The sequence below is a fragment of the Meriones unguiculatus genome, chromosome 15 (genome assembly GCF_030254825.1).
Source record: "Meriones unguiculatus strain TT.TT164.6M chromosome 15, Bangor_MerUng_6.1, whole genome shotgun sequence".
Lineage (NCBI taxonomy): Eukaryota > Metazoa > Chordata > Mammalia > Rodentia > Muridae > Meriones > Meriones unguiculatus.
Window position 1 is genome coordinate 12,233,644 of NC_083362.1, and position 288,358 is coordinate 12,522,001.

Below are 288,358 nucleotides of genomic sequence, written 5' to 3' on the forward strand. Positions count from 1 at the left end.
CCCGCACATTTCTTCTCATCAAAGAAAAGATGGCTGTTATGTATCCTTGAAACTGCACACAGGACAGTGTAAAATGTATGCATACAGGTGAAAGAAGGCACTGTGGCTTCAGCATGGAACGTCTCCTTCTCCCAGACTCAGGTGTTTAAATGGCTAATCCCCAAAGGTGAGATAGCTTTGGAAGACTGAGGAACCTTTTAGACACAGGGCCTAGCTGGTGGACATAGAGCCTCCAGGACAGAGTGAGAGAGTTCTATCTTGGTTCTGTTTCTTCCTTAGGTAGTCAGCTGCCAGGGAAGGGAACTTCATGAACCAATCCTACCACTCAGGGGGCATCTCCTGCCAGCCTGCTCTATCATGGTAGGCTGTGTCTGAAGTGGGAGCCCAAATCCTTCCTCCCTAAGGTACGTCTCTCAGGAATTTGGCACCATATTGAGAAAAGCTACTACCACTGATAGCAACGCCCTCAGCCAGATCCAGGTGAACATTTTGTTCAGAGCGCTCCCTTCCCTCTTTTCAGAAAAATCCCCATCCGGATTTGGTGTCAATCATCTTAATGGTTTTTAACTATTATTAGTTTCACCATCACGCACATCCTTCCCAGAAGGAAAGAGGAGGGTACTTCCTGTGTGATCTCTCAGAGACCATGAACGGTGGCAATTATGCCACTTTTTGCCACCTCACAGCTGTAAGGGTGATGCTGTGTAGATGTGTTATTGCCTTTTCTTGTGTTTTTCTCTTTTAAAATTTGTGCTCCACTCTTTTTAGATTTCCCCAAGTCCCCAAACACTCCCCCAGTTTTTCTTCTGCTGTTACCTGACAGTTTGTTTGTTCTCTGAATGGTCCTCTTTGTCACTGCTATCTTTTATGGATAGGGAGTATTCTTGGATATGTGACTTGTGTTGACAGTATTTTACTTTTCAAGTCATTTTCATAGTCTGAGTTTTATTCTTTTATCTCCAGTAGAGCTTCTCTACAATATGCACAGTGGTTTGAACAATAATGGCTCCCATAGGCTGTTATAGGTGTGACCTTGTTGGAGGAGGTATGTCACTGGGGGTAGACTTTGAAGTTTCAAAAAGCTCATGCCCAGACTCTCTCCTTTCCTCTCTCTCTCTCTTCCTCCCTCTCTCCCTCCTTCCCTTCCTCCCTCCCTTCCTCCCTCTCTCCCTCCTTTCCTTCCTCCCTCCCTTCCTCCTCCCTCCCTCCCTCCCTCCCTCCCTCCCTCCCTCCCTCCCTCCCTCCCTCCCCCTCTCTCTCTTCTCTCTTCTCCTCTCTGCTGGCATAGCAGATACCTCTTTGCAGGCCAGGATTTAACTCTCAGCTACTGCTCCCGCACCATTTGTGCTACCATACTCCCACCACAGTGAGGCGAGAGTGGACTAACTTCTGACGCTGTAAGCAAGCCTCCTATTAAGCGTTTTCTTTTAGAAGCGTTGCCTTGGCCATAGTGTCTCCTCACAGCAAGAGAAGAGTGATTAAGACACACGGTGAAGAGCAGCAGGCTGAAAGACCAAATGGAGCTGTAGGCATGCAGTGGGGATGGCCAACTTTGCTGTCAATGGTGGACTTTTTGGGAGGGTGTGTTGGGACATTCGGTGTATTATTTTTTAATTGTAGCGAAATATAACGTGACATGACACCATCGAGACCACTTCATGTGTGCACTTCATGACACTTCTCTAGTCTCCAAGATTTTCCATCCTCTTAAAGAGACTCTGTAACTACGAATGCTGCACTTACTCCTCTTTAGGCACTCGCATGCACTTCCAGCCATGCACACGTATGCACCTAACCTACTCACGTGGGTCCACACACACAAGCATACATGCATGCATGTGCGTACACACAAGTGAAACGAAAAATGGAAAGTTTTGAGGGAGTGTGATAAGGATGTTAAAGAGTAGCCCTACACAGTGGCTGCCTTCTGGTGGGGGTGCTGGTGGAAAGGACTCAGTGTTCCCGAAGGGGCTTTCTGACCCACTGGAGTATGATCATGCTCCATGAGTATATGGGCAAACCAAATAAGACTTGTTTTCTCCTCCTCCTCCTTCTTTGGGGTGGGGAGGTGACGAGGGTGAGGGAATAGACCTGGGGGGTGTGGGAAATGAGTGTGATCAGGGTGCCTGATGTGAAATTCTGAAATATAATCAATAAAAATATTATGATGAAAACAAGTTCAGAATGGACCCTTAGGGATAACTGAGAAGATGGCAGCAAAGACCATTTGGTTGTATCACAGTGGGTATTTTTAAAATTGATGAGTGATCACCCTATGGAATTGAGTGGTGGTGGATGGTGGATGGTGGTGGTGGTGGACGAGAAGAATACAGAGGTGTGTGAACATCTAATGCAATAGTCAGGTGAGAGATGAAGGGGGGAGGGTAGAATAGAAGAATCAGATGCGAAGAACTGAAAAGTCAATGGAATGAAGGTCCCAAAGAACCCTGCAAAATTACCCGCTGGTGTGTTTGCTTACCTCCACTGAGGGGCAGACGCGCTTTGGGAAGATATTTTGAGTAGGTAAGACTTCCACTGTCCACAGACGGTGCATCTGTGGACTCTTACAGTTCAGCAGTCTTTCACAAGGCAATGCCAGCTGTGAGGCCACTTTCAAACACACAAGATGTTTGCACACTGTGGTTATCAGACTCAAGGCTGAAGTCGACTGCAGTGAGGCCAGTCAGCAGGTGTGGAATGGTCCTAGTCTGGTTAGGGAGCTAAAAGCAGCATGCCACTCTTAATGGCAGACCTTTAGGACTAGGCCATGCCTTGCTGAAGAGTGACTCCTTTTTAAGAAGTGGCTCAAGGATACTGGAAGCAGAGCTAATGCGGCTTTGGAGGAGGAGGAGGTTTTTCTCCAGGGAAAACATTTTCTTTTTCAGAACCCTTACCAGGCCCATAAACATTTTTGCGCTTTGGAGAAAAGCTAGAAAAAAAAATTATGTTTCAAACTTGGCAAAGAAATTTTTATCAACATGTTCAGTCATGTGTACAAATATTGAGCACCACTCTAAAGGGTAGAGACTGTGACTGATGGACTATCATTTATGACTCATGACATCCCAAAGAGATTCCCTCAAAGAATCCACAGAGAAGTCAAAATTATAACCATCGTATGTTTTATTTGACAGCACTGGTTCCAGATATGAGGTGAATCTCTAACAGCAGGGCCTGGGAGGCTGAAGCAAGACCAAGGTAAGCTCAAGGCCAGATAGCCTACACAGGAAGAGCTTGTCTCAAAAAAAAAAAAAAAAAAAAAAAAAGAAAGAAAAGTTGCTACTGTCTTGGGGGCACAAAACAAGGAAAGCTCATAGGCAAGTTTGAGGTTAAATCTAACGTGAAATTGGGGGCCATGTGTACAGATGAAGATAGTTTGGTGCTACCAAACGTGAAAAGTCATCATTCTTCTTACCTATCTGTGAACCCTGTGAGCTACAGTAATGACTGGCCAGGCATTCTCACTGATGAAATAGTGGCACCATCGTCATGGGAGTAACTAGCTACTTCCTGATCAAAGTCTGTTCATCAAGACAAAATCTATTTTCGGCATCTATAGCGGGCAAAGAACCTGTGCTCAGACAGCCACAAGGGAGAAGCTATAACTATTATTCTGTTAAATGGACACAGTATTAAATCAGCTCTTAATGATTTATTGTTACATCCATAGATTATCGCATTCTTCAACCCTCATCAAAGAAGCTTCTATATAGAGTAGATAGTGATGATCACAGACTCACAACCAGCAAAGGTGCTGAGAACAAAATACTTCAGAATGCGCATCCCTGTAAGAGCATGCGCCTTCTCACCTCCTCCCAAGGCTCAGGGATAATTGTGGAAGAGAGGTCAGAAAGTCTGTAGGAGCCAGAGGTGGTAGATGACTACAAGGAAATACTGCCTTGTCTGGAGACAGCTGTGCAGCCTACACATGGGAACTCACAGCATTGTGAGAGCAGAGAGAAGACCTGTGCAAGCTCCAACCATACGAAATGTCAGCATGGAGGAGGGAGGTGGACATGAAGTCCCACCTCTAACCCAAGTGCTTTTAACAACTGATAGCTGCTGGGACAGCAGAGTTAGTTTTCACTGAGTGTTTAGCCCCGGAAGTCAACCACGCTCTGGTGGGAGGCCATACACTCAAGTAAAAGGGCACAGAACCTTTTGGTTTCGATGAATTTTTACAAAAGGACACAAAGTTGAAGAGACGCTGGTCTGGAAAGAATTGTGGAAAGGGATGAATGAGGAGATGAATATGATCAAAACACATGGTAGAAAAAATTAATAGGTAATTCAGTGAAAATCTACATACGTGTTGCACAAGAGTGATGGATGTTGCATATTAAAAGATGGCAAGCTGGAGGACATGTGGGGCTCAAGTTTGGGAGTACTAGTCAGTGGGCTGCTGGAATGGTCAAGGTATGGGGCCATGCTTAAAGTTGAGAGGTCTGGGAAGTATTTTGGGCAAGCTAAGGAAATCATGTGAAGCATCCCAGGTTCCACCTTACATAGCAGAGTGAATACAACACTCGTACAAATGAGCTGTTTTTGTGTTCTTCCTTGTTAGGCTTATTTATACATTTAACCTCATCGTCCAATTGGATGCCCTGTAGTGTTTGTTATGATTTTGATATGAAATGTCTCCTGATAGTTCATGGGTTCAAGGCTTAGTCCCCAATGCAATTGTTTACAGGTCAGGTTTTCGAAAGTGATTAGGACTTTGATCCAACCAATGGATTAATCTATTGATGGAATTATAATCCACCAGACTATTGGTGGGGTATAGAAACTGTGGTTTGCTGGAGAACATAGGTAGCTGCAGGCATGCCTTTGAAGGGTGCATGTTATCTTGGGCTTCTTCCCTCTCTTTGTTTCCTGTCATGAGGTGAGCAGTATCATCTGTTGAATGCCCCTACTGACGTCATATCCTGCCTCACCACAGTTTCATTACAGTGTAGCCAGCTGAGACCAAAAGCCAAAGTCTTTCTCCATTTAAACTGTTTGTCCAAGGCCTTTTGTCACAGTGATGAGACGTGACTAATGACCTTGTAGTTTTGTGGCATGAAAAGGACCTGTGAGATGGCAATGGCATGATGGCTGAAGGAGGACAAGTAAGAACCTGTTGGGTTTCTGCTGCCCCACTGCACATGCACACACGTGTGTGTGTGTGTGTGTGTGTGTGTGTGTGTGCGTGTGTGTACATACATGTGTGTACAATAATCTTCCTCCTGGAGCATCATCAGCTCTTTCATCACCCCTCCTAAATCACAGAACTCCTATAAGATACTGTTTAAAAAAAAAAAGTCATTTTTGAGATCGTGATTTTATACACATCAATGAGTTGCCATAAAATGAACTTAAAAAAGAGAACAGTCCAGTTTTACTTCACAAATACATATCTATTGACATAAAAGGTCATCTCTATGGCAGACCAAGGCAGCTGCTTCTTAAATGGGTTAATGTGGTGACAATGCAAATAACTGAAGGCCTATAGAATCCTGGTTGGTAAGTTAGAAATAATTTTGAATTCAAGTTTTTTTGAGATTTAAAAATATAGCCAAATTTGCTATTAACCCACTATAGCCATACACATGCTATGAAGAAGCTGATATATTGTGCCTCTGGGGTTCAACTCTCCATCCTGGTTTTACCTTGCTATTGACATTTTGCAAATAATAGTTGTAGTTTCTTTGCTCTTTCTTCCTTGTCAGAAATTATTTTCTGGGAATCTGGAGAGACTGGAGACTTTTTGTAAAATCAATAACATATCTGGTGTCAGGTTGGTATTATATATTCACAATAAAAAAAATTAAACAGTAACGTTCTTTGTATCTTTTCACAGTAGATTCCCAGTGGCTGACCATTAGCTTTTGGTGAGCGTTCTGTTTCACCCCATCCGTTCTGTGTGCTATGTCATGGATATATATGCAATTAAATTGCTCTGGCTGAGTTGTTCCTGGCAAACTTAAACCCAGCGCAATTGTTTATGATTAAATTCATCTGGTGGACATTGTGAAATGACATATAAAATCTTCCATACAAAATGGGCTTTGCGGAGATTAGGCAAGCATTGATATCATTCCTTGCAAAAATAAATATATTTTAATTTTTCCTGTAAAAAAAAAAAACAGAAGCTGATATATAACTAAGACAATGGAGTATAATGATCACTTATAAAATGAGCCGAAGAGTGTATGATCTCAGTGGCCCTCAGCAGAGGCTCTGAAATTTGAGAGGCGTAGAGAATGTGAAACAATTCGTGATGTCCGCATCAGCTGTGCTGTTCTCATTTCTCTTCCGGTAGCAGCACCTCAGGATCCCTGGGGTTCTCTGTTTGCAGGAGGGGTCAGGATGTCTGCCCATAGCCAGGTACCCAGGATGACTCATGGATTGAAAGCAATCCTTTTTAAGATTTATTTTAATTTTACGCGTATTGGTATTTTGCCTGAGCAAGTGTACCATGTGTGTGCAGTGCCCATTGGGGGCAGAGGAGGGTGTAGGAGTCTCTGGAACTGGAGTCACAGACCACTGTGAGCTGCCATGTTGGTGCTGGGAGCCGAATCCAGATTCTTTGGAAGAGCAACTAGTGCTCTTTGCCCCTGAGCCACTGTGGAAGCAGTATTTTACCTGAAGGGTTTTTTTACTGGGTCTAGCAATTCACTCTGTGTCTAGAGAAAAATATATAACAGTTTTAAAGAGCTGTTGAGACAACAGCTCCAGTTTCTGTAGACCATTGTTGCTGTGAAACCACGGGTTACCAGGCTACCCACGTCACAGTTTTCATCTTTGCAACCTTTTCCCTGCTCATTCAAAAGAATTGTACTCTCTGGCCTTCTTGTCACCCTGGACTTGAATCTGAGAGGAAACTGAGAAGCACACTTTTCAGTGAGCTAAGCAGCATCTGGGAGTGGAATTGCTTTAGTTTCTAAGAGTGTATCTGAGGTCATTTTCATGATATTGTAGTGACACTAAGTCCTTCGAGATCATTTATGTCTTTCCAGCACACGAGTAAGCCAGTCTTATACGTTAGTGAAATTGAGCTTCGAAGATATTGGATCAGTGAATGCTTGGTAGTGGCTAATGAGTCGCTGCACCAAAAATTAAAATTTGCAGATGTGTGAGGTGCTGTTCCTTTTATCTAACTAGAAGCTGGCCTTATGGGGGGAAGCCACACCCTATGCCATGTAAGGGAGTGCTATCAGCCCGCCTCATCCTAGCAACACTGAAGGCTAGAGTTTCTTCCTGGTTCACAGTTTTGAAGAAACAAAGAAGAGCCCCATATCATGAGAACAACCAAGGGTGAGATGGGAGACTTGTAGGTATGACCTTCTCAAGAGAGTCTGGAAGTACAGAGCTCCACGGCACAGCCTCTAGAGAAGACTCTGAGGCCCAGCAGACACGCCAAATACAGTGACGTTCAAGCAGAGAAACCAACAAACCACACACACTTAACTCCTCACCCGCAGAAACCTTAGGGCAAAGACGTATTCTATCTCTAGCTTCTAACTTCCTAGTAATTGAAATAATAATATAATAATAAACAACCCAGGCTTTACTGCTAAAAAGGAAGAATTTCTATCACAAATACATAAAAACATAGGAAAGACTTTGGAAACTGATGAATGCGGGGGAGGAGTGCAAGGAGCACGGTGGAGAATGAAAACAATGCTGAAAATACAGGACTCTCTCCATGACGCATGCAATTGCTAAGGTGAAAACAGGAAGGCATTTAAGAACCCCTAGCCTAGGTGGACTTGAACTCCAACTAGGCAGGCGGGAGCAGCAATCTCGGGACACAGTGTGGGTTACACCGTGGAACCCACTTTCATGGGTTAACTAAAGTATTAAATTTTTAAATACACCTTAGAAAGTTCTCTTCAGGTTTATGTATGTGACTGTTTTGCCTGCATGTATGTCTGTGCATCACACATGTGCCTGGCACCCATGGTGATCAGACAAGGGCACTGGCTGCCTTGAAACTGGGGTTACAGATGGTTGTGAGCTACCAGCCTGGTACTGGCAACCAAACACATGTCCTCTACAAAAGCAACAAGTGCTCTGTCTTGCGGAACCATCTCTCCAGCCCGGGAGCACACTCGTGAGCGTCCACAAAACACAATTTAAATGATGGAGCCGAAGCTTCATGAGCTCACGCACTTTCAGTGACAAATGAAAGGAACTCAACTTGCTATTTGGTGGTTGTTTTGGTGTCACATGTGTCCTTATGGGTGTGCCTGAGTGTCTGTGTCCCAGAGAAAGTGAGTGGGATGGTTACAAGCTAACCTCGGATGTTCCTCAGGAGACATCCACCTTGATTTTTGAGACAGGGTCTCTCACTGGAATGGAGTTCACTAATTAGGTGAGGCTGGCTGGCCGGTCAACTGCAGCAATGCCCTTGTCCCCACCTCCCAGCACTGGGTGGCCACAAGCACACACTAACTACCACACTGGATTTTAAAATGGCTTTGTTTTTACGTGTATTAGTGTTTGCCTGCACGTATGCGTGCATACTATGCACATGCCTGGTGCTTGCAGAGGCCAGAGTCGGGTTTGGGGTCCCCTGGAAGTATAGTGACAGCTGGTTGTGAGCTTCCATGTGGGTGCTGGGAGCCAAACCTGGGTCTTCTGCAAGAGCCGAGTCCCTGTTTTTTGTTTCTTTGTTTTTAATGTAGGTCCAGGGGCTGAAAATTCATTGCTTACACTTGTGCTGTATGACAGGCCATTTATCCACCGAGCTGCAAATGCCCAGCTCTGATTTTTCAGGCATTACTTTGGATCTTAGCCGTCATCCCCACCACGTGAGGAATGTGATACGACCTAGTAGCTGGATGAGGTCATGCAGGACTTTGAAACATCCACTGTCCGATTGATTCTACTGTGGAGCTGCTATCTGAAAGAGCAGCCGTTCTTGGCTAGACCAGAAGTAACTCAAAAACACTAAGCCCTTTTTCCCATAAAACTGAAAATGAGAGTCTTATAAATGCCCCTTTGAAGCCATTGCAGGTAACTGAGTATTTCTACAAATGTACTCGGCTATCACCCCCCACCATCCAAGGTCTGTATTCCACAGACTGGGTGTGTGAATCTCGACCCCTGACTAAGAAGGATATGCATCAGCTAGATTCGGCCTGTGACGTAATGCGAATGTGAACTCTGGATGCTAAACCACACAAAACTGCAATCACTCCACATGGAGAATTCGAGCTTTCAATGCATTTGCCATTTTTATTTCGCGATGCAGTAATATCATTCACGGCGGGTGGGACGCACTTGGCAGTGTAATGGAGAGTATATCTTTCTGGAGGCTATTTATAACTAAACACTAAATATCTTAATTACAGTGGAAAGTCTGTACAGCTTAAGGCTTGGCTCTGAACTAGATTGTAAATATGAACCAGATTTGTAAATAAAACACCTTTTTGTTCAAGTAAAAGAAGAAAAAAAAATCAATGAGAAAAAAAACAAGGAAAGAGAAAAACAAAAAACAAAACAAAACAAAAACTCAACAAAAACACAAAGCAAAAGTAGCCCGGCAGGTCTCCCTGGAGTGAATTTTCGTAATATTGTAAACTAACAAAAATACAGATTTTTCTTCCCCAACAACGATAATTTACATATTGAGGGTTTCCTTAAGTAATTCTGGGAATCTTTTTGGACTGAACACTGACCAGTGCAAGCGACCAGGAAGAACTTACATCAATGTGCTAACATCAATGCTACCTTACAATCAGAGACACAAAGCAAGATTGTAAGCATTAAATATTTCTAAGGGTCAGAGAGACATTAACTGCTTAGGGGTGAAAATAATAAAACCAGATTAGACGAGGATAAGATTCAAGTTGTTTACTAAATAACGTTGGTTATTGGCACATCTAATCTGCGGTAGATCTGACACACCGGACCTAGACGGCGGGTAGCGTTTTAGGGCAATTGACATTTATTTGTAAACAGAGAATTTGTCACCTATGAAACTGGGATTCTGTTGAGACTTTAATAATAAACTATGGAAGGCATGAGCTGTGGATGTGTTACATGAGATCACGGTATACACTGTTGGTTATGAACGTGCAGGTAGAATTGAAAACAGGTATTTTGGTGAAATTAAAAGTGCGGCTCTTTTGTGGTTTTTATCATCGCTTCATGCAGTATCAGTTTAGTGATGCTGATTCGGATTTCTTTATTATGGGAGGATCTCTCTGCCAGCGTCTTTAATGGTCAAGGTCAGCTCTTCTGGATTGGAATTTTCCACGGACAGATATAAGTCAGTTGGGTTAGAAGAACGAACTCCGCATAGGCTCCAGTTTTCCTAACAGTTTATATGACTGGGTTCATGTGCAAGCTAAGTTATTCCTGTGGGAAGAAACATTTCATTAGTTTCTCATTTGAAAAATATCCAGGTAGTCACAAAATGTAGCTTAGGAGTTAGAGCGCTCATAGTGACGGATTCTGTCACGCTGCGGCCTAAAACTGCATCACCCAAGCCCAACAGAGAAAAAAAAATCTTTTCTCTCATTCGCTTTTGTTTCCAGGAATCTTATCAGTTTGAATCTGAGTGAGTTTGGCGTGTTTTCCTTATTTTAGAAAGAGACAAACTCTTTTCAATGTCTTATTCTGGAAGAACACGTGTCAGTAGCCGCGACTGCGGTTGGCCTTCGCAGCCCACCCAGGGAGGCTCGTGGCCCCTGAGCTGTTGCATGGCAGGCCGGGAAATGTGACAAGGCTGTGCACACAGAGAGGGCAGAGTCTGCTCACAATGCTGGCCACACAGATCGGCAAGGCATGCATCTTCAGGAGGAAAACAGGACCACAAATCTACGGGGATTTTTTTTTTGCCTCCCCTTGGGACAAAATAGTATGTGAAGGGGGAGAGTCACTCACAGGGTACAGGAAGTATAAGACATTCAAAGAGAGAGTTAGTGCTCAGTACTGGACTAAACAAAGCAGTCTGGGGCACAGACACTTGTCTTGGAAGACTGAGTGTACTTCCAAGGGATGATGCCACCATCAAAGCACAAGGGAGGATGGCTAATTACTCTACAGCTACAAGTTGAGACACAAATTCAGCTTGTCAGTCAGAAGAACCCACTTTCTTTTTTCTTTTTGTTAGGCCACGTGGAAAGTGAAATCAAATTTGATTATTTCAAATTTGGGTAATTAGAAGGATGCAAAGTCCGGATGAAGAGGGCAGCAGTGCGGCCGTGCAAGCAAAGGACCCCGATTTCCCTTCTCCTCTAACGGGCGTGGGTGCAGAGACAGCCCTGAAGATGGATTCTCTACAGCAGAGGCAACCCAGTACCCACAGAACGGGTCTCCATCTTCTCGCTCGCCAGCCCCACCAGTGCCAGTGAGAGGACAAAGGAGGCGGGGGAACCAGGCGAAGGGTGGGAGGGAGGTGCTCCATGCCACATGCTAGCTGAGGCAAGCCTGGAGAGTCCGTGCCACCTCTTACCTCTGGTCAATCCTCTCCATCTTCTGGTGTGATTTCTGTCTCTTTATGGACCACTACTTTGGTCACTGACATGTCAGGGTGCTGCTCTTTGGCCTCTTTAATTGCCTGAGCCAGCGCCTATCCCCAGGAAATCACAGAAGGGCGAGAACAAAAAGGAGGTGGGACATGCGTGAGCCGCAGCAAGGTGTAGACTTATGAGCTTAGATCTATACCCGCAATCAAACAATGAGGATTCAAAACCACATACTGCACAGTTAACTCAGAAACTTAGGGGAGAACACGTGCTCAACTGCAAGGTTGGCACTGGGAGCCCAATGCCAGTGTGTTCCCGTTCACTGCTCTGTCACATGGTTCGCCATCTCACACAGACTACCTGGTCGTGGTCAATGTCAGCATCTCCCGTGATGACTATCCGCTTCTCGATCCTCGTCTCTGAAATGCCTCCTTTCACAGTCTGCAGGAAACAGAAGAGCTTGGTGAGCCGCTCGCTGGGGTGACGGAAGAGCGTGGTGGCGGTACGAAGCACCACCGTCATTCATTCTCCCAGAGCTAGAACACTGCTCTCCCACAGACCCTCCACACGCCCGCTTTCAGGAGTGAGGATACGGCTGAGTTCTCTGGGTTTGGTAGGCCCGATTTCTACGATCTGCTCTGAGCCCGCCACTGAGTGAGCACCAAGGGCTCAACAAACCCAAGCAGCGGGTGACAGGTGCGTGGGAGATACATATGTTTGAAAGCTCGCTTTTAATAGAGCCGTCTTGGCGTGTGATAGGCACGTGAAGATTTCCTTGTGCAGCCCAATGTGGCAGAGGTTCTGATGATCAGTGCCTTCCTCCCACCCTCAAGGACGCTTGTGCGGGTTTGCCCCACTCACTTTGGTGATGTGTGTGGTGGTCGTGGTACTGGTGGTTTCAGATGTGATCGTCTGTGCGCTCATTAGCAGGCCTGGCTCCAGATCCGCCCCAGGATCGACCTAAGCAGGGACAGGAACACAGGCAGCACACTGGCGTGGCTACACTCCTCTTCCTCGGCCGGCTCCACCCTTCAATGCACTACCGCGAGTGAGCAAACCCAGCCCTCCCCATCTGAGGACTCAATCAACCACAGGTGGAAAATACGCAGAATCTGTTTGCAACCAGGTTGACTGTGTGCAGACATCTGTTACATACACACAGCGGAGTGTATGATGTGGATAAACGATAAGGAACCGTTATGCTATTCTAGCCAAGGGGTTAGAGCAGCCACAGATTTGTATATCCACGGGAAACCTGGAACCCATCTCTTTGGAAGGAAGAACTGCTTCCTGCAATCATTGCCCAGTTCAGATAGAACTCCAGAGCTGCTAGGAGTAAACTCCAGGCAAAGCCACGGGCAGACTTAAGAAATGCGAGCAGCGGATGGCTGAGTGAGTCTTCTCTCTTACACAGCCACACACCCAGGTCTCTGAGACTTTTTTATGTCAGAATTACCTGAAGCCTTGGTTAAGAAACTGGTTGCTCTGTAATCGACAGTAAAATTAACTACAGTATTGCACTATTTTTGTGAGAGATGGTTTGGATGGGGGACTCTCTAAGCCTCTAGGGTTGATACTGTATAGTTACACTTGAATGCACGAAACCATGAAGATGCCAGGCCTCTGGTCCTCAAAGGCCGTCTTACCTGTGACGACTCATAGGTGATGGTTTTTGTCTCTGTGTGAACTACTGGCACTTCCTTGGTAGAGGTTTCTAGTTTTACTCCTCCTGGAGAAACACTGCCCACACTCACGCTTTCCATCTTCACAGTGGAGGACTGTATGGGGGGGGGGGAGGTAAGGGGAGAGGTTATGGAGGGGCGCGCCCAGTTTGAGCTTTCCTCTCTTCTTGGGATCCTTGGTATTTTAGTTCTTAAATGAGGAGGTAAGATCAGGGTCACAGCACACAACAAATCCATGTCAGCCTCTCCACGTTACAGCATTGTTAACATGGAATGCTCAAGACAACAGGGACATTTTAGAGGAAATTAGATCCGTCCTTCCTCCTTGATCTCATATGCAAACACTGATAGAGTTAAACCTATAAATGAGGTCTGAAGTTAGTAATCAGGGAAGATGAGGCAAGCTTTAGATACCAGTCACCACCCACGAATGCTTGGAGGGGCTCAGTGAAAGGAGAGAAAAATAAGTTCTGCAAGTTGGAGGAGTGCTTTCTGGTCCTTCTGGAAAAGGAAATGGATCAGAAATAAATGCCAAGTTTTCCTCCTCCTCATCTTATTATTATTATTATTATTATTATTATTTGTGTTTTGGGGGGGAGGATGTCTCCGAACCTGGTTCTCTCCTTCCACTGTGGGTTCCAGGGATTGAACTCAGGTCATCAGGCTTGTGTGGCAAGCAGCGTTAGCCACCTAGCCTTCTTGGTGGCCCTCAGATCTACATCTCAGGGTACCACATGGGAGTGAGAGTAACTACCAGTTACCTCAAAATGAGCTTTCTGTTCCAAAGCCTCGGAAGGGTGCACGGCAGACACCTGCTCCTCCTCCTGGGAGACAGTGGCTGGCTGCTCCTGCTCGGGGACAGGCTTGTCCGCCTCCTCTCCTCTCTCTTCCTTAGCTGCTTCTGTCACCTCCTTCCCTTTCACACCGTGGGGATCCGCCGCTGCGGACTCTGCCGAGGCGGCCACTTCATCCCCGGCTGTGTGCGAAGCATCCCCGCTGGCGTGCACGCTCATCACGTGCCTCTCCTCCACCGACACGGACAAGGTTTCCTGCAGCACCTTCTCGGCGCTGAGGGGCTGGGGGTGTGGGATCGAGTCCCCCTCTGTCTCAATGGACTCTGTCTTCGTCTCCAGTTTCTGTACGGGAAGAGCAGAGTGTCTGAATGGTCTTTCTTGAGAGAGACAGAACAAAGCAAACCAAACCCCCAAAGCTGCCGCTGGCTAGGGCATCCACAGCCAGCACCAGGAACTCAAAGGCACAAACACTGAAGGAAATAAAAATGAGCTTCCTTCCTTCCGCCTGCTTTGAGGTGTGCCTGTTTGATGCGCGCACACTGGGAACTACACAGCTTCCTGGGGGCACTCACTAGCAAAGGACAGAACACAATAAAATATGCAAGTGGAAAAAGAGAGAGAGAGAGAGAGAGAGACAGACAGAGAGGAAGCTTTGCAGACCCAGCGGATGAGACAAAATGTGTCTAGAGACTCAACGCTATTAAAATTTCCTGCCGATTGATTGCTTTTGAGTACGGGAAGCACACCTTTGAAGTGGCGTGGAAGGCACAGGACAGACTCACAGACCAGCACCAGGGACAGTCACTCATGCAGAAAGGCAAGGCCACTTGGGTGCAAAATGCACACACTCACAAAGCGAAGCAAAGCAAACGGACACATTCAGAGAAACACCGAAGATGGGAGCAAAAGCCACCTGCACCCAGCTCTGGGTGGTAGACGAAACCCCTCCTATGAACTCTGTGGGCTTTCGCGCAGACTCTAACAGACTGAGGATCTCCGAGCCATCCGTGAGCTTGTCCCCGGAAGACTGCTTAGTCTGGGTGAACAAAGAAACGAGAGTCAAGCGCGAGAGAGACACCTCAGCCACGCACATTCACAGCTTGTTAGACAAAACCGGAGGCGGAGGACGAAGGGAGGAGCAGTGAAGGAGTCCACGGACAGAAAAAGAACGGGGCCTAAACGCAGCAAGGCGGTCGCGAGGCCTCGTGTGCTAAAGCAGAGTTAATAGGATCAGGGTGGAGCTGGTTCAAGCGGGTCAATATCCCCCCGCACCCCCCCCCCCCCCATCATTGCAAGCCACAGCAGCGTTATCGCATCTCGGGAACGGGCAGCTGGAAATAAAACGGAAAAGTGTTTTAATGCTGACTTTGGGCTGTAATACTGACTCAGTCATGGAAATAAAAAGCCGGGTTTGCTGCTCTCAACATAAAGCCAAGCAGCCAGAGGAACGGAAAAGCTTCAGGGTGGAAGGGCGCCGGTTCAGAAACTGTCATGCTGGAATCTTAAGCCACGGCTGAATGGGAGCCACTGGTTACCACCACTTGGGATGCCGACGACTCGGTGACATAGTGAGCAGTGGCGACAGTAACGCCTGGCTCCTGGGAGTACCGCCACTCAGACAGGCTCTTCCTGCGTGGCCCAAAGGGCCCCACCTTCAGGACCTCACTCTCCGGCACCTGCTGGGTTTTGCTGAACCAGGCCTGGGCAGGCGCATCCTCTCCAAGCATTGGAGCCTTCTGCGCGTCACCGTCCTCAGGGCTTTGCCGACGAGATTCAGCTTCCTTGATGGGCGCCAGGGATTCCGACACTCTCCGCTTTGGGGTGTGGACCTCGGGTCCTCTTCTGGATTTCTCATCAGCCAGGGTTTCCAGGACCTCATATTCCACCAGCAGGGGACCAACCTTCGTGGCCTCTGAAGCGCCTCCCTCCACCTTCCACAGGGCTCCCAGCGTGGAGGGCTGTGCTCCTTTCTCCCCGTCTTTAGCCTTCCCAGTCATGGTGACAATTCTTCCAGAGACCGTGTCGTAGGATTTTCCTAGTGTGTATATCTTCTGCTTGTTTTCTTCTGTGAGCTGCGTTTCTCTGGTCAGGTCATCGAAGCCATGCATGTGGATTGCGCCGGAACTTAGCAAGTCGGCTGGGATCTCCCCGGTTTTACTGCTCACCGTTACCACCTTGTAAGTCACAATCTTTCTGAAATCACCATCAGCTACCTCAGTGGGTATTTTGTCTACAATAACCCAATCCTCTGTGCCCTATATTCGAAATATAAAAGCTAAATTAGAAAAGCCAGTGGTATCTTGTTTCTAACCTATGTTTCTTTCTTTTTTCAATAACAACAACAACAACAACAACAAAAAAAAAACCAAAACAGGGCATAAACTACACTTGGGGACGGGGTAGAACTGAAGCACAGGACGGCTGCTAAAATCTAAGAATATGGCTGCACGCTACACTCACCTAAAATAGACTGATTTCAACCCACAGTTGAAGTTCTGTGGGGCGGCCATTACAATTTCAAGTTTCTTCAGATATGAACAGATTTTGGCAATAAATTTGAAAGAAACCTATCTGACCTTACGGTCAGCATCTGGTTGGTTTGCTCTTAAGACTGGATGGTGTAACTGAGCCACTTCGTGTTCCAAGTGTAGGTGCAGAGGGCACTTTTCCTCAATTGCTGAAGTTACACACTGCTGCTCATACTGGTATGCTCACAAGGAAGTTGCAGGGCTTTTCCAAGGTTCTGTACAGACCGTTTTCCACATTCGAAAACTTGTTTCCTTAGCTAGGGAAGTCAGTTCACGACTCTACTTGGCAGCAATGCCCGTGGGGTGCACCTTTATTCAAGGCATTGTAACAGAAATTTCCCCTGATGTGCCGCTACTGACTGGATTCTTTTATAAATAAGACTTAGTGGCTTGTAGGTTCCACTTTTAAATGTAACTGTGGTTTGATGCCTCAGTAATTTCTCTCCCACGTTCTTTAGCATTAGTTCCAACAAAGCAGAGGAAAGGTAAGAAAGCTTGGCCTACAGGAGAGCCAACAGGGCGAGAGGGGATAAGAGCTAACCAGCCCACCAGGTTATAGAAGGAAGAGAGACCAGACCAGCACAGCTGAGCATTTGGTTTCACGACTTAAACTAGCATGCTCTCTTTTGTACTTATTGTAGGCTGGAAACTTGAATCCAGATATATGTTTGTGTTAAGCAGAAATAACTAATGTTTAATCTACATGCTGGCTTTGGACTAAAATAAATGAATTGGAAAAAAAATAACCTCTAGGGTCGATGGAACACTTTTCTGGAAAATTATTTGATGAGAAGTGGACACAGAATCAGCAGAGACTCCTTCCCGCGTTTCCTCAATCACTCTTGGCTAGTAAGAAAACCAGTATAAGTTCAGGGCATTCAGAATCGGTCAAGGTCATTTACAACAGTAGCAGTCTATGGAAGAAAACCTGCAGTGGGGAAGGTCAGATGACCACAAGCAGAACTGAGGCTTCAATGGTAGTTTTTACCATATAGAAGTCTCAGGCAATATGTAATTGCTCACTAACACAGAGGGAATCCCCTTTCCCAACACCTACGGAAATTAACATACACAGCTTAGCTTCAAACAAGAAAACTGAAAGAAGTTAAAAACAAAAACAAAAACAAAACAAAAAAAAACTTGACCCTCTGGTTACATTGAAGCCTGAAGAGTGACTCTTTATGGAAATATCTACATTTGCTTTTTACCTGAGACTCAAGGAATGGTGAGCTTCCTTGCTGTAAAAATACAACTTTCTCAGAAATCGCTCTCTCTTCTTTGGTCTGTTTGAATAAAGGGGGTTGGGTTGGAGAAGAGGAAGCAGACATTTCCCAGAAAGATGAGTTAGGAAGTGGCACTTTATCACAAATGTAGTCATATCATTCATGCTTTCCTTGAAGGGTCATTAATTTGAAAAACGATCTAGAATCACTTCAAGTTTTAATAATCATTTCCAAAGGGCAACGTTATTTTCTTGAAACGGATGCTCACACAGCTCAGACATTTTACATTTCCGCAAACAGTGCACACAAGAGTGATAGGAGGAGTTTCTTAGCATTTCTACGTGTATCTTTCATGGCCTGAATAGTTCTAAAAGAAAATGTGATGAAAATATTTTTAAGAGTAGTTAGGAAGAAACGGTCTCTTCTATTTCTGACAAGTATCCAACCATCTTCTCACTCACATGCTGCTTGGCAGGGAAGGAAGTGCACACACACAACTGATGCATTAGCCATTTGTACTGGTTGGCTTTAACTGTCCACTTGAGAAAGCTGGAGTCTTTTGAGAAGGAAAAGCTTAGTGGGCGATTCCCCTAGCCCAGAATGGCCTGCGGGCATGACTCTGGGGACTGTTTTGACTGTTCATTGTGTAGGTGGTGTCATTCCCTGGGCAGACAGTTCGGGGTCCAAAGGAAATGTAGCTAAGCTTGAGCCTGCAAGTGAGTCAGCAGGCAGCTTCCTCCATGGAACTGCTTCAAGTTCTGGCTCGCTTCCTACCCTAACTCCCATCAGTGATGGACTGTGAACTGGAAATATAAGACAAATAAGCCCTTTCCAACTCCAAGTTACTTTTGGTCAGAGTGTCTTTATCACCACCACAAAAAGCAAACTGAATACCATTTACTTGAATCAACCCAGTCACTTTTGGGTAGATGTCTTTGCTGGCTTCTGAGCAAGCAAGAGTCAAACTTTATTTGAACTTCTATAATATGGTAAATAAAATTTTAAAGTTAAGTTCAAATTATCTGAGTGGAAACTTTAGATCAAACCATTGTTCTCTTTAATGTATAGAATCAATAACAATGATTTCATTCTTTTTACGTAGAAACCAGTTCTTGAGTTTCAAACTATCCTTTTGTTACGTCTTTTAGCATTAAATACACCTAATTCAAATGGCAATCCCATTGCTACCAGGGCTGTCTTTGCATAGTGCATAACTCCATACAGCAGGGACAGAAAGAATATCTTTAAAAATTAGTCTAAAAACAATCAGGCAAAGTTCAAAACTTTTAGAAGAATGGAACTCTTCCAATAAATTGTATCATCATAAACAGTACTTTTATGAAGACTCTTAAGAGTTTAGCCCACATTCAGAACCATGTGTCAATAACAGAAACAGCTAACATGGTCGGCTGGGTTTAGAATTAAAGTCTACACGTGGCCTACCTCCCAACCTAACCAGTCCCTTAGTGATGAAGCCACTGTTTGTCTACCAGCCACTTAGCAAGGACAACATTGAATTGCTTGCCTATGAGGAGTTTCAGGGGAGCCTCTGTAACACTCTGGGACCCACTATAAACCGTGACAATACTCTCCTCTGATGGCTCTTTCTAATGAGAGTTAAGGAACCCATCCATTTTCAGAGGAGGAAAATAATTCCTATCCTGCTGCAATTCCAGAAGAAGACATTGCAAAAGATAAGATATACTATGAGCAATTATTAAATGAAGATTATAAACATTTCCAGTTGCCGACTCTTTTTTCAAACAGAAGTGAGAAACAGGAGAAGTTCAAAATTATAGATGCTCCTCCAGAATAACATGTTTAGACCTCTTATTATAATTACTGAGATAAATGTTATTCCAAAGATAAAAGCTGGGGAAAGAGTCAGGCACCTAAACAGTGGTTTTCAGGAAGCCTCCCGGCACTGGAAACATCAACAGGCCACGATCAGAACCGTGTGTCAATAGCAGAGATAGCTAACACAGGGGACAGGTACACAACAAGTCCTATTCATGGTCTACCTCCCAACCCAACCTCTACTAATGACAAGATGAGCTGCTGGTAGGTTGAAGCCTCCACACGTGCCTTCATCATGGCTAAGACGAGCACAGGCCGGCCAGTTTACTTTGTTATTAAACGTCACTCTGCAACGAACTTGCAAAGTCCTATTCGGGGACACAAAGTTCACAGCACTCACCTACTCTAGACTATTAAGGTTTTCTACCAATAAATGTTACAAGTAGATGAATTTGAAAACATAAAAGCTTTACAAAATGGGCATCAACTAACTAGCGTCTGCCTCAAAGCTCTATTATATTAGGCTCAGCGTACGTGTTTGGCTCACTATGTTACACAGCACATACATCCGAGAACTTACTGCTCACGTGCAAAAGAGGACGATATTGGTACTGCACAGGTATGAATTTTGCTTTTTTTTTTTAAACAGGGATTTGGAAAACTTTGCTATATAACTAACCACTGAAGAACACAAGTCTAAAATGTGCGAGGCCTATGTGCAATGTGCAAGGCCATTTTGGGAACTGTTTGCTCTCTGTCACAGACTACATGTCTCTTACAGGAACCGATCTGTTTGCCAGTGTTAACAAGGACTTGATTTTATCCACTACTTTGGGGACACCTCTGCTATTTCTCTGCTAATCTGCTAATCCTTCATGCAAACATTTGAAGTGTGAAATCACTGGTGATCAAAGGCTGACTGTGTGAATAGCGAACACATGAAAGTCTCTGAATAGAATCATTATTAGTTCACTGTAAACTTTTAATATTTTTCTAATTGTTCATGAATGGAAGCATTTTACAGAAATAACAAGTAGTATTCAACCACTATAGATAAAAAGCTGATAACATTAAAAACCTAAGGTTATTAAATTTTTTTTTTCAAAATACCATTTTCTCATTAAAATTCATCAAACAACAAAACAAAACAGAAATCAACTAGCTTGAGGTAAAAAATTTGAATCTAAGTCCCTTCCTTTTTCTGACACAACATAATATTGCTTTATTTGTGATGCAAATTTAAGAAAATAAGTTAAATATTTCTATGTAGTCACAACTGGGCTTCTTTTTACAGTGGATAATTAAAGTAGTCATATCAAGTAACAGTGCGATACCAAGTAATCAATATTCTTTGAAAAAAAATGTCCCCTATCCAAAATAAAACTGATTGCTTTTGAGGCTGAAAATCAATATGCTTTGTTCATGCCTCGTTGCAGCTAAACACATCATCTGCTTTTCATAAAGCTAGAAAGAAAAGACAAGGTGTAAATATAGAAACTGCCGTTGATTTAGACAACAGGAATTTTTTTTTTCCTCTTATGGCTATCTATAGGGCTCACAGCTGGACTATAAACTTAGATGTCACTGACAACTGTCTGGTCCTGAATAACACTTGGGAATGTAGAGGTCATTCTGCCTTGGCCAACTGTCTAGGGAGGCACAGGGCGTGGACCATATGGAAACAGCTCTCAGCTTCCAGGGCCTGAAGCACCTATGGGTATAAGAAGACAGCTCTCAACTTCCAGGACCCGAATCACCTTGCCACTGCTTTGCTAGAGCTTGTTATTACCCAACATGCATCATTCTCAAGCCCAGACAGACAAAACCCTCCTGATAATTCCTCTGTGTACCATAGTGATAGGGTGGGATTCCAGCACAATCTAGCAGAGACATGACAGCAGCCACCCATGCCAGCCTGGACTCTTCCAGTCTGTGGACCCAAGCAGCAATGCCCTTTAGCTGCAAAGGGATGTTTCTATTCAGTTATGTTGAAAAGGGCCTTTCTTGGCTGTCTCCAAGAAAGCAAAGGCAGGGCAGTCAAAGCACCAAGTCCTTCAATTACTGACTCAACACCATTGTCTAAGATTCAGCTTTGACTTGTATGGTCTACATATTTATTAACATCTCTCACAAACTGTTATTAAGAACAGCCATCACTGACCATTCCCTTCAGCATTAGCATGAAAGATGCCATTTTTTCTTTGTTTTGCTTTGGTGGCTATTTGTTTCATGTGTTTATAACTTAAGCCAGTATCTAACATCTTTAGAGCCAGAATATTGTCTCCAAAGGACTTAAAAGGAATAGAATAATCCAGATTTGAAAATTACAATATAACTTATGACAGTATAACAGGTAAGTGATATTTTAAAGTGTGTGTGCACGCACACACACGTATATAAGTGTGAATGAGGGCACGGGTGTGTCACAGGATGTATGTGGAGGTCAGAGGATAGCCTTGGGTTTCAGTTCTTGTCTCTACCATGTTTGAGGCAGGGTTTCTTGTTGGTTGCTGCTGTGGCCGCCCAGGTGGCTCTGGAGCTTCTGGGTGCTCCCTTGTCTCTGCCTCTTTTCACAGCAGGGATGTTCAGACTACAGAGGCACACTACGATATCCCATTTTAGGGTGCATTTTGGGCAATAACTCTTGTCCTCATGATGCCTCAGAAAGTGCTTTATTCACGGAGCTATTCCCTTAGTCCACAAACAATATTCTTAATAACGTGCAAGGACTGTAATGATTAAATCAAACTGATTGTGAAATTTTGTCTCTTGATGCTTGAGCAATCTGAACGGAACTAGTGTTCAATGGAAGACTTTGGTAGCACTACTTTTATTTATTCTGCCTAAAAAGAACTTTTTCAAAGCAACTCAGATGGGCATCCAACTCTTCCCTTTTTGGCTGGGACTGGGTTTGGCATGAATATAGTGATAATGAGATACACGTTTGATAAACAGCATTCAAAGCAGGTTGAAAACATGATGAACAACGGATGTAATTTCATTCTTATTTTCTCTGCAAGGTCTTCAGCAGTGCATATGCATGGCTGTTTAAAGGCATCCTCTCACAGTTGGGAGTTTTAATTTTCTATTCTGTCACAGCCTCTTGGGGAAATATCTCACAATAAAAGGATCTTGATAAGGTGGCTAATCAATACAGTGCTCTAAAGATGCAATTTCCAAAAATGATTTATTTTGAAAGAGAGAGAGAGCAGGATACTCTCTAATGGATGATCAGATGGCTACTGTACCCACCAAGTGGGAGCCATGGAGTGATACAGCTGAGACCCAAATCCGTCATTTAAAGTCAGTTTTCTTATATGGAAAAGTCTTACTGAAACAGTCCTACTTCTATTATCTGCTTTTCCCATTAAAAAAAAAAAAAGCGTAAATACCGATTTAGAATTAGTTAAAATAACCAGTTATTATTAAAATAAAAGCCATTAGATTTAATAGAAGCCCAGCATTATATGCCAGGGTACTGTCTGTGTTGAAATGCTATCAACTTCCAACCTCCCATTTAAACAGTAAACAGTCTCATCAAGCTGCTTCATTTTTCAGCTAAGGAGAAGAACAGATGAGGTTTGAAGGGCATTTCTCAACATGGGAGAGGAAAGTGTGTTTATAGAACTGTTGATTCATTAAGAGATCATCAACCTCTCCCGGGTATAAACCGACAGTAAAGGTAAGAATCGGGCGACGAGCACTGGAGCCTCCCTGCACTTGCCTGGCCCTTCTTAGCACAGTTGGAGCTGACAGGCTCACTCAGCTTCCCTGGCCACTTTCTTGGGTGCACTGAGAGCCTCGTTCCAGGTCTAGGCAACCCTGTTCCTGTGGGAAGCGAAACCAGGGCAGAAGACAAGCAGCCCATAGCTCAAATACTGACCTCCTCAGGTACCAGCGGCTCAATCATGGGGGCATCCTCCTGCCTGGCAGCCAGGCGCACGGGGGATGTGGAAAGCCTCTTTTCCCACTCGTTGGTTAAGGCAGTTTCTGTAGACGTTTCCAGGAAGGTTCTTTTCAGCTCGCTAATGTTGGTTTGGTGCTTCATCAGTTCATCTTGAGTTTTATCTAGCTCCTGTAGTCAGAGCAAGAAGATTCCAATAGTCAAACTTTCACAGTGATTTTCTGTACCTCCCTCTCTCTTTTTAAAGTTTGCAAAACACATTAGTAGTCAAAAGGAAACTGAATTTGGATCAGGGTTCAAGACACTACCACAAATACTCTGGTGTAAATGCATTATTTCCAGGAAAAGAGAAAGAAAAACAATTTAGTTTCACACAAGCATACAAAAAAAAAAAAAAGTTAAAGGTAAGTTCTAAGGATAGTAGTGTACACGGAACCAGAGAGGAAGAAAAGTACGCACACAGGAAAAGGGATCTAAGTCTAGGAGAGAATAAGGAATCGGAGTACGCCGAGGAATCACCCCCAGTCACTAACAGCAGAGCACACGGGTCATGCATGCAGCATGGTTCAAGTTCACAGGTGTGCCACAGGAGGAAAACCACACAAGCATGCACTGGCATACACCAATACCAACCTCTAACATAAGATTACTATGTTTGACATACACATTTTCACCCTTTATTCGCTTAATCAGACTATTCTGAAAAAAGTGGAGAAGAGAGGGAAAGGTAAGGGACACAGTCGTCAAGGGAACAAAGGCCACCCAACACGCTGTCGGCATGGTAACCGGAAGGGAACATGCGGACACGGCAGACAAACAATGAGTCATTTCACACTGGTCTGGGGTCTTTGTTGTATGTTTAATTTTCTACCTGCGCCTTGAGCTCTGCGTCTTCCTCCTGGTCCGACTGCCAGCGTAAAGAAAGAGCGGGAGATACAGACTTACCAAGCAATTTACTCCAAGGTTGAAGAAACGGCCTATACACACTCACTGGTTGTGAACACCACAGCTCCCTAGCACTCACACACACTGCTTTCTTAGACACAACGCGTAAACTCTCACACACACAGGATGAAGCCTTGTAAGAACAAAGCAGCAGTGGACCCCTTGCTCGGCGGCCTGACAGGCAGGTGCATGTGCTTTCAAAAAGGGTGGGGAGCGCTTGGCAGGGTGTCCTTACTGAACGTCAGCAAAGGCTTTGGTGTCTGGAAGTTGGGGAGTCAGTTCACAGCTCCCGAGAATGGCTGTCATTACGGGGATGATGACAGCCCCGCCACAGGCAAGAAGACCTCCCAGTGATTATACATCAGCTCTTGTAACTTCTAGTTTGTAGACCACAGGACCGCAGCTCAAAGAGCTCAATGCGCAATGTCCTGCATCTTAAAACCGTGTGGAATCTTGTCTTACCTGTACTTATGGACTGTGTTTCTTAATTATTATTATTTTTTACTTTTTGTGAATGAGTGTTTTGCCTGCGTGCATGTCTGTGCACCTCTTGCGTGCCTGGTGCCTGGAGAGGCTAGAGGAGGGCCTTAGATCCTCTGGAACTGCAGTTACATACGGCCCTGAGCTGCCGAGAGGGGGAAGGGAATAAAAACCGAGCCCTGTGCAAAAGCAGCCAGTGTGTCTAGCCCCTGAGCCATCTCTCCAGTCCCTGCTTTGTTCTTGAGAGAAGGGCGCCAACTCAGCCTAGGAAGCTCTGTGCTTACAGGCATGATCCGCCACACCCAGCTGAACCTTTATACTGAAACAATCCCCTTTAGAGGGGAAAAGATTGGTACCAACGAAAAGGAAGGAAGTACAGACAAAACCAATCGGCATCAACAGCACTAGTATACCATTCTTTAAAATGAAGACAGGGTAATTTCTTTTTTTTTTTTTTTCATTAAAAAGAAATATACTCCAGCCAGCTCATTATTCCTCCTTTTCCAGTTTTAAGGGCCCAGCTTATACATTCTTGGCCGGACATCTGACTACCAGTACCTGGGCACATGGGCCGTAGACCAGCACACAAGGCTGTTTCTCACCACAGCTATCTGACCTGAGCCTGGTCTTCTGATCCTGTAACACTCTGAGTCAAACTACAGGTGACACTAGGTCACCCTCGATCGAAGCCCCTAAGCGAAGCATTCTCTCTGGCTAGAGGTCTGCATGTTCTGTTTGTTTTGGTTTGGTCTTGTTGAGACAGAGTCCAGGAGGGCCACGTATCTTGTCTCAGCTTTCCATGCGTTGGGACTACGAGGTATGTACAGCCATGTCTGATTTCTTATCAGCCAGTGTGGACCAAGGAGCTTTCTTTGCACATCCCTGTAATGTCCTGCCGACAGGAAGGGAAGGGAACGCGTGCACACGGGCAATGGCACACCAACCCAGAACGGGTGACACGCTGATCCTTAAACACGTGTTGGATTTCAGCTCTTTATTTCATTGTTAGGTTTCACAGTGTACCGGATTTACAGTGCCCATTAAAGCACTCACTGGCTTTAATGCTTTGTAACATGACTGCTCTGACGTAGCAAAACGGCTATCGAGGCTTAAGGCATTATTGTCGAATTGTAGCTAATTTCTCGTATAGACTGGGTTTGTATACTATACACTGAACGGACTAGCCTGTGGCTACCTACCACTGCACGCCATCCACTGCACTTATGCAGCCTGCGGCTAATCACAACTATCTCTGACAGTTCAGAGTATAATTTTATTTGGCATAGAAAATGACTAACCTGTGCGCTTAGTTATGGCAGCTGAAGAGAATCTGGAAAGCGGCGTGCTGTGCTACTATCTTTTCTTCTAAAAACATCATGATTTACAAGAAAATAATATTTTCCAGAAGATATTTTCAGTTAAAAAGGATACATAGAGATCACTTCAGCATTTTTAATTTTTCCCAAAAACTCAACTAGAAAGTATGGATATTATTGAATTACATAAAAACACACACACACACACATGACCTAAGTTAAACTTTGTCACAAAGTAAAACTTAATTCTTCTAGGCCTGTGAGCAATAGGCATCTTGGTTTCCATGACTGTATGCTGTTTTGGCTGTATTTAAATATTTTATCCACATGTCTATGTCTGGGAGCCTATGCACATATGAGCACAGGTGCCTAGTGCCTGCAAGCACCAGATTCCCCAGGAGCCGCCTGCTGTGGGGATGTGGATGCACTTTTTTTTTTGGTAAAATAATTTTTGTTAATTCTTTGAAAATTCCATATAATGTATTTTGATTATACCTTTTGGTTAGATCTTTCCCCGGCTCCACTCCTGTCAAATCTACACCCTACTCCCAATCCATCTTGCTCTCCTCTGTCTTTTTAAAAAATTTTACTTATTTCTTTTTTATTAATTACAACTTATTCGCTTTGTATCCCAGCTATAGCCCCCTCCCTCGGCTCCTTCCCAATCCCACCCTTCCATCACTGCTGAGCCATTTCTCGATTGCTACTAATAGGGCAGATCCTAAGGATGACAAGTCACATACACATTTAATATAGCTTAAAGACTTAATTCAGGAGAAATAATAGGATGCTGTCTGATTGCATTTTATACAAGTAGTAATTTGCTGGTCTCCTTTCTTTAAGGAATTCATTTCCTGGGAGTGACTTGTGTTATAGCTAAGGGCTCAAAAATGTGTTAAGTATTACTTCAATAAAAATTAGTTGGCCATCGGGGATTTAAAAATATATTTGTTTCCAGCCAATAAGATAATTCAATTATCATGAACCTTCTTCCTTACTTATCAAGGCTAGCATATACAAACAGCCGGAGAATCATTGTCCTCCTCCTCTTCCACCTCTCTGGTCCTCTTTTGTCTTTACTGTGATGTCAGTTAGGAAACTGTTTCTCAAAACGTAATCTCACAACCAAGAGTCCAGACATTTGGGAACCTGTTAGAACTCCAAATCCTGCTCTTGTCTCAGCCCCTTGGAACCAGAAACACCAAGCAGGGACCATTCACATAGCTCTCATAAAAGTCAGAGTTTGATAACCACTGGCTTAGGCAAAAACAAACAAACCAAAACCTAAAAGCAAAACAAAGCCTATTCGGTTTCTGCTGAGTCAGCTTTTCCCGGGGGGGGGGGTAAAGCTCGGTCTGTGTCCCACAAAGCTTGGGACCTAGGAAACACCGGCGCTCTGGCTGCATCCTCACCTCAGTGGCACTGGTTTCCCCGTCAGCCGCCGTGTCTGTCCGTTCGCTGTCAGTCTGCGGATCACAGAAGTAATCAGATCCAAGGAGGAAGCAGGGACAGAAAACAAACCCTTCTGGTCAAACAGAGCACACACTGGTGGGACCATTCATTTTTCTCTGGGAGCTGTGGAATCCTACCTTCCCACGGGAGTATGGGTATGAGCAAAGCAAAGAAGAGGCAGAGCTTGGGGTCTTCAGCAGAGCCCCTCCGAGGTCAAGACCCGAGGCACACACGAGTGGGCCGCCCTGACCTGTCTGCCTTTACAGTTCCGAGTATCAGGTCACTACCCCACCCCCGCCCCCTTTCTACTGACGCCCCTAGAAGCTCTCCTAAAATACCTAACACAGATCAAACGGAGGTTCGTTTATACAGTTTACTCTAGTAATGCCACATTAGAAAATTGAATAAATTTAGATTTATGCTAACAGCTACTATAATAGCCACTGGACTTTCAGCCCCTCATTTATACCATTGGATCATTTCCACCCACTATGACCACCAGGCTGTCTGCATTACCGGTTCATGACTAGACCATACCCCGGTGATTCACAGGCATATATTTCACATAGAGAAAACATAACTTAGTTTTCAGATAGCATTGCTAATGGGTAACAGCTCTGTTGTTCACTTTGCCCCCACTTCTCCAATATAAAGAAATATAGCCAAATATGCATTTAAACATCTCATCGCAAAAGTACCATTCAACTGATGCAAATGATAGTAATAATAATTGAAAAAATAGAAAAAGAGACAGATCAAACAAAGCACAGCATTCAGCAGAACCTAGGATTCTGGGGTGGGGGGGCGAGGAGCTGTTTCGGGGCTCACTCTTAACGCTTATGTGTTTTATGTGTTTAAAGAGGCTTATGGTTTAAAACAAGAGCTATTTTCCGTGGAGAAGGTGAGCCATCAGATGCAAACTGGCTTTTTATGCACGAGTTTCAACCAATGGCTAGTAAATTTCCCCTAGTCAAAGCCTCAGTGGCTGATACTCTCAAAGCAAGCACACAAACTGCAGGCTGTAGAGCTGCAGTAAAACCCCAGCGTACAAGGGATGTTAGACGCGGTAGCCGGGGCTGCTCTGGTTCCCTTTAAAATTTGTTATTTTATATGCATTGGTGTTTTGCCTGCATGTATGTCTGTGTCAGGGTGTTGGTCGCCAAGAACTGGAGTTACAGGCTGCTGTGAGCAGCCATGTGGGTGCTGGGAGTTGAACTCGGGTCCTCCGGAAGAGCAGCCAGTGCTCTTAACCACTGAGCCATCTCTCCAGCCCCTGCTTTGTTTATCTTGCTCTATTCTCTGGCCAGGAGGGCTTCCCAGCACTATCTCACACTTCGGTTTTACATATTCCTAAAATAAAGGAATTGACCTGCATACTTGGCAGATATGCCTGAGAAGGACAAAAACAAAAAAAATGAATATATTTTTCATGATCTGATCACGTCATTTTAAAAAGTGTGTGTGTTGGGGGGTATCTGCTAATTCTCCCTTAGGAGTCAGGCATAACTGTAGCAATCCCTGGGCCTTCATACATGACAGCGGGGGCAAGGAGGGTTTGGATTAGTACAAAAGACAGAATAACTTGACAACGCTTTAGGAATTGCTTGTGCTTGGAATATTAACTAGCTGTGTCAAGCACGTCATGGCACTGAGGAAATTCTCTTCCTACTCTAAGAGCTTTCCTTACTACTTTAGAATTTACTTCATGAACTTTCCAATACCTCAGCATTAGAGCTCAGATGTAGGTAAGAGTGAGGAGGCTGATGTTAGCTTATGCTCAAATCCTTGCTTTTCAAACCTGTGACACATTGGCCACATTTCATAGTTTAACCCCCCCTTTTTTTTCCTCCTTGGGAAGCGGAGATAATAAGAGTTGTAACTATACTGCAAAAAAAATGTCAAATCCTTTGTGGAAGGCCTGCCACAGAGAATTACAAGTCATCAAAAACAACTGAAATAAAATAATATATTGTTAGTTATGTCTCTGATTTTCCTAGGTATCAAATGTTGTTGGTCCTAGCTAAACTCCCTCAGAACCTGTATACAGGGCATATCACTGTAATTAGGCATGAGGGCCAAAAATTCAATGTGATCAGATCCCATATTAAAAATAAAATAGAACTGCAGACTCATCTGCAGACTCTTTGAAATACCTATTTTACAGTTCAATCTATCAACAAAAATAATATTAACTGAATAAAGATGTTTTGATAGCAGCTGTTATTTATATTGTATATTATGAATAACATTTACTATGTGCCTGTGACTACATAGGAAACTGCAGAATGTCATGAATGATTGTACAATACTATCTTTACACAATTTAAAGTTATAAATCAGTTGATGAATAAATTTTTCTTACATATTTGAATAAATCTCTTCTCTTTGTACTACAAAATATTACTGAGAAATTCATGTATAATCACACCCTTTGTTATGGTAAACTAAATTCATCTTACTGTTTTGTGGAAGGTGATTTGATATTCTGCCTCTTATTTGACCACTCTGAAAGCATAAGAAAAATACTGCCTTGTTACTTGAAATTATTAAGTGTTTGCATGCTGGATTTTGCTTTTAAGAGAGGCAGTAACTTATTAACTCTCTACAACACAAGAAAAATGTAAAAAGGACCACTGTCATTAGTGATTTTGCAAAACGAAAGGGGCAGAGATGAATTGCATTTTAAGAACTCTTCCAGTTTGGCTGACAAAGCTCTTGAGGCCTACGGAATAAAATAAGCTGTGTAAGCAAGTGCTATTTTAAGAAATGTGATGACCCAAATATGAGTTCTTCATCTTCAGATGACTAGAGTGTGTCGCTCTCAACAGCTGGGGTTAAGAGTCAACACTGAACAGAAGGCCAAATCCAAAGCCTGGTGGTGGGAGTGCTCTCAGGGGCTCCGGGAGGCTGGAGAAAAGGGGCTGGTTTTACTGGTCAGCACTGACTCAGTTTGGGAGTTTACAATACTGAGGACAGGGGCCTGGGAAGCTCCCATTCCACATGCACTAGCTTAAAACAGGGGCTGCTGTGATTTGCTTTGCTGATGTAATGCAGACATGCCCAAGTTCAGTTCTCATGCACCGACTCTGACAAGATGTAAACCCTGGATTAGGCACAAGATCTGTGTGGTTAGCACTAGAAAAGTTCAAACAGTAACTCAGAATTTAGAAAAGAACGTGAGCAGGAGGACTTATTCCTCTGCTAAAAGAAAGAATAAATTTCCATGTTAGAAACCCGCCAATGGTCTTTGTAGATAATATTCTATTCCCGGCTGCAGCATGTTCTAGTCCTGTACTATTTGATGATGTTGCTAATGTGAGAGTTATATTAAAAGCCTGAGGTTGAAAGTGTACCCAAAGTCTGTTGCAGTAGAAACATTATTATCTGTTTGTGCACACACACCCAGAACCTGGAAAAGGGCTCTTAAGCAGTAATGAATTGAAAAGCCTAGGCTCTTCTTTAAAACACCTGTGAGAGCATTCATATTTTCACCGTTCACTGCTCTGAAACAGTCATTCTGCCACTAAATGTAGGTACATTTTAGGAGCTGCATATACTAACAAATGCAGGTCAAATTATTACTAAGTATGGAACTGAATACTTTCTCTCTCTCTCTCTCTCTCTCTCTCTCTCTCTCTCTCTCGGAACTGAATACTTTCTCTCTCTCTCTCTCTCTCTCTCTCTCTCTCTCTCTTTGAGCATTGCTTTGACTTTGTGATTTTTTTCTAATGCAAGGAGTGCTTGGCTTGTCTCCTGTCGCCTTGAGGGAACAGGCAAGCTCAGGGCTCTGAAGGAGTGGTCTGGAGGGTGAAGAAGAGACAGCCAGTGCCTCGAGGGGGACGGCTTCTAATGTCCCCCCCTCTGTTCATTCTAGTCTTTTCCCAGCGCTCTGACTGAAGTCCTTTACAAGGCAAGCTGCTGTGCTGCTCACAGGGCTGTGGAGCCACGGGAAATAGAGCAATTAAGAGGGAAAGCCAATAGCTACACTGACTTACCCAGTGGCTGGGATGAAGAAAAGGAGATGGACAGGCTCAGAGTTTAGGTTTTTCTCCCTTTATGAGAATACCTGGCCAAGGGCCAGACACATCAAGCCGATTCCCTGGCTGTTCCTCAGTGAATTGAGCACTTTTGGGTCGTATGCTGCTGTCTGATCCACAAAGAAACCTCAAATGAACCTCGTCCTGACTTTTTCTGGACACCACAGCCCTACATATATGGTTCCTGTGGTTCTTTCTGGTGCTCCTTCGGGCTTTTCCAGTGAGTGATGTCATGCGGGAGCTATAAACTGCTGTAGGCGTTCCTCCTAACTCAACAGTGAGAACTTGTATCTCATTCCAGAGCCATGGAAGCTTTTGAACACAATGGTTATTTAACTTCTAGCACAATCCCTTGCTCACTTCCATCCATCTTTGCATCTTATTTACGATGGAAGCTACTTATTTGTACTACGTGAGATTTAACTAAGACGATGATGGAGCAGAGTCTGTCTCTGAGATACGACCTTTCCATAGTGAATGAGTTATCTCAACTTGCGTTCTGGCTGAGTCCTTCACTCATGCAGAACTCAGTGGGTAGCGAAGCCATCACAGCAAGCTACCAACTGCTTACACCCACATGGCGTTGTGCCTAACCCTGGGGCCTGGCTTGGACTCCCCAACACAAAAACCCTCCACATAGTGGCACAGACAATAAATGAGGCTCTGAAAGTAGGACCACTATCGCAGCAGCCAGCTAACACTGGTTCGGACTGAAGCACGAACACGCAGGGAAAGTGTGTTCTATGCTGAGGTACACACCTCTTCTTCTGAACTGTCACTCGGGTCATTGTCTAGGGAGGCGCTCAAGGAGGCCGCCTTGGGCTCCAGGTAGCAGAGGCAGAGAGCCAGAGGGAAGGAGAGAGTGAGGGCGTATGGCACTGAGAAGGAGGCGGAGAGCAGGAAGAAGAAGATGAAGAGGAAGCAGGGCAGGAGGGAGGGCGAGCGGATGGGCAGGAAGTGCTGCCAGCTCTGGGGCAGAAGGTTGGTTTCAGACAGGTTGGGGAAAGAGAGGTACCCATCCTCATCTAGGAGTGAGGGGAATGACCCGGGGAGCTGCAAGGAGAAGGAAAACAGCGTGGTTCCTTTGCCAGTCTGCTGCCTGTAACTAAACGCTACATCTTGGTCCCCTACGTAAGCCTTCCCCTGGCCATCGGACTCCAGGGCTGGCTCAGCCGTAGGCAGCACGGAATGGGTAGAGGCGCCTTCCTTCTCCTTACACCTCCTGCGGAGCTTTGTGGGAGATGTGGGGTCAAGATGGGCTGATGGGGGTGACGAGGGACATGAGTCAGAGCCATGCCCAGGTGACTGATGTGAAAGAGACAGGGAGAGACAGGAAGCGGTAAACATGGATGCAAAAGGACAAAAAGAAAAGTGCAGTTAGTTAACCTTCTCATGGGCATCGACACAAAACTGTAAAACAAGAGCTTTAAAGCAGCCGGGCTGCTTGGCGACTACCACTCTCCCAGTCCATCATACACAGGCAGAGATGCTGTCAAGGGTCGGGACAAAAGTCGCTGGGAAGAACCCTGCATAAACATGTCTGAAGAGCGAGCAGCTCTGATAAATGAAAACCAAGACTTTCAATAGCGTCTCCTTGATCTCCAGGTAATGGGCCAGCACCATAGCTCAGCTGGGCTCAAAATGAAAGTAAGATTTGATTCTGAGTTTGACTGTGTTCAAACAATTTCTAATCATCTTTGTTTCCTCGGTTGGCCGATCATACCCCAAACAGCCGGGTTTCCCAATATGAAGTTTCTGGCCCCACTCCTTTCTGAGAACAGTTATAAATGGGGATGGGAGTGCCAGGAGTGAGCAGAAACTCTGGCTCCCCACAGAGAACTGAGGCTCCTGTGATCCATCCATTTTTGACTTATCTATGCTCCTAGGCAGGACTTCAGCTCTTACCAGGAAGGAAACCAGCAAAAGGAACAGGCTTCCTGTAATGTGGTTTCTACGTGTCTGGTTTCTGCTACATATGGTCTACAGACAATGAAAAGTTGTAGTTGCTTAGCCTTTCGTTTCTGTTTCAGATAAAGTATGTTTACAGCTAAAGTTTGAATCCTGCATACAGCAATAAAGCATGCATTCCCATGAAAGGGCTCCCCATGAGCTCCTGCTCCTGCTCATTCTCTGTCCCCCCCCCCCCCCCGCAGTCTCAACGGCCAGAGCCAGAAGCAAGGAGTCCCTCTAAACAGGCTGGAGCAAAGTACAGGAGCTGTTATAGCATGATAAATTCAAGGCCAGGGCATATGGAGCTTGAGATAGCTTTCTTCAGCTGCTTACTTCCCGGTTTGTGTGTGTGTGTGTGTGTGTCTGTGTATCTGAGTGTGTTACCTAGCAGCTTGAGAGCTCGAAAATTACTCAGCCTGCTTGGTGGTGGTTATCAAATCCTGACTTAGAGAGAAGTGATAAATATAGCAACAAAGGGGAAGAAAATGCACAAATACAATCACATTGAGACACGAGGGAGTGAGGCAATGCCCAGAAAAAGGTTTATCGGGATCTGTCAGCCTTTGAAATGTTTCCCTGACACTCACACTTGACATTAAACATTGCACCCTATAAAGGCGTTTGCACAGAGCTCATTCAGCTACGAATAATGCAGATGTTCCATGCAGCCTCTTCATGATGTCAACTCTCCCTAGGCAGTGAGACACTGCCTTGGACCTGTGAGGCCATCAGCTAAGCAGCACGGCCCTCCCCGGAAAGCCTGGGAGACAGTCTTTTGAACATTGTTTCCAGCAGTGAATTTTCATTTTGCTTCAAAAACAAGGATTCTCTATGTAGCTTTCTTGAAGCTGACAGAAAAGAATAAAATTACGGTTTACTCTTCTGTGCCATGTATTAAAAGGCTTTTTGGAAAGACAGCATTGCATGGGGGGAAATAAAGACAGGTGGTACCCCGCCAGTACTGGATCTCAGCTACGGCCATCCAGAAGGCACCGCTGAAAGGCCACCTTCCTGGGGGTGGGGTTATGAAGGTACTGGTTTCCCAGGTCCTTCATTTCCCCAGGACAGCAAGGCAGGTGAATGTGGGGTGTTCTTTAAGAAACAAAATGAAGGGAGGAAACCTGGGTCTACTTAAAAGCAAGCGTAAGCCCCTCTCTTGTTTTAGATTTAAGATGATTCTCAGCCATGAGAATCATCTGCAGGCGTTGGCAGGCGTAAGAACCGCCCATGTTTGTGCACCAGGGGGTTATCTCCTCTGCCCACCGACTCCCACTTACGAGAGCTGACCTTGGCTTAAGTGATGAGAAGAATGTAAACTCCAAATTTAGAACAAAGCACATTTGGACAGCAGAAGTGAACAAAAGGCCCTGCTGTAATTTCTGACTCTGTGCTGATTTTCTGTTTGGAAAACAAAGAATTCGCTCCTAGCAGGAAAAGTGGAATGATCCATGGGGTGACCTGAAATACTTTTATCTATGCTACAAAATGTTTATTTATTCAGTGTAGGTTTCTGAGGTGTCAGACATTAAGCTAAGGGTGCACACAGGCTAGGCCAGCCCCTCACCACTAGGGCTTCCTCAGAGGCAGAGATAATTTATCTAAAGTACTACCTAGAAGGCTGTGGAACTTTTATGGAAAGAAGCCCTGTGGGATCCCACGCAACTGGTTTTTAAAGAACATTTGTATGCAAAAAAAATCACCAGGGAATCAAGTGCACTCGCATTTCAGGATAACCCGGAGACTGTAAGATGGTTCATTAGCTATGCCCCATCTCTGTGGGCCCTGTACATTCCAGGAAGCTCTTGTTTCCATTTTTACTGTGCACGAGCCTCCCAAATATGTTAAGTTTTAAACCGTTTTTTTTTTTTTTTTTTTTTCCCTAGCAAGTTGCTAAAATACTGGATCATTAGAAGTCAATCTGAAACTTTGGTATTTAAAATTTAACTTGGGGGAAGTGATGTCATAAAAAATGCAATGAAAAAAATTACTATTATGTCAAATTCACTTTTCTCTTTCGATGCGACACGGGCTTGTATATCCCTTTCAAAGCATGGTTACTCCTTTGCAGATTAGATTATAGTTAAGAGACTAAGAGATCAAATACACAGGTTACGGTAAAATATACCATACTTGGGTAGGAAAGTGGGGCCAGAAACTGTCAATAGCTTTAGGTGACAGCTACAAAATTGAGCCCAAACAAGAAAAAAAGCATTGTACTCTCCAAACTATTTTTGACGAGATCCATACAGAATAGCTGTTGAAAGTCTTGTAAACCACACTCCTTGTCAAAAATTTCCAAAAGGTAAAAACAAGTTTTAGAGAAAAATGCTAAAATAATAATAATATAAAACCTGACATGAACATGGCCAGCGCTGGAGCCTGAATGCTCCTTCACCTTCACAGACTCCAAGCCTACCATTTCAGAAATGGCTGAGCTGTTAGTAAGAGCTGGGACAGCTCTAGGAGGCAGCCAGGGGCTGTACCTTTCCCTCGTGCCGGAGGGCTGTGACAGGTGTGGCTTCCTCGACCTTCTTCCTTCTGTCCTCTTCCTCCACATGCTCCTCTTCAGCCTTTTTCTCTGGAGTCACAGTGGTGATCAAGTTGGTCTGAGAGATGCCCTTTGTTGTGGCGTACTGGCCTGTACCAACCTCTGCAGCAGACATAGAATCCTTCATGTATATTTCATGGTTTTCATTCACTGAGGCTAAAGGCAAATACAATCAGGGAAATAAAATCCCAAATAGTTAAGTCAGAAGACAGAACAGTAATGACATGTGGTACCAGTACTAGGAAAACCAAACCAAACCAACACAAATCAAACCAAAACAAAACACCTGTATAAAATATCAGGCTGGTTTGAGTAAGGCAAGGGAGAGCTGCAGGGGTCTTTATCCAAGCACTGTATCTTTCTGCATCACCTGGACCAGTGTTTCAGAACGATTTAAATGCCCATGCCTTGCACCCTAGGATAACAGATGCTTAGCATTCTCGTAGTCTCTGGTGCGGTGGGGAGGACTTGAAGGAAAGGAAGCTGTTTTTACAAACCCAAGAGCAAAAGCTGGGTACTCACACCAGATTCACACCAAGTTCAACAGTTCAGAGCAGTATTTACAGCCAATACTCTAATCACCCGACTTTGAGCGCATCTACAAAAGTGCCATCCATCAAAGGAGCAATGGGCTATTTCTATTACTTTTCGATGTTGAAAAATCCATCGCTCTCACAATAGAAGAGCTCAAAGCATAGTCGTAGTAAAGTTTAATCATTTTGGCAGAGATTATATAGGATTTAGAAGGTCATTCCTCTCAATTGATGTAAGGAAAATTTTAAATTTCCATTGCATTTTAAATAGACTGCCATGAAGAATATCTACATACATTCAGTCTTATCTTTACTATTTGTGGAAAACAAGACGAACACTGCTAGCAAGCAAAGCCATGCAGAAGCAAAGCATGTAAGCAAAGGCTGTGAGGTTCTGCCCCTTATCCAGACAAACCCATGAGCACAGGGATGGGAGGTGCTGCCCCTCATCCCAGCTAAACTCATGCAGAGACAAAGCATGTGAGCACAGGGATGGGAGGTTCTGCTCCTCACCCCAGCTGTTGTCTTAGTAAAAGATTCTTCACTCAGTTTGGTGCTTAATTCAGATCAATTTTAAATTTTGCTAGTCATTCTTTTTAGGGCTTAGATATCATAAAAACACACTGAAATGTATAAGCACTGCTTTCTCAGATACTCCACAGTTGATCACAGACCAAAAAAAATGTTTTTAATTCATATTTTAGGTACTTTAAAACACCAAGTAGAGCCAAACCAAAGGATTCTAAGCGAAATCCTTCACCAAGATATTCTGTGCCTCTTTATGCTGATGAAGGGCTCTCATGAGACACGCTTTCTTAGCAGCCAGTTGAGCTGTCATATATGGGGGACTGGCCTGACAAAAGGCAGCTTTTAATGTTCCAACATGCAGGCATGGCACTCGGCTCCACACAGAAAACATACGAGCATTGGCAGGGCGACAAAGAGCGAGACAACACATACTATCATCACTTTTGGGCGGAAAGGAAGAGACAGCATGTTATTAGTACATTGATTTCACAATTGTCTTCTGTTTTGTCAACAGTCATTTTCACAGAAAGACCAGGAGGAAAACTACGCTGTCAACAACTGTATCCCCTTGGGTGCACATCACTGAACAAAGCACGTGGCCTTCAGGGGGAAAGAAAGGCATGAGTCTACAGACATTCCTCAAATATTGACTTAGAGAACATACAACACTGTTAGCAATGTGTTTCTAAAGGGCATAAAGAATTTGTGGCATTAACCTTGGGATTTTCCTGTCTTAAATTAACCACAAATGGTATTGGGTCTAGAAACATTGAAAGACACACAGTGGCAGCATCCTCTCTTGGCTATTCTGTGGATAGGTGCCAGGAGGACTCTGAACACGTAGCCTTACCGAGAGTGACATGCTTTTAACATACAACCTGTGCACATTTGTCTCTGGTGTTTAAATCATCTCTACTGCTCTTTAATACCTAACACAATGTAAATAACATGTAAATAGTTACCACATCGTACTGTTTAGCGAGGAATAAAGGAAATCAGTCTTTGTTTATTCAGTATGGTTGTGAAGCTTTTTTAAAAAAGGTTTATTTATATTTTATGTATACCATGTGCTGCCTCTGCATGTAGACCTGCACATCAGAAGAGGCCACCGAGTTTCATTATAGATGGCTGTGAGCCAACATGTGGTTGTTGGGTATTGAACTCAGGACCTGTGGAAGAACAGCCAGTGTTCTTAACCGCTGAGCCATCTCTGCAGTCCAGATGTAATGTTTTAAGGGGCAGAAATACTGGAAGTTGTAGTTACCTGTCGGCTGTCTTCAGCTGTCTGTATGTCTGTCTATCATGTCCTCTGGTGCTGGGGTTGGTACTAAACCTAAGGTCTTGGGCCTGTTTGGTAAGTTAAACCCCCACCTGCCCTGGAGTGTTTCAGATTTTCAGCCCACAGTTTCAATCTACACTTGGTTTGACTGCAGAGTCAGAACCTTCAAATATGAAGGCTGACTGTAATCAATGCGGTGGCCAGCTCACAAAAGCATCTTTGGCTTCTTCATTTGACTGGAGAGCAGGCAGGGCCACTCGCTATAGTGACGATTCCTCCCAGCTATCACGCTTCTTATTCTCCCTAATTTTTTTAGAGATGGAGATGAATTGAACTTCCTGTTTTTTCCCTGTTCATCCCTGAACAGCTGCCTGCAAGAGAACTGAATTCTAGTATGCGAGCCCCGCATTGAGAATGAAGAGATCCTTCCTGAGGTTCAGCCTGCTAAAGTGAAGATTCTCCTTCCCCAGGTTCCTAACTGATGCCCTCCTACGCGAGCTCACAATTAAACAGACCAACACCAATACATTTCAGAGATGAGAATGTTCAATCGTGCCACTCCGCTGCTCAGGTCCACATCATGTCATTGGTCTGTTTAAGCAAAGCTCCCAGGATGTGGGTGGAGCGTTCCTACACTCCGCTGTCCAGCTCCCCGGCGTTACTGAGAACCCCCTGGCATGCCTACCTCCGTCCAAGCTGCGAGACATGGTGTATCGTTTGCTGGAGGAGCGCTCGAAGTAAGGTGCCGGGCGGTCTATCAGTGCGCTGGCTCTTCTCGTTTGCGCCTGCGTCCTGCCGCTGTAACGGAACTTGGAGCCCAGGGTCAGGAATTTCTTTGGAGGGGCTTCTGGTAGCAATAGTCTGGCGGTATTATGGAAGACACCAGAAAAGTTAACTCACATCAGGACTGTGTTTAGAACTTATCCCTGTGCTTTCTGTGCTCAGAGTAACGCAATGAATCTGAGTTTATGAGCAACATTATCCGCACACAGGCAGAAGTTAAAGCACAAAGGGGGTTTTGCCAGAACTGAGAGGAGTGTTCTTGGGATACAGCGTGGTGGTAGAGTGCTTGGCTAGTATGCCCAGGCCCCCAGTTCTATCCCTCGCACTACAAAAACACTGAAAAAAAAATAAAAGAAATAGTAATCCAGGCATGGTGGGACATGCCTGCAACCCCGGCATTTAGGAGGTGAAAGCAGAAGAAGCAGAAGGTCGAAGTTATCTTCAGTTACGTGGTGAGTTCAAGGTCTAACACACACACACACACACACACACACACACACACACACACAGAGAGAGAGAGAGAGAGAGAGAGAGAGAGAGAAATAGGAACAGACAGAATAACTGAAAATTATGAAATATAATGATAAAAAATACACGATATAAAGAAAGGGAAGGAGCAGCTGAGTAAGGTCAGATGAAGGAAAATACTTCCAATTTAGTCAGATGTTCTTTTAGGATTTTTACACCAGCTCTCAGTGTGGGCTGGGGATGGGCGCACAGGCCTATGATCCTAGCTCTCAGGAGGCTGCGAGGGGGACTGGGAGCCTCAGGAGAGCTAGAGCTTTTACTCCACAGCGAGGCTAGGTCTCAAAAGGGAAACAGAGGGGGTGGGAAAATGTGCTTGCCATGTAAGCACGAGACCTGAGATCCCTAAACCCGCTTACATCTGGGCTGGGTGGATCCTGTAACACCAGCATATCCACAGGGAGATCACAGTGGAGATAGGAGAGCCAGCTAGCCTGCTGCAGGCTGCAGTAAACAACAGACCCTGTCTGAACCACAGTGGGAAGTGAGGAGGGATGCCCAAGGTTGTCCTCTGACCTCCATGTGTGCGGTTCCATGCATGTACCTACATTCAGTGGGGGAGGGAGAAGGAGAGAGAAAGATGGATGGATAGATGGATAGATAGATACATAGATAGATAGATAGATAGCCACTCATGCTTGCACAAAGAGGAAGGAAAATGAGGACAAGGAGAAACAGTGATCCCGTGATTACAAAATAGAAAGAGTCCACAACATTTTCCTCTACTATAAGTGGCTCCAACAGTTCAATGTTTTGTTAGGAAGCAACCTAGATATTTGCTCCCTACCTGAAAAATGTGTGGTGCTCCACACAGACTTTCCAAAGGCGCTTGGCAGCTCGATGGTTTGGCAGCTTGAAGCCAATGGTGCTTTCAAATTGCTCAAACTAAAACAAAACAAACCAGGAGATTATAGTTGACCTGGTATTATTAATAAAAGCTCTGACTGATGATGCCATCATAACCCTTTTTGTTACTTACAGAGTCAGCTGTTACACTGAGATTTCATACTAAGGAATCCGCTCATTTTTAACCCACTCTTATCTTTCGACTTAAAACGCGTTAAGCGTAGATAACTGTGTTATGCATGCACTGTTCTGCAAATCACTCACCTTATATAATCTGAACTCACATCAGGGAGATGTGTGAACCCCCTTAGTGACCAAATCATCCTGGTCTCATTTTAAGTCATTTTCATGTTTTGTCAAGGGCATGGGGACTTGAACTAAAATGCTCCAAAAGTAACATAGTGTATTATTGCACATGGAGAAACCCTATTATTTTCTCCTAGTACCTGTATGTCCTTTTTCCACAGCTGATGCCTGCCTAGCTGAGGTCCCTCATGTGTTCTGCTGTGGGTTACAATACTGACTGCTAACACATCTCTCTATTTTATGTCACAGATTGGCTGAGCACATTTTCACATTTTCTCACTTGTTGATAATCTTCAGATGATACTGTCATTTAAGCTTTTAAGATAAGTATCTGTTCTTCTGTACCACATTTTAATATTATTATTTCAGATGCACAGCCTGCTTTCAGTGTCTGCAGGCATCACGCGTCAGGCCAGCAGAGGGCAACCACCTTATATGTAAAGGCTTATTCCAGAGAGCACAGAACAACCAGGGTTGATATCAGCAGCAAAAGTAATTCATGGGGCAAAGCACCAAGGTGAGGGAGTCAAGTAAGCGTAGCATGGGAGATACGATTATTGCTAACCTCTCACAGTCTCTCGTTTGCTCGGGTAACTGGGGGAATTGAGAAATACATCAGAATTTGCCTTCCCCAGCTTCATGCTTGCTTCAGCCGTTCCTGTAGAGCGGTAGCTGGAAAAACTCTTGCTGTCTGAAGGTCCAAGTTCCGAGCAGGTACTGTGGCTGCTGACTAAACACCATCCTTTAGCCCTGCCTCTACCATCTACGAGCAGAATGCCTCTCCCCAGGCCAGGGGCCGTCGAGGGTCAGCTCACTCTCTGTGCAAGACACTAGGGGGTATCTCTCAATCTCTCTTCTCTCTTTGAGAAGTTTCAAAATGTTTACTGTCATAGAATAATTGTACATCCTCCTGCAGTATACTGAGAATTTCAAAGGACACACGATGTCACAATCAGATGAAGGACTGCTCGCAATACTCAGCTCCTCAAACACATAGGATTTAATGCTGGGAATACTCAAAATCATCTCTAGCAGGCATTTTAAGGTGTGAGATTCACTGCCAACTCTATTTACCAGCTGAGCTTCAGAGCCCCGAAAGCTCTTCCTCCCATCCCAGTGCAGCCGGATCTGGCAGCCATCATTCTTCTAACTCAGCTCCTCTTCCAGCCTTTAGAACCCTCACTCTTCTCTCCAGTCCCAGCTGCTCAATAGCAGGAACAGACAGGCTTGCCACTCTGGTTTGTGTCTGCAGAGCTTGTGTGGCACTGGTAGTTTTGTACATCACGTGGACTTGGTCCCCTAACGCCAGTGGCTGTCCACTTCACCCTATGATGCTCCTCTGCCTGCCCTTCTCCTGGACAGTGAGGGATATTGTTTTTGTTAGGGTCTCCTTTTGAACCCTTCTTGTTTTTTGGGCAATTTACGCCATGCCTAAGGCCTTCACTAATTTGTATACATCTAGACTGCTTACTGTCTACTGTGCAAAAACTAATCCTTACAGTCTGTCCTTACAGTCTACCGAGAGGCTGGGTCACTGTGATATTTTTTAAAAAGACTTGTATTTCATATTGTCTCTGACCTCATTTCTCCATTCTGATTCTTAAAACACTAAAAAAGGGCAAAGTGTTAATATTTTTATACAAGAGAAACCAAAGAGCAGGAAATGGATCAGTGCCAAAAGAATTGCAATCTTATTTTCTGAAAACTTGCCCCAACTTTTCCTTCATGTTGAAATCATCTGTCAACGTCACTCATGGGAACAGAAATCTCTGAGCCTTCTGGAAGCTTCTCCCTTTATCCTGTCTCCATCCTGCTCCAAAGTTGACCAGTTTTAGCCAGAGCGTCCTCACGGACTGCTTCCTCCATTCTTTGCTCACAGCCTCTGGGCTGCTTGGGTCATATCACATTGCCACGCTATGTAGTTGGATTTCATTATGAAACTTATGAAAGCAAAGTATTCCTCCCGGGTGCTGTGTCCTTATTTAAACCTCCTACGGCTCATGGCCGTCCATTAGTTCATGTCACCCACCCTCCCTTCCAACCTCCCTGACCACTCCCTGCACACCTACAGAACACCATCTCCTGTGCAACGTGGCACACAGCTTCCAGCGCTCACCGCTTCTCCGCTCGCTAGAAAGGAACAGGTAACAGTCACCCGTTTCCAACGCTCAACATATCGTCTGACGAGAGGCTGCTGCTCTCTCAGGTTTTAATTCAATTCAAGTGAATATGTGTGCATTAAGTGTCCATGGTACAATCTTTAGGAAATATATTTTTAAAAACACGACAATTTCGGGTATAGTTGTGTGAAGTGCATACTATGTCATAGATAATTATGATTGTAAATTTACAGTAAATTTGATTCTTGCTCTGTATTTTAACTTTTAAACTTTCGATGTCTTGTCTGCATGTATGCATTGCACCATTTGCGTGCTTGGGGCCTGGGGGACTTCTGGAGGAGGGTATCTTACCCTCTGGAGTTACAGATGTTTGTGAGCCACCGTGTGGGTGCTGGTAATTGAATCCGGGCTGTCTACAAGAGCGGCAAGTGCACTTAGCGGGAGAGCCATTTCTCCAGCCTTCTATCTTAATTGTGAAAAATGACTTTTCCCAACAAGAACCTTCATGGAGAGATAAAATCCTGAGAGAGAAGATCTGTATTATACCAGAAAGTGTTCAGAGACCCAGATGAGCAGCGATCCTTGAGCTTGACAGCCTTTAACATTTTAACCACACCTACTAGAAATTTTAGGTATTTGTTAACGTTCTCCTAAGGGGGGGAAGAGCAGGTATTTACAGCTTAACATGTACAAATCACCCAGGCAGATGGAAGTTCATTGTGCAGGTTGTCAGCTCAAAGAGCATAACAGTTCTTACTCTTTTACTAGTTTCTCTGATTAATAAAAAAGTTAAATAATTCGCACTCAGAACTCCATTCCAACGCTTCTTACACTTTAAAGCATGCTGTCTTGAAGCTACTGACTTGAGAGAGCGCCGAGATTTACTGGTGAATGAAATAAGAAGCGGAATTAAACAGGACACAAGGGAAGAGAGATATTCACCACAGTTTGAAGTATAAAATAAATTGGTTACGAATCTTGATTCTACATTAAAATATGATTTTGAAAGTTCTTTCAGTTAATGTATGAAATTGGTTAAAAAAAAACTAGATTAAGCTAATAAAGAAGAGAACATTCTGCTACTGTTTAATGAAGAAACTCACAACAAATTCTCAGAGGCATTTGGACACAATTGCCTCTCTCCCACAGTGCTTGGAGCCACTAACACAGGGTTGATATTTCTGCTTGTAGCCGGGAGCTTCCTTCCCAAGCCTGTAAAGACATGGATGTACTCACCTCTCCTGGCCGGATTTTAATGTAAAAGTTGTTCCGCTTGTAAGAAATTTTTAGGACCTTGGGCCAAGCAAATCTGTTTATTCGAAGCCGGTCACGATATATCAATAGGCCACTCGCACAGACTCCTAACATAATTTCTACTCCTTCAGAATCCTGGAAGAAATAATGCAGCAAGATCTTACTTAATTTCCATTTTCTGCAGGTACAAGATTTAGGACTCCATGACGGAAGACATAACCGACTAATTTAAATATGAAAAATACTGCTGTAGTTTTAAAAATGCCACTACTACATAATAGCATTTTCATGATGATATTTTTCACTGTGGAGGGCTGGTGAAGTTAAATCAATTCACCCGAGCATAAAGGACTTAGTGTACACACACACACACACACACACACACACACACCACACACAACACATACACACATTCACGAATACACGCAAACACACAAATGTGTGCATTCGTACACACTTGGAAATACTAAAGTTTGAAAAACATACGACAGGGTTTAAAATCAAATATTTTTTTTTTCTTGGAAACACACTACTATCTTTGACACCATCTTATTCCATAAAGTTGGAAACGATTTGAAGCCAGGGTTTCATATTATAACAAAGCGAGAGAAAACCCTACCGGCAGGGCTTTGATATGAAGGGGCAACTTAAGAACTTGTAAGCAGATGCCAAGTGACAGGTATTTACCCTTGAGAACCAGCCAAAGAGAGAGCAGCGAGATTTACAGGTGAATGAAATAAGAAGCGGAATTGGTCACTATGGTCACTCAGGAACCCGCTTCAGAGTGCAAGTAGATGGGCCAGAGGCGCTTCAACAACGGCTCTTTGGGTCACTTTCTTTGGATATAGACAATTTCGTGTCCTTGTCCAAAGAAGAAAAGGATATTCAAAACCATCTTCATTAGTGAGTATATCCATGACCTGTTAGTGTCACTAAGCTTAAAGAAAACAGTGCCCCTCACAGAGACGTTAAGGGAAGGCGCACCCCTCCTCTTCCACGTATTCACCATGCATGGCTCTGCATCCCCAACCCTTCATCACCCGCACACCTGTCGGCCAGCAGCGCTGAGAACAAGCCTCCCTCCTCCCATCCCCCGGCTAGAACCGCACCTGCTTTGCCACTGTGACTGGTCGGCAAAGGGCCTGCCCAGCATGTTTCAAAGTCAGCATGCTGAAAGTAAAGGTGAATGAAAACTGAAAACAGGAAGTCTTTAGCCACTGAAATACACAACAGCAAAAGACGCTTCTGTATTAAAACTTCTGCCGTGGGCTACAGATTGAGCTAATCTCAAGGAGTCTTAATAAAGTCTTCATCGTCCTTCTTGGAGGCCATTTCTCTAGGGTGACGTCCACGTGCCTACTGCAGACAGACCCGGGGTGTGCCAGCCTGTTCTGACCAGGGGGAGAGTTCTGTTATCACGTTCACCCATTTTCATTCATTTATTCCTGTTCTCCTGCAGTATCGATGGTTTAACCTGGAGCTTTGCTCTGCCGCTCAGCTATACACTCAGCCCTTAGTTTCCTGAGATCTTGCTATGTTGCTCTGGCGGCCTCAAATTCTCCGTCTTTCTGCCTGTGCCAGTCGAGTGCACAGGGGACAGGTACATATCACCATACCTAACCCTCCTCTCCACTTTGAGTCACTATTGAACTATGACTTCATTATTTCATCCATAGGACACCGATAGGAACACGAACACACACACACACACACACACACACACACACACACACACACTCACGTACTTCATAATCTTAAACAAATAATTGACAAAAACCTAGTAAGACAGATACTAAGTAATAGATTTCCTAAGAGAAAACAAATCATTTAGGGTAAGTTTCCCAAACACAAGACCATTGTCAGTTACGGGTATTTCTTGTGGAGTCCAAGAGGGCAATGCAGAATGTTTCAATGGATCTTAAGCTTAAAGACACTCATGCCATCGGCATCAGAGAAGCATCTCATTGGTGGCCGGAGATTAGCACTAATTTAATTTCCTTCTTGAAATGATGGAGCATGGCTTCTTGAGAAAATGAAATCTACAACCCGGTTATCTGTTCCACTTAATATTCAGATGGAATCCTCTAACAGGCTACATTCTACTTCCGTGATTCATTCTTTTTAATTGGCATAATTTCAAATCACATTATTAACTAAAAAGCAGCCATCTATTTAAGTTCAGTGGCTGCAGCTATGTTAAGTGGTTTGATTTTTCCTGGTAGCAATGACACATCCTGGCTCGTAGACCCTCACCAATCGTTATTTCCAGGTAGTGAATGAATCACGGTGCGTGATGGGATGCAAAAATCATTTCCCTTTCACTCAGGTTAGTGCTCTGTGTTCATTTTTTTTTTTTTTTCACCCTTTGGCCAACTGGAGAAAACATGAAGAGGATTTGAAATGAAATTTCCCTGTATGTACTTGGTTTTATTTTGAAATCATTACCCATGCACACTTGGTTTGACAGAAATGAAATGAGTGAAAAAGGAAGCTGCTGCTGTCATCACACACAAATGCCAAGGAGCGTGGCCTTTAACACACTAGCATACACCTGGCAGAGGCCCTATGCCATGCCACTAGACATGCTACTAGCACATGTACCTAGAAGTCCTTGTCCTCACTGAGGTTCACCATGTTCCAGTCAGACAGAATAGACATCATCCACCCAATCCAGGTATCTACCGTTCTCCTAACCAGTCTCAATGCAGATTTGCCTTGCTCCCCAAAGGTCAACCCAAGCGTACCAGCATGACTTAAGGAGCCTAGGCCTTTGTTTATCATGGTTGTTGAAGTGTTTGCTTGAACGTGGCCTCCTGGAATCGCTTTATCTCTAGGCTTCAGAGTGGACTGTGGGAAAGACTTGCTCCCTTGGAAGCCTGCAATCACACATTCCTTTGGGTTCCAGACTATGAAATTAGGAACATCTATCAGAGGCCGAGTCGTCTTTCCTATACAGGACTGACATTTCCTGTCAGCCTCAGCCAGAAGATCGTTACGGCCTGACCGTTTGAAAAGGCTAAGATACAAGATTACGTCTCCAGAGTCCCAACAAATTTCACTCTGTTGGTAGGAACTTTCTTAAATGTTTCCCTGTATTTTCACAGTGTGTTTGTTGACAGCTGTCTAAATAGTTGACTTGCAGTCTGTACTCATCCTGTCAATGCTGAGGACGACAATTCTGGAAAAAGAATCACACGGGGTCAGAACTGCCCTGTCCCCTGTAACAATCAAATCCTTCCCATGGTTTAATTCCAACTTCTTCCCTCCCGATGCACCTCAAACACTGCATCCATTACCAGTCAGTAAGGCAGTCCTTGCCCTGAATGGCTATCCTTAGCCCCTGTACTTGCAAAGAAATCTTTTCAAAGCACTGGTTATATATGTCAGATTAATTAAACTTTAGAGACAGAATTCTTTCACACAAACTCACCGAGTGATTAGCGGGCCTTCAAAACAGGGGCAAAAACAGTAGAGGCCATAAACACAAGTATCATTTGGCTTTGTACAACTGGCCAAGTTCAGACAGACAGACAGACAGACAGACAGACAGACAGACAGTAGCAGGAATATTCAGACAATGAGGGTATATTCAAGAAAAGGGCAGACGCACGGTGGTAGGGGCACAGAGGACACATGTCAGCCCAGGGTGGGAGATACATTTGAGCCAGGGAAGGAGGGTGAGCAAGAGCTCCTAGGTCAGGGTTACGTTTACTGTGGAATCAACAGGGGACAGAAACTTCACACTTGCCCAGTTCCTATGAGGCTTTGCCCCAGTGGGGATGTAAGTCTGAGCCATGACGTGCACCTGCCTCCCCACAAGATGAGCACTATTTGCTTTTAACATGGGGTGAGGGTTTCAATGGCACACAGGTGTGAAGCACAGGTGCTTGTTCATTAAATGCCGTACAAAGTCCGGTTTGTGGTAACGACAAAATAAAGCAGACCAGGGTTTGAAAATGCATACCTTGGCATGATGTAAATCTACCCCATACATGGAGAGTTTTTTGGCGTTTTCCAAGAAATGCATCTCTGCTTCGGCTGGCGTCATCCCTCTGGTTAGAAAAAAGTAAAGTGTCACAACTTTTCCAACCAATTAGAATTGAAGATAAAGAGCAGTTAGCCACCTCTGTTCCCTCATGCCAGTCTGCTGCTTTCCCTTTCCATGGTAGGCAGGGCTCACAAATATCCCACTTACCTCCCTCCTACCTTGTAAAAAAAGCCCCCACTGGGAAACCAGCAGAAACAGGTTTGAGCATCCCTAATTCAAAATTCCAAGTCTGAGATGCTCCAAAAAAATTGAATCTTTTAACACATTCGTGTGATGCTTGAGGCATTTTAAGAATACTGTATAAAGTTACATGGAGGTTGTGCATATTAGGCATTTATGAAACATAAATGAAATTTCCTATTTAGACTGTTGTCTCATCCCAAAGAAATGTTACTATGCTCTATAACCGTGCTATAGTCTGAAAAGGGCTGAAATCTGAAACGTGCCTGCTCCCAAGCATTGTGGGTAATGCACACTTAGCACATACGTGGGGAAACCATCTTGAGACACGCAGTTTTACAGGCACACTCACGAGTGACTGCCTGGATATTCTGCAAGCCTGGAGTCAGAGCGGGGCTGAAGGCCCGATGCTCTCACTGCAGAGCGCACAATGGACGCACGCCTGCTCCGCGCACCAACCTGTGACTCTTGTGCAGCTCGACCACCTTGTCTTCCAGTTCTTTCGTGTGGTTTGGGGCAAAGCGGAACTCGCTGATGTAGTCGCTCCCGCACTCATCCGGGTCGTAGTCTCCGAGCTCCGACTGCACGGTGTAGGAGCCCAGCAGGGCAAGAGTCACAAACGAACAGGGCAGCCTTCCAGACACAATATCATCTCGCAGCTGCAAGCAGAGGTAGTACCTTCCAGGGGCCGAAAGAACAAAGAAAGCTAACATTAGGATGCACTAAAAGGAGGCCGAAGGGAGAGCGCAGGGTGAACGTGCTCTAAAAACACGACATTCACGCGTGAGGTTACTGAGAAATTAAGGAAAAGGAGAACATTTGGCATTGGGAAACCATTTCTCCCAGTCCAGTAACCTCTTTAAAGACACATTTGCATGCTGTTATAAGGATTTCCACTATAATCAGTCTATATATGAAGAAGCTACTGGGCTACAAATAGTACTTAAGGAACCTAGAAGAAGGACTTTTTCATACTAGAGCAAGGCTTTATCAATCAAGCACAGAGTGGAAGACGTTTGTGTTTTTCTAGCATTATGAAAATCAGTTGGGGTGAAGTGTAACATAAAAGGATGTTCTTATATAACACCACGGACCCCACGTGGCCTTCAGAAAGGGCCAGTCTTGAAACCTAGGTGACAGGTCTTGCCATGTAGCCAAGCCGGCCTCAAAAATCTCCTACCTGGAAATCTCGTCATTATAGGTGAACAGTTTTAAACAGGAGAAATATAAACACATTTTTTTTCATATAGTTCTGCTGTGGTATCACAAAGTAACTACATCAGTAGCCGATCTATCTTCTGTTTGTTTCAGATTCACAGGTAGAAAAGAAAAGGATAACTATTAACAGACTAAACTCCCAAGGGTAAGAGCTGACGTGCACTTTCCCGGCTATCCTCTGTGTGAGAGAGAATTCTGCAGGCCGACAGTGAGCAAAGTCAGCTGTGGGTGGACTTGAAGTCTAAGTAACACGGGCATTAGAATTTTTACACACCCCACGGAAGACAGGGTCTGTGCATGAATTTACAATTCCGAGCACACTTAGGGTCTGTAGACACAAATTAGTCTTAACTAATTTACTCAGTCCTGAATTTAGATAGACAAACTATAAATTTTCTCTAATTTCTTGCAAATATAAAAGAACTCCCTAGGACTGATCATTATTCTTTTCAAAGATTTTGGTAAAATTATATTTCAGTGCAGCAAGTGGAGGACACTGTTTGAAGTAATTTCTTTTCTTTGAAAAGCCTTCCAGAAAAGATGTGAGGCTTACATAGAAAATCACGTACACACAAGGCTAAGTCATTTGGGCCATAACCTCACTACCACTACCAAGGAAAGGGAGGGATGAGGCTTTCAAATCACAATGCAGATCATTGTAAATGGAAAACCTAATTGCTAGCCAAACATCAAAGCCTAAATAGATGTCAGGTGCAGGTAGGTATGTCCTCAAGAGATGAAGCTTGGGAGAATGGAAAGTTCCTGTCTGTTTTAAGGCAAGTTGCTTGGGAGACGTCTGGTGGTCTTTGCTTTATGACCCAAGGCAAAGTCAGCTGGGATGGCTTGGAGCTACCCCACCATAAAAGTGAAATGGTTGGTGGGGCTGAGCTGCTGACTTGGCTTAGGGCCTTCCACCACTATGGTGCTAGTGCTGGGGTTCAGCCAGCCAAGGGGACAGGGGAGACTTCTAGAGACTTCTTCAACAAGCAGTTGGGTCTTTGGTAGAGCTCTCTCTGTTTCCTTTAGCTTGGAAGAGCCTTTTTTTAGGAGTTCAGGGTAAGAGATTGAGATCCTGTCTCTGGGCTTGTAGGAACAACAGGGAAGCAGCTGGCAGGACACAGGAGAAACAGAATTCAAGGAAAGAGAGCTAAGGAGCCCTCTTGGGTTTAAAGGGGCTCAAGAGAAAAGTATAGACTAGCTTGGAAAAATGACACAGGTATTTCTAAAGAGCTAGCAGTTTGGTGGTAAAATCAGGCTTGTAAACACCTATCTTGTATATAGTTAAAAAAAAATAAAATTACCTCGCTGAGCTAGCCAGTTTCTAACCTCAGTTTACGCCTCTCTTGTCTTTACTGGTATAAACAGTAGATAATTTAAAAGGAGATAAATATTACAAAAGACACGCAAACTGTCAATGATGGTCCTGAATGTTTGTGTCCCCGTGTCTGCCCCCAAATCCAGAAGCTGAAATGCTAGCTCTGTTCAGCGTGATGGGTTGGGAGTGGGGCCTTTGAGAGATGGTTAGATCATGAGCAAGGAGCCTTCATAAATGCACTTAGTGCCTTTAAAAAAACGGCTACAGGAAGACTTTCTGGTGAGGACACAGTAACATTCTGATGTGGCCATCAGAACGGCCACAGGAGAACCCTTACCTTGAACTCCCAGACTCCAGAATACATCAAGTAAATTTCTATTTTTAAACCACAGTCTTTGGCATTTCAGGACAGGAGCAAGAGCAGATTCCTTTCTGTAGGCATCCCCAGCAAAGGGCCATCAGGCCTCATGGCCTGGGGCAGCTTCCAGGGATATGATTAAGGAAGTAGTCTGGCCAAGAATACTTGACCTGTGACCTGATGTTGGAGAGTCTGCCCAGAGATGAACAACCAATGGAAGGCTCAGAGATGGTGTGGAGGAGCCTGATTGGTTGCCCAAAGCTATATATCGTGCTCTCTCTTCTGGAATAAATGAGTCTGCAGCTGCTCACCCTCGGTTTGCATTCACCAGAATACAGTGTCTGTGTGACTACTCCATGCCCCTCACACCCCTAGGCCTGGAACCCCTGTCCTCAACCCATGGGCTGGACCCTTGGGAGGAGGACCGACACCTTTTCATCCTCTAAGCTCAACCACCAAAATGTATTTGTACCATTTGTACCATGTACCATTTCTTACCATCTCCCCAGCAAACAAATCCATCATTTTCATTTTATGTACACATGCGAGAAAGTAAACTCTTAAGTTTATTCATTCACGCTGCCCTCCCCACGCCAATCTCTGATAGTTAAGCAGCTATGAAGCATCGGGTTGGTTACACACAGAGCATAAGCACTGAAGATGTTTGTAACTTAAGTTTTAAAATGCGGTATCATTTATGGCTGAATCCCATCCAGTATGGCTATGGCGGGTGGGTGACTGTATGTCAGTTCTGCATGTTTTCCCAGGACGGTCAGACGGGTGGACCTAACAGCCTGTCGCTGAGGACTCCATTGTGAACAGATAGGACCTGGCAAGTCTTGGCACCACAGGCTTTTTGTTTGCCATCTGAGGGACTATGACTGTCAGGCTACCGGACGCATGGATGCTCTTCCTGGGAGCACTCACGGGATGCCTGGCTCTCCCAGAGTGCCTCCCGTTCCCTCCCACAGCCAACTTCCAAGTACCTGGTGATATCTTCAGATAGCTGGGCAGGGTCTGGTGGGTAAAATTTCACATTAAATGAGAAATGCCAAGCACCACCTGTGGGGGTAGGATAGAAATCAGAACAGAACTTTAGGGAACAACCATCTATTCACAATCTTAGTTCAAGGCTCAAAGTGCCTGATGTCAGGCATTAGCACCAGACCTCTCTCAATCCGTGTTAAGCAAACTGTACAGATAAATTTCCAATCTTGTCCCCAGTCAAGTCACCTCACTGGCACTTTTAGGAAGCAAGGAAATTGACTAGGTTTCCTCCTTTCCTCATGACCAAGGACAAGCCTCTGCCAAATGGGGAGGGAAGCAAATGACAGGGTGACCCTGCCTCAGGTAACTGGAATTAGCCAGATTTCCTGCTGTGAACTTCTCTGTTCACATGGCAAGCACAGACATAGCCCCCATCTCCTAGGTCCTTTCTGCTTTGCTATTGCAGGTCGAATCCCATTATGGTTAATGCCAAGGGACTGGTGAACATATACTTATTTTACTGGAAAGGTTTGTTGTGGTGAATGTTGTGTTCAACAAGTGCGCCACTCTTCTGAAGACTGCCATTCAAGGGAAAGTTTTGATGTGCCGGATGTGTGAATGTGTTGGGTGACCGTTACCAATCCCCATCCACAACTTGCACTGCTCTCTCTCTCTCTCTCTCTCTCTCTCTCTTTTTTAAATTGTACCATGTTTTACCCAAGGCATCTTCTGAGAACTCTCCGGCAGCAGGTGTTAGCCACTTCATTCTCTGCACTGTCTGTTCGTGTCAACCCTTAAAGCACTGCCTAGGTTTACTGAGTGTGTGGTTTGCAGTTAACGTGTTCCCTGAAAGCTCATGTTGAAGGCTCGGCTCTCACTGTGCTTGTGTGGGGCCTTTGGGATGCGACTGGATAATGACAGCTCTAACTTCACAAATGGGTTAATCCACGTATAGATTCATAGCTTCATGGGGGTTAGAGGAGGGACACTGTGATAAAGGTAAGTCACTCTCCCCCTCCTTCCTGGCCGCTCTCTACTGTCATGCTCTCTCTGCCACAATGCATTGTCAAGTCTCAGGCCCTGCAGCAAATTGGCCAAGTGACTATGGAACTGTGAGCTAGAGCAAACCACTTTTCTCCCGTGTATGTTATTACAGCGTTAGACACGTCAACATAAACACAAAGCAGGAATACACATTCTTAAGTTTATACATACTTAAGTTTATACTACGAAACCTTTCAGTGCATTTGTAAACAAGCAGAAAGTTTAAGGAGACAATAATACAATCTACATGCTAATCAGGGCCCCAAACAAAAAGCCAATGAAATGCAATATTAAACTATAAATTAACAAGCAAGTAAAATTAAAGAGATGGGGAGAGGAGGGAGAGGAGAGATAGGGAGGGAGGGAGGGAATGAAGTGGGGAAGGGAGGATGGGGGGGAAAGGAGGTGATAATCCATGCTCTGGGAAGTGCCAGTCCTGCCTCTGGGTCAAAGGACAGCCTGGTGGGAAGCAGCAAATGAAAGAGCCCAACACGCTGACGTAATGTGTGATATAAATGTGTCGGAAGGATTTCAAATTATTAACGTCTGAGAAACAACAACAAAAAAACTGTCACAGGGAAAGTTTCTTAATCTTCATTGTCTGACAAATCTCAAAATTCTACAACTTTTTATATTGTAAATTACTGTATATCACACTCTCATTTATTGTAAGTTACCTGTTAGATAATATGCTATGTACATTATACAGCAGATTGTGAGATTTTTATGATCTGGCTTAGATGTGTAACACACATGATCTGTCCTTCTAAGAACAGAACCTCCAGTACGTAAATTTATGACTTATGTACCCATCAGCTTGAGCTCCATTCTCTGAAAGATCGCATTCTACCAATACGGTAGGTACTTGCCAGTAAAAAGTTTTTTAAAAATGTATTAAACTTATGAAATTTTCACTAATATGAATAGGTGAAAAACAGTGTCTCATTTTAATTTGCATCTAATCAATAGACTTAGCAACCTGATTAATATTATTAGCTACTTGTTTTCCGGTTTTGGGGTATGTTTATGGAATGGTCTTGTCAGTTGCCAACACACTTTTTGTTGGTGGTGTGTTTCTGTCTCTTTGGGACGGACTCTTACTTAGTAGTCCAGGCTAGGTATTGAACTTGTGCTCTTCCTGCCTCAGCCTCCTCAAAGCCGGGGTCCACAGACACGTGCCAGGCCCAGCAGAACTGTGCGTTCCTCTTGTCTTTAGGGAGAGAGGAAAGGCTGCCAACAGCAGACAACTGGTTTGTTATCCCCTTTCAAAATCACCAAATGGTTACTTCTAGCGTGGCTTTTGTACATTAGTGACGGTTTTAACATTAATAATTAAGTTTGGGACTTTAAATGATTAAGTGGTAAGTGCAGCAAAACTTGATCAAATTGCATTTCACATCTGTGTACAGGCAAGGACCAGGTCACCTGTCAAAGTCAGTTTAATTTCTGGGTTTTGATGACAAAACAAGCCCTCCTGGAGCCAGATGCATGTGTCAGATCAAATTCCAGCTTGCCATCTGTCTTTGAAACATTTCTTCTTCCTATGAGCGACCACTTGAGGGTGGGTTAGCAGTTTGCCCAACACCATCACCACGCCAAAAGAAACCAAAGGAACTTACTTCGAATCTGTTTTTTAATTTCCTTAGCAGGGTCCAACCAATTCTGTAAAATAAAAAGCAATGAGTTTGAATCAAAGAAGAAGAAAGGCCAATCTGATGATTAGACACAGACAAGCCCTAAGTGCACGGACAAAGAAGTGTCATGGGGAAGGCCCTCTCCACTGTGGCTCTTCCCACACATCAGGTAGCCTCCTGTCAAGTCTTGTGAGGGCACAAATACTAAACAAGGAGGCACATGCATTTGTGGTTAATGCCTGATAAGGTTCTTCTCCTGGGAACTCCTCAGGTGTTCAATAATGAAGTCAGACATTGTCTATCACTCCAGTAGGAAGATTCTTGACTTGTGTGCAGTAAAAACAAGTGATCCACAAGAATGGAGCTTTCACGCCTTGCTTTTAGCATCTGCACAATGGAAAAAAAATCCCTTCTTTGTTTCTTTCTTAGTCAGGGGATTAAGCTCTGAATAGATGCCATTAGTCAGGTGCAAACATCTAGAGATATTGCCCTAAAAATGGACACTTACTCACACACCAGACAAGTCAGCAAAAGTCATCCTCACAGTCTAAATGTCTGTGGCATAGCTATGATTTCCTCACAGAATTTGAGGGCATGAATATGTTTTCCACGTAAGAATCTAAATATTTGGTTCTCATGGGCTCAGGAAACCGAAACATATTATGGGAAAAGACCCTCATCAAATGCTTCCCGAGCACTGAATCTCAAGGATGAAAATTGGGACCTGACCTACTGTTTAGAAAATATTCAAGGTCTAAGACGTTTCTAAGGATTTTCCTCATAAAAATAAGTAGAGATCAGTCACATTTAGGGACCCAAGGGTGTGTGAGCATGGAGCAACAAGAGACTTTGGGCTACTTCTGTATGGTATTACACAACCCAGCCATAACGGTTCACAAGTTCTCTGACCTCTCACCTTCTGATTCTCAGCGTCTCGGTACGTGAGACCAAAGTAATCTTTTTCCAGCAGGTTCAGATGCTCGCACACTTTGTCAAACAGCACTTGTCCTCGGGAGCGCTTCTGCATAAAACGGAACAGGAAAACAAGTCAACCCTCAGGAAATCTCCCGAGGCTGAAATAAAACAGGGCAGCAGAGTGCGGAAGGCAGATGGCTGAAACCGGTCACTGAATGGTGGACACAGCAGCAAGTCTGGCCAGTCGGTGACTTCCTAGTTCGGTAAGAAGTTCAGTCATCCATCAGGTGGATGGGTAACACCTAGGAAATGAGCCTCCCGGCATCCCCGTGAGGACGTACCTAGACCACACTCGGCCTCTGAGTTACCTGTGAAGGACTGTATGAAGTAGAGTAAGTGAGGCAGGGAGACCGGATGAATGGTGGGTAGCACCTTTACATGGGTCAGGGGTCGAAACTTTGAATAAAAAGAAAAAAAAACTATCGAGGGGCTTTTGCTGAACCACTTGAAGTTTAAGTAAGATATGAGACTTCCATATGATTTAACGCTTTGGGCCTCTTGCTGGGGCAGTCTTTCCGCTGGCTTCTAACATAACCAGCCCTCCCTGCACTGTGTCTCTGCCATGTGGCTAGGTCTTTATCTACCTGCCCGGCTTCAGTCTCCCTTCTGTTCCCTTCAGTGTCTCCTGCCTTTGCCTCCATCCCTCCTGCATCTCCACCTGCCCGGAAGTTCTGCCCCTGTACTTCCTGCCCTGTATTGGCCATCAGCTCTTTATTATAACCAATCAGCAGTAAGACAATGCCTGATCCAGATCCACCTCTTTGGTTGACTTAAGGCACCGAGAGCTGCCTGATCTTCATCAATCGGGCAAGTGTGGAAGGATGTACATTTACAAACAGAAAACCTGTGATGGGCCTTTCAGAGATTTATCCCACAACAAAGTCATGATGCCATGATTTCTCCACCATAATAACCTGTACCCACAAACAGTGAGCTGAACCTCTCCTTTCTTTTAAGTTGTCTTTGTCATGCAACCAGACAAATAATAATATTCTCTGTATCGGAAAATATGGGACAAAGTGATAAAGACAGCTGATGTTGACTTCTGGCCTTTAAACCCAGAGTCATGCATATGTATCTCCACACATGCACACACACGCACACACACGCACACACACACACACACACACACACACACACACACAAAGTGACCCTCATTCTATAACAGCTACCTTTACAAATGAATATATCTATACACAAATGAATAAATAAATAAGTAAATAAATGTCAGCAGTGTCACCAAGGAAGGATAGGTGATGGTGGCAATTCTTATGGAGAAGCAGCTGGAGGGAGCATAGGATGCTCAGAGTTCAGCTCCTCTGTGAATATAAAACTTCTGAGACTGGGAGGGAGAACACAAACAGCACTCAGATCACCATGTTCAGAATGTCCAGATTCAACTCCCTGAACCTTAGGACGCCAAGCCTGCGAAAAGCTAGCCCCATGCCTTATCACTCCAAGTTCCATCCCAATCCTTCCACAGCTTCTATGGGTTATTTCCCTCTAAGCTATGTTCATTAGTTTATTTTTGTAATTTTGTCATGACTTTTGGCTTGTATAAGGGCACTCAAAATCCTTTTAACTTATTTGAGAAGAAATAAACATGAATAGAGCAAGACAAACAAAACATCCACTCAGCTTAAAGATTACAGTTAGGTCATATAAATACATGGCGCAGATGTGTAGGCTACACTTTGGATCTTCAAGCAGTCACCTAGATAAAGGGGGTAAGCCAATCGACTGCAGAAAATATCTGTCAGCTCAAGTATTGTGATAACTTTCCATCAGTTTTTCATCTGACGCTTCAAAGGCCTTTAAACACAGCCTGGGAGTCCACAGTGCACCAACTGGCAACAATTAAGCTCAACTACTTTCTGGTCTGTGGTACTGATATTTTATATGCAATATGCTAGGCATATTTATCTTTGAGATTTGACGTATTAACAATGAGATAAAAGAAAATTGATAAACTATGTCCATGACAAAATAATAACAACCATGCAAAGACCCACGAGTGGAGCCTGATACTGTGCATTTGTCATTATCCTGAAAGTTAATTACCCAGTCCTTCAAAAGCCTGAGTGTTTGAAGAAAAGGATAAATTCTGATGGAAAAGTAAAGTGGAAATTATAGCAAGCCAAATAGGCAATGTTATGTTCCACAAAGTAAGAAAAATAAATGGCTGGTTAGCAAAACTGCAACATACTGCTCAGAAAATGTGAAAAGGGGAATGCTGCTAGCTGGTTTAAATTTTTTATTTATAAATTATACTATGATATTTCTGTATCGTGACTGAAACACTGAAGTTTTCACACTGACACTGGTTCCTCCATTAGGGTAGCTCCTTCAGTAAGCTGACTTCTCGTGCAATCTTGCTTTGACCTGAGAGGTGACAAAGATTAGATCAGGTGCAGACAACCTGGCTGACTGCCTCTTTTCCTGTTTGTCAAAACTGCTTGGTATTACTGATTCATAACTCTCTTTGGAATGCTCAATATCTTTTCTTATTGAGTATTGAACATATCTTGTTCGTGGTGGCCCCTCCCTCTTGGAGATGATACTTTGTTTTTGGCCTTAAGAATCTTTAAACCACTTGGTGGGCATCTCCTGTAGATGGTATGGGCTGGAAACAATGACATTCCTACCTGCTAAGTGTCAGCATGGCCACTAGAAAGGTGGTGGCTCTGGGATGTTTGTGGTTTCTCCATTTTCTCTTTTCTGGGTGAGAGACTTGATGGTGTAGGTGATGATGGCTGTGAGGCTATGACTTACCCTTGCCCCCATGGCTAATGGCTAGATTTAAATGATTTTCCTTGATCCATGGCTCTCTGGCACCTCCACATTCTGATGACAAAGAAGCTGCTAACGGTCAGAGCTAGGACCTGATTTCCAGCTTGTTTTCTGAGCCAAGACTGGATCTTCTCCGAAATCCAGGTTCTGACGGGAAGAAGTGTTGGTTTTTCCAACTCAGACATTTCTTTCCTAGCAGATAATTCAACTTGTCAACTATTCTTACTTACTGACATCTGGATGTGCTTACGCAGCAGTTACTTTCCCGTTGCTGTGATAAAATACCACAAATCAAAAGCAACTTAAGAGTTTACTGTGGCTTACAGTTCCAGGGGTGCAGGCGTCCATAACGGCTGGAGATGAGGTACGGTGCAGGAGCAGGAAACGAGAGATCACGTCTCATCAGTACACAGGAAACAGAGAGCGCACCAGGGGTGGGGCGAGGCTACACGTTCTCAAGGCCCGCCCCCCAGGGATATACCCTAAAGTTCCCATAAGGTCCCCTAACGCAACGACAGCTGGGACCAAGAGTTCAAGACCATGGTGAGGGCAGCTCTCATTTGAACCACAACTTGAAAAATACACGGCTGAAGCTCAACAGAGGAGAAGTTTCAGAGAAGAAGCTGCGTTGTATGTTCTAGCTCTCAAAAAACATGCTCTTCATTAAGTGACTGAATATCGGTGTCTGTCACTAGACAGGGGTATGTGATGCCTAAGGCCAACTCCTGCCACCGTGTCTTCTTCTCCTCAAACTATGAGCCGGAACAAGCCGCTCCTTTCTAAGTCACCTCTGCCCAGTTGCACCGTCACAGCGATGAGAAGACAGATGGAAACAGGGGTATAGCTAGCTATTCAAACAAGTAAATTAAGATAATAATAATATATTCCAAATGAATGGATTAGTTACCTAAGCGGGTAAGATTAAGTTCCAGTCTGTGGTCTCTTGTGAGGTGAGTCATGGTAACTCACTCAGGCCATTCCTTGCTCACACAGGGCACTTCCGGGTGACCAGGCAAGTGTCCTTCCCACCCCCCAACAGAGCTACCTGCCCAGCGCTCACACAGATGCTTCTACTGTAGAGCTTGCTATTTGACGGATGAATGAACAAAAGCAGGGTAACCAGTGCGATGGTCTCTTTGCTAAGAGCAGGAGCAGAAACAACCGTTCCTAGCCAGGGACTGAGATGACTGACAGGATTCACAGGGAAGCCCTGTCTCCCCTCCCCACCCCTTGCCCCCAAGGAAGAAAGAAGAGCAAAAGTGGAGACAGCTCCCGTCAATGGCACTTTCTCAGAGAGCATGACTTCCGTACCCTGGAGCAACTGGAAATAATTTCTTAATTTGTGTCTGAGAAGAAGAGGACAAAAGTAGTGACACAAAGTTGCACTTAGTCTCAGCCCAAGACGTAAGGTAGGAATGGGTGCAAGTGACGCCCTTTTCCAAAAACAATAAACCGGAAGTTGGAGAAGTCCGTCAGGTCAAACGTCATCTTTTGCTTGAGGAACGGGGCTTCTGAGATGAGGAGCACTTTTGTGGGAGAGCACGGGGCTGACCACCTAATTCTCAGTGGCAGGACCATTTGCCACATGAGATGTGCATGCCACCAGGCTGTCTTTACAGATCTGACACGAGCACAGTGAAAATGAGACAACCACAACCACCAGCCACTCCCCAAAGACCACAAACAAAACCCAAACACACCGTATCTGTAACAGCCGAGGCACAAGCCGCATCATAATATAAAATAATTAGAGCGATGACAATGCTGAGAATGTTCAGGGAAATTGATGTTTCTATGGCCTTTCATCTCCTCTAAAACTGGAAGAAGCCTCTGCTCACTGTACTTCACTCACTCTGTCTTCTTCAAGCAGACTGCCGGCTTCTCGGGAGGTTCCCCTCCGTGGTGGTGGTGACTGCAGCACACATTTTGTGTCTGTGCATTTCTGCCTCCTGAGGACAAGAAAGCTCACTCTTTCTACTGCCCAGTAATCAAGTAACTGGCCTCTGGGCCAGAGAAGCCCTCTGGCTGAATTTGAAGGAAGAATTCCTGCTCCAATACTTTGGATTAATCTTAAGGCAAACTGCCACCTTAAAAAAAAAAAAAAAAAAAGTCTCCCCCAGTGCTTCCTTTCCTAATTGCATTTTCCTCATTGGATGCTTCAGTATTTCCCTCATTTCTCAGGGTCATTCGAAACTTCATTTCTAAGCGATCACATTACTACGTCCCCTGGGCCCAAGAGTTCATGAAGAAGTCAATAAACTCCCTGTGCCAGGGCTTCGGCTCCTGCCACACCCTCAGCTCCGTTTACCATTCTGTCCTGAACCTTCCTGTTCTCTGCCAAGTGCTCGGCAGAAAGCATTCTAACAGAGTCTGTTCTGAGAGCAGGCATGTTTTCAGTTTAGACATGGGGAGTGAGAGGCTGCAGAGAGGTGAGGCCAGGAACAAAGGATGGCGGGAGGTGGACAACAGAATCCACAAAGTCCCTAAAGGGAGCCGGAGCCGAAGCCCTGCGCAGCAAGACGTCATGGCCCGAGCTGTCCAGAATGCATCGACAGCGCTTTATGCTGTCTCCAGTGTACATCCAAAGCCACGTTCAATAAGCATGGGAGAAAGTCCATTACCCACTTCACTCCTGCCGAGATCCATTCCCATGGGGGCAGGACATAATGGCATCCTCCAGCACAGGCACCAGGCCCCCGATGGACACAGTCTGCATACTCATGGAGGACTGACATGAGAGGCAGGGATTAAATTCATAGAGGGCTCATATGTCTACCTCCAGTCCCTTTCTTTAATTTCATGGGGCAACCAGCTCTCAAAAATCCACAGTAGTTCTTTCAAACAAAGCTATTAATTAGCCAATAATTATCTTGTCATATTCTTGCTCGGTGAAGTCAGCCATGACCCCCTGGAGTACTGTGTTAAAATAGAACTGTGGAAGTGTTTCCTGGTCCTGATAACTTTTGAGGCAAAACGGTTAACACGTGACTTATTTCTATGTCTAAAAAACCTACAAGTTAGAACTTAGCTAACATTACTTAAATACCTTTAAGGCAGGAACTTCAAGTTTATTTTTACATTTTACTGTAGCACATTAGACAGTCCCAGTTTAGACTCTGGCTGTACAACTACTCAGCTATGTGCTATGAAAGAAGGAAATACTCTCTCTGGGCTTCTCTGTCTCGATTATAAAATGGAAATGTGGTTAGTACTCCCTTGCAGGGTAACTCCATGAAATGAGGAGACACACTGAAAGGCACGGTGCCTTAATCATGGAAAGCAGTGAGCAGAAGGCATTGGTTACCATTAGACTGACACAGTTTATAACCCTGGAAGTCAGAGAAACTGAAGTCCTATTAAGGGTCTATTTCCTCTGTAACATAGCCACAAAAATCCATTCTCCTACTTTTATGAATCACACCGTCACACTCACTGTAGAGTTAAAACAATAAAATTTTCCTTCCAAAAAAAAAAAAAAAACAAAAATAAAAACCATCACTACCTCAGTGACACAAGTACACATTCAGCCTTTTACCCCCACACACAGAATGCTTCTGAATATGCATTGGGTAGATTGGCACATTTTGTTATCTCTTAGGCCAAAGCATACGATGGGCATATATCGTCATGGATACGGCATACCACACTGTCAAAACAGGAATGAATGATGGGAATGCATTAGCATCCTCCCTGTGTTTTTGACAAGAATCAGGGCACAGAAACTCCCAGCACATATATCATCCAAGTCCTCTCTTGCAATTAAGTCCCCGGACCTATTTATTTTTGTAAGGTTGTCTTTTTCTTTCATCCGTAATTTGTTTCTGTCCTCATTTGTTGCACAACTGGAGCCTGTGTTTGAAATCAGACTTTTGTGGTAGATAATAGCTTTTGAGTGGAGCCTGCTTCTTCTTGGCCAGCAACGACACTTGGCTTGATGTTCTACAAAGACGTTCACAGCACACATGAGATGCAAGCAGCAGACCGCCAGACAGTATTTGCTGTTGTTAATCTTCTATGGATCCAGGTCCCTATGCCAATAGGTGCAAAATGAGTGCAGAAGAGGCAGCCTGAGAAAGAGGAATTTACGACAGAGACACAACTTAAACTGGACTTGTGTCTAAGGACCCTGTTAGCTCATTCTGAATAATGAGCTTTGAGAATTTTTGTAAGAGGAAGTAGTTTTCTGATGCCTTAAACTAACCAACAATCAGGCAAAAAATACACAGACATCCAGAAATTCCTAATTCAGTAATTTACTTGGTCAAATAAAGAGCCCTAGGGAATGGAAACAGAGAATGAAGCATGACTTCTAAGAGTTTAATGAGTCTAGATTTTCCACATTGCAGCCTTTTAACTCTGTAAGGCAACACTGAGGATCAAAATAATATGGTAATGACACCGAGACTGCTTTAAAATGATGTATTGAGTCAGCTTGTATCATTTATTTCCATAAAATATCCTGACCTATTAGCTGGGCAAGGCTGTGAGTAAGCAGAAAGAGACAGAATCTCTGGGTCACTATAGAAATGACCCACAGGCATCATTAAAACATTTACCAGGTGAGTATAAGACCTGTAATAAACATGAATAAAAATGATGAAACTGGACAAAAGAGCACAAATTATTGACTCAGACCACTCTGATTTTCATTTCAACATACACTTAAAGTGAAAGGCACCATTGCTACGAGTACCATTATTATCATATTTAATTTCATCTCGAGTTACCAAGAGACCTGCCTGATCACACCCCCTTGCTCAAGAAGTCTAGTATTCTGATGAATGTTAGTTGGAGGTTTTGAAAATTTTGCATAACATTACTGCATAATTGAAAGTTCTCTTCTTCCACATCTAACTACAGAGACATTGCACCAGGGACACATGACTGTCCGCTTGGACATACGGGCATCTGGTCCACTGCAGAACTCACACCGAGATCAGTGTTTTTGTAGCGTCCACATATTTAGTGGGCTTAAGCTTAATAATTTTATATAGAAAAAAGAATTTATTTACATACCTGAGTACACTGTTTGCTTTGAGCAATAAAGAAAAACATTTTATTACTTCAGCGTAAACACCCTGTGAGTGCTTTAGAGTTTTATGGGATGGGATTATTTAAATCATACACTACACATATCCTGAGCATCCTTTGGTCTCTCTGCAATAGCCTCATTTCAAACTCTTGAGGTGAATTTAAACTCAGGGCTCAGGCTTTGTATGGCCCCTGTCCTTCCTGGGAGGGGGGTGGGGCCAGTTAATGTGTCCTTGTCAAGTCTCTGTCTCTCAGGGGAAGTCAAAGTCATGTGAGTTAAACAACACAGATGGGACACGCCGCCTGCATGCTGTAACAACCCTTCACACCAGCTTCAAGAAGAAAGAACACAGCCTGATGTCACTGGGCTACTATAAGGTCATGGCAGATTTATGTACATTTGTGTCACAGTCCTTCAGGACGACAGCTGGGGAGGCATCGCTCTGTGAGCCCAGAGCATCTCTTGTGATGGTCCTATAAACCTGAACTTAGGGGAGAGGATGTGGGATGGAAAGTTCACAGTGGTCTCCCGTTCATGCACTGTGTCTGGTAAATGTGTGTGTGTGTGTGTGTGTGTGTGTGTGAGAGAGAGAGAGAGAGAGAGAGAGAGAGAGAGAGAGAGAGAGAGAGAGGAGAGAGGAGAGGGAAGAGAGAGCCTCAAATACTCCAAAAAGCCAAATCTTGGATGTTTCTCTTGTGGAGCAACATATAAGAAGCTTATGATTTGAAGGGTGAGCAAAACAACTTCCTTAATGGAAAGGGAAGTTTCTTGTGCGGCTATAATCTCAAATTGACAGGTCATTACCAAATGCTTTCCAGGCTTGGTTGAAAGAAGTATCCATCAGTGCCAATGGCTATTCAAACCACTCCCGGGTAAGCCTTGGAGGTCTGCAGCAGCAAGTCTCCAATAATGGCCAGGGCATAACTGCTTCCCCTCAACAACTGAGATGCTTTAAGGTTTGGATGCCGAGTGGGTACCTTTGTCAATGAAAGCCTGACACATGAGCCTTGGTTCATTTTCCCCATCATGACAAATTCTTATTGCTGTACTATTTAGGAAAGCTCTGTAAGCGGTGATGTTTGGGGCAAGATTTTATCTAAGGGGATAACTGGAGACATTACAGTGTTTTGCTTGGGGTAATTATCTTACACAATTCATGTGCTCTCCAAGCTCAGGCTAATGGCATTTCCCTGCAGAATGTGCTGCTTCTTTGGTGACTGTATTTGCTGTCACCATGGAATTCCATAAGAAATAACAGGTCTCTGTGTGCCTTTCAGTTTCCCAAACATCACGACAAGAGTGCTTTCTTGTGTGGCTGTACATCTGCTTCCCATCACTCATTCCTCTGGGGAGCAGTGGGGAAGGCCAGGGGGGCTTATTACCAGGAAATGCGGCTTTCAAGAAAGGGTTTCCTTTTGCCCTTAGCAAATAATTTCAAATACACATAGCTGCCTGTCACATTCGGAGGACACATCCCCAGACGACAGCGATACTGTGACAGCAATACTGTGCTTACTGGGGGGAACCCTACCCTCTGCCAAATAGAGCGGGTCAGGAATTCATACCCACCCTGGCTGTTTAGGCTCAAGCTTGTCATCCTATAGTTTTCCCTGTCCTGGGTGACAAAAGGCCACAGGCCCACACCAACAAAGTCGGTCAGTCTTGTAAGAGAAGCCACACGAGTGCCATCAACTTCATCCGCCTTGAAGCACAAGGCCCTCTAATGCTCCTCTGACAAGGAAAACCGTGTTATGAGAGGCTGACTTTATTGGCAGAAATGCTACGTGTTTCGTTAAAAGGTTCCCACGACAGGAAGTGTGTGACCTCTTGCAGAAAAAAAGCACATGAGTCTTGGGATGGGAAGGCTGACCAACACGACTCGCTGAGTGGAGGGGGAAGACAACCCTTTGCCTCTTCTCTGTGAGGAGAACGAGCAAGGGAGCTATCAACAACCAATGGGCTGCTGTGTGAGGGCCTGTGCTTACAGAGATTTATTTCTTGTCACTTGAAGAGCCTCTAGAAGCACTGTCCACATCATACCAGCTTCCCCTGCCTCACAGTGTAACCTCTAAAAACACAAGGCTGCAGAACACAAGTAGAGGTGCTCACCTAAGCTGTTCCAAGAAATGTCTGGGCCGGTCATGCCTCTAAGCCATGTGATGCCACTGTGGAATAAATGAGATGGTAACGAGCAAAAGGCAACACAGATCCAAACCGAAGACTGAAGAGACTTGCCAATGGATTCCGGTGAGGCCGGGCCAGCCTCAGAGTATGACAACACTCCATTAAGCTTTCCTATACAGACTCCATGAAAACTGCCCCAATTCAACCAGGGCCACCTACAGGAACCTCCCAGGGAATAGCTCACCCAGGTGATGCATCGGACCATGGCTAAGAGGAGAAATGGGTTCTGTGCCGGGAGGCTACCTGGAGAGTGAAGTGACTAATGGAGAAGCAGACATATGAGTAAAGATCTCCATCCATCTCCCTTACTTTGTCAGTGTTCTCCAGACCTAGCCTTTCTTTTCTTTTTTCCACTCAATCCTCTTTGAGGTAAGATGGAATGTGATGGCTCCCAGAGCCTGCCAGTCTGACGTCTCTGCAAAGAGAACAGCCAGGTGCGGTAAACCACCGCTTTTTCAGCTGAGACAACTTAAAAGTCAGCAGGTAGGAAAGTAGTTCGTCCTCCCGTCCTGTGGACTTTTCTTCCTTGACTCCACACCCTCGAGTTCAGATCTGGAAGTTGTCTGAGTGGTCTGCATACATCTCCCGGAAGCTCATATGGTAGAAAACTGCTTCATAAATGCACGTGTTCATGGTCTGTGGAGGTGGGACCCCTGAGACATAGCCGGGGTCCGACGGTCTCATGAGTGTGAGACCCTCAAGAGAGGAGGAAGAATGGAGCTGGGATGCCGCTCTGTCTGATGCCCTGGCCATGTTAAAGGCAGTGAGAAGGCCGTGACAGACGTCAGCTGTGCTTGCCAGTGTCCGGGCCTCCAGACCACGAGCTAAACAGGCATCTCTCTTTTTTTTTTTTAACCTTAGTCACAGAGGATCACAGTAACAGACACAGACTGAAACAGAGGTTATTGTGTCCATTGTCTTATTACTCTCCCACTTGCATAAATCCGATTGATTCAACAGTTCTTTGAAATACACTTCCCCCTCTACACTGGATGCCCCTGCCCTGGTGGGCATCTCAGCATCTCCTGCCAAGTCCACTGCAACAGAACCAACCAGCATCCGTTAGTCTCTTTCCTCGGCATGACTCATCTCTTTCCTTCCAATTACTATTTCCCAGAAGCCAACCTAAAACACACAGAGGGGTCAACAGACTGTGTTATGTGAAAGCCCCTTGGAGGCATGTGATCCTCCTATGATCTGGAGAATTCTACTGTGCCCCCAGTTTCCCGGCCTCCCTGATATATATGCCCCCATAATCCTTGAGCCCATCAACAAAACGAATCCCACTGTGATTGAGGTGGTTTAAGGCACACGTTTATGCTTTATTCACTAAACAGGAAAGCAAGACACCAATGACACAACATGGAACCCCTCTACCACACCTACTGCACCTTTCCATATGGCCCTTTGTTCTCCCCTCCAGCTCCTCTCCTCATCCCTAAACATGCACATGCCTGTTCCTCACACCCTCTAACCTGCCAGAGGGATGAAAGCTTTCAGCAACATTAAGTGAATGTTACGTGCACAGTATGAATTCCACACACTGAAGGGGAGGAAGGGAAGTAGGAGTGGTGCAACTATACCATAATCTCAAAAAAAAGCCAATATAAAACCCACAAGTGGTACTCGCTTTGATGTTCCCTCAAATACTACCACAGCGGCCACCAGCGGCTGCTTTTTTTTTATAATTCCTACCTGCTGAGAGTGACTGGGGACCCATTTATCATGTTCAACAGTCTAAACCACTTTTGGGGAGTCCTTACTCCCAAGGGAATATTTATGGCTAGATAACATCTGACAGCCCTTTATCAAAACCTAACTCCCCCCAAAAAAAGGCGCGCACACACACACACACACACACACACACACACTCCAGGCAAGTCCTCAAAGAGCCGCACCCTCTCCAGGCAAGAAGGTTTACGGACAGCAAAGCATCTGTCCTGACACGAAGCAGAAAGCGCCAGGAGGGTTTCCATCTCTTTCCTGTTCCCCAGGGTCTTCTACCGAGTTTCTCATTATTTTACGACAACCCAGCTTAGCACAGAACTCCTCATGAGACAAGGAGCAGAAAGAGAGTCTTGGCCTCTACTTGGCACTGATGGACAGGTACAGGGTGACCTACCATCTCAGAGATACTTGAAACCAAATTGAATACTGGGGAAGCCTCTCTCAGAGCAGGTTACCAGGCAAGACACAACATGATACAGCAGTGTGAGGCTTTGTGGATTAGAAAGACTGTTCCAAGCCACCTTCGGAGGCACTAAGGATGAAGGAAAAGCAGGGTGACTCCCACTTAATTGGCCATCCTATGTCATCTGAAGAGTTCATTAGTGATGCAGTTCCCTGCTCACCATACAACGTGAGCAGACAATGCTGCCAGCTGGGAGAGAGAGTGCGTTTCTTTGCGCAGAACACATTTGGCTTGTTCAGCACCTTCTGGTTTCTGACACTGGGTCCTCTGGTTGCAGAGGTTCACCAGGGCAGTGTAAGCGAAAGCAGGTAACACATGCTTTCCTGTCCAGGTCAGCTGGTCCATCCTGCCAGTGTCTGGTGAGGGGGAACAACTTCCGGTGCCTTCATAAAATTATCGAGCACATCTAAAAATGCCAAGTGAATGATCAGCCGATAACAAAAATACTCATATTAATTCCCAGCTACAAAAATCCTGGGCATGGAGAGTCACTTGGAATTTACTTTTTCCAAGATAAAACAAAACTGTTCCATATCTGCTATAGTATAGGGATAAAGAGTTTTTTAGACAGTATGAGGGCGATTACTCCAGTTCTACTAGAAAAAAAAAACCCACTGGATTTGTACAGAGTATTTTATATTTATTCTTAACCAGTTTCCAGAAGGATATGCTCTATGCTGCAGGGGATGACAATGTCTCAACATTGGGGAAGCTTTCGAATCTGCAAATCACTGCAGGCCTCAAGGCTCTCTGGCATCTGGAGACCATTCCTTCTCTCTGTCTCCTTTCATGACCCCGCGTCTACGCTTTACGGGTGGAAGGACCAAGAACTTGGAGGGCTAAGACACAGATAGGTGGTAAATCCAACATGCCACCGAGGTGGATAATGATGCCACACGGCCTCCTGAAGGCTGGCATTCTTGAGCTCAGCACTCGAGCCTTCCACAGCGTGGGCTGGCAGAACTTATCCCAGGCTGCACAACACCACCCTACTCTAACTCTATTCATCGTCCTCTTTGCAAAATTACAGCCCTCCGAGTCTTAGTGTATTTATACGCCAAGGGCTTCAAAAAATGTTTTTTAAAAGCCTGGGTATGTATGTGTAACCCCTAAATGAAATGCTAAGTTATGCTTATTTATTACAGGCAAATAAAATGAGAGGAAAAAAATGAGAGTTTCACATCCTATCTTAATGAACTCTAGATGTCTTTAGGAAGGCATCATAAACCAGACAGGGCAAGTTCCTCTCGGTAAGCCTTTAAAAAAACCCGAGTTTGCTAAGTCAGTTCCACAATTTCAGATGTCTCTCTGTGCGCTGGAGAGCAGCTGCTGTCAGTGTGTCTGACACAGAAACCTGAAAAGATGACCAGATGGGCGCCAAAGAAAAAGCAGGGACAGAGGAGGTAGCTAAGCCAGTGAAGGGTCTGTTTTGCAGGTGTGAGGACCTGAGTTTGAACACTCAGGAACCGATTAAGAAACTGGGCCTCGTGCCCACATCTGCAATCCCAGAAACAAGGAAAGAAAGAGAAGGTGGATTCCTGGGAGCTCACAGGTCAGGTGACCTGGCGTGTGTGGAGAACTGCCAGGCCCTTGTGAGAGACTACCCCAAACAAGACGACTGACACTTGAAGTGGCCTCCGACTTCTGTGCAAGCACCTTGCAAATACCCTTCCCCCAAGAGGGAGCCCACTGACACCTTCCAAATCAACCCACAAAACAAGAGCAAAGCTTTTTCTTAAGTGCCTGTAGCCTCAAATCCAAAGAACGGCTGACTTTGTATAAACACATCTTTAGCTTGAAACAGGAGGCCAAACCGACCCCGCTGCTGTAATTTCTGAATACTAGCTACAGAATATACATCACTAACGTTAACAAACCAAGAGGGGAAATGTATTAAATTTCACTGTAGAACATTAAACAGGGCTCTTTCCTCTATTTTTTTATTTTTCCATCTCCCACTGAATCATCCAGTTGGGAGCAAACAACACGGGACTGAGAGGCTACGATAGCAGACTTTTTCCTTTGTCTCCGCTGCAGACATTAACAAGACCCCAGGGCTAGGACAAACTACTCCTAAATACACTTCAGTGTCCCCCTCAAATCTGAACGTGTTTCCAAGCCAATAGCCCCACATTTCTTTTGCCATGAAAGCTAAAAGAACGTGTCACCTCTCTCAGTCTGCCGATCAGATACAGGCAAGTGAGCCGAATTCAGAAACCAATCACTGCCCGTGTGTGTTCTCCACTGTGGCAGAACCATCCAGAGCGTCACATCACCCAGCAGCTGGGTGAGTCACTTTGTAAATATTTTACTATTCCTACGACAGGTCCTTCAATAGTATTCTGACCTGGGCCCTCCCTGGATGACCTGTGTCTAATTTTGCTGGATTTGAACACGCACGCACACACACACACACACACACACACAGAGAGAGAGAGAGAGAGAGAGAGAGAGAGAGAGAGAATGAAGAGAGTATGAATCGGAAGAAGTGAGTGTCACTCCCAGGTACGATTCCATCAGTACAAAGATTTATCTTCATCTTGTAGCTAATGCCGGCAGGCCCACTTCCCAAGAGTTCCTGAAGGGTCAAGAGTACAACCATGAAAAGCAAGGCATTGATTTAAATGATTGGAGACGAGCTATCATCTTGAAAAATTGTAACCTGTCTTTCATGCAGGAAATGGTGCAATTATGAAATGAACTGGCAGTTGATTGGGAAAATTGAAAAGGAAAGCACTCTGTGGTGAAATGTCTCTCTCAGCAAGGGGTGGTTGGGGACCCCAGGTTTGATGGGAAATTTGGAGTGATAACTACAGAATTCGCCTGACTTGACTCCACAGAGGTAGGTGGAGTCTTGAACCTTGCTCCGTGCAACAGTTGGAGGAATTTACACATTTTATCTCTCCAACCATGTTCCTCTTCTCAGTCAAAACAAAAGGCTGTTTGGTTTCCAAGCCCAGCCCATGGCATCCTCAAAGCTCAGAGAGTGGTCCACATCAGAGCCAGGCAGTGGTTTTCAGGAATGAGCTCTAAGGTATTCTGGGAGACCGTCCTATGACCTTACAGTCTGGACTGGTCTCCGCTCCTCTGCTACACGGGGAGTCCAAAGGAATCCACTTCCAGCCTATTAAGAGAAGGGACTTGCTACCACAGTCCATCACTTCTTCTAGCCACAGGAAAGGGACAAGGAGGAGATGATCAAAACACAGGAGCGATTTTAGCAGCCCCTCTTCCTACTCTCAAGCTATATTTGTGATACTAAAAAAAAAGTTAAAAATTAATCGCTTTTGAAGTCATGTGCTTAGAGAATTCAAATGGAATCGGTGACCGAAAGTCTACTTCTTCTTTTGTGTGTGCTCACGTGTGTTTGTGTGTGCGCATGCGTGCTTGCCTGTGGAGGCCAGAAGTGATGCCGAGTGCCTCCCTCAACTGCTCACTACCTTATTGTACTGAGACAAGGCCTCTCATTGAACCGGAAGCTCACGGCTGCAGCTGCACTGCCTGGCCAGCGAGCCTTAGGATGTGCCCATCTTCACATCCCTCCTCCACGCTGAGATCCATGCCATGCCCAGCTCTTCACACGTGTTCTGGGCGACTGAACTCATGTCCTCACGCTTGTGCGGCAAGTGTTCTAGCGATGGATCCATCATCACCTGGGCCCCCATATCCGTTCCTTCTTGAGAGACCACTGATAAGACAGGTTAAAAATTTCTCCTTCTTTTTCTTCCAGGTACCATTTCACAAGTCCAAGCTAAAGGCAAACCCTATCTTCTTTGGTTGATTCCTTTTCCTGGTGCAGGGTTTACTTTTTTATCTATCTATCTATCTATCTATCTATCTATCTATCTATCTATCTATCTATCTATCTATCTACCTATCTATCCATCCATCCATCCATCCATCCATCCATCCATCTATCTATCTATCTATCTATCTATCTATCTATCTATCTATCTATTTTCATGGTGGTGGGGTATCAACCTTTGGGTCAGAGGAGCAGCATGTGGATTCCTGCTGTTCTCTGTACTTTCCAGACCACGTTTTCTCAGGCACAACTGTTACTTTTCTGAGCTGACTTTCCCAGCAGAGAAACAAGGCAAGGCGAAGGTTATGTCTAGTGCTTCTTGCAGATAAAATGGTTTACCTCTCTGGTGAAGACAAACTGAACTTTTAATCTTGAAACACTGACTCAGCTGTTTTGGAGTAACTGGAACCTAACGAGCCCCTAAGAAAGCCGTCGTGTTAAAGCCCTTGTGAGTTTAGCACAGGCTTTTGGGATTTTTGCCCACAAAGTGATGTCACATTGACTGTACATATTAGCACTATTAGGAAAATATATTCAGTGCAGTATTTGAATATTTAAAAGATACCAGCACTTTCTTTGCACAAATGTATCACTGTGCCTGAGAATGGATGACAGTTTTAAGGAGAGTGCCAGCTACAGTTACTGAGGAAGCTTTTGAAGCTGCAAGAACAGATCTGCTGCTAGGAAGGAGACCAGAAGAGGTGACAGAGACAGCCACACTTGTCCTGGGTCATGGGGCAGAAAAACCTCCCTGGTCAGCATACACAGCCTAGCTGTAGCCCACCATGTTGGGAAGACTTTCCTGAACAGAGCAGTGAGCGACGTCTTGGACTAAAGCCCTCCCTGGGACTCAAGCAGGGAAGGGCCTGGACTCAGCTTAGAGCTGTGGGAAGGGGACAGCAGCTACCGGCTGCCATGAGGGCTCACAGTGAGTTCTGGGTGGGAAGATGAGTGGCAATGGGTGGCAGGTGTTTTCACTGCTCCAGTCTTCCCTGAGAAGTGCTGAGAGGAATCAGGATGCTTTAGGTCTGAAGCTGGAGCCAAGAGTGAGCATCTCTCCCCTGCACCCAGGGGTCCGAGGCAACTATTCACGACCACGTCATCATCTCGTGGGGACTGCAGTGATGACATCACCATCAATAAGGATTTCTTTCAGGGCACAGGTCACAGCTTCCAGTCATAAAGGTGGGAAAGATACCTAAAGCACTGACTCCCAAGTTAGTCATAAATGGAGGGATCCCTGAGCATTTGGATTGTCAATAAAGAAGGGAGCCGTGCCTATGATTCCTGGGGACGGCACCAACCAGACACGGCACCGTGGGAGGTACAGAGGGAACAAGCTTGTCAGGGTGGAACCAGGAAAGGCAAACGTAGAAACACAGTGCTGGAGAATTAATGTTTGGACCTGAGGGCTGAGGGCAGCCAGGAAAGGGCTCATGCAAGGCCCGAAAGTTCAAGTCCCCAGGACTGTTGTAGAAAGGCACCTGTGTCGGCACTGAGGATGCAGAGGTGGGTGACCCGGGGTTCACTGAGCAGACAGGCTAGCCAGATTGTCACTCTCCAGGTTTAGTGAGAGACGCTGTCTCAGAACCGAAGGTACAGAGTGAGTGAAGAAGATACTGTGGCCTTCACACATACACATGCAAGCAAATACACACACACTAATATAATTTGGTAGCTGGGGTAAATTCAGAAAGAATGCCATAATGAGTTTTCTTTAGTAATATTTATTTTAATGTATCACCCGTCACCAAATTACCAAGTATTCCTTAGTAATTTTTAATATCTTACCCATCAACTAATGACTTAAGCACTCAAGCTCTCATAATCTACTTGGCTTTCCAAACAACCTACAACAGATGTCACAGCAGATGCTTTTAAAGTTCCTATTCCTCGACATACATGCTCACCCTTTCAACATTAATATTCTTCAGAGGACTTAATAGGTCATGGCTACACTCATGATGGACTATTAAAGTTTATTACTTTTTATGAATGAATACCAGGAGACTAGGTTTAACTATTTTAGGAAGGACGTCTGTCCCCACCGAACAAACGTTAGTGAGGAAAACTCTCAGCGCCTTTGGAAGATCTCACATCTCAAGCAGGTGCAAGAGGCATCAGGCGTCCTCGTGTGCACTGTTCCTGTGGCTGCACAAACAGCTGTCGCACGAGAAAAAAGTTAACTAATGTGCTCGCATCCTTTAGAGTCTCGGGGGTGGGGGGGTCATTCTTCAATCAGGAAACTGCTGCAGCAAGATGGAGGCATTAGGTTAGAGCACGAGAGATGTAGGACGCGACAAGCCACCCTCTTGAGAACAGTGGCACATTACCGGGGAGATCAGAGTCGGCAGCACGCAGAATGGGAGGCTCGTGTTTATAGGTGTTCTTGAAACAAACGGTATTTGTGCGGGCTGTGAAAGTGCCATATTTTGTATTTTACATTTATCTGTTTCTGGCAATTCAAGAAAGGAAGTAAGCGTTTGAATCAGCTTCCTGAAATAAGGCAATTCATTCTGCCATTCTGCCTAGAGCTTCGAAACGGTTGGGAAACTTTTTTCACATACCCCATGGAAATAGAGAGGTTCAGATATGGAATCATTCCTTTCGACCACATCCCAGTGGTAAAGAGCATGAAATAGGAGTGTTATTCAGACAATCAAATAATCACAAAGAAAGACAGGCCTTTGGGCAACTTCTGAAAGTCCCTTCCTGACTACAATTAGAAGAGGACCAATCACATTTAGGCCACCACGTGAGGATTGGTGACCTACAAGCATCTCCAGATGAGATGACATTAAGAGGAACATGGTTGTTCCTACACAGATGTGGGCCCATCACAGAGGGACCCTTGTAGGCCTGAGGCCTGAGGCCTGGTACTCTTTCCAACATGAAGCCTCCGGACAAGGCCTAACTAACTACACATGGCCAAAGCTTTGCTGATGTTACTAATTATTTCAAAAGCTATGTTTTCTTTATCACAGTCTGGATTCAATTCTTTCTCCAGTGTAGCTGGCTCAAAGATGTTTTTTCCTGGGAGATGAGTCTAGCATGGGCATGAATGGGCCCCATTCTCACTGTCTTGCTCACGATGACTGCCTGACAGGTTATTTTGCAGGTAAGTAAACTGGGAAGTCACATGGGGAGAGGAGGCCAGCGGGACCCTTTTAAATAACCCCTGCAACAGAACCCCCGATAAACCGCCTTTCCACGAATGTTTCCGGGCTCCTCCCACATGCTGCCCATGGGCTGGATATGTCTGTCCCAGGATAGCTATGACTCACCGTAACCCATTTGCACACCACAGCGTCCCGCCGAAACGTCAGAAGCCAGGTACCTTTGTGGGATGTAAACCAAACTACGCTATATAATGTTTCAAATATTTTAGCTAAGCACCATATAACCTAGATGACGAAATATTGAAACCAAATTGAGGCCAGGTGTAACTTATTTTTTTCTAAAGTCGAGGTCGGATTAGATTAGAATGGTCCACAAGTAGGGCAGAGCAAATGTATTTCCGGATAGTCATTAGGGGAGGCTGCATATTCATCAGCGAGAGACAAGCAGTCTGTCCCTCGTAGAAGCATCAGGATAGAAAAAAAGTAAGATGAGCACTGTGCCCTGTGATGTATGAGATGGGGCATCTCTCTTTTCAAATGCCAACAAGCGATAACAAATTGGTAACAGGAAGTCATTTTTGTTCTCCAGTAGTCAAGATCATGAGATAAATCATGTTAATAATTTTGTTGGCATCTATGGAAATTTGGAGGCAGACAAGCATTCCACAAACATGTATCATGCTAAGTTGCCTAAATGACATTTTTAGTGGTCAAGAACAAAGTTTGAAAAGACGCCAGAGGCAAAGGGCTTTCAAGTGGAAAGCCACTGTACGCTGTAATAATGTAAGTCGACAGTTACAAGGAAGTTTGAAAGAATCTGAAAACCGTGAGCATCAAAGCATGGGGCGTGCTCTGAATACAAGAGTTCAGTCATGGGTCAGAGAAATGCTTCTTACACTACCCTTTTCTGAATCTCTAGCTTCCATCCCACCGCAGAACTGCAGAACAAGGGAAATACAAATTTACAGCTTCAAAACAAAAGAGGTCCAAGTCATTCAAGGGTGCATGCGTGTGTGTGTGTGTGTGTGTATGTGTGTGTGTGTATGTGCGTGTTGACCGGGGCCTTTTGTCGGTGACTGAAAACCCTCATGATTAAGCTGTTGACACTGCTGAACCTTGTTCATTTTGCCTAAATGGAGACAGCATGAAGTCAGCCGCAGGAAGAAACAGAACTTCATTAGAGTAAAACAGTACTTCATTAGGTGCACAGAGGACCTGCTTGCTTCTGTCTTCCGTTCTAAATTTCCTGCAACCACACATCCTGGGGGAAGTGAAGCTGCTGCCTCCACTGAGAAAAGATTGTGTGTCTTGTGTGTCTTTTATTCCACCATCAGGAAGGGACCGTGGCCCCTCTAAATCCAGGGAGGGTTTCTCCCAAGCTCCTTTTAGTTAAGGGCTGAGGAGGAGTCACCTAACCCAAGGTTAACATTGAAAACACTCTTTTCTGAAAATCAACTTCCTGTACCTACATCCTTAGCTTTGCTCTCTGCACATAAGTTTCTGAGAACTTTCGCTAGCAACTTCTCTTAGTCCTTGGGAAGAACTCACTTGGTTCCTCCGAGTACTCATACTCAAGGCATGCAAAGTTTCCAATGCTTCCTGAGAAGGGTGTCAGATCACATTCTTATAAAGTTCTCTGACAGACAGGCTCATATCAGATTTCGTTTCTCGTATTAGTGTTATAAGACAGTGCCCATAATTTCTAATTCCCAAGAATAGAATACATCACCAAAGTATTTTAAATTATTGATTTTTTTCTATATATTTTTTCTTTCCTTTCTTTGTGTGTGTGTTATGTGTAGGGATCAGGTGCACACATGCTGTAGTGTGAGTGCGAATGTCAGAGGACAACTTCTGGAAATCAGTTCTCTCCTTTTACCACCTGGGTTCAGGGGTCATTAGGCTTAGTAGGAGGTGCACACACCTGCTAAACTGTGCCACTGGTCCTCAAATAATACACTTTCAAGGTAAAGATGCTCACTCAAATCCAATTTTTTTTTTCTCGAGATAGGGTTTCTCTGTGTAGCCTTGCCTGCCTTTGTCTCCCTGAGTGCTGGGATTATAGGTGTACCCCACCGCTCCCGGCTTCAAATTCAAATGCTGAGGAAAGTTTCTTAATTTGTTTTATGTCTCTATGGCAAAACACCCAAGCCTGGGGCATCTGTAAAGAACAGAAGCTTATTGGCTCACAGCCCTAGACTCCCGGAGAGCCACCACTTACTGCACTGTGACATGGCAGAGGCCACTACACCGTGAGACAGAACACGTGTGCCAGCGAGTCTCGCTCACTCCTCACACAGAGCCACCAATGCTATCTGGGCCTCGTCCCATGTTCCCTCATTGAATGCTAACTATTTCCCCAAATCCTCCCTCCAAGCCCTGTTAACATATAGTTCCAGCGCGATGTGTCCAACACATAAACTTTACAAAGACACATTCAAAACAGAGGCAAATGAGCATTTAGGAAGTGTAAGGACATTTCTTCTAATCATGCTGGTGCCAGTGAACAGGCCCACTGGCCCATTCCACTCTGGTAACTTCAGAGCACTTATCACACCTGAGCAAGATGGCCCTGGAGACGCCATGTGTCAGAGCTACCCAGCAATTCAATGTCAACTGCAAGATCCTCCACAGACACAGCCTGTGACTTCACCCACCAGGCTTGACAGCTTCACCTCCCTGTCAGTTCATCTGAGTTTGTAGTCAACCTAAACCCAAGCCCAGTTGTACCCAGTGGCTACCCAGACTGGTACCTCGCCAGCTAAGGTGCTGCTCATTGGCATTCCATCCTCTCTCACTGAGTCAAGCCTCATCGCCATTCGCACTAACCATTAACGCACCAGCTGGAATGGTGGTCTGGGCACCTCTTCCTGACTTAAGAAGCACTGGTACTTACACGACATGATCCAACGTTCTAAAGAACTTCAGTTCAGAGGACACAAGCTTTCTGTACCCCTTCCCAGTCTGCTTCCAGGATGCCCCATGGCACCGTCCAGCTACGCCTTCCACCTCACAGTTTAGGCCAAACACAGGACAGACTGCCAAGCAATGTCCCCCTGAACCCAGAGAAGCACCGTGCTGAGTCGTCACCATCTTTTTTGACTCAAGCAAGCAGCAATGACTGAATCTTGTGACCTTGACCACACTTTCTCTCCATCACCCCCAGAGACAGGTTGGCAGTGAGCACACTCTGTCTTAGACCTGTTAGTAAACTAGCAGCTGCTCGGCTGGTTACTTTTCATATCAAAAGCGTGTGCTCAGTAGACAGCTGCCTGTAGGAGAGCAGGGCACACGGATACCCTGCACAAACGCGATTCCAGTTGATTCGAGAACCTCGCCATGAGACCAGACTGAATCTGATAGAAGACAAGGGTGAAGAATAGTCTCACACTCACTGCTGCAGGAAAGGACTTTCTGATTAGACACAGCCTCACAGTCCAACAGCACGGCGCTACGAACAATTGACAAATGGGACCTCATGAAGCCGAAAAGCTGTACGGCAAAGGAAACCATCCTTCGGGCAAAGTGGCAGCCTACAGAGTGAGAAAGATGTTTACTAATTATACATATGATAGCAATTATTTACCTGAGAGAGGGTCAGTATCCAAACTATATAAAGAACTAAAGAACCCAAACATCAAGGAAACAAATAACCCATAGAAACCCCCAAAATATCAAAGGCTATTACCAACACTATTGGTTGCTCTCCACAACCTGTGACCAGGCCCTCGGGCTGATGACAACACTCACATACCTCACTGAACATGGAGAAGTAAACTTCTGCCTAACTAGAGATTTCACCCCTACTGACTAGTGTTCGTGGTACTGGAAGGGACTCTGTGTAAAAAGGGACTCTGAGGAAAAAGGTAAACACCAAACCAGCTACAAACCTGGCAACCTTCACTAGTGACCTAGTGACCTGCTGCAAGGAAGACTTACTGGTATAATAATGGCACAAATGTTAGAGCGCTAACCAACCACTTTGGTTTTTGTTTTTTTTTTTTTTTTTGGATTTAAGGCCCACTCCATGATATCTGACACTGCTAAATGGCAAAGACCTGAGACTAAATAGGTCACGGGCCTACGGGAAAACCTAAAACTGTTATTGTGTTAAAAAAAAAAAAAAGATTCCTAATGCTGTACTGCTATACCCATAGGTTGGTTTCTCACTAAGCTATCATCAGGGATGCTTCTGGCAGCAGATGCAAAGTAATACTTAGAGCCACAATTGGACAATGTGCAGAGTGTGAGGGACTCTGGTGTACTTGGTCCCAAAGGGGATGCTTTCATCAAATCCTCTCCCTCGGGGCTCAAGAATATATGGGGAGAGGATATGGGAAACTCTAAGAGCCAGAGGTGATGAATGCTGCCAGGGAAACAGTGTCTTCTAGACACAACAGGATAAATGCACATATGAACTCATGGAGACTGCAGCAGCACGCGCAAAGCCTGCACAGCTTCAGGCTGGATGTGGACCCCGCCCTGAGAAGCAGCGGAGCAGACCCAGCCCACCACCAGCCAAGAGTTACCTGCAACGGATACCTGCTGCCAAAGGAAAAAAGATCAATTTTCTCCAAGGGAGTCTCACTGGGCACACCAATAACATTTCAGAGCACGCCCTATGCCCAGGAGCAGTTGGGCAACACGAAACAAACTCAGTGGCATTTCTGTAGACTTTTAATCTCAGTGTGCTTTGTCTGGGCATTTCTGTTTTGTTTTGTTGGTTTTGTGTGCTTTTATTTTGACTTTTGTTTTTGTATTATTTGTGTGTGTGTGTGTGTGTGTGTGTGTGTGTGTGTGTGTTGTTTTATTTTTGTTTGAAAGAGAGAGAGAGCGGACCTAGAGTTGGGTAGGTAGGGAGGTGGGCAGGATCTGAGAGGAGGGAAGGGAAAACCTGAAATCTATTGTGAGAAGTTTTTTTGTTTGCTTGCTTAAAAAAGTATGCTTAGAATTTTTTTTTTAATTTATAATGTCATGAATGAAAGACCAGCTTTGAAATGTCACTCAAAATGATCCTAGTAATTTTAAAGGTAATAATAAATTATCAATTAATTATCAAATAAGGTTTCTGTACTCAAAATCATGGTGATTATCTATAAGGAACCCAAGGCACGAGGCATAAATTAATTGACAGAATTAAAAATGTTATCTGTCATCCTCAAGGCAGTATGTCCAAACATGAAATTTTCTCCGTTTAGAATCTTCCATTGAAAACTGACATCAGTGACCCGAGTATTATAAAGCAACCCATTTGTTCTATTCTATAAATGCAATCAAAGCTAAGGAAAAATTGCCTCTTTGCACAGCAAATTTTTCTATAATCTCCACAGGAAAAGTTTAGTCTCTCATGAGGCTGGAGAGTTCCCCACACTAAACCCATAGAATGCTCCATAAGTAACATCTAAGTCAACTACTATACAAATTGATTGAAAAAAAATATTCAAACCCAGAGGTAGCAATCTGTAAATAATACAATTGTGCTCAGTAAAACTTTTGGGTACCTGATATGCACCAACTTTTATATGACTAAAGTATATAATAATATAATATAAATATCAGGATATGATAAAGTAACTTTGTTAACCTAAGGGTTTAATTTTTGTTGCAAACAAAACAAAACGAAACGAAACAAAATGAAGAAGGAACAACAACAACAAAAATCCTGTTGCACACGCAGCTGCATTCCATCGACTATAACTAAAATGACCACTGGGTTGTAACCGGAAGGAAAAGGGTTGGGAGCTGGACGGATGGCTCAGTGGTTAAGAGTTCTTCCAGAGGACCTGAGTTCGGTTTCCAGTACCCATGCCTGGGGCTCACAGGTTGCCTATCACCCCTCCCCCAGCTCCACAGGATCTGACGTCCTCTTTTGATCTCTGCAGGCACTGCACACTCGTGTGCACACGTACCCACACAGACAAACTTAAGGATACGTAATTTTAAGAAATAAAACGAAGCTGTTGGATGGGGCCGATGAACGTGGACTGTGAGAACGTGCGAGTGCGCGCGCATCGCCCACACGCATGCGCACACCCACACCCACAACAAAGAAGCCTGTAGTGTTTTACACGGAGGCTCAACATGTACGACATGCCTTTTTTGCCTTTCTTTAAAAAAAAAATTTTTTTTTACTCAGGAAGAAAAGGACACGGCCATTTTAAGGCATCCAACTACTACTACGCAAAGAACGTATACAGGGCGTCTGGGCTGTAAACGGTGCCGACAGGAAAGGTGAACTGATTGAAATGTTGCTCATAGCCAGAGTATCACAGCGAGGCGCACTTTAAGAGGGAAATCGCTGGGAGCCCGTCTGTTTTTGTTTTTAGGTTCCCTATCACATTTTACTTTTGACTACACTGTTTTGGGACACCACAAACATGCAGTAACTTAATCTCCTTCGAGAGTTGAATAATTCTGTATTTTGGGTCTAGATGAGTAAGTTTCCAGAGTTCTGGGAAATGCCATTTTCCAGTGGTTTCTTGCTTTTTAAGGGTGTACTTACGTCTACGTCACAGCCGTACTCGGATCCATCCAGGAGTATCACTTTGCACTGCATGCTTTTAGGCCTTTTCACGATCTTTAGTGGGGACCGCGAGAGTTTGCTGCTGGATGATTTCTGAGAGAGTTTATCGTCTTCAAACTGCTGATACTCAAGTTGTTTCGCAGCTGTGGCAGCAAAGTCCCGGTCCTTGTCACTGACCTGTGAACAGCAACAAGGAGCACCTTTCAAAACACACAGGAAATGGCTACTGGGTTGCTCAGACACGGGGCAGCTTCAGAGAATCAGGCTGCATTCCCATTTCCTAGAGGATGGGAGGAGCTGTCTCAGGATGCTAGAAAGTCGACACACCGACCTGAATGTTCCTAAAGCTCAGTCACACCTCCATAACTCCACCCACTTACATGAATGTACCACTCAGGCCTTTTCTCTGCTGGCCCAAGACTTCACAGAGAAGGGAATTAGCCAGTTCTGTCAAGATCTCACCAAAGAAGCAACACCATTCCTGACTTTTAAAGGGCACTGGATAGCGAAGGCCTCGAATCACGACCTGGGTTGCTTTTTATACTGTTTTCATAATTCATCAGATGCGGCTACAGTGCCTGACCTGTTAGATCTACCCTATACACTTACAAGATACCTTATAAATACTGAGGCTTAGAGAGCCGCAAGTGTTAATCTTGTCAGTAATTTTACAATGGCTGAAATTTTTGGTTCTGCTCTGAATCAGTTCAGTGAAGTCAGCAGTGCCGAAGTTCAACACAAAGTAATCCCCTGGGTCTGTTTCTCTTCCTGGGTAATGAGCTGGTGTGAGGACAGATCAAATGTGCGCCGAGCTTTAATCTGCTCCTGCATCTCTATGCTCTGTTCTCGGCCAACCTCACAACTGCAGAGAAACTCGTCACGGAACACGGAATTCTCCCCTGAGCCGGCCCCCGGCATGTCTGAACACTGCTTGCCAGGTGTTTCAGCACCCCTCTTCTATCTGACCGTCACAATGGTGGCATGCAAAGCTGATGCCTGGCTGGGTGGTCCGCAATGGCAGCAGTGCACAGAGAGAGACACTGGCCTTCCGGGCCAACCCTCGGAATTAACACAGGATTTCTCCCACAGACAGGCCATCAGTCGAGTGAAGGCAGAACTGATGGCTTATCATTTCAGCTTTTATAGCTCTCTATAATCTTTTAAGCATAGAGTCATTTTTGGAGAATTAGTTTTAGGCCTTTGGTATAGATTTTGGTTTTTCCAGCATTTCTACCTTGCTTTTCATATATAAGATTAATAATGTCCTTTCTCCCACAAATGTGACCACTATATCTATATCTATATCTATATCTATATCTAACCTAGAAAATAGAGTAACATCCAGGCAAAGTGGTGAATGTCTGTAAGTCTATGTATATACTCTACAATCTCTGAGGCAGAATGACACCAAGTCGGTGACCTAGGTTAAAAATAACTAAACAATGACTAAATGACCTACTTGAAAGGCCAGCCTTGAAAGTAAACCTCAGCAAGTCAATAAGCTCAAGAAAACTGGCTTTGACAACTCAGTCCAACTATCTCGAGCATCACTCTTTCTGTAGTAAAATGAAGTAATAACATCATCAATGTGGCCTTGACAGAATTTAGGGAGAAGTACAGTAATCCTGGAACTATCTATCAACAATCACGGTACGCCCTATTAGATTATTATATATATGGCTTCAACACATTTAAACTGTTCTTGTCTCATTTCAGACAAGGTCAAGCGAAGCTACTTTTAACTTCAATTTTACTGTGGTTCACCTGTTTCTATCCACTACAGAAGATGAGACTTGGATTTCCCTCCACTGAAAGTATCTGTATGAAAATATACTTTCTGGGTTCCTTAAACATCAGCTGCAAATGACGTTTGCTTGCTTCTCCTGTGCGGATGTTAAATGGCCATCACTCAAGGACAGACCTTTCTGGAACATGTGAAAGTAGAATCTACCATTGAGGCTTTTACTAGCCATTTTATAAACAAGTATAGTAATTCTGGAAAGGCAGACCAAGTGCCTCAAATGAATTGCCAATTGCAGTCTCGTGATGCATGGCTGTCAATCATTTTAGCAGATCCTCTACTCCATTCAATCTTTCTCACTGCTCTGATGTGGAGGTAGTGCATGCAATCTAAGTTTAAACATGGAGCAGCAGGACCAGGGGAGCCAGGGAACTTTCTGAAGGTCACACCATTTAGAGGGTTCAAATCCAGTCACATTTTAATCATCATTATATGCCCACATGTACTTAATTTTATCTCTCACACTGCTTCCAGGTGTGAAGCAAGGATATTTGTGGAAGACTTTAACAATGATTCCTTAATTAACATTTCATAAAGGAGGAATGTCATGGCCTAAAAGAGTCCTCCAAGGCAGAACAGTGAGGGCATGAGACAGGACGCACTCAGGACTCTGCTCTGTGCATCTAGGCACACTTCCATCTGGAGATTCACCACCAGATCCCCTTCTGGGCTTCAAACATTTGACTATAGAAGATAAAGTACAGTCATGGCCTACATAAGACCGCACATATGTGACAGTGGTCCCTAAAGACATGAGCGCTGAATGGATTGGGAGGCTTTGCACAGGGGAAGTGGGGAAGGAAGTGAATGTTTTATCATATACATGTGTAAATTACTAAGAATGAAGAAAAATTAATCTAAACACAACTTCCATTGTGTTGTGACACAGTTGCTATTGTAAATCAAAACCACCACGCAGCTCATGTGATCACTTGTGCTATCAGCTACGATAATGTACAGCTAAAACATTATATATAGCACGTAGCATTTGATGATAATAAAGTGTCATGTTATTGGTCCGCAGACTCACTATAGTACACTTTCAAACAATATTGCAGGGCGGTGTTCCTACTTACAAGATGTTTACTAAAATCAAATAAAATAACACAATAAAATAAGCACAGTGTGTTCATGGCAGCTGTACTATACACCTAAGGTTTTTCAAGTCTCTCCAATGTGTCATTTTCTTTATTTGTTGGAGATTTATTCATGCGTATGTACGGGCACCCCACGTGTGCCTGCTGCCTAGAGATGTCAGAAAGAAGGTTACAATTCTGTGGAACTTAAGTCCTGGAGGTAGTAATCCCACCATGGGAATTAAACCTGGGTCTGCTGCAAGAGCAGCCAGTGCTTTTAATGGCTGAGCCATCTGTCTAGCCCCATTCATTCTAAAAACAAAAACAAAACAACAACAACAAAAAAACCCAGAACTTGCCACTGCCATGTGACAACAGTAAAATGTCCCACCTCATAAGCAAGTGTCATAATAACCTGTTATAACACTGAGCTCCAGTACGTTTCACTCACAGGCTGATTACATGTCCATCCACCAAACATTTTCTCAAATTTCTCAGGCTACCCAAACCCTTCAGAACGCTAAAGAGGTCAATAACTCCGCGAGCTCCAGATTCCTTTATCGTGCTCGCGTAAGCACTGAAACATGTTGATTCCAGGTTTGACGTTCCAACCCGACACTGAGTCCTCCCAGCCTCCACTGTACCTCGTCCTTTTCCTCTTACGTATTTAAACTTACAGATTTAAAAAGTTTGATACTAGTGAGAACAGAACAAAAATTCCACAGGCTAAGTGTGGACCCTACCACTGAGCTCCATCTCACAAGGGCATGAATAATTGTCCACGACACTCCCACCATGTATAAGGAACAGCGATGAACCTACAGATGTATGCAAGCGACAGGGTGTCCTACCAAAATATTCTCTAAAATTAGATGGCAGTGGTAGGGTCAGAATAATGGCTGGGAAATTGAATTCTGTCCTCACACTTTACAGCTCTAAACGAAAACAGCCAGAGGCATAGTTAAGGCTGTCAGCTTGCTGTCTGCTCTTCCTGTAAACCCAGGCCTGGGCAAACTCTCCAGTCAGGAGTCCAGCCGAATGTAACTGTTTTAATCAAAGGCAGGAGGTTGCAGTCCAGGCCGAGGAATGTCTCTCACTGAGAGCCTTCAGCAGCACACTGCTCCCCTTCCCCACCCCATGTGAGCAAGCAAAAGCAGGTGACCTTCATTAGTTGCCCTTAGTGCCCAGACACAGCTCAGGTTCTCTGACTGGCCTACCCCTGGGATGCCCCAGGCTTACCTCCCTCTTCACCGGGGTGCTGTGTGCAGCAGCTTCAGGAAACTGCTCTAGCGCTGGCTGCTCCTCGCCGTTTCCACTGGCAGGCTCTGGTCCGGGCTGTGCCCCTGCGTGCTCTTGAGGCCCTGCTGCCTCCTGGGGCTCAGCCTCCTGGTCTGGCTTGGATTCTGAGTCTGATCCCGATTCGGTCGTCATGGTTGATTGTTCTGCAAGCAGAAGAGGAGGCAAGGGCCTGTCACTAGGTGCAATTATCTTCCAGAAGAGCCCGTACGAAAGTGATGAAGAGGAAGAGACATGTCACTGCCAAGCACAGCCCTACACTGCATGCCAGAGAGGCTCTGTGCAAAGGTACCACAAAGAACGGTGCTCACAGGAGCTCAAAATGGACACCACGTAACACTGTGAAGTTATCTGGGAGGAGGGAATCATCAATGGAGAAAATGTCTCCATGAGATCAGGCTGTAGGCAAGCCTGTAAGGCACGTTCTTAACTAGTGATTGATGGGAGAGGGCCCCGCTCATTGTGGGTGAGGACACCCCTGGGCTGGTGGTCCTGGGTTCTATAAGAAAGCAGGCTGAGCAAGGCATGAGAAGCAAGCCAGTAAGCAGCACCCCTCCATGGGCTCTGCATCAGCTCCTGCCTCCAGGTTTCTGCCCTGTTTGGGGGTTCCTGTCCTGACTTCCTTCAGTGACAGGACTAGGATGTAAAAGTGCAAGTCAAATAAACCCTTTCCTCCCCAGCTTGCTTTTGGTCATGGTGTTTGATCAGAGCAGCAGCAACAAACACTAATTGGCACAAACACACACTAAAAACTAATTTGTAATGGTCAACAGTGTCTCTTCACAAACAGATTGTGGGCACAAACGGAGTTTCAGAACCACCACACTAACTGGGGTAGCTGGTGCAGATTACGTGTTCCCGAGTGTGTCTCTTTTGACCCCTGGGAGGGATGCTCTGCTAAGATTAGATATTCCACTGGCTTCCACGTGTGCCGCATGAGTGGGCTGCACATGCTCAACCCTACACAGCAGCCTTCCCCAGTCACTTCTGTGTCCTGCTTGCACACAGCCCCGTGCCTCAAAGCACGTTCCTGCTGAGTGCGCTGAGAGAGATGCTACGCAGAGCACAGCCGACCTGTTGTGTAGTTTACCTACGTACGCGTCAATATCCTCGAGACAGTCTGTCTTTTACAATTTCCTTTCACAATTCCCCTCGTTAAGGAAAACTAGAATATCCCCGAGCAAAGGGCTAGAGGAAGGCCTTAAGTGGACGCTGATGGGCACTGGGATGAGGTGGGGTTATGCTACTATGACTCATCACGTAGCAATTTAACTGTTTCGGTGAAGGAGTGCTATCAACACTGAGCAGTGCTTTATCTGCGCTCCTCACGTGGGGTTCCTCCTCCCAGGCACCAGCTATTCCTTCTGCTGCATAAAAGACATATCAACTTGGAACGTGCTGAGGCATCCTGAGCAATGTAAATATCAAACCCAGACAAGACTGTGAGCCACACCCCCCTTTTACACTTTAGCTTCTTAAACACATCCTGAAAGCAAATATTACCTTTCCTTGGTCTGCTTATCCTGGATAGCTTGTATAAGTACACAGACATCGTGTGGGGGAGGGAGAGGTGGGGAGGTTAGCACTGTGGATTTCAGATTCCTTGTGCAGTTCAGTCTTTTTAATAGTCAATTCATATGCGGACCAAATACAAGCCAGTTAGTGTGGTTTAATGGCAATTTACAACATGGCTCACCACCTTCTGGTCCCCAAGACTGAGCCATGTAAGGTAGAATCCATCTCCTCCCATGCTCCTTTAGTTCAACTATCATTCCTCCCTTAGCTCTCATATGTGAAGAGCTGTAATGACAGGATCAAGGCTGAACAATAAGACAACTGAAAATACATATAGGCACCATTTCTGGGACAAGAACCTAGTGATAGATAGGTCACAGGCTATATAGACAACTGCTATGTCTGTGTCCATTCTGTTAGGAGGACGCAGTAATAAACAGGCTCCTAAGAGCGAATCTTCATACCCACAGATTGGTGCATCAGCAAAACCTCATCAGTGAAGCTTCTCTCTGCCATAGGCGGTGATTAACACAGAGAGCCACAACTGGCCAAGGAGCGAACAAGGAGTTCAGAATGCTCAGTCCTAAAGGGAACATCTATTTCACACCTCCTCCTCCCAAGGCTCAGGAATCATTGAGGAAGAGGAGGCAGAGAGACTCTAAGAGCCAGAAGTGGCGAACAAGCACAACAAAAGAGTATTTTCTAGACACAACAGAGCGACTGCATCTAAGGACTTAACAGCAGTTACCACAGCACACACACAACCTGGCCAAACTCAAGCCAGACAGACAGTGTGGAGTCAGGAGGGTTTGAAGTCCCCAAAATGAGGACCTGTTGGCACCTGAAAGCTCAGGGGAGAGGGAAGCTGGTGTTCTTGGAGGGTGTGGTTCCTGGTACATTGGCCATCCTCCAGTGCATGGCCCACACCCAAGCATATGGGTAGCACCAGTTGGATTCAATAATTTAGTAATTTAGAAACAAAAATTTAAAAAAGAGGACACATTGTGTGGAGTTATCAAAGAATAGACTGTATTCAATGTCTGGGTCATGTTTATATGACAAACCACGTGTCCTGGGCTTCCACGTTGGTGGGAAAATGACAACAAATTCCATGGTTTCCTCAGACACAGGAGAGCACCAGAACCACAACCTCTCTCCCATTATTCTCTGCGTCTTCCTTGTTTGAACCTTAGCACCCACACCTGCAGCCGGCCTACTCCACAAAGGCAGACCCCGAGCACCCTTTAGCGACTGGCACAGTTCTCTCTCACTGACTTTCTTGACTCCTCTTTTCTGAACCACCTCCCCATTCTAGCGGGAGACTTCTCCACGGCACTGGTGTGGCTCTGGCGGCCACCACATCAGCTAATGCCCGTTCCTCATCTGATTCCTTGGCAGCCTGGACTCAGGAAGTAGCTGTCCTTGGAACACACGTGGGCCTTGGTGTTTAGGACACAACATTCACTCCCTTCCTGACTCTGGCTCCTCCTCTACTAAGCTGCATTTGCTCCTCTAGCCTAGCTCTACATTCAGTCCAATCAGAGAATTTTATTCTGGACCTTCTTCTCCCATCTAGTTTTCTCCATGGTGACCAGCATGTCTCCCTCTATGACTTAGTGGTGAAAACCCCTTAACACCTTCCCAGCACATACAGAAAAATCTAAATTCCTAATTGCCATGGCCTTCATATCTATGTCCAGGACTCATCTCCCTGCCTGATGGCCACTTTTTATTCACTCCAACACAAAGTTGGTTCTCTTCAAGTATCTAAATCATTTCGGTCTTCAGGGTTTTAGAGACATAGAAGACAGGTTTTGCGTTACCCTAGTTAGTTTCCCATTCTCCAGGTATTGGCAGAGAAGCCCTCCTGGTCACACAGTTTCCTCTCTATAATCAGCCAATTTTGTAATTATTCTCTGCTCTCTAGAAATTGTATCTATATATCTCAGAGTGAGAGCCATATAAATTTATGCCCCAATATCCTTAGCACCAATATACAACCAAGAACATGGTGCTGCCATAATTACCTGCAAAACCCAACTTCTCTCATTCTTAGGCATACATACTTAAAGGCACAACACCTCTTCCTCACACATCTTGACCTTTGGGGAAGTCTCTCGAGAATTTATACAGATGTTTGTCATATGATTAAGTAATGAGAGCTTAGTTAAGTTTCTGAAATGAAGACCCTATGAAGAAAAGATTTACACAAAGAGTACAAATCGCGTGCGCGCGCGCGTGCGCGCGCACACACACACACACACGCATATCTTGGAAATTTGAAACATTTGTGTTCCCCACTACCCAATAAGAAACATGAGGCTAACAAATGCAAACCAGTGGAATGCCACCTGAATGCATTTGTCCTTATAATGAAAACCTTCCCAAAGAATCAAAGGAAAAGCTTTAGCTATTTCAGAGTCTTTCTAAACACCAAATAAAACATCAATCACTGAATATGAGTATAGAAAACCATAACCATGAGAAAGGTGTATCATAAATAAGGCTCTATTTTCCCCATATCAAGATAATTCTAACATATAAGTTATGTTCATATTATCAAAATAATTTTGGGTAACATTAAGGCCTTTTTATTATGTTTTATGACTATCATACTCAGGATTTTTGTTGTGTTATTATGAGTGGTTTAGGAAATGACAGCTACACCTTAATAACTGGATGTCAGAATTGTTACTAAGTACAGGCAAGATAACATAGGAGGTAAGGGAAATTTCCAAAGAAAGGAAAGAACAGACTCCTCAAAGTCTTCTTCTCACCTGTACACGTGTGCTGTAGCATGCATACATACATGTGCAAACACACATGTACACACATACACACACTAAGAACTATGAACAATTAAAAGTCTAGAATCTCATTTCAAGCTAGAAATGTTTCTATCTGTAATCTTTATGGAAATGGCTGTCAGCAAGTAAGTGTCATGTATGGCCTTGCATGGATAACTTATGTGTTCTAGTTTTCTGAGATGCCTAAATGAGACATAAGAATGCATTTCGTCCCTGATATGTTAGGCAGGGATAGAGTTGGGGGTGGAGCATGAGAGGGAAAGCAGACACACAGACCTTCCCACAGGACTCAGCAAATCTGTACCTTCCATGGTCTTTGTTTGTTCGTTTTTCTACCTTTTGTCCCAGGAACATTTTAACAAGAGAATTTATACCATAGATCTCTCATATCCATGTAGCTTAAATGTAGCTCAAAAGCTACCAGATACGGAAGACACTGCAGCTGTAGCTATGTGAAATGCTTGCGGGGCAAGGAGGCACAAGACTTGGGTTAGGATCCCAGGACACGTACCAGCTCAGCTGTGGAAGGGCATGCTGTGTCTCAGTGCTGGGTGGCCACAGACAGGCAGATCCCTGGAGCTCACTAGCCAGCTGGTCTAGCTCAGTGAGTCCCAGGCTCAGAGAGAGACCCCGTGTCAGAACAAAGGTGGAAAGAGAGAGCAGCCTAAAGTTGACCCCTGACCTCTACAGCCACAAGTACACATGCACCTGCAAGCAGGTGCACACACGCAAGGTACAAACGCAGAAATTCTTAACTCTGCACCAAAACAGGAATCTCTCTAAACATAACTAGTCGGTCCCTAAACCCACTCACTGTGAAATGTACGGGGAAATTTAAGGGGGTATTCCAGTACTGATGTCAATGCTTTATTCTCGCCATGCATTTAGTTCTTGCGTTGTCTTTAATTCTAAGACTCGCCTCCAGGGTAGAGAGCTTTTTATGTGGACGTGACACAGACCAGACGGAGTCATTTGGGAACAGGGAATCTCTAATGAGAAAAATCCCCCACCGGATCAGTTTGAAGGCAAACCTATGGTGTGTTTTCTTGATTAATGATTAATGTGGGAAGGGACCGGCTCATCACGAGTGGTGCCAGTTTGGGCAGATGGTCCTGAGTGGTTTAAAAAGCAGGCTGAGCAAGCCATTAGGAACAGGCCAGTAAACAGCACTCCTCTGCATCAGCGTCTGCCTCCCAGGCTCCTGCGCTGTTTAAGTCCCTGTTCCGACTCCCTTTGATGGTGAATTGTGATGTGGAAGTGAAAATTGAAATCAACCCTCTCCCCTCCAAGCTGCTTTTGGACATGGTGTTTTCTCACAGCGATAGAAACCAGAAAAAAAAGTGAAAAACAGGTAGAGCTCAACAGCTGGCTATAAGCTATTTAAATAAAAAATAACCCACCATTATTTTTTTACATATGAATAGCCCATAACACCATGCATATCATATATTACATGAACCACAGAACTTCATACCTCAAAATAAACGTGTATGGCGCCGTCAGATCTTTCTTAGGCATGCTACTGTTTCCAGCCCTACACAGATAATAGAGTGAATGAAATCACTGTTGTAATCTGATGACCTTTCATAAAGTAGAACTTTCAAGGTTGTGAGAGACAGCAAAGTAACAAACCTTTAAAAGTGTAATGCTTCTTAATGCTGGTCTCTCACTAGAATCAATATCCAATTCCACCTATATAAAAGGACATAAGTTGTCTCTCTCTCTTTCTCTCTCTCTCTCTCTCTATTTCTCTCTCTCTCTCACACACACACACACCACACAAACAAATAAACCCACCTTGTTAGCCTAGATCAGTACAGTCAATTCCCTTCCCTTCCACATATGCCCATATAACTGACAAACAAATGCTGTTTTAAATAGCAACCAGAACCAATCAACCGGACAGGACTGCTAACGTTGTTATTCCAATAAGTTCACAGTATTCCTTCGCCATTGTGCCTCAACATCAAAACATTTCTCTAACTTTGTTTTCACAGTTACTGTTGGTCTGGGTCTTTTTCTGTTCCACGCAGCTTGCTTTTTCAGCAGTAACATACAGCGTAGCCTTCTCTCCTTCCTGCCTTCCCCTTGCAGTAAACCGTAATCAGCATAAGGAGAGGACGATGCAGCTCTGTCCACCAGTGTGCTGAAAACTACGGAGTGCTGGTATAGGAGAAGGCAGTGGGACCACGCCTTTCCGCGAGGTACTGCCCATTGACTTTTTAACAAATGTCTCCGCATCAAACAAATCATCACCACCAAAACAAAAAGTAAGCCTGAAATTACTCACAAGAAACCAAAACCATACACTCTTAGTCTCACACCCTAACCCTTCTAAGTAACACCCACTTCTACCTTCCAGGGTGGTCCTAATTCTCTCCGCTTGTTCTTAAAGCCAGGGCTCTGGGAAAAACATCCCTCTCTTTGCTCAATCTTTACATATTCCACATCATCCAATAATACACACAATGGTTCCCAATGACATTTCAGGAGCCAATCCTAGGTGACATCCATTCTTAAAATGTCCCATGTGTGTGACACCGTGGTTTTTACTTTTCTCTCTTCTTGGCTAGTCTGTTTCCAGCTGCCTCTTCCCATCGTCACTTCCAAGCCAAGCAGAAGTCTGTCTCGCACTTCCCTTTCTTGGAAAGCTTATCCACTTCAAACTCGAATGCAAAGACAATTCCAAAATATACATCGCTCCATGTGTGACTTTTCTCTGGGTTTCACACAGACACCTGACATTCTTCCTATTCTACCTAGATATCTCAGGGGAGGCCAAGGCCGGCCATTTCAGCATCCAGACCTTTGATTACTTCATCCAAGGGGTGGCTCTGCTGCCATTTAATCCCCAGTCTGTTCCATTTCCATCTCACCCACTTCAGACAGTGGCTTCCACTGGTCCTGCTGTTCACACAGGGTTCGCCACACCCCCTTCCTCCTTCCTCACACTGTCCTCCAGACCACACAGTGCCTATTGAGTTTTGTTTAAAGAAATAATAGAAGGCAGACGAGAAGAAGCCAAAGGCAGAGACTACCAGTCAGGTAAATGCAGACCAACAATGAAGATCAGACATTTACTTGTGTAATGTGATAGAGTCTGTGGGTAGGACAAGAGCTGAGGGGGGAGCCATGAAGCAGGGAGAGGGAGGTAAGCAAGGTCAGTTGTGTAAGGTTTTATGTTCCCAAGACTTCACTTGCTACATGACAAACACTGCGGCAGCCATGAGGACCACTGGGATCAAAGGGGCCAGCTGGACCCTCTCACCATTCAGGTAAAAAGCAGATCAAACCACATGATGGGTGACAGTGGCCTAGTTACCCCTCAGAACACGCAACAGCCACACGCAGGCCTGCTCAACTGCCTTCAAAAATGTTAACACCGTAGAGCTGAGATACTGCTTATTGCTAACAGCAGGGGCAATCCTGATGCGGTGTGCATGGACACATACATATTTATATATACACATATTCAGATAAATACACACATATGGCTACACTTAGCATAAATAAGCTACTCTCTCAACTCTGACAGCGCTGACTGACATGTAAAGAGGATGCAAGAAGCAGAAATCTGGGATTTTTATGAAGAAGCTCTAAGTCAAAAGTCACCTGTAACTATGGCCATTGCAAACTTACGGAAGACGGGTGCTAAGATCTGAAAAGGGGGAGACAGTACAGCCACGTTGCATCTGCAATTCAGTGCCGTGAGTTGAAAAGTTAGCAAGACCAAATAAGAAACTGAATAAACAGTACAGTCCTGTTTTTCAAGACACTCACTGAGTGGTCACCCTGCGCAGCAGACCAAGCCCTGTGTGAGGCTAGAACTCAGCCCCGAGAGGGGGCTTTCAACAGTTCTGTGGAGGCGGGAGGGGTTTCCATGCGAAACAGCACACACTTGAGAGAAACACGCGCGTCTTCAGTCCCTAATTAGCTTACTAATTTTAAACACTAAGTGCCATTAATGTCGACGTCTACTTCAGAAAGATTGAAGAGAAACTGGGGGTGAAAAGCATCCAGGAAGTACCATGACATGGGGCATGGTGGTGGAGTAGGAGGATGCAAAGAGGTCAGGAGAGCTCTGTTATACCTGGACCCACCCATGCCATGTGCTCTGTGACCTCAACAGAATTTGGTTTTACTTTCTGTTCTAAAACTCCAAAATTCTAGGTTTACCAAGAAACGCTGTGGTAGTTAACAGCTTGAAGTTAAAGGAACTTTGTTAGGTTAAGGGAGGTCAGACAACACCAACTGACCCTTCTGACCAGGTCCAAGGCACATGCTTCCCAGGACAGGCAATTGTTAACATCCTGGTTGCTAAGAAAGCCAGCCTCATTCCACTGCCCAGGTCGGCTGAAGCTTGGTTAGCTACTGGAACCCACTAAGGTTTATTCAGCTCACTGAAATAAAACACTACTCAGACAATGGGGGAAAGCTGCTGTTTTTAGATCCATGGGTGAGCAGAAAGATTTCTAAATAGTTTGGAATATACATTCAATATATATGTACATATTTTAAAGTATATTGATATGATAACTATATAAGCATAATGGTCACTTGTCTACCTATTATTTATATTTCTAAATCTAACTGATGCCAGATACTAAAGCCCCAAGTTCCCGCTCTCTAAAATACAGTGAATCTTCCCCTGCTTGTTTCCAAATACATTTGGAGTCTCCCAAATACATTTGAACAAAATAGATGCCATAGACTTTCCTTCTTGAGAAAGAAGGATTTGGGCCACAGGGGAGCTTCTGCAGACTTCAGGAACCTGACTGATGGAAGAGATAAGCTCCTGGGGCAGAACTCTCTAATCAAGGCTATGGCGGAAGTGACCAGTCAAAAGAATTTTTTTTTCTAGGACCTTTGCATCTGTGTATTCTACCAAAAGCACTGAGGTCTCCAAGCAAGGACCACTGTACCAGAGAGATCTGGGAGGCGAGGCTGAGCATCCTAGAGTGTAGCTTCAAAGGAGAATACATACAGCCCCGCTGATCAATGCACCTGCTTTGCTCTGAGCTTGCAGGTGGATCAGTTAAGGCGATAAACACTGGCCTCATCCCTGCTCCATGTATGAATACATTCCTTCCATGAACATTCCCAGAGCAGTTGTTCTGATGCCTGGGGACACATCGGATAAAGCTGCATGAGTTCTCTGCTCTGACGGAGCCCGCCTTCTATCTGAAGGAGAAAGGGAAAATGTGTTCAGTCTACAAGAGGTGGATGGTTTCAAGTCGGCCAATCAAAGTAGATGGTGGCTACTTTGGGCATGGCTTTATTCAGGAGGGGCATTTAGGCAGCATTCAAATATCAAGAATAATCTGCTACGTGGTGATGGGGCAGGATTGAGACAAAGCGCACTGGGGCTCAGGCCTCATAAGGGAAATGAGCTTGCTGTGGCCCAGTTACAAAACACGTCCAGAGTAGCTGGGAAGAGGGGGGCATAGGAAAGGAGCAGCAGAGAAGAGAGCAGCAGCACACACAAGGCTGGATTCTCTCATAAACGTCAAGAAGCGCTTCAAGTGGGTAAGGAGAGTCTGTGGAAGCTCTCACGGCGCCTCTTTGGCTTCTTGAATGGAAGGACGAGTAATAGCCAAGAGAAACCAGATTAAAGGCAATGGTAATGATCCAAGTGACAGGAACTGCGCAGGGCTAGGGAGCACAGGAGAGGCCAGTCACCATTCCTGATGTCTTACAAACACTGTCTCATGACCAGCATGGTCCCTAGGGATGACAATATTTCACTCTGCGACAGACAGGAAGGCAGGGGCCCACCAAGCATCAGGTATCACAGGGTTAGGGTTACGGTTACCACCTTCCTGCCACAGTGGTTCCTCCATCACTTCCAACTTGGTACATCATTAGTGAACCCCGTGAGTAATCCTTACAGTCCTCAGGCTGGCTCTCATCTCTAACAGATGTGTTCCTGTGGCTTTGGTTGATGGCTCCAGCCTCCCACAAAAGTAAAACATTCTCATGTAGGTCTGTGGTGTACCTCCAGACTTCAGCTGAGGATTCACCAGAAGATAAACAGCACCTGTATCTACTGCTCACTTAATCTGACAGAATCCTGGTCTCCACGGGATTAACAGGAGTCTGCCTGACAGTGCCCCTGGGAGCCCGAACAGCTACTCTTTCCAGTTTCAGATACACGCAATAATCTCTCTGGTGCTCTCAGTGGCTTTAATTTTCTAAATTGTGGACACGCCAATTCGGTCTTGCTCTGAACTACACTTAGAGCAAGCTCCTCACACCCATCACCGGGCATAGGCGGCCTACAGTTCATCTATGTTTTTTTGTTTTAATGCAGTGTTCAGTATACAACAGAAATACTTAAGGAGTTGTTCCTGGGATGAGGAAGTGCCAAAAAAAAAAAAAAAATCTGTCTGTATTTTTAGAAGGTAACACAAATGCTTGGGTTCTGCTTCCTGATAGCTGTGCTCCCAGCAATTCATTAGCATTCCCTAGCATTGAAGTGGAGCTCAGAACTGACAATGACTTCATTTCCCCTACCCAAAGGCAACTGGTTAACAGCATTCTGGAGACTTTATGAAGAATTCATTAAATCAAAAGAGAAATTTCAGAACGCGACGAGCTATAGAACGGCAAAGTGTTCATGGTGAATTAAATCCTGGAAAGAGTCAGTGAATAGACTAAGGACATCAACTGTTCCATTTTCTGTTCACTGTAAACCACTCTTTTCGAGAACAAAACTATCATTATGTATGTATGTGTACACATTATAACTTAAACATTCAGGGATTTCCTTCTCAACTAGTCTTTAAACAAAAACTGCCTCTAAATTAAAGACAGCCAGTTCCCTAAAAGGAATACTAGAGGACACTGGCTCCTCAGGAGTCGGCTGCTGCTATGTTCCTCAAAGCCTCCTGTGACATTATTGCTATTTCCCCGTGGGTTGTGTCTGTGAAAGGAAGGGCATTTGGTCACAAGGGAGATATATGCTCTTCCAAGCTCACCGTGGCAGCCGTGGAATGGACATGCCCGTGTACAATTCGCACAGGTCACACGAGAGTGTTTGTGACACTGTACAGTGAGAACAGTCCTCAGTGGAAGCTAACCTTCTGCCCCCGACAGCACAGCGCTCTGCTCAAGTTGTGCACAGGGTAAATCGTGAAGTCTCCACTGGTCTATTGTTATTGCAGAACTGGACAACAACCTAACTTACTGGACCATGTGATCATCTGTAATTCCATCCAGCCAAAAGGCTACCTGATCCTTTTATTTTACAACTCAAACATCAGACATTTGGTGAAATTAGATTTTATCTTAAAAGATTATTTTCCCTAGTACTCACTCTAACTACAGGTGTGAAACCACAAAACCATACCTTCTTCCTTCATAGAGAGAGGCCTCTAACTGAGGGGGGACCTTCAGGATTCTGTCACAGGTTGTCCTTTAAACAACATATAATCACAGTTGCTTCTCAAGAGAATAGGACTGGCAACACCTGCTCCTAGACCCTCACCACCCCTGGCCTTCATTACAGTGGTCCCAAGCTTCTAAGTTCACAAGGTCAAATCTTACTCAGTTACAGACTTGGGAATTAAGAGGTAAGAGGTCAGAGGAGGGACTCTCCAGTTATCTATGTCCAACCCCGCCACTCAAAACTTCCAGGCGTTCCCTTTAAGAGGCAAGAGACGGAGACAGCACGTTTCCCTGCACTCTTGGCCAACACGATTTGGGAAGAACTTATTAGCCAGAAGATAAAGTTTGGCACCTAATTCAGGAGCACGTTTTTCTATCACACAGCAGCTGACGTTGCATCTGTGAGAAATATGGTGTGAGGCACAGAGAAGAGACAAATGACAACAGGCCCTGTTGTCAACACGCCCCTCCCCCACCTCCCCCTTCAACAGCAAGAGCTCTTCCTCTCTGTCCAGGCCTCTCACTCACCTGATCACTGGGTTTAAGGACAGGGAGAAGGTTACAACCATGAAGTCCAACTTATGCACCTCCGTGGGGGCTGGAGGGCAGTATATTCCCTTCTATCTAAGGACCAGTGGTCATGACACCGTGAGTGTCACTGTGGTCATGACTGGTAGTCATGACCCTGGTGAGTCGATGCTGTCTCATCCCACAATGCTGAGGACAAACAGGGCAAAGCAGATGGCTACCTCCAGTAACCCACAAGTCTACTTCCTTTCCGTCCAGGAAAATTTTGCAAGTAAGCAGAGCCTGCTGATGAGTCCATACGCTAGCAGTCTCTGCTTCTCTTATTTCACCAACACACCAGCACAGAGCCCTGCTGGAGCCCTGTTCATTCAAACAAGAGGTTGAGCAAGGAAGGAGCCAGCCTGCATACTGTCTGCAGGCCCCTTGCAAGTCCCAAGGCTTTGATCTCCGCAGTTAGCCCCTAATAGAAAGCTTCATGCACACCCCCAAAACTGGTCTCAGTCAGGATGCAATAATTAGAAACAAAAGAAAGAAGGCAAAGCAAAGCAAAGGGCAGCCAGGAACTCAGACAGAAAAGCTGACCACAAACGTCCTATCTCTGGGTAGGAAGTCCTGATGACCTGTGCATCATGCATGACGTTAGGTCAAATCAATAAAGACATAGGAAAAAGCTACTCCTACTGTGAAGAGCTAAATGTATACAACAATTCCAGACATCTATCACTTTTTCTACTTAATTCTTCTGAAAGTCATGCAGGGGGGTGGTCATTAAGTATTCAAATGAACTGACAGCTGGATATAGTGCCTCCATTAGCTTACACGCTGCCTAAATGACGAATATAAAGATGTCTTGGAAAATCAGATTTAGGTCAGGCTGACCCTGAGCCCTTGGCTGTCCTGTGGCCTACTGAGCTGAGCCATAATGAATACAGATTATCGTCACTCAGCTCCTTCCCTGCACAATATGCTCCATTGGATCAGTTACCCTTCAGCCTTCACATTTCCGGGCTGCCTACAGCATCCCAAAGCCAAATGAATACCGTTTAGTCTTTCCCCACGTTCTACAGTATGGCGCCTCTGATGCCTAACAACTTATTAATTCACAACGGCATCTATCGTGGCTCATACGGAGAGAGGAAATGGGGAAATATTCCGACACGTTGGACTGCTCTACACTTCGAAGGTCAAACAGACAATTGAGTTTTTCAATCTTCAAGACAAGTCTGAGGCCAGCTATTTAATTATTCTGTTTTGGCTGTAATGTATCATCTAATCATCTTCCTGCCAGCCAGAATGGATGGAGACTATACAGAGTTCTTATGGAGATATCACTGGCATACAAAGGAGGTATTTGCAAACAGCACTTCATCGACTTCCCTGAGAATTCTCTTGAGAAGATTCCTTCCTCCAGGACTGCTCATTTCAGGTCAACACCACTGATCAGGCTCACGATTTGCACCTGAAAGTGGGTGGTCAGGAGCACTTTGGGGAAGGAGCCCAGCTCCGATCTTCTTCCCACCTTGGAGGGAACTCAGCTTGAAAGCCAGTGTATTGTGATTGAAGCTTCCTGCTGCTATCCTGATTATAGGGACTGGTTTTCTCACACAATATACTGGGAAAATGATTGAACAGCCACAAGGTGTGATATTAGGTTCACATTATTTCTCTTCAATGGGCAACTAAGCCAATAAACAGCTCTTTCAATTTTCATATCCACCTATCCCCAGATCAATGAGAACTCAAAACCTTACGGCTGAAAACATATTTGAAGGAAAATTGAAAAGCTGACATACAGCTCATCTCAAGAATTCTTATGGGTTCTTCAGTTTTTTGTTTAATGTTTTATCGTAGCAAAATGTGCTCCCCTTCATGTGATGATAATCTTTTTAATCATCATATTTTTCATAGGGAAATCAGTTTAAATCCTTCATCTTGCCTACTTGAAATGTTAACAGAAAAGCAAGTTTGTGTAGGCAAAAGCTTTATATGTGGCCCATGAGACCCTGGGCTGATTCTTCCAGCAGCCATCCTCGGGGGTCTGAACACAGTAGTGAGGATGTGCTTGCTTCTGGAAGCGTCCAATGCTGTTCCAGGAAAAGTGGGACTGATGAGAGAGATGCTGCAGGCTCTGAGGACCGTGACATGGGGTCTTCACTCATCAGCCAAAAAGGCTCAAGAGTGAACATCCCATTCTGTCAATCATTTCTCTGATTTCCTTAAATCACTACGTTTGTAATGGGGGGGGGGGGGAATGAGCTGAAAGCTTCCCCAGAAAGCCACAGCTTATATTTCTTTTTCTGCAAAGGCTGACTGAAGAACTCCGAAACTGTGAGAGGCAGGAATGCTGCAGGCCCAAGTCCTAGGGACAAATCTTCTTGAACTTTCTCTAGCTTCTTTCATAGCTGCTAATTGCCCACCTGTGCCTGGCTGACATCTTTGTGACTATCATGTGAAATCTTTTAGGATGTATTAGTTTGACAGACCACCAGCTCCCATCCGTCCCAAAGCTGAGACTGTCCTCAGATAGTGCGCAAGACCTGTATCAGAACAGGGTGTGGTGGCACACGCCTGTAATCCCAGTACTCAGGGAGGCAGAGGCAGGGAGATCTCTGTGAGTTCAAAGTCTACAAAGCAAGTCGAGGACAGCCAAGGCTACAGAGAGAAACCTTGTCTTGAAAAACAAACAAAACAAAACAAAACAAAACAAAACAAAACAAAAGACCTGTATCAGAGGTCTCTTCTCATAACCCATCTGATGGGTCCACTGATGTCTTCAAAATGCTCTGATTTATGACTATCTTTTACTATAAAAGCTTTGTAAAACTGTTAAAACACTGGGATATAAAATTTGCGGTAACCTAACTCGCTGTTCACAGGCCAGGGTTACTCATATTTGGCTCCAGAGTACAGTATTTCTTATCTATTCAATGTGGGGATGGGTTTTTTTTTTTTTTTGACACTATCAAAAAAAATTAGCAAGATGTTTCTTAGTAGATACAAATAGTCAAAATTATGTTTACTGCTTTATATATTTATAATACATATGCACAAGTGAAAATATATGTTTTGTGTGTATGAGTGTGTATGTATATGTATGTGTGTGTGTATGAGAGAGAGAGAAAGGGAAGACTGACTCTGTGGTTACTCAGAGGTTGCTTTCAAGATGCCTTTCTCAAGCGTTTCTTACTTTATTCCCTAAGACAAGGTCTCTCAGTGAACCTGTAGTTTGCCGTTTCAGCCAGGCTGGCCGCTGAGCCTCTGTGATTCACCCATCTCTGCCCCAGAGCCAAAGGCAAACACTGAAATGCCAAAGACAACCATCATCCATCACTTTGCAGATCTGTATCAGCTACCCTTGTCCTCCACAGTGACCACACCTAACAGACTATGCTCAAAGTTTCCCTCTGTCTCTTGCCAGCTATGTGAGTTTAAGTTACACTAGAGCTCTAAAAATCAATTTTTAGCAATTGTAAAATATAGACAAACTGTCTTAACCTGGTGAGTGAGTGCTTGCTGAGCAGTGTCTGACGTGCTCCAGTGCACCCATCGAATGGCTGGCATTGCTTTTAGATCAGGAGAACGTCTCCTGTGACCATCACCTGGCCAGAATTGATGCCAGTAGTTTAACATCTTGTTAAACTTAAATAATGAATCCTAATGGAATACCATCCACTCTTCAGAGCTCTCTAGGCTGTGACGTCACATGTGCTGATGTGATCATAATTAATAAGAACCCAGTTATGACACAGACTGAACCCTCAGTACCATCCTGTCAGGACAGGAACAGCAGCCTCTATTTGTTTTGAGTACTCCTTGTCTCCAGTGTCCTGTTTACATGGCTTGGGAGATAATTATCTTACCCCAGGAGCTTATCAGAAGAGAGATAAGGACCAAGAGTTCCATGAAGGCTGGCATGAGTACAAGGATCCTCAAGTTCACTCAAGGCTGGCATGAGTGCAAGTATTCCCTGATTAGCTAGGAAGACAACGGAAATAAACCCACAAATCAGGGCTATAACTACAAAAATTCTAAATATCAGGGACTACTTCTTATCTACACAATAAATGTGCTGCCCTCTTCATTTAGCTTTCCAGAGGCATCAACATACAACAGCAACAAAAAAGCTTGCTACTTCTCCAGCTGTGCCCTCTCCCTGTTGCTGGGGAAGAAATGCAAAAAATTTATTGCAGGTCTATTTTCATATTAATGTAGTCCAAATACCTGCAGAAGGTATTCAGTCCACTGAAGTATCCTATTTGTTCCAAAGTTTCTGAAAAGCCATCCTTTGCTTTCTGTCTTTTGGATGCATTCTCGCATTCTGCATTACTGTGTCTCTGCTTTTTACATAAGGCAGAAACGCAGTTAAGAATCAGAGCTATTGATGGCCCATAAGCAAGAATGGCCACAGCACGTAAACTAGGTAGGCAGACAGCAAACACTAATCGCCCACTCACTTTGCTCAACTATGAGAACAAAGATGCCTCCGAGGGACTGCAGACACCATTTGCTTATCAGAGAAGGATATAAGGTCCTAGCTGTCAAGGTCCAGCTTCAAGATCTCACCAGCAAAATGCCTTAGAAAGTAATTAAAGCAGTGATTTGCAGGCTGGGGAGGGGCTCAATCGTAGAACGTGTGTTTGATTGGCACAAGACTACTGAGTTCCAGCCCAATTCATGCACACATGCACGCACACATGAATTAGACACTGGTATAATGTTAACAAACATCTCTTAAATAATCTAAATGGCTTTACATTTGCCTGAAAGAATATTTTATGATTTCCTTGCAGATCTCTGAAAATCAAGTTAGCCAGAATCCTGGCCAAGGAGACTTCAGGCTGTCATCTGATGTCAACCAGACCCTCATGACCTCCGAGGTGAGACTTTCTTGCCTTGCAATGGAAGGGTCTACTGCAGATGAATAGACTAAGTTCATTCCTCACAAGCCCCAGTGAGTGCCTCGAAGGTAGGGCCATCGGAGGCAGCTATGTCCTCCAGGCATGAAGGTCTAATGAACACAAGCCAATGGAGTGGGAAGAAAGCTGGAGGGGAAATTTTAAGCGGGACTGAAGACATTGATCTTCCTATTTCATGGTTTAGTACTCTATATTCACTCTAATTTCAAAGGAATCCCAAAGGATCAGGAAGTAAGTCAGCTGGCCCAAGACCTGCATGCTTTAGTACTCTGACTTCAGCTCCCGCAACGCAGCTGTGGGGGAAGGTCTCTCTTCATGTCACCTTCTCTTCCACAGTACTTCAGGCCAGCGTCTGCCGAGAGGGAGTGTTATAGGCATCTATAGGTGACTTTCACAGAATCTGGAGAATGTGCACAGGTTATTAAACAAACAAACAAACAAACAAACAAACAAAAAACAGCTTATCATTTCACCTGAAGGAGCTGCACATTTGTGGATTTTGGAATTCTCTCTATGAATCTTGGGGACTCATACTACATGCTGTATCCTAAACACACAAGACTCTGATGTTTCATTTTCAATTTGCCCTATTTTTTTTTCTTTGTAATTGCTGGGTATGTTATATTGTTATATACTACAATTATTAAAATAAAGTAACCTCCTATCCAGACTCTGGTTACAAGTTGCCTGCGCTGGTAGAACACAGAGTCCCACTATGCTACAGATGTTTCTAATAAGAAAATCAGAGAAAGTTGGTATCACACCCTTGATTTTAGAGGAATGGTTCAGAGCTGACAAATAAGTTTTCTTTTTTTTTTTTTTTTTTTCATTTCAGGAAAGGCATTAACATCACATGGCTAAATATGTGCTACTTAACTTCATTATAAAAATCAGTGCTGAGGACCCAGGCAGACTCAATGATGTGTTAACGGCACATCCATGGGGCAGCACGGCCTGGTTGGCATTTAAGACACAGCATGCTGGCAAAAAGAGAAGAATGGAAGGAAGGCTAGTAAAGAATAGGTTTCTGTAGGGCAGGAGAAGCAGGATGGGGATAAACCTCTTTACTCCCCATTTTCACACACTTTCCGTGGTTAGGCCCCACTCATGAAAAGGCTTTACCCACTCTAGAGACAGTCATAAAGAGAGTCTAGAAACCACAGGCGGTTGTGGAATGAGGAGGACATCAAAATGGGTGTTTGTCTATCCAACGGGCAGTGCATTCCACCTCTCTTTAAGGAAACCAAGACAGAAAACCCCAGTGTCTTCCCCAGGCACTCCTCTTTCTCCTCTTTTCCTGCAGGACCACATTTACTAGTCATCCTGGCTCCTGCTCCCTCCCCCCCCCCCAATTATTACAATAACTTATAGGCCCTGATGCCTACAGAGCCCAAGTAAGAAACAAATCATTGTTTTTTAAAAAGACCTTTGTAGAGATGTGGTGGGCACCACAGCAGATTGACTGACTGCTCTACGGGGCTGTGCTGGAGAAGAAGGCCGTGCATTTGACAAACAGAGAAAGATAAAGCTGGCTGTACCTGTGTTGAATCTGAAGTACCTGGAAAAAAAGAAAATGCACAGTGCAGAGAAGGTAGTAGGCAGGAAAATGAACAACCTTTTCTCCTGTTTGTCTCTTCCACGATGTTAGCCTATTATTGTACTCCTGGGAAAGACTTGGTAGGGTAGAACAGAAGTCTGAGCCCTACAGTCAAAGTACTGGAAATCACCTCCCTCTGCAATAAGCTGCCTGACCTAGGGTAAGGAATTAATTTCCCGGTACCTTAGATTGATAAATAGGGATATTAGTTATATTCACTAAATCAGACAAGAACCACCTGATTTTGAGGGTGTAGACAATAGTCTTTAAAAATCAATAGCACATATTATCTAGGTGTGAGATAATATTTACTATTTATGTATAATGTTCCAAACCCAATACATACAAAAATCAAGTCCATAATCTGACAATAAAATAGAATGAAGCATTTTTCCAATTTTTAAAAAATTGTTCAAAATGTCATACACTGTATCCTGATCATATCTATCCATAACTCCTCCCAAAACCCTACTTGCTTGTTTCTTTATTTTTCTTTTTTCCAAGACAGGGTTTCTCTCTTTAGCCCTCGTTGCCCTGGACTCACTTTGTAGACCAGGCTGGCCTCAAACTCACAGGGACCCATCTGCCTCTGCTTCCCAGAGTGCTGGAATCATAGGCGAGTGCCACCACACCCTGCAACCTTGTTTTTTAAAAAGAAACAACTCATTGATTCCAATTCATGTTGCCTATATGCTCCCGGGTAGGGCATCCCTGGATGTGGTTCCCCTACCAGCAGCCAAACCTTTCAAAGAACTCCCTGCCAGATCATCAACTGTTCATTGCTTCTCAGTTAGGGGCAGGGGCTCGTGAACCCCTTTCCAGACGAGTTAGAGTAGCGTTTTTAAACTTTAAGTTTAAATCCATTAAAAAAGTAACAAGCTCGTCATTCATGTCAGCACAGAAGCAGAGGCATAATTATAATGTTGCAAAAGGGGAAGAAATCCAGCATTTCTCCCAGCATGTCCTATGTATTAAATTACAACCCTCAGAGGCAAAGGAGATGACATCAGCCCCCATGCAGTGATCACTTCAGTATGGAACAATTCTTCCAATTTCCAGCCCCATCTTAACTGAAACAGAATGCCCAAACATCTGGCAATACTTGTTCATGATGTAAGACTCATCTTCCCTGGATGCTATGCTAACACATGGTTGTATGTGACACTGATACCACATGATATTGAATGCTCTTATACTGTTTCTGAGCAATTTGAAACTATAACCAAACCTGAAGCTACATTACGCAAAGAGGAGAGGCACAGGCCCCATACCAGGACATTCATGACACTTTCTTCCTCCATTTATACACAGTGTGAGGGCTTGTTCCTCAGCACAACAGTTGCTTTGTTTTCAAAGCGATTAGATGAGAACCTAGGCTTATTTGCTTGGCACACCGATAACATACAAATCTGTTTTGTATTTGTCAAAAAGCCTGAACATTAATGACAACCGGAACAATATAGTTCTAAGAGAATTTCCTATGAAAGTCTTCTGCTAAGACTTGGGGATGCATTCCTTCGTAGGAATCATTATCACTTTGTGCTTGAGTTTTTATTTAAAAAAATAAATAAACAAGACAAATTCACTAGTGCAGGCAGGGTACAGCAGCACCCACAATATTCTGATATTCCAAATAACGTGTGTAATGTTTAATTTTCTCAGCCACCTTTAAGTTAACATGTATCAGGTAAGCCAAAGCATTCACTGCACAGTTCAGAAGTGTAAAAGATAAGCATGTGTTCCCTTGCTCCCAGACCTCTGGAGCCAACACTTTGAGAAACTGGCCATCAATCTATTATTACCAGCCACAAGCAGAGTGATTTTTGCAAGTGTCTAAAGCCAGCAAATGCTGGACAGGACGCGTTATTTTTATTCTACATGGACTCTGGCTCCCTGGTGCCCACGGCAAACAGCTGTCATTTACTTTAGGCCTTTTGCTAACACTTTCTGTAATTCCTAAGGGGCTTCCCACACTATAATTAGACTTGCCAGCTGCTGCCATGGACACTGCAGGGTGGCACAGAGAGGTCTCTGCTTTACAGCGTTCCCCACAGAAATCCTTTATTGCTGGAATCATGCTACTTGGGGTTCAGCTTGGATAGAAAATGTGAATTCTTTTTTTAAAAAATTATTTATTTTTTATTAATTACAGTTTATTTACTTTGTATCCCATCTGTAGCCCCCTCCCTCATCCCTTCCCGATCCCACCCTCCTTCCCTCTTCTTCTCCTATTCTCCTCCTCTCCCAGTCCACTGATAGGGGAGGTCCTCCTCCCCTTCCATCTGACCCTAGTCTATCAAGTCTCATCAGGACTGTCTGTATTGTCTTCCTCTGTGGCCTGGTAAGGCTTCTCCTCCCTCAGGGGGAAGTGATCAAAGAGCCAGCCACTGAGTTCATGTCAGAGACAGTCCCTGTTCACATTACTAGGGAACCCTCTTGGACACTGAACCGCAATGGGCTACATCTGTGCAGGGGTTCTAGGTTATCTCCATTAATGGTCCTTGTGAGGAATGGATGCAGAAATTGTGGTATATTTATACAATGGAATACTACTCAGCAATTAAAAACAAGGAAATCATGAAATTTGCAGGGAAATGGTGGTAACTAGAAAAGACCATCCTGAGTGAGGTATCCTAGAAGCAGAAAGACACACAAGGTATATACTCACTTATCATATAGTACAGGATAATTATACTAAAATCTGTACACCTAAAGAAGCTCATCAAGAAGGAGGACCCTGGGTAAGATGCTCAATCTTAATTCAGAAAGGCAAACGGGATAGACATCAGAAGAGAGAGAAAGCAGGGAACAGGACAGGAGCCTACCACAGAGGACCTCTGAAAGACACTACCCAGCAGGGTATCAAAGCAGATGCTGAGACTCATGGCCAAACTTTGGGCAGAGTTCAGGGAATCTTATGGAAGAAGGGGGAGATAGAAAGACCTGGAGGGGACAGGAGCTCCACAAGGAGAGCAGCAGAACTAAAAATCTGGGCCCAGGGAGAATGTGAATTCTTTAGCCGTTTGCTATGAATGAGTATGTTCAACAAGTAAGGTCTGTTTCGACACAGGGGAAGGGAATCGAGACTAAGCACATAGAAAGGGGAAGTGCGGTGCAATACCAGAAACTCCTACTTTGAACTTGCAGGCAGCATGAGGGCTGTACAGGTTACAGCCTCTTGATTTACTTAATTCCCCTTCTCAGATGCCATCAGAACTAACTGAAATGACACCACAAGAAGGAACTCGGCAGGGTCAGGCCAAAATCTCACCAGATTTCTAAATCTTTTGGGTTCACAATACCAGAAAAGGCATCACATGATTTTAAGATAGTTGTAAGTCACATACACGGGAAAGAGGCAAGATTTAGTTTAGAGTAAGTCTTTCAAGTGAAACATAAGGACACTATTTTTAAAACACAACTTAGCCAACCCACCACCATGGTCATTCTGCCTGAGTGTCCTAGGAAACAAATTCTCAAGGCAGATCCCCCCCTGACCACCACCACCACACAGAGGGACTCACAGACCCAGCGTAACTGCAGAAAGCAGCCTGGGGCCCACTGTCATCTTTGCCTTCTGTTGCCCTGACTACGAAATCTGCTGGAGTGGCGACAGAGCTCATTGGGGTTAGATTTAATTTCCCAACACCGACAAAACCAAACCAAACCAAACCAAACCAAAAGCCCCTGCCAGTATTCTAACTGCCAATAAGGGGTACAGAGACAGTAAGATGCTGCTACATAAGCCCGAGTTCTTGGGGCCGCAGCTGTCCGTGGTCTGAGGATCGGGCTGAAACCACAGTTCGGAGAAGGTCCTCCTGAAACCTGCTCTTCATGCCTAGCACAGGTGCTCCTCTCAGGAAGGTGACACTTGTCCACCACTGGAAACTCACTGAGCTGTTAGGTTCTTAAGCCCCAAAGGACGAGGCAATCAAAACCATGGCTCCGTTTATGTTGTGGGAAATGTCAGATCTCATCAAAGAGGAGCTGGTATTTTGATAGTCTTCAGTGACTGTATCAAATGCCCAAGGAGATCATCTATGGAGATAAAAAGGTTAATTTTGGCTTGGTTTTGGAGGTTCCCATCTAGATCAGGGAGACCAGCTTTGAAGGCCCAGGACACAGCAGCAGAAAGGCACTGCTCCCTGGAACAGAAAGTGGGAAGGGGGTGTGTCCCACTTTCTTTAGGCCACATCTACAGAGACATGATGACCTCAAAAGAGTTTGGACCTCCTAATGCAGTTGTTAGCCTTCCTAATGCCTTGACCCCTTAACACAGTTCCTTACGCCGTGGTGACCCCAACCATAAAATCATTTTCACTGTGACTGTGTAACCGCAATTTTGCTACTGTTAGGAATTGTAATGTAAATATATGATATGCAACACCCTCCCCAGGGGGTCGAGACCTGCTGGTTCAGAACCAATGTCCTAACGTTTCCACCCGCTCTGTACAACAGCAGTCTGGGCACCAGGCCTTTACAGCAGAGCTCTGGGGGCGCGCACGCCAGTCAGAGGAAGTGCACTCGTATTCCTACCTTCTGCTGGCCACTGCGGGGGGAATTCTTGGGCAGGATGCCACAGATAAAAGAGAGAAATGCACACACGTGCCAGTCCCTGCCACCATCAGTTGTTCCTCAGTGAATTTTCTCCTAAAAACATTTTTTTTCCACACACACACACACACAAAATCTTTAAAAACATCTGTACTAGAAATTTGGGAAATATTCCCAATCTCCCACTTGCCTTTCAACTAAGAACATTCGATTCTGAATGTGCAGCCTTCCCACAGCAGTGGGGAGACTCTGTGGTTCCAAATGCTGGCTGCTAGGAATTGAGAAATGTTAAGTTCATCTGGGGATTAGCCAATGTGAAACAACAAGACGGAAAAAAATTGTTTTGACTACCAGAATAGATACGTTTACCCTGGTGCACATTTCTATTAGTGGAGAGAACTGACAGCTGCCAGTTAACATGCGAAATACGCTGATAGAGACAATCACAATCAGAGCACGGGAAGCCCCCAGTTTGCCAGTTAAAATGTTCCAAAGTGAATTTTATAAAATGGCTGCCAAGATCCAAAATCCCATTTTTATAGGAAGAGTAAAATCAGTTTAGGGAAATGTTTCATGCCTCCCAGCAAATGCTTAAAATCTCAGGTAATACAGAACAATATTGTATCCCATATACAATATATATACAGTTTATATATATATAGCAAATGTTGTTTCTGTTTCCTGTACACAAAGGCACACCCCCCCCACACACACATACACACACACAGGCACCCCCCCCCCTACACACATATACACACACTCACATGAGAAGGGCTGAGACTCTTAACACTTTTCCCTTACTAATCAGGCAATTGAGTTTGTCAGATCTTACAAGTCTTTAACAAAAGTTCTAACAGAATTTGGTGGTGCTTGCCTGTAATCCAGCACTCAAGAGGAGCAGAGGCAGTCGGATCTCTGTGAGTTTGAGGCCAGACTGGTCTACAGAGTGAGTCCAGGACGGCCAAGGCTACACAGATAAACCGTGTCTCGAAAAATAAGCAAGCAAGCAAGCAAACAAACAAACAAACAAACAGATTCCAACAGAGCAGTTTAAAGTAAGAAATTATTTAGTTCGGCACACACGTCACACATTTCAGCCCATGATCCTTAAACCCACTGGACTGGACCCATGGTAAGACATGGTAACAGCATCACGGCAGTAGGATCATACAGTCGAGCTCAGGGCAGTGGTATTATGTGGCCGAGATTGCTCAGCTCGTGCTAACACAAACAGAGAGATAAGTACCAGGGACCAGGCCAAACGTTGAAAGACATACCCTCTGCCCTCTACTCTCTCCAGGAAGGCCTTGCCTCCTAGAGTTTCCAGAACCTCACAAGATAGTGCCACCAGCTGGGGGTGACACATTCAGCACATGAGCGGGTTGGGACATTGTATATTCCAACCATACAGAGCTTAGCAAGGACTGTGGCCATGCCTTTGGCAGCGTGAGGGGAGACAGCAATGCAAGCAGGGATTTCTCTCCCTATACAGTAGGTCTTAGAGCTTCAGCACCAGAATTATTTCCTCTTCTAAGCAGAAATTGTTCAGTTCTTCACTTGAATGATACTTTACAGCTTCACTTTGGTAAATGTGAAGTATTAGTGTTAGGACCTGTGTACTTTGGGTAATGCATGAGTAAAATACAATTATTTGAATGCAAAAGCTGCAAGAGCATGAGTGTCAGCCCAACAGCTGCCATGTCCTCTGAGTGAGAAACGGAAGGAAACTAGACACTCCTTGAATTCAATGGACAAAAGGATGACTGACATCTCAGGTGGGACAGAGCCAGATGAGGCAAAACTTAGAACAGAGAACACTGTTCAAAACTTACAGTTCTGTACTTCTGGAAATTTCATTTAACATTTTTGGATCACCAATGCCTGTGGATAACAAGCTCCAGAAAGTGAAGCCTCAGATAAGCTGCTGGTGAAAGCAGAGTTTGGGGCTCCTGACAACCATTTTACAAGTTACTCTTCAAAGGTTTCCCACTGAAGTCATATCTAGAACAAATGTGAACAGTGTTTAGAGGAATCGTGCAGACCCATGGGAAAGCACTCCTTACATTCCGGGAGTCAGCTGTGGGACAGGAAAGCTCGATGCCGTGAGACAGCAATGGCATTGTGTCTCCTCCACTCATTTCTGCCACCACAGTTCAAGTAACTCCTGGAACATATGAGACACTCAACATGGTTGAGAGACTACCCCAGCCGTAGTTCTGAAAGTCTGATTAAATTAAGAGGTTGAAAGGCTTCCACAGTCCGAGAAATTTGAAGGAGTTACAAGGAGATAAAAGAGCAAGGAAGGAAGGCTGGGGTCACTGTCAACTCAAGCATTTTTTTTTCCTGGAAATGGCCTATATATACTTAAGACCATCCATGTATTTAGATGGAAAAGTCCCTTCTTGCCCTACTAGAATCCCAGTTTCAGATTATAGAAGAAAGAATGTAAAGTTTGGAGGGTTATCCCAAGAAATGTACTGGTCATGTTTAAGCATACATGTGTGTACGATACACACTCATTCTGAAGGAGATGAAAAAGAGGAGGATGAGGAGAAGTGGGAGGAAGAGAAGTTAGAGAAACTGGAAAAAAAGAAAGAAGGAAGGGGAGCAGGAAGAGCAGAAAAAGGAGTGGGAAGAGGAAGATTAGAAGGAGGAGCAGAAGGAGGAGGAAAAGTGGGAGGAAGAGAAGTTAGAAGGAAAGTGAGGAGGAGAAGCAGGGGGAGGAGGGACAGGAGGAGAAGGACCCAACACATACTGCTCCTAGCCATGGTCTTCTGTTGGTTGTCACTTCCTTCCCCATTGATCAGTTCCTTCCTTGAGATCCCAGGTGCTGAGTTTCTGGTCTTCCCTCTACTCACAGATGGACCACAGTTCAACAATGGGCTCCCACCTTCTCTGTGTACCTCTTCCCCATCCCCTTTCTCCAAGCAGTACTCCACTGGCTTCCCAGCGGTTTCTGAAAACACAGAGTTGGGTGAGGCAATCCCTGTAATAAGAGCTTCCAACAACTTCCCATGATTCTCAGGGAGGCAGGACCTTCCATTGGCAAACACAGCCCTGCCATACATGTTTTTTGTTGTTGTTTGTTTGTTTGTTTGTTATGCCACATGTCCCTAGAACCTCATCTGGAATGTTCCAGATTTACGGGTTCACTCATGGGTTTCCCCTAAAGTATTCCTTAACCCAGGATCTCTCTCTGCTTTACCCCACCCCATAACACTTACCAGATATCACATGCTGTATAGATTTTCTATTTATTTTCTGTGCCCCATCTCTGTAGTTTAAACAAAATAGCAAGGATATATATATATATATATATATATATATATATATATATATATATATATATATCTCCTCTGTCCTTTGGCTGTTCAGTCCCTAAAAACCAGAACTCAGGGAGTATAGGCTGAATATTTATAATCTGAACATCCTAAATCCAAAATGTTCCAAAATCCAAAACTTCCTGAGCCCAGACATATGCTACAAGTAGAAAATTGTACAGCACATCTCACACAAGGGGCCACATCAAATGCACTAACTATGTCCCATAAATTACCTTCAGGATCTGTGCATTAGATACCTACAAAGCATAAATGAACCGGATTTTACATCTAGACAACCTTGGTGCCCAGATATCTCATTTTATATAAACATTCCATGATCTGAAAGACGCCTAAGATGGAAAACCCTTCTGGTCCCATGTACTGTGAACAAGGACTGTGCAATCTGTATTCCTTAAACAAGCAAATGACAAAGATCACAGACTGAATGCCACTTCCTATCATTTTCTCTACCAAACAGCTAAAATGGCTTCCTCATAGTTATTACAGGACTGGCTGCCCCCAGACCCCAAAGATGTATTTTTGCCACCAGCCTCAGGAGCTGGGCACCTCGGGCTCCCCAGATATGCACCTGCTCAGGAATACAGGCTTTCACCTCAGCAGACATCTGCATAGACGGAATGCTAAAATTCGAAAGGTAGGCTTCCTCTTCTATTATACATACCTTAAAAGTTAATAAGAATAAGCAGAAGCCCATTTAAAAGTGAGCAAACATGTCTGTTGGCCAGTGAACAGGCAATCTGTTTGTTGGGCTGAGGCGCATCTCGGATTGTGTCAAGTGACATCCCACAGTGGATTATTATGTTAAATTATAGGCTTGATAAAAAGAGAAAAATTACAGGGAAAACAACTCATGTTAAGCTTTGGAGAAAGGAAAACAATGCATTAAACAACAGCAAACTCCCAACAGTTGTGTTTGATAAAGGCATGGATCACATTTCTAGAAAAAAAAAATGCCCTTGTTTTCTGGCAATGCATTTGGCCCTCTTCATGGGAACCTGGCAGAAAGGCCCAAATATAGTGAACATGGAAATACTTAGGGCTGATTGTCAGGCAAGGGGACATCTGCCTGGACCCCGCTGTCCCTGTCAGAGCTATTAGAGCTGGCCCACACTGAAGCTAGTTCCCAGCATGGCCACCCTGCTTCCTATTTCTCTCTTAACAGGAATCCTCAAGGGAGAGTCGCTTGGTTATCTGCTACCACAAACAGCACAGACATCCACAAAGCCAGCGCCAACTGTGTTTGTGGAACAGAAGTTGGTCCCCGGGAAGCATTCCACACTCCTTTTTGAGAAGGAGGTGAAGAAGGCATAACCGGTGCCCCTCCCCCCATGCAGCGCTGTAGAGCCATGCGTCAGCCGGCGAGGACAGGGGCTTGTCCTACTTTGAGGCAGTCACCAGCTCTTCCAGCCCCCCTCCGAGCATCTGAAGGAGCTGCAGCTGAGTAATCACGAGAGCGTCTTCCTCCACTTGTCCTTATTCCACAGTCTCCAAGGCTCTCACAAAAATGCAGACTGGCGTCGCAAGCACGACACAAACCTAAAACATCTGTGTGGTTCACAGGGGCAAATGTTTCTCTGTCCTGGAACAGTTTGCTTTCCGAGCTTGTCCACGGCGCAAGGCTAAGCTTCCCAACTCCATTGCTGGGGCCCAGGACACTGACTAACAACAATGCAAATTAACCTTCAGCAGCCACATTTGAAGGCGTCACATTAAGGCTTGTCCCCAAAAGAGATACACCTCCCATCAAGGAGAACATAATCAAGGCCACATAAACTAGGTCACTGGATTTACTTCTGAGTTCGGTGAGTCGGCCATGTGTCTGAGCATTAATCTACCAGAGCAACCACACTGCCTGCCACATTTTACAGGGGAAGGAGGCGGGAAGGAGGCAAAAGTGACTAACACTTCCTGGTGAACTACACTGCTCTCTTTAGAAAATGCCGACAGTTTACTCTTCAATACAGTTTCTGTTGTTAAGCTTAACAGTCAAGCAGATAGCGAAATGTCAGGCCAACATTTCTCTTAATGTTACACAGATCAACACTTCCAAGAGAAACAACACTCTTACTTATGCTGTGCAAGTTTGGATAAGAATGGCTCAGATACTTGAGTATATGCCCCCCCCCCCCCTTGCTGGTGGAACTGTTTGGGAAGGATTAGGAGGTGTGGTCTTGTTGGAAAAGGTGAGTCCCTGGGGGTGGGCTTTGAGGTTTCAACAGACCCAAACCTCATTCTTTGTCTGCATCATGGTTGTGAATCAAGACGTGATCTGTCCCTCCATCATCCTGGACCCTAACCCTCTGAAATTATAAGCCAAATTAATAACCTTCTTTAAAAGTCATGGTGTTTTATCACATCAACAAGCCAAATTTAAAACCTTCTTCCAAAGTTGCCTTGGCCATGGTGGGTTATCACATCAATATCAAAGGTACTAAGACAGAGTTTCGTTTGGTAACACAAAGAAAATGGTACCAAACAGACCCGCCTTCCTCCTTCAAAGAACTATCATCCTCACACCAGGCACCAGCATCTCAGGGTAGAGCAATTATAATGTTCGAGTCCCCATCACAACCTCCAGATAACTGACACATGGGGAAAAAAAACACTAAAAATTAATATTCTGAGTAACCCAACTCCCGTTGCACTGAATGGAATATTCTAACACACAAACAGATGTTTGCGTTGGAGCTCCCACTCCAACAAGGCCGGCAGCCTCAGCCTGGAGATCGGCAATGCTCACCTTGAGCTTCCCTCCTAATTGAAAGCCCTCAGTAAAATAACCTCCAAAAGGCCTCTCAGCTTATTTGCCAAAATGGGGACTCAGTAATAGGAGGCAAGAAAAAGAAAATGAAAGAGAACAAGAAAGATATCTACTCCACAACCTACATGTCACTCAAATCTTAAAATTAAAATGTCATGAGAAATTACCCATCACTGCCAGACACAATTCCAGAATGCTTCAGATTTTTTTTTTAACAGGGACCCATTAATAAACAGGAACTCCATTTTGTTACTCAAACCTAAGTATTTTCAGCAAGTGGCTGATATAGAATGCACCAGGCAAAATTTTAAAGCATTTTATCTAAATTATTAGACTAACTTTACATGGTGTTCATCAAGGTGTTCACCACAGAGCAGAGCAACAGCATACTGCCTAGAATTTCCGGGGGCTGCAATGAGTGTCTGTTGGTTTGGGGGTAGGGGTGAGGGGGTGCCAACTGGAAGGATCCTGGTTGATTCTGTTCACCTACCAGCTCACCTAATTAATCTCAAGTACTACCTGATTCAACCAGTAGGGGGAGCTTGTCAGAACTATCTGTTATTACTACTATTTGATACAGTTTTTAAATACTTTTATTTATTACAGTTATTTAACAAATACAGTTATTTAATAAATAACTACCTATCACGACAGTGAACATGGCTACTTTTTGGCTAGCCAAAAAAGTGCAACTGTTACAAGTGGAAACATTTGAAATTTAGAATGATCACAGAATTTGTCAGCCACAGGAAGAGGACATCTCCCAACAGGGGGAGGGGGTGGAATTCCAATCAAGAAAAAAAAAAAAAATAACCAATGAGAAAAACTGCTTTAAAATTTGGTAATCTCAAATTCAAATTCTTAGTTATGTTGTTGGATAAGGCATTCAACTCCTTAATGTTCAGTTTCCTGTTGTGGAAACCAGGCAGAGAACAGCTAACTATCAAGATCCCATTAGAATGGAACTAATCAAGATCCCATTAGAATGGAAATTCAACAGAGGCACACACATTTGCTTTTTGCTCACTGTTATGCACAGACATTTCTGGCACACAACAGGTATTCAAGAAATGTTTGGGGGGAATTGGTAAATAATATAAAATTATCATCCCAGGGTGCCAGAGAGACAGGCAAATGCCCCTGCCCCTAACCAAGCCTGCAGACCTGCAGTCCGTCCCTGGGACCACCTAGAACTGACTTCTCCATTGTTGTCTTCTGACTGCCATACTCCTAGGATGGCATGTGAGTGTACAACACACACACACACAGACACACACAAACACAGCAGAGAGAGACAGACACAGAGAGAGAATACATGTAGTTAAAACATTTAAATGACCATCTCAGCTGACACTCAAATACCACTGGATTAAAACATTCATAGGGTATCTGAATGTTGGTAACTACATTACTGTAAGAACTTTAATCAGGGGCTGGAGGGATAACTTAGCCTGTAAGAGGACATACCGTTCTTCAAGAGGGACCTGAGTTTGGCTCCCAGCAACCACATCCCAAAGTTCACAACTGTCTGCAACCCTAGTTCCAGGGACTCTGATGCCCTCTCTAACTTTCATGGGAGTGTGCATGTGAGAGAGTGCATGCGCGTGTGCACAAACACACCACAGACTATTATACATACATACATACATAGAAATGACTTCAAAAATAACCTTAATTAGAATATACAGCTGCCTTTTAAAATTTGTAACAAGAATGCAGCCAAACACTGTAAACAACAAACCTCATAGGGTTGTTTACTACAAGTAAAAGTATTACCTCTGTCCAACAAAACAATCACTCTCTGAAATGACAAACACATTTTAGTTGAATTATAATACAATTAGTCTATACGTTGTGATCCAGGTGGATGTAAACATTTGTCATTTCAGCACCCAGAGGCTTCTGTTTTTCCTCCCTCCTTAGGCAGTCTAAAGCACGCAGGTGCAGTCAACAGATGCTGTGCCGCAAAATACCTCAGAGCAGGCACCTAGTCATTAGGTATTTGGTTTGTTTTTTTGTTTGTTTGTTTGTTTGTTTGTTTGTTTTAGCAGTGCCTACATATAATGAGCCGAAATGGGGTGGGGCGGTACTAGAGTTGCTTTTAAATACCATAGGAGAGGGAATCTTTAAAAAAATAAACGAAAAAAATCAAAGCAACAGATGCAAAACAATAGCTACGCTTTCAATTTTTACTACAATTACCATATGTCAAATTATTTTAACACCTAAAGAGGACTAGCAAGGACCTAGCTAGTTTCTGCAACATTTGAGGCTTTAGCAAAGAGAGATATGGAAAATGAGCAAATCTGATGGGAAAACAAATTTTCGTTTATTTATTGTGGGGGCTGGGGGTGGTGCGCACTGTTATAGCTCTCTTGGGGAGCTCAGAGGACAACCTGCAGGAGTTGGTTCATTTTCCAACACATAAGCCCCAGGGAGCAAACTCAGGGCATCAGGCCTGGCAGCAAGCCCTTTTGCCAGCTGGGCCATCTCCTCATTCCCCACTAAGCTGTTTCCCAAGGACAGACCAAAGCCCTGACATTGCTATTCCTCACTTTAGACCTCACAGACTGGTAATGCAACATTATGTGACATCAGCGCCATTAGAAATGGTCGCTTAAGCAAAACGTCTCCATGCTGGCTTCTAAATAAAGGCTTTCCAAGTGTCGACCTTCGTCCTTCCATTTTCTCAGATCTTCCTTTGACTCTTAGCCACCACATGAATGACCTCACCCCACACCTGGAATCTATTTTATAACATAAGGCCCCACCCTGATTATAACATGCATAGTTATTACACACATACACATAAAATGTATACAATTACTACTAATTATTGGTAACATGTAACAGCACAGAACAGCTCAGAAGCTGGAAGAGAGTGACTTCAGGGGGAGCAGGACTCCCACATCAACAGTTGTGAGAGAATGTCTCAACTGAAGTCTCTCTGCTACTCAAACGCTCCCATCACAGTTACTGCAGCGGCCTCGGTATGGCTGCTCCATCTGGAAGGATGCTGCTGACATGCTCACTCACACAGGTGGTGGTGAGTGACACTGCCCTCCTCCTGAAAGAACAGTTCTACTGGAAACTCAACTCACAAAAAGCCATGATATGATTTCCTATTCACTGGAGCCCTTGAGGGCCTCTCTTAGCAAAGGTGCTGACCCAGGCTGGAGACAAAATCCTGACTACCTACTTCAGAGCACAGTAACCTCCAGTCACAATTCTGAGACATTCTAATTCCAGCGAGGCCAGTTTCAGGTGGAGCCAGAGTGCAGGCACCTGAGGTTCTCTTCCAGGCCTTCTGCTGGGGCTCAGCACTGGCACAGTTCACAAGGAAGACTGAGAACAGTCGGCCTCCAGTTAGTAGACAATATCTAGCTTGCTGTCTTTCCTACCCTACTTCTTCTCACAAGCCAGTTGTATGGGAACCACCACATCAGCCCTCAGACCCTCATCTGAGAACAAGCGACATCAAGAAGGAGCCACTGAACAGATGTAGCCCATGGCAGCTCAGTGTCAAAGAGGGTTCCCCAGTAATAGGAACAGGGACTATCTCTGACATGAACTCAGTGGCTGGCTCTTTGATCACCTCCTTCTGAGTGGGGAGCAGCCTTACCAGGCCACAGAGAAAGACAAAGAAGCCAGTCCTGATGAGACCTGACATAGGCTAGGGCCAGATGGACTGGGGAGGGGCATAGGAGAAGAGGGAGGGAGAATGGGGTTGGGAGGGGATGGGGGAGGGGGCTACAGCTGGGATACAAAGTGAATAAACTGTGATTAATAAAAATAAAATTAAAATTAGAAAAGAACGGCTTACGATGAAATCCAAGTCTAAGAACGGACCAGACCATTCAGTTTCACCGACATACACTGAACTTCAGAGTCTAAAGAGAAATTCCAGATTTGTGTCCTCCTGAGTCCAGACATGTGAAATTTAAAACAAAGTTGAAGTTGCCAGAAAATAAAAAGGTGGTAGTAAAAATTTTCTTTTGGATAAGAAGTTCTTCAAAACTAAATTTAAAATTATTTGGCCAAAAAGAAAACACAAACACATGTCTTTATACTTCAGAAGCATGCCCTACAGAGGTACAAATGCCAAAGTATTCACATTTCCTTAACTATTACTCACATCCAATAAAACTCTTGTTTATTTACGTGAAAGTGATGAACTCAGTAGTGAAAACCAACTGCATTTTGATTTTCCCTGCAACAGTGAAAGTTAGGTATACAGTTTATTTTCCAAATTATAAAACAAAAGCATTCGTTGATAAGAAAAATAGTTTTTCCTGGGGCTTCGATAAAACTGGGAGAGTATGAAATGGACAGGCCAGATGGCTCAGCAGGGAAAGTACGAGGCTCAGGAATGCTCATTCTTAGGGAGGGGGATTTCTCTAACAAGCACCCCAAGTCCTGATTGGCTGAAGGTGACAAGCATGGCCACACTCTGGGGGCACAGTCCTGTTCTCATAACCCTACCAAGCTTCTGCAGGCTTCACAGACAAGCTCTCCTCTTTGAGGAGTCTCACACTGAGCTATTATTTACAATTTAAGGTCAAATTGTTTTCAACAAAACCATGAAAATGTCAAGGGGTTGATTAAGAATTTTCCTTTCTAAGTTTATCAGACTTCCACATTAGGAACTGCTTTATTTAAATAATTACTGAGGGCTCGAGATGCAGAGGTCAGTGACACTTGGAATACGCAAGGCCCTGTGAGTCATATGCATGCTCCTCTCTCTCCTCTCTCTCTCTCTCTCTCTCTCTCTCTCTCTCTCTCTCTCTCTCTCTGTATCTCATGTTAACTCCAACCCTAAAAAACACACATACAACACAGTATTTTAACAAAACTGTTATGATTTTTAAAGAGCAAGAGAGTGAGAGATCCTGAGGTTGGGACAGCCGCAGACGGGGAGGAAGACTCTTCCCAGGAAGGAGCGGTGTGTGGAGAAGGGGAATGGTGGAGACTGAAGCACTTTCAGGAATGTCCACTTCAGCGGGGTGGTAAGTATGGAGGCAGTTGTCATAGTCTCATCCAGCCTTTCAGGGTGATAGAGCTATTCATACTGCTTCTCAAGGAGAATCAACGACCCACCTCAGCATCCTCTCACTATCGGCAGACCATCCATGGCTTGACTGACACTTATCTTTAAGTCACAGGCAAGGCAACTCCAATCATCCTGGCCAGCTGTGATCAGGAGCATCCTGCTACCGTTCAAATGGTTTTTGTAATGAAGAGAAAGTGCAAACCACGGGGATTAACCGGTGTGTTGGTTTCTCCAGTTCTCTTTAGCTGCACATAGAGCATAAAAGGGCTTCATGGAAGAAAATACATTAAGTCTTATGGTCAACACTCTTAGATGAGCTGCCTGTCTGATGGTAAGTGCAACCCCTCATCTACAAGGGTGTCCCTCTGTGTGCACTGATGTCTACCTCCTGAATTCCTCTCACTCAGCTCTCACAGCCTGTAGCTCACCCCATGGATAAAGGACTTGAGGATGAAAAGACAGGAACATGGAAGAATGGGTGTACTACACATCCAGCCCAGTGGTACTCTGCGCTAGCCTCCCATCATCAGCATGCTGGGCGGAGGGAAAGGGATGCTCATGGTACCTTCTGCATCCCTGAAAGCTGAGCCTGCTCCATCAAGTGCCCCGTGCCTTCCTTCCCTGTCCCCTCCTCCACTGTTCCTCCGCTCTCACCCCATCTCGGGTGAGCTTGTTTTCCCTGACTCTGGTTGCTTTCCTGTATCAACGATTTTGAGTTTCCTTCTTTAGCTGGACCTCTCAGCTCTCAGACTGACAAGGCTGCGAGGCATCATTTCACAGACACCCCCCAGGACCTTCAACAAGAAGCCTGACCTCCCTTCAACTATCTGTCCCACACTAGTAACTCTCCTGACGGATGCACTCTCTGGGAACAGTAAGTAGGGTCATCGACCCCTCCCCTGCTATACTTAGCACGGCACTGAGCTTTAAAATTACCCCTCTAAACAAAGAGAATTCTTCACTTCTCAGCCCCCCCTAGTTCCTCCTCGAAAAACAGCTTTGCCACCATTGACTCAGTATCCACTAGGGGCATAGGAATTACATACAGGCTTATCTAAAGATGGATGTTTGGTGTTGGTGAGTCTGGACATTTTGATTGTGTAGAAAAAGCACATGAAGCTTTTAAAATTAAACATTTTGCACAAACTTACACAGTGGTAGAACCAGTATGTGTTCCTGGGTTTATTAATTGCTGGGTGACACTATCAAACATGCACCCACAAAAAGCTAACATGGATCCTCTAGTAATGTAAGGGATTATTATTATTAATATTATTATTATTATTGCAAAGACACTATATAGTTGTTGAAATGGCTACTTTGAATTGGTAATTGAATGGCCAAAAAAACAGAAGCCAAAGCTTTGCAAAAGCTCTTTGCTTTCCATTTCTGTACAAACTGTAGATTTTTCTTCTGTGTGGATGTATGTTTTAGCGTATGTTGGTGAGTTTTACATGTTTTTCTATGTTTGAAATATGCATCTGCTAGTGTGTGTGTGTGCGTGTGTGTGGACATGCATAAAAGTGTGTGTGGGTCTGTGTAAGCATATTGAGTCAAGAGGTCAACATCTGGTGTCTTTCTCAATCACTCTCTATCTTATTCTTTTAGTCAGGGTCTCTCTCTCCTCTCTCTCTCCTCTCTCTCTCTCTCTCTCTCTCTCTCTCCTGGAGCTCACAAAGTGGTCAGCTGGCCCACCAGCACCAGGGTTACACACACATTCCAGCACATCCGGTTTCTGTATGGTTAACAGGGACCTGAAGTTGGGATTGAGGTGGCAGGTACTTTAACAGCTGTGCGATTCCTCAGCCCCTGGTGATTTCTTTTTTTTTTTTTTTTAATTGGTCAAATGATCATCCTGCTGGGGCAAATCATACTGTGAAAATGTTTGGTGCACATTCAAGGGCTGAAAAGAAAACATTACCCTTGGAGGAAATTGGATCAAAAAATGGGTTGGTGTATTTCATGTTGCGTGTCTTTAGGTTGAGAGACACTTGAACTAGTCAAAGTTGGCTCTGATTCTATTGAAGGACAGGGAAAAAAAATCCACTCAGGTAAGGAGCCTACAGGCACTTGACTACACTGATGTGACCGAAGAAGACATTTTACAATTGTAGCTAGGAAAAGCCCCAGGCAAGAAAAACACCAAATTGAAATCCAACTCCTCAGTGGAAGCCTGCAGAAATAACAGGCGTGATGGTAAGCCAATACAATGAAAAGTTTTCCCTGAGTGGGGAAGAGGATTATGAAGTTTAACTTACTACTACATGAATATAGTTTACTGTTGACCACAAAGCCTTCCAAGCACCTTCTCCCTAGTGTTGCAGTATGCATAGAGGCAGCCTCCATGTTGGAAGTGTGATGAGGGTGGAGAAAGGGAAAAAGAATGGCCAATGCTTGATGGTGGGCAGCAGCTCACAGGCGTGGCAGCTCAGCAGCAGGTCAGGGACTGACTCAAAGAAAGTTAAGTTCCCATGGCAAGACAACCACCACAGTTCCAAAGGCCCCCTGTGGATTCTGCTTCGGATTCTAAGGCCAATGGATGCAACCTGGATGTGGTATACGGCGACTTTAAGGGTTCCAGCATGTGACTCACACTAGTATGTGTGATATAAATAAAAGATGAAATGCTAGCCACAGCGTAACCTGCCCACTTTACCTCCGGCACTAACAATGCCAAATCTGCAATGTTCTGACCCCACTGAATGCCATATAGATAAGAGCTTTTAAGACCTGACAATATCTTCAAGACCTAAACAGCTCAATGTGAAGTCCACAGCTTAGAGCTTCAAACACAGGTAAATGCTTTATCACTGAGTCATGCCTCTTATCCACTTGAACAGGCATTTCATCTTCAGGATCATGTTGCTTCTTTATCAATCATACAGAATTAACTCCAACTGCAGGCATATTGAGAGCATACACTTTTCCTTTCAATTTTCACTTAATCCTTCTGAACATCTGGCCATATAATTGCTATCATTCCTATCTCATAGACAATAAAATCAAACCTTTATTTTACACTTCTTTAAACTTAAATATGACAAAATTTCCCGGGGCAGTAAGAGTTACAAGTGGTGGACCTACTGTAGACCATCCATAACGGAACCCAGACATTCTGAGTGCAAGGCCAGGGCTCTCTGCTCAGTGTGTTACTCTCTCTCTTAAACATCGGTTCTCTTCGTGTATAGTATAATGTCTTCCTAGAGCAGATGCTTGAGCACAGCCAGTAAGCTGGAGAGCTGCTGAGTCCAGAGTCCCTAGGACAGTAACCACTCAAACGTGTTCCAGATGGAGTTCTAGCAGAAGACGCCGAAGACTCCTGGATAACGGTTGCCTAGACCCAACTCCAGTCACACTAAAGGAGAACTGACAAATGTCCCCCAGAATTTCATTTTTCCTTAATTCTCCCCGGTAATTCCGTTGCATCTAAAATCCACCGTGTCTTATTCTTTGGGGAAAAAAAGGTAAAGCATGACCAACACCTACTCTCACCACACACCCACCTAGCCGTCTAGTCACCCTTCAGGCAGCACCATCACCTCTTCAGAGCTGGAGGGCAACCTTGTGACAGAGATGCAGTGAACTTGACCAGCCCCGGGTCAGCAGATGTTTCTGCTTGCATCTTCTCTAACTCGTTGCACGTTATTTATTCAACAGGACAGCCGTTCCCTGTGGGTTGCTACTACCTACATCTCCAGAATGCCAAGAGTCTTTAGCTATTCACATAAACCCATTCCGCTCTCTAAGCCCCGCACTTAGCCCGAACACAAAGCTACGGTCAGGGTGTTAAATGTCCTCCAGAGCCCACGTGCCAAAGCTTTGGTTAGCAGCCCGCACCACTCCTGGAAGGTGGCAGAACATTTAGGAAGTGGGGTCTAGTGACAGGAAGTTAGGTCAGCAGGGGCATGGTGGCAAAGGGGATTGAGCTCTTTTCCATTCTTCAGTCTCCAGAAGTCAAACCGCTTGCTTCACCACACATTCCGCCACAAGGCCCTGCCTTACCACAGGCCCGGAGCAACATGGCCAGGCAACTCTAGACCAAATTCTGAAGTCTTGAGTCAGGAGAAACCCTTTCTTCTGATAGGCTGGTTAACCTAGGTATTCTGCAACAGTGACAGGGATAGGGACGGGGACTAATTCTCTGTATTTAATTGTCCCAAACACTGTATCTCTGTGATGTAAGGAACTCCAGGTACAAATGACATCAAAGCAGGCTATTCAAGTGTGCCTGTGAATTTACACCGTAACATGCTTTAATGGAAACTTATAGCACCAATTCTAACACTTCAAGATGGTAACACTGTGTGAAAACTGAAGACCTTGTACTCATGGATAACAGAGCAGCCAGTGTCTCTGCAGAATTGTAATGAGATCTGAGGCTGACCACTGTTATCACCGTACTACCGAGGACAAAGGAAGAAAGGATTCAGAAGTCAGACAGAAACAACAAAAAGCCATAGAGGAGCTTAAATCTGTGTCTCTGGAAGCCAGGGTCTCCTCTACACACACACACACACACACACACACACACACACACACACACACAGACACACCTACCCCAGATGTGAATGAATTGACTCTAAGAAGGCTAGTTCCAGGGCAAGCTTTTAGGTCTGCTGGCCGCTGGGCATGAGGGGGTGCAGGGTTGGGGGCAGGACAGTGAGTACCACCAAACTCAGGGTTAAAGTGAGCAGGGTAAGATCAGCTGTCTAAGGAGAGATGCCACTGAAGGTGAAAGGAGAAAGTGGGAAATACATAGTGGAAGATGGTTGTTTTCATTTGTTAAAACAATGTGTTCGCACATAGCGAAGAGGTAGACGTAATTATCCCCAGAAGTTTTCACTGTGCTTACCGTCATGTTTCAGGAAAAGCAGGCCAGTAGGAAATGATGGAAAGTGTAGCTAGCAAGAAGCAGAGAGAGAGGCCGGGCTGGACCACATGGCTTCTAACAGTCATCATCATTAAGGGAATGAGCCTTCACCACCATCGCGCAGGACACAAAGAAAATATTTATTTATCATTAAAGGAAAGAACGTGAGTAAAAACTTGTAGGCATGAAAAATCTCCTCCAGAAACACTGCTTCATAAAGGACAGAGCAGTTATGGGGTCAAATTTTAAAGGTAAAAGTCTGCCGACATAAACGGCTACTATTCACATATACAAATCTACGAGTGTGCAAAATAACATTACTGCCATTTGTCAAGCACTTACGATGTACTGTGCACCGTGTCTAGTGTTTGCACGTGTTGTAACATTTAACCCTCACGTCTTAGAGCGTGAATGTCATGGACATGCCATAAATGAGTCTCAAAGAGACAAGGAAGGAAAGGGACTTGACTGACATTGCATAGTTATTGGGCACAAAGATGGGGAGCTGGACATGCTGCAAAGGATTCAGGAAGGTGCCTAGCCAGGCTGCGTCTCCAGACGATGAGGTCTCCGTGTTCAGGGTTGTCTGAGCACACTGCAGAGTTGAGTGTTCATATTTTTAATTTATGAAATTAAGATCTCTTTTTACTGTTTGAAGATGTTTTAATAGGATACAATGAAAAGGAAAGGAAGGATAAATGAAAAGGAAAATTTTCCTATCTTCCATATATCTCATTTCTGTCTCTAATGCTCCAGAATTAATATGTAGTCTCCAACTACATATTATACACAGTGAATTGCCAAAAGTCAGTCTCTGAGAAGGAAAAAAATTGTTACTCTTAATTTCTCAAAAAAAAAAAAAAAAAAAAAAACAACAGAAAAAAAAAACCACCAAAGGATTGGTTCAATAAGAAACCCCACCTTTTTCTAGATCCTGAGCCTTCCAGCTCACCTTGCGTGTACCACAATGAAGTCTTCCTGTGTACCCAAACACTCTCACTGGCTCCTCAAAACATAGCAATCCAAGTCTTCCACAACCAGGCCACTCCCCCTCCCCTAGAGCTCAATACCGCTGCTTCCTGGGATGAAGGGTAAACTTAACCAGTCTCAGGCACTTGACTTCTGGAATGTCTCCACAACGCTTAATCTTAATCAAAAGCAAACCATCTACCAGTTAAATGCAAAGTCAGAAACAGGAAATGAAGGGCACATGCTTCCTGCAAGCGGTGCCTCTAACAAGCACAGTCACCTGACACACACACACACACACACACACACACACACACAGCCACGATAATGTAAGGTCTCAAAACTGCATAGGCTGGGGCTGGTGAGATGGTTCTGCATTTAAAGCACTGCTCATCCAGAGCACTGGGGCTCCATTCCCAGCACCCACATGGAAGCTCACAACCATCCCCGTTCCAGAGAATCCCACACCCTCTCTGTCCTCCTTGGGCACCAGGAATGCATATGGTACACAGACATACATGCAGGTAAACACCCATACACAACAATAAATAAATGAGGAATCTATTTATTTATTTATTTATTTATTGTTTATTTATGTATGTATGTAGCCTATGCTTCAGATCTGGAATGTTCCCCAAAGGCGCATTCTTGAAGCACTAGTCCCTAGTCTGGGCATGATTGGAACCCTGAAGAGTGGGTCCTAACTTGAGGGAGCTGGTCTGAGGGGAGGATGCTTTTAAAGGTGAAACTAGGATCCTTTCTCTTCTCTGTACAAGGAACTTTTATTTGCCTGATGTAATTGTCCTCTGGAAGGGTTACCGCCTCTATCTGCTAACCTAGGCCTAGTCCTGGAAGCTTCTAGCCTCTGTACAATCTAACCCAGGCTTAGAACGTTTTCAGCCTCTGAGACTTACTGCTGAATAAGCTCACTTTTTCCAGTTCTTTCTGAATTCTGGCTGGCTGGTTCAACTCAGCTGTTCTGGCTTAAACTCCTCTTCAAACTGACTGATTCAAACTGGCTTCTCACTCTACTCGGCCTCATATTACGTCTAACAATCTGTTCTAATCTTCTGGCTCCTCTCATTCTCTAGCCCATTCTGTCTTCACCTGACTCTAGCTTGTTCTCTCTTGAATCTGTCTCTGTAAAACTCTCCTGGTAAAAACTGCCTCTGAAATTCCACAAACTCAACTCCACTGCACTGCCTCTCAACTCCATGACTCAACTGAATGGCATGGACACGACTGACTATAGACCTCAGAGATCTGCATGCCCCTGTCTCCTGGGTGCTGGGAATAAAGGCATGTTCCACCTTTCCTGAACCTAAGATTTTCTTTACCTGAAACTTGCTCTACACCAGGCTGGCCTTGAACTCACAGATCTGCTTGCCCATGTCTCCTGGGATTAAAGGTGTGTCTGTATTCCAGCCAGATCATGCAGACCTAGAAGGTCTTTGAATGTGATCTCTTGCCAGAGCAGCCATGTTCTGAATTAAAATTTCTCTACATCTCTCCTTTTACTTCCTATGGTCATGAGTAATTCACTCCATCAGTCCTCCAGTTATAATGTACTGCCTCATCATAGGGCCAAAGGCCAAAAGCCAGGGACTGAAGCCTATAAAACCAGAAGTCAAAATAAATACTGGCTCTTTTTAAGCCAACTGTCTCAGGTATTTGTTACATTGAGAGAACACTCTCAGAAGAAAAAGTGGAGAAAAGCCTTGGCCTCACCGGCACAGGAGACAACTTCCTACACAGAACACCAATAGTTCAGGCTCTAAGATCAACACTTAATAAATGGGACCACATAAAACTGAAAAGCTTCTGTAAGGCAAAGGACACTGTCAACAGAACAAAGCAAGAGCTTATGGGACTACGAAAAGATCTTCACCAACCCTACATCCAACAGAAGGCTGATATCCAGAATATGTAAAGAACTCAAGAAATTAGACACCAACAAACCAAAATCTCAACAGAAGAGTATCGAATGGCAGAGAAACACTTAAAGAAATGTTCAAAGTCCTTAGTCATCAGAGAAATGCAAATCAAAATGACTCCGAGATTCCATCTTACACACGTCAGAATGGCTAAGATCAAAAACTCAAGTGACACATGCTGGAGAGGATGTAGAGAAAGGGGAACCCTCCTCCACTGCTAGTGAGAGTGCAAACTTATACAACCACTTTGGAAGTCAATCTGGCCCTTTCTCAGAAAATTGGGAACAGTTCTACCTAAAGACCCAGCTATACCACTCCTGGGCATATACCCAAAAGATGCTCCACCATGCAACAAGGACATTTGCTCAGCTATGTTCATAGCAGCTTTATTCACAATAGCCAGAATCTGGAAATAACCTAGATGTCCCTCAACCAAAGAATGTACCACAAAGAAATTGTGGTACATTTATACAATGGAATAATACTCAGCTATTAAAAACAAAGAAATCATGAAATCTGCAGGCAAATGGACAGAACTAGAAAAGATCATCCTGAGTGATGTAACCCGGAAGCAAAAAGACACGCATGGTACATTCTCACTTATAAGTGGATATTAGCAATATAATATAGGATAAACATACTAAAATCTACAGACCTAAGTTAAACAACAAGGAGGACCCTAGGGAAGATTCTCATTCAAATTCTCATTCAAAAGGGCAAACAAAATAGACACTGAAAGTGGTAGGAGAGAGAGAACAGGAGGGGAGCCTATCACAGATGTCCTCTGAAAGACTCCACCCACCAGGGGATGGAAGCACATGCTGAGACTCACAGCCAAACTTCGGGCACAGAGCAGGGAGTCTTATGGAAGAGGAGGATAAAAAGACATGGAGGGGGCAGGAGCCCCACAAAGAGACCAACAAAGACAAAATATCTGGAACAATGGGCCCTGCAGAGACTGATGCACCAACCAAGGACCATGCATGGAGAGGACCTAGGCCCCCTGCTCAGATGTAGCCCACAGACAGCTCAGTCTCCATGTGGCACCCAAGTAAGGGGAGCAGGAGCTGCCTCTGTCATGAACTCGGTTGTCTGCTTCTCGATCACTTCTCTCTGGTGGGAGGACCCAGCCAGCCCACAGAGGAAGAGGATCCAGGCAGTCCTTATGGGACATGGTAGGCGAGGGTCAGACATTAAGGGAGGAGGACTTTCCCTATCAGTGGACTTGGGAAGGAAGAGGGAGGGAGCGTAGGACAAGAAGGAGATGAGGGAGGGGGCTACAACCAGGATATAAAGTGAATAAATTGTAATATATATATTAAATTTTTATAAAAGGAAGAACACTATCATAGCTCATGAGTGCCAAAAGATATTTAGGTAGGTTGTGGCATCATCAGTTATAACATTAAGTTACATACTACTCATCCAATTAAACTGTGACTCACACATTTTTTTAAACCAGAAACTTAAATTTCCACTGGTTTAAAGAACTTCGGGACTTATTTAATTATTAAATGTATATATAAAAAAAACATGAGCAAACCAAAATCATCTAGGTATTTATAAAATCACCACATCCAGATTCTATCTCTCATGTTGGCTCTGTCGTTGCGGTTGATGCTTTCATACATGCTACCACCTGTGTGTCACCAGAACACTGGGTTCATGTTCCAGAGCATTCTGCCGAGTTTTTGTAAAAGCAGCTGGTCTCCAATCTCCGTCATTCAATCCACAGTCCTAACCCATGAACTAGAATGCCAGCATTCTCTCTGTCTCACAACTGACACTGTAAAAGATAAGCCAATGTTTGAGACTTTATGTGGGGAAACTGGCTTTAGAAATCAGGAAATTTGGGGTTTGAATTAGAGAACCATACTACTTGAGGATCCAATGTATATATGTATACAGATAATGTATACGTACATCTTGTGTGTGTGTGTGTGTGTGTGTGTGTGCATATTGTATATATACACAGAAATAATGTATGTGTAGGTCTTGAATATTATACGTATACACACACACATATATGCATATATATATGTGTACGTGTGTGTGTGTGTGTTTGTGTGTGTTTCTTCTTTCGCATCAGGCAGCATCAGTACCACAGTACCCTCTCCTAGTACTGAGCCTCTTCGGCCCTTGTACCTACCTCTCTTCTGAGTGAGCATTTCCCTATGCTGGTTCCCCTTGACACCAATTAGAGTTGGTGGGAGGGAAAACAGTCCCACAGCCCTCCCCTCAAAGACACCACTCTCCTTTCGGCTTAATACCTTGCTCTCCTCTGAGAGTGCAAACCCGCTGGACCCTCCACAGTGCGAGCTACAGACAGGGAACAGGCAGACACGAAGAGGATCTATTAAACATAATGGCTGCGCACGTGACCCGGCACTTGAGAGCTGCACACGGTGCTTCTCAAGTATTTATTTTTAAGTAATACGTCAAAATTATTTTTTATATTCATAAACACTTACTGAATGCTTTAGGAGTGAGAACTGTTCAGCTTGGTGACAAAAGCCCAGGTAGTAAGTCCTGACCCCTCCCAGCCTAGTACGATTGGAGAGAAAACAGACACAGGAAAAAAAAAAGGTAAACAATGCATTTGTTCTCTAGGCTTAACACAAGGCTACCTCCCTCTCTTTGTGTGTGCGTGTGTGTGCGTGTGTGTGTGCGGTGCTAGCGTGCATATGCTTACATGACTGCACATATGTGTGGTTTGTAAGAAAGTCTGTAAGAACAATGTATCAAAATGTCAGCAATCTAAAAATTAAGTTGTCAGCCTTTCTTCCATCCTGCAAATTACAAAAGAATTAGGGGTTTGGAGCTAATAGAAGCTTCCAGTCCTACAGTGTGCAATTTAACCAATCATCACAAGGCCTAACAACACAGCACTGAAGACATTTCACAAGTGATCTGCAGTCCTAGCACCTAATTTAGACTTCTCTTCCTCTGCTCCTCCCGTGTTTTTTTCCCTCCTTCTCCCTGCTTCAGAAGTATGTCCTGGAATAGCCCCACCATTCAGTAAGAACCGCCCTGACCCCCTACACCCTGACCACATCAGTGTGAAAGCATGGCATCCATCTTTGCAGAGAGCCACACTGAAGGTGCCTGTGGCTCATTTACCGTTCTTCCCTTTACTGCTGTGGTCTCACTGAGTTCATAATCAACAGCAAATGTGCTTTGTGGGTTCTGAACCCGAGCTCTTCTTTTCTCTCATTACACACTGGTTTGGACAAAACGTGTCTCCACAGTAGAATTGTACACGGATGAAAAATGTCAAACTATAAAATATTAGCAAATAAAGCAAAGTTATAATGGAAATCAGTTACCCCTGAATCATGAAAGATATCCTCTACAATTTTGAAATCTCTAAGCTTTTCTATTTTTTTTTCCCAGTTGCCAACAGCAAGTGCATCACATAAAAATACATAACAGCATTGCCTACTCAGGAAGCAATAGGTACTATATATTTTAAAGACAACCCCAATAATCTAACCCAAAATGTAAGTAGAATGTTATTGGTATAAACAGGAGGAACTATTGACTTAATTAATTAAATTAATGACTCGCTGGTTCTTTAATTTTTAAATGACCCTTTAAAAAACGCAGCATTTTCTTATGTATCAGAAATAATAGTCAATGATTTTTTTTTTACTACTTCACCAAAAATCTCTGATCTTTGAGACACATTTTCCTACATCCATACGATACCTTGTCACGCAGTTCAATGTGAGAGTCTCATTCAATCACCAGGCAAAGTTAAAGGCAGCAGTAGGCTTCAAATGGCTCTGCAGGCCCCACCCTTGTTTCCTTTGAGCCATAGTGATGTCACAGCCCCTGCCAGAGCAATGACCTCACTGCTCCATGCCCTGCTTCTGGGGACATAAGCCTTTATAGCCGGGACAAATGAAACACGACAGCAGAGCCCTCCAAAAGCCCTGAGTGTCTGATGAATTCCCAACAAATTAGCAATCAGTGAGCCTTTTGACAGGAGGGGTCGGTACCATCACACCACTGAGGGTCTCTCTTGATGAAGTGGCTGAGCATAAACTTGATTCACGGGTTTCAGTGGGGAGCTGACATTCAAGGAGAACTGTGATGGGCACTTGGGCAAGACCATGAGAACAGAATTAAAGATGACCAGGGTAGCCTCCTTAAGAAAGCTCTCTTCGTTATTCTTGAATCTCACCAAAAGAAACCATTCCTCAGGCTGCTCTTGGAGTCCATTTTCACTGGCATGTAAGCCATAGATTCTCACTGATCAACTGGAGAACTTTTAAAGCACTGACTTAAAAAGATAAATGCTGTGTCAATCCCTCCATAGTCGCTCCAACACAGCCAGAAAAACAAGAGCAGCAGCCTCTCTCTGAGGGCCCAGGCAGTCTCCTCTCTTCTATGTTAGTGCACGCTTAGTGTGCTTTGTCACTGGGTTTTTTAAAAAAGCAACACACACACACACACATAATATATGTATGCATATATAATCACATATATAACAACATACATAATCACACACACACTCACATATCATCACACTAATCCAGTCAGAAAAAAACCCCTCATCTTGTATATCCACATAAGTCAAAGTTGGCCTCGGTTCAAGCACCCAACAAGACCTGACAAATGCACTTTCTAATCTAAACCATACACAAGCCTAAGGAAATTCTTGAAAAAAAATGATAACATAACGTAAATATGTCATTGGGACACTGGCCTTTGACCTTTAGCGCTGCAATCCTTGGCCTAAGGGCGGTTATGAACTACAGTGGCCACTCTTCCGGTTTCTGTTTTGCATGGCTCTGTTTTGCAAGGACTCGCCATGCGAGACCAGTTCATGCTTCTGACTGTCTGGCTTTTCTCAACCATTGGAAAATCATATTGTAAATAATTCAGCACTCAGCATCCAGCGTATTTCATCACTGTCTTGGAAATCAACAAATAAGAGGCATGCTACTTCAATTTAGAAATTAATCCCTCTCACAATAACGTTGCGACTCCAATTAAAGTTTTAAAAGTTGGTGCCACCATGCGCACACAGTTAAAAGACAACACTAAAGCATCATTGCTGAGTCAAGATCAAGTCCCCTCCTGTCCTCAGGGTTCCCTCAAGTTTGATGCCCCATTTTGTCGTAATGGGTGCTGCATTCGTGGCTTCCAGATATAGGTGGAGTTTCATCGTTTTTGGTTCACTGAGGCTTCAGAAGGCAGCGTAAGATGCAAAAAGAAATATCTTTTTTTAAGCGCTGGATATGATGACCCCATTACTTGGGTAGTTATGCTACCAAGAGGAACCCCAGAACATCTGAGTGCCCCACAGATCCCCAAATGGGCCCCTGAAAACCACAGCCAAGGATGTCTGTAAAAGCGATTACATAAAAGTAACATAAAAAAAAAAAAAAAAAAAAGCTGAAAGCCAACTTAAACACGTAATGGAAGCACTGCGTTATTAGCAGGACTGCCTGGCCCTCTCAGGACTGCCCAGCCTCCATGCGTAATTAATACCACATGTCCCCTTTACCGTTCGATTTGTTCCGCAGCACTCCTCTCAACTTGAACCCCGGTCTCCAAAGACTGGAGAGTAACCCCCCCCCCCAAGAAAACTTCAGATCAGTAAATCTAAAATGCGAAAGAAAGGGCAAGAAAGCTCCCACCGCAAAGACCACACTTACAATCGGAGAGGTAACCACACCCACCGCATTGCAGAAGCTGTGAACTTGGCGCCGGGTGCAGGGGGAAGGGGGAACGGGAAGAAGTAGGGCGCGATTAGAAGGGAACCCGAAAAAGCAAGTCCCCTGGTGAAGGAGCCCAGGCGCACCAGCCGCAACTAGCAGACACCCCACTCTAGCGGTCCCCGGGCTCCCCGCCCCCACCCCGGCGGCCCGCAGCCCCAGGGCTCCAGGTGAGCCGCGCCCGCCCGGGGGTGCTGGTCTGCAGGCCCCGGCGCGTTCCGGCCCGGCGCAGGGAGCCGTCCCAGGGGCGTGCGGCCGGCAGGTGCCCAGGCCCGGAACAACCTGGTTGGCCCGCTGCCGGCCTGGAGACGCTGCCCACTCGGGGAAGGAAGCAAGTTACGTAAAAGCGGCCGGCCCCGCTGCAGAGCCGGGATGCTCCCAGCCCCGCCGTGCCCGCACCGGGCACGGACGCAGCCGCAGCCGCAGCCCCGGGGCGCACGGCCCCTCCCGCGCACAGCCCCCGGCCTGGCGCCGCAGTGTCGCCCCGAGCCCCGCACGCTCAGAACATGGCGCCCCGACCCCGAGATCCCGGTCGATGCCCGGGGAGGGGCTCGGGGCCCAGTCGCCCCTGGGGGCCAGGGCTCGGAGGGAGGCCCCCAGGCCGGAGGCCGAGCGCGGCGGGAGCAGCGCACCGCAGCCCCGAGCCCCGTGCGCCTCGGGAACGAACCCCCCTCGGAGCCCCTCGGCCGCCAAGGGCAGAAAAGTTACCTGGGGGCGGCGGGAAGGCCGGGCGCGCCGCGGCGTGGGGACCCGGCTGGCGCTGGCGTCCGGCTCGGCGGTGCGCAGGAGACTCCGCGCGGGAGGAAGCCGCAGCTCAGGGCTCCCCCGCCCCCCTTTGCAGGAGACACCGAGGCTCCGCGGAGCTGCGGCGTGGCCCACGCCCAGACACCCGAGAGGAGGGCCAACCTCGTCCGATTTCCCTCCCGTGCACGGGGGAGGGGGCCACCGCAGGTCTTCAGGACACCTAGGTTGAGCAGTCCTAAAGACGCTGGCTCCGGGAACCCGGCTAGACTGGTGCCAATAGCTGTAGCCCTTGGATTTGCACTTGGATTATTGCTGGGCCTCTGGGTCCTCTCCTCCCTTTACAGATAGGCTCAGTGAGAGTGGAGGGAGGCTTTTTTTTTTTTTTTTTGACCTTCCGGTGAGTTCTCTATTGGTTTAGGGACTGCAGTACACCGCTACCCCCCACCCCACCCCCACCCCCCGCCTTTTTGAAATTGGAAGTGTCTTACACAGGTTCGGCACTCCAGATATTTAAGTTCATAGAGAAATCCCGAGTTAATTCGGATGATAACTAGGTTTTGCGTCTGTCAGCAGCTCCCTCCTTCCTGGTATCTATAAAGCCTACACTGAAATGGAGAGAGGCAGACGCACATCCCTGACTTGCTGGTCATCTCACACTCTCTGGGGGCCCAAGTCATCCTGGCATGTTTCTTTAAGGCTTCTAAGGCCTTCCTCAAATCACGTAGTTACTGGCCTGAACCCAAAACTCATCAAAGGGGAGAGAGATTCACACACTATTGAATTTATTAACGGATAGCATAGATACAATGGCAGAAAGGAGTGGCTTTCTCTGTCAGGCGGGCCTGGGGAGATGAGCAGGCTTGGGGTGGGTATCTAGAATAGGGTGGATGTCAGTAGGAAAGGGAGGTGACATCCCATTGCTTGGGCTGAGGAGGAGGGAGGCTCTGACTGCCTACAGGAGAGAAGGTTAGACAGTTGTGTTACTAGTCTGCTGTGGGGTTTAGGGACTGTGTTTGGTAGATGACACCGCATAGACCATAGAGTAGGTGGCAGATTCCAGGCTGCAGAAGAGGAGCTGATGGCCCAGATCCAAGAGCCAGGAGTAATAAGGACCCAACGTTCCTTACAACTTACATGAAAGGTCCAAATATCATTTCTGTTTGGGGGCCACTTATGTTATTTTTGAGATGTGTACACATTGCATGTGTCCACATCGGTGGCTGTGTTGCATAGATCCACGAATAAAGGCAGGGATTTTTTTTTCTACGTGTATGTGCACCCTGAGGGCCCCTTCTTTGGAAGTGGACATGAACGAACCGTATCATTTATAACAAACACAAACTTGGCATTACCATTTGAGACACAGATGGCTTCATGCTTTCATTCATTTTGTTGCAGTGTTTTTGTGATTTTTTAAAAGAGCTCAATGCAAACTGTTCTCCCCATGACTCATGAATCTGAATCCTTGTGGAAAAAAAAAAAGAATCAGTGGTGGCCTGTGGATGACTACTTTCTAGGGAGAAAAACGGTACAATACTAAGCATTTGATCTGAAGAGTTAGGGACATCTAGCTAATTATCCTAATAATCAACACATTCAAGGACTGGAGGAAGAGCTAGGGATGGATGTAGCTAGAGTACTTGCCTGGCGCCCAGGAAGCCACAGGATTGATCCCCAGGGCTATATAAACCTGGCGTGGCAATGCATGCTGGTAAATCTTAGGGCCCAGCTGGAGTATAAGCAGGAAGACCAGAAGTTTGAAGTATGCCTCAGCTATGGAGCAAATTTTAGGCCAGCTTTGGCCTATGTGAGACAGCGTCTCCTGGCTGCCTCCCCCCAACCCCCAACACATACACACACACACACACACACACACACACACACACACACAAAGAATTGGAGTAAAAGCTGGATCCTTGCCTAGTTGAATATTGAATCTGGGAAGGAATGGTTCTAATTCCCTTTGGGCACAACCAAGGCTATCAGCTGTTCCTTTTGTTTACCTAACGCAGATCCAGAAAGAAAAGAAATGCCAAACAGCCAGCTCACAAGCAGAGCATTGCTTCCTCAGTAATTTCCTTGCATGAGCTTAACCGAAGGCTCTCCATTCTGCCTTGTTACTGTTTCAGGAGATCCTGATAGTCATCTCTGTCTCCCCACAGTGCCTCAGTGGAGACATTGCAAGTCAGAACTTAAGTTTTTTGCTAAGTGAATGAATAAATGTTGACTGATGGACTACGCTACCTCTTTACTTTGAGGATTCAGTCTCTGCACAGAAACCAGGCTATTTTCAAAATTCCTCATGCTTCCACATTCTAGGATTCTATAAAAGTCAAAAGACATCATGGACTGAGGAGCTACTCAGTGCTTGCCTCATAAGCATGAGGGCTTGAGACTGACCATTCAGAATCCAAGGGAAAAAGAGCCAGGCATGGTAGCACATGATTGTACTAGCAGCTCTGAAGATGGAGACAGGTGTGCTCCTAGGGCTTGCTAGAGAAACAGCCTAGAATAGTGGGTGAATCTCAGGCCTATGGTAGACCCTACCTCAAAAGACAAGGTAGATGGCAGCACTTATGAAACAGCACCTGCAGCTGACCTCTGGCCTCCAGAAGTGCATGCACGCACACACACACACACACACACACACACATAATATCGCATCTAATACCAACTGAGTGAAAGTAGTATGTAAAATGCCCATCTAACTCTCATTGGAATATAAAATATCCAACTCTTCCACATAGAAAAGAGGGGGAAAGAGCTCCCAACAAAGCTCAGGTAAAGTGAAGAAGTCAACCACAGCTGGATCTGCCGCGTTCTTAACTTCTCACATCCCGTTCACTCTTACAAATCAATCATCTTAGACCTCAGCGAAGTCCTCACTTTGCTAATGCAAACCTCAAGATGCTTTTCCAGCAAGTTACAGAGAAGAGATGCTGCAGTCCGTTTCTAACTGAGGTCTATATAGCAAAGCCTCCAGGTAAAAGCCTTTCGTACTGTCCCAGAGCTCGTGGCCATTTTACAGGAAAATTCAGGCTTGTTTAGATGGCCTTACGTACATCATGCAAATGCCAAAAAGTAATCTACAAAATGTGGGGAGAGATTCCATCTCTTGAGCTTAGGTTTTAGGATGCCCATTCTGCTCTCCTCCTACACACACACTCAAGCTTACTCTATAGCACTAATGTTATTTCTACGCTTGCTATAATTGCGTTACTGCACATAATATGTATCACTGAAGGGCAACAACCATACAGAATCCTATCTGTGGTATGGCATTAGGAATGCAGCTTATCTCCGATAAAAAATGGAGAGGCAGGGTTCCCCAGGAAGCTCCATCCGTACACAAGTAGCAGCATAAGGCTGATTCACTGGTACACACAGCCCTCCGTCACCCGAACAACGGTGATTGCTCCAACTTGATAACCAAAGCAGGACAAACAGAATTTTCAGGTTGCCTTGACAGCAATGTTTGCCAGCATCATAAACAAGATACAAGAAGAAATGATGGGGATCTCACCGGTGGCCCTATCTGAAGATGTTCCAAACATAAAGACTGAAGGGATACTGAAGCTGGACCCTGGATGTGCTGCGCCATTAGGCTCATGCTATTTGTTCTCATTTGTTCAATCTAAGCTGCGGGCTTGATAACATGTTAGCCACCTTCCCAGGAACCAGTTGGGGCCTGCTTTATGCTCAGAGGAATGCCACGCACCTGAACCGCATTTCAAATCCTTGAAATCAGGACACGTCCTTAGCCACAGCATTATCGAAGACCATAAATAAGAAATACGGGGATGAATGCATAATTCAAAAGCAACAAGCGTCTCCTTCTGAAATAAGAATTCATTTAAGGGTTTCTAGTTTCTAGATTCTCAGAATAGTGCTAAGCTTATAGCTCATTAAGGCTTCCAGATGCTGTCTGCATCCTGGGTGTGTATTCATTAGTTTAGAAGCTGAATAGATGCATAGCACAGATGTAAGACACAATTTAAAAACCACCAATAGCTACAAATGCAAAACAAAGCGTCCAAAAAAGAAAGTGAGCATTTGCGAAGGAGCAAGTTTTAACATGTTAACACACCATCAAGGACAATCATTCCTGTTCAGTAGAATTCCTTATTTGTCTCCTTTTCCTCCATACTTTTACAGAAGCCAGAAGTTGGGCCAGTACATGTTATGTCCCGTTTAAAACATACCCTTTTAAAACTGTATCTCCTCTAAATTTTAGGACTAGGTCTTAGTACTTTTAAATTCAGCAATTTCTAACCATACAAATGTAAGAGTTATTTTAACGCTCAGTTCTTTGTAGAGGTGAAATACTCAATAATTTTTTTCTTCTCTTAAATAAAAATAGGAATCCATTATGAATGTTTTTCTGTTTGGGGGTTTTATATATAATATAAAAAAAGAATTGTAAAATATGAATAATGGGAATTGGGAGTCGGAAATTGTAATTTCATTCAATTTCCAAATGAAATAATAAACATACACAGAATGTTTTACTCTTAGGAATTCTCTATTCAAGGTAAAAATGTTAGGGATGAAAGTTGTTTATATATAATATTACTAAATTCAACTTCAGAACAGATGACTTGCATTAAGCTGTTCTAAGATGCTTCACATTTTTATCATTTTCTACCCTCCCTCCAAAGACACACAACAATACCAGCAACCTCTGTCTCTCATACAGCTGTCAATGACCCTCATCACCGATTACATTTCTTCCCAGTGGCTATGAAGAATTAACCAAGAAATGAGAGGCGTCCAGAGGCTGGCTTGCTGACTTGCCAGCCATCTCCAGGTTTGCATTGCCCTCTTTAGGCAAGCCTGTGGTGGTGGCTCAAGAGGGACAGCTTTGTTTCCTAGTTTACTGCTGTCAACCAGCACTTTTCCCTCGTTCTCCTGCTCACTGACCTGTTCTTGTCCATCACGGGCCCACCCTGAAAATGTGATTTCATTCTAGTCCACAGCTTCCATAACCCCTTAAGAATCAATGAAAATGTTATTTAAAATGTCTGCGTCACTTGAAATCAGTTCATACGATAGGTCCAGGGCACGTGAAGACAGCCATAGCTGTTGCCTCTGCCCATGTATGTCCGGATATTCAGGGCCCACTCATTGCACATGGCACACATTGCAACGAACCTCGGAGCTTCCCAAACTAGACTGAGTACAAACTGCGATCTAAGCTGTTTCTGTCTCAGCAACAATTTACACCATTTATGTCAGAATCACCTTGAGTTCTCATTAGTAATGAATTTTTTTTTTTTCTGGGTGGAGGCCCAGACTAAGCAAATCAAAAGACATAGGGTAACAATTTCCCAAGTGATTATAGCTCACTTAATCTTGAAAGCCACTGATCTAAGTGACCAGTTGATGTCCAAGGTGGTCCACATCCATGACAGATATTTCACAAAAACAGATAAGAGCACAAAGTGTAAGAAGAAATGTTCATGTGCACACACATATACACACCACACACACACACTCACACACACACACAAACACACACACACACACCAGCTAGACTGGAACAATCTTGTTAAGACCCATGGGTGAGGTAGGCCAACAGCACACACTGTGAAGTCAGTTCACGTTTTGCGGGAGAGCTATTGCTTGGATCTTGTCCTTAGATGCATAAGCCTGCAACAGCAGTTCATTAGCTGTAAGTACAGCAATAAATAACCATGAGAGACTGTTCTGTTCCCAGCTCCAGCAATAATTGCATTAGGAGGCCATTTATTGAAAATTGCACTAAAGGTACATCCCTGGCCTTAATTTGCAGGCACACAAAAACATCTTTACAGAATTGCCAAGTGGTGCCACATTGAGATGGGCAATCAAGGACTCATTTCTGGCAGTTTGGGTTAAGTCTGGAATCTGACTGATGGAAACCCAAGAGACAGAGTTATCTAGATTAATACATTTTGGGTTAATGTACCCAGAGAAGCATTTCTCATGCTAAACAGTGACCAAATTAAGTAAACTGACAAGAGGCTAAAACTTTCTCTCCAAAAGCATAGCACATGGAAGTTTTATGGAACATTAATGCTTTCCAATCGACATGCTGTTAATTTTCTCCACAAATTTTGCATGCTTAAAACATCAATTTTAAGCACTATTTTAATTTTTCTGAAAAGACCCATAAGTATTAGAAGCGTTGGTCCAATTTAATATCTATACGTGTTAAGACACTCTGTAGCGTTTGGTATCAGTCTTTCTTGTTCAGCTGGTGTCACAGAATTAGGATTAGGCTCAGTAAGTGAGGATCGCAGCGGTGATGTGATCAGGCTGTCAAGAGCATCGCATCCTGTGGCTATGCCATTCAAGGAGACACCAGACAAAACCTGTTAGTCCTCCAAGGGACTCCTCTGTCTACAGGGTATTTGGGCAAGAACATTCATAAAGTGCTATCCAATTCAGGTGAAAGTGCTCTTCAAGAGCTTGTCACTCAGGAATGAGGGTTTGTCCGAATTCACACACCACTTGTCGTGGTAACTTGGATTCTGAGTTCATAAAGAAATGTGTAACATTGTTTGGTGAAAACCCTGCAAATTTTGCCCATTACAGATTGTGATAAGTGGACACTGTGGCCCTGTTTTCCTCCGTGAGTCTAATGACAGTGCCCACCTCCTCTGCCCTGAGCAGGACCTCTCAGATCCTCCAAACAATCTGCTGTAATCTGCTCCCCCTGCTGTCCCTCAGAAGACCTCTTTTCATCTCTAAGCAGGCTTTGCCAAGTTAACGTAGCTGGCTGGGTGCAATACTGTTTTAAGTCAAGGCACAGGACTCAGAATGGAAAACCAGGAAGGCTTTTTTACAGAATCCTTCTAAGGCATCACAATTCTGGTTCCTAAATTTTACTATAGTTAAAATCCAAGAAGCATATGCAATGCAAATTGCCTTCTCATGGGTGCCATTATAGTTGATGGGCTTAGATAATGTTCTGTTCTATGGGCTTCAGATTTTAACTCTTGTCAATACCGTTATCCCTCAAACCATTCCTTACATTCTCTGTTTAATTGGAACCCAGTGCTGTTCCTTAACTGTAGCTCTGCTGGAGGGTCCTGTGAGGTAACTCCTACAGCAGCTGAAGTTAATTATCGAGGCTGGAGGATGAGGTAGGCTGTTTATGGAAACATGCTCCCTATGTGGTACACACTTGAAACATTTTACAAAAGTTTCAATTAGGAGAAACTTAATACAAGGTGGATGTGTGTTAACTAATCTTACCCCTCAACCTCGCTTAGATGGACTATGGAAACACACGTCTGTCTCCAACTCCAAAGATGTTTGTGAAAAGACCCAACTGAAGGGAGAATTGGCGCACAGTGTAGTACCATGGTCCCATGAGCTGCGTTCCAGACCCGGGAGAGAACAGAACATAACAGAGCGTGTGCCCAGCTGTACCAACCACAGTCCTGCCACCATGCCTCCCCCACCACGAAGCCTCCCAGGACACGAAGTGAGCCCTGCTTTCCTGAGGTTCCTGAGACAGGGTTTCACTATGTGTAGCTCTGGCTGTCCTTTGTTTTCCTCAGGTAACAGTGAAGAAAGACTCACTGACCCACAGATATTCAGTACATTTGTTGACTGAATGGATGGATGGAGGGAGGGATGAATGAATGAATGAATGAATGAATGAATGAATGAATGAATAAGACACAAGGATTATAAAATATTAGACTCTATGAGCGATGTGATGATAGGAATGGAAAATACATAACTGAAGATGTGTGATGCCTAGGATTGAGATGAGACATGAGAATATTTGAACGGAAGAAATTAAATACAATGGAAACAGTTGATGTGTGATTAAAAGGTGTATAGAACTACATGGAACATATAGGAAGCATCTATTTAAGTGTGGGGGTTACATATGATACACACTGAAACCAGGGCCAGTATTGATCCCAGATTTGCTTTTTTCCTCTGGATATAACTATAGTAAAATTTAATATACACATTAGACTTAGTAAGAGATTGATAATAATAAAATTGAAGTATTAGAATATACTGTAATAAAAGCATGAATGTGCTGTGTTCACCTCTCCCAAGATAGCTTATTGTCCTTTACTCGTCCTTTTCATATTAACTAGGAGTAACCCAAACCTTATAAGTGAAACTGAAGATAAAGTGTGTGTGTGTGGGGATACTATACATTGCTTCCAGCCAAACACCCCAAGAAGTGCCCCATCCTCATTCCAAAGCCACCTCACGTGATACCAGGAGGGACCTTCCCTATAACCCAGGGATGAGCAGATCTGGCATACTGAACATGCAGTCACCCGTGCACATGCCACTGAGCCACCAGGGGCATTGGGCGAGCACTTATGTCCTCAGGATGAAAGACAGTACGGCATCACCCGAGAAGACCCTCTTTGCTCATGTGCACAAACCGTGGAGATGACCGTCGCAGCGGAAAATATCGGATCAGCTGAGGCAGAAGTGCCCAGCCTTATATTAGTTTTCATGTCAATGGTTGCCAAGGTGGTGCCTGTAAGGATTTAGCAACGATCGAGCAGTTCACACTTTTAAAAGAGGCTGCTGATGTAGGAGAACTTGCTACCCACCCTGCATCCTCACAGATCACCCAACCCACGGGCTCCCATAGAACACCTCGCTTCTTTTGATTGTTCTTGGCATGCCCACGAAGGATCCACAGTAGATCCTGGCATCTTAGGCTTGAAGGCTGTGCTCTCTTCCCCGTGGTTTTTGTATTAAGGTTTGACTCAGTGGTTCTGACAGTTCTTACAATACTAGGCTGTTCCAGAATCTGTGTCCTGAACCCCAGTCTTTTCTCCTAAGAGGACACTTAAGTGCTAGGGCCTCACCCTCTCATCACACTCCACCCCACAGGGGACATACATGTGGGGTGACCTTTATTATTTGTTACCATCATGCTTCAAACCTGTTTGAAGATGGCATATAACTTGATTCCTTAATCCCCACCAACAAACTACCACTTTTGTAAAGGCTTCCTCATTCTACTGGAATAAGCATAATGCGTTGATGATAAGAGAGAAAGTCCTCTAACTATGCCCTAAAAGCTTGAGCGCCAATAAGAACAGCCACTAAACCAGGGTCATGCAAGTTTGACACTTGGTGTTGTGCTGTCCTGCCTGTCACCTTCACACACACTAGAGTTATTTGGAAAGAATAAGGTATATTTGAGCATATACCTCCATGAGGTCTGGCTGCAGGCAAGCCTGTAGGGCATTTTTTAAAAATTAGTGATTGATGGGGGAGGGCTCAGCCGATTGTGGGTGGTGCCATCCCTGGGCTGGTGGTCCTGAGTTCTGTAAGAAAGCAGGCTGAACCAGCCATGGGGAGCAAGCCAGTAAGCAGCACCCCTCCCTGGCGTCTGCACCAACTCCTGCCTCCAGGTTCCTGCCCTGCCTCAGTTCCTCCCCTGATTGCCCTCAGTGATGGACCTGGAAGGGTAAGATGAAACAAACCTTTTCATCCTCGGGTTGATTCTGGTCATGGTGTCTTACCACTGTGGTAACCCCAAGTGAGACAGCTGTCTTCCTATAACGCTCTCAGCATACCCCGCCCTGCGCCCTGCAAACTTTACCTTGGATCCTCTGTGTCTGCCCACACTCTGACCTAATCTGCGCTGCTCTCTCCCCTGGTGTCTCCCATCCAGTTTCCCCTCACATGAGTAGGGCTCTCCGGTTACAAAGGTGATGCTCTCAGCCGGGCCCGCAGCCTCCACATCCCATCCCCCTCGGGGCAAGGACAACATTCTCCAGTGCTCACTACTTCCCTCCTTCACTCCAGTCAGCAGAAGCACCTGCCCATCCCGCTTTTTCAGTGTCATGAAGGTCACAGCCCCACATGGAGGGCTCTGGGAGCGCCGGTCCCTCTGGGTTTCTGAGGCCCCCATTGCGCTTGTGCATTCGGGGACAATTTGATGGGTCACTGTCTCCCTTCATTAGCTGTTAAGGTCTCCTTAGGAACGTGGGCCACTTCTGTTGGTGTCCTCAACCTGCACGCCGCCTGACGTGTGTGAGATGATCGGTGGGTGCTGGGGATAAACGCGGATGCCATCACTGGCAGCAGCGCAGTGCAGGCCGTCAGGGCTCATTCTGCAGAGTTGCTGGCCAGGGGCTCTGCACTGCTTTCTGGATACACAGGGAAAAGCAAACCTACAGACAGGCTTTGTAGATTTTGTTCATGTAAGTGAGACACACAGCAGACCCTCAAAGACCAAAATAATGGCCCTTATCATTTGCAAACGTGGACAGGACACCTGTTCTAGGGACAGGACAAGACGCGACTCCTGATGGGGCACTTCATCTTCAGAAACCCAAGCCTTACCACTCTCCCTAGCTTCTTAGCGGGGTTGGGAGAAATCTGAAACGCAGCTTCTAGAGGGCCGAACAAGCCTACTTCACCTCGGCCTCTGTAGTCAGGTGCAGACCCACACTCCGCATCTGCTCCCCGAGAACCAGTGGCTGATGATTGGAAAGCCCAAGGCTGGAAATCAAGACGCTTTGGTAAGATGGCCCTTAACAGGCAGAAAAGCCAGAAACAGACCAGCCTCCCTGACTGCCTGTGGACCACGAGGAAGTCCAGGCAGGGGTCTCGGCGTCCCCAGACGTGCTCTTCTCCTTGCACCTGTGCTGACCTGAGCTGGCCTGCATTGCCTGGGCTTCGTTACGTGCATTCTTGTTGCCCACCTCACTGACCTGACCTGTTTCAAGATGGTAGAGGGGTTTAGCTAAAATGACGTACAGAGCAAGCGCCAGGCTCTAAATGCCACAAAACGCTGTGCCCCAGCTCCCATCAACACCCCACAGCCACTTCCCTCTGTGGTGGCACAGAAGCCTCGCTTTCTTGCTGTACCTCGGTGGACAGAGTAGAGGATATTGAACAGGAAGGTCCTCTAGCACCCCGTCTGTCTTTGGCAATGTGAAGGGGGCAGGCTCACCTTCCTGAGCTATGCGGCACGATAATTCCTCTTCACAGGGAAATGCTGAGGAAGACAGTCAGGACTCCAGGTGGCCTGTCTGCACTGAGTGCTGACCTGGTTATTTTTGTTCTGCTTGAGCAAAAGAGGGAAACGCAGGAAACGCGTCTGTTCAGAGACCGGGGGCTGACACTGAACCAACTCGTAAAAATGGACAGTGATAAATGGACAGCGACGTGTACTTTCCTGACCCAGAGACATCGGGACCAATGTGGAACCAGCTTGTGGAAACAGGCGGCAACATGTGCCTTCCTGACCCTTTTTCTCCAGCCTTGCAGCCATGGCTTACTTCATTCTTCTATTTTACTACAAGATCTTGCATAGTTTAGGCTAGCCTAGAATTTACTTTGCATTCCAGGCTGGCCCCAAACTTGTGATTCTCCTGCCTCAGATTCCCAAGTACTGGTGCACCACCATAACTGGCTGCCAAAAGCATGTCCAAACATACAAATATATATACTGTTAAAGATGGGTTCTTTTATTTTTTTATTTTTATTTTTTTTGAGGGAACCAACATGGATAAAGAAAAAAGAATATCAGGCATGCTCAGAGCTCTTTGGCATCCATCAAAAGAAAAACATGAAGCAACAACAACCAATAACAACAACAAAACAAACAAACAAACACAAAACAAAGCCACCTTTGGGTTCTACAAAGTTAAGCTGTGTGATAAAACAACTAAATTCTTAGACTAGTTTGATGAGCTACTTGCAGAGGAAACTCAAAAGTTGGTTTCCCCAAAGGTTTTGAGCAACAGGACCATCTCGCCTCAGAATAACCACTGTCCTTTCTTAGGCACTTAGTAGGTGGCAGCCTTAAGCACATAGTAGGTGACAAGTGCTCTGCGAGCAGGTTGTGACCTTTCTATCAGTTAAAGGTCAGATAACCTCTGACCCTGTCATCCCCACCTCACATATGAGAACCGAACTGAGAGATCTGAGGTTAGAACTAAGGAATGCATTCACTTGCCTAGGTGTAGTTCCTTCCTTCCGGCTCTCAGAAATTGTGAGCCAAAAGAAACCTCTTCTCCCTTGGCACTTCCATCAGTCAGTGAAGTGACACCTCGCCCCCCCCAGAATTCTCCCACATGTGTCTGAACACACAGTCCCTGGCTGGTATGAGGGGGGCTATAGAATCTAGTTGGGCAAGGGGCTAGCTGTTGGAATGGGCCTCTGCAGTTATATATTATCTTGCTTCTCATCCAGCAGTCTCCTTCCTGGTTGAGGCCATGCAAGAGATGACCACTTTCAAGATCTTGGGCTCATTCCCGATCCTGTGGCATCCCTACTGTGGTTGATTGCACTGTCTGAAATTATGAGACAAAAGAAATGGCCCTTTCCTGAAGGTGCCCCCATATCCATCAATCACAGATCAAAAAGTACTTATAAAAATGGAAGCCTCTGTGCTGAACGTGGAGAGATGTTCTTCTTGCCATTATTCTTAAACGACACTGAAAGGAACCATTTACACAGAAATTAAATTGAATTGTTATAAGTAAGTGGTCTAGAGATGGTTTAAAATATATGGGGGATGTGTGTTGGTGGAGTGAGAATTCTGCACCGTTTTATAGATGAAGCTTTAGTTCATGTCAGTATGACAGCTGTAGAGTGGCCCAGAACAGTCCCAGGAGAACAAACAAACAAACTTAAATATGCCTTCCTCCCCAAGGAGACAGCATCCTTTTGAATGAAGATGGCTTGATTTGTTTTGTTGTTTAAAACCCTTTATTGTTCCCAAAGAGCATCAGACCGTCCGATACCTTTTTCTCAGAGGCGGGACCTGGGGCATCAACCCGCATGCAATCAGACATGCTCTTCTCTGGGTCCAAAGCGGCTGACCCTGAGTGCAGTGCTTAGCCTCGCATCCTGAGCGTATCATTTTAGCTTTTTATAGTATCCAACCATGCTTGGGGAGAATGTCCTGCTTCAATGGCTGTAAAGGCCTGAATGATCATGGCTGCATCACACTGTTGTGAGACTCTAATCTTGCATATATACCACAGGCAAACCAAGGAGACCTAAATGAACATCTGTACAAAGTCCCAATTTATTTCTAATATCAGAGATCAGACCTCTACTCTTGCCTGATGCGTCTAAAACAAAAAGGGGGAACTGTAGAGAGCTGCGGAATGCTATGCCTTAAAGATGGAGCTGGTTTCCGCCTTCCACCTTCCCGACGGTGAGTGCTCTCTGTCACGAACAACTCCACATTTGGCTAAGGCCGAGGATCTGGCTTGCTCCATGTATGTGGACCTATCTGCATTGCCCCCGTGGCACGCCTGGGTTGGCTACCCAGAGGCTATTTAAGCTGTGGGCTGGCTTTCCCCGGGGTCCGAGGATTGTTCAATGTTCCTGAATAAACTGCATTGAAAAAAAAAAAAAAAAACCCTTTATTGTTTACTAACTGGGCTTCCCTGAGCCAGTATAAGACACCACCATGGAAGATGCTCAGGGTTCATTGAGTCTCTGAGAATGGAGCTTTGGAACTGTACAGAACTTCATAGCAAGAGGAACAGCAAAGAGACCCTTCCAGAGGGGAGGCAGAAATGAGCCCAATAAAGACCTGGGAGGAGTGCTGAAAAGGTGTCTGCATCCCTGTATCACCATGCTTTGTGGGAGATTAAACCCATCACGTTGATAAACATTATATGTGTATTTGACTATTCAGTTACATAGTAGTTATGCAACACTTGGTTGTACAGTCTGGACATTAAGTGCTGTGATTAATAGCAAGATGAATAATTAATAATAGTGAGGCCTAAGTTTATACTGAGCTCAAGGAGTTGCTGGCTGTGAAGAAGGTTACCAAAGCCCTAAAATTTTGGTGTCTTCATTGTACAGTGAAGAGGACCAAGTGTCCTATTTATGGGATTGCCTGGGAATCAAGTTCATTGAGCCTATCCACCTGGGCTTAACCTATAGTGGTAAGCACACTGTGGTGTTCTGAATGAGGATGGCTCCCATAGGCTTGTATATTCGAATGCTAGGTAGGTCCCTAGCTGGTGGAACTGTTTAGGGAGCATTAGGAGGTGTGACCTTGTTGGAGGAGCTGAATTACTGAAGGGTGGGCTTTGCACTTTTAAGAGCCCATGATAGACCTAGTCTCACTCTCAGCCTCCAGCTTGCAGGTCCAGATAGAAGCTTTCAGTTGCTGCCCCAGCACCATGCCTGTCTGTCTGCTGCCATGTCCCTTGCCATGACAGTTATGACTCACCCTCTGAAACTATAAGCAAACCCCCAGTTAAATGTTTCCTTTTATAAACTGCCTTTGTCATAGTGTTTCACCAATAGAAAAGTAACCAAGGCACGAATATAAGTTAACTACTGTCATTAATATCTAAGTAAACACATTAACTTTTGCTCATTCATTATCTGTAAGAGGTCAAAACAGGGCAATTGTATTTCACAAGGGAACTAGGTCTTTGACATTGGTAGGGTGTTTAATTTTATTGGACTACATTAAGTATGAGGGGTTTATGTTTGTTTAAGATTAAGAGCGATTTCTTAGTCAATATTTCTATGTCTGAGATTAATGAAAAGATCCTCTGACCATTCTTGCATAAGTCTCAGGAAAGAAGCCGTCTGGCGTGTGCTCCTCAGAACACCCTCAGTTTCCCATGGAAGACATTGTCATATTCAGAATGCATGATCACAGTTCCATAACACTTTACAGCAAAGTTGCAGACCAAGAAAATAGAGGAAGTATATTCTTGTATCACTACCCTTGCTCTTATTAGAAGCGCCACCTACAGATGGGGAGAGAAGGAAATTTCCCTCATCAAGAGCATTCATGTCATGGAAAGAAAGAGCCAGGGACTCCGCAGTGTCTTCTCTAAGTAGAGGAGCACCTACAGAGACCTTGTGTTGGGCATATGTGGACACAGCTCACTCAACAGCCACCAGATAGGACAGTGAAGGCGGAACCAGGTACGGAGAGAAGGGTGACTTGGTATGACTAATGTCATGCCCATACTTCAAGCATGTCATGGATTTAAAAGGCTTTTGTCCAGTTTTCTGGGATACTAACCACTAAAACAGCCTTTTTAAGGGAAAATGTCTTCTGGGTTACAGATGATCAGTCTGTGAACCAACTTGAGGCTGTGAGAATTTATAAAGCCACAGCCATTTGGTATAAGGAAACTCTTTCAAGTGATATCTGTCACACAGGATTCTTTATTTTTATTTTCCTAAAGACACATATGAAGGCTTGGCTGACATAGTGAAGGTTTAATTACCATCTCAGATTCTTTGTACAGGATCCAAATAAAATATATTTTCAGGTTTTGTTATTTTTTTTTCTTTTCACTTTTTCATTGCTGTGTAACCTTTGTTAGCCTGGTACTCACTTATGTGGCCTCAAACTCATGGTAATCCTCCTGCCTAAGCGTCACCAGATGCTACTATTACAGCTTTACATCATCATGCCCAACCAAATAAATTATTCTTTATCTCTTACATAATCACCAATAAGTCCACAGAAAATGTCTGTCTATCTATCTATCTATCTATCTATCTATCTATCTATCTATCTAACTATCATCTGTCTATCATCTACCTATCTACCTACCCATCTATCCATATATCATCTCTCATCTCTTTATTTACCTACCTGGCATTTATATTATTATCTCAATTATTATATTTACTATTTTGATATATGCACTCTACATCAATAGCCCATTGTTTAGCATGATTTAATTTGTTTTCCTTTTCATCTTATTTTAATCTTTAGCTTAAATACAGATGACGTGCAGATATTAAAATATATGTGTATTCATTGATATTGTCCAAAACAAATTCCTAAAAATAAATACATGTATTTCTACAGGTTCTATTAGAATTCTTTTGTTGGAATGGAATTTTCTGTTACTTTGAATTACAAAAATGCCGAGAGTAATTTAAGGTGTTTTTATAGAAAGATGATATAAAAAAGGAAGCACCACAAGAGCCAATTAAAGTGAAACCTAATATTAGATGGATTCCCTTGATGGATGGCATAGCAACAGCCTGAAGAGTGATGGGCAGGGAACAGCCATCTTCAACTCCTCTATACAGCGTGGCTCTAGACTCACTTGCTCAGGAGGGAAGAGTTGGGGGCCTCACTTTCCAGTTAATTTCAAAGAAGAATCTCCCTCGTGAGATGCAGATGCTGTCTAAACAATTTTGGCAGCATTGTCAGCTTGATAGTTGTCTTAGCTTTTCAGACTTAATTCACTTTGAAGGAAGAGACAACTGACTACTGAGCTGAGTCAAAGCCTCAGGTGAAGAACAAAGTTCATCTAAATAGGTCGTTGTGCTCACAGACACTAGAAGTTGTAAAGATCTCAGCAGGCGTCCTGCCATTCCCTTCCTACCAATTCAAAAATCTGCATTTGTTTGGGTACATCTATCAGGAAGAAGAACACTGCACAGTTACTGAAAGCAAATTAAATGGCAGGAGTTGAGACATGATTGCTGCAGTCCTCACTTTACATGGTAACTGCCAAGACATTATGTTGGGGGAAGAGCAGGGATACGAACAAAGAATTTAACTGTTTTCTGTGGCCACGTGAGACCTTCATAAGAGAGTCAAGTTGCTAAAATAGCAATAATAGACCACATGAGATGGCCTATGGGAACTGTTTTGGGAAAGAGTTTTACTATTTATCCTTGAGTGGCTTCCAACTTGCAGCAATCCTCTTGCTTCGGCCTCTCAAATTCCAGGATTCCAGGCATTCTGTCCCTGGATTTCTAATAAGAAACTTTAATACGTAGGTATGATACGAAGTTGCATTAAATTTTTGGTTTTTTTTTTTTATTTGCTGAGCATCAGGCAACAAACATTAAAAAAAAAGCACTTTAAAAAAGTTTTTAAAAAATGACAAAATGATGAGTTCGAGCCAGCCTGATCTACAAATCAAGTCTACAACAGCCAAGTAAAAACAACAACAAAATGACAGAATAAGGGACTTATTGAAAGGACTCTAGAGTAACCTGAAGAGTTCCTAATAGCAAAGTTCAGACCATCTGAACAAAAATGTGATGTAAGAACAGCATAGAATCAAAACTTAAGAATAAAGAAATATCCACGAGTCGATACCGCTACAAGTATATGATCGAATAAATAAAAGAAGGAGAAAGAAGATGTTTTGCTACAGAAGATTTAATTTAAAATCTGCAGGAGAAACGGCAGAACTAAAAAGGTCATTAGAAGCTCACCCTAGTAGTTGCCACAAGGAAGATCTATGAATGCTAAAACTGGCGCTCATCGGCACTAGTATTGTACCAATGTCAGCTTCTTAGTTTTAACTATTATACTGTATTTACAAAAAAAAAATGTTCCCATTAGGGTGGATAGTGTGGGTTTTATAACGATTCTTGGTGCTGCTTTCATTATTCCTCTTACGCTATTTACTAATAAACAGAGGCATATGCCTGACATGTCCTCGGATCTCCATCAGTGTGACACGTGACAGTGGCAGCGATGCAGAAATGTGGATCCCTGTAACAGATCTTCTCCTCTGTTGCCCCTGAGACAACCCATCCATCCACCGACAGGGATGATTCCAGCAGGGATATGTTCCCAGCTGGTTTTATTCACTGCGCACCTGCTATGTGATGGATAGTGTGTTAAAGCAATGGGAGCCCCAAAATAGGAGAGACTCAGTGTCTACGGCTGTATTCTTTTGCTGTAACAAAATGCCAGAGGCTGGGTAATTTAGGGAGGGAAGAATTATTATGACTCACACTGTTCTGGAGGCTTGGAAATCTAAAAGCATAGTGAAAGCACCTCACCACACACACACACACACACACACACACACACACACACACTAAAGAGTGCAGAGCCTGAAATAACAAACCGAAAGGAGTGTTCCTTGCTTCATGACAACATATTTCTGTGTCAATTAATGTAGTACAGAAAGAATAAGAACTTGCTTCCAGAAGACTGGCATTAATGCCCCTTAACAACCTAATGACCTCCTGAACCTATCTCCTCTCAATACCATTGCACCGGGAATCCAATTTCAATGAGTTTGTTGCTGGAAAGGCGCAGCAAGGAGTCTACACTGGAGAGAAGGCTGTCCTGGAGACAAGCAGCAACCCAGCTAAGCTTTGCTTAGAAAAGGGGGACTTGGACCGCAGACGGGGTTGTGGGGGGAGGGCAGCAAGAAGGGATTCTAGGCAGAAGCAAATTCTCAGCGTCACTGAGCTATCCAGTAACTTGGAGAGACTTGCAGGAGAGAGGGTGGGAGATGGTTGAAGAGGAACATTCAAGGCCCAGATGACTGACAAGGGTTACATCAGGGTTGGTCTTTGAATTGCACCTGTAGGTGGTGAGTAGTCTACAAGGCGATGCCATTGCCTTCCGAGAAATAACAGGTGAGTTTACAGCAGGGAGACAAAAAGGACACTTTTCTACTAGTTAAGCCACAAGCAATACCAATATTAATATCTAAAAACACTTATGACAATTTTCATGTCACTCAGCTATTATTTGGGTGTTAATAGTAGGAACAGGATGAAGCAAGATTAAAAAACAACAACAACAACAACAACACATGTCAGAGGGAAAACACTCCCCAGGATTTGATGTATCATTTATTTTCCTTCTTTTGTTAATCAGCAGCTTAAATTTTTGCTTGACACATACAACCGTACTTGCTTGTGAGACTCAGCATGCATATGATATGCAACAGTTTGATGAGGTAATCAGCCCCTATCTCCTTGAATAGTTGTCAGTTCTCCATATTGAAAAATCTATGAACCTCTGCATTGCAAAACACACAAGCTTCTGTAGCATGTAGTCACAGTGCGTATCACAGAGAGATAGAGGTAGAACATACATCCAGTTTATGCTTCTAACTGGGACTCATTTTTGTCTAACTCCTTCTGGCTCTAGGTCTTTGACACAGTGTTTTATTTTTTTATTTTATTTATTTTATTTTATTTTTTTTATTCTATTTTATTTTATTCTATTTTAACTTCCGACCCAGGATAGAGCCATCTGCTTTTCGTCTAACAGCCAGTATTGGCTCACTTTATCAATGAAAGAGGAGTGGATTAAGAAGTGTGTGTGGGGCTGGTGGTGGCACGCCTCTAACCCCGGCACTTGGGAGGCAAAGGCAGGCAGAACGTTGTGAGTTTGAGGCCCCCTTGGTCTACAAAGCAAGTTTCACTACATCCAGGGCTGTTATACAGAGAAACCCTGTTTCGAAAAACCAAAAACCCAAAACCGCCGCCAATAACAAAAAAACATTTGGAAGGAGAGGGGGAAAACTACCTGATAAGCTAATAGGATGCATGGGATATATATTAAGTCTAAGTTATTCCTGTGATATTTAATTCATACTTTTAATAAATAATAAAATATTTACGTGCAGCTCACAGGAGACAAGCACTAGGTAAAAGCTACGCTTAGGAGCATGGGAGAAGTAACTTGGCTAAAGATGGATTCCCCAGGAGTAGTAGTAGTTCAAGACTGGTAAGGGAGGCATAGATCAAGAAAGAGCCCAGCCATCAAAAAAATTAGGGATTTTTATTGGATTTAGAGCACATAAGTCACAAGTGACCACATCTGAGAAATTTCAGAGGAGTTGAAAGGTAACTCAATGGATTGAGGGGGGAATGAATACAAGCTAAAGGAGCTGAGGTCTATAATCCTCACTATTCAGAGGACTGTGTTTCTCCAACTCTGATGCCAGCTTTGAAAAAATTCTTTCTTCAATTATCTGAATTACTTTCATCATTAATTAACAAATCCTACACACCTCAGGCAACTGACTGCTTTTTTCTTTCTTTCTTTCTACAAAACTGAAAGAGAAAATGAAGTGGGCAATAGAGTGATTCAGGGCCTTGAAGGGTAGATGGGTTAATGTAGTTCTTCAACTATGGTTGATTTCATTGCTCAACTGCATTATCTGTGCTTATCTGTGAAAATGAAAGTGGGAGAGAGAAGGAGAGAAGGAAGGAAGGAGGGAGAGAAAGGAGGAGGAAAGAAGGGAGGAGGGAGGGAAAGAAGGAAGGGGAAGAGGTAGAGATGGAAGGAAGGACAGAGGGAGGGAAGGAAGAAAGGAGGGAAACTTTTGAAGTCTGTCTCATTCTGGCAGCGTGTCAGTTACCCACAAACATGAAAAAAATGGAGGGAACAGCCTGCTTATATTGATACTGTTTACTGCTTTGCTTTTTGTATATGTATCTGTTTGTAAAATATTTTCTATTGTTTATGTGAAAGCATAAATCACTAACAATTATGATTGTTACATAATTCAAAAATTATTTTTAAAACCTTATGTGTTTATTCACAAACAATAATTAAAGTTTCAATATATATGTTCATGTTATCACATTAAGTTATAAGGTAATTAGCAAAATGCTTTCCAGCTAAAACCTATTAAGTTAAGGTAACATTCTGTAAAGGAAGTAGAATGCAAATAAAAGTTTTTTGGAGGTAAAATCATGCAGAATATTTTTTTAAAAAAATATCATCCTGTGCTTGTAAAGTATATGATGGTAGGTGATGAATTGCTATGGCATTTAAAAGACACATAAAAACTGAGGCGTGTATTGGCTATTAAAGTAAGCTATACACAGGATGTCTGAAATTACATGCTATGTGACTGCTTAAAGAAAAACATTTAGACCTGGAGTTTTAAATGTGTAAGGAGTATACGGTTTCATCAAAGTACTGCTAAGTGGTCCACAATAACCACGGTAAAGGCCAGGGGACGGCAATCCCTCCATCGCCCTCCAAAATCTTCCTGTCTCATCTGTACTCCCTGGAACGGTTCAGAAAAAAAGAGGGGGGGGAGACTGGAGAAAAAGCAAAGGCTTTGTTGATGTGTCAGAAAATGTTTTGGAACGGTAAATGTGAAGCATGGCTCTAGCTTTCCCAAGGGGATACCCACATTCGCCAGGGGCCCCACAGGGCACACACAAGTCCTGATTAGATGCAAAACATCTGTGAGTGGTACTGATTATTTGTCAACAGAAGGAGACACTAATGGAGTTGCAGAGCTCCCCAAGGCAGCTTCCTAGAAGTGTATATTCAAAACATTCACAGGCTCTCTAACGAAAAAAGCATGTTAAATACTTTGTTCTTAGACTTCATCGTTTGGGACCCCTGATTTTTCCGAATTAAGAGGTTGTTATGACACTATTAATGACACTCTGCTATGCTTTCGGACGGGAGTCTAGCATAGATGTCCTATGAGAGGCCCCACCCAGCAACGGATGGAAACAGATGCTGAGACTCACAGTCAAACATTGGGCAGAGAGCAGGGAGCTTTGTGGAAGAGTAGAGAGAAGGATAAAAGAGTCTGCAGGGAACAGGAGCTCCACAAGAAGACCAACAGACCAACTAACCTGGGCCCTGGGAGGCTTGTGGAGACTGAAGCACCAGCCAAGGACCATGCATGGAATGGATCTCAGCCTACCACACAGAAGCACTCCATGGGTGGCTTGGGCTTCATGTGGGTGTCCTAGTAAGGGGATCGGGGCTATCTCTAACAAGGACTCTGTTGCCTGCTTTTCGATCACTTCCTCCTGGTGGGGCTGCCTTGCCAGGCCACCATGAAAGAGGACTTGCTCAATTCTGATGCAACTTGATGTGCTGGGATGGGTAGAGAGGGCATCCTTTTTTTCTGAGGTGTAGGAGAGGGGGACCAGAGGGAAGAGGAAAGGAGGATGGAACTGGGAGGAGAGGAGTGAGGGAGCTACAATTGGGATGTAAAGTGAATGAATAAATAACTTTAGAAAGTTGTTATGTAAAAGTTGAGCTGACCATTTTGCACCAGAATCTTTCAAAAGCCTTGGCTTGATGCAAACATGCTTCAGGACTCTTGTAAGAACCTGAGTTGGAAGCCAGGCACCATAATGTCTATCTGTCTGTCATTTAGGAGGCTGAGACAGAAATGCTAATGAGTTTAGGGCAAGCTAAGGCTAAATGACAAGACTCAGTCTCAAGGAAAATAGAGTGCAAATGAAATAAACAATAACAACAAAAGAAACTCAGATTGAACACCTAGGAAAGAAAACTCAGTATCTATAATCATAGAAACCCTGCAGAAGTTGGTTAGAAATGTATCTCAGTGGGTAGAGTACTTGGCTAGTGTGGAGGAAGCCCTGGGTTCGATGCTCAGAGCTGTATGACCTGGTACAGTAGTTCCTACCTGCAATGCCAGCATGTGGAGTTGGAACCAGGAGAATAAGTCTCAGCTACATAGTCTATCTGGAGCCGGGCTGGGATGGATGAGAACTTCAAACAAGATGAAACAAAGCACTGCATAGCCAAAGAACCATGCAAAACTTGATTTGCTGCTGCTTATATGGTCTCCTAAGGCAGGCTTCCTCAAGGCCAAGTTTACAAAGTGTATCTTAAAGATAGTCCATACATGTGACTACAGTGTTTCCTTCAACAAGAATACAGAGCATGGTGAAAGATTCTGCACATCTGGATTGTAGTCAGGCCTTTCTGACATGGGGACAGTCTACAGAAATAAATGAGATAAAGCAGTGACAGCAGCCTGGCTCTGGTAAACTGTTTTTAGTTGGCTGTTTGCTCCCTAGGGAGGTGAGGGCTTATGAGCTTATTTTTAGTAAGTTTCGGTACATATCATATAGAGTTAATCAAACGCTTAGTACCAATCACTCACCTTTTAATTTGGAATTACTCTTACTGCTGTGTGCACGACAAAAACAGTAATTACGAGTCTGCAGGGTTCACGAACAATTAGATTAAAGTGCTACTGAGGCATAATATATAAAAAATATTCTCCCTAATTGGAGAGATCCTTTGTGAGTGAGTAGCCATGCAAACAGGCACTTGAGGGACAAGAGGGGGAAGAAAAGAGGGATATGAACAGCCTTGGCTTCCTTGGTGACAAATGTCCTCACACCAGAGTTGTTGTACACCTTAGAGACTCATCAGGGGCAGGGATTTCTCTTCTGCAGAGGTGAGAACCATCGCTGTGCATGTCCTCAGGGCAGGCTGTTTTCTGTGGTTAGTATGCAGTCTCTGTAAGTATGTGTGTGTGTGTGGGGGGGGTAATCTGTGACAGCTCTCCTTTCAATTCGGAAAACATTTCTCGGACAATGCTTAAGTTACATGCATGATTAAATTATAGCTGCCAGAGAAACTCCAACTCATTGTGCATTTTAAATTAATTTTAAATTGGCATAAAAAATATTTAGTTCCGTTATGGTTTTTTCATACATAATATGTCCTACATATATGATACGGACTATGTGGGGCCGGGGTAAAGAAGAGAGCCAACCTAGAGATGGGCAGAAGGCATGGGGAAAGCTGACAGGAAAGAGGAAAAAATAAGAATGAGGTAGACTGACTGTCCCTCCACACTCTCGAATTTTTTCACCTGAGCTGAAGAGGCTGTAATCAATGCTGTTTTCAACGTTAACTAGATAATGCAGGCTTTCCAAAGTACACAATTGGGAATCTTGAAATGGAACAAAATTTTATTTGTTATGATTGTTCTTTTCACAAATACTAATAGTGACTTACAAGATAGCCCAGAGTGACCTCCAATTCACTATGGTAGCTCAGGTTAGCCCAAAACGTCTAGTCCTCATGCCTCGGTCTCCTGAGTGCTGGGATTACAGGCACATACCACCACTTCCGTGTGACTGCGTGTGTGCAGAGTGGGTATGTGTGAGTGATAGTCTGTGTGTAGTAGTGTGTGCCGGTGTGTGTGCATGTGTGTCTGTGTGAGTGCGCGCGCGCGCGCGCGCGCGCGCACGCACACACACACACACACACACACACACACACACATGCGTGCACTTGGGTGTGCGTCTGGATGCGCAATCCACCACATATGCATGCGGGTTAGAGGACAACTCGTGGAGTCAGCCTCTCCGTCCACCATGTGGTTCCTCAGAGATGGGTCTCAGGCTTTCAGCCTTGGTGACAGCTACCTTAGCCCACTGATTCTTGCTGTGGGGACACACAGCTTTCAGGCGTTCCGAAGGCAGGAGTAGCTTCCTACGTTTGCAAAAGGCAACAGACAGCTGGGCTCTGACTTATAAGTACTCAGGGTCCGCTCTGGCCTGACCTGTTAAGGACCATTTCTTCATTTTGTCTGTCTGGTTCCTTTTATCCCAATCTCTACACCCTTTAACTTCGTAGAAATAAGACATAAAAACGTACTGAGTAAGAACACGTAGGCTTAGACTGTAAAGCTAAGAGGACGCGCTCTACACACAGGCCTGATAACACCTCTTGGCTGTTCAGTGAAATTTCTCATCTCCCAGAATCCAGCATTTGGAATAAGAGAATCATCAACTGTCTTCTAGATAGTGAAGGTATTTCTTTTCACTGTTTCAAGAGATTTATGAATTGTACAGGTTTATAATGAGTCTATTGGGTACATGAAGAAACATGCTTAAAAGAATTTTTAAAGGAATTTAAAAATTCTTAAAACCCAGCTTGCCAGCTTCTAGAATGCAACCCATTCTTATGTCGGGAACTTTGGTTACTCACATTTTATTTCTCTGCTGTTGCCTGGCAACAAGATGGGGCCAGAGATGTCAGAGGTTAAGGAGCAAATCAATGTCATGGAAAGTAAGCCTATCAGCATTTTCCATCAGGCTTTGCAATCTTTGCAATAAAATAGGTTTCATTGTATTAAATGCCTGTATATTTTTTCTTATCAAATGCCAAGTTTTTAGAGACATTTTTTTCCTTTCTGAATATGAGTCCATTACTCATGAGGCATTTTAGTTATCTGTGTCACTTTGTAACAGGCTTCTCTGTTACACTAGACCGCTTTGAAGGTTAAAGCGAACAGCGCATGGCATTATGAAGCTGAGGCTATAAGAAAAGTGGCTGTGAACATTTTTGAAAATACTCCAAGTATTAGAAACAATCATTGACTCTAAATGTCCTCACTGGGGAGCAGCAGTTAATATCACGTTAAATTCTATTTTGAAGTGTAGCTCTCTGCTTATTAGAAAAAGTAATTAAAGCAATCTAGAGATTTCCTTGTCTCGTTCAAAGTTGGAAAAGTAGTTATTACAATATAAGTATTATTCCCCAGTTCAGTTTTTCAATATGTTCTCTACCAAAGCTCCTGACGATTCGTCACTTGGAATAGTAAATGACATCTTGGTATGATGCATTTTAAGGGTTGTTTTCCAGTTTGGATAGCACACTTGACTTTAGTGACAAGTCATTCTAAAGAATGTTCATAAGCCCAAAGAATGTTCATAGCCTAAATGTTTAGCTTTTCCAAGTTAACTTCAATAAAAATGAGATAGCTTGAGTTAGAATCACATTCCTTATTGGTTTGAAAGAGATCTCCGATGGTGAGCCCACCCTCTCTAGGTGAAGCAACAGCTTCCAGCCACTTAAGGGTGTGTCCCTAAATTTTATCAGTGAAACAACAATTGTGTCCTTCCTCCTTTCTCAAATGCTCTAGGAATATGGGCCCTCAAGTTCCAGCTAAGTTTGTTCTAAACTAAGACCATACATTGAGTAATTGTCACCACTTATGAATAATTCCTGTTGGTGGGAAAGTATGTTCATGAATATAATTGCCTACAGGGATCTGTCTGGTCTCTTAAAATTTTGTCATTGTACCTTTTTGTAAAGACAAGTGTCCTTGGCATCACTGGCACTTTCTAAACTGCCTGTCACTCAGAATCCTGAAGGAATAAGAAGATGCCAGGATGCCAGCTGTCTCCTTACCACTGCTGTCAGTTCCTGCATTAGAAGACATTGGACTTCTCTGGTATACTGGCATGATTTGAAGGTGAATGTGGGACATGATGAGGTCATGTAGTGTGTGAAGACTGATAGTACTTCTCTAAGAAGTAACAAAAGCAGGTAGGAGTGACACTAGGGAAGGATGGGGACATCTCTTTCTGTGACAGCAAAGCATATGTCTGTAACTATGAGGTCACCTCTAAGGAAAGACAAGAAAAGGCAAGCTGGGAACTTCTTGCACTAAATCCCAAAGTGACATTTAAGATCCTGACACATACAATTTGAATGACACGAGACATAAAAATGTCATGTGGGCAATCCATATTTATGATGTCGTCGTGTTGAAAATAATGCAAAACTACTATTATCATCAAAATCTTGAATTATAGCCCTGTACAGTAAGGTTCATGTCCCACACCACTGCTCCTCTCCTTGCCTCCACCCCCTTAAAACTTGTAGCTTGGAAAAATTTAAATAATTCCATAAAAAAGAATGTCTGGATTCATTGAAAAAGTATCAGAAATACTTCATAGTTAGACATGTAAAGAAAAATGGAATGTGCTATCAATGTAGAAATGCTTAAGATATCACACCCTGTGAGACTTACTCAAAGTACAACTTTGGTTTTGAAAGCCATGGGAAGCAGAGAGAGAGGGAAAGACACACACAGACAGAGAGACAAATGGTTGGTGGGAGAGGTGCTGTATTCCTATGCATACACTATCTTAGGATGGGAATGTCCCTTCTGAGACATAAAGAACTCTTTGTGAAATAGATGGAAAGATTAAAGCTATCACCAAGAGAAGTTCCCAAGGTGCCTGAGTTTCTGCTGCTCCTCTCTATAAAACTCTGTTCACCAGTCACTTCTGGTCCTGGTCACTGTTGTTTCAAGGATCACAGAAAGACCAACACTAAGAGACCCAGGCACAAGTCTCTCTCTATCTCTCCTGACATAGCTGAGTCAGGTTTGAAGGCAGCCCCATCCTTTGATGGTTAGGGAATTAACCATCATGCATCAGTGAAACTGGGTTACTGGTTGTTTTTGCAATTACTTACAAAGCAAACTTAAATTCCATTGCACTATTTTTCTGTTTAATCCTTGGCACAGAATAAAATGAATCACAACTTGTGAGCTGCAGAGACAGAGCTCTCAAGTAGACAACACTCTTGTCCTTGGAGAGCGTTCAAACTTCTCTTAACTACTTCCTAAACTGTAAGCTGCCATCACAGCTGAAAGTTGTTTCCAGACTCTTCAGGCACATTTCCCCCAGAGCAGAGAATTCCTAACAAATGGGTCAGACTGCTGTGTACAAAAGAGGGGAAAAAAAAAAAAAAAAACAAAAAAAAAAAAACAAGGTGAGGTGACATTGTGGCTAAGACCCATGTCCTTTCATCCCCAAATTTCCCTGCTAAATTCTAATGAGCACAGGTTTCAAATGAGAGGACAGATAAGCACAGAGCCACAAGCAAACGAACATTTTAAGAGTATTATGTGGTAAGAATAATTTCCATATTCCCCTTGTAGAACTCATGTGTTAATTTGCTTAATTATTTACCATATTCTGATTTCAATGACAATTATAATCCTTATCCACCATCACTTCACAAAGGCATACATTCATGTTAGCAATAGCAAAAGAAATTACCTCCAAGTCCTAAGAGGGACTTTGAGCACAGATACAGACAGATGAGGGAAGGCATGCTGTGCTGCACTGCAGCAAGTCAGTGTTACCGTGGCATCCACAAGCCGCTCCGCTCCTCCAGGAACACTCTCAGGGAAGCGCAGAAGGATCCGGCTGGTAAAAGCAGTGTTTCACTATGCTTTCCAAAATCTCCTGAATGCAACTCCCAAAGATCAAGCCAGGAGCCAGCAGTGGTTAGCAACTGTACAGCATTTTGGAATGTCCTTGGGATCTTGCTTCTGGTATTTTCCTGGGTTCCCGGTGTAGTGGCTCTGCGTGACTGTGCAGTGCTCTCCAAAATGCTGTGGAAGGAGATTCTAGGAGCGAGACACAGGAGCCCTGAAGCACCTTGATTTCCCCGTGACACTAGCTTCTAGGCATCAACATGGAATCTTCTGTTTGATATCAGTTTTTTTCTGTTTTCTTGGGTGTACTTTCATAATTATTTTATTTCCCAATTGTCATATTAGTACACATATCAAAAATCTACAGACAGGCTGTTAAAATCAACGGAATAATTACACCAGATTTTGCCCTTTATTTGATCTGTGCCTTTCAGTTTGTTTCCTTGTTGATTCTCCAAGTAGGTCTGAGTGTATACAACTTACTTTAGTCGTAAATTAAAATACTACAGAAATACAAACAGCAGAGTCTCTCCACTAAGCAGATGGGACAAATCCCCAACAGAATCGGTCCACTGATGGGTGGTCCCTGTGGGAGAGGGCAGAGCCCACCCAGCAAGGAAGAAATAACCTGTTTCAGCAAGCTAGAATGTTCTACGGAGAAACGCAAAGCACCATTTGCAAGCATTAATTTAATTTTAAGTCACCCTCTGACCATCATATTATCATTCCATCTTTAACTGGTGAAGGAAATATCTCAAAACAGTCAAATGATGTGGCCCAGCACATTCCAACAAAACAGCAGGAAAAACGAAACTCAAATGCAAAATAATGAAAATTTCATGATGGGAAGGAAATGAGCGCATGTGTGACAGGAGGTATTCAGCACCATCAGACATCAAAAAAATGTAGCTTCAAACTCCGACAGGAGGTGATCACATCAAATAATATAAATTAAAACTCCAATTGACATATATCCACTAACAAACACCAAAGAACGGCAACAACTCCAAGTCTTGGAAGAAAGGTAGACTCGAACTCTAAAGAGGACCTAATTAAGGCAGCAATTGTAGACACCCTATGGCCCAGCAATTCTACCTGATCCAAGACAACTTCTCAGACTGGTACATCAGGAACCACAGTTCTGACCAACAACACTACAACAGCTCTCTCCTCAGCAGCGCAATCCTCAGAAAGAGAGGGTGTGAGCAATCAATGTATATTACATACATAGCAGTACTAAACATAGGAGCAAACACATTCCCTACACACGCCACGATATAGGTACAATTTCACACTGGAAAGTATCCAAGAGTTAGAAGCCACACATGTCTTCTTAAAAGTTTAAAACAGTTAAAATTTAAAATCCAGTTTTCAAAATGGTCATGAATGCCATTAGAGAGTAAAAATAAAATACAGGTTAGACAAATGTGGATCTAAGGATTCTGTCAGGTGAAAACAGAGAATGGGATATGGGGGGGGGGGGGTGACCAAATGTTAGGCACCGGTTGTTGCCAAAATTCTAGGTTTTGTTTTGGAAAGTATTATCAGTGCTTATTACATTGTTTAAACTGTCTAACTAATAATGAAATAAAACACAAAGAAGACACTGAAAAGTATATTACATTGACCAAAGGTCGTTAGTACTCCAGTTTTGTATATCTGAGGTCCTAAAAAATAAATAAACAAAAACCTTGCAGACATAATACAGAGATGATGTCCAAGCTCAAGTTCCAGTCCCCATGCCCTGGGCTGCCTCCAGGGCAGGAGCCAGTCTATCTTTCTCAGAATGACACACAAGAGCAGCCCACACTGTGCCATCCTCTTGTGATGGTGAGGACCTGTCTGTAAGGCATAGTTTTTGCTGAGGACAAGTCTAGACAGATATTGCTGGGCAACAGAGAGACTAGGCTAGACCAGAACCCTTGAACCAACTCACACCAACATCGCTCAAAGGGATGTTATAGCCACCTGGCCTCAGTTTCTTTGGGATGTGAGGGCTAGATATGTTGATCAAAGGATGATATTGGGACTAACGCATAAACCAAAAATTTATCAACAGAGTTGAGTATGATTGCACCAGAAGAACCTATAGGGCATGTATATTCTTATTTTTAATTGAAAGATGAGGTGATTTGTAGGCATAAGGTTATTGTTTAATTCAAATGCAATTTCTGTACTCCTCATATCTGGTTGCAATCCCTGTTCTGAGAATCTCCTATCTTAATGTTGTATAATACTGCTCCCCAATTGTCCCCTGACATGCCAATAAAGCAGCTTACAGCCAGTCCCTGAGCAGGAGAGAGAATAGGGCTGGACTTCCTGCCAGCCAGGAAGTTAGAGGAGGAAGTAGGGATTCAGCCAGATAAGAGGTCCAAGAGGCATCAAAAAAGGAGCTGGAAAAAAGAAAGCTACAAAGTACAAGTATCCCTGGGATGTGTGTTGAGTGAAAACCAGATTGGCTTAGAGGGTAAGAATAAAGCAATAACTGCTCAGTTATTGTGTTGTAAGCTTATTATCAAACAAACATAAGAGTCTCAATTATTTGTATGAGAGCCGGGTTAAGAGCAAAACAGAGAAACAAACAGTTTCATAAAAATAACTTTATCCATAATTGAAATTGAAGGAGGCTAAAAAAATTTCCCCAAAATTATATAGTTATGGTGAAAAATGGACAAGTTTTCATCCCACCTTTTCTTCATGCTCTGTTGTTTATACTCTTACCATCTCAAATAGGAAGATATGAGACCCACACATGTGTAGACACGTGTATAGATATGCATGTATACACTCACATGTACAGATACACAAATGTGCACATGTAAGCACTAGTACATACAAGTAAATATATGAGTATAGACTCCTATGTATAGATGCACGTATGTGCTGAAACATAATCACACATTTATGTAATGACACGATTACTTTATTACTGTGAAAAAAATTCCTGAAATGACCAACTTAAAGGAAGAAAGGCTTATTTGTTTATTGATCTGCATGTACAAGTGTGTGTGTACATGTGTATATGTGTATGTGTGTACATACCTGTGTGTGTGCTTGCACATGCATACACGTGTGTCTGTGCTCATGTGCTTGAATGTGGAGCTGTCGAAGGACAAGTTTGGGGAGTCATCTCTCTCCTTCCATCATGTGGGTTCCAGGAACCGTCAGGCTTCATGGCATGTGCCTTTAATAGCTGAGCATCTAACCAACCCCTGAAAGATTTCTTTTGTGTTATGGTTTCATAGATCTGCACCTGCAGTCCTGGCTTCACTGATGCCGGGTCCAGCTGGAGGAGAATGCCACAGAGATGGGAGCACATGGTGGAGGAAGCTGTTTGCCTTTTAATGGAAAGGAATTGGGGAGTGAAGGAGGGACTGGGGTCTGGCTGGGACCGTCAAGGCTTGCTTCCAGTGGTCTACTTCCCCTGGGTACAGGTCCTGCTTCTTAAAAGTTTCCAGTCTTCCAAAATAGTACCCCCAGCCAGTGACAAAATGTTCACAGATTACTCTGTGGGCAATATACAGTCACACACACATGTCGGTACACAGTCACGCAACCGTCTAGGGAATATATCCGTACATATGCGTACAGACCCACAGGCATATCCACACACATTTACGTAGACTCATGCTTGTTACACACTGATACATACATACATACAGGTGTGTGTACATTCATACATTTACATACAGACACACATACAGAAACATTTGGAGGATGGAGACAAAGAACATCTTGGAAGTTAAGAGAACTCGCTCCTCTTTCAGAGGACTGGCGGTTGGTTCCCAGCTCCTACTTTGGGTGGCTCAAAACTGCCTGTAACTCCAGTTCTAGGGGATCAGACATCCTCTTCTTGTCTCTGTGGGCACCTGCGCACATACGTGGCACACAGATATATACACATGCACATAAAGAATAAGATAAACTGTAAGAAACACAATACAAACACACACATATACACACACACACATTCATGAACAAGCATGAAGGTCTATCTACTTCCATAAGTACTGACAGTATTCATACATATGTACACACAGATATATACACCTGTAGCTATATAAGCAGACGATATACATAGATACACGTAAACATTCACAAATATATGGATAGATGTATTCACACACACAGAAGTGTGGATAACACATACACAAACATACTCACTTATCCGTGATTTTTTTCAGTATTACTCTCAAGACAGACAGTAACTGCTGTCAACATTTCCGTATTTCACACAGTCAGACTTGTGAAAAGCAAACTCAGTGTGAGTCAATGAAGCCTTCAGCCTCATAGCTTCCATTTGGGGTCTCCTGCCTAAAACCACCATGCGTTTGTAGCATGCAGGCCTTAGCATGGTCTGTCCCTTCACAGTAGGGACCACAGGAGCCTGTGGTTGTACTGCAGTGCCTGATTCTCTGGTCAGTAAGTGCCAAATCCACTAACTGTCTATACAACATAGAAAAACTAAATAGCCAATGTTTGAAATCATGAAGGGAGCGGGCTACAGCTGGGATACAAAGTTAATAAACTGTAACTAATATTAAAAACTAAAAACTTAATTAACAAAAGAAATAATGGGTTTACACTTTGGGATAAATTTTATGAAACATTATTTGTATGTTTTTAGTTATAGAAATTATTTATATTTCTATATGGAGGGCATAGGCTAGATCAAAACCAAAATGAATAAGTGATATTTTTATCATGAAAATAATAAAAACACTGTTATTATTTTTATTTTTATTTAGGAAACTAGCTTACATTTGGCTTTTGTTATCTCTTCCTTTTTAAAAAAAAAAACTTAATTCTGGGACTTTACCCTTAGGATATCTAAATTTGAAGTTCTCCAATAGCAGTGCTACAGTTTTCGTCTTCAAAGGTCTCTCAAAGTATCTCAAAGGTTCACACATTGAAAGACGGCCCCTACTGATGGGGTTTTTGGGACAGGGTGGACTAATTCTTTGGAAACTGGTCTAGAACATGTCAGCCATTGGAGGTGTAGCCACAAGGAGGTAACAGCTCCCAGGCTGCCCTTCTTCTCCTCGTTTTCCTGAGTAAGGCGGAAGTTTCCTCCATCATGCACATCCATCATGATGCTCTTCTCCACAGGCCCAAAGGCCACGGGCCAATCAGCTATGAACTGAAGCATCTGAAACCAGCAGATAAACAGACCTCTCCAACATAAGCTCACTGACTTTCATACTCCATTACACAGACAGAAAGCCAAGGAGGAAAGGGGGACAGAGAGAAAGAGAAGGGGTTGCCATCGTATCCTTTCAGCATTCATTCTGACACAACTAGAGACAGGGGAAGAGCAAGAAATGGAATGCAGACATGCAAGTGACCCAAAAGGACCCTCCTCAAATGCTGAATATGGAAAGAAGAAAGAACCCATATAGTTAGTACAGGGAAAAAAAGTAAATAGACAACATATACATGTGTGTGTGTGCTCTCACACACAGAGACACACACAGACAGAAATGACACACACACACACACACACATACACCATAGTTTATTTTGTCAGCCTGTCAAATATCACACAGGTCTCACAGCATAGAAATCTAACTTCCTAAAGATGACGATGCTCTATTCCCAGCCAGACTGTCAACCTAAAAATGCAGAAAACGAAAAAAAGAAAGAAAATACAGATGGAAAGCTTCATCTCAAGTTAGAAAAGTTTTGGTTTTCTGGTGTTTTTATAGAAAAATCCCTGGAGATTTCAATATGAAGAACAAAGAGTTTTCTCTCAAACTGCATCTCAAGGCCAGGGACCCCATGGTCCCTCCGCTGGCTTTTCTCATCATGACAGAAACCAGCAAATGGATCAAGGACTATGATCCAATAGCTGCTGGAAGCTGCAGTCACTGGGAGAGGCACACAGCAATCTGCGCACCCCACACCCTTCCTCTCAGAGGGAGGAGGAAGGTAGAGGAAGGACCCTGGTGGAGGATCCGAGCATGGCAGCCGCCTCGAGGCTTGTTACAAAGCCCTGATTTAAATCCACACTGCCACGGAGAATGGAACTACATCTGGAGTCTACAGTTTCTTTGAGCATTCAACAGATGTTTCCTTTTTGAATGCTAAACAGTAAATGTTTAAGGATATTTTAAAACTAATGTTTTCTAAATACTGCAGATGAAACTTGGTATTTTTATGGAGCTCAAATGATTTTTTTTTTAATCACAGAATAACAGACCTGCAAAAGTCCAAGGCAATGAGCTATCAAAGCCACAGTTCTGAGTGGGAGAAGCTGGGCCTCTGAGGCTTAAGTACAAATTGTTTGTGCCTGAGCTGCAAGTAGAACCTGAGTGTCAGTGTTCACCCTAGATGTTTAAAATCTCCTAAAATTTACATGCTTCATAGGATTTAAAGGTGTACATCATAAATGTGTAAACACAAAATAAGACTTCCTCCCAGAGATCCAAGAGACCCAGCAACACCCAGTGCAGAGCCGCAGTGTGTGTCGGGGTAAGAAGAGGCAGCCAGCCACTCCTAGCAGCCACTGCAGACAGCTTGGCAGGGAGCCACAGAGCAGCCAGGAAGCTGGTGGGGATGGGGATGATGCGGGGGAGGACTCAAAGGCCCAGGCAGTGAGACAGCCCTGTTGGGCTGTGTAGGGAAAGCTGCTGGATGCAGATAGGACAAACCTGAACAAATTCTAGAATTCTTGAGCTGTAGACAGAGAGATGATTCTGGAAAATAAACACTGTCCACTGTTTCTAGCACACTAAGTCGCAGGTAAGGTGGCTGAGACCTAGCCCCTACCAGTGGATGCTAGCCTGCCTAAACCAAAAGCCAGCAGAGGTCCTCAGCGCTGAGCCACAGTATGATTTTTCCATCAATATAATAACAGCTTTTTATCAGGGGAAATCTGGGAAACAGACAATCACTTCCCCACTGTGAAAATGAAGCCTGGAGATGCTGAGTGGCTGAGTGTGGCTGAGTGATGACTTTGTACACTGTGTAACTAACTGGGGCCTTTCTCCCACCTACCCACACACTCCAAAGCATCTGACCCTCACTGCCATTCCTTTGTAAGTCTGGAGAGAGCCACATAGCTCTAAACCAAGTGGCTTTGCTCCATCTCTTTGTTTTTAGAATATGATCTGCGACAGCTGACCACAGTAGAGAAGCTTACCTCCAGAAAACACAGCAGAAGCAATTCTTTATTTCCTCATTTTCATCATTGTCTTTCCCCAGATATGTCAGCATATCTGCCATCAGGATGTGAAACCAACACAGAGTCTGTGGGTGCAGTGATGCCAGCATGGCCATCACTAATTATGACACACCTTAGAATAGAATGGTCGTGCTACTTTTTTGCAGGACAATAAATACCTGTGAAAGTTATGGTCTGAGGCTTTTAGAGATATGGCTTTAAAACAGAGATGTGCTCTAAAACAGAGCTCTCACAGGTTAGCCAGCATCCTTCTGATCTTGATCTGCCCAGCCTCCTTACCTACAATGCTACTGGAAATTAAGGCATAGAAGAAACTGGCCAGTGACCCAACTGTATTTCCTACATTTACACCATAAGGAGGAAAGGTGGGTCTGTTAGGAAGAGCCACAATTCTTTGGATACATTTGCCACAGTGGGTCAGATATCTTAAATAAAATAATCACATTCCCACGGCACTCACTGGATATGACGTATTTCTTTGGATTGTTAGCCTATGATCTAATTTTTATTAGCTTTCATTTAGATACTTGGGTCCTGATATGGTTCTACGAAGTTATTAGACTATCTGAGTCTGCTTTCCTTCATCCGAGAAGAGGAATGGGTCTGACTTCCGGTGTTGTAAGGGTTAAGATGTATCAACAAAAATCAATTCAGAATTCTTTCTGGAAAAAAAAAATGAGATAGTAGGAAAAGACTAAACAAAAAAAAATATGAAGAGATCATGGCAGGTGGTAGGTATCTATGAAGCACTCAGTCAGGGTTTTACGCAAGGGGACATTTCTTTCCAGTGCAATTAGTAAACATACAAAAACAACTTAGAACCATCCATGGTAAGACTTCCCAATGTATCGAATTATCTCATCTGATTCAAACTGAGGGTCTGCAGTAAATTAAAACCAAAGGCAAAGCACTTCAAAGAGGAGACAGGCTTGAATGAAAACGAAGTCTTAAGTGCAGAGTGAGAGGATGACTCAGAAAATTGGATTGCAGTACTGTGAGGCTCTTACTGTATCAGTCAATAGCTGCCTTGTTTCCAGGAGCAAGCAATTTCCCAAAAAGTAATATAATGACCTTTTTATACCTCCAGTGTTTGTCTGATACTGTTCAAAACAGAAGATTCAGAAACTGAAATCTAAATCAAAAAGGGAAGCAAACATGCCAAGGTGCTTTGGTCATATTTTACCTTTTGTTTTTTGTTTTGTTTTGTTTTGCTTTTATCAGAGCTTCCAGTTTGCTGGGCTGCAGTCTGTGGTTGTCAGCGGACATTGAAGTCTAGCTGTGGAAAAACTATGGCCAATGTGTGAAGCCTGTCTACTTGCTACATTTAGCACCCATACATCGCCAAATAAAAAGATGTTTATTAGTCTGTGAAACAAGGTGTGCAGAGGCAGGCCTATTGAAAAAGAAACTTATACTTTCTTCTAAATGAACTCTCTTATGCCCAAAGGGCATCTCAAAAGTATGTCATGTGACTTACTGTTGGCTAGGACTCAGATCTCTCTTCCGTGTTTCTCTGCATGGCCCTGTAGTGGGGAAGTTGGGGGTTGTTTGCCCTATATACTGCTACTCAGGTTTTGCAGATGCTCCTGCTTATATTGACTTTGGCTGAAGGCAGGAGAGACTGTCAGGAATAAAAAGTGAAGGCATTAAGAACATGACACCCCCAAATAAGACAAATTAGGGTACTGGTTATTTCAGGCTGAAATAATTGGTGAGCTGTGGCTTCAGAAAGGGTCATTTGGGCTGTCTTATGAACAGAAGCTTGCTAAGATCCCCCCTGAGAAAGACGAAGTTCATCTACCATGATGATCAAAACATGGCTATTAGTGCTGCAATAAACCCGAACACTGAGAGGCATCCCACACCCCTTCCATTTATCTCTGTTAGGATTTGGTCAAGGTGTTGAACACTTGATCCCCAACTGGGAGCTGTAGAGGCTTTAGGATATGGGACCTCACTGGTTCCCTGGGAGGTGGGTCTTGATGTTCGTGTGTCAGCTTACTTCCTGTCTCTCTCTGCTCTTGCAAAGGGCATGAATGTGAAGAGGTGGGAAGGCCTGGGCACATGCTCTTCCTGCCATGCAGCCCATCACCACCATGCCCTCTCTGCCACAATGGACTGTGACTGTGTCTGTGTAAACTGGGAGCCAACATAACTCTTTTCCCCCAGAAACTGCTTTCATTGTTGGGCTTTATCTCCAACAATGAGAATGGCAATCGGTGTAATCTCTCAGTAGCGTCCTACAACTTATTATCCTAGCCTAGAGGTCCATTTATTGTGTCACTCCTACACATATTTATTGTGTTTTGTCTGGAAAGTATCAGTGCATAATGTTTTATTACTCTTGAGAAGACCATGGTGTATGTGTAAAACATAAAAATGTTATGCTTTTCTTTATTTTTCTTTGTTAATCAACATGAGACCCTGGATAGAGCCTAAGAGTTTCGATAAAAATTAAGAGAGGGAGTGGGACATGCTGGCGTGCACCTGTAATCCCAGCCCTGAGGAGGCTGGGACCGGGGAGGGGGGTCATGGAGAGTTGAAGTTCAGCCTGGGTTACAGATGTGAGTCCCGGGCCACCTTTACAAACATCGTGAGACACTGCTGCAAACGAACTGAATCCAAAAGGGCCCTCCTTTCCCTAGAGTTAAAGGGGAGTGTTCTGCCAGCCTTTCTCCGTGCTGACGTTACTTTGAGACAGGATCTCTCACTGACCCTGATGCATATTTCTGCCTGGGCCCACATCCCTCTGAAATGACAGTGACTGCAAGATGGCCTCTTTCTTGCATCTTCGGCTCTCAATGGGTGCTGCTTACTCTGCATTTCATGTTCTTACTGTTCAGGTCTAAGGAGGCAGCTCCTCTTTACACTAATTTCATGGTGCTTAACCTACCCTCACTGGTTTCATTCTTCACACCCTTCTACGTGAGTCCCTTACCCTCTCAACTACTCACAGCTGAATGACTGCTGCTCTTCCAGTCGTCAGCACGGTACATCCAGAGCTCAGGCTAACTGAGAGAAAAAGCTGGTCCCTAAAGACTCTTAGGACGAGATTACAGATTTTGGCATGTCAGATCATATGTGTTTTTATGTATGTATATTTTCATGTGTCTACACGTATGTGCACATCCATATGGAGGCCAGAAGTTGACCCTAGGTGCTTTTCTTAATCACTCTCCAACCAGTTATTTTGAACAGGTTCTCTCTCGAACTGAAACTTCCCAGTTCAGCTAGTCTGGCTGGGCAGTGGGCCTAAGCATCTCAACTCTGCCTTTCCAGGGATCACACAACCACAGCCAGTTTTTACATAGGTTCTGGAGATCTAACTGCTGTTTGAGAGTGTACAGCAAGCACTTCCTTGACTAAGCCATCTCTTAACCCCATATGCATATTTTTAAAGGAATCTATTTGTCAAGGCTGCACTAGACAGGGAAATGCAATGCAGCCTCATTCGTGAGCAAGTGTTCTAAAAGAGTTTAAAGAACTAAGGAATTTTATTATATTGTGATTGTGTGTGGTGTTATTTGAAATGAACAGGATTTCGTGTACGGTAATTTAAGCTCTTCCTGAAGATAATTATTTGGCAGATTGGTTATTCAGTCTGCTCCATGAAGCCTGACAATACGGCACATTTACAGGCAGGTGTTGGAAACACAGACTCCGTCTTGGAATCCTTAGTGTCCCAGGTAATTAGAGTGTTCAGGTTTCAATCTGTTCAGAAAACTCACAGTTCATTAGCCATGTATGTGTGTAACTAGGTAGCAAGACTTTAATATATTAATGTGGCCTGAGAAATTGGAGAAAATTGTGTTTTTGGTTTATAACATTTATAAAATTCCCTAAAATAGATGCGAATGTGCATCTTGAACACAAAAATCCATATAAGCCACCATCCCTGCCAGAAATCCATTCTTAGGGGTTATAGCCATGCAGCTGTGTGCAGGTAGAGGTCATCATGGTAAGATAGGAGAGGGTGCAGGTTAGTCTGGTGATTGTGGGTCTTAAAACTGACATAAAGCCGGGAGAAGATAAGATGGCATGTGCCAGTATGGGCCAGAAGCAGCCAAGAAACCTCGTCCCCTTCCTGCTTCTGCCTCTGAGGCAGCATTTTTACGGATTTCCCAATAGTATAAAAAAGAACCGATAAAAGTTAATTTGAAGGAGAATTATTTATTTATTTTCATGTGTCTGGTGTGTGTGTACATGTCTGCGTAGGTTCCTGGCACCATGTGCGGTGAAGGTGCCTACAGAAGCCAGGAGGCAGAGAGTCTCCTGGAGCTGGGGTTACATGAGGATGGTTGTGGGCCACTGAATGGGTGCTGGAAACGGAACCTGAGTCCTCTAATTAGGACAGCAAGTGCTCTTCGTGGCTAAGCCATCTCTCCAGCCCAAATTCCAGGGGGAGTAAACTGTTTCTTAATGTGGCGTATTATAAGCCTTTAATGAAATGACGCCTTTCCATATGATGCAGAAAGGTGAGAAGCAACAGATGCAATTGTCACAGTGCTTCCCGCACCATGAACGCAAAGCTATTAGGAGTAAGGAGATTAGTCCCTCAGGCGGCACCTAGGCTCTGCTTAATAGGACTGCATTTTGTTCACACAAATGGACACTGAAAGAGTGCACTGGAACGCCATATTAGGTAGCACAGACCACGAAGGCCATATGGAATGAAACAAATATTAGGTGGTATTGCACAACCGCTGATCTAGGAAACACAAAATAAAATGATAATTCTCACATTGGCACGAGTTTCAAGGACTAACCTCCTGTAAGCATGTGCGGTAGACTCGGAAATAAAAACATGCAATAGGCTATATGACTATCGAGTTCCATCACACCCCAAGACTCAGTCATTCCAGGATTAGAACCAATATCCTCAAGACGCCAAGATGCTTTCAGTTATACAAAAGTAGCTTTTTCCCAACCACAACTGAGAAAGCTAAGACTAGTTTTTAAAATGATGTCTTCAGCATTTAAATATGAAATAGATACACTATGTAGATATTATAAATTTGCATGTGTATATATACATATTGAATCATAAAGTTAAGAATACAATAGTGGACCCATTTCTCTATTCAGTAAATGCTTATTCAGTGCCTCTTCTCCTAGCCCTGAGGATTAAGTTCTGTTCTCACATACATGCTTGAGGTGAAAGAGTTACGAGACAACAAAGTCACATACGTGGCCCACAGTGAAAGAGTTAGCTGTGGGAAAACTCTAGGAGTCTGCATCTCCAAGAGCTAAAAATAATCTTTGCATTATGATTAAGCAATAGGTTCCTGCTTCTTTATGTTTGGTCAGCTGGAAAAAAAAAGACACCCGTCTAAGCAAAATCTGGAGGCCAACAAGGCAGGATTCATTAATAAGTGTGACTTTAATTTTGAAAGAAAATAACAGGCATTGACAATTATCCCGAGATGAATTTCTAGGAAGCTAAGGATTTATGACTTCTGAGTTTAATAAAGAAAACAAAAAACGAATGGTCGTAGTGCAGATGGAAAGTGTTATTTTAGAGGTGGATGTTTTAATATCTGTGCTATGTTGTACATAGCAGGGTATAGGTTCACTGTGTCCTCATAAATATGTAAGTAATTTAGCAGGTGAGACTGGAGATTTCGAACAGATAAAGTCATGAAAATACAGTAAGCGTCAAACAAAAACATCTCTTTTCTTTGAGGAGAACTCAAAGTTAATTGTATGATGTCAGCTCATTACACAGCATACTCTTAGAAATGCTAATGGTTACAGGAAACCATGAAAGTGTTCAGCAAACCATAGCAGACTTTCTTTCCCTGTCAACTCTCCCTGCCAAAGTATTAGGGAAATGACTTGAACCTCTCCTAAAAGAGGGAAATGGGTGATAGTTATAAAGAATTACTTCTTAACCCGAGGTGGTCATGATAAGAGAGTATGAAAAGGAACCTTCCAAAGCAGACCGCCTAGTCTATTGTTTTTAACACACGACTCTGACGCCTGCAAAGGGACAAGGCTTGGTAGGTACATTTGATTATGTTGGTATGAGCAGGTCTGTGACATCTCTCCCACTCAAACTGGCGTGAAAGCGAGTGTGCAAAACAAGAGCAGCCTTGTGGTAGTATGTTCGTTCGCCCCAGACAGACGCCTCACCACTGTGCTTCGGTGACCCTTTTCCGAATTTTACCTTTTGCCAATATTAAAAAAAAAATAAATACGAAGGTATATCACTTTTCAGAATCCCATCCCCGTGGGGGGAGGGTTGCTATGGCTGTGCTAAGAAGCACGCCTGCCAGGGGAGTGACTCTGAGGACTCAGGGACACTAATCAACTTCTCAGCTGGTCACTGTGCCTACACAAAAACAGGGGTTCTCTGATTATTTCAGCCACTGTTTCTCTAGAACTTTTTTCTTCCCCATTGCTGTTCAGAGGGGGCAAAAGGGAGGTTTTTCGCTCCGTAGAAAGGAACTTGAAGTGAAAGGAACAACTTTTAAATGTGAGTTAAGTTAAACAGTATTCCATTTACTTTCTACTGATAAGAAAGGAAGGAGAGAATGAAGACAGAGGTAAGAGGCCTCTGGTCATGTCCATTCTTTCTTCAGGCCCCTTTTTACAAGCATGGGCAAGAGTGGATCAGTACAGCTCAGGGACTCCTCATGCCCAGATCGGCATTTCTGAGGACAAAAGCTCTTATGAACATTTGTTTGAAGATTCAAGGTATGCCTGACTCTTCAGGAGGAAGAAGGAACTAAAGTCAGTAGGAAGGACCATTTCCTCCCTTACACAAAACTTAAGTCCAGTGCTGGGAATACAGCTCAGACACAGAAGAGGCGGCTTGCCTAGAGCCTGCAAGGTTCTGAGTTCCAAATGCCACACAAACATAAAAAATCCTAGCCTAGGTTTGCCATACACCCGTGAGGATGGCTGTGATAAAATATACCGCCAGTACCAAGTGCTGGGAGGACACAGCACGCCAGGGCACTGAAGAACATGAACTAGGAGAGCTGCTCTGTATGCTTGGCAGGGCCTTATGAAGGTCTTACTGTATGATGGAGCAACCCTACACTCCAAGACATTGATGGCAGGGATGTAGATATTTACTCTTACACACACACACACACTCCAAACTAAGCCAAATAAACAAAAATCCTCAACATTTATGATCTTGGTAAGATTTCATAATTGCCCGAAGCTGGAATTAGCTTTCATCAAGGGAGTGGGTAAACACGCCGTGGTATATGCATACGACGAAGCAAAGGTTGGTTCGTGTATGGATCAATATGCATGGATCCCAAAGACACTGTGCTTAGCAAAGGAGCCAGCCACACACAGTCACACACAGCTTCATGCAAATGACTCTGCTCCTATAACCTATGACAAATTTAGAACCATAGCCTTGGAGATCAGTGACCTCCACAGGCTAGAGTCATTGGCTGGGTGTAACTATAAAGGAACAGTGCCGGGAAGGTGAGGGAGTGATGGGCTTGGTTTATATCCTCAGCGTTACAGGACTTTATGGTGCCAAAAATCTGTATAAGCGATGAAATGTTCTGTGTGATAATTTATAAAAGATAAAATAAAAAATTGAAACACGTTTAGAAAGAGACGCAAAACAAGCTTGGAATTAATTAAATATCCAAAATGGATACAACATCCATCCACCCGCCCACCCTTCAATCCATCCATCCCTCCACCCTCCCACTCATCCCTCCACTCACCTACCCATTCACCCATCCGTTGACTATCCATCCGTCTTCCATCTTTCATATTCTCTCTATCCTTTCAACTAAAACTATTAATGGACCCACACACTCATAATGCTTCATTTTTTTAAGCTTATGAAGTCTGTTTGGGATGTTAAAAATGCCATAAACTGGGTAACTGATAAACAATAGTAGTTTATCATGCTCTAAGACTCTTGAGAATTCCAAGATAAAGGTACCAGTGGTTTTATTGAGGAACCATTTCCTAGCTCATGGATGTGATCTCTTGTCTGTAGCTCACATTGTGGAAGAAGTGAGTGGCCTCATTTGGGCCTCTTTTTTATAAGAATACTAATAAAATGAGGACCTCACTTTATGCTCAAATCATCTCATCTCTCTGAAGGTCCCATTACCTCATGCCAATGCCAAGGGAGTTGGGATTCCAGGACACAAACATGGAGGAGTTTGAGGGTAGATATAATATTCAAACTACAGCATAGATGAGAAATAACATTACATAGTGACAGTTGGTATTTGAGGTGTGTTATTTTTCTTTTGTAAAATTTGTATGCAACTGTCTCTGTACTCTGACTCCTAAGTAAAAGCTAAAAAGAAATGTCAAGAGGAGGAGAAAAATGAAATAAACACTCAAATTATTTTAATCCATCTTTTTTTTTCCAAAAGAAAGAGCATTACATTAAAGATGTATGATGTGTTCCTTTCAACTATTCCACATTCCAGAAAAATGGGGAGACTGCCAAACCATTGCCAAGATAATAATTGCCTGAGGAAGACCTTCAATTTGTCTACTATGAAAGAATAGTCAACTAAGTAACATTTTTATTTATGTAAAAATACTTTAGGTATTGCAAATTTTCCTTGGTGTCTTACCTTTAAAAGCAGAAAAACAATGAGTTAACCAACAATAATTCAGCTAAGAGGTTATTTCACAAACAAAGTCATACTAGAAAAATCATTCCATTTTAGCATTTTTCTTTTTGTTTTCTTAGTGAAAAACATCCATCAGAGTATCAGCCTTCCATGCTGCCAAAACTAAAAGTCACACTGTATTTAACAATTAGATTTTGTTACATCAATTATGGAAATTAAGTACAGTGAATTTAAATACTAAAGCGGTATGCTGCCAGTTTTGTAGAGTATACAAACTCTAGGCCAGAGTTTCAAAAATCAAAGGACTGGGAAATAAATACAAGTATAACACTGGGAAATAAAAAGAACGGAAAATCACTTGAGTCTTTCAAATGAAGTTCAGTGAACTGCTGAGGGTTGATGGTAGGAATGATCCTCAAGCACCTGGCAGTCCTGGTGAGCTAGCAGAGAGATGCAGGAAGCATCCTTACCTGAGCTGCACAGCACATTCAGGGAGGTGAAAAGGGAGGGACCGGATGGTGTACCACTTGCCCTGTGTATGCAGCCAACTTGGAGCCTGCCTCTCCACAGCAGAGAGGCTAAGACCGGGTGATGAGGAGGGACAAGTGGGACTGCCTACAATAGAAAGGTTCCCCAGTCCACAGCAGGACTGTCAGCCACATCTCTGAACTACCACAGGAAACTATGGGTATCTGGAGACGTCCGGGAATGGGCAGTACTATCGCTGGCTTTATCTGCTCTCTACTTCCAAATCAATTGCCATTAAAAACCACTCTGTGCCTCTTGGCCATATCATTTGGCATCATTCCAGCAGTCACATCACTGTAGGAAAATGGTCCCATGTAAGTATGAAACAGGCTAATGTTGTCGCACTTGTGAATCACCCAGGTCCTTCAGAAAAGCAAGCACTAGGGCCCAGTCCCAGGGGACAGGGACTTAATCATATATGGACTTTAATCACATGTGTTTTTTTCTTTCACTGTTTGCCTGTTTTGTTGACTGACTTCTTAATTGCATATAAAGCATAAAGCTAGGATACTGAATTCTAATTTGTGCGACTCAGCATGAACAGGTAGATGGGAGGCCTTTTCTTCTAGGGCTTACACTGAAATAAAAATACACAAAAAGAAATAGCATATTTCAGAAATAAAATCTTGACTTCCGGTGATATCAGCCTATATTTTCATAGCAGATTATGTGTCTTTTAGCTTCGGAGTAGACAACAACAGTATTTTGTTCCACATTGGTGCTGGGATTGAACGTGGGGACCCTGTGTAGGCTAGGCCAGCACTCTACCATTGGTTGCTTCCAGCTCTGTTTCTACATTTTAGTTTCAGTTAGGTTCTCTGGAAGAGAGCTGCCCAGGCTGGCTTAGAACCCACTCTGTATCCCAGGCAGGCCTTGAACCTGCACTGTTCCTCCTCAGCTTCTGAAGCTGCTGAGTCACGAACGTTGGCCCCCAGCTCAGCTCACAGAACCCTTTAGAAGGCAGCCATAAGAACCAGGTCTTTAAGTGTCTTGCTGCCTTCACCCCAAGCTTACGCAGGCTGTCTCAGCATGGGGGCCCTAATGTAACCTAGCAGTGAGAACAGCGGCTGAGCAATTAAGGAAATCAGAAAAACACTCTCCTACAGCCCTTCTTTCTTCCAGAATTGAATAACCAAGAAACGACGCTGGGTAACATGAGGTCATCAAGACAAAACTATCATGTTATAATTGGAAAGGTCTAGGAATTAACGAGAAAATTATCTCCCTTGCAAGAATTAATTAAAATCTTGTAGGAAGACTAGAAAGCAGTGCCTTACAAACGCCTATTAAGTATGTAGAATTAATGAATTCACACTGGGCACCTCACTCTCCTCTCTGCTAAACTCTTAGGACGACTCATCTTGCCTTCTTCAGTGATGAAATAGAGCCATAGTTCAAAATGCTGGGCAGCGTTGTTGGGTACACAGCAATAACTTGCTTGCTAAGGAGGGCAGCCTAGTTGTTGAAAACCCAGTACCTTCAGCTGGGAGGAATTCTGTCCCCGAGAGACTCTGTGGAGCTAAGGTAGGGACTTGAAGAATGCACAGTTATGTAATAAAGGCTCAGCTGCCACCCCCGCTAGAGATGCCTAGCAGCCTAACAGGAGCCAGGGGTTTTCACTGAAAGCTTCTCCACTGATTCTGAACAGAAACTCTCTCCTCCGAAGGCCAACCTAGCTCCCAAAGAGCTTTCCACTTTCCATCCAGGCCTCTGGCCATCTTAGCGTGTAGAAGGTCTACCCCTTTCTATCCACCTTGAGAGCCACAGGAAGGTCAATTCCTGGGCATAAGAAGCCCTCTCTATAGAAGAAGGAATCTGCTGCTCATATAGAGTCTGTCCTGACAACTTTCACAACCATAAATAAGAAAATTTACAAATAATAGGGAGACAATCCACCCCAGGGCCCATCACCATGCCTTCCTTTTGGTAAGGACTTGGCACAGATTCTATAAGCAAATAAAAACTGGAGGGAACTTGTAGAATGAGATTCTGCTTCATAGCTTTCCTTAACCTTGTATCAAATCACTTTCTAAGCCAGTGTTATTTAACCATAATGTTGAGGACCAGGGATGGCCAGAGCAGAGGGTATAAGCCTGTAGGAATTATACACAGCCAGCTCTAACCAGATTCTACGTGTAGGGGTTCAGCCAGATTTAACATTCATAAAGCCTTGTGTCTTCTGGTGAAGATAATAGAGATTTTCTCTCTTCTCTATTTCTTAAGCATAATAACATAACAAACTCTTTCATACTGTGTGACTTCTTTGTGACTCAGTATGAAAAGGTAGATGGGAATTTTTTTTTTTTTTTGTCTTTTGTTTGTTTTTTGGTAAGGTCTTGCACTGAAATAAAATACACAGACAGCTACAGCATATTTTTTAAAAATAAAATCCCATCTCTATAGTCTATGTTTCTGCAAGCAGCCATAGGAACCAGCTCTTTAAATGGCTTTCCATGCTCATGCAGAGCTTGTCACATATAGATGCTTTTAAATTTATGAAACAATGTGCATGGGATACAAGCAAATGGTATTTTATCTGAGGGAGTTGAACAGCTGCAGATTTAGCTATCTAAAAACTTCCTGGAACAAACTGCCCATGGATATTGAGGAAATATATTTTATCCTCTGGTAAACATGATATACTTTCTAATATGTGATTCTCTCTCCCTCTCTCTCTGGAAAATGTTGCAGTTCTTTTTAAATTTTAAAGATACTATAATTGTAAAGCAATTTAGAAATCACTGCTCTAACTGTATTTTTAATAGTTGTTTTCTTCCTTTTCCTTTCTTCCTTTCTTCCTTTCTTCCTTCCTTCCTTCCTTCCTTCCTTCCTTCCTTCCTTCCTTCCTTCTTTCTTTTTTTCTTTCCTTTTAGACAGGGTCTTACTATGTAGTTCTGGCTCTCCTGGAACTTGCTTTGTAGACCACATTGGCCTTGAACTCACAGAGATCCATCTGCCTCTGTCTCCCAAGTGCTGGGATTAAAGGTGTGTGCCACTATGGCTGGGTGACAGTTATTTTCTTTTTTATTAATATATATTTTAGTTTAAAGAGAATGGCATGATTTTCCCCTTCCCTTTTTCTCCCTTTAACCTCTCCCCTGTACCCCTCCTCTCAAGTTTACAGCATTTTTCTTTGATGATTATTGTTACATGTGTGATTATATATATATGTATATGTTATACATACATATTGCACATATTACACATATATAATATGTATATACACATATGCACAAATGTTGCTGAAAGAGACACAATGACCATGGCAACTCATAACAGAAAACGCTTAGTTGGGGTCTTGCTAACAGTTTCACAGAGTTAGTCCACAATCACCGTGATGGGAAGCAGACAGGCATGGTCCTGGAGTACTAGCTGAGAGTGATCCACAAGCAGCAAGGAAAGAGGAGCAAGAGAGGAGAGGAGAGGACAGACAGAGAGGGAGAGGGGCAAGGGAGAGATGGAGAGAGAGGGAGAGAGAGGAGAGACAGAGGGGAGAGGGGCACGGAAGAGAGAGAGAGACTGGGCCTGACCTGAATTTTTGAAAAGCCTGCCTCCATTGATATATCTCCTCCAACAAGGACATGGCCTTCTAATCTTTCCAAACAGTTCAACTAGGGACTAAAGCATGCAAGTATATGAGACTATATGTGTAGGATTCTCATTCAAATCATCACATTCCTTATGGCCAGAATAAGGCATATGACCTCTTATAATCTTAGGTTGGGAAAGTTATAAAGAACCACAGAAAGCCTCTGACCTGGTGTGTCCTAAGCTGTAGCTTGAACAGACATCTGTAAAACACACCAGAGCACAGCTGACAAGGTCATCTCTATAATCTACATTGCAGTAGCTATGGGAGAGGCCCATAAATTTATTTCTTTTTTAAAATTTTATTTTATTTCCTTCTTTATTACAATGCATTCACTTTGTATCCCCACTGCAGCTCCCTCCCTCATCTCCCCTCAGTCTCAACCTCCCTCCCTCTTCTCCCTCTCTGCTCTTTCTCTACTTCCCCTGATAGGGGAGGACCTCCCCTTCTACCTGACCCTAGGTTATCCGGTCTCATCAAGACTGGCTGCATCTTCCTTTATAGCCTGGCAAGGCTGTACCCCCCCAGGGGGAAGTGATCAAAGAGCTGGTCACTGAGTTCATATCAGAGACAATCCTTATACCTCTTACTAGGGAACCCACTTGGAAACTGAGCAGCCTATGGGCTACATCTGAACAGGATCTAGGTCCTCTTCATTCATGGTACTTGGTTGGAATATTGGTCTCTGCAGGCTACCCTGGCCAGTGTTTTTTGGCTCTGTTGGTCTCCTTGTGGAGCTCCTGTCCCCTCCTGGTCTTTCTATCTCCCTCTTCTTCCATAAGGTTTCCAGCACTCATAAGGTTTTCGAAGTTTGGCTATGAGTTTCAGTATTTCCTTCGATACAAATGGTGCTGGTCTAACTGGATGTCTACATGTAGAAGAATGCAAATAGACCCGTATTCATCATCCTGCACAAAGTTAAATTTCAAGTGGATAAAAAAACCTCAACATAAAACCAGACACACTAAATCTGTTAGAAGAAAAAGTGGGGAAGAGCCTTGACCTCACTGACACAAGACACAACTTCCTGAACAGAACACCAACAGCATAGGCTCTAAGATCAACAGCCAATAAATGGGACCTTATGAAACTGAAAAGCTTTTATAAAGCAAAAGATACTGTCATCAAAACAAAACGACAGCCTACAGACTGGGAAAAGATATTCACCAACCCTACATCTAACAGAGGTCTAATATCCAGAATATATAAAGAACTCAAGAAGTTAAACACCAACAAACCAAGTAATCCAATTAAAAAATGGAGTACAGAGCTAAACAAAGAATTCTCAACAGAGGAATATCAAATGGCAGAGAAATACTTAAAGAAATACTCAATGTTCTGTCCTTAGTCATTTGAGAAATGAAAATCAAAACAACCCTGAGATTTTACCTCCCACCCATCAGAATGGCTGATGATGGGTGCTGGAGAGGTTGTAGAGAAAGGGGAACCCTCCTCCGTTGCTGGTGGGAATGTAACCTTGTACAACCACTTTGGAAATCAGTCTGGAACTTTCTCAGAAAATTTGGAATAGTGCTACCTCAAGATCCAGCTATACCACTCCTAGGCATATACCCAAAAGATGCTCAAGTATATAGGGACATTTGCTCAACCATGTTCATAGCAGCTTTATTTGTAATAGCCAGAATATGGAAACAAACCAGATGTCCCTCAACGGAAGAATGGATACAAAAAGTGTGGTACATTTACATACTGGAATACTGCTTAGTGATTGGAAACAAGGAAATAATGAAATTTGCAGTCAAATGATGGGAACTTGAAAAGATCACCCTGAATGAGGGATCCCAGATGCAGAAAGACACACATGGTATATACTCACTTATAAGTGGCTATTAGCCATATAATGTAGAATAAAGATACGAAAATCTATAGTCCTAAAGAAGCTAACCAACAAGGAGGACCCTAGGGAAGACATTTAACTCTCACTCAGAAGAGCAAACAGGATAGATATCGGAAGTAGAAGACAAGGAACAGGACAGGAGCCTTCCACAGAGGATCTCTGAAAGACTCTACCCACCATAAATGTATTTCTGACAACTTCTAGGTGATCCTGATGTGCACCTCATGGACCACAGTTTGAGAAATGCTGATCCAGTCTTGTCTCCTGTATGACCAATCAGCAAATGGAGACCTTCAATAGTGGACTATAACCTACTCCAAATAGCATAGCGAAAGGTGAGGCCAGGGGTCTAACCACATTCTGATTGGTGCTGTTCTCTAAGTGCTGGAACCTGAGAGAGACGACAACAGCAGACATTAAAATGTGTCTCAACCAGAGACATTCAAACTTGTTGATAATGTCAACTTCACATGGTTCCACTGAGAGCAGGTAGGGGAAAGAATCCCTTAACCCATCGAGGAACCTGTGAGAATCCAGGCCCCTACCCCCACACCCACTTCATAAGAATGAATTATTTGTGGTTATTTTATTGCTATGGCTAAAGTGTTCTTTCAAAACAAAAGCATTATGTCATCCTTTTGACAATGTGATAAAAACTTTTTTTATAGGTCATTACATACAGCTTCAATAATTAAGTATTTTTCCATAAGCCTTCTGAATACATTTAAAAGTGACTTTTAAGGAAGATATTTCCCAGCATTTTGAAGTCTCTTTCTCAAGCCCTTGGCACCATTAAACAAGACCATAGGGTGTTCTACAAGCTTCATCTTGGACCAAATTCTTTCATGTCCATGCCCACACTCCCCACAGCAGGATGCTAAGGGTTTGGCTAGGTCTGGTCTTTGTTTCATACCGTGGTGTGGGTCATCAGATTCACTCAATCCCCACTTTCTCTTGTCCCTGGTACCTCACTGAGCCTTACTCTGGACGTGTCTTTTGACCTCAGTGTTTGGCAACTCAGAGCCTTCACACTCAGACCCTTGTTCTAGGGCTTCTCAGTCCTTCCAGCAGTGTGGCCTGCAGTGGCCTGTTGGTCCTATGGGTGTTCCTCGAACATCACTGTGGGACCCTCAGGGTTCTGCCGACGAGGGGAGTGCTGGAGCCACCCGTATTGCTGAATGCCCATGGTATTAAGCTGTTGTGCCAAGGATTTGTAAAGCCTTCCCAGAAACAGTTTTCACCTTCAAGGTGTTCGTCCATTATTTTAGGGGAAACTGCTTATTATTTTGCCATTCATTAAATATTGAGTTTCACATTTAGTATGGACATACAGTACAAAAATCCACCTTCCTTGTATTTTGTTTCAGTGACTAAATGACTAAAATCAGTTTTCTGCATTGATTCACAGTTCGGGAAAGTCACACAACCCTGACAGGATCACCTCATTCTGGAGGAAAGGCAGAAGACTGATGGGAGATGCCAAGAGCCTAGGAGGGGTGGCCCCTTGCCTTGTCTTCCCAGCCTCTTCCTAGAGCTCAGTGGGGTTTCCTTCTCTGGCTCTGGATACTGGGCACCCCAAGAAGCCATAGATTCAGCACCATTGCATCACTGGCGTCAGACTTTTCACTGGGCGACTCTTCTGTGCTAGGTGTCTGGCAACAGTGCAATGGGAATTCAGGAACTAGATGGCCAGCCGGTGCCGTGGAGCTGAAATTGGAACTAGGCCTCACCTTGAGTTGACCAGCAGTTGTCAGGGTGTAGGCCTGGACTCTCTTGGATCTTCAGACACGTGTCATGAGGCTACTAGGTGGAAGGAATTATCTAGGAAGATCCAAAAAGAAAGGCACTTTCCCATTTCCACCTACATGCCAACACGAAGATGGATTTTCTTACTGAAAGAAATATGTTGGATGGCTTGGTAGGTAAGAGTGCTTGTTGCACAAGTGTGAGAACCTGAGTTCAGGTTCTAGGAACCATGTAAAGAGTAGTGCATGCCAGCATGTGCCTGTCATCCCAGAGCTGTGGGTGTGGGGAGCAGAGAGGAGAGGAGTGTTGTGGCTTTCTGGGCAACAGCGGAACTCCAGTTTCAGTAGGAGGCACGGTCTCACAGGGGTACCGTGGACAGTACTGTCTTTCTCTAGCCTCATGGGAGCTCACAGGCTCATGTGCCAGCACATGTATGCATACACTATACTACACTGCACTATCCTGCATTACACACACACACTCAGAGCAGATTAAGTGCCCAGACACAACTGTATGAAATGTGGGAACACAACTGTCATACATCTGTCTTCTGCTAAGATAGATGAAAAGACGGCTAAGCAGTTAAGAGCACATACTACTCTCGCAGAGAACCCAGGCTCAGTTTCCAGCATCCTCATCAGGTGGCTGGTTCAGCTACAACCCCATGCTAAGGGAGCAGACACTCTCCTCTGGCCTCTTTGGGGACCTGCACATAAGCATACCCATATACACACTCTAGCTTAAGGCACGTTAGAGCCATGCATAAGAAGATTTATACCTACCGAGTCATGTTTGATGGTGCTCCCATGACATCACATCACCCAGAGACATGCCTAGGGCATCAGCATCGACACCATCTCAATTTGTGCTCTAGAGTGGTCACTCAATAAAAGCAAAGTCATCTAGTGCCTTTCTCAGAAGGTATCGACTCCTTATGGTTGTGTTTATATTCTCTTCTGAGAACTCGCTGTCTAAGCTACTGTTCTATTGCTGTGAAGAGACACCACGACCATGGCCACTTATAAATGAAAACAATTGCTGAGAGTTTACATCTGTCCCATAAGCTTGAGAGAGAGAGAGAGAGAGAGAGAGAGAGAGAGAGAGACAGACAGACAGACAGAGACAGACAGAGAGAAAGAGACAGAGTTGAATGGGCTTTTGAAACCCCCTAAACTCACTGCCCATGACACACCTCCTCTAAGCAGACCACGCCTCTTAATCCTTTCCAAACATCTCCACCATCTAAAGATCAAGAATTCCAATATATGAGCCTCTGGGAGCCATTCTTGGTCAAAATTCCAACACAGCGTTGGAATTTCCCCTCTGTGAGAGGAAAATAGGAAGGAATCAGTATCTCCTTTCAGATCTGAAAAGCTACCATGTCAATTGCAGGGTAATTCCATTTGGTTTCTAAGTAAACAAATCTAAATCATAAAGCTTGATATAATCTAGAAGCCTTCCAAATATAATTTGATGACATTATTAAAGTTTTAATTAAATTGTCCATCAAAACACAATCCCAGTTTACAACAACAATAATAACGAAGCAAATCAGATGTTCTATAAGTCAGCTATTGAGCTGTTTCATAGCTGTTTAATTTTATGACACCTTTCTTGTTTTATAACCAGAAAATTGCATCGAAATCCATCCACCACAAAGGTGACAACAGCAACCTAAAATGGAAATGAGACACATAAGTGATGCAATTATTGCCTTTAGAAAGGCATATGAAATAAGAATTTGCGGGGAAACTAGGAACTGATTAAGAACTTTTCTGAGAGCCAGTGAGTTGGCTCAGGGAGTAAGGCGCTGGCCACCAAGCTTGGAACCAAATGATAGAAGGACAGAACTGACTCTAAGATCCCCACATACACACACAAAATAACTGTATGCAACAATGCTTAAAAAAAAAAAAAAGAATGCCTCTATAACCACAATCTCCTGGATGCCCAGAATCACAAAAACACCCCAAGAAGCAGCAATGTCTTTTGTTCTACTATTTTGTAAAGGAGTAAAGTTTTGTCCTTTTGAAAATCTTAAAGCAATCCCACTAAAATCAGGGACAAGACAAGGCTGCCCACTTTCTCCATATCTCTTCAACATAGTGCTGGAAGTCCTTGCTAGAGCAATAAGACAGTTGAAGGAGATCAAGGGGATACAAATTAGAAAGGAAGAAGTCAAACTATCACTATTTGCAGATGATATGATAGCATATGTGAGTGACCCCAAAAACTCTACCAGGGAACTCCTACAGCTGAGAAACACCTTCAGCAAAGTGGCAGGATACAAAATTAACTCAAAAAAAAAATCAGTAGCCCTCCTGTATACAAAAGACAAAAGGGCTGAGAAAGAAATTAGGGAAACAACACCCTTCACAATAGCCACAAATGACATAAGGTACCTCGGAGTAACCCTAACGAAGGAAGTCAAAGACTTGTATGAAAAAAATTTCAAATCTCTGAAGAAAGAATTAGAAGAAGATATGAAAAGATGGAAAGATCTCCCATTTTCATGGCTTGGCAAGATTAACATAGTAAAAATGGCCATCTTACCAAAAGCAATCTACAGATTCAATGCAATGCCCATCAAATTACCAACACAATTCTTTACAGACCTGGAAAGAAAAATTCTCAACTTCATATGGAATAACAAGAAACCCAGAATTGCTAAAACAATTCTCTACAATAAAAGATCTTCTGGAGGTATCTCCATCCCTGATCTTAAGTTGTACTATAGAGCAACAGTTTTAAAAACTGCATGGTACTGGCATAGAAACAGAATGGTGGATCAATGGAACCGAACAGAGGACCCAGAAATAAACCCACACACTTATGGACACCTGATCTTTGACAAAGACGCCAAAACCATTCAATGGAAAAAGATAGCATCTTCAACAAATGGTGCTGGTCCAACTGGATGTCTACATGTAGAAAAATGAAAATAGATCCATACTTGTCACCCTGCACAAAACTGAAGTCCAAGTGGATCAAAGATCTCAACATAAAACCAGACACATTAAATCGGCTTAAAAAAAAGTGGGAAATACCCTAGAACTCATTGGTACAGGAGAAAACTTCCTGAACAGAACACCAACAGCACATGCTCTAAGAGCAACAATCAATAAATGGGACCTCATGAAACTGAAAAGCTTCTGCAAAGCAGAGGACACCGTCATCAAAACAAAGCGACCGCCTACAGATTGGGAAAGAATCTTCATCAACCCTTTATCTGACAGAGGACTCATATCCAGTATATATAAAGAACTAAAGAAGCTGAAAAGCAGCAAACCAAGTAATCCACTTAAAAAATGGGGAACAGAGCTAAACAGAGAATTCTCTGTAGAGGAATACCGAATGGCAGAGAAGCACTTAAAGAAATGCTCAACCTCACTAGCCATTAGGGAAATGCAAATCAAAACAACCCTGAGATTTCACCTTACACCCATGAAAATGGCCAAGATCAAAAACTCAAGTGACAACACATGCTGGAGAGGTTGTGGAGAAAGGGGAACCCTTCTCCACTGCTGGTGGGAATGTAAACTTGTACAACCACTCTGGAAATCAATCTGGTGCTTTCTCAGACAATTAGGAATAGCGCTTCCCTAAGATCCAGCCATACCACTCCTGGGCATATATCCAAAAGAGGCTCAAGTACACAGAAAGGACATTTGCTCAACCATGTTTGTAGCAGCTTTATTTGTAATAGTCAGAAGCTGGAAACAACCCAGATGCCCCTCAACTGAAGAATGGATGCAGAAATTGTGGTACATCTACACAATGGAATATTACTCAGCAATGAAAAATAAGGAAATCATGAAATTTGCAGGTCAATGGTGGGATCTGAAAAGGATCATCCTGAGTGAGTTGTCCCGGAAGCAAAAAGACACACATGGTATATACTCACTCTTATAGACATACAACATAGGACAAACCCACTAAAACCTGTGCATCTAAAGAAACTAAGCAAGAGAGAGGACCCTAACTAAAATGTCCAATCCCCATCCGGAAAGGCAAAGAGGATGGACATCAGAAGAAAAAGAGAACAGGAAACAACCTAGGAACCTACCACAGAGGGCCTCTGAAAGCCTCTGCCCTACAGACTATCAAAGCAGATGCTGAGCCTGATGGGCAACTGTTGGGCAGAGTGAATGGAATTTTATGTAAGAACTGGGAAATAGTAAGAGCTGGAGAGGACAGGGCCTCCACAAAGAGAGCAACAGAACAAGAAAATTTGAACACAGGGAACTTCCCAGAGACTCATACTCCAACCAAGGACTATTCATGGAGATAACCCAGAACCCCTGCACAGATGTAGCCCAGGGCACTTCAGAGTCCAATTAGGTTACATAGTAATGTGAAGAGGGACTGCCTCTGACATAATCTGATTGGCCTGCTCTTTGATCACCTCCCCCTGGGAGGGAGCAGCCTTACCAGGCCATAGTAGAGGACAATGCAGCCACTTTTGATGTGAACTGATAGACTAAGATCAGAAAGGAGAGGAGAACCTCCCCTATCAGTGGACTTGGGGAATGGCATGCATGCAGAGGGAGGAGGGAGGGTGGGATCGGAAGGGGAGGAGGGAGGGGCTTATGGGGGGATGCAGAATGAATAAAGTGTAATTGATGAAAAATTAAAAAAAAAATCCACAGGATTGTCTTAACCTGAAATCTCCACCAGGTGGCGCCTGCAGCACAAGGTTTGACTCGAAAACAAAAGGAAAAGCAAAAAAAGATACTCATTCCAAGTATCCTTAAATTCTACAGCTCTACTTTAAAAATTATCTTTCTCTCAGAGCAACAGAACCAAAAAATCCAGGCCCAGGGGTCTTTTCCCAGACTGCTACTCCAACCAAAGATCATTCATGGAGATAACCTAGGACCCCTGCACGGATGTAGCCCAGAGTAGCTCAGTGGGTTTCCTAGTAATGGGAACAGGGGCTGTCTCTGACATGAATGCAGTGGCTGGCTCTTTGATCACCTCCCCCTGAGGTGGGGTGTGTGTGTGTGAGGGGGGGCTGGGCAGCCTTACCAGGGCACAGAGGAAGACAATCCAGCCAGTCCTGATGAGACCTGATAGGCTAGGGTCGGATGGAAGGGGAGGAAGACCTCCCCTATCAGTGGATGGGGAAGGGGCATGGGTGGAGAAGAGGGAGGGTGGGATTGGGAGGGAATGAGGGATGGGGCCACAGCAGAGATACAAAGTGAATAGATTGTAATAAATTTTAAAAATAAATATATATATATATATCTTTCTAATCACTGGAAGGATTAAAATGAATATTCCTACCAGGTTTACTACTGAGAGGTGAAGCAGCTGTCAGCAGAGCCCACCCTAGGTCTTCATGCAAAGATTGTGTCATTTGGGGACCAGGCACTGAGGGCACACAGTCTTTGTGACTACCCATAATAAAACAAACAAACAAACAAACAAAAACTTAACAAGGTTAACTCTCCATGCATATAAAACAATTTGCATTCAGAAGCCTCATGACACTCCCATCGCTGGGAAAACAAACAAACAAACAAAAGCCTTCCAAAAGTATATTCAAATCTCACTGCTTTGTGTGATGTGGAAAAATAGGAAGCCATTACCCAGACTCTTTGAGGAGCGATGAGGTATGAGAGGCTGCTGCAGGTTCAAAAAACAAATACAGGTTCAGTTAAGGGTAAGCAGGGCTTGCATTTAAAAATCGGCTCTAACAACACTCATGAGCCTGTTCCAGCTAGAGTAAGAGAAAACACTTGCAGATAAGCAGGGCAACTCTAGGACCTCAGGCCATCTCCCCCCACGGCTTCCTGAGCTATCCCAGACTACCTCAACCCGCCAACCCTGCTTTGAAGGCAAAGTTCCGAAAAGCAGTGTCAGTCCTGTTCAGTTCCCAGCGCTTCTGCTGACCTGGACATGATCCCCTGGAACATGACGCTTTACAGGCAATAAAATGTTGCAGAGTCATTTTTTTTTTCTTCTCCTTCTCTAGATCTCTACAAAACCATGGGCCAGGCAAGATGTTCTGCTGACAGCTAAGTTATGCGGCAGGGTAACCCTTGAACCAGTGTGAGTCATTGCCTTCACAGAGATTCTTCCCAGAAGTCCAAGAAACAGGTTAGTTCAGGGTCAGATAAGCATGAAGGCATTGACAGCGATCCCAGAAATCCCTTTCTAGGCGTGGCCAGATATTTATTCCTGTTACAGGCAATCTGCTGCCATGTTTACCTCGCGCTGTGCAGATGCAACCTGACTTTTTTCCTTTGCTAACTGTTGCTAAGACGAAGAATCAAAGTTTTAACTTTGCTTCCATAAATGGTTTATGAAGCACACTGAAAGGAATAAACAAAAATAGCGCTTTGGAGTATTTCGTCTTTGCTAACATGCAGATCTTTTTCTTTACTCTCTTTCTCTCTCTCTCTCTCTCTCTCTCTCTGTGTGTGTGTGTGTGTGTGTGTGTGTGAGAGAGAGAGAGAGAGAGAGAGAGAGAGAGGGCAGGCGCACAAGCCTGTGCTCATGTATGGAGGTCAGAGGAGACCATGGATGTCCTGATCTAGCGTTCTCTATGTTTGCCTCCTGAAATAGGGCTGTTCACTGACCTTGGAGCTTGCTGTTTCCACCTAGGCTAACTGACCAGCAAGCCCCCACTGGCCTTCTGCTGTTCGAGCCTTGCACCTCAGTGCTGAAATTAGAAGCAAGTGTGAGCATAGCAGCTTTGAAAGTGGGTCCCTTGAAGCTGGGCAGTGGTGGCACATGCCTTTGACCCCAGCACTTAGGAGGCAGAGGCAGGCAGATCTCTATGAGTTCAAGGCCAGCCTGGTCTACAAAGCAAGTCCAGGACAGCCAGGGCTATGCAGAGAAAACAGGGTTGTTAACATTAAAAGAAAGTGAGTCCTATGGATCTGAACTCAGGTCCTGACATTTGTGCAGCGCCAGTGTTCTTACCCACTGAGGCATCTTTCCAGCCACAACAGTAATTAAAAGTAAGTAGGTAAGTAAGTAAATAAATAAATAAAACAAAGAATACAACTCCTGTGAGGGGCCTGCAGCTTTGAACTTTCAAGCGGACTTATTGGATAAAATAAAGGTGAAATGGATTGGATACATTATGTAAAACGGTCCTTTTCAATAGCTTGAAAAGGGAGAGGGCTTTCATGTGAAACTGGCCATTGCAATATGCATATCTTCACATCAGTTTTCCAACTGATGGCAAGGCAGGTTGACCCGCGATGCAATGGAATTTTCCATTAGGCTTTTAAATGGAATGTGGGGCAGCCAGCAGCATGTCCTGCGGCATAGAGAGCCCATACTTCCACAATTACCCCTTACCACAGGTCACTTTCCACATCCCTGCCAGTACAGAGGCTGGTGTCAGTAACCAAATAACGGGGCCTTGTAAAGAAAGCTATAGGTCGGGAGGTGGTGGCACACGCCTTTAATCTCAGCACTCGAGGAAGGCAGAGGCAGGCAGATCTCTATGAGTGTGAGGCCAGCCTGGTCTACAAATAGAGTCCAGGACAGCCAGGACAGCCAGGACAGCCAGGGCTACACAGAGAAACCCTGTCTCAAGAAACCAACCAACCAACCAATCAAAAAAAAAAAATGTTCCTATAAAAAAAAGAAAGGAAGCTATATAGGTGACCCTGGTACTGAACAAAGAAAGTGAAGCTAAATCAATATAGATGCAAAAATTTACAGACCTCTGCCTTCTGCTTTTATCCCTTGAGCAAAGGCTTTGGAGAAGAAAGGGTAAGTAATGGGCAATTTTTAAATACAGGATTTTAGCGATGGCAGGAAAATGGCTGATAAAGAAAGCTACACACAGAGTAAAATAGATTTTAAAGTCCTGTGGCTAATAAGCCCATTCTGTCTCTGTCCGGGAGGAAGAACTTGATGAACCAATTGTTTCTTGTTTTGCTGATGTTCAGTATTGGTCCTGAGTACAATGACTTTCTAAGCAAAGTAATGTTTAACTGTATCCTTATCATCTGTGCTGCCTCCTAAGCACATTTAGAACTCTGCTTTTGTAATCCAGGATGCTGGCATTTGTCTCCTTTCTACTAAAGCTTTGAGGGAGGCACATAATACTTGATTCATCAGCACTGTTGTTATCTGAGCGATAATTAAAGATACCTGCGGAGGAGACAAAGGACCAATACACCCGCTGAAACCACAAACAGGAGAGGAGCCTCAGGTGAGTGAAAAAAGGCAGCTTCTCCTAGAATGTGGTAGAAAGGGTCTGAGGCCCTTCTAGGCACCTTGTTCGTCTACAGGAGTCAAACGCGAGTGAACAGCCATTTTTTAGGATTCTGATGTCATCCTTAGTCAAGAGCTGTCCTGTGTCAATCCTGCTGTCACCGGGATGAGAGCAGTTGCAGAAGCAATAAAGTGAAAGCTCGTGTTTCCTGGAGGAGTCAAACTCAAGACTCTAGAGGCTTGGCTCAGATAACACCTCCATCCCAGGGTGCCCAAGCACACATACAAACACATATGTACACCCCACGGCCACACGTGCCCACATATCCATGTACATTTGTGCAGGCACACCATTCCACATGACCCTCACTCTCAACTTTACTCTTCCAGTATAATTGTTGCATCTATTCTATGTGTATGATAGTCTTAAAATTGTTTCTTTATTTTCCTTACACTATGGCCATGTGTTCAATAATGTCTTTGGTGACCCATTGTTTCAAATCCCCTTAACGCCCTGGTATTTGACCTATTTTTTAATGAATTCACAGACATGAAGTAATCGATAAATGCTTAGAAAACGAGTGGAAGGTTGGTTTATTTATTGGTTGTTTGTTTTGTGGGGTAGTGGCGTGTGTGCATGTATGTGCACATGTGTTTATGTGTGGATGCATGTGTTGTGTGTATCTGTGGTATGTGTTTGTGTGTGTGTATGCTGAAATTAAACACAGGGTCTTTATGGTAAGCAAATTTTCTATCAATGAGCTATATCTTTAGCACAGAAGTTTTAATACTTGGAAAATTAAAAGCTATTAGTTACTGCCTTTAGAACTAAAATGCTTAATTAATTTTTTTCTGTGCAACTCTGTGTGCATGTATGAATGTATTGGCACTCGTGTATTTGCTGAAGACAGAATGCAAGAGCTTACAGAATGCGGCTGAGCTACACTCCCAGATCGTAATTGAACCTCAGGGGGTCTCTGAGAATCATATCTTCTTACATGGAGAAAAATCCATTTTACTAAAAACTTCCATTAAAATTGAAATTGCCTAATTGTTTTATTTCTTCTTATTCCTCCATGCCCCAAATCCATAGGCATTTTTTTCTGCTTTAGTTAATGTCACAAAAGTTATACGTAAGTTATATGTAAGCGTTCCTTTTACAGGGAAGGATTCACAATTCTTCAGCTGCTGGAAGCGCTACAGGCAAGCAAGCCCCCTTCAGAAGCTGCCCTATGGAAGACAGGCAGCTCTAGGTCACACCCCTGTGGGGGCAGCTCACCTCTGACACCACCACTCAATGTGGGCACAGAAATAGCCAGGGATCCCTCACTTAGAAAGGACTGGGACGCCACCCAGCTCCCCACCAGACTGACCGAGCTTGGAACCAAAATGAAGCCTGGCTCTCCCTCTGCCTGCTTTCCTCTTGGATGTTCCCAGCCACCCTGGCTCCCAGGCCCTCTACTCCTCAATGTCCACTTCAAGGCCTACTTAAGAAACAGCTGCAGCAGCCTACTAGATAGCAGGTATTCGGCCCGCAGAAGTCACTAAAGACACAGTCTCAGTTCTGAATTTCAGAAACCAGCTTGGGGTGAGGGGGATTAATCCTCCTCCCCCCACAATACACAAAGTTGGGTGAGAAAGACACCGTGGGAGGGATAGCATTTAGGGGAGGTGGATCTGGGAAGAGATGGGGAGGGAAGGTGAGTATGACCAAAGCATGCATGAAGCTCTCAAAGAAGTAGCTTGAAGGAAGGAAAAGTCTGATGGAGTCTTAACCCAGGAGGGGTGGGGAAGGGAAGGTTGTCAGGCTTCTGGCATGAGCTGGCTAGAATGCACAGCGGCAGCTACTACGTGAAGAGAGATGGAAGGAAGAGGATATGGAATATCGGAGACACGTGAGGCTCCCTAGGATGGTCAAGGCCACACAGGTGAGTGGGCAGGTAGGGGTGACATGGCGGAACAGCAGCCCAAAGAAGACGATGGCTGAATCTGGTGGGCAGAATGGGGTTGGAGAAACAAAGTCTGTGCATGTGGGCACCATCCTAAAGAGGCTGAACCTCTTCTCCGAGATATAGATAGGGCCAATGGCTTTTCCACAGAGAGCATGTTTCTGAGCTTCCCACCTTCCGACCACCACCAAGTTTATTTGGGAAACGAAAAAGCAGCATCGACATTTTGGCATCTTCATATAAAACCATGGGCATAGTGGCATCTCATCTTCTATTCAACATGAAAAATTCTCAGTGCAGATTATTTATTTTTATCAAAAAGCCTTATTTTATTCTTGAAAAAAAAGAGAATCCTACACTTTTATTCCAGACCTCCTCCACTGAAGAGTTAGCGTGAAAAGTGTGTGCCACTGGTAAACTCATTATTCTCACTGACATCTTAGTCATTTCATCACAAAATTATTTTCTTATTTGCCTGTTTAACTTAGGCATTGTCTGTGCCACTTGCTGGGTATTAAGGAAACTCTTTGTGATCTGAATTATTGGCCGTGTACCATGAACTTAGGCAATAGGGCAGAGATCAATCCTGATGACAGGAGACAATCTCTGGTGCTGAGCTGGCCCTGGTATCAACTCCCCCTCACACACACACCTCAACCCTCCCCCACAACGTACTGACACAAGGATAAAAGTCAGAGTCAACACTGTGGCTTTGGTGGTGACCTCCATTCTAATTTAAAAGAAAGTTCTGTACTGGACTTGTGAGACAGCTCAGTTGATAAAATGCTTGCCACTGAAGCATGAGGTCCTCCATTGAATCCCCAGAACCACGTAAAAAGCTAGGCCTGGAGCTAGAGCAGTTAAGTGCACTGACTTCTTTTCTGGATGACTCGGGTTCAATTCCCAGCACCCACGTGATGGCCTGCAACAATTGTTAACTCCAGTTTAGGGATTAGGGTAAGATAAGATGCCCTCTTCTGGCTCTGAGGGCACCAAGCATACGTGTGAACACAGACATACATTCAGACAAAACACTCATAAAATACATAAATTAAATTGGTGGTGGTGATGATGATGATGGTGGTGGTGGTGATGATAGAGCCAGGCATGAGGACCCAAGCAGGAGGACCTTGGTTGAATCCCCAGGACCATGTACAAAGACAGTCACAGTGGTACTCACTTGTAACACACAGCCAGGAAAAAAAAAGACAAGCGGGTCCCTGGGATTTGCTGACCAGCCAGCCTAGCCTACTTGGTAAGCAGCAGGCTAGTGAGAGACCCTTTCTCAAAAACAATGTAGACAGCATCTGAAGAATAACAAATGAAGTTGACCTCTGGCTTTCACACACACACATATGCACGCATGCACGCACGCACACACACACACACACTCACACCCAGGCACACAAGCATGAACAGGCACACACACGTTCACGCACACACACAAAATGAGAATGCACCTATGTTCACAAACACTTCTCTTTTTAAATTCAGCATTCAGTTTCTCAGTGACAGTTTTTGTGGCACTTCCACACAGCCTCTACCCTTTTCTGGGGTGCTGTAGTACTATACTAGAAAAACAGTCCCCAAAGTGTAGAGTCACTGGGCTGTTTGAAATGGGAGGGTATCATGGTCGGGACATGACTCTGTGGGGTCAGACGGAAGATGTACTAAGAGTGAGATGAAGCCTATAGGGAGCTCCCATGAACCCCAGAAAAGATGGTGACTACCACAAGCCCATAGTAGGTGATGAGAGACGCTGGTGCTCTGGCCAACACCCCTCCCCCACCCTTACATGCTCATGTAGCTGGCCTTGGTTCATTCTTGCACAGGCTGATGGAGGATCTTGGAAGGAACACGACAGGCAATTGACCAAGATAACATTTCACTTATCATGTCTCTCTGATTTTGAGAAGGGCCTTATTATCTTGCCTAATAAAGCAGAAAATTAGCCATTAGAGAAGGGCTCATGATTAGATTCAGAGGCCTTAACACTCAATAACAAGAGTCAAAAAACCCAATCGAAATTTGTAGGTGCAAGGGTGTACTGGAACCTAGAAAAAGGTTAGATTCTGTTTGCTCGTTGCTCCTGGCCTGTGTGTAGATGCACTGACATATGGAGTCATATGCAAAGCTGTCTGCTCATCCAGAGGCACTCTAGGTCACATGGCCTTCCGTGCTTTAACATCTCTCCTGTTATCTGTGTCCACCACGGAGGCACGGCCACTTACGTCTCATGGAAGAATTTTTAGCTAGATGATAGACACAAATCAGAATGAAGTGAGTGTGACCTAATGTCAAGTAAAATGCATCCGGGGTCTGCCTTTGCCAGTTCAGAGGGTCAAGATGTACATGAGACTGGTTAGCAGAAAGCGTACAAGGTAAAAGATGTTAGGACTCCATCTGCCCTGATTAAAGCCAGGCTCCTCCATTTGCTTCTCCATGGCCTTCAGCAAGCTGAACTCTGTACCTCTGTTTCCCTGAAAGTAAGGTGATGACAGTTCTAGTAGCCAGGTTGAATAAATGTAAGACTAGGATCAACTCTCTAACCCAGGTCCTAGGAGCCAGTAGGAAATGGTTGATGACTGCACACATGGCCCTGTGAGAAATCCACCCACTGTTTCTTAAAGAGCAGGACCCCTTACTGCCCAGCCAGCACACCTCCTTCTCTACGCATGCTGGAAGAATACGCAAGAAATCCACACAGACTCGAAATCCAAAGATTTCCCAGCAGAAGGACAGAAAGAGAAGGCAACGAGGAGCCATATACACTATGACAGAGCCCTGGAGAAAATAACACAGAAGCACAGCACTGCCTGTCCCCTGATCTTAGAATCTGAGATCTTCGAGGATTTCCCAAGAATTGCCCATGCAAAGCATTATCCTCGGAAAGCACTCAAGGCCCCAGACAGATGGAGAATTCGCAGACTCTTGATCAGAGGAAGCAGAATCTGGCTACTGATTATCACTGGAAGGGAAGAGGACATCTGTCCAGCTGGTTATCACTGCCTATGAGGAAAAGGAGACAGAAAGGCCTGAGAGACCAACAGGGTGAACCTTGAAAGAGTTTTGGATGCTGAGCTGAATAATCATCACAGAACATAACGGGCAAATAGCTGATTAGGTGGCAATTGAGTCAAATCAGCTCCTCACAGCTCAACAGATTAAGCCTAACGACATGCACTCCTAAGGAAATTCATGGGCAACGAAATCATCCAAGATAAAGATTCCCAAATTATGTGTGCCAGAATAGGAAGACCCACAAATGCCAAAACCCATGCTAACCTCAGATAATTTTAGAAATTTCCAGCATAACAGATTGCCACTACACAAGCCTTTGCTCCCAGCAAGTGTCATCCTGTGCCTCGCCTGGCTCAGGCTGTGACTGGCAGTTGGAAGGGCACCGAGAGAGAGACTCAGAGGAGCAAGGATCTGATAACGAAGACCACAAACATCCTACGGAGTCAGTCTTAACCGGATTGATTTTGCAATTAGCCATCCTCCATCCTCTAATTAAGGTGGAGAAGATACTAGAATGGTTTCTCCTCGAGTACCATTCCAACCAAAAGTTTCCTCCGAATCATCCTTCAAAGCAGGAAAATGTGTCTAAAATACATATGTTTAAACTACATGCATGCACATACACACATTATATATACATCCTTTTCTCATTTTCCCATCCTGGCCCCGCACATACGACAGCAGTTAACTTTGCACTTCGTTCCTTCTCAGGGCTGAAAGGACACGTTACACAGATATTCAACAGTTTTACTGCTGTGGAGTTTGGATCCCATCTCCTGTGAGACAACTGACACAGCGCAAATCATGTTTAACGTAAACACACCAACAAGGTGCCATTCCAGAAATGGCGCAATCCATCACCGAGTCACCACAAACAGAAGCCCCTTGAATTGTATCTGCTGCAAACATATTTTAAAGATGGAGTCACGTGTTAGGCGTATGACTCAGCAAGAGCCTTAGAAAACAGCAGAACTGATTCCTTGGAAGAAAGCGAGACTCAGAACATTCTGTGGTAAGACGCTGTAAAAATGCAGCATAAAGTCAAGAGAAAGGAGTATAGAAACCACCAAAAATATCTAAATAACAGCTTTGGTCAATATGAAAAGTTGATTTCTCTTCCTTGGAGCTTGGGACTTTCCTCCTTACTTCAGGAGGTTGAACTCTGACCCCAAGTGTATTGCCTCCAAGCACACAGGAAGCAGAGGCTGAAGAAAATGTATTATCAAAGAATTTCACTTGACAAAATATTCTTCCACGAAGAGAGAAATCAAGTGCTTAAATATTAACTTCAGGACTCACCACGTTATCCGCATCCCACGATTGACACGAGTGACAGCATTTTTCCAGACGATGGCACATCCGTGGTCCGTGTTCCCGGAGGCAGCGAGAAAGGAAGATGAGTGGAAAAAAAAGGGGACAAGGTTAGAAATGGCTCAAGGACTGTTGTTACACCCCCCAGGAAGCATGACAAATGGCCATCCCTCTCTACAACCCCTCCCCACCTGGACATCTCGAGTTGAGAAGAAACTGTCTGTGGAAACAAGGTAGATAACTCAGGAGAGATCCAAATGGACCATTCATTAGCTTTTTAATTTAGCAGGTGCGAATAGAATGACCACAAGGCGTGTTTGAATGTGCAATAGATGTTTCCAAAAAGATAATAGGGAAGAATTGAGTGAACATTATAAGGACATAAAAGTAATTAAAGCAAGTCTGGACTAGAAATGGGGTGTGGGGGGGATTGCTGTAAAGTGGACTTAGACCATAACCAGAAATGTAGTGAGACTTATCTGAAAGGATTTTAATTACTCCTCTCAAAGAATATAAATTAAAATTGGCTTATACATGCTACAGGCCAGGCTGTGGACTAGATATAAATCCTTCAGAGACAAGAGCAAGGAAATAAAACACTACTCTTATCTTGATCCTGGTAAGCATACTTACTAATATCTATCTTATGGGAGTCCAGAAAAAAATTAGCATGTCACTAAATCTAGAAATATAGTGTGTAGAATGTAACTGGTTTTAATCTGAGAAGCCACAATCACTGCCCAGGAACAGCAGTGAAATCACACAGACGTTGTCAGGTGAATGGAGCTCTCTAGAGCAGGTCTTTGTGCCAAAAGGCTTTTCTGCCGCAGGTTTGAGGTGAAAGGCCACTTTCCAAGATGTCGGAGGAATTCTTCTATTTTCAGGGGGAACACTGCATCTTTTGGGCCTCTGTTTCACAGAGGTGCACTACAAACTTGTTCCAACTTGAAGGAAAAAGAAAGGTTTTTGTTTTGGTTTGTTTTTTTTTTTTTTTTTTTTGAAGCCCACTGTTACGTCATTGTCTGTGCATTGCCTTTCCTTGAAGGCCCACTTCTGAGCACCCATGTCTTTTGAGGGCAAGCAGGCTGAAAGTAAGCAGCCCAGGAGCCCAGACTCAACCCACCCTTTCTCCATGGGTCCTAAGAATAGAAATCTTATGCTAACTTTGAATTTAGGGACATCTGAAGTGACCGGTTTCTGGGGCAAAGCCCCAGATGGAATCCTCAGAGGCTTGGAACCCATCTGGCAAAACCCTGGGCCCGAGGTCACACCTGCATCTTCTACCACCTGATCCCTAGGACCCTCACCCTAATCCTTCAGGTGAAACAATGGGCTATCCTCAGCATACACTGTCCGTACCTGGTCCTGACATTAGTTCTGGGTTTAATGTCATTGTGGTCTGAGCACCTTCAACAGACAAAGTAAAGATGGGCAGATGACAGCAGCAAAAAGGAACAGAAGCAAAACCTTCCCCCTCAGCAGAGACAACGCTAGCACAGGGACTTGAAGAGCATTTGTCCATTTGTGCTTAAGGAAGCATTGTCCCCTACAGTCAAATGTGGGAAGCAAAGTAAGTCAATGGGCGAATGGATGAACAAAACATGCTACTCACTTTAAATGGGAAGGGAATTCTGAAAACACACACACACTCCAGTGAGTGAAATAAACCAGACCCAAAAGGCTAACGGGATGATACCTCAATTAACATAAGGCGTCCTCTCTAGGATTCATGCTTAGAGCATCAGAAAGTAGAATGGTGCTGAGCAGGTCTGGGAGGGAGAGGGGGGTCTGAGTTAGGGTGCAGAGCTTTAGTTCTGCAAGATGAAGAATCTAGGATGCTGGTGGACCAGCCACATTGTGTGCACAAAACACCCCTGAACTGCACCCTTACAAATGGCTGACAGTGAGATCCGAGGCTACGCCACAGAGGTCCGGCTTCACTGTAAAGTACTGAGATTCGATTTGTAATAGAACCTAGAGCAACCTAGTTTTAATTAAAAAAAAATCCAGCTTCACTCCCAACAGATGGTAGGGTGAGTGGAGCTATGTAGTATGCGCTGGAGAACATCATGATGAAAATGTCTACAAAGCCCACAGTCAGCCCTGCTGTCAGCCCCTCAGTGCATGGTTCACGGAACACAGGGGGGCCACCGAGCTGCAGCTCTGGCCTCAGGGTCACCTGAGCCCTTTCCAAACCTGGAGGCCTTGCAAACTGCCAGCCAGCGTGAGGGCTTCGACACATCGTTTGTGTATTATTAAAGTGCAGTCAGTAACTCAGCTTGTGTGTAATGTTTTGAACACTTTCCTCTGTTCAGGTGTTGTTTTCCTCCTCTTCCTCCTCCTTCTCCTCTCCCTCCCCTTCCTGCCCTTCCTCCTCCTTGAACTTACACATTACTCTTTACTGTACAGGCACAAGAAGTCACACAAATGGCACACAAATCTTTGAAGGTATAGAACTGTAGGCTAAATGTTGTTTAAGTTATCTAGCTTCTGCTATTTTATTATAGTCACTGTGGGGAATGTTGATTCTCTCTCTTACTCAATAGTATTTTTATTGGAGCTGGGAGTGGCGGTGCACTCAGGAGGCAGAGGCAGGGGGATTGTGAGTTCAAAGCCAGACTGGGCTATAGGGTGAAGCCAGAAGAGTCATTTTTTTATTATTTAACTTTATTCTTCATAATTTATATTTATTCACTTTACATCCCAATTGTAGCCCCACCCCTCCCTAGTCTCCTCCCGGTCTCACCCCCTTTAATCTTCCCCCCATTCCCCTCCCCTGTTTCTCAGAAACAGGGAGGGCCTCCTCCTCTACCATCTGACCCCAGCCTATCAAGTCTCCTTCGGACTGCCTGGATCCTCTTCGCAGGAGTCTGGAGAAAACAAAAGGAAACAAAAAAAAAAAAAAAAAAGGCAGAAACAAAGCTCTTGGACCAGGAAAGGAAATCCTTTGGCGCACAGGCTGACCTGGCCACAAAAGAGATAAGCTCAAATATCCGCTTGCAATCTCCGGGGCCTCTCTCACAGCAGGCTGACCTCCCTGAGAGGAGATAGCATCCCCAGGGAAGGGCTCAGGAGTGAGAGGTGTGGGCTCAGGGGTCCTTGCAGAAGCCAGGAGACCTAGAGCAAGCCACTGCCCACATCAGAATTCCTTGAGTGAAAAGGGAGAGAAGTAGATTCCGAGTATTTCATGGAAAGGAGGTCCCAGAAGACCTCCGAGCGACACAGGGCAACAGAAAGGCAGGGACTTTGGAATGCCCTTGTCATCAGCCTCTCCACAGTTCCTACCCCTCTGAGGGGGAGTGTCGGAGCCTGGCAGGGTGTGCTGTGGTTTCCGCTTGGCTTGAGGGTATTTCAGTAGGCTCAGTGTTAATTTGAAAACGATGCACACAAAAGGTATTAGATGAAAGAGATTAATTGGATGGAGATGGAGAGGGAAGGAGAGAGAGACATGGAGGAGCTGAACCCCTATTGTGAGGGTTTAAGGCAGAAAAATCTGCTCAGGCTCTGGTGAGTACAGGTTCTTGGGACTTAGCCGGGATTAGGGAGGGTGTTAGGGTGGCCTCCCAGGACTGAATCCGTAGCTTTGGAAGGGAAAGAGGCATCAGAGCACACAGCACGGTTCTGTTCTCTTCTCATGTGGTGCACTAAGGATTCTTCTCACGGGCTGCCAAGGATTCTGTCTGATTTGGAGATGCTTAAGAAGGTCTTGCTAAGATGTCGGTTTCTGGAGGGGCAGAGTGGGGTTTGAGGAGTAAAGAGCTTGTTCCTTGCGCAACCTTGAGGACCTGAGTTCAATCCCCAGCACCCACTTTTCTAGAATTGGAGAGTCAGAGGCCAGAGACCTGCTGGCCTGTCTAGGTCCTGGGGAGAGGCCTTGTCTCAAAAACAAGGGAGATTGGTCCCCAGGTGTGCATGAACATCCAAATACAGACACACTGTGCATATACACCCAAATACATACATGTACTAACCCCCCCAAACACATACAAATATATAAATCTTTGAAGGTATAGAACTGTAGGCTAAATGTTCTTTAAGTTATCTAGCTTCTGCTATTTTATTATAGTCACTGTGGGGAATGTAAAATTAATATATTCTATCATATGAAAGAAGGGGAGTTAGTATGACGTGGAAAGAATAGGAGCTCCACAAGGACCAAATTTATCTGGGACCAGGGGTCTTTTCTGAGACTGACATTCAACCAAGGACCATGTATGGATATAAGCTAGAACCTCTGCTCAGATGTAGCCCGTGGTAGCTTAGCAACCAATTGGTTTCCCATAGTAAGGGGAACAAGGACTATTTCTAACAGGAACTCAATGGCAGGCTCTTTGACCTCCCCAACCCTCAAGGAAGGAGCAGTCCTGTTAGGCCACAGAGGAGGACTTTGCAGCCAGTCCTGAAGATACCTGATAAAACAGGGTCAGATGAAAGGGGAGGAGGTCCTTCCCAATCAGTGGACTTGGAAAGGGGCAGGGAGGAGATGAGGGAGGGAGGATGGGGTTGGGAGGGAATGAGGAAGTGGAATACAGCTGGGATACAGAATTAATAAAATGTAACTAATAATAAAAAGAAAAAAATATACATATCTATCAGAGAGTTAACTAAGACAAAAACTTAATTTAAAAAAAAAATGTAAAGAAGCCACTTGACAGAAATTCCAGTTCCTTCAGGAGAAAACTGCATTTTCTCCTATTCCTGTGTGTCAACCTGACTGTTTTTGTTTTTGTTTATAATTCTTATTTTAGCTTACACTTCATTCTTCTCTTTCCTCCCTCTAAACTCTCCTCCTAGTAAGCCCTTCCCTGCTCCCCTTCAAATCTGTGGCCACTTTATTTCTATCCTACTTTTTTCTAATTGTTACTGTCTGCAAATAAGTATATATTTGCTAACTATAAGCTGCTCAGTCTGTATAATGCTACCCACTTGTATGTTTTCAAGACTGGTCGTTGGCCAGTCCATGGGCCTAAGTATTGGTGCTCAAGATAGGGCCCAGGGTCTTGGATACCCCTGAAATGTTTAAGGAAGCTTTGGGGCCAGAACTATTTGTCTGCTCATATTTAGACATTATTTGCTTGTTCACTTTGATTCTCTCATGCATACTGTGGTAATCTATAGAAGCTATAAGGTGCTCCCCTAATTTCCATATTTTAATGCAGAAATAGACATGAAATTCTCTACAGTCGAGCCAAACATGAAACAGATTTACAATGTCACTCTTTTAATCTAATTTCTTTAATTAAGTTTTTATTTATGTGTGTGGGTGTTTTGGCTGCACGCATGTTTGTGCGCCATGGGCGTGCCTGTTGTCCAGAGGCCAGGAGAAGGTGCCAGTCCTCTACGATTGAAGTTACAGATGGTGTGTGCCACTTAGTAGGTGATGGAAGTTGAACCTGTGTCCTCTGGAAGAAGAGCCAGTGCTCTTAACCACTGAGACATCTTTCCACCATCTCTCTACAATGCTACTCTTTACTCGGATTTATTTTTATTGTGGAAAACACAGTCAGCCTTGGAAACTATTTATATGAAGATGGAATGAATTTATTACTGGCAGTTTACAATGTGTTCAAATGAAATACTATTAAAGTTCTCCGTAAGTAATCTCTAGGGTAGTTAACAAGCATGCATGCATTAAAAAAAAAAAAGTTCTTTGCAACCATTGGTGACCTACAGTAACTCCTTCCTTCATATAGAAGAGCTGTTGGAATTATCAGCTGCTTCTACTGTCACAGTTGCTTAGATTAACAAATCTTTACTTCCCTGGGATGCATCTCAAGGACTCCTAGAACAACTTCTGCTGCACGATCAGATGAACGGGGAACTGAAACTCCACTAACCCACCTCTGGCTAACCTGTGGGAAACTTATCTTGATGAGCTTCCTTTCCTCTCTTACTACTTCCTGTGTCCCTGTGCAGGCAGAATCAAGGTCAAGGCTCTTGCTTGGGGGATCCCCCACAGAGCATAAGGAAGCTGCCACTTCTGCAAACCACGGGCTTTCAGACCCGTCTGCTGCTCACAGCACTCTATGCCCTTCCTCTTGGTTCTCTCCTACTTCTCCCTCAGAAGCTGTTACAGGCTTAATCTGTTCTCAAGGTCCTTGTGTTCAAGAGAGGGGAAAGAAAATCCACTCAGTTTCAGCTCCTCTACAAAGCCAGGGGCAAGAAACTACGAAGGAAACATCAGTGTACGTTTGACTTGGAACCTTGGCACTGGGAGGATTAAAAATAGCTCTTTTAATATTCAGTCCGCAGGAATAAATCACACCTGAAACTGTGATTATGATTTTAATAACAAATGGAGGGTTGTATGTTAGCAAAGAGAAACAGCTAGCCCTGACAGGGTCAGCAGTATGTGCAGAGAGAGTACTGAATTAGCCAGGGACAAGGCTAATGGTGGCAACATTTTTCACTAACCTACATTCTCCAGGGATGGCTGCTGGAAATTCTGCTCGCTGAAAGAACGGGACATAATCTAAGCCAGGACACTGAGATGTGGCCAGAGCCAGGTGTCTTAACTTAGAGAGTTTTGATGTTAAATGCTCTCATAAGGCCTATGTGATCAACGCTTGGTTGTTAGGACGGGCAGTTGGGAAGTAAAGAAGCCTTTGAGAGGTGGGGCCTAGTGGGAAGTCTTCGGGTCAGGTCCCTCAAAGGGAACAGCTGGACACTCCACTCACTCTTGCTTCTTGACCATGCATCCAGCACTTCACACTTTGGCACATTCTCACCACAATGCACCACCTCAACACAGGCCCCAAAGCGATGGGTCTACTCAATCGTGGCTAAAAATCTTCAGCATTTTGGATTCCAAGAAAACTTTTCTCTCTGGTAAGTTAATTATGTCAGGTGTTTCGTTATAGCATTGGAAGCTAACTTTGCAGAATTCCTCTGTTAGACAATATGCCTAATTGGCTTTCAATGGTATTATAACAATTTAATTATTTTCTTAAAGTTATATGCAATATTTGGTATTTCCTTAAAAGCCTCTCTGATAACTGTGGTAATTTGCCTTTAACTGCTAGGCCTCCCTGTAACATGATGAATGCTTTTCCATTTTTATTCACACGTATATCCCCATATCACGTGTCACCACATTGCTTATAAATATGATTCATAAATATCAAATTAAAGAACACACTACAACCTGCACTCGATTTGAATCCCAAGGTATTTCATGTTTTTATGGAAAGGGAGTGGAAGAATTCTGGATTTATCAATCCTTCCTGTAAACATAATTAAATCAGATTGCCTTCTAGTTGTTTTGCTTAATAAAGAAAAAGGAGGTAATAAATTTTGTTTAAGGAGTGAATTGTGAAAGGTAAAGTTGCTTGGCTTATGGTAGAGTGTGTCTGCACCTGAAGTATTGTTCTAGAAGAGGAAGGAAGCGTTAAAGAGGGGTGGTGTGAAGCTACTCTCGTCAGGGAATAAATAGTCAAATAGCCTCCGTTTGTGGAGACACGCCTCACTTCCTGTCCCAGGGTCTCACAACAGATACTAATAGTTTCAACTAGCCCAATACTGAACCCAATTTATTAACACTTCCTCCTCAGGCAAAGAATTAAAAAAAAACCAAAAAACTGTGGGCAACTACTGACAAGTCCACTTTTGGAGAAATCGAGTCATCTCTACATGGGGGAATGCCTATATTCAGAAAGTAGGTCTCCGCCTTTTACCACCCCAGGCTTTTCACCTCAAAGGCTAGAGAAGCCAGAGGCCGAATCCAGGGGGCATTTTCATGTTCTGGAAAACAAAGTGTGCAGCATCCATTGAATGAAGTACTGTTCGACCACCATTTGCGTTCAGCTTTGAAAAATACTCAAAAATACTCAAAAAGAAGATGCTACTTTTGGGGCAATGACAAGTTTTAAAGAAGACCATGGGTCTTCTAGAGGTGGGAACAACTCTGTCAGCAATATTTCCAGCCTGTGTCAGAAGGGCACACGACACTGGGACCAACTTTCTCCCTAACACGGATCTGGTGGGAAAGCAAAAGCCTTCTAAACATTTTGAAGTCACTGGCCTTGTCTTCCCCGGTCCTGGCTTGCTCATATCACACGCAAATGGATACTTTACTAGGTCAATGCCAAAATCCAAATTCCTGAACCCAGTGTGTATCTTTGTGAACAGGGACAAGCCAACAGAACACGTTTAAGAACTGCCCCATCCATCACGGCAAAGCAACCCCATCTGCACAAATCAGCTTATCTCTAAGAGACCCTCCAGCCAGCAAGAAAATAACTGTGATTGGAACACTGTGTACTGAGCGCTAGTGGAATGCTCATGTTCAGATTCCCTGTTTGGTGTTTGGGGTGTAATCAAATTGATGGCTTAGTGCGGGTGGGTGTGGGGAGATGATAAAGACAGAGATGTTTAAAACATGGCTGGTCAACTCGGCCACTGAATCATCTTGAATAATACAAAACTTCACGGGCTCCATTTCAATTCTAAAGCACTGTGCAAAATCAAGTTGCTAGAATGAGCCATATTTATGAAATATTTGTTACGTGTTCTATGTAAAAAAAAAAGGCAGCCCCACAATATCTGGTTTATGGTTATTGAGAAAGATTTCAGAGGTGGTGGTGGGCTGTTGGAACTATTGGAACTAGGCTTTAGGGAAAGAAATGTTTAATTGACCCATTAATTTCTGGAGAGCACAGGGTGATGTGGTCTCCTGAATGTCTGCTACACTCACTGATCTCACTCCTCCAGCTGCAGCCTAGCATAGTCTAATGGGGTAGGGGGTGTGGGGTGGTGAGTGCTGTCTTCCACCTCACATCTTTTCCTTCCATTGCCAAGTCCGATCCTTAATCGTTAATTCCTCACTGAGAGGAATACCTTTATAGGTCAGAGACTCTTCCCCAGCTCGGCTTTCTTCCAGGCATCAAGGTGAGCCATCTCTACAGGGCCCTGGTCCTTCAGCCCAACTGTTCCTTGAAGCCTTACATAAGGGGATCACAGCAAGAGTGTACACTTGCTACCTCCTAGGGCCTTGGAGGCCTTTTATCTTCCTCTAGGCTAACTATCACATGTCACAGCCACTCCTTTTCTTATGCCAAATGGAGGCCAGCTGGAATAGTTTAAAGGATGTGCTAGACTCTAGCCATTTACTTGCCATTTTAATTTATTCTAGATAATTCTTCCTGCTGTACTTTGAAGAACAACAACAACAAACCATTATCCTAAAATGTCTGAATTCCTCCAAACCTCAAAAGAGAGGTAAAGAGAAGTATTTAACAGAGCCCCTCAGAACACACACTAAGCAATGACACTTGAGTTAAGTCAGAATGATAGTGTATTAGCAGCTAGATCCATGGGGCAACAACCGGGAGAACCCAAACCAGCAATTATCATCGCTGCTAAAGAATTCTTCAGTAGATTTTTACATAGCAAAAACGTGTGCAAAGTGAAGCCGTCCTTCCCTTCTATCCAAACTGTGTTTCAACAGCACTGGGCTGCAGAAAGAGTCAAGCTCAAGCTCTTGTGAGGCTTGGAAAACAACACTCTTTCGTCTGTGGAGTGCTCGAGGACCACAGATCTGAAAGCTTAAGTAGCTGTGACTGCACCGTGAGGAAGCGTAGGCTATTACCCAGGGAAATTAAGCAAGGATGAGGCTGCCACCCGCAAAACAGGGTTGGGCTCATCTTTCCTGAAACACACCTAGCTGTCCTCCGTGTGCCAAAGCTGCACAGCCCCGTGCTGTGTGGCGTAACCTGCGCTCAACGTGAGAAGTCGGAAAGACAAAACAGCGCATCACGGCACTCTTCACTTAGCACGCAGCTTTGGCAGCTCTGCACTTGTTGATGTTGCTCACTGTGCCATTACCTAATTCCTTTCAATCTTTGATCCATTTTTTTTTTTTTCAAAAGGAAGCAGGCAGCTAAGAATAGCACAAATTATTCATCCTTTATAAATACAATCTGGAAGATGCTTGTGACACGATAATATTCCCCAAGACTCACACATTCTCCACGAGGAAAGTATCCCAGTTGTCTGACCATTTAAAAAATAACATCTGGGCCCTTCTACAGGGCTCAGTGGGTGCAGGCGCTTGTCACCAAGACAGAGGACTTGAGTTTGAGTCTTAGGACCTACATAGTGAAAGGAGAGAATGGACTCCTGCAGGTTGTCCTCTGACCATCACAGGAGTACCGAGGCATGTGGCCGCTTCTCCCCAATAAGATACACAACGTAAATATAAATAAATATAAAAAAAGCCACCTGTATTTTCAGCCTTGCTAGTTCAAGAGTCAACCATTATAGGAAAAGCAGAACGAGGAGAAGGACTCAAGACCTACACAGTGGCTCCAGGTCACTGTGGAGTGCAGTGTAGTACAGGATGGTCCTCTCTGAACTCTGATTACCCAGGGCCATCCCACTGCTTCCCCTGGGAAGCTAACTTCCTCAGCGGTTCTTCTTCGTAAAATCATTGGGGTTCCCTAGTCCACAACAATACCAAATTGTCCAGTGTCTTGGTTCTGCCATGTATAAGGGCCACTGGACCTCACAGTGTCACAGAAAACAGTGCCCCTGGGTCCTCCCCCACATCCCGATGACAGCGAAGTCAGCAACAGGAACTCCCTGCAATTCTGATGCTGGTGAACTGCAGCCACCTGAACTTTCTGATACCCATTGATGCCTCTGGGCTCTTTGATGTTAGGTGTTATTTTGGTGACCAGAACAGGAGCATCTTAAAAGGACGGGGTGCATTTAACACAGGGACATTTTCATTTCACAGTCAAGGAAGAAGTTCCTAAACTGGGTTGGGAGAATCTGACTATGGTTAGAATTACCATCATTGCAGAAGACAGAGTCCCACAAACATAAGTGTATTAGAGCTTAAATTCTTATAGCTTTTTATTAGAAACTTAACAGTTTCTAATAAAAAAATTAGAAAAAAAAGTGCTATTTAAAAAAAAATGGAACTAGCCCCATCTACTCAGAAAAATGAGAGTACAGAAATTTTTATCTAATTATTTGGCAATTAAATACTCAAGATCAGAGAGACTAGATTCACTGATCAAAGTTGCTGTAGCACAGAGCTGATCCTTGAGATGTATCACCCTCTCCAAATCAAACGATCCGGAAGTACAGGGATGAGTGAATCAACAAAACAGAAAATAGCCACATGCCTTTGACACACAGAAATGCTTTGCACGAGGATCATCCGATGTGTATATACCCAGGGCTAAAGTTGATTTCTGAATATGACTAAAAGTGAGTAAACATGGTCCCATTCAAAAAAGCGTGAAACATAAACTCTGCAAGTTAGTCACTGTCACAGTGAGTTGCGTATCTGTGGCATATCTCAGACGGCAGAGAGAAGTACTGCATTAGTATGTAGTATCTGAGTAATCTCACGGGCGCTCCTCTTTCTCACCACAGCTCCACAGGTAGGCATGACCACAGCAGCTTTACAGAAGAAAGGGCAGCTCTGAGGGCTTAGGAAACGTGCTCCAGGCAGCCAGTGAGTGCCTGCACTGGGGTACACTGGCAGCTAGTGTGCACCCTGCTGTGGGTTGCACATGCTCATAAGTCCACATTGCTCATTTTAATGTCACATAACTGTATCGATTCTGCCTCTTAGGGTCTGTAGGCAAGACACAGGTAAAACCAACTTGGCAAGTGCTCAGCTTGATGAGGCCAAGGTGATGCAGAGCCAGTGGGAACTAGAATTTGAGTTTTGATCCTTTTTTTTTTTTTTCAGGGCTAATGATGATGTGGTGTGCTCTTCTCCTGAGATGCTGGGCAGGGTAAGGAGCCATTGCTCTAGTCAGCCATGCAGTGCACTGGGTTACTGAGCTGTGGTGCCCTCAGGCGAGATGCATTAAAATCACTGCCAGCTTAGACTATTTTTAACTTACAGTCATCAGGACATAACCTCATAGTAAGCCCCTGAATGCTTACACATTCTCACTGTGTATGGTATTATCTTATTCACAGTGCAAGCTTAAAGGAGTTCCTGACAGTCAAAGAAACAGCTATCTTAGGGAGAATGAGAACGTATTTTACATCAGACCTCCAGCTTATTAAAACAATCTTGGCCCAAACAGTCTCCCAATCTCATTTTTTAACTGCAGAATTTAGTGACAGTTGTAGAGAGATGGACAGGTTTTCTTTCTTTTTGTTTCTTTGGGTTTTGATTGTCTTTCATTTAGAGGTAGTTGTGTCATGGGTTCAGGCCGTACTGGAGCTCAGATTCAATCTCATAAATGTTTCCCGTTGTAGCTTTATGAACGGTTGTAGAGAGCTGTATGGCATACTGCTGAACTTGCATCAAACCAGCAATCAAGATGCTGTGAGTGTCTCACTTTATCATCACTAAAGCACATCCACAAATAAGATGTCATTTGGTTTTTATATCCTCCATGAGATGTGGGAAATTCAGTTATCGCCATTTGCCAGTGAGGAAGCTGAGTCCGTGAGAGTCTCAGTAACCTTTGAGAGGACTTTTTGGTGTGAGCCACACATTGGAAGGCAAATGTCTTCACACCGAGGGCAGACAGCATCATTTCCATTCTGCTGCAGTTATGTGCACTTTACAAATACCACGTGTCCAGTGCTGATTCACAGATAAAGCAGTTTTACACACCCGTAGCCATACAACTGCCCTGATTCCACGACAGGTTTGAGTACATACTCTCACATTATAATAAGGCTACTAATTCCATTTAAAGCTTTAAAAGCATTTAAAGCTTTAAAACCTCGGTACTGGACTATGTCGCCCCCCCATCCCCCAGCACCCATGCACATATTATTCCTTCCGAGCAATGGACTGTTGTCTCAGTCACTGTTCTGCTGCTCTGAAGAGGCACCATGACCCAGGGAACTCTTACAAAGGGAAGCATTTAACTGGGGACTGGCTCACAGCTTCAGAGGATAGTACCAGACCATCACCACAGCAGGGAGCATGGTGACAGGCAGGTATGGTACCAGGGAAGTAGCTGAAAGCTACATCCTGATCCACAGCAGGGGAGCAGGGGAGGTGACAGAGAAGAGAAAAGGGGAAGAGAGAGGGGAGAAAAGAGAAGAGAGAGAGACTAAGCGCACTGGGCTTTTGGAACCTCAGTGCCAACCCTCATAGACGGCCACACCTCCTAATCCTTCTAAACCTTTCAAACAATTCCATTCCCTGGTGACTGTACATTCAAATATTTGAGGCCATGGGGGCCATTCTCATTCAAGCCACCATCACTGTTAACAGGCATTTGATGACCGTAGAACTATTCACTCAAGTTTGAAGGTTTGTATATTTAAGACTGTGTGCAAGGACTTTTGTTGCTGGCATATTGAAAGCAGCAATCTTTTCATAATAGTTTCCCCACTTGACTTCAGACTTTTAATATGAACATGAGAAATGGCTTCATCTTTTCACTCATTAAAAAAAAAAAAGGGCATGAGATCACAGGAAATACCTAATTTCTAAAACTTGGAATAAAGGATTTCAATCTGGTCCTGAAGCATTTCAACATCCACACATGGCAGCAAACACAAGCCCGATGCTACTTTGTAAACCACAGCAATCAGATGAAAAGCTTCCAAAGAATGAATGGAGATGAGGCAAACCATAGGCCCCCAAGCTAAGAATCTTCTCCCGTATTTCTAGGTTCATCCCACACTTCATGGGCATCTTGCCCAGCATTTCCTTTTTTTTTTTTTTTCCAGCCCAATCACTATTATCTTGGCTGCCCATATCTATTCTGCTTTTGAAAATGCTGTGGCGCTCACATGACAATACTCTCATCTCTGCAATAAAGGAACTCTTTCAGCTTCTGAAGCTTAAATTATCCATGTAATTAGACAAACAAGGTAGAGGATGGTTTTTGAAGATTCTAAATAATGGCTTGTACCTGCCAGGATTTGCTCAGGGGCTGGCTCCTTCTTCCTCATTCTGACACAACTTGGGTAGGGGACATCCTTCCCTTCTCGTGTCATCACATCTTCCAAAACATCTCTGGGCAGTCACTTGCTCCTGGGAACTTATGAGGAGCCCTTACAGTGGGCACCACTTGGTGAAAGACAAGGTGAAGAACAGAAACACAGAGTCTGAGCTACCTAGTGAAAGTGCCTCGAGGAACACAAGCATGGTGAACGCCACGGCATTGGAAAGATGGAAGAAAGTTCTTCCTTATAGATGGGAAACTCCACAAGGGCGCGGCTTGCTTGAGTTTGATCTAGCAAACTGATAGGTGCTCAAAATGGACAAGAGGAGATGAAGGAGAGGGGTATGAAGACAACACAGAAATGAAACATCGCACATGTAGGCATCTGCGAGAGTTGTTCTGGACCTCCTATAGGAGCAATGGGGACAGTATCAACACGTTGCCACAGCAGATTAAATACAGGATGCCGAGGACAAAGCTAAGAAGTAGCAGGAGTAGGGAGTGATCTAGTCAAAATATCACTGCCAAAGAGTCTATGGTCTAAGCAGGAGAAACAGAGTGAACACAGATCAGACAGCATTGTCATCAAAAGGACTGGGGTAGCTGGCCTTGTCCTATGTCACTGATATTTCTGTAGTGTGTGTTTATTTGGGGAATGGTGTATGCAAAGGAAGCTGTGAAAGATCAAGACCAGATCTCTGTCTGGGGTGACTTGGGACCTGGAGATTTTGAGGTGGGGTAGAGAGGATGAGATGTCTGGATTCACTGTGATTGACTTCACTCTGTTGGAAGCAGCCTCCTGCAGAATATCTAGACTATGTGGAAGCTAGAAGGGTGAGGCTAGCTTTCTAATGGAAATCAAATAATTACAACCCAGATCTGGCACTCTCTCACTCAGCCAAGAACTTCTTCCCATTCTGGAAGCGAGTGACCTATTTCTGGGAGCAAACCTGAGGGCCAAGCCCGGAACTAGGTGTTGCACCTTCAAGTGTGTCACTGAGTTCTCGAAAGCCTCTTTGTGCACTCCTTACAGACTGGGACTCTGACCATGGCAGGAGCCAGGAACTCTGGATCTCTCTCTCTCTCTTTAGTAACATTAGGCTCACTGACAGCCTCACCACTTCAGACATAAATAGTCTCTCTCTTTCCCTCTCTCTCTCTCTCTCTCTGTCTTTGTCTCTCCCTCCCCCACCCCCATGTTAAGGACCAGCATGCACTCCTTTGACCGAATTCTACGTAGCTGAAATCCCCTCAGATGGTCTCCAGCTGCATGTAGTCCATTTGCCTGGATCATCACCGCTCTTCCCCTAGTTAGCTGCTCACTCCCTTATGACACAGCATTCTAAGATAGGCTTTCTTCAGCTGGCTGTCCCCAAGTCTTTCCACAGGACACTGTCCCTTGCATTAGCTCTCTGCCATGACACACTTAGCTTGTCAGACACATTCTGGACATACATCAATCTTTCTTTTTATGTTACGCCATCAAAGCGCTAAATTCTCCTGCATAAAATGTCTAGGTGCTACACAGCCAGCATTAAGCCATAACAAATGCTTTTCTTCTCCTTGGTCACCAGTGTGACCAGTGAGATGACAGGTCATAAGCTCTGCCTATTCACTATCTAGCTTTTTTTTTTGTCTTAATTGTGAAGGTTAGGTTGAATGCCTTTCAAAATCAGTAGTCTCATTAGCTAGTAGCTCTCCGATGAAGTCATAGGTTTTTTTTAATAATTTATTTTATTTTATGGGCATCAGTGTGAAGGTGTCAGATCCCTTAGAACTGGAGTTACAGACAGTTGTGAGCTGCCATGTGGGTGCTGAGAATTGAACCTGGGTCCTTTGGAAGAGCAGCCAGCACTCTTCACCACTAAGCCATCTCCCCAAACCCTGAAGTCATAGTTTCATCCATTTATTTGTCTACATTTAAACTGACAGACCATGATTGGACCTATTTATAGGGCAAAGTGTGATATTTCTTTATTTTTATTATTTATTCTTTTCTTCATTATTATTATTTATTACAATTTATTATTCACTTTGTATCTCAGCTGTAGCCCCTTCCCTCATCTCCTCCTGGTCTCATCCTCCTTTTCGCTTCTCCCCAATGTCCCTCCTCTAGCCCACTGATGGGGAGGTCCTCCTCCCCTACTCACTGATCCTAGTCTATCAGGTCTCATCAGGACTGTCTGGATCCTCTTTCTCTGTGTCCTAGTAAGTCTACTTTGACAGGGGGGAGGTGATCAAAGAGCAGGCAACTGAGTCCATGTCAGAGACAGCCCCAGCTCCCCTTACTAGGAAACCCACATGGAGACTGAGCTGCCATTGGCCACATCTGAGCAGGGGGTCTAGGTCCTCTCCATGCATGGTCCTTGGTTGATTCATCAGTCAGAGTGTGATCTTTCAATGCGTGTATAAAAGAAACCATTAGATAAGACGGAGTAATTGGCATTCATTACCTCAGAGATTAATTATTTCTTTGTGTTGGGAGCATTCGCAACTGTCTCTTACTACTTTGGAATGTATAGCAGCTCATTTTTAACTGCAGTCATCCTACTTTGTCATAGAACTCTAGAAGAGAGACCGTGATAGAATTGCATTTTTGCACCTGTCGAGCAACCCTCCTCCCCTCCCTGACCGCTCTGTTAGTTTTTACTTCTGTGAGCTCAATTGTTTCACTTCCCCATCTGGGTGAGAACATTCAGTGTTTACAGACATCCCATCTTTCCAATGGTGGTTCTCGCTACCTTAGCAAGCCATCTCTGAATCAGAAAACCCTCTGCCCCCATTTGCTAGGTCTCATGCTTGCCTGCTAAGTGGCTCAGATAGCTCTGAAATCATGAATTAATTCTTATAGGCAGAATGGTAGGGGAATTATTATTCTCCTTGTGGATGAGGAAATGGCTGTCTGGACAAGACTGTGACTCATCCCACCCTCTGGATCTTTTTTAATGAACCATTCACAGCCAGCCTGCCCTCACTTTAAAATTCCTACACAAATCACACCCTGTTTTAGTTGTGATCTTTTCTTTTTTTCTTTTTTTTTATTTCCACAAAAGCGTGCTATAGTGTAGCATATTGTGAAGGCAGTAAGCTCTTTGGGGCTGTTTGGAGAAGGCTGAGATAGTATGAAAAGCTGATGGCTTTGGTTTGGAGAAGAAGGGGCATGAGGAGAATGCATTAGTTGTTGTTCTATTCTTGTGGCAAAACACTATAACAAAGATAATTCATGGACGAAGGCGTTTAACTGGGATAATGGTTTCAGAGGGTTAGAGTCCATGATGGCGGCAGGAAGAGCTGAGAGCTCACATCTGCAAGTAGGAGGCACATGGGGAATGCCCCCATCTTCTGAAACCTCATAGCCCACCCCAGGACCTACCTCCTCCAACAGGCCACACCTCCTAATCCTTCCCAAATAGTTCCACCAACTGGGGACCAAGCATTCAAACATATGAGCCTGTGAGGGCCACTCTTCAGACCACCACAGACAGCACCACATTTTCCCAGAAGGCTGAGGAGCAGGCCCCGGAACCTTGGACATATGGGCCAGCTTTAAGAGAGGCTGAGGTACCTGTTGCTTGTCTGTGTAATCTGCCAAGAGACCTTCTCCTCCTCAGGACACAAACCACAAGACCCAACCTCCCAACCAACTCTTGTTGCTCCCAGTGCTGAGAGCAGTTAGTATAGAGCAGCTGAAGGCCATGTTTCCTCTGTGGATCCACACAGAGTGTGAGCCTCCCTCGGACGATTGTGTTTATCCCCCAGACAGGGAGACGATGCACCCTAAAGTAGTGAGATCCCCATTTCTAGAGGCATTCAAACAGGGACCATTACAGACAGACTATAAGCAATCATATTATCTTGTTTTTATTTTTATTTGTCGGTCTTTTCATGCCTTCTCATACCAACCCTGGGCTTTTAAAATATGTAATTAAATAGTGCTCATTGGTTCTCAACATAACTATTGGCAACAGCCTAAAATTATTTTAATAATTATTAATCCTAAAGTTAATTCTAGAAACTATTACATGTCTTTTCAGGTCAGTGTTTTCCATTGCAAGCATGTGTGTTTGGTTAGACAAATGCTTGTGTGAGAAAGAGTCGTGCCATGTCAGCTTACATCCCACTGAAAGGGATAGCACCATTGTGTGGACTGAGAGGTCAAGGTTTAAGCATAGCTACTCTGCTTCTCAGCTCAAAGAATGCCTCCCCCTAAGGGTACAAGCTAGTTTTGACACCCAGACAAGACTCCTCAGTGAAAGGGTTGCTGGAGAGGAGAGAGGTCTTTCGCTCCTCAGGAGGCCTGAACTGCTAAGGATGCAACTAAGAAAGTCAAGGATCAACAAGGTAAGGCGGAGACCTAGACCCGCCATGCAGATCATTTTAGAACCCGCCTGAGCTGGAATCTTTCCTGTTCCAAATCTTGATCTCCTAATGTTCCTAATGTTCCCTGGCCCCCTAGGCTGTGGGTTTCCAGCCTGGCCTGTGCAAATCTTCGCAGACCCTCCGGTAACCCACCAAAATGCAGCAAATGCAGCTTCGGGGCCCACACACTGAACCGTTCTACTAGATTACAGACTCTGTATTCGAATGGAATTTAGATTTAAAATGCAATCAGATCAGGGATTTACAGTCCTTTCTACTTTCATTCATTCCGCGGATTTCAGCCCTCTTCTAGCCCAGTGCTAATCCAAGGCACTTCAGGGAGAATTACATGCGTGGTCCCTCAGCCTGGTGTGGGTGAGGCAGGGTTTATCACTAACGTCAGTCCACTTAGGAGAGAACCCAAGGCGGGGTCGACCACTCCTCTAGGCTGGGTTGACCATAATTGCCCTGGGCTCTCTCTTGCGATTCAGCTGCACGTGGGGTCATGGATGCCCCATGCCCTTGAGTGGCTTTTGGAGGCCGCCCTTTTCTCCCGGGAGGATTTCACTGCCCGGATCCAGGCTTTCTTGGAAGAGGCTCAGGGCGAGTGAAAGCCCTGGCGGCTTCCTTTCTGCAGAAGGAAAAGCAAAAGCCGCCAGCGGCCGCTCCAGTCAAACGCGCCGCGTGGCTGCGGCTTCAAAAGCTGCAGAGACGGCCAAAGACCGGTGCAGACCTGGTTCTGAACTTCGCGTGCGACTCGGGTACCCCCGTACCAGTCTGAGCCCCCAGACTCGTGTTTCTGCTCACAGATCGCGGCTCCAGGAGTCCCTGGCCACCCCTCTGCCGGGCCACCCCCAGCGGCGGCGGCGCACAGTAGGCAGGTGCCCGGGCGCGCGCCCCTGGCTCTCCCGCTTCCGAGCAGGGCGCGCCCTAGGGAGTTCTGAGCCTCCAACTTCTGCTTCTCCGATGACGCGACGCCCTCCCGGGAGCGCGGTCAACCCCCTCCTACCACCGCCTGAGGTCCTGACAGCCCGGTCCGGTGCAGACGAAATGCCCGGCGAGGGGCGCTCCCCTGCATTTTTGAGGAACAGCCCAATTCTCCTCGCGAACCCTCGGATCCCTCATCGCGCAGTCTCCAACCAGAAGGTTTTCATCCCTGGGCAAGCTTAGGTGGAGGGGACCGGAGTTCGAGAGGGAGGAGAGGAGCCGGAAGCTCCGCCTTTTTGAGATACCCCAACAACTGGCTGGGGTACCTCATTGCAGTTGGCTGCAAAGGGCGCCGGGGGCCCTCGGGGGCTGCGGGGCAAGGGGAGAGGCCTCCTGCGTCTCCGCCTCCTGGAAAATCCAACACACACAGGAGCGCGCGAACGCACCACACACACACACACACACACACACACACACACACGCACACACACACGAAAGCAAGCATACCCTCTCATTCTGCTTTCAGCGCCCTCCACGCGGAGAGCCAGGAACACGCAGGTCAATCCACTGCCCACTCGCGGCGCGTTGAAGTGCTGAGATTCTGGCCCCCGATCCAAAGCCGGCACCTCCTTAGGAGGCTTCACAATTCCACCGGAGATGGGCAAGATCTCGGTTCCAAGATTCCGTCTCTGGGCAAAGGGTTTGGGCGCCGGGGAGGAGGGGACTCGGACCGCACTGGAAAGCGAGTCCTTGCGGAGAACTAGCCGGCCTCTGGCTCACACCAGGCGGCGGAGGGTCAGGGGCCCAACTCATGCAAGGGCAGGGGGCAGAGTGACAGCAGCCAACGCTGCGCGCGTTGTCACCGGCACGGAATCTCCGAATCGGCTGGCTAGGCAGCCAGGGCCGAGGGGTGGAGGCGAGAGGGCGGAGGAGGAGTTGCCAGAGCGGAGAGGGATGACGTCCTCCAGAGCCTCTGGCTCCTAGGGACAGAGATCCGCGAGCTCTCCGGGTTCAGCGCACTAGGTCTGGGGAAGGCGATCGCTGGGGAACCGCGCCCCACTCTCGCTGCGGGCCCCAAAGCGGCCAACTGGGGGCTGAGTCCGACTAGTCCAAGCTAGAGTGCAAGCCCTCGGGCTACCCCCCCAAACACCTTTCTGCCGATCTCTGGACTCAAGGTGTTTGCTCTGTAGAACCTACGCATTCCAGGAGGGCGCTGGCAGGTAGCCTCCACCCGGGCTAGCCTCGCCTCCTGCCGCTTCTCAAGTATCGACCTCAGCCAAGGGCAGGCGCCTCAACCCGGCCACTGCCCACGGGACGAAATGGCACTCTGCGCTGGCCCCTGCTGCGGGGAAGGGGGAGTGGGCTTAGGGTGGAAAGAGTCTCACCTGGGTAGCAGAAGCCTTGCTCTCCGTCTCCTTTCCGAACCTGTTCCCAGCCCCCAGGCACAACCTTCCCCGGAGAAAACAAAGTAGCGCAAGGGCGCAGTGCTGAGGCACTGATCCTTAGTCCCTGCACAGCGGCTGTTCCCTTTGGCTTTTCCCGGGTCTGAGCTGGAACTCAGCGGAGGAAAACAGCTGCCGGAGGCTGCAAGGGGCTGCCTGACCCGGGCTCCTCCAGCAGCGGTGGCGGCAGCACCTCCAACTTGCCACCTGCAGCGCGCGTCGGGCGCCTGTGACAGCCGGTGCCGCTCGGCCCCAGCCGTCCCGCCCTCGGGGCGCGCTAGTTGGCTGCGCCCTGCGCCTGGGCGGACCGCATCCTCGGCCCCGCCCCATGCCGGCCTAGGAACTGAGCGCTCTTGCAAAGTCTTCTGGCACCCAGGCCTCCCTGGCCTTCCTAGCTAGCAGTCTCTGCAAGCTTGGAAGAATCCTTCCTATACAGACCCGGGCACACAAAAGCACACACAACTCTATGTAAGTAAAGGTCGGAGGGAAGGAAAGGGTTTGTGAGCAATGCCCCACTTCGTGTACTTCAAGTGTTTGAACAAGTGATTTCTGTCCCGGGGCATTACATTTTTGCAGTATCTGGAAGGCATTGACACCGCTGCAGCAAAGAGTCAAGGAATGTGGAAGTTGGCTTGGGGATGTCTTGAGTAAGTTTCATCCCCAAGCAACTTAGAGCTGCTGCCCTTCCTCCACCCAGACCCCAGAGCCCCAGCACCCACAAGCCACCCCACAGGTGTGCTGACTGCGGCAGCATCTTGCTTTCCAGAGCCTGTCTTTGGTTTAAGAGGTCCCAGCCAGGCAAACTGATGGCCCATGCCCAGGCTCTCACGCAGCCTGTACTTCCTATGACTCCTTAGTCCGTTGAGGGCAAACAGCTGGCCTATTATCTGCGTTCTTGTCTCCACACCTACCCCAGACCTAAGCCCCAGCGCACCTGCACAATAAGCCCAGGCCATTCAGGTGTGTCCCTCATGCGCTTTGCCTCTTAGCAGCTCCTGGAGCCTAACGGTTTGGAAAGCTGATTTGGTAAAGCCTTCCCGGAGATAAAAGCTATAAAAAAAATAAAAAAAAAATTAAAAAAAAAAAAAAGCATGACAAGCACAGATCTGAAGAGCCATCCAATCAACCGGAAATGTCTGACTCTTGGTTGTCTCTATGTGAGCATGCGACACTGCCAAGTGCCTATTAGGTCAGAAACATTTCAAAATTAACTGTCCAAATAGCACGTTTAATGGTCCATTAGGGAAATGTGCGTGCCTGAGAGTGCAGGTGTGACCCTGCATGTAACCAGAATGTGCACACGTGTTCTGTAAGATTCTCTGTGGAGTGAAGAGATGGAAAAGGTGATAAAGGAAGTCAGAAGTTAGGTCCTTACTAGGGAGTGCCTGAGGGATGATTGGCACGAATCAAGTTGACTTCCTGTCAAACATTGGTTAAGTAATTTGTGCTATTTTGTACCAATGATTCCCTAAATTTTTACAGGAAAGATTTTGCTTCATGAGACCCCATGAGTCCACTTAGGGGACAGAGACTACCCACTTGCCACCCACAGAGGGGACAAAACAGTGCTCAGCCCTTTTCAGGTTCCAAAAATCATAGGCAACAGGGACAGGCCATAAAGCATTTAAATCAAGATATTTCAGCCACCTGGGCTGAGGGTTCCCTCGGAGACTTGCACTTTGACCTGGGTAAAACAACGAGCAGAATGAAGGTGTGGCTTTAACAAGCTGGAGTCCAGGTTTGCTAATCTCCAGGGGAATAGCTGATCCAGTGGAAGAAAAGGCAGTGTCTAGATGGCATCATGCCTCTGGCACACTACCCCCCTGAGAAGGAGCTTGACAGGAAACATTTCTGCCAGTGCTTGGGAACAGTCTTGGAAGAGATTGAAAGTTCAGTCTCAAGGAAACTTTTTCTTTTTTTTTTTCTGTAACCACAGAAGAGGTTTTTTTTTTTTTTTTTTTTTTTTTTTTTTTTTTTTTTTTTTTTTCCCTAAATTTTTAAAAGCCTGGTGTGGAATAGAAACGAATCAGAAGAGAAAATCAAAGTGCCTGTTGATAGCAGGAGAAATTAGCAGATGCTAGAATGCTGAGTGGTTCCAGCTGGTGACAGCAGAAAACAGGAACTGCTGGGGCCTTCAAGGCATCGCTTGTCGAAGCTGACTAGAAAGGCAGGAGCTGGCAGTCATGGTATTTAACCTGGGCTACTACATTCCTGTACATCACCTGTAGGTGTGAAGGTAGGACAGACACATCATTAAGCTTCATTTTTTTTTCTTGTTTATGAAAAGGAGATACAGGTGCCTACAGGGTAGGGATGTTTAGAGATTAATTAGGACGACATACGGTGACAATCCAACACATAGTGTAACTTTACCAAAAAGTGTTTGAAGGGCTCAAAGGTTGCCTATAGCTTATGCTGTGTGTTCCCAACACTTCTTTTTTTAAAATCTAGATCCCATCCTGCTAGAACCCATATACTCTTTAGGACTGAGAATTCACTAATCTGAATGGTCCACTAGTTGAAGATGATGAGTGTGTCAATAGCTTTTGTTGGCTCTGTTTCTACCGGTGGTGGCCATCCAAATGAGTAAATGTCACTGGATGAGGGAGCCACACATATTGTTGAATACAAAGGATAGCTTCTTTGGGTGACTTGTCTCGTTAAGGCTACATCTGCTCCTATTCCCTTAGCCTCTCCTCGCGCGACTTTCACAGTATTTCACCATCCTTTACCCTCCACATTGCCTCTGACCAATGAATACAGTATTCATTCCCACCCTCTCAGAAAAATACCACTCTTAACACTTCTGCTGGTGAAGCATGGGCCTCTGTACAGGGTCTCATTGCACCATTACAGTCCTGATACACTCTGCGTTTCCTTCCATTTAAAACTCACCAAACCAGGCCTGGTGGCACAGGGTGAGGCTAAAGTAGGGGGAGCCTGGATTTGAGAGCAGTCTGGGGTATGTTGAGACACTCTGCTTAAAGTACGCAAAATGAGAAAAAGCACCAAAAGATTCCTTTTCAGTCTTTTTGGGTGGTAGTGTTTATTCATGAGGTCTAAGGAAGTCCTAGTTTGCCCTCTAATGTTTTCCATAAAAAGAGAATTACACTAAAAAACAAATGAAGTCCTATGTCAGTAGTTTATTTTAAAATAATTTCAAATGTAGAAAACGAGGATCTTATACCTTCCCTGGTTTATCAGTTGTTACTACATTACATTTGATATAGCCTTAAATAAATGATCTTTAGATATGTAGCTGCTCCTGGTCACTATTCTTTTTCTAATCAACTGAAGAACAAGCACAAGCTTAAGGGTCTTGCACTCTCAAATTCTCCAATGTACACTCCTCCCTACCCCCAAATAGGACATGCTTTCACATAAGTACCACCTAACACTGGGATAATGTCATCAACCAACCATCTGGAATGGCCATTCATATTTTGCCAATTTGGTCTCGCAAGGCCAGTTTTCTCCCTTTTCTGGTCCAGAATCAAATAGAGAACCACACTTTATTTTTAGTTGCTGTGTTTCCTTACTCTCAATGCATGGATTTTGTTGCATCCTTCATCTTTCCTGATTTTGATACCCAAAGCCTATTTTTCAACTTAGATCCATTTGGAGTCTTCATGTTTCACCCATTGCATTCCTGAATAAAATACCAAAGACAAGGCCCTGTGCTTTTGAGTGTACCAGTTTCAAAGAACATGGTATTTTACTATCCCACGGCTGTTGGTTGTGGTAATAAGATCACCTAGACTGGTGAATACTGGGATTGTCTGTTATACAGCATCATTTTTTCCTTTGTAATCTAGGCTTCGTGTTGTATACTTCCTGAACATACAAACACTGTTTGTTACTGAGTTCTAGTGGGAATGAAGTCTATGACTACCATAGCCATGATTCTTAAGAAGGCGCAATGCATCTCTTTTTATGTTTAATATTTTTCAGTCTTTTACAAATAACTCACCCACATTTTCTTGGCATAGATTTATTCTAACGAAGATTTATTAATTCCTATCCTATTCATTGGGTTGAAGTCTATTACCTTCATTCTATGTTTTGGTGCCCAAGTTAACCCAGATTTTGATGTTGGGCATCCCTCTAAGCCGGGATAGTGATCGCTAAGCACCTACTGACAGGTACCACAAGGTATCCTACCTTGTTCTTTCATTGTTTCAGTCCTGGGATGAACCTGTCTCTTCCAAGAAGCAGTGGTTCCTTTTTGCTAGGGACCATTATTCAGAAATGTTGTTTGACCCTATTTCCTCCAATTGGCTCATTATTTGTAAACTCCAGGTCTTCTCAGAGGATGAAGCAGGGAATAAATGATATGTATTTACACATAATAATGCACACACATGTCTTTTCCTATATGTGTACATGTATCTATTTAGTGCTATCTTAATATCCATTTATAAACTAATATTCATATCCATATCATGAGTTTGGGCCAATAGTACCAATTCTAAGTCAAGACATTATGTTTCCTTCTAGCTTCCTCCTTTCTCTGTAGATGTTTTCTCTGCAGAAGCAATTCCTGACTCCTTGTCCCTCAGCATATTGGCTTATTGCTACATATGTCCCTTTAGAACTCTGACCACTACAAACTCTGCCCCACCGTTGCCTCTGTGGCCCTTTTGCTTCTTCTTACTGAGCCTGTTTCCTACCAGAATCTCTCCACTCCATCTTCTTGGTCCACATCCTACCACTGCCTCCTTAGATACTGGCCATCCCTTCCAGAATGGTTTTCTTGTACTTAAAGTTCAAAGTCCTGACATCACTGACTATGTGCATACCCAGTCTATAGCAAATTCTGTTGGCTCCACTTTCAGACAGGTCCACCATTCAGCCCTTTCTTACCACCTGCACCAGACTTGTGCCAGCATTGTCCTCTTCTCAACTTTGTGCTAGCTCCTAGTCATTCCCCTGTGCTGGCCATTTCTCGGGTTCCTGGGGACCACTGTCAACCATCAGCCTAAATAATACTTGAAGAGGAGAGATGTGGGAGAGAGCTCGCCTTGAAACACAAAGACCCGAGTTTGATTCCTAGACTCCATGTAAAAGAGATGGACATGGTGGCACAAAAAGACAATCCCAGCACTGGAGCCACAAACACAGGAAGATTCCTGGGGCTCCCCTGCTCCACCAGCCTAGCCTGCCTGGTGAGCTCCAGCCCAGTGAAAGAGAGACCTTGTTTCAAAAAACCAAAAGTGGATGGTAGCTGAGGACCAACACCAAAGGCTATGCTTTGATCTCCACATCCACACATGTGCACAGACGAGGCACCTGAATGCCTGTGCACACACTGACCCTCAGGGCACACTAGCTTCAGTGATCCGCCCTCCACCTGGACTCACTTTCCCTGAAATCTTGCGACTTGCTTTCTCACCACCTCAGACCCTTGCTCAGGGCTGTCCTTCTCTGCACCCCTTCTTACAAGCCGCCTCCTCTCTCACAGACACAGCTCATTTCAAGAGCACATTACGGTTTAGGACTGCATACCATCTCTGTCCAGTCGCACTTAAACCTTCTACCTTTATATGAAGACTTTCACAAGCAGAGTGAGCTTTATCTTATCTTGTGTCTTACCGAATCTCTAAATCTTGCAGCAGGGCCTGGTGAACAATAGACTCCCAGGAAAAAAAAATGGCTAAAGAATGGCTGACATTACAGAAATACAACACATCTAAGAGTAACTACAGCTATACCTACATGCTAAGTGTTTTCCAGCCTGCTTGAGAAATTAAATCCAAATAGTGTTTCAGCCAGAGGAATCCTATACACATTAAAGGCAGGGTGTAGAAAAAGTCTCCCCCAGATGTAAAGGCAGAAAATAATAGACAATATATTTGATAAATAGGAAATCTGGCAACAGGTATTAACCAACCACTTATCAAATCAAAGACTATATTATATACCACTAGACACTGAAAATATTTCCTAACATAAGCCTCCGAATCAGGCATTCTACAGGAAGATTTTAGATTTTTTTTTTTAACCTGAAAACAGTGGTTTCTTAAAGCACAGTGGAAACATTAAAGCGGCTCAGGAGGTTTTTAGATCTAGTACTTTCTTTAGTAAGGTGACCACTCAGCCCACCAGAGAAATAAAGCTTTTTTTGTATTATTAAAGCTCCATGTACGACCTGGTCCTTTAAAGGCCAAAAGCTCTTGGAAAACATTTCACAAATGAAATAGAAACTCACAGATGTTGGCAAATTTGCAGCATTGATTCATCATCGGGTTTTTTTTTTAATGTAGCTTGTTCTGCATCCTTTAGAAGGTTCTTTCTGCATGCACAGCCGAGAAGTGATTAGCAAGCATCACTGTGGCCAGAGAGGAAGGTCTCAGTGTGCCCAGTGACCACAGGGAAGGTACAGCAGTTTCATTTGAAGTTGCAAAATTCATTATTTCAATTTCCTGTAAGTCCCCACAAATATATACAGATGCACATTTCAACACATCTTAGCAGTTCAAAAGAGAGTGATGTCTCAGAGAGAAAGTTAGCTTCTCTGACTTTTAAAGACTTTTAGCTAACCCTAGTAGGATAATGGGATGGCTGAGAAAGGTAAGTTTTTTCTCTTATGTCAGCATGCAAACTTCAGAATGATTTTTGGTCTCTGGGAAAAGAGCTAATTTTGGTCTCTGGTCTATGCATTGAGCATCTGTTGACTGGAAGACCTTTGCATGTCTTCTTGAAGGAGCTATCATTGCTTCCTCCGCAGCTGGCTGGCTCATCTCTGGTATCCTGCGAATACCCAGTCATGACCAGGGACCCGGCTGCATGGCATACATCTCAGCTCCTTGATGCTGCTGTGCCAAGGCTGAACTCTTCCAAATGCTAAGCAAAAACACAAACAAGTTATGATTCAGGAAATGGCTCCAAAGTTCTTTCCCTAGCTGTGTGGTTTCAGCTCAGCTTCTCTCTTGATTTTCTTGTATAAATTGAGAATGTCATTATGTACCTCAGAGAATAAGCAGGAGTAAGGGAAATTGTTTGCTAGGAAAAAAAAAAAGAGTTTGAAACCCAGGCAGTTCACCTCCCTCTTCAAAAAGCTAGCTTATACTGCATAATTTGAAATGCACTTGGGAAGATATTCTCCTTTTTTTTTTTTTTTTCTGTTCCTCTCCCTCCCTCCCTTTCTTTCAATCTCCCTCTTCCTGCTCCTATTTTCATACTTAAGATTACTACATCCTCAGTGATTCCCCTGGCCTCTAGAACCTACTAAATGTCATGGTTTAAAATAGCTCTAGAGAGAATTTTTAAAAATAATTCTCTGAATTAAAATTTAAAATCAAGCTTGGTTTCCGATCCCAGAAAGTTCCAGAATAAGCACCCTCCCCGCCCCCCCCCCCCCGCCGCCCCACCTTTTGCAGAAAAAATGTTCACGCAGCAGCTTCGGATCAATAAGCCTTCCTATAACTGCAGATTGTGAAGTCACCACAAAGATTTACACTTGACATTGCCTCGTTCTTTGCTCAATTTGCTCCAGCCTGTGAGCAGAACTCTCCTGGAGCGAGAGAGTGCCCAGGCTATTTTTTGATCTGGAGCACGCATGCGAACCCAGCAGTAAGTTGAAGTTAATTATCTTGGAAGTGAAGCCTTTGCCAAGAAAGAAGTTATCAAGATACAAGATAAGACTGGTTGAAAGTTGGCAGCTGTTGACATCGGTATCAGCTTAATCCATGCTGGTAACTGGACTATGAATGCTACTGTTACTTTGTCTCCCTTAAAGTCATAGGCAAACAGTGTGTGTGAAGACTCGGGGATTGTTTCTGGTTGGTGGTATTTATTCTGATTCGCTTATATTCGGTTTATTATTTTTTTTTATGGGAAGAGATTTTTATTACCTCTCTGTAAGCTGTAAAGCAAGGGTCAGAAGCTCAGACCCTGGTTAATGTGTGCTCTCTCATCACACGCGCTTTTTTCTATTTCTGTAGGACAAAAGGTGAAGTTTAACTGTGATTCTCAGGGGTTAAAGTACAAGGCCACTGTTAGCCCAAATAACACAAAATTCAGCAAGGTGTCCCTTCCAGGAGAAGGCGTTGCTGACGGTACACAACTGTTGTGTCTGAGACAAATCACTACATGGATTGCCGCCTCACTCGCCCTCCTAACACTTGGGGGACTTTGAAGTCATGTATCAATTTTCCAGGTCCCATCAAATTCTAACGACAGCTGAGTTTTTGCTTAGTCAGTCTTCAGTTGCTGAGTATTTTCAGGAATTCCTTCTTGGAGGGTGTCCCTAAATTTAATTGTGGCATCAGAAATTTGCATTTCCTTATACTTAGGGAAGAAAGAAGGAGGAAGATAAGTTGATCTAAAAAGGATTTTTGCTTAAGTAGACATTCAGTAGATCCGAAATGGACTTGTGGAGCTTATCGCCAACCAGTGCATCTTCTTAATGGTCGCCTATGCTGATGCTGGATAGTTTAAGGCGAGTGAGTGGCCAGTGTAAACAGTGGCAGGATTCTATAGCCATGACAACGAGACCTTGCCAGCCTTTTTCTTGGCCTATCCTTCCTTTTATGAGTTGGTCCTGTTTGAAGTGCTGCAGCCATTTATAGCTGATAGGATAGCCCTCAGAATTGGGCTAATGTCCATCTGGCGGCCTGGGATACTGCCAGAATGGACCCTATAGGGCTTTGTATATAGGGATCACACTGGTGTCCTGGAAACACCTGGGAATTCTTTGAAATTAGAGAAACTGTATCACAAAGTTTTCTAAGTAGAGACTATGAGTGATGTTTTAAAGGGACAGACTTGCCCAGAGAATTGCTCAGTCCCCACATTTCAAGGAACCTTTTAGGGTGTTAACATGTTCCATGTCATTGGTCCATGAAAAGAACACGGCTTACTTGTCAAAGACTGTCCGGACTTCAAAATCTCTAAGAAAAGACATTTCTTTAAAGGATTCAGTTTTCAGTCCCTTGTTTATGCACCTCTGACAAAGATTCCTTGGAGTTCAGCATTCCCTGGAGCTTTGGAACTTTGTTCTGATCTGATTCTAGGTCACACCTGTCCAAGCCATCTCTTCCTCCAGTGGAACTTCCAAATCCCTTTCTTCTCTAGTATGGGCGAGGTTACCAGCAGCCTTCCGACCCTCTCTCCTCACACCCTGAATGACCCCTGGCTGATTCTCCACATTCCAGCCCTGGGCTGACCCTTTCTGGCTCAGTACATTCCAGTGACTGTCCACTGAGTAGAGATAAATCTTAAGAATTCAGAGCAGAGCCACGTGGACACATAGCAGCTCAGCCTCTTTCACTTAGCGTGGTCTCCAGAGAGGACTCAGACTGAGGTCCAGGACCTCAAAGCTCTTCCAACCCCAGGGCTTCTCCCAGGCAGTTTTACTTTAGCCCTGTCCTGAACTAAAGCAGTGGCAGCCTTAGTGCTTTGGTTTTTTAGATTGGCATACAGAGTGATGAATTTCGTGTTTCATTTTCAAGCATACCTAAGGTCAACGTCAAGTTCCCCGGAAGCAGAAAGGATCCTCAGTAACAACTACGCTACTAGGGCTTTTCTTTTCTTCTTCCTCCAGTGGGGACAACGACAGATTCCTTTCACAGTAAGAAACTGTGAGGCTTTGCTTAGTCAGCCTGTCAAGTAATCAAGAAAATTCCAGGCAAGTAGTAAGCAGCACCAACTACCGTCTCTGCAGACAGTCTTTGGACAAATATTTCTGATTGAAAGAATAAATTTATCTTACTTTGTTCACAGACTCACTTCTTGTTTGGATACTTCTTTGTCCACTGTTTTCTTCAATTAGTACATTAACAATGGGCTCCATGATGGTGTTTTGGTACACAGACACTATTTGGCTCTGCTCACATTCATTCCCAATTCCCATCCATTTTCCTTCCTCCCCGTCTGCTAGTCACTTTTCCTCTTCTACTTTCATGCCACATATAGGTAAATATTGGTAGAGAGATAGGTATATGCTCTTCCTGGATTTAAATTCTATGGTTTAGAGAATATGAAACCCTTCTACTTCATATAAATCATTATAACTTTTCTTTCATCAAGAAAGAGAGGACAGGGGCTAGAGAGATGCTCAGGGGGTAAACAGCATCTGCAGAGGACCTGGGTTTAGCTCTTACGATTAACACTGAGCAGCTCACAAGCACCTGTAGCTCCAGCTCTGGGGACCTACTCCCCTTCTGCCTTCTATGGGCTCCTGAATGTCCATGGCACACTCACACAGGGTCACACAATGCACATCACAGAAAGGAAAGAAGCCTTAAAAATTACAAGACATCAACCCATGTTGGTTTCTTTAAATATTCTTGACAATTCCTCTGCCTTCCAGACAGTCAAGACCTTAAATAATGGCTCCCACAGCATTCCAAATTTGATTCTTGTTTTGCTCAACAAAAAATGGAAGCAAGGCTTGGGATACTCCATTTATTTTCCAAGAGAAGCAATATTTTATAATATCTTATATTATCTTATAATATAAAATATAAAATATTTTATAATATTTTATAATATCTCAAATAATTTCTCCCATTATCCAAATGTGTTTATTAGGAATGTTGTTATAGATAAAGTCAGAGGCAGGTTGATGGTGTTTTGATTGAGGTCAAGAGCAACTGTGGAAGGACAATTTAGCTTTCTATATTTTTGGTCTCTTATTCACATTTTTATTTTTTGGGTTTACTTATTTATTTGTTCATGATTTATACGTTGTTGTTAGAAAAGAACATTATAGGCCTGATTCTCCCTTCCCACCGTTACCTGGGTCATGAAACTCAGGTTCCCAGCTTGCATAGCAAGCATTTTTACCCAGAGAGCTTCTTGATGGCCTGCCTTAAGATTTGCTTTAATAAACAAATCCACACCTTGGGCTGAGAAAACAGTTAGAACACTGTGCTCTACGTCAGTCTTGCTGTCTGTTTAAGGATGTATTTTTTATTTTACCTCTATGAGTGCCTGCCTGCCTGCATGCATGTCCACCCCGTTTGTTCCTGGTGCCCACAGAGAACAGAGAGGGCTGTCAGAACCCCTGGAACTGGAGTCCTAGGTGGCCGTGAAACTACTGTGGGTGCTGGGGACCAAATCCGGGTTCTCTGCACAGGGTGCCAGTGTACTCACCTGCTGAGCCATATCTCCAGTCCCACAATGTCACCATTTAAGACCTGTGCATCTTGCTAGTGCTTTTCTATAATGTGCTAGTCAGTAATAAACACAAAATGTTTGCCATTTTTCAGTTCACAAATTTTGGAAAAGCATATTTGATATGCCTTCTCTGTTCATATATTAGGAGTCAGAATTTGGACATAATTATTTACCTTAGAATTGGGCCAAAGACTGAGGACTCTTGCAATGCCCTTCTGCTATCTTCTGGACAGTTCTTACATTAGTTTATTAAAGGGATATCTATATTCGTTAACCTTCATGTTGAACACTTAAGAAAAATAACCTCTGCTTTATAATGCCAAGTTTCTAATTCTCTTGGGGGCATAAGTTACTTGCCTGCATTGTTGGGATTTGAAAAGGCTTTTGTATATAAAATTATACCTTAATTTAGTGAATCAAGCCCATACCTATTTTAGAAAAAAGGCTGAAACATAATTAATGTCCTGAGTCGTTGGCTGGATTATCCCTGGCAGGCTAAATTTAGATGTATTGAACTGCCTTACATGAAAGGCTATTTTATTTGCTAAATTCCACTCCATTTTTAAAATAAGCCTGTCTGTCTTTTTGAAAGTTCCTTCTTCTCTATCTCCAAGTGGTCCCACTATTAAATTTTTTTTGTTTTAAATTTAACAGTCTTGTGCTTGTATACTTTTAATGTAAAAATAGAATTTTGCTCTATCGATATTGCTTAGGAACCTGGTTATTTTAACTTAATAAGTGTTATAGAAATCTTGACTGCTTAAGAAGTATAATCTTCACTTTTTAAATAATAGATAGCGCTGGACCTGCGGTGGGGCCTGTAATCAGAGTTACTAGGGAGGCAGAGACAAAGTTCTCAATTCAAGGCCTGTCTGGGTTACAGATTTTGTGTAAGGCCAGTCTTGACAGTTTAAAAATAGGGCCTGGTGTAATGCTTGTAGAATGCAGAAGACTACACACTCAATCCCCAGGACCACAGACACGGAACTCACAACACAGAAACAGACTCCAGAACCTGCAGCCTCGATGCTTGGATTTTCAGTTAGGTCGTGTATCCCAAGGGCTCCACTGTTGAAATGCTGACTCTGAGCGCTGGTAGTTAGAGCCAAGTCCAGATTTCACCAGAACCATTGCTGCCTGGTGATATGACATCCAACAGTGTCAGGTTTGCAGGGAGCTCACCAGTCAATCCAAGGCAGTCTAGTACAGAGCAGTCCAATGTACACACGCCTATCGTTTTTCACAACTGCATATACAGTGATTAAAATAATCTTTGTGTTCAAAGTACAGAAAACGAGATCCATTTTATTGCCCAAGTATGGATTCCTCCTGCCTGCTGAGATGAGGCCTCACAAAAGTAGTTTGGCTTTTGCACATTCTGCCTGCCTAACCCAGCCATTGTAATGATTTAGGCAGCTCAGAGGAGGGCTGGATTGTTTCGCTTCTCTACTGTGTTAGCTTTTTAATTGTGGTATAAATGCACATTTTTGTATGTGAAATGGCATACATATTTTTGTTAGTGGTATAATATACATAACACCAGCATTTCCTGCTTAACCATATTAAGCCTCCAGCTGAGCCTGCCAAAGTTCATTTGTAATGTTAAGCCGCCATGGCTTAAGTCTACTGAGCAGCAGATACCAAGCTAAACTACAAGGGTCTCTTTGCTTCTGGCATCTTTTTTCAGGAGTGACTGATAAGATCACATAGCTAATCAGAAGCATTTGAGAGTCTGGGATACTGGAAACACCATTCTACACAAAATATTTTCCAGTATTGTCTAGAATGGCCATGTAGAACAGGGGTGAGTTTTTCAGTTATTGCTCAGAAGTGTGACGCTTGGAAGAAAGCCGCTGGGGTTAAGTACCTGGATCAATGCAACAAGGAGTGGACGCTTCATTCCTCTCCTAATGTCACAGCGCTCCAAGGCAGTGGGTATCTCTGTAACTTCATATTTTATCAGATAATTGCGGCTCTGGGTACAAACAGCTACCAATGTGGAATTGTGCTTATTCTTAGGATACCAGTCATGCTATTTCTGCCTTCGCAAGACACACAATGAAGCAATATAGCTGGAAGCAAGCACTTTACCACAGAAGGACGCTCCCAACAAGACTGCGTGGTTGGTGCTCCACAGCATCGCCATACTCCCATCTTTTCTACCCTTTATTGAGCACAGGTAGACACGACGAGACTAGCCAGGCACGAGGAGGCAGGACTTTTGAGGTTCCTGTGCACGTCCGAAGGACCAGCAGGGAGACTCAGCAATATGCATAGGGTTTTCTTTTGAATTCTCTGTGGGGAGCCATTCATTATTGTTACATCTCAGTGAGTGTTCAGATAAAGAGTAGTAGAAAGTTACCCCTTTTTTTTTTCCATCCCCCAGTTTTTACCTCTCTGTGTGAGAAGAATTTTCTGGATATGTGTTGCAGCATGATGTACTCTGAATAGTCTGTGGGGAAACTGGAGCATGTGCCATTTCCCGTATCACCTCCACATGCCTCTGTCCTGGTCAGAGAGTCCTTCTTTCTAGAGAGTTCACAGAGCATTCATTCTACTTGAGTAACTGTTAGGACAGTAACAGTAGCTCTCAAGCCATTCGTTTCCACAGTCCTCTAGCGTCTGCTGTGATCAGAATTCTTATGTACCTCCTTATGCATACGCTGAGATCCTAATCTTCAAGGAGATGGTCATGGTCAGGTCCAACAGAGCACAGCCCTTACCTCAGAAAGCCTGCTAATCCAGGAAGCCTGCTGGGCTTGCTTTTCCATCTGCAGTGCCAGCATACATCCCTAAAAGGGCCCTCACAGAAATCTCCAGGGCTTTGAGCTTCTGGACACCAGGGTCTACAAACCAGTCATTTATCAGTCATCCAGGTTGTGGTAATGTGCGACAGAGTCCTGCTTTTAAAAATTAGCGGGAACCCCAAAGAGCTCCTTATTCAGTGGGTTCTATCAATATCTATCGTATTGGAGAGTGAAAGTGTTAATTTTTTTTTTTTTTAATTTAGAGCATAAGCTGTCAAAACAGTGCCACCATTGCGTGCCATGCATGCCCCTGGGAACGCCACCCTGTACCCATAAGCACATGGGAAACAGAGAGTCAACATGTCTTACTTGTGTGTGGAAAGCAGTGTGAAGTCTGAAGACCCTGGGAAAGGGCTGCAGCCAGGCACCGCCTCCCCAGGGTGACGCTGTGAGAGGCAGTCGCCTAGCACCAATCCTCATTTATGTTTAGCTCCTTATACTCTGTATAATGTTACTATTTCCCAGAATCCAAAAGACATACTTCAGGACAAGATATTTGGTAACACTGTGCTTTACTTGAAGTGTAGGTGGAAAAGGTGCTTAGAAAGGGAAGTTATTTTTCCCCCTAAGATGTTTTCCTCTGTGTTAGGTGTCTATTTTTTCCCACCTCCTACGTCTCACAAAGTTAGTATTCTGTCAAGACGAGAGTCTTCAGTTTTAGTTAAAGACGCTTAGTGTAGAAACAGCCGATAAAAAATGAACATCAAGCACAATGCATTTTTTATGGCAGGATTCTGAGGTTTATTTAATGGACTCTGAATATCGGAGCCAGTGTTTAATGCATGATCAAGATAAGGAGGAAGGACTGTATTGGACAGTCATTGGGAGGAGGGATGTCAGCAGCATCCCAGGATTACATCATCTGAGATGCGTACGTACTGCTGGAGGTTTTGAGGCGAAGCCACAGAGAACTGGAGGGGGTCTCTAGTAATGACAGCACAAATCTAAGGAAAGCTGTTGGCTCCAGACAAGCTCTGGGGAGAGGGCAGCTTCATTCCTCACAGCAGAGGCATAGAAATCAGGAGCTGGTCTGCTGTGGTGGAGAAGTAGTCTGGGGAAGTAGAAAATATAGTCTACAAGCTGGACTGCCCTGACTCTGCTTACTAGTGTGTGATCCTGGGCCAGCTCTTCTCCTTCATTCTCTGAAGGTTTTTTTTTTTTTTTTTTTTTTTTCTCAGTCTCTGTCTGGGAGTGATATGCTAATATCTGCTTTGATGGTGACTTTAAGGCTCACAATAATGGTCTCAACCAACGTCAGTCACTTGAGAAATGACGGGGAGATGGGAAGGAAGTGAAAGGTCACGTACTGGTAATGGTGATAATGATGCTTCTACGGGTCTGTCCCCTCACACAGCTTCAGAAGTCCAACGGAAAGGTACCGATTTGGTCCCATGAGAGCACCACTGTTATTTTCAGGTACGCTCAGATACTTTAGCTGATTGATGTTGGACCAGAAGATAAACTTCGGAAGACCTCCATGTTTAAATGTCCCAACATGGCTCTCCGGGGAGGTCAGGACAGTCTTGTTTCTAGTGAGGCTTTGCTTCCACAAATGATATGCAAGAGTACAGCATGGCTCCAGAGCATTCTTTCACCAAGGCTTCAGGACAAGCATCCATTGTTCCTCATGAAACTAGGATGGGGTCAACTCATCTCCTTCCCCCGGCATTTTTCCACCAAGGACTCTGCCAGGTTTTGTGTTCTCTGCTGGCATTATTATGTGCCTAAGTTGGGTCATTGATGGTTCAGAGGAGCCAGTCATGACAGTGGCTGGACATTTTCTTAATATTTGTTAAGAACGGTGGGACTCCACGTTTCCTCACCATCCTCTCCCTCTCTTAGAACCCTCTGCTGCTCTTTAGTGTGTCCACACTGACGAGTTTTACTTCCATGCCTCTGCCACCTTCCAGCCATCACCAGAGGGGTAAAACACTGGTTGGGGGAGAGATGAGATGTTTCAGGAGATTTTCATAACAAAAGAGTACATTTAGAGGTGTGAAACTGACACAAGATAAAGAGAAAAAAAAAAAAAAAAACACCTCGGTAATGGGATTCTCTGAGTTTTCTAATCAAGGTTATTATCCGGGCAGTGATGGATGGGGGCTTTTTTCAAGAAAAGGTATTTTAAATATTATGTTGACTTTTAGAGATTGGTCTGTACACAGATTACTGCCTCTCACTTTGTTCAGTGTTTCAGAGCATGACACCCGACTTCTAGATATGGGTAAGAGATGAAAAGGGCACACATTCTTTTCCTTTACATTATTATTATTTTTTTTTACATTTATTCAATTTTGTTTGTATGGAAATCCATATGCACACCTGAGTTCCACAGCCTGCCTGTGGAGATCAGAGGATGACTTGTGGGTGCTGATTAGCTCCTTTCTACCAGGCAGGTGTCAGGCATGGAACTCAGTTCTGCAAGCTCAGCAGCACATGCCTGTATCCAACAAGGCACCACTGAACCACCTATCGTTAACTCACTGAACTGGTGAGTTATTTTAGTGGAAACTGTTGGGGGGGTCTTGTGGAATGCCCTGGTTCATAAGAACTAGTCAAACGATAACAGAACTCATACACTGCCTGACATTCCTAGGTTAGCCTGCAATTCTACCATCCTGCTTCTGACATGGTGGCCAGAGCTATGCTCCAGCAAGAACCAACAGCTTCAAAGCCTGGATGTATCACCTGAGTGCAGTGTACCCCAGTGATGATACACCAATGCACCTGTTATATACAACACCAGTTGAGTCACCGTGTAATTTATGCACAAGTCCAAGGAGCATTATGAGGTAGAATTGTGCAATTGCATTATGCGCACATCATACATAAAAATAAAACTCTAAGAAAACACAGTAGAGGCACAGGATAAGCTGAATGAGGAAAGTGGCCAGTGGTCTAGATGACTTGACATCGTGAGGGAACGAGGCTTGCAGTGAGGAGAGTGAGTACCCCAGCGTGTTCAGGATAATTTTCTGAGGTGAAGGGAGGACATGACAGAATCACCAATGTTTGTCTTCCATTTGCTTTTTTATCTCTTCTTGGGATGCTTAAGTGTGCATTTGTGATGCCCTGGAGGTTCTATATTCATGCATATCTTCGAAGGTCTCAGCATTGGAGGCATTGCTCCACACAAGATCAATCCCCACTGGCCTGGTGAGAAAGCAGGGGTAAGCTAGAACTCCTTGTGTGTGGTCGCCTCACTCAAGTTAGTTGGTAAAACATGAATTCACAACTGGGTATGCAACCTTTCTATTCATGGGAGCGATTAGACAAATCTGAGTAATGAAGTTCAGTCACTGTAATTTTTAGTGATGACTTTAATTCATATGATTGGACCAAATATATATATATATATATATTTTTTTTCTGATGTGAACATTTATTTACAAGTCCAAGGTTATAAGTTATTTTTATTTAAATTTTTAAAAGTGTGTGTATGTATATATGTGTGTGTGTGTGTGTGTGTGTGTGTGTGTGTGTGTGTGCGCTTATGTGCAGAGGCCAGAAGAGGGTGCCAGAACTTATAGAGGTAAAGTTACAGGCATTTGTTAGACACTTGGATGTGCGTGCTGGGAACTGAACTCCAGTCCTCCGCAGAAGCAGTGCATGGTCTCATCTGCTGAGCCCTGGCTGTAGCTTCTTGTCTACTAGTCTTGTCTCATATTGCAGCATTAGGGCCATGCTCTTTCTCATGTCTGTTTACAGTGAGCTAAAAAACAAACAAACAAACAAACAAACACAAAAAAAACACGTGTCACAATTTTCGGTTTCATTTCTGGTCTGGAGATGCCTGCCTCAGCTACGGTGTTACAATTGACGGCGTGTTGCAGAGACCCTGACTTCTGTTCATTTCACTAGAGAACAGTGCTCTCACTAATGGCAAGCTTTCAGTTGCCTCCCTGTGACAGAGAGTGCCAGAGACCTCTGCTTGGTTCTTCTGCATTCTAGCATGGACTTCCTGTCCCATCCATCTCCCCCGACGTCTCCTTCACACGTTAGCTTAGATGTCTAACAAGAGTAAGACTATGCTTATGTACCTAGGTCTTCACTTTCCCTTTTGAAGGCTCCTTTCTTCCCAGGGTTCCCCTCTAGGGTTCTTTGTAAGCCCGGAACTCTGTCCACTGGGATAGTGAGTTGGCAGTGCTGCGCAGCTCTGCTGTGCACATACGTGGAGACTGAGGAGAATCAAGGGCTTGTGTTAGAATTGATTTCTTAAAGGTCACCCTCCTTTGGGCCACTTCAAATATTCTAAATAGCTGCTGGATAATTTTTACTTTGTTTAGATTTTGTCATATCTGCGTTGAAGTCTTTTCTAGCCATTTCACTGCTGGCAGAAGCAGAGAGCTTAACTCTGTAAAACGACTGATTTAATACACCTTTTTTTCTTGCATGAGAATAGGCATTTTAGTTCATCTTCATGCTATGTTGAGTGAGAATTCTGCTAAATGTTCTCTTAGCTTACTCTTTCTCTAGAATGACATAGTTGGGTAATATTTACTCTGTGCTCTTACATTATCATGCCCCCATATCATGCTCATTTTACAGGCTGGATCTTCACCATGACAATGCAAGCTCCACATTCTATTTTATGCATGTGTAGGGGCAGAGTGGGAGGGGAGTGTTTGCTTCTGAGACACATAAGCTCATCCAAGAATTGAATCACCTTTTCTCTTTTAGGGAAGGTCTACATTGTTGAAAAGCTCAAGCCTCCTATGATTTTTGTTTTATTCCCCAGTTCTCTGAGAATTTTAAATAGTTTCTAACATGAAGTGGGAGAAATGAAAGATACTTCCTTTAAAGCAGCCGTTTAAAAAATGATGTAATAAGGAATTACAAAGCAAGTCCTTGTTGCATAGCACCCCTGATGCGCACTTTGTACCCCCAGGTCCTGGTCAGAGAACCTGGAGACAGTGTTTAACGATATTTTAAGATGTATTGTATGCCTAAGCTGTAAACAGAGTTAGGAATTTGGAAATAGACATTAGGGATACAAGTTGGAAGAGCTCACTCATAGGTGTTCCCCCAAAAAGCAACACTGGACTTTTAAAAGTGATATCTAGTTTCAAATCAGATATTTAAGAAAATAGTTGCAGGAAGGGAGTAAAATAACCACACTGATTCTTGTTTTCAAATGGGGAAAAAATGTAAGGAGCAAACCCTGCCATTTTCTCATGTTCCCTGTTACTTAATACCCGTGTTGAAGGGTTTACAAATATTTCATGCCACAGTCAGTTAGAGTCCCCTGAGAAATGGAGCCAGTAGAATGTATACATAAAGGGGGAGAGGTGGTATTTGTATTGGCTTTAAGCAATATTCTGTGGGTGGTCCAGCAATGGCTGTCTTCAGTGCGTCAGCCATCTTAGTCTGGCATTGAGGACCTAAACATCTTAAGGCATTCAGACCATACTGGAAGCCTAAGGAAGCTGGGCTCTGATGTCAAGAAGGAACGGCAGCAGCAGTGGCAGCAGTGGAGTAAATGAGCTTGTTGGCATGACATGAAGACAACAGGAAGAAGAAGGAAAGACAAGCAAGGCGCCAAGCCAAAACTTCCCCTCGTACTTCCTTTTACCTTTGTGCTACTGAAAGATGCAGTCCACATTAGTGCGGGTCTTCCCACTTCGGGTAACCTGATCAAGAACATTTTATACAGATGTGCCCAGCAGCTTATCTTTTATTGGATTCAGTCAAATTAACGACCAAGATTCACCACCATAGTGACTAAATACGATGTTCATAGAATGCCAGTGGTTCCTACTGGGGTGACCATAAGAATTATGGGGCACAATGATTCTGAGGGAGTTGGAGTCAGCCTACCTCAAGTAGCATCTTGGTGTTTTAAAAGAAGACATTGTAGAAGTTCTGGAAACACCTTCTAGGCACCCCTAGGAAAGTTTCACCCACAAGAAACCATAACAAACAGCTGCTTCAAGTAACACCATCGTCAAGGAGACAACAATGTTTATTATTTCAGTGAAACCAGACTTGGAAACTTTCAAGACATGTAAGAGAGGCGCAATCAGCATAATGCTATCTTTGGATGAAATTAGGCAAATCTAAGAGCGTAGTTTTGCAGGTTATTCTTGGTGTCATTTTTTAAAGAGTTACATAAGGCACATTAAAAATTCTTCTGATGACAGACAATGGACTTAACACTCCAATGTATATCTGATCACCTTCAGGCCCAGGAACCGGAAGCAGAGCTGAGCCACACACAGAATTTAACATGCACAGAACTAACTGCCTTCAGCCTGTGGAGGCAAATCTGGCTTCTGCTGGAAATCATGTCACCATTGTCACTGCCTCAGTCCTGCTTATCGAGAGAGCTCTTACCATGATTGTGGATGCTAAAATCTGCTCCTCAAGAGCTGGTTGACAGAGGAGAGCAGTGGAGACAGAAAGGACCCCATGAAAGAAGAAGACAGATACCAACTCTTGACGTATTTCCCATACACTGTTTGCTTCTCAGTCAGCTCTCCCCTGCCCCAGTCCCTTCCTCTGTCTGTCTCTGTCTCTGTGTGTGTCTCTCTCTCTTCTCTCTGTCTCTGTATGTGTTTATGTCACCCTTCTCTGTTTCTTTTTTTGAAGTATTAAAAGAGGCTTGCACAAGATAGACTAGGCAGACATTCTACCACTGACTGTGTTCCCAGATCCTAGAATTGTACTTCTCATGGAACGTTTTTATATAAGAATTCTGTATTGGGGTAGTGGTGCCTCAGGACTGGATTTCTGAGGATAATCAAACACAAAACCTCAGAAAGAAGGAGGGCAATCATCCTGGAAAGATAATAATGCCTTCACTTGGATAATTTTAAATTCCCATTGTTGGTGTTGATTGCTATAACAAATTCATCAACAGAAACGACTCTGCCTGAAACAGCTTTTCCCAGTGGCATCAAAGGCATGTCTGCTCCCTTTATCCAGTCTTTAGAAATTAGTGGCTGGGCTCGGAGTGACTCAGTCTGGGAGAGCGCAGTGAGTCTTGAATTTGCTTTGAGGTCAACAGCCCAGTCCTGTGGGAGTCCTGGCAGTGACTCTGTGTGCTCGCTGGGTTGTAGCATTTTTCTAAGCCTCCTTGGGTTGCCTCTGCAGCCAGTAGACCTCAGTAGTTACTGCCTTGCCTTAGGCTCTGGAATCAGGATCCCAGCTTTGATGTTTAACCCTCCTGTTGCTCTGTGACTTCAATCCCCTGAACCTCTTTAGCTATGAGTTCCTCTACCCTAGGTGAAGGTGGCAGCGGCTCCAGCCCTTAGTGTGCGGGTCATTTTCCTCCTGTGACTCTCTTTCCCCATCTGAGAAATAGTGTTTATGACAGCACCGGCATTGCAGGATCAGAAAACTTCACTCAGTCAAGTTCTGTAGAAAACTTCCTGAAACACAGGACACACCCAAGCGTGTTATGAGTGATCACTGTCCTTAATAGTCTGAGGGTTAAATGAAGTATACAAGGTAGACAGTAAACACCTCCATATTTTAGCCACAGGGACTTCTTGCTCTTGATATCCATTGGGGTAGTTTTGAGGGTCTTCCCCTTCCTGGAATTCAAGCCTGACTCAGGAGGTTTGGACAGCCATTGCTTGTTACTCTTCTCCTCCTAGTTGCTCCAGCCTGCCCCACTCACAAGCTGGAGACACAGGACCACAGACTTCTTGTGGCTGCTGACCTCTCAGGGTGTCTGCTACAGAGTCTTAGTGTTCTATTGCTGGGCCAAGACCACTTGGCCAAGGCAATATATAAAAGAAAGCATTTAACTGGGGCTGACATATAGTTTCAGAGGTTTAGTCTACTGTCATCATGGTGGGGAACATGGCAACAGAAGGGCAGACATGGTGGAAGGGTTGCAGCTGAGAGTTTACATCGGATCTGTAAGTTGGAGGCAGAGAGAGAGAGAGAGAGAGAGAGAGAGAGAGAGAGAGAGAGAGAGAGAATGGGCCTTTGAAACTTTCAAGCCCACCCCCAATGATACACAGCCTCCAACAATGCCACACCTCCTAATCCTTCCCAAACAGTAGCACCAACCAGGTGGTCAAGCATTTAAATTAATGAGCCTATTGGGGTCATTCTCATTAAAACTACTGCACTGACTGGCGTTCTGTCTATATTTCCTTCTACATCTGCCTCGGAATTGATCCTTGTCTCTCTGTCCACTGAAATTTTCCACCTGTATCTAATTCTGCAGTTTGGACTGGTGCTCACTTCTCTGCCTAGAGACTCATGGATGGATTCTTTTCTCCTGAGACTCAGGATAAGGCAGTGGCTTGAGGCCATCCTAGCATGCCTTGTAGACCTACAGATGGAAATGGGGCTATTCAGCTCCACAGGAGAACATGATAAATGAGAGCATTTCAAAGTGCAGTAAATGGGGCTGGAGAGATGGCTCAGCAGATAAGAGCACTGTCTGCATTTCCAGAGGTCCCGAGTTCAATTCCCAGCAACCATGTGATGGTCCACAACCATCTAAACTTGGATCTGATGCCCTCTTCTGGCATGCAGGTGCACACACAGATAGAGCACTCATACATAAATAATCATATCTTAAAAATATTAAAATGTACAAAAATGCAGTAAATACACCTAATGTAAAACTGACCATCTTAACCAAGCACACATTCTATTATGCTAAATGTATTCATTTTGTTGTACAAATGTCACCACCACCCAAATCACAAATTTTTCAGAATATAACATTGAAATTATCTCATTAAATAACCCATCATTCTTGCCACCTCATCCCCTGATAACCCTTGATAGAAAACTTTCTACTTTCAGTCTCTAAATTAATAGAATCATGTCCAGTTTGTTCTTTTGTGAATGGCTTATCTCACTTAGCATAGTGTGTTCAAGTCATGCCTGTGTAAGAACAAAGCAGAATGGCCCTTTCTATGCAAGGTCCCAAAGCATTCTTTCTCGTTCTTTCCCAGCCCCAGTGGTGTGTGCGTGTGCGTGTGCGTGTATACATGTATGACACAACTTATTTATTTCTATATCCATAGAGATTTAGTTTGCTTTAGTTTTTTTTTTTTGGCTCTGGTTAATCAGTCACTCTGGAATGAATTTGAATGAACATATTCGTTTTTGACTCACCCTTGAATTATTCTGGGTGTGCAGACATGAAATTGTTGGGTCTGATAGTAATTATCTTTTTTAGGATTCAACTCATCATTGTTGTTGTTTTCCTTTGTTGCTGCTGCTGTTATTGTGTTTGAGAAAGGGTCTTGTTATATAGAACAAGATGGCCTCCAACTTAGAATCCCCCTGTCTCTGCCTCTGAAGTACTGGGATTACAAGTGTGTCTCACCACACCCAGTCTTCACCATGGTGTTTTGGGGGGGTGAACTATTACACATATAAAGATTATTTTTGCATTATGTTAGTTTTGTTCATGTCTCACATTGCAAAGGGTATATAAATAGGTAGTGCATTACTCATGAGCTGTATTTTAGCTCGGTGTCAATACTGGAGGTCGACCCGTTAATCATTTCTTGAAGAAAGGACCCTGACCACAAACCTCTAAATATACTGAAGAAAACGTTAATATGCCTCAGCCAGAAAAGAAGAACCATGGAGACATCTGGAAATCATTAGCATCAATCAAGAAATCAGAAATCGTTGCCTTATAAATATTGCTGCAAGTATTTCGCGTTAGTTAAAAACACGCTGTCTGGGGAAGAGCAAGAAGGTAGTGTTTCTGTTTGGTTGTGTTTTTGCTGAGGAAAGAGAAGTCAGCATCGACCCCAAGCAGTGCAGATGTTGGCCTTCACTTCTAAAACACCTGGCTGGAAAATCCCATGCATCTCTCTCAGATTGCGCTGCTCCAAGCCAGCAACTGCCCGCTCGGTCCTCAGGCTTATGTCCAAGTAGAAGTCTTTCTACGTGCATCCCATGGTGTCCCACCATCTCACTGGAATCTCGGGAGCCAGAGCCAGCTTTGATTCAAGCGCTCACATTTAGCGACGGGAAGAAGAAACAGGAAGTCCAAGGAGAGGAACTGTTTTTGTAAGTTCTGGAGAAAAATGTCAGATGTCTTTTCAGGATGGTGTCCATTGACAGTAACAACTACCAAATACACCCACTCATTTTTATGTAAAAGGAGGATAGAAAATTTGGAGTCAGCTGATGCATGTAATGCTGACATGCAGTGAGAGAACCACAGTTTAGGTTTGAGGCTAGCCTGGGCTACATGGGGAGTGAGATCTTGTATTGAGGGGATTGGTAGATCATTTGGTTTTGTTTTCATTAGAAGTTCCTCTTAGATTTATGCCAACTTTTGTTAAAGTCTTAGGTATTTTATTCAGCCATAAAAAAGTAAGTGTAAAACTATGTGTTTTCCAGTTTATCTTGAAAAATTTAAACCATACATTTTCAAGATCTAAAACAAGGTTTTCCAAATGGCTTTTTAGCCTTTGACCTTAGACAAGGAGCTTTAAAATTGGTATTTTTTAATAGTAGAAAAATGACCAAGTGGAATGCTTTGGTTACATTAATTTATAACACAACAAACCAGTAGCTTTTTTTTTCTTTCCCATGCAAAGAAAAGACAGAGGAGGCATTTGAGTACAGTATGGGTCTAAATTCCATTTTAAATGGCAGCTAATCTAGAAACTCATAGCCTGATGAGGAGTCTGAAGATCCAACTCCTTTTCCAAAGAGAGTATGCACAGGGCATTGGGAGTCACAGTGAGCAATTATACAGGGTCTTGTTATCTGACATTTTTTGTTTAGAAACAAGCTAAATATTCTGGTGTGGTGGTTCAAATGAAAACGGGCCCCGTAGACTCTCAGGGATTGGCACTATTGAAGGTGTGGACCTGCTAGAGTAGGTGTGGTCTTATTGGAGGAAAAGTGTCACTAGCGGGCAGGCTTTGAGGTTTCAGAAGTGCAAGCCAGACCCAGAGGCTCACTCTCTCTTCCTGTGGCCTGAAGATCCAAGTGTAAAACTCTCAGATACCTCTCCAGCACTATGTCTGCCTGCGTGCCATTATGCTTCCCACCATGATGATAATAGACTAAACCTCTGAACTGTCAGCCAGCCCCAATTAGATGTTTTCTTTCGAAAGAGTTGCCATGGTCATGGTGTCTCATTACAGAAACAAAACCGTACAACAGTAAGCCACAAATTATGTTAATCTCGGAATGTGATTTGAAAACAGCCCATATCTGCACACAGTGATTGCATTTTGCTAAAATATCTGAAAGTGTGGTTGTTTGTTTTTCCTTTGAAAAGTGTTAGCGCGCCTTAAGTGTCACCCAGGAAAAGTTAAAAGTGTTTTAGTTACATTTGTTAAGAGACATTGAGAGCTGGAGAACTGAGAAGTGTGATATTATCCTGGTTTCTCTAGCTTATCATATATTAAAAATTTTAAATTTACTCCTTATGCTACTTTTAGATTTTAAGTGCTTTTTGTAGGAAGCACAATTTTTTTTTTTAAAGTGGCAATGTGTCCATTTAAAATTGTTGAGCAGATAGGAGGGAGACGTAAGTATTCACTTTCATACCCTGTGTTAATCACTGCTCTTTTGCGTGTAGATTCTTGGACTAGTCCTAGATTATTGGTTTTTTTAAGTTGCTTATTGACTGAATCAAACTTCAGAATTTAGTCACTGTGCCCTTGCTCTCTCTATACTGAACACTTGGCTGGATGCTAAATTGCACAGAGAACAAAGAAGGCGCTGTGTCCACCTTCAGGGAGTTTAAGGTAGACAGATACCAAGCGATGGCTGGAGTTCATAAATCATGGCCATTGCTAGGTGCATCAATGCAGAGTGCAGCGTGCTAGGAGAGTTGTAAACAGCCGCCTCAGCTGTGGAGAATGGATTGGAGAAGGTGGATCGAAGAATGACTGCAAAAGAAGGCTCACTGGGTTGTTTGGGGTACATGTATGTTTAAAATTAACTCTTTTGTTTATTCTTCTCTGATACATTACATCCTGACCAAAGTTTCCTTCCATTTTCTACTTTCAGTCCCTCCCCCCTCAATCTCCTCTTCCTGTGAATCTTTCCTGGATCCACTCCTCTTCCCTTTCTCTTTGGAAAAGAGCAGGCCTCCCAGCAAAATCAACAGAATGCAGCCAAACAAGTTACAGGAAGACTAGGCACAAACCCTCATATCAAGGCTGGATGAGGCAGCCTCGTAGGAGAAAAAGGGTCCCAAAAGCAGGCAAAAGAGTCAGAGGCAGATCCTGTTCCTATTGTTAGGAGTCCCACATAAAACACTAAGCTATACAATCATAACATATGCAGAGGCCCTAGGTCAGACCCATGCAGGCTCCCTGATTGCTGGTTCAGTCTCTGTGAGAGCCTGTGAGCCCTGGCTAGCTGATTCTGTGGGCTGGAGAAATGACTCAGACATTAAAGGCTAGGCTCACAACCAAAAATACAAGGGCGTTTGCATTTTAAGGATTAATCTAGTGGACTAAGTTGTACCTCTTGAATGAAATGGCAGTGTGAGGAGGTGTTCTGTGGCTGGTGTCTTCTGTGGCTACCTTGCCTACAGCTCCCTGATCTGCCATCCCCTCTTAACAGTCACCAGTATCAGGTCAGGAAACAAATCTCTCAATCATCTCTATAAGCATCACATTGTTGAATGTTTTGCGTCCATTCTCATTTCAAACGCAATTCTCATTGGCAAATTCCTGAAGTGAACATCCTATACTCTCACAAATTTGGATTTTTCTCTCTCGTTTGATAATGAGGGTCTTGTTGTTGCTGATTTTAGATAGTGGCAGAATATACATAAAATACAATGTAGTATTTTAATCATTTCTGAGTCTATAAGTGAGTGGGGCTGAACACAATGTCTTCGGTTTGAACCCGTCTCCAGTCTTCTTCCCATCTCTGTCCCGGTTAAACATAGCTTCTCCCCATTTCTTGCTCTCCCTGCCCTCCCTGCATGTGCCTGTGAGCTTGTTTGTGTGAGTCCGCGTACAAGTGCTGTGTTTAGCAGAAGCCAGTTTGAGGGGCCATTTCTCGGGAGCTGTTCACTTTGTTTTCTTTTGGTTTGAGCCAGGAGCAGCAGTTCAGCTGGCTGGCCAGTGAACCCCAGAGAGCCCCCCCTTTTCTGTTTCTCCAGTGTTGGGATTACAGAGTCACACCACCACCGTGGGTAATTTTTCACGTAGGTTCTGTGGGATCAACTTAGGTCCTCCAGCTGGCACGGCAAGCATCTTACCCACTGAACTACCTCCTCAACCCATTCTTTCTAGAATTAAGAATCTATTTCTTCATGAGCTCATGGTAGCTGTGGTTGCCTCATGAGGTTCCACCCCTAGCAGAGGAACCATTGGCAAATGATGGCCTGCTGGAAGAACCTCCTCCCCCCGCCCCGTGATGTGGTCCGGAGAAGGTTGCCTATGTTCCAGCGAATGGGCCTATGCTCACGCGTCGATGCCTAGCGCTAATTCGACTCAGTGGATTGTAGAAGAGTGAGAACAGCTGGTTGTTAGAAGGAATGTGTGTGAGAGGGCAGTGTGGAGCGTTGGAGGGATGGGCCCATGGAGATACCTGTGTTCTAAATGAATTGCATTCTTTTTTGTAATTACTCAAACAAAATAAAATAAAATAAAATAAAATAAAATAAAATAAAATAAAGCAACAACAGGAAGGGATGTGGCTATTCTTGCTACTGCATTTACATGGGGTGTACATTGTTATCTGTCCAACTGTCTTTGGCCTACTTCATGTAGCATAATGTCCTCAAATTTTATCCATTCTGTAGCATGTGTCCTTCACTTTCACAACCAAATACTATTTCATCACGTGTATACTGTGTATTTGTTTAGCCGTTTATTTTTCAGTAGACATTTGGGCTATTACAAACATCATTGTTATGAACATGGGTGTACTGCTGTTTAAGCAATAAGAAAAAAAAGATTTATTTTTAGCTGTATGTTTGTGTATGACGGATATGTTCACATGAGTGCATATAGCCATAGAGGTCAAAAGAGGGCATCATCGTTCCAGAGCAGCAGTTATAGTGGAGTGAACTGTTCAATGTGGTGTGCTGGGAACTGAACTCAGGTCCTCTGAATGAGCAAGTGTTCTTAATAACTGAACCATCTCTCCTTTTTGTTCTTAAATTATTTTTGCATGTAGAGTAAATTAGCACAGCAGACATAGTTGTGGGAATAGATTCAGAAAGCTGTGTGAAGGTGTTACCCAAAGAGGGACAGTTTCCTTGCCTGCAAGAACAAGGAATGGAGCTCGGGCTCTAGCATCTACAGATCACCTTAATCTCCCTTGAGAGGCAATGGTAGATTAGCTAATTCTAAGAATTCAATTGACATGGATGTCATGGGACACAGGCTCTATTAATTGAGCCCATCTCTGGTCTTCAAATGAACTCATGCACATGTGGAGATTTTTTTTTCTTTATTCTGAGGGAGAAGGGGAAATGAAGGTCAGCAGCCATGCAGAGGAACTTATAACCTAGGAAAAGAACATCAAGTGCTCTCCTCAGCTTCCCCTTGCAAAACGACACGGGCGTAAGAGGGTCTATCTAATAGCAAAGCAATTTTCATTGGAATATAAGTGGAGCCTTTTGTCTCTGTCAAATGCAATTTACAGAAATGGCTTCAGAAGAGCCAAATTTAGAGAATATTACAATCCCAGCCGTAGACCTCTTGAAGATCTCCATAACCTACTATTTCTGCTAGATAATGCCTGAGCATTTGAATGGCTGTGAACTCCAAGCCTGATCACTGAGAGAGAATAATGGATCTCTGCTCTGTTCTGCATGTCACCAATGAGCTGGAGACAGAGTCTTTCTCTGGGTCCCACATACGCAGTACCTGCCCAGGATATTTACCCTTTAAGGATGGTGTCCATGCTCATTTGCTAAAACACTGAGTAACAGAGTGCTGTCAAAAGCTCTCTGCAAATGGAGAAAGGGACTATTGTTTAAAATAAAATTGTCCAGTTGTTGAGTGTGTCTTAAGCATATATTGAGGATGCCATAGTAATGCTTTGCATATTAGGCTTGGAATTACAGAAAACATAGATTTGCCATGGATCTTGAACAACAAATATGCAGTGAACGCTGCTTTTTTATTTTTTATTTTATTTTATTTTTTTTAGTTTATGTGTTCTCTGTAATTTTAAGGACACAGTTACACTTAAGTGTGTTAGCTATTTATATGAAATTCTAATTCTACTAGGTGTCTTATACTTTTATTTGCTAAATACACCAATTCTACTAAGTTATGTGTGCAAACATGGTATTTGTTCAGTTCAAAATATTAGAGTTCTCAAGAGAAGGTTTATTTTCTAAGAGGATCCCACAAACATATATATTTATTCAAATTATGGTCTAGAGACTGAGATACTGTTAGGCAAGATTTCTGCATGTATTTAAACATGAAGTCTCTCTTCTTTAATAACTGAAAATCATAGTGCAGTGGATAAAAATAAATATGTCATCAGCAATAGAAATTATCCAGAGTAAGTGCAATTCAAATCAGGCAGCAGATTTAGGAGAATCATGGTATGTTTTCTGTCCTTTTATGTTTGGGGAAAGCTACATTTGTGTATTATCTGTAAACATGTCTGTCAAAGACAGATGTTTTTGTTGTATTATCCAAAAGTTACACAGTGAATGAGAATAAATGATAAAGTGATCTTTAAGCAGAGAAGATGGTTTTGTTGGGAACAAGAGATGAGGCAACAGCTGAGGGACAAACAGCATTTTTACAAACCTGTGATTTAAAGACTTTCAAAACCAACTGAGCATGTGCCTCCCAAGTAATTCGCTGTTGCAGAAATAGCTCATTTGGTCAGGCCCCCAAATGAAGGTCTAACATACCCCTTCATTTGTTGACAAGCCAAACTCAAAAACACAGAGTCATATCAGGCTGACCATGGGCTCAGGGCCACAAACTCTCCATTAGTAATTGGTGGTGGGCCAGGATTACAACAGATGATGTGAAATTTCTTGAGCCAAAGAACATGATTAAGCCAAAAAAAAAAAAAAAAAAAAAAAAAAAAAAGGACACATCTATCTGCCCAGAGCTGTGTGACTGGGAAACTGTAGGTTTCCAAGCACAGCAGGAAGGAAGGGCCCTTTTACTTTGGAGTGTTAATTTAGCTGTCTCATCCCGTAGCATCTATTTGAAGACGACAAGATTCTGGTTCATTTTCCAATCATACCTGACAGGTCAGATTAAAGAAGGCTTAACCCATAACACGTCTTTCATTGCAGAGTGACTCTCGGCTGCTGTCACCACAACCTTGATGGGCTTATTTCAGAATAATATAATGAACGAACTCTTTTTGCTATGGGGTTTTAAAAGGCTTTCTATCTTCCTTTCTGGAAATGTGAGAGGTAGGATATGACTTCCCTCATGCTTCTTCGAATCTCAAAACAAAGATGTCTCCTTAGAACATCTCTTTTGTCTTTGAAGAGAAATTGCACTCAGCTGACGGAGGCAGTGAGATCATCCTTGGACCCTCCATCATCTCAGAGCCTTTCGTTCAGTTACTTTGCTTCTTTGTATTCTCCATCCCAAGACAATCTCAGATGGAACTTTGCTCTTCATGACACCATTTCCTCTCATGGACCTTGCATCTCAGCAGCAACTTTTCCATCTTCCATCTTGATGTTCTCCTTCTCAATGACTTCTCCTACTCTTGGGTATAAGATGCAGTTGTTAAACTTAAATTTTAAAATGCAGATTGTATTATTAGATGCATTTAATTTTTAATTGGGCTCAAAATTCTTACCTTTATTGGAGAGCCTTTAAGAAATAAGCTCCCCCTGATGGGGGAAGGCAGCCTTCCCAGGCCACAGAGGAAGAAAATGCGGCCAGTCCTGATGAGACCTGATAGGCTAGGGTCAGATGGAAGAGGAGGAGGACCTCCCCTATCAGTGGACTTGGAGAGAGGCATGGGAGGCGAAGAGGGAGGGAGGGCAGAATTAGGAGGGGACGAGGGTAGGAGCTATAGCTGGGATACAAAGTGTATAAATTGTAATAAATAAAAAGTAAATTAAAAATAAAAAGAAGAAAAAAAAAGAAAACATCTCATTAATTCTTCAAGAATTTTATACAGTTTTGTTGTTGTTGTTGTCATTAGATTGGTAGAAAATAGACTAAGACACAAACCTTCCAAAAAATGGCTGCCATAATTGGTCAATGGCCCATGACCTCATTACAATTTTTGTTTGTTTGTTTGCCTTTTGAAAGAGCATCTTGTTATGGGCCCCTGGCTGTCCTGGAAGTCACTACATGGAGCAGGCTGGCCTTGAACTCAGATATCCTTCTACCTCTGCTTCCCAAGTGCTGGGATTAAAAGCCTGAGCCACAACACCTGGCTTTTCTTAAATTATGAGCTAGCAAAAAGAAATGTAGGAAGATCACATCTTATATGGATGTATATTCTCTCCTCTGCCTTCTGCCTTGATACCACGCACTTTCTCCCCTAATCTCCAGGATAAATATGTCAACAGCAAGCCTTGAAGATAGTCAGGCCTACCCCAGTGTCTAATTCACACTCCTTAGGAGCAAGCGGCCCAAATTGGGAGCCAGCCGGCAAGCAAATATGATAGTCTTTGTCCAGGGTTTCCCAGTACTCACCACTGCTGGGACAAAAAGAAATGACAATACCTTCCCAAGCCAATGGAAGCGAAACGGGAGAAAGCGGGATTCTGAAGTGGAAAGGGGTGGGAGGAAGCTGGAGAGAGGAAGCTGCTCACGCTTTAGATAATGGTGGGTTCAGACATTGGTGATATAGGAACTACTAACTGCTAACGAGGCTGAGTGCCTCTGGGGTAGCCCATTATGCTAGTGAATCCCATATTCTGCCCCTCGCTGGTCAGCAGGATGTGGCTCATCTTTACTTCCCTGCAGTCAGTGCTTTGTCTAGGGCGGGTCCAGAGTCTGCATATTCCTGTGAAATGAAAACAAGACCTTAAGTTACTTCCCTGCAAATGATTGTGGACATTATCTTAAAACATGGCCTAATGGACAAATATATGGTTCACCTTTTAGTAAAAGCCACCTATTCTTTGAAGTACAGAATGGAATAAAAAAGAGCTCCTGAAATCCCAGCTGCAGAGAGTGGGAGAAATGCTGCAAAGTGTCTTTATCAGCTTTGCCAGGGAACTGAGCTCCATAATATGTTTTATGCAGCATTTTTAAATGCTAAATTACCTGCTTCATGAGCTGGAGCCAGAGCTCTTAAACACAGGCAGGGGGATCCTGTTTCTTTGAGTAGGCTAGTCCCTAAGGACCAGAGAGCTGCATTCAACACGCTGAGCCCCAGATGAGGAGAAGAGCTCTTTGGCCACTGTTTTGCTGGGCTCAGGGCAGAAAAAGGTAAGTCTGCTGAGGAGAGAGACGCTGGTCAAGTCACGTGTCACAGTACATCCACAGGGACTCCAGCATCTTGGAACATCACTGAGAAACATCACACAGAGGCTCCTCCCATTGACCTCAGAGCCATGTTCCCATATGTGATGACCTCTGCCCTGCATCTGCCCCGCCCCCACTCTGTAAAGCTTGGAAAAGGTTTTATCTTCTCCAGCTTAATAGAAAATGCACAGGACGGAGAGGGGGACACCATCATGAAGCAAACTCATTCAAACTTTGTGTTTCCGAGTCCTTGTGGGGGTGACCTGGAGTCGTACTTTCCAAATGATTTCAAGCAGGTTTCAGGAAGCCTCCAAAACCTCAGCATGTTTGCCTGTGCTGAGCCTCCCTGCCCATGTGTACATGTGTACATGTCTTTTCAGGTGTGTACATGTGTGCACATGTGACTCTGAGCAGGTGTGTATACACACCACACACACATATACACTGTCACACTGTGCAGGTGTCTTGTGGTCCCTGTAGTTGAGAGGAGGACGACACTGGAAGGAAGCTAATCAGGTACCATTCTCTGCATCAATTAAAAAATTGTTTCCCATCTTTATAACTAAATAATTTAGATAATGACATTTTATTTTAATTAGGGCTCTGGGTCTTAAAGCAAAAAAGGAGAATAAAGACCAAGCATGGGAGGGCAGATGGCAGGAAAGAAGAATGGCTGACAGTGAAAAAAGAAGAAATATAAGGGAAAAATAGTGGGGTGGGCTTTCTATTATTTTTGCTTGTGTGTGTATGTGTGTGTGTGTGTTTCAGGATGAGGTCTTGCTATAGAGCCCAGACTAGTATTGCGTTTTGATCCTCTTGTCTCTTTTTTTTTTATTTTATTATTATTATTTTTTTATCAGTTACATTTTATTAACTCTGTATCCCAGCCGTGTTCCAATCCCTCATTCCCTCCCAGTCCCTCCCTCCCTCCCTCATCTCCACTGTGCCCCTTTCCAAGTCCACTGATAGGGGGGACCTCCTCCCCATTCATCTGATCCTGTTTTATCAGGTATCTTCAGGACTGGCTGCAAAGCCCTCCTCTGTGGCCTAACAGGACTGCTCCTCCCTTCGGGGGTGGGGAGACCAAAGATCCAGTCATTGAGTTCCTGTTAGAAATAGTCCTTGTTCCCCTCACTTTGGGAAACCAATTGGTTACTGAGCTACCACAGGCTACATCTGAGTGGAGGTTCTAGGTTATATCCATACATGGTCCTTGGTTGAATGTCGATCCTCTTGTCTCTTCCTCCATGATGCCTAGATTTTCATCTGAAGTGATGATTGAGGTGCAGATTCAAAAAACCAGGCTCCTGCATGAGGAACGAAAACCTTCTCACAGACCTTCTGGGATCCCTCTGAGGCATTTTTTTTGCGAATCTCTGAGGAGCCTTGCAGCCTCAGATCACTTACCTAAACAGCTCTTATTCCAGGCTATGTCTGCCTCATCTGAGGAGAAGCCAGGCTGGCTGTAATGAGAGAGTTTGAGTACTTCTGCTCACGCCCGTCCAAGGCAATGCGTCTGCAGACATCTGCCAATAAGGCCTTCATGAAGATTTAATCGTAAACAATAAAATGTTTGAGGCTATAAGGGATAAGATAAAGTCGGAGAGCGGCAGGGGTGCCATTTACTGGAAGATTTGCATTAATGAGTTTTACAGTCAAACAACTGTAGGGATTTCTATTAGTAACGTTTGGGCTTCTGGGAGCTTCTGAGGCCAGCTCTTCTCTGAGGGGCTTGCATGGTGATCTGGGCACCAGAAGCCGGAAGTTCTGTCTTGGTAGCACTGCCTAGGAACACATCCTTCTGTTTCACACCTTGGCGTGGAGCTCCTGGGAACCCCAGGGGCATGGGGACTTTGATATAAGGTACTGGCTTCTCGGTCCTTAGTGCCAATCTTCTTCCACTGAGATGCCTCTGAAGGCCCAGAACAGATTAAAGAGGAGCAGGTTTGGTTTGCAATGGCCTGATCTGGTGAAAAAAAAAAAAAAAAAAAAAGTCAGTGCTGGTCTTTTAAAGGCAACACACCTCAATAATCAATGCCAGAGAACGTTTTCTTCAAGAGTAAATGAACATAAAGGAAAGAGAGAGCTTTTTGTTTTAGCACTTTGTTACAATGTTCAAAAAATACAGAATTACATTTACAAAGTATTGGAAGACCACAGCTAGACAGCCGCCATCTGCTTCAGGGTCCAGCACAAACACGGTAATGCCTAGCAAAGAAACAAACTCCCACGAATCTCAAGGATCTTCAACTGTCAATGCAGCTGTTAACTACTTGCTTCTTTGATAGACACCTCTCCCAGTACTAGTGATTCAGCTCCAGGAAGCCATTGAACTTGGCTTTCTCCTTGAGGTACCGAGTGAGCCTCACAGTTCTTTGTCTGACTATGTTCTCAGAAGCATGGACAGTGTTTCTGCCTACTCCAGATGCGTGTCTTTGCTGACTACCAACACTGTTGCAGCAAACATATCTAGCCACATGATTAAAGATACCTGTTAATTGCAATGTTTAATCCTGAAGATAGGTATATGACTTCTGTTCTGTGTTGACGGTATTGCTTTATATGGTTCTTATATTGAATGGAATCACTCCTTTTAAATGAACAGTGCGCATTGTTCTATGGGGCCATCTCAGTGATATAAATAATAAATATCTCTTCTTAACAACAACAAGAAAAGCAACACTCCTGAACTGTGATGGTCACAATGGTGACTCATTCAGAGTAGAAACTCTTATAGGGAAAGGTTCCCCTCCTGCCCCAGTGCCTGCAATAACAACTCATGAGACTCTATTAATTTACAAATATCTAGGCCATATAGATAGGCTCTTCTCTGACTAGCTCATAGCTTAAAGTAACCCATTATTATAACCTATGTTCTGCCATGTGACTGGCTACCTGAGCTCAGGCACCATGCATCCATCCATCTTCCTCACATATTGCCCACTGAATCCCGAGTGCTGCTTGGCTCTCTCCCAGAATTCTTTCTGCCTACTGGGATGTTCCACCTCCCATTTCCTGCCTAAACTATAGGCCATCAGATTCCTTACTGCCAGGTGTTGCATCCAAACAATACACAAACTATTCCGTTGATGAGAAAACAAGTGGGGTGATTGTTTTTTTGATTTTTTTTTCTCTCAAACTCAGGCTGAATTTAAATGCTGTCACTCACTGTGTTGTATTGAGGGGCCTTTCACTGAGGGGAGGGGGAGAGGAGGGCTTAGCAATTAAGCTAGGGCAGCTGGCCAGTGAGCCACTCTTGTCTCCACCACAGCTCTGTGATGACAATGTGCCCCACCATACTTGGTTTTTCATGCAGGAGGTGGAGGTTGGAATCAGGCCTATGTAACAAGCACTTTTCCGACCCCTTCATTTCCCAGCCTCCTAATTTCTTACTTTCTTTTGTTATCACTGCACCTATGTGAGGCTTTAGTTGTTCATTTATTTTTTTGTTCTCAAAGGAAGGAAGCATGCTCCCTCTTGGCCATGTCCCCCAATTCCAGACTTTAACACCAAGAGGAAACATTTTGTTGTTGTTGTTGTTTTTGCTTTCATCCTGTTTCCAGACTCATTCTAATCTACGGGTTCATAAGAGGGTTTACTACTTGATTGTAAACATAACTTTTACTCACCTGCTTCAGTTGTTGTCTGGGAGGCTTACTGCCTCTGTCTGCTAATCAAGGCCTAGTCCTTGAAGCTTCTAACCACCATACAATCCATCCTAAGTCTAGAATGTTTTCAACCTCTGAGACTTACTGCTTAATAAGCTCACCTTTTCTTGTTCACTTAAGAACTTATGGGCTGTCTGGTTCAACCCAGCTGTTCTGGCTCAAACTCTTCTCTCATCCTTTGAATTGCTCTGCTTGCTCCAAACTAATTTGAGCAATCTGCCCCAATCTCCTGGCTCCTTTTCTGGCTCTTTCAGTCTTTACCTGAATTCTTTCTCTGCAACCTTTCTCTCTATTACTATCACTGTAAAAACTCTTCTCTCTCTTTGCCCCTTAAGCAGCTTCCCTTCCCCTTCTCTTCTCATGAGAGTTGGGCATATCCTATTCTGTCAAGTCCTTCTCTGATTCGTCACCCTTTCTGTTACTCAATAGACATCACTTTCAAACATGGGTGCTTCTTTCTACAAACTAACTTTACCTCCATTGCTTGGGATAAAAGATCTGTACTACCACACCTGGATCTAAGCTTTTCTTTACCTGAAACTTGCTCTATATCAGGCTGTCCTTGAACTCAGGTATGCTTGCTTCTGTCTCCTGGGTTAAAGGTGTGTTTGTATTCTAGCCAGATCATACAAACCTAGAAAGTCTTCGGATGTAATCTCTTGCCAGAGAAGCCAGGTCCTGAATTAACATTCACTTACAGTTGATGGAATAGGCTAATATATCTTCTGTCTCAAGAAAACAATTCATGATATAAGAAGGCCAAGGGCAGAGCAACATCAGAGTGTCTCCAGGCTCCAGTGCTCCAGCTTGCTAGCCCAGAAGGCTGTGGTTAGTGGGGGAAAACACAGACTTGTGTTCTGCTTGGTCCTTCTTCTCAATAGCAAACATGAGGCTGTGTTTTGTAAATAGGGCGTAACTATTTTCTTCTTGTTTCTTTGTAGCCATGAAGAATCTTAGAGAGATAAAATCCTCACTATTCACAATAGTTCTGAGCACAGGGGGCCCTGACAATACTAAACAAACTGTCACCTTCTAGGTAACATTGATTGTGAGTACAGCTTTGGTCTATGGGATGTTATCTGTGGCATCCAATACCTATAATCATTTACAAACTAAAATGTGTTCAGACTTTAATTGGGTGTGGTGGTCACATGTATAATTCTAGCCCTTGGGAAGCTGAGGCAGGTGGTTCAGAGTAAGAATCTGAGCTTCATCATAAGAGCCTTTTCTCAATGTCTCCTGCCCTCAGCAAAACAATACAAAGGAGAGGATCTGAAGGTCCTTTCATTCCAACCCAGTGGAGCCCTGCAGAGCTATGCACACACAGTGCAGTGGTTTTAGAAGCTGAGTTCACAAAGGAGTTGACAATCAGCCAGAGACAATGATAGTCCAAGACCAGCCTCTGAGAAGGGTTTTCTTTACGGTTAAAATTTAGAGTTAGTTGTTTTCTTAAAGAGTTAAATATTTTATGTTTTCTTCCTTAGGTTAGGTATACTTTGTGGTTACCCTCTCACCACACATAACAGCACCATAAAAACGCAATAAATATTTCATAATTTTCTATAATCAGTTGCCAATGCTTGGAAACATTTGCCCCCTTGCCTGTCTTTCTGAGATCCCATGAGAAAAAGCCAAGGGGAGGCATCTTCTCTCTGCATGTCTCCCATGCACCCCCCAACCCCAGAGCATCAAGAGGACAAATTATTCTAAGCTGAGTGACTGTGGGCATTACAGTGAATCAGGTTCATCTCTTCCCTGCCTTCCTGTAGCTTCAAACCTTGGTAAAGCCACAGAGACAGAATTGCTGAGAGCAGCTAGTCTCAACTTCTTAATGATGAAAGTGAGATCCAGGATGAGCAGTGTAATGTTAAAGGTATTTTCTTCATCTGTTTAGGAAGGGTTGTCAACTGGAGTACGTGGAAAACATTAGCCAGACCACAATTAAAATGTAATCATGGGTGACTCATAAGCTAATTAATTCTGATGCAATTTTTTTCTCTGTTCATTTCATTTAGGGCTTTCATAAGCTCTCTGCAATTGAAAAAAATATATGTACATATACATGCAAACATACATATATATTGCATCTATTTGTAATTCTATCACTTTGTATCTATAGTCAGTCTCTGCTATTTCTTAGTATCTGTCTGTCTACTATCCATCATCTATTTATAATCTGTATCTATCTATCATCTAATTAACATCACAAAGAGAAACAATGGATAGTCAAAACTTTAAATTTCCTAGAGATATTTGGAGTTTCACTATAATGTTGTAGGGGTATTTTTGAGCATGCAAATTTCTCTTGGTTTTAACTGATAAAAAAATGAAAATTCTCTAAAATCCAGGGAATGTACACCATTATTAATATTAACCAATAGTATTTTATTGGTTCTTGTTTTGTCTTGGCCATATTCCTGTGCCACACTCTTCATTTTTGTACAGTTTGTTAACAAAATGATATTTTTAGGTTAAATTATATTTATATGTGCAAAGCCCATAAAGTTACATAATTTTAGAATTGGTTCTTTTCTTTGTAACAATCTAAATATTTTTTTCTAAATTTAAACTTAAATTGTAATTATCTTTGTGTAATAATAGCAACTATTTAAATATAAGAACTTTTAAAAAGAATTCTTATAAACCCAGCACACCTGTGCTCCAGTGATTAGAAGGTAGATGCAGGGAGGTCCCAAAGCCCAAGACAACAACAAAGACCCAGAGGCTTTCTCCCGAGATGTCCATTAAATATTAACACAGACGCAGACAGCAACATTGTCAGAATAGTTTGAAAGATCAAACTCCACATTATCAATAATGCTGTTACGTGCCTACCAAGCCAAGCCTCTACGTGCTGAATTAAACATGACTCCCCCGATCTCTCCTCCACACGGAATCAGGGAGAGTCCCTAATCCCCACAGTGGCAGAACCACAGGCTTCCATTTTCAAAGGCAATCCAAGAAAAAGCAAGGCAGCGTATCCCTGCGCGTGATACGTGTGTATGATGCGTATGCCTGTGTGTATGTTGTGTACGCGTCGCATCCGTGAGTGCAGGCTCCTGCATGCCACAACGTTTGTGTGGAGGTCAGAGGACAGACAACCTTGGGTGCTGGTTTTGAATCAGGGTCTCGTTGACTTGGCCCCTCAGTATACACCAAGCTGGTTGGCTCATGAGGTGGCAGGGGTCTCCCTCCTCCCATCTCACCGAAGGCTCGTTACGATTACAGACATGTGCTGCTGTGCCCAGTTTCGTGTGAGTTCTGTGGACTCAGTTTCTCATGCCTGCATAGCGAATGCTCTACCCCATAAGTCATCTCCGAGCTCTGCACAATTAAGGTGCGCCTCCCTTTAGCAGCTCCTAGAGGAAACAGTCTCAGACAATAGATCCTGCTCTACTTTCAAAATTTCTAATCACTTTTATTGGGGCCATATATCATTTTTAACTAAGCACCTCTATGTTATATTCCTTTGTTGCATGGGGCTTTCTGATATTTTGTTTTCATTACTTCATTGATTCTGCAAGACATATTTTTGTCATTATTTAATACTAGTAAGTAGCAATGATATTATTTCATGTGGGTTGTCCAGGCAATTGTCACTACCTGAAAGTAAATAGGAGGGAAATTTGCATAGTAATAAGGGTATATAGGAAAAATAATTGCGATTTATCACCACAAATGGATCAGTTATTAACAAAGAATGAGGGACGAGGAATCATTATCCCTGATACTGAAAGGCAAATAAATTGTTGCTGGCCTATTAGAAAGTATAATATTTATGATTAAAATTCTCCAGCAGTTCTGACTATTGGCAATTTCAGAGTACATTTAGGAAAACATGACTAAAGTAGTATTTAACTGTTTCATTATTGCTTCAGGTTTAAATACAGCTTGAATGTGAATGTTTCTATAAATAAAGGGAGTGCTAGGCTTGAGTGAATGGTTATAGCTGTTCGTTAACAACTCTAATAATTTAACACCTTCCTGTATCTAAGGATGAACAGCATGCTCTCCCATTTACCTGGAGATTCTGTCTTGTTCTTTTTCCTTCCACCTTTAACGCCCCTGAAGCCCATAGCTGCATAAACTCTGGAATTGCCACTAACACAGGCAGAAATTAGGTAGAAAACTAAAGATCCTTCTAGTTCTCAAAGATTCCTGTCTGGCCGGACAAAAACTGCTATTATCAGGACCAGCCTCCCGCCTCTGTTCTAAATTCATGTTGTCCCTCGATGTTCTTCATGGCTTCTTTGGTTTGAATGTGGTTCTGAGACATGGTGGGAGCTTACGAGGTGTTTGGGAGACAGGGGTTCCTCCTCCCTGAATGGACCAAAGCCGTTCTCATGAGTTGTGCCTGTTCATGGGCGATGGTTAGGTAGTTCAAGGGCTGTTTGCTTTAGTTTGGCTTCCTCTTGCTTCTTTTTCTCTGTACATGGCGCCACCTGAGAAGACCCTGCTTCCAATGGAGCTCATTATCTAGCGTGCTTTAGCGGAGCCTGATGAGTGTCTAAGCTGTGGAGTGTGACCTGACACAGCGTGTCACTGCAGGGCTTAGGCAGTAGGAGCACATGGATCACCTCTATTACCTTGTTGGCTGGCCGAGTTCTGATGGTGGGCTGAGGCAGCCCAATTCAGGGCCCTATCTGTGTTTGCTTTGAGGTACTGGGGATAGAACGGAGACTCATCAAAGTACTAGGCAAGTGTTCAACCAATGAGCTACATAAGCAATGAAGGAGAGGGCTTTTAGCCAAAGATGGGGCCTGAAAGGTGAGGTGACTTTGACTTTCAGAAGATGATTGTAACTTAGATATGGAGTGAAAGTGGCCAAAGATGCTGATGCCTTTGATAGGCTTCTGTCCTGAGGGGTTGTAAAGCCACTCGATGGAAGGAGCCTGGCTTTCCTCACCGAGCAGAACAAACCCCAACTGCTTACATGGTTAGAGCTGTGAAGAAAGTCGGGAGTTCATCCCTCGTGAATGTAAGTCACTGCCGCCTGAGCACCGTTACCCTTAGCAATCACAGTATGCTCTATAAACCATTCTGCCTATTGCTGAGTCCAGACATGGTTCTCCTGGGCCATTGTGTACAGCCACAAACACCAGCTTCACTGGGTGGTGCAATCTAACTCAGACCTCAAATGAGCCGAACATGGCTATGAAGTGACCTCTCTGAGTGAGGCTCCATAGACCTCAGCCATAAGCATCACGTGTTTCAGCCTTTACACACTAGTGCTCACTTTACACCAGCTGACAGTGGGCACCTGTGGCCGTTAAGTAGTCAGGGGCTATCTCTGGACCCTCTGCATATCTCTCCCACATTACCAAGAGGTCAGGCAGACTGATGACCCAGTCACAGGGTTAGGACAGTTTCCTGGGAACCAACCTGGTGCTGCTGTCTTGATCTCAGTTCTCTCTCCAATGAGCATGTCTTACCTCTGCCCAGATTCCTTTTGGCTCCATTAAAAATTGTAGACATCTATGAAAAAAGCCACACTGCTCATAAAGTCCTCCGGCTTAGACAGCAGTGACGGATGCCGTGTGCAACAGGAGGGAAATTGGAGGCTATACACTCGAAACCAGACTTGGAGATGCTCCTATGTAAGGAGTAGTTGATTCTGACAGGTGACTCCACCACAGTCCTAAAACCACATAGCACACAGCCTTTGTGGCCTTGGGCCTCCTTCCGGTGTCACACCCTGGTGCCATTGCTCTCACTTTGCTGCTGTGTTCGGCAATTAGGGGGCGAAGCTCTTCAGTGTCATATTGATCCTTCCTGTTCAGATGTGTAATTAGCTGTTAACATTTCATTATAATCAGGGTTTTCTTGAGATCTCTATGACCCTCCACTCATCATGTTCCAAGACCTCCCAGTGCTATGAGTTAATTAATGCTGCCGTCAGCTGTGAACCTGTGATACACAGAACCCAGAGTCTTGGTGAGAAGATGTTATTTGGTGGCGGTGTTCTTTTTCATACCAGATAAGCATTATCAAACACCTGCATGCAGCTCACAAACAACTGTTTCATGAAAGTTGGATTCAGCGCTATATAAGTGTGAGTCCTGAGCTCATCCTTCTCTTGGAGGGCAGGTATTGATTAATGGAAGGATATACATATACATACATACATACATACATACATACTCAAGTATATACTTGACTACATAGTATAAATATTTATATTTGACTATGTGACACAGTGGTGTATCATGGGGTACATCTCCTTGGGCAGTAACACGAGCTAGCCTTTGTTCCCCTTTTCTACTTCTGAAATTTCAAAACAGTCACTGAACATCAAGTTGACAGTAAGCAGTGGAGATGAACCTCTGGGAAAAAAGCAAACTCTAGAGTATCCTTTGACGCTAAAGTTGAAAGGCTAAAAGAATGCTGGGAGAGGGCCTTTCTGGGCCTCTCCATACCTCATGCAGGTAGAGAAATCTTGTAGATTGAGCCAGAGAGTTTTTTTTTTAACCATGGTGTGTTTGCAGTTGTCCATGTGGATTCTCTCACCACTTGGCCAAAGCAAGCATTGTAGTTACTCTACCTGTCTAAATGGTAGTTCTTTTCTTGCATTTGCCATTGCTGGAAGCTCACTTCAGCTCAAAATGTTCCTCCCATTGGATGAGGGAGCATCATCACCCAGGATAAACCTTAATCTGCATCACAGAACCTTGCAGGAACATAAAAGGTGAACATATAGGATGCGTTCCATGGTACTGCTGTGGGTGTTCCTTTTGCACGGCTTTTTGCACACTCTGAAGAAACTGAGACAGACACTAATATCACACCTGTGTGAGCATTTTAGCTTTATGGAAAAGAGACCAGTAGAAAGCTGTAATGGATGAAGTGTATGCTTTTCTTGATTGACAAATCAGGGCATGTACAGGATTTGCGAGGTTGGTTAAGAAAAGAATCATTCCTCTTCTATGTCCATCTCAGATGTGTGTGCACTCTGGATTGATGTGGAGGACCGAGCAGGGTCCAGGACCACTCTGCTTTTAGAGTCAGGCATTTATGTCAAATGGTGGTTTTACTACTTAATTGGCCATGAGTTCTTGGATTCATTACTTAACTTTTCTGAGTTCTTTTCATCTGAAGAATATGGATAATAATAGCTGTCTGCCTTATAGGCTTTTGTATAAATTGAAATAAACAGTGTATCAAAATGCCTAGCAACGGACCTGGCATCGCAAGCATTTGACAGACAATAGCTGCTTAGGGTTTCGCTTGTGATGGCTACCACTGTAATTTTCCACCCTTGCCATGATGATGCTGGTGGGCAGGAGCCATAACATGGATGTTGAACCATGTTGAATGAACATGGCTAGCCCTACCTGCCTCTTTGCCACGATCTCAGTTCAAACACTGTGGTCTTGGACTTGACCGCAGTACTGCCTTTTAACCAGAATATATCCTTTATCGACACATTGACCTTCTAAGGTGAAATTACCTTCAGTCAGCTGAAGCATTCAATGGAGAACTCCAGAAATGCTTCAGATTTTAGCTTTAAATGGTGCTCCCTTCTGAGGGGTATGGGCAGTTCTCTTACCACTCCACTCTGACCTGTGAGGATGTGATTCATTCTGTCTAGCAGGGCCAAACCGCACATGATGCCTGCCATTTGGTACCTAATAGGCGCCACGGTTGCTCTGAAGGTAACACAGTGCTGTGCTCAAGTGGCACCATGTAGTCCCAATGCTGTCACAGTCCCTGAACCACTGACCTCACTCTTCAGATTATCGCATCATCTTTGTGCTATCACAAGAAGAACAGCTAGTACAGGACAGAGAGCTATCTTCGAGAAAGTTCACATTCTCATATAATCTATTTTTAAAGTTTGTTGTACTTTATTGATTTTGCTGGTTGCTCAAGTGCTTTCGATTTACTTACTAAACTTTAACGTGGGTATAAATGTTTAGAGTAAGCATAGCACATACAAAGTTCGCTAACACTTGCAGTCCACTGTGAGGCATGGGACATAACCAGCATGGTTAAGGGAAGACTGTCATGCTTTGTTACTTGTGTCAACTTTCCACCGCGGTGACAATCCTGAAATGAGCAATCTAGCTCACAGTTTTGGAGTTTGTGTTCTATGTATGGTTACTTGGCCCAGTTGCTTTTGGTCTGTGATGGCACAGCACATCACATGTGAAAACGGACCTAATCATCTCATGATGGCAAGAACAAGGAAAGGAGAAGGAAAAAGAGGCAATGAGGAGGGAGGGAAAGAAAAAAAGGTAAAAGGAGAGAAGGAGGAAGAGGGAGAGGATAAGATAGAGGGAGTGGGTAGTGAGAGAAGAGGAGAGACCAGTGTCTTTCTATGTCCTTCAATAGTGCCCCTCTAGTATCACACGCTTTCCCTTAAAAGATCTACCATCTTCCAGAGTTGATGACCAAACTTTCAACACATGAATCTTTAGAGAACATTTCCAATAGATAGAAATATTTTTGAGCTATCTTTCTCCTTCTGCTACTTCTCATCCACCCACAAATATTGTACGAAGCCAAAACATCTTTTAATAACTCGTTTTTCTATCAGATCGCTTGACTTCCTCCTAAAGCCCTTCATGGACGGTAGAATAAAGGTGATACTTCTCACCTAAGACCAGACCCTGTGGTTTGGCCACTTGCCCACAGCAGTCATATCATCCTCTGTGTTGTCTCTCTAGAGCCTCTGTACCAACATCTAGCATAGAGAACTTGTTTCCAGACATCTCTGAATGTCTAGATCTTCCTGTTGTTCAGTGATTGGTTCAAGTGCAATCTTTCAAGGAGAAACTGACCGTTTTTGTCAAGCAGTGGATTAAATAATATGAAATCACAGCATTCAGACCTCTTTTGGCCTAACATGACCTACACCATTATCTCTTTTATACTTTATTTATATCACTACAGTTTGCACAGTCTTCAGTGTTCAATATTGACTTTATTTCATATTTACCTCACATATGTCGAGAATATAAAACTCTTATATTGGGGTGTGTGTTTTAAGAGGGCAGGCACTCAGTATTTGTTCATTGTCCCCAACACCTAGTAGCTCCTTTGCAGATCTGTGTCATCTTCTCTAAAGATGAGGGAATTCATAACACCAGCACAGATGTGCCATGTTCCAGAGGGCTAATAAAGTTCTTCCATTCCCTGTTTGCGTCAAGCCATTTACTATCTGCACACTGCAAGTATGGATGTCTGTCGGGAATGACAAATAGACAGTGTCTTAGGGCAACTCTCATAAACAGTACTATCAGCTGCAGCACCATGCTGAGGAGTCTGAGGCCATGCTCACATTCAGCTTGAAGGCCTGGCGAGTCAGCCGCAGCAACTTCCTCTGAGGGTGAGGCATTTGCCGTTCTGACTCTGAGGAAGGCAGTTGCTGGTAGGAAGTTTTATCTGCAATGGATGATCAATCTCTCCACCCTTTCCAATTGCAAGTTCGTGGTGCTGTCCTGTTCCTGCAAAGCAGCTTATCTTCTTACACACGCACTGGAAAAGCCATTTACGCGTGTCCAGTGTGTAAATGGCAATGTATTGAAATACTGATAGTATTTTTGTGCTTGTTGATTTTTCAGTTTATCTAGAGTATAAAGTATTCTAAGTCAGTCTCCAGATGCTTTTTTATGACTGACTAAAATTTACTCAGTTAGACATTTAATGCAAGGCTGATTTATATTATTAAGACGGGCCTGATAGGGCAATGGGGAAATTTTGTTAAATTAGTAAGCTTCTTCACACAGCCATGGCTTCTTAATAGCTTCTAGAAACTACCCTTAGGCTATATAGAATTAAAACTTCCAGGCATGGATGTGGGGAAATGTACCACTCCATACTTCCTGTAAATCAGTTGTTTTTCAATTTGTGTTCACTGTGGGAAAATGATACAAGGAAGATGATTACACTAAAAGAGGGATTTCATGATTGCATCTCATTAAATCATGAGTCGAATAAGCACCCAATGAAAATTACCATCCACCATGTCTCAGAAACAGACCCCAATAGCATTTTCTTTCTTCATAATTCTAATGGCTGAATCAATTGGGTTCAGGAAAGAAGCCAGCCATAAGCACTCTGGAAGCATCTGTATTTGGATGTGACGCCATATCTAAAATGACTTGTCCACTTCAGCCCTCCGGGCTCCTGTCCATATTCCATCTGCATTCCCACTATCAAGGACCAAGAAGACAGCAGCCAAACCTACCTTGGCCTTCTGTTTGCCTGAACAGGCTCCTGACCCAGGGAATCAGCTGCATGCATTCTATTCTTCCTTTGCTGATCACTGCCACCACGTCCCGTGGACGCCCCCTACCTCACTTTGTTAGTATCTAACTTTGCATCCTGTGTGATCTGTTTTAATGAAGCATAATTTCGGCTTTAAATTAACTCTTGTATTAAACTCAAGTTGCATAACTAGCTAGTCAGCAAAAACTCTTCCCCATCTAAGAATGCTCTCCTAAGTCTTTGGTGTATTGATATATCATCTATTTAATTTGTCTCTTTATGCCATCAGTTGAGCGTTACTTATTCAAAGCGCTTGGGCACAGAAACACTTTTAATTTTGGATGTCTTCTGAGTTTTGGAATAGTTGCACATGTATGTTTCATATATACCTTATACACATTAACTTAAAGGGAATTTAAAATAATGTATTAAATAATAAATAATTTGTGGAGCAGTGGTAGTGCATGCCTTTAATCTCAGCACACAGGGATGCAGAGGCACGTAGATCTCTGTGAGTTCGAGGCCAGCCTGGTTTACAGAGTCCAGGACAGCCAAGACTACACCCTGTCTGGGAGAAAGAAAAACAAAAAACAGAAACAAAAACAAAAAAACAGAAAAAGAAACCCAAACAGTAACAACAAAAAAACCATAAAATAATTTTAGATATGGGAGAGATTCATGGTTTGGAATTTTTATTTGTATAGTACTGGAGATTGAAGTAGAGATTTCACACAGTAGGTAAGTGCTTTATCACAGACCTATATCCCTAGGAGGTCTTTAATTTTTAATTTTGAGACAAGAGCTAAAACTTGTCCAGGATGAATTTGGAATTTCTCTGTCACTTGGGTCCATGAATCTGAGCCATCTGACTCAGCCTCCCAGGTAGCAGGGACTGTAGGCCCATGTCACCAAGGATGCTTTGAAATTTTCTACCCATCCCAGAATGACAATACTTAGAAGGTTTTGAATTTGGGGACACTGATTTATTTTGAATTTTTCAGAAAAGAAATGTTCAACCTGATCTGTCCTGTAGAATTTCTCCCATTTTGTAATTGAATGCTAGTGAGTTTTTACATTGTTTGTTTTGGGTTTTAACCTTCCCCTGTGCATGTGTGCACATGTACCAGGGTTGAACATATACTGTTTAATTACATCAATGTTTCTTGATGCAAGAAAAAAAAAAGATCATTCTTTTTAATCTTTAAAACAAACAGGCTGTAGATTGTTATGCAGACAGAGTTGTCACACTCATATCATCAAAGAATAAAAGAAAGGGAAAAACCAGGGAGAAGGAGGGGGAATAAAAGATGGAGAAGGGGCCACAGCTATTCTGAAGCCTCAGAACCCACTAAAATGCCTAAACAAAACAAAACAAAAAGCCAGATGCTGAATGCAGCTGTCCTTGTTCTGGAGGGATGCTATGTCTTGCAAAAGTCCCTACATTTGCAGATCTAGTTTTGCTCCCTCTAATTCTTGCCACCTCTGTCCACAAATAAAGCATCTGAGTCCTCTTCCCAAATGCAGATTTGGAAAGAGACCACATCAAATTAAACAAAGCCTTGTTTGAAAGACATGACTTGTACACAAATCTACACATCAGAGCTAACGGAGCCCAGGCTTTGGCTGGTGCCTAATTCCTACCGATGTCAATTATATGATCATTGATTGTGGAAGTGCTTGTTTGATTTCAAATCTGATAACACAAGCAGGAACTTTTACATCTATAACTGATAATATTTTTGTTGCAAACACTTGCATGTACTCTTTTTTAAGGAAAAACTTCATTTAACTAAAGACGTGGTTTAAATAGAATCAAATATTCCATTCTATTCTTAGTTATGGGAAAACATCTGGAATGAAATGCCCATGAAAACCGAGCTTCTAGGATTCTCAGAGTGGATGGATCACCAGGACAGAGTTTTCCACCCCATGTCAATCCCTCCTTTCCATAAGTCCCTTTCTCACTCTCGTGTGTTTGTTAGTTTGTTTTGTTCTTACTTTGTGACTCGCTGAGTATATCTAGGGCTGTGCACATGACCATGGGTGTAAAACTACCTTTTGAAATCTTGTTGGCTTACCAGTGAGTGCTCAAACAACTAAAGGCAAAGACACCCATCAATAACCAATCCTTCCTTAGAGTCCCAGACCCCATCCTCCTTCCTAGACTGACTGGTAGGAGAACCAGTCTTCTACAGACCCCGTGAAGACAGCTTCATCTGTTATGGATTTTTGATTGCAATGCCTGTGTCACACCCAGAAGTTAGCATTTTGTAGCTCTTCTTTTTATCATCTCTGTTAACATTCCACTTGCTTCCTTGATGTTTCCTGAGTTTTAGAGGTAGAAGAATAAATGTCATATTTAGGACTGAACATCAAACAGCCACATCTTGATCAGCCATGAGTCTCTGTATTCACCACCATTAACAATAAAGAGAAGCTTTTTTTTGTTGTTACTGTTTTTGTCAAAACTGAGAGGAGCACTTGTCTGTCTAAGGGTATAAAGATAAATATTTAGAAGCATTTTAATGTCATGTCATCTTACCAGAATAACACAGGTAAGTTCAAATCAATAGTTTCTGATTTCCTCAATCATGAGAAAAGGCATGAATTCTTCCTGTGGAGCAGGCCTCAAATCTAATCAAAGAGTGGTTGGTTACCTGATAACGGTTATGCCACTGTTGTACAAGTGGACACATCTTCTCTGATAGGCTGGTATTGGACACACATCATCCACAGCTGTATGAAAGTGTCAATGAGTTTTTCCACCAGAAGCCTGTTCAGCACCTTTGAGCATGAGGTAAGCCAGCCAGCCATGAGTTTTAAGTCCATCCTCTCTGCCTGTGAGTTCTATATTTGTGAAATCAACCAACAGCAGATCCTAAACACATGATTATTTTGTGCTTCTACAAACTTGTCATCATTCTCTAAGCAATATAGCAAGCAAAAAAAAAAAAAAAAAAAAAAAAACAAAAAAAAACCAAACAAACCCTATTTATACAGAATTTGCATTGGATTTGATATTATGAGTAAATGCCATGGTGTAAATAATACAGGAGTGTGTGCACAGGTTATAAACAAATAATGTGACAGTTTGTGTGAGAAAGTTAAATATCTACAAATGTTTATATTCAAAGGATCATGGAAGTAATTCCAGTGGATCCCGAAGGCTGACTGTAGAAGACAATAAGGTTTTTCTACACAGTGTTGATGTTTTCTTTTAAATATATTGTAAATATGCATTTATGAAATGGCACTGAGTCTCAGCTGATTCCAAACTGGAAATTGCTCTAAACAGGTATTACAGAAGGGACACCTGACTCTTAAGTGTCTGAATTCAGCGGCTGATTTAATGGAAGGAAATCTTGGTCACAGAGCATTGGGGCAGAAGCAGAAGCAGGGCACAGGGGGAAATGGCTGTTCCTGGTAGAGCTTTGACCTTGGGCAAGAAATCTTCAATCCTGTGGCCCACAAACACAGCCTGCTGATTTATGCCTATTATTTATTGCTTTTAAATTTCACATCGGCCATGTCTGAATCACTTTGTACATGGTATTAAGGGGAGGATTTAGTTCTTCCGCGCCCCCCCCATTAGATATCTTGCATGCCAAACATCATCCACTGAACACCCCTTCCCCCCAAGAAGTCTGTGAGTCTGTGTCCGCCATAGCTGGTTGTTTCCAGTACATGTAAGGACCTGCCCTAGAGCTTTCTGTTTCAGAAAAGTTTCCATTCTTGCACAAACAGTATATATTATGGCAGTAGTCTTCCCTTACATTTGGGTGTGCTTTATGTGCCCAGCTACACACACTCAACTGTGGTTTAAAAATACTATTGATTGCCTTGATTCCTTTCCGAGACAGACCACATTCACGTAGTCTTTATTCTAACGTGTCATTCTAATTGTTTGATTTCATTACCAGTTATCATTCTTAATACCTTACTATGCCTAACTCCTAGGTGCTTGTGTGTAGGGAAAGGCATAGTAATCCAGGTTCAGTACTACAGCAGTTTTAGCTCTCCAGTGGCAGCCTTGCAGACCTATTCTGTGGATACAGGGAGGGGCTGCTGTTGTGTGCTTATCTCTACTCTACAGCATAAGAACTCTGATGCACATGCTTTTTCTGTTCTTTTTCAAAACTAAGTTCCTTTTGAATATGTATTCTTCCACACAAAAATTCAGTACAAACCTGTTGAATGAAAAACGTACTTGGAACTTTTTTTTTTTCTACAACCATCACATTTAATTTATAGATTAACACAGGCACAATGAGGTATCATTTCACAACAAGGCATGGGCTGTCTCCTCATTTAGTCATAAAAATCTTCCACTGATTTCTAAAGTTTGATAATCATTGCAATACTGTGTTTTTCCAGCGTTACCAGCTGTAATCATTCTCACTCATTTCAGGGAAGGTTTAAGATGTAACGAATGCACAGGATACAGCCTTCTGCGCAAAGCATTCACGTGGCGCAGTGTTTCTAGAGGTTCGTGCATGAGGCTGCGAGGACAGCAGGAACCACGATTGCTCTGACACAGTGCTTGTCCACTCGTCTTCTCATCCCCTTACTGGCAGAAAGTCACACTATCTGGGGGGTTTTGATGTTTGCAAGAAAGAAACAGAGACTGAAATAGGCTGGTGTAATTTTCTGGTATACACCAGATTTCTTTCTTTTGAGTAGACATCTGGAAATGAAATGACTTGCACCTGGACATATATTAAGTTTTACTAAACACCCCCACACACTCACACACACCTACACACACACACACACACACACACACACACACACACACACTGTGAGACTCCAAATTTGTCCTCACCAAAACTGTCAGATGTATCATTTTATATCTTATTTTATATTCCCGCCAAAAAGTTAATAAGGGTTCCAGTCACTTTTTCACCCTGGCCTCGTGCCTTCACATGTCATCGTGGTTTTTACTTCCGCATTCCCGATGGCTAACGACAGCAGACATTTTAAACGTGTTTACTGAGCAAGTACGTGTCTCCTGTTGCACAAAAGTCCCTTTGAATGGTTGTTTGCCTATTTAGTTTGCATGGGCTATTTTTGCCAAGGATAACATCCCAAATGGCCAGGTTTTTATGGTAATACTGTCCTCTGATTTCTAATCTGGAGGAAGACATGGATCTTGCTTTGCATATCTCCCACTTGAGATGCGTGTTTGTATTTGTTGTACGGATTTTCTTTCATCCTCTTCAATCTGCAGATGATGATTTTTACAGCTTGGGACTATTTAGTCTCAGTTGCAACTACAACTATTGCTGTATGGAATGTTCTGCTCTGTCTGCTTGAACAGCGTGTGGTTTTATTTTGTACGTGCATATGTGGGTGGTGTAACTTGTCTATGATCTTACTTTTCACATGCCACCATTGCCCTTCTTCATGGGTGCCGTGTGTGTGCAGGCATACATGGAAACCAGAGAGTGACCACATCTGTACACAGTGTAGCTATGAGGCAGGGTCTCTCACTGGCCTGGAATTCACCAAGTAGGGCAGATTAGTTAGCCAGTGACTCCCAGAGATCTACCTACCTCTGCCTTGTTAGCACTGAAATTACCAGATTATCACAGTTGGTGTGTGTGTGTGTGTGTGTGTGTGTGTGAGTGTGAGTGTGTATGCTGGGGATCAAACTCGGGTTTTTCTGGCTTGTCAGGCAAGCACTTACTTCCTTGAGCCATCTGCCTGACCCCTACTACCCTTTTGGTTGTTGTGATATATTTTCTGTCAGATTTTAGGATTTTTCTCACTTCAAAATTTTCTTTCACTTATTCCACACTTTCTCTTTGGTGTTTATTTGTTTCAAGTATTTTCTTGCAGAGTAAATAATACTAACTTGTTTCTGTTAAACCCAGACTTAAACCTGCTATTATTTTACAAGTTTGGCCCATGCACACTTACAGACCTCTATTATAATTAAAAATCATTTCTGCCATCCGATTTCAGGTTTATTTGGATTTATCCTACTTCTTTCCTTTTTTGTTTACTTAGAATGACTAAGTGTTCTTTTGCTGGTTTCAAAGCTAAGCATCCTATTTTGTTTTTTTTCCTAATTTATTTATTTACTTTTAATTTATTTATTATTTTATTAATTACAGTTTATTCACTTTGTATCCCAAATGTCCTCTCCTTCATCCTCTCCCAATCCCTTCGTTCCTTCCTCTTCTCCACCCATGCCCCTCCCTAAGTCTCCTGATAGCGGAGGTCCTCCTTCCCTTCAATGTCATGAACTCAGTGGCCTGCTCTTTGATCACCTCCCCCTGAGGAGGTGCAGCCTTACCAGGCCACAGAGGAAAGCAATGCAGCCACTCCTAATGAGACCTGATAGACTAAGCATCCTATTTTTGTCCTTGTTAGTTTGGCTTCTGTTTAGAATTTTGTGTTTCTTTGTTTAGAATTTTGTGTTTATTTGACCTCTCTGGACTATTTAACTCAGCAGTGTCTTTTTGTCTTTGTGGTCACCAACAAGCACTTGAACAGGTTGTCATGTCTGTTTGGACCCCTCCCAATAGGCTGTCTAGAATTTTAGCTGTGGGTTGTGACAGACCTGGCTCATATCTCATCTCTCTTGCTTATCGGCCCTGAGCATGCGCCCTGATGACACAGGGACTTGGGCATAGGTGCCACTAACTTGAGGAAGGAGCTGGCAAGAGCAGTCTCAGGAAAACCAAGGACAAAGTGAGTGGTACCGTCCAGATATTTCCATGTCACCATTCCTTCATTCCTGCCTTCCATATACATCAACTCAACACAAGGGTTTCTGGACATTTATAAATGCTTGGAATTCAGCACATCCAAAATTCTCAATGCAACCAAGGTTTTCCCAACCAGGTACTGTTAAAAAAACAGTACCTGGAATTCGTACTTCCCTTCAGCTTCTCCAGAGGTGATTCTGGGAAGACAGCCAGAATCACATGCGCTGTGAGTGAAGGCACAGGGCGATAAGGCACGGTTTCCTTGGTAAAGAAGTGCTTAAGACAGCATTCTTCTTGTTCTCCGCAGCAGCAATGGAGACATGCTCGGATAACTCACTTTTGGGAAGAGGAAGACAAGGAGATAGAAATGGAAGGATGTTGCCCGTTCCTGGAAACTTCTTTTCCAAACCTACGTGAAGCCAGATAAGCATGTGTAGAGCGTGTGTGCGTGTGTGGTCCCCCTGATGGTGTACAGCCACAAAGGCAGGGTGCTCACACCCTGGCTTTTGGACAGGAGTGTACTACTGCTGTGATCGTATGCAAGGTAGACACCATGGATATTGCAGATTGACACAAACCTAGACATGTGAAGAGGGAACCTCAACTCAGGAAATGCCATAGGTTGGCCTGTGGTCATGTCTGTGAGGTAGTTTCTTGATTGATGATTGATTTAGGAATACTCAGCCCATCGTGGGTGGTGCCATGAATGGGTGATGAGTAGAATATATAAAGGAGGTAGCTGAGTGAGGCAGTAGACAGTGTTTCTTCAGGGGATTCTTCAGTTCATGCTTAATACAACTAATATTGGCGTTTCAAACCCATTGTGTTTTCTTTACATTGGTTTCAAATGTATTCACTTAAATTATCTTCTAATTCAATCCCCCCTCTTTCTCTTATACATATGCATATTTAATATTCTGAAACATTTTTTCTTAGTTAACTGAAACTTTTTTCCTATATGAATGGAAGCTCTCATCTTGATATGTCTTAAACACAATAACATCAAATTTATTTTAGAATTGCTGCATGGGAAGAATCATTGCTTTGTCCCAAGTGACAAGGTAAAGGTTTGAGCTCAGGTAGTCTAGCACAATACCCCGCCCACTACTAAGATTAGAGAATCACCAGTTTACTCTGTGTCCTAAGGAAGTTCTTGGAAAATGGTGGACATCTTCTGTCTCACACAGAAAGCTTTTTGGGAGAGCACAAGCACTGTGATGTAGCAGTGCCCTGTGCTCTGTTCTGATCAGCTTTGGGGACAGGTTAAGCAGCCTGCTTCCCACTCCTTTCTGTGCTCCAGTGCTTCTTAAACCTCAATAGCTACATGATGATTATTTTCTAAGCCCAAAAGGCACAATTTTAGCTACTTACAATGGAGCAAACAAAACTTCTGATCAGAAAATGTAGACTGGTCTCAGGAACTTGACTGTTCCCCCTATGGCCAGTCTAGGCATCACTGTCTTGTGAAAATGTCTTTAATGTGATTGATAACTCATACAGAGACCAAATATGAGGCCACTGTTTTTTGGCTCTCAGCCAAGATATAGCCTTCCATTAGCGTTAGGGATGTACTTGCTAACAGCTCTGGGACCCAGTAGTCAGTCAGCCAAAGGCAAAATCCTCCCCCTCAACAGGCCATTACCACAAGAGCCAGGGTTTGTTCATTAGGAGGCCATTGATCTCTGAGTCCCAGAGGAGTGACATTCTGATGAGTTCACTATTTGACTGTATCACTAAGAAATCCTAGTGTCTATGAAACCCAGAGACCTCAAGAGCAAAGGTTAATGTAATGTGCTGGCTCTTGGGACTTGACCCAAGGGCAATGTGGAGTGAGAGCAGGGAAGGAAGGAAGGGAAGGAGGGAGGTAGGAAGAGAGAGAAAAAGAAAGAGAGAGAGAGAACACTGTAGTCAAACACTCAAATCTCATATTCATCCAGTTCTGACTCCTGTCTCACTATTTAGTAAACAAGTGTCTTTGACAAAGAATCTGTGGAAGCAAAAAAGAATGATCAGAAAGAGAGGGGACAATGGATGGTGTAACTCTAAGGCCCAGAGCGGAAAGTGTCTTGCCAGATATTTTACAGCCATGGCAGCAAGGTTTTAAAGATCTCCATGTCATATTCTCCAAGATGCCCAAGTTCTCAGGTGCTGTGACTCAGGGCATGGGCTGTAGGACAGATTAGCAACTTCTCAGAGTGAACCATTGCCTTTTCCCTTTAGAATAACTGTGGGAAAGCAGAGCCCTCTCCTGGGGTAAGGGAAAGGCAGACAACAGATCTTAAGGTTTTAGGCTTTGCTGCTATCCGTTGAGTGGTCTTAATCTGACAACAACGAAACACTGTGAAATCCAAAAGCCTTAGAGTATAGACATGACCAACAAATCACAAATGGAGAATTCCACTCCTCTCTGTGCTGTGACAGGTTGCCACCAAAATGCAAGTCTACCAAAGGACTGAATATAAAATTACCTTCAGGGGTATGTGTGTTGATGAATTTTAAGGCATCTCATCACCTGTATACAAATATTCAAAGTCTGACAATCCAAAACAGGAAACATTTCTTGCCACACATATTTTGAATAGAAGACTCTCAGGCTGTACTGGACATCTTCACAGCATTGTCTTTCTCCACTGTCTTCTGAGTTAATCAGATCACTTCCGGAGTTTATTTCCCAACCTCTCTAGACTCTCTGAGACAGCAGTTACCTCTTCTTGTCACAGTGGGAGGAGTGTGCTGGAGAAGCTGGAGGTTAGATGGTGGCCATAGGTGTCGGGAGAGCCTTTTCCATGGCTCCCATGGAACTCAGTCCTGAGCCAAAAGAAGGAACGTTGTCAAATAACACTCAGATCAGTTGGTTCCTGTTATCCAAAACAGAAGCCTCCCTGCTTGTTCAAGGTCCACAGGGTCACAGGGCAGGCTTCCAGGTAAGACGCTAGATTTTCAGACTTCTCCACAGAGGGGACAAAGCATGCCCTTCCTCTCTGAGTGGCTGCAATGCTTTCTTCCTTTCACTCTTCCTCGCCTCCCTTCTTTCTGGAGCTCACTGGATGGCCAGCTGGATGATAAGTTCCAGGTTATCTGCTCAGCACTGCGTCCCTAGGGTTGAGGATTTCAGAGGTGCGTGGTTGTCTTTCCACAACCATGTTTTAGACAGACTTAGGTCCTCACGCCTGTGTGACAAATTCTGGACCAGCTGAGCCCTCCTCCCAGCCTCTCTGCAGGTGTTTCTGTCAGAAGCTGAAAATCTAGATGAAGGTTTCAGGGTGGGAATTTCTTTGGGTGAAGGTCAAAGAAAGCCCAGTAAGGAATGGGGTGTGCAAGAGAGTAAAGGAGAAGCAACTAGAATTGCTGGGCCAGGTGGACAGCCCATAGAGTGAGTTCTTACAGAAGGAGGTCACACCTGTCCTGGTGGATAGAGGCTGCTCCTGCAGGCATCACCTGTTAAACCATGTCTAGGCACAGTTAGGGGCTGTCAGAAACTACCCACATCAAGACTCTCAGATGTGTGAGTGTTATCAGGGTGGTTCTGACAGGGACTGACACCACTCACACCACCTAGAAGCTGGTGTTTTATTTGGGGAAATAAATAATATGTACAGTCTTTTCAAAGTATTTCCAGTCAGATAACAGTGCACTTTAAAATAACATTTTAAAATTAATTATTAACATCTAATTAATTAATGCATTTTTAATATTGCTCAAACACTGGGACTTTGTAGAAGGAAAGTCTACAAAGGTGGGTAGACTTTGGGGGTGGGGGGAGGGTGGGGGCGGAGCTCCAGACTCACCTGTGAAAAGCCAGACATCAGGGAAATGGGATACCTGCTGACAAGATTAGAACATAAGTGAGGACCCCTCCCAGACCACCCTCCTGCACAACACACAGCCATGGTTGTCAGCAGCAGCGGCAGTACAGACTACAGACTCTCACATGTGGGACCCATTCATGTGTACCCCACCCCCCTTCTTTCTTCTTAACCCTGACCCTGTGGCTGGAGAATATTTTCTTTTCAGCCTTTACTTCATCCCCATCTTGTTGCTCTTTTCTGTCCCCGGCGGTGACAGGAGCCTGGACACCTAGGTAGGTAAGAGAAATCCTGAGATTCTGTTTTTAAACTGAACTCAACTTGAGCCGATCCCTGCGCTTCACAGATGTCTGAGTTGCGAGGCCCCTGAACCTCAAACACTTCACCGCTGGAGTATGGAGAAGAATTGTTTGCTCTGCATGGAGGTAAGAATTAAACGTTTTGGATTTCTCCAATGTTCAATGAACATTAGCTCCTGAAATAACATTGCTCTCAGTGCCCTTGTGAGAATTCGGTTAGACAGAGGCCCTGGCGGTGCCCAGCTCACAGTGTGATCATAATCAGTCATAATCGGCAGGTGGCAACAAGTCTCGGCCTTCCAGAAAGTGTCGAAGTGAGCGCTTGCGCCATGTTCATTGCAGGCTTGTTTGGACCCTGAACAGTAGCTGTCCTTTCACGGTGAACTCAGTTCCCCTGATACAGGTTCTGCCCCATGGCCCAGAGCATGTGGGGAGTGGCTTCATCATTGATGGACAAGGTTGCCAACACCCCCTCCACCGCCACCCTCCCGGCAACAAAACAGTTTTTCCGTGCTCACAGCAAACGCGCATTTGGTTGATGAATGCATGTTATAGAATGCCTTACTGAATCAAACAAACATTTCACCATCTTTGTAGACCATGAAATTACTCAATTTTTAATCTGCTTGTTAAATTATGAGAAGAGACTTCTAATTTAATAGGTTCCACAAAAGTAAGTAATTCATAAACAAGCTTTTAAACCCTTTGAAACCAGAAGAAAGGGAGAAATGGCCTGAGGAAAAAAACCTGTTCATGTTCCAGCATGGGGATTCAGGATTTGAAGAGTGCCAGCCCTCCCCAGTCGACAGAGTCTGGAGCTGGACTGCTTTATAAGGCAGGGTCCTCTCTGGTGGATGTCCGACTTCTGCCCTGGGGGATTCTAGACAAATTTCTCATGCTTTTAGGCAAAAACACCAGCTGAAGCCAAAATACGCACCTGAAAACATACGCCCTTTGCTCTCTCCCCCAACAGTCAAATCACACATGTTCTAGAGCCATGCTGTTTAATCTAGGAAGAAGGGACATTGCTGTACTCTCTGTAGTGTTCAGTACAGTGTGATGTCTGTGATGTGATGTCATCTGGGGGGTTGCTGGGAGTGCAGGAAATCAGGGGTTCAAATTGCTGGTTACAAACTGCTGGGAGGTGGTGGTGGAGGTGATGGAGCGGCCTTTGCGTAGAGCCAGAGCTGGCAATGCTAGCGGTGAATATTTCCGGAGAGCTTGCTCACACTGCGATTACCGATGTAATCTAATGCCTTGCTAGAGGCGTAATCCACCACTTCGAAGACCACCTGCCCTGTTGGGCCACATTCTGCTGCGATTACAAGGTATGCCATTATGTGTCCAGCTCCCAGGCAAGGAGAAGGCAATGTACAGAAGGGGTCAAGATTGTGGGACTTCATCAGATTGTAGTCTTGAAGGAACTGACGCAGTTCTTGGGAAACCACGTTCACCCCTTTTGAGCACGGTTCCCCAAGATCAGATCATCTTCTGTCCCACCACACCACACACCAGGGACTGAGGTGTTAGCACATGAACTGGGGCTCAAAACGCTCAAATCATTGGGTTTGTTTAACTGACGTTGGAGTGGAGTTTTTACTTGCGCAGAACATTTAGAGTCACCTCCACAACTGCTGGACTTCCTCCCTCAATGCCACACCTCTTTTTCCCTAGGTAACCCCTACTCCTGCCATCAATAAATGCCTTAAGCTTTTGAAATATTTAATATGTGTTCATTTGACTCTGAGTTATATCACTTGGCATGTATTTTTGGAGATTTATTCATAACATGGCCAAGGGCTTACAGGAAGTCCTCATTTAATGCCCATTTATCTAGAATAGCGTGGCCTTGTAATCAGATAGAAAATGAGCCCAATTATAAAGAGGACCTTTCTCAGAGACCGGCATACAAAGTGCTCTCACTTACAGCGCTCGTGGTTTTCTTTTAAAGAATTATTTCTTTTATTTTTTGAGATTATAAGTACATCATTTCCCTTCCCCCTAGAGCCTCCATACCCTCCTTCTCACTCTCTTCAGATCCATACCCTCTTTTCTCATTAATTGTTTATTTCTTTTAAACATTTGAACATGGGCACACTGATTAGTTTTCCTGTTGTGGCAGACAACATTTTAGAATGTGGACTCTGTTGGTGGGGGGAGCTGAGAGGTCAAAGAGCAAACCACTGAGTTCATGCCAGAGAAAGTCCCTGTTCCTCTTACTGGGGAACTCACTTGGATACTGAGCTGCCATGGGCTACGTCTGAGTAGGGGTTCTAGGTTATATCCATGTATGGTCCTTGGTTGGAGAATCAGTCTCAGAAAAGACCCCTGTGCCCAGATATACTTGGTCCTTGTGGAGCTCCTGTCCTCTCCAGGTCTTACTAACCGCCCCTTCTTTCATATGATTCCCTGCACTCTGCCCAAGTTTTGGTTATGAGTCTCTGCATCTGCTTTGATACTCTGCTAGGTAGAGTCTTTTAGAGGCCTTCTATGGTAGGCTCCTGCTAGGCCACAGAGGAGGACATTGAAGCCAGTCCTGATGAGACCTGATAAGCTAGGCTCAGTTGGAAGGGGAGGAGGACCTCCACTATCAGTGGACTTAGAGAGGGACAGGGAGGAGATGAGGGAGAGAGGGTAGGGTTGGGCGGCAATGAGGGAGCGGCCTACAGCTGGGATACAAAGTAAATAAACTATAATTAATATAAAAAAATAAAAATTTAATTAAAAAAATAAAATGTGGACTCTGTAAAAATACCTCAAAGCTGGCAAGGTAATGATTTTTGCAGTCATGCTCTTCAGTGTAGATGGAGAGATCAGGGTGAGGGGCAAGAACCGGTAGAATGGGTGGGTTAGGATGGTGGTTAGTGCTCTAAATCACAGCTCTAGGTTAGTAGCAATTTCTGTCCTGAAATGGAGCTGGCAGCCACAGGCATGGCTGAGCAGACCGTGACACGATTCTAGGGGAATTGCATGTCTTGGTTTGGCCAGTTCACTGTGGGATGCAATCCTTCGTTAAGTCATAAAGGGAGATCTGGTTTCTGACCCTCCTCCCTCATGAACTACCAGGCTCTCACACTTAACCCTTTATTTCTTTAACACTCTGGTTCTGCACAAGAGAAATTTCTATATTCTTTAGACGAGGAAATTAGCTCCTAAGAGCTTAATTAAAAGGTTAGTAACCCTACCCCTGAGTAATGTTTGCCCCTTACTGTCATCTTGGCCAAGGGACAAATGGTGGGTGGATATCCCAGTCTGGAATACCAAGAAACCAACTGTGTGGAGTAAAGACAATGATCTAGCAACTTCGGGCAAAAATGATACCGCCATACCAATTATGTAGAGGAAAAACAAAGTATTTTACAAGGATCCATGCGTATTTAAAGTTAAATATATACTGGGATCAGAGAAATGGGAGAAAATTAGTGTAAACACGGCTACTGCATGTTGACAGAAAGCAGCATCAGGAAGGAGGCCTATTTAACTTCTGTGCATCAGCTTCTCCCAGGAGCCGTGGGAAGGATGTGGATGAGAGGAGGTGGCCATCTGAGCTAATAGGGTTATTCCTGTGATCAAGGACAGAGGGTATTTAATAGAGCTTGGGGCAACTCATCAGCGGTTACACCACTGAAGAAAGTGACACTGCTCTTTCCAGTCACCATTAACTGCCAATAGTCCCTCGGGGAGATGTGGGGTCTCAGGCGCCCTTCTCCCTTTCATGATGAAATGTTGATGGGCCGATTCTCATGCGCATCCTATTTGAATTCCACGAGTCTCTCTCTCTCTCTCTCTCTCTCTCCCTCTCTCTCTCTCTTGCTCACTCGCTCATGCACACTCACATGCACACTCACATGCACACACACTCACACAGACACTTGCACAGACACACACCCAGCAGGAGTCAGCAGAAGGAGGAAGGGTGAGAGAAGGTAATGGCGGGGGAGTGAATGAAAGTGTTAAAACTCATTAGCTAAATGTACGAACCTGTCAGAAAAATGAAACATTTTTTAAAATGCTAAAACCACATGGCTACACTTCAGCTTTTCACGTGCTTTGTGTGGAGGCGACCCTGGGCAGCTGCAGACACCATTTCTCTGAGGAGCAGCCTAACAGCTCTTCCCGGATAAGGCAAGCCAGGTTACCTCATGCTGTCCAAATGCAGTGGCATGAAGCAGCCCAGGCTACATGTTTCAGTACAGGCTGAGGCGGCACAGTCTTCCTGCATGAAACTCCCTGGGCTCAGGCTCCACAAAGGCCGACATAGAAGAAAGAGGACTTCAGGTCCATCAAACACTGGCTTTTAAAGCATCCATGCATGCTGGACTTGTGATGTTCAGATGAGCAGAGTGGCCTCTTAGCCTACCCTACCCAGAGTACTCTGGGAAGATGGTCAGAACTGTCTGCTGCAAAATGCTTGCTAGTGACCCCTACTATTGTCCCTTCCGACAACATTCATCACCCATTTATCCGACTAGCATGGTATTTAACCTGTCTATTATTTAATTTTATTTTCAGTAGGCTGAGGAGTTATTGCTTCTCCCATGAATTTGCTGGCAAAGCTGGTGAGGGATGCAGATGGGGTCTCACTAGCTGTAGCTCCCTGGAAGCCATCACTAATTGCTGGTCTCCATCGGTGTTTTCCTAACTACTATTGTTCTTGCCATTATCTTCACGCCCTCACTAGGCTTACTTTAACCTTCAAGTGTGGCTATGAGCATGTTGCAATTCAAGTCCAAAGAATGCATTGGCTTGTTACGGTACATGCTTAACCCCTATGTACTACTGCTTTTTTTAATTTAAATTTTATTAATTATAGTTTATTTACTCTGTATCCCAGCTGTAGTCCCCTCCGCGCTCCCCTCCCAATCCCACCCTCCCTCCCTCTTCTTCTCCTATGCCCCTCCCCCAGTCCAATGATAGAGGAGGTCCTCCTCCCCTTACATCTTATCCTAGTCTATCAGGTCTTATCAGGCCTGGCTTCTTCGTCTTCCTCTGTGGACTGGTAGGGCTGTTTGCCCCTCAGGGGGTGATGATCAAAGAGCCAGCCAATGAGTTCATGTTAGAGATGATCCCTGTTCCTATTATTGGGGAACCCTCTTGGACACTGAGCTGCCATGGGCTACTTCTGTGCAGGGGTTCTAAGTGATCTCCATGCAATGGTCCTTGTTTGGAGTATCAGTCTTAGAAAAGACCCCTGTACCCAGAGTTTTGGTTCTGTTGCTCTCCTTGTGGAGCTCCTGTTCCCTCCAGGTCTTTCTATCTCCCCCTTCTTCCATATCCTTATGCTCTGCAAAAAGTTTGGCCATGAATCTCAGCATGGAATACTACTCAGTAACTAAAAATAAAGAAATCATGATGTTTGCAGGCAAATGGTGAGATCTAGAAATGATCATCCTGAGTGAGGTATCCCAGAAGCAGAAAGACACCCATGGTATATACTCACTTATAAGCGAATATTAGACATATAATATAGGATAATCATACTAAAATCTGTACACCTAAGAAAGCTAAGCAAGAAGGAGGACCCTGGGTAAGATGCTCAATCTTCATTCAGAAAGGCAAATGAGATGGACATCGAAGAGGGAGAAAAAAGGGAACAGTACAGGAGCCTATCACAGAGGGCCTCTGAAAGACTCTACCCAGCAGGGTATCAAAACATACATATGACTGTTTTTAATCTGCATTCATGGAGACGGCAAGGGCCTTCCTTGTCACCAGCTCAGCGACCTGCACCCAAAGCCACCACTTCAAGCTTCGGTACAACCTCCTGTCTTCAACCTCTCCGACTCTCTTTGAAGCTAAACTAAGCCGCCTGCAATGCTCTAGCTCTTATTCATATCTTGCACCTTTCTTCATTAATTAATAAGTTAATAAATTAGTAAATCATTAATTAATTCAGCACTTACTCCTGGTGGCACCACTGCAGAAACTGACAATGCAGAAATGAATGGTCAGATAGCATTCAGTTCTCTTGGGAAATTCTGGGTTTTCCAAGATTAGGAGAGTCTGGATAATGACCTCTAGGCAAGGGAGATTGTATCAGGAACCACATGGAAGGCTAGAATGGGAAAATGCTGAGAGAACAGCACCAGTCAGAAAAATGGAGGCCAAGCTGAGGGTGCTGGTGGGGGTTTTCCTCCTCAGCTGTTCAGCCAAGGCTGTGCCTTCAGTGGCTACATAACAGATCAAATGACCCTTCAAAACCAAACTCAGCTACATGTTTTCCATGAGGCGTCTCTGTCCTTTGCCCTTTATGGTGGATGGTTTTCTATATCTGAGCTCTAGCGAAACACTTCCTGGTGGCACAGTGATTTACCTATCTATATACTAGCCAGGTAAATATGTATTTTCAATTAAAAATTGTATGCATGCGGGTGTTTTGTCTGAATGTGTGTTTGTGTGCTGTGTGTGTCTGGTGCCTGGGGAGGACAGAGGAGGACGCCGGAACTGGAGTTACAAATGGTTGTGAACTTCTGTGTGGGTGCTAGGAATCAAACCGGGGTCCTCTGGAAGAGGCGCCATCCCTGAGCCATCCCTCCTGACCCCTAAGTGGGTATTATTTTTAAACACAAACCCGAGTCCTTGCTTTGGGAGTAAGCGTAAAGGAATAATGGTGTGTACATTCTCTTAAGGCATGAACTAAATGCTTCAGGAGTGACGGAGGCTCTTACAGCAGTTAGAACAAGTCATTCACTGTCTTTGGTTAAAAAAAAAAAGAAAGAAAGAAAGAAAGAAAAGAGCCAGGACAATAAAAGTGTTTGGCGTGGATAGTTACCTATGGGAAATGTTTTAGTCAGACCCTTGTTATGTTCTTTGTAAGGTTTGGTCCCTTTGCACACTGCCAGAGCTGTCCACTGAACAATATGTGTTTGGGAGAGAAGCATTATACATTTGCGAGCAGTCTTTAATGACATTCCCTTTTGGGGTCTGAGTTAGGACTCTTCTTCAAAATGCAAAGAAAGAAAAGAAGTCACAGGACCTGCTATAATCAAGTTTAGGCAGCTCTAGGCCTGAGCATGATACTCACTCCATTTTTTTCGTGCAGAACTAGTTGGCTTCCTAGTCCAAACTAACAACTGTGACAAGATTGCATTTTATGACTTTGCCATGCTAGAGGCTGGATTCCCTTCCTCAAGCTCATAGTTGTTATTTATTAATATTCACCGAGCAATCGCCATGCTCTTAGATGCTCCTGGGAAACCAGAATTAGCTGTGACCACTCTCCAGCGAATTCACCATCTGCCTGTGACAGGAATGAAAGCAAAGGAGGCGACCTGCTTCCCGACAGGGAGAATTCATCATGCCAGAGGCTTCTGATGGTGCTATAGGCCAGGCTGGTTCTGCCGTCTGTGGGTCTCAGCATACCTCCAAGAATGCGGTTGGAGCATTCATTCTGTCTTCACCGGGAGGCTTGGGGTACAGGCTTGAAGGCAGAGGCAGCTTGTAAACCCCTGAGGCACAGTCGTTCCGGCTGTGGGAAAATTGTTTCCCTTCCTTTGCTGAGAAATAACTTCACTCTGTCGAGTCTTGAGTGCGGATGCTGTTGCATTGAATAAGTGACTGTTAGAATGAGAAGGCAAAAGGTTAAGGCAAGGAAGACTGATCTGTGGGACCAGGAAGATTCAAGGTCAAGGTTGAGGAATTACAGGAGATAATACAGTACCAAAAGAGGAAGTTCTACTTTTGAAAAAAAATCACTTCGTTGAATTATGGTTTTCAGTGAAATTCACAGTTCTCACTTGTATAGGCCAATGAATTTTAACAAATATGTACACTAATGGAATTCACACTTCTATCAAGATACAGAATATATTCATTATTCCAGAAAGTTCTCCATGCTCCTAACTTGTCCACTTCTGATCCCTTTATCCCACCCAGAGGCACTACAATTTTATTCCTATTGCAGTATGGCAGTAATAACTAATTTTGACCTGACAAATGGAATCTCAAAGGACTTGCTCTTCCTTTGTTCACTCAGCATTTCTGAGTGCCGTCTGTGTTGCGTGCGTTACTCCTTTTCATTCTGAGAAGAAGCCAATCTTTAAATGGGAATATGCTCTGGTTCTCTCCCCCTAGTGTTCAGCTCTGTCTTCTGCTGGCAGAGTGAACATTCTTATAAAATGTGTGTGTGTGTGAGTGTGTGCGTGTGTATGTGTCTTGTCTTACATATAAGTCCATATATACATATATACATATAGTCATGTATACACAGATACACATATATGACTACATATATATATATAAAACTTTTTAACATATAAGTTCATATACAGATGGACTTTTTAATATATCTACATATATGCATATATATGACTATATATGACCTTTTTTGGCGGGGGCTATACTGAGAAGTAGGACCACTGACTTTGCTATGTTTAGCATTATCAGTTCCTATCTGGAAGTTCTCAGAAATGCTTGTACCATCTCACATCCCTTTGACCAAAGTTGCCCACTTGCTCCCACGGGTTTCCCTATTGCTTACATTGTTACTGTTAGGATTTAAATTGCCTCTTCCCTGACATGCAAGTGATTCATTCACATTTCACTTGGTTTTGTTTTATTCTTTTTCTTTTTATAGTAAGTTGTGAGGGTTCTTTTTCCGTTATGTAGGAGTCTTGGGTTACTGGAAACATTTTCTTAGAGCCCGTGCTTTGCTAGTGAATGTTCTTAATGATGTTTTCATATTGAAAGGCTTTTAAAATTTGATGTTTTTTGATATATGGCATTTTCTTTGATAGTAATAGTTTTTGTCTGGTCTAAGAAATCTTTGGTTGTTTTTTATTTTTCCAAAATTACAAGGATCCGCATCTGTACTTTATTCCCCTAACTTACAGAGTTAGCACTTATGCTGGGATTTAATTAATTTGGGCTGTAAACATGGTAGCCTTTAAATGTGACAGATTTTCTTTTCTACATGGTGTTTCTTTGGACCTGGCAAGACCAGCTTGAAAGAAGTCATTGGTGACATCAAATGATAATGATGAGGACATTGAGCTCTGAGAGATGCTCAAGATAAGAGGTTGAAGGGCCTGTAAGAGGGCCGGGCAACAGTGCTAGAAGAAGACCTAGACTCTAGCATAAAGTCTGTGAAGCAAACACAACAGAGAGCAGGTTCAGGTCTCATGTCTAAGAGCCTTGGCTGTAAAGGGAAAGGGCACGAGGGAGAACAACTTTGCTGAGGTCAGAAGGCCAGAGACATATCTTTACTAAGTAACTGGCTATGAGTAAAGCAACCATAAATGGGACATTTACAGTGTTTTGGCTTGGAATTTAGCTCTGAGTGTCCTTGCTAGGTCCTTAGAGGTCCTTAGAGACCTTGCTAGTCAGATAGACAGTTCTCTAACATTACAGTGAACCTTCAGGGGAGTACTGAGAAAATGCATCTGTCAACAAATATCTACTAAATATGAAAGGCTTTTTTTTCTTAACAAAGACAGTGTGTAGAAACAAATGCTGTCAGTTAAATGGCTCATTTTCCAAAGAGAAGGAAGGACAGACACCTAGGAGCCACTGCCTACACATGGCTGGGAACTTCTGAGTCTTTCAGTCCCTCACACACTTCATTCATGCCTAAGTGTGTAAAACAGTGGATTTTCAGATGATGCTTCAGATTTTCTACACAACATTTCCCTGAGCCCTTGACACGTATGTGGAGTCATTACAGCTTAGTCAGCTTTTCCCATTCACAGCCTGCAGATGTTCTCCTGACCCCTCAGTGCCTCCTGTGCCTTTTCCTCCAAAGAGAGTGGCTTTTGAGAGAGAAAGGAGACAACATTTACTGCTTATAAATCGTACCCCAGTTCACCTCATGACTCACAGTGGAACAGGCTTCTCTTTCACAACCCCTGTAGGACTCCGGGGTGCTGTTCCATTCTGGCCTGATGCTTGACACTATGGAAACCTTGGTACCAAATGCTCCTGTGTTTTCTTCATGAAAGTGCTTGCAACTAGTATAAGAAATGGACATCACTATACCACCAACCCTCTAGGAAATAATTTCATTTTCTCATGGTCATTCCCACTGGCAAATGCCATAGCTTTAGTGTATAGATATGTCGTACTAAAAGCTCAATGCAGCAATTGAATTTGAATGTTAGATGGAGGAGGTTCATCAGAAGACTGTACTGTTGGGATGGAACCAGCAGTCTTCAGGAAGGATATGGAGTCTATTGGGTTGGAAGATGGCAAAGGGGTCTTGGAAAGTCCACAGTGGCTTGAGGGAGAAGGAAAAGAATTTTACACTGGCAAGGCTGGAGGAGCAAGTGGTCTAACTGCCTAGGTAGACCAATCATACAGAAAATAAAGGAGCTGCCTAGAGACACCAGGGCTTGTCCAGCCTGGGTGACTTGGGAGTCGCCCTGATCAGCTGAGTCAGCAAGGCTGGAGGGGAGAGACCTCGTGGTTGTTGAAAATGTTTTGGGTTGTCTTGTGGAGGCAACATAGGTCAGAGGGAACAAAGAAAACTTACCATTTAGAGGTCAAAGCGTAATTCTCACAATTCCTAGGAGTGAGACTGTAGGGAAGTTACTCACTCTCTGCTTCTTGTCTGTACCTGTACCGCAGCAATGGATAGCATGGTGGCACCATTCCGTCAGCTAGGATCCTGAAAAACATGCCAGCTCTCTGCTTCCTGACTGCAGACACGACCAGCTGCCACGATCTCCATTTGCTGTGACTTCCCTGCCAGGATGGGTTGTACCCTTGAACTATGAGCTGAAATGGCCCGTCCTTTATGAGGTTCCTCAAGACAGCAAGAAGAGTAACCCTTAAGGTATCACACTACACGAATGTTTTGA

At 43.9% G+C, this 288,358-nt stretch overlaps 1 protein-coding gene across 30 annotated transcripts; it reads right to left on the reverse strand.

Moving 5' to 3' along the window:
• Positions 1-9,202: 9,202 nt before the first annotated feature.
• Positions 9,203-162,200, reverse strand: Epb41l3 (erythrocyte membrane protein band 4.1 like 3). Of its 30 annotated transcripts, none has more exons than XM_060368184.1 (27): positions 133,763-134,050; positions 133,612-133,664; positions 85,809-86,011; positions 81,672-81,869; positions 55,990-56,094; positions 55,059-55,101; positions 52,395-52,470; positions 48,977-49,195; positions 48,254-48,341; positions 44,272-44,424; positions 40,551-40,648; positions 39,141-39,316; positions 36,051-36,217; positions 32,377-32,922; positions 27,541-27,594; positions 24,259-24,294; positions 23,367-23,558; positions 17,672-17,746; positions 17,211-17,309; positions 15,471-16,190; positions 14,849-14,971; positions 13,903-14,277; positions 13,106-13,237; positions 12,321-12,419; positions 11,820-11,900; positions 11,447-11,563; positions 9,203-10,347 (listed from the first exon to the last, which is right to left on the reverse strand). In XM_060368184.1, exons 1-26 carry the CDS (start codon positions 133,789-133,791, stop codon positions 11,453-11,455), a joined length of 4,251 nt encoding a protein of 1,416 aa, XP_060224167.1. In that variant the 5' UTR covers positions 133,792-134,050; the 3' UTR covers positions 9,203-10,347; positions 11,447-11,452. The 30 variants fall into 30 exon arrangements, with proteins under 30 accessions (XP_060224167.1, XP_060224164.1, XP_060224172.1 ...); XM_060368181.1 differs by having other exon boundaries at positions 36,051-36,271; XM_060368189.1 differs by lacking the exons at positions 133,612-133,664; positions 133,763-134,050 and adding an exon at positions 161,980-162,200 and having other exon boundaries at positions 36,051-36,271.
• Positions 162,201-288,358: the final 126,158 nt, after the last annotated feature.

Bases quoted from the DNA above. Each gene is read 5' to 3' on its own strand.
- Epb41l3 (XM_060368181.1), bottom strand. From the start codon at position 133,791: ATGCGGTGGGTGTGGTTACCTCTCCGATT. The intron at 44,425-48,253 runs GTATGCATTTTC...TATTTCTTCCAG, and splicing joins TAGATTTACATCATGCCAAG to GATTCTGAAGGAGTAGAAAT. The intron at 13,238-13,902 runs GTAACTGGTAGT...CCCCCCATACAG, and splicing joins AACAGAAAGCTCATTTTGAG to TCCTCCACTGTGAAGATGGA.